Source organism: Tenrec ecaudatus, chromosome 12, assembly GCF_050624435.1.
Source record: "Tenrec ecaudatus isolate mTenEca1 chromosome 12, mTenEca1.hap1, whole genome shotgun sequence".
NCBI lineage: Eukaryota > Metazoa > Chordata > Mammalia > Afrosoricida > Tenrecidae > Tenrec > Tenrec ecaudatus.
The window spans coordinates 25,731,830-26,019,547 of NC_134541.1; the positions used below are offsets into that span (position 1 = coordinate 25,731,830).

General features: G+C 46.0%; 6 protein-coding genes and 1 pseudogene across 10 annotated transcripts in view; 4 read left to right on the plus strand and 3 right to left on the minus strand.

The window, feature by feature from the left end:
* The first annotated feature begins 2,299 nt into the window (after positions 1-2,299).
* On the plus strand, positions 2,300-95,901 carry MTCL2 (microtubule crosslinking factor 2). Its single transcript, XM_075528799.1, has 15 exons — positions 2,300-3,690; positions 29,589-29,813; positions 35,889-36,047; positions 62,789-62,851; positions 63,739-64,917; positions 67,061-67,198; positions 70,902-71,027; positions 72,474-72,704; positions 73,778-73,882; positions 74,768-74,935; positions 75,951-76,202; positions 77,867-77,938; positions 78,888-78,958; positions 80,654-82,004; positions 88,621-95,901. Exons 1-15 carry the CDS (start codon positions 2,305-2,307, stop codon positions 88,771-88,773), a joined length of 5,679 nt encoding a protein of 1,892 aa, XP_075384914.1. The 5' UTR covers positions 2,300-2,304; the 3' UTR covers positions 88,774-95,901.
* A 2,693-nt stretch (positions 95,902-98,594) lies between these two features.
* DSN1 (DSN1 component of MIS12 kinetochore complex) lies at positions 98,595-119,022 on the plus strand. 2 transcript variants are annotated; one of them, XM_075528800.1, is made up of 11 exons: positions 98,595-99,042; positions 99,456-99,504; positions 99,711-100,037; positions 102,118-102,191; positions 104,213-104,285; positions 105,757-105,844; positions 107,445-107,504; positions 107,898-107,972; positions 115,464-115,605; positions 116,881-116,968; positions 117,743-119,019. In XM_075528800.1, the coding sequence occupies exons 2-11, from the start codon at positions 99,471-99,473 to the stop codon at positions 117,826-117,828; spliced, it is 1,047 nt and encodes a 348-aa protein (XP_075384915.1). In that variant the 5' UTR covers positions 98,595-99,042; positions 99,456-99,470; the 3' UTR covers positions 117,829-119,019. The 2 variants fall into 2 exon arrangements, with proteins under 2 accessions (XP_075384915.1, XP_075384916.1); XM_075528801.1 differs by lacking the exon at positions 99,711-100,037 and having other exon boundaries at positions 117,743-119,022.
* A 9,465-nt stretch (positions 119,023-128,487) lies between these two features.
* NDRG3 (NDRG family member 3) lies at positions 128,488-226,995 on the plus strand. Of its 3 annotated transcripts, XM_075563668.1 has the most exons (16): positions 128,488-128,555; positions 156,698-156,796; positions 168,702-168,737; positions 187,504-187,609; positions 188,617-188,737; positions 191,901-191,963; positions 193,088-193,148; positions 196,029-196,115; positions 198,246-198,302; positions 212,221-212,324; positions 213,449-213,511; positions 213,636-213,687; positions 218,556-218,603; positions 222,670-222,705; positions 222,791-222,842; positions 225,194-226,995. In XM_075563668.1, exons 2-16 carry the CDS (start codon positions 156,740-156,742, stop codon positions 225,373-225,375), a joined length of 1,125 nt encoding a protein of 374 aa, XP_075419783.1. In that variant the 5' UTR covers positions 128,488-128,555; positions 156,698-156,739; the 3' UTR covers positions 225,376-226,995. The 3 variants fall into 3 exon arrangements, with proteins under 3 accessions (XP_075419783.1, XP_075419784.1, XP_075419785.1); XM_075563669.1 differs by lacking the exon at positions 168,702-168,737; XM_075563670.1 differs by lacking the exon at positions 156,698-156,796 and having other exon boundaries at positions 128,499-128,555; positions 225,194-226,994.
* LOC142422385 (trafficking protein particle complex subunit 1 pseudogene) lies at positions 199,408-200,231 on the minus strand (annotated as a pseudogene).
* A 16,342-nt stretch (positions 226,996-243,337) lies between the features above and the next one.
* Positions 243,338-255,818, plus strand: SLA2 (Src like adaptor 2). 2 transcript variants are annotated; one of them, XM_075563672.1, is made up of 7 exons: positions 243,338-243,428; positions 247,139-247,238; positions 247,533-247,619; positions 248,023-248,126; positions 254,328-254,477; positions 255,118-255,250; positions 255,653-255,818. In XM_075563672.1, exons 1-7 carry the CDS (start codon positions 243,338-243,340, stop codon positions 255,816-255,818), a joined length of 831 nt encoding a protein of 276 aa, XP_075419787.1. The 2 variants fall into 2 exon arrangements, with proteins under 2 accessions (XP_075419787.1, XP_075419788.1); XM_075563673.1 differs by lacking the exon at positions 255,653-255,818 and having other exon boundaries at positions 255,153-255,250.
* A 643-nt stretch (positions 255,819-256,461) lies between these two features.
* On the minus strand, positions 256,462-265,892 carry RAB5IF (RAB5 interacting factor). Its single transcript, XM_075563674.1, has 4 exons — positions 265,561-265,892; positions 263,980-264,083; positions 258,954-259,083; positions 256,462-256,999 (listed from the first exon to the last, which is right to left on the minus strand). The coding sequence occupies exons 1-4, from the start codon at positions 265,672-265,674 to the stop codon at positions 256,958-256,960; spliced, it is 390 nt and encodes a 129-aa protein (XP_075419789.1). The 5' UTR covers positions 265,675-265,892; the 3' UTR covers positions 256,462-256,957.
* A 6,621-nt stretch (positions 265,893-272,513) lies between these two features.
* Positions 272,514-287,718, minus strand: part of TGIF2 (TGFB induced factor homeobox 2) — a 23,706-nt gene continuing 8,501 nt past the window's right edge. Inside the window, exon 3 of the mRNA XM_075563671.1 lies at positions 272,514-275,187. Within this exon, the coding sequence (XP_075419786.1) occupies positions 274,666-275,187 (522 nt within the window). The 3' untranslated portion in view covers positions 272,514-274,665. The remainder of the gene's footprint in view (positions 275,188-287,718) is intronic.

The window sequence follows — 287,718 nt, forward strand, 5'->3', positions numbered from 1 at the left end:
TCTGCTCCACTTGAGGTCAACTGGACAGCTCTAAGCCTAGGAGGCTGAATCATCTGCAGACTCTTATGTGTCTGGTGGAGGTTGCTGGCTATTCACTGGGCCCAGACCTCAAGTGGTTGGCTGGAGCAAGTTCACATGGCCTCTTCAGGAAGCATGAGCTTCCTCTCAACACAGTGGCTTGGGCCCAACAGAAAGAATAGAACTAGGCAGACGCCATTTTGCCTTTTATGACCTAGCCTTGGAAGTCAGTAAGTGCCATTTTCTACTGGTTGAAATAGTCACCAAGATTGGCCCAGATTCAAGGAGAGGGGACAGAGACCCTCCTTCTCTACCGCTCAATGGGAGGAATGTGAATGCCACTTTGTGAGAAGAGCAATTGGGGTGCGAAATCTGTTAGTGTGGTTATCCTTGAAAAACAGAGTCAGTCATGGGTTCCTGAACCTGTCTGAGATCTTTTCCTGAAGGGTTCAGCACAGAGCTGGGCACACAGGAGGCACTCATGGGCCAGGCCGTCAAGGATGGTCTGAACATCCTCATAGTGCAGGGTTCCCTACTTCTGCCCCACCCAACCTCTGACTCCCTCCCTCCCTCCCTCCCTCCCTCCCAGGGTCATCCTCTCCTGCGGTTTCGGTACAGATTCATGGCTCTTCAAATCCAAAGAAACGAAGGAACCTCAGCCCTCTGCTCAGTCATGAGAACTGGGGACAGAGAGGACAAGGGGCAGAGCCAAGACTCGGGCCCAGACGACCTCATTTTCTCCCACAGCGTGGCAGGTGGTTTGGAACTACTGAGCTTCTGGGTTAGTAGCCGTGTTTAACCCACTGCTCCACCGGGACTTCTTGCAGCACAGAAAAGGAGAAACAATTGCCAATCTCTCTAGACCCGACCAGAACTAGTTTCGAGAGCCAGGGGCATCAGAGCCGGAAGACACCTGTCATCTGTTACATCAGACCAAGTGGGGACAGAGAACTAGGGTGGGAGGGAAAATGGTTTCTGCACTGGGACCCCCAGTGATCTGGCCCTGTGCCATGCATACCATGTCACCCTGCTAGTAGTGAATCTTTTGCAGGCTATCGCCCCTATACTAAGTACCCCATAAGGTTAGGAAGGGCCATGCCCACCTCTATGTCCCTCAACAGTCCTCCCTGTCAGTGGGACACGGTGGTGGGCAGTGGGTGGGGGGCTGGTGCCTACCATGAAGGAATGGGAAGGCCCCTGAAGTGTTTGTCAAGAACCTGCCGGGCTGCTCTGTTTCCTATGTGGCGTGGTGGCAGACACTCCTGGAAGATACTGGCTGTGGGCAGACTGGGGGTGGAAGCAGTACTCACATGCGAGACTGGGAGGCAAGTCATGACTGGGGAGAGGGAAGCGCAGGATTATATTCACTGACCATGGGGCAGGTGGAACAGAGACAATGAAGGGGACCTAGGGTTGGCTGGGTGCCAAGGACAAAAGACTTGGAGAAGTGCAAAAGGAGGAGGAGGAAGAAAAGAAGGTAAGGAGAAAGATGGAGACAAAGAAAAAGGGAGGAAAGGAGGGGGAGAGAGATGAGGGGGAGAAGCAGGGACAGAGGCGATTGCAGAGGTGTAAACACTGTGCCACCGCTTGCCAAGGAGATGCCATCCAGAGAGTGAGCGCCCACCCGCAGGTGGCTAGAGTGGTTTGGTCTCAGCTGGACCTAAGGAAGGGTCTGCCCTGCGGGGGCTGGGGGCTGATGGGGGAATGAGGTGGAAAGAAGAGAAGGTAGTGGAGAAATGGATAAACTCCACAAACGCGGCCCATCAGAGAGCCCTTAGGTGGCGCTCTGCTTGAGGGAGCATGTGGGGACCTGGGCAATCTTTCCCTGTCCGTGCCAGCCTCCCCACCACCAGCCTCCTCCCGCCTGCAGCTGGTTTGACACCCTGTACCGGCCATCTCCATTTCCGCCAAGCAGAGCTTGAAACACGGGGGGTGAGGGGGGTAGGGGGAGAGGGAAACGCGTGAGACTGTTACCGAGGCTGGCACTGGCCAAGATGTGCAGCCCTAGGACCCGGGGCTTCACGGTCCCCGCTGGCCCGGGGGAGGGAGGGAGGGAGGGAGGGAAGCGAGGCCTGAGCTGGAGCTCCCACCCTGAAGGTGTGAGGCTTGGGGGTCCTTGCCGGCTCCGCCCAGACCCCCGTCTATAGGCCTGCTGTCCTAGCTAGGCTCCGGCGTGCTCATCTGTGCAATGGGATGGTGGCGGCGCTGGCAAGCCTGGGCGCAGGGGGCGGAGCTGGTGTCCCCGCGCACGCTCGGCGAAGGGGCGAGGTGCCTGGTGGTGGGCGAATGGATGGAGGCGCTAGCGTTCTGAGGTCCGGCCGGCCTCTGTCCGGGAATCCCCCGTCCCGCCGCTCACGCGACCCCGGCCCGGACCCTGGCCTCAGGGGTGCCTCCTCCCGGAGCGTCCCCGGGGCCATCAGGGAAGGGGGCGGCGGCCGAGCGGAGGAGGACGGAGCCCCGGCCGGCCTGACCCTCGAGGGGGTCGCTGTTGCCTCGCGGATCCCTCCCTCGCTCGCAGCCCGCGTCCCTCCCCGCCGCTCCCGCCGCGTCCGCCTTTTGTTCGCGGAGCCGCGCGCCCCCGAGCCGAGGCAGCGGGGCGGGGAGCTGGCGGGGCTGCGCGGGGGGCGGGCCGCGCCGGGCGGAGCCGGGTCCCGGGCCTCGGCCGGACTCGGACTCGGAGCCCAGGGGAGCGATCGGCGCGCCAGCAGCAGGGCCCCCGGCGCGCTCCGGGGGCGCGGCGAGGTCGAGGGGGCGGGCGCCGGGCGGAGCCGGAGCCGGAGCCGCGGTGCCTGGAGGCGGTCGGGCCGCTCGCTGCGGGCGCAGAGCAGCCGGGAGACCGCGCGGCGTGGCTGCGGGCCGGAGCGCAGCCCCGGGGCCGAGGCGGGCCGAGTGCAGCCGCCGCCCGAGCAGCGCCGGGACCCTCCTTTGGCGCGCGGAGGCCGGGCGGGCCCCGGCCATGCGTGCCGCTCGCTGAGGCCGAGGGAAGCGCTGATGGAGACGCCAGGGGCCGAGCCCCCGTCTCGGGGCTGCGGCCCCCCGCCCGCCCCCGCCCCGGAGAGGAAGAAGAGCCACCGGGCGCCGTCGCCGGCCCGGCCCAAGGACGTGGCTGGCTGGTCGCTGGCCAAGGGCCGCCGAGGCCCAGGCCCGGGCGCCGCCGCCGCCTGCAGCGCCGCGTCCTCCTCGCGGCCCGACAAGAAGGGGCGCGCCGCGGCGCCCGGGACTCGGGGCGCGGGGCCTCGAGTGGCCGGGGTCCGGGCCGGGGTCCGCGCCAAGGGCCGCCCGCGGCCTGGAGCGGGGCCCCGGCCGCCGCCGCCGCCGCCCAGCCTCACCGACAGCAGCTCGGAGGTGTCCGACTGCGCGTCGGAGGAGGCGCGCCTGATGGGCCTGGAGCCGGCGCTGAGCAGCGACGCCGAGTCGGCGGCCGGGGGTCCGGCGGGGGCCCGCGCGGGGCAACCTTCGCAGCCCGCGCCGCCCGCGCAGCAGCAGCAGCCTCCGCGGCCGCCAGCCTCCCCAGATGAGCCGTCGGTGGCCGCGTCGTCGGCGGGCAGCAGCCGCCTGCCGCTCAGCGCCTCTCTCGCCTTTTCCGACCTCACGGAAGAGATGCTGGACTGCGGACCCGGTGGCTTCATTCGAGAGCTGGAGGAGCTGCGCTCGGAGAACGACTATCTCAAGGTGGGGGCCTGATGGGCGGGTTGGGGGCCACAGGAGGCACCTGCTGTCATACCCAGCCCCACACCCCTTCCTGGGCGTGAGACACCAGCTGCCCCAGTTGCCCACCCAACAGGCTGGAAAAAGGGACCCACCCCGACCCTCCGAGGACCAATCTGGCATCCAATCACCTCCACTTTATTTGGGGTGGCCTCTTTATTTGGACAGAGCTTGGCCCTGGGGCCCTGGATAGATAGTTCTGGAAGTTGGTTTGGGGGAGGAGGCTTGAGAAGCTTTGGGGGATTCGGAGTTCCTAGTTGGGCCCTCCTAAATGAGGGGCTGGACTTGAACTCAGAACCCTCAGGCCCAGAAACCAGACCTTTGGTAGCGCTCCTTGGGGGGTGGCATACTTGGTAAGCACTGCTGCTGGGGAGGGGGAGAGTGACTGTGTGGCCTGGGGCTGGGGCTCTGGTGGCCGCCCTGTCTGCAGCCAGTCCCTTGCTAAGGAGTGGCTAGAACAGCCATCCTGGGCCCTTAACCAGGGCTCTCCGCAGACACAGGCCTGTCCCCGCCTGCCTTTCAGGGCGGGTCCGGTTTGAAAGCATGACATCTGGGAACATCCCCTTGGCTGGAGTCCGACTTCCGCCCAATCTAACGGTTCCACAGCCCCGGAGGATGATGTCGTGGGAGAATGAGCTCAGACCCAGCTTCCTAAATCCCAGCATGACCCCCGAAGGGCAGGGGTGCAGGAAGGGGAGTCCCGTTTCTTGTCTTCCTTCTTGCCCTGCACACAGACTCCCATTGGCTCCTCCTGGCTAGTGTGTGCCTTCCCTATATCCTCAGGGAGAAGGGAAGCTGTTGGCTGAAAGGGGTATTCCCGGGACATGTGGGGCCTCAGGGATTTCCTAGGAGGGCAGCCTGTGCCTTCTCTCCTTCAGTGGCCAGAGCAGGCCAGGCTCCGTCTGCTCCCTGCCTGGCACCGTGGCGATTTTAGAAATAGCCCAGTCCTTGGGGTCTCCACCTTGGTGTGGGGGATGAGGAGCCTCCTGAGCTCTGCCACCACTTCTGGGCACGGTTCTGGAAGCGGCTAAGTTGTTGCCATTTCTGTCTCTTGACCGCCTGGCACTGTGTTCGGAGCACCCTTGGCCAAGAGCCGCCGAGTTAACAGTACTCTGTTGATTTATGTCTGCCCCGTGGCACTGACTTTAGCTGTGACTCTTCTGGCCAAAGAGCTTTCTCCCTAATTAGCGTGTTGCTCAACCGTGCCTCTCCCTCGCCTTTCTCTCTTAAGACATACACTCTCGCGTGCATTGAGCACAGGCTTGCAGAATAGAGGGGCACACTTTAGGTCAGGGCTTCTGCTCCTCTTTAGCCTCTAACCCAAGGGTCCGCCGAGGATATTTACCCAGGCAGCCAGGTGATTTTGCCCCATTTTGTTTTTTACTTCAAAAGAAGATACGTGCAGTGTGCGTAGGAATTTGTTCATAGTTTATTTTTAAACTATAGTCCGGCCCTCTAACGGGTCGGAGGGACAGTGAACTAGCCCCCTATTTAAAAAGTTTGAGGACCCCTGCTCTAACCTGTCTGCTGACCTCCCGTTTTCCTCTCTGCTAAATGGGTGACTCTTCTCAGAGGCGCCATTTACTCTCCCAGGGCGTGATCAGCCCCTCAAGCCAGTGGTAAGGAGGAGAGTTGGGCTAGTGGGGGCTGGTGGAAGGATAGAGACAAGCTGCACAGGGGGTCTATTGGCTGTGCCCTCCTGCCACTCTTCGCGCTTTCCAGCAGCCCCCATCTGTGCTGTTCTGAACTGCTGCCTCTCCTTCCAGCCCCCCCTGTTCATGCAGGCAACCGAGGGAGGCTGGGTCAGAGAGCCTTGCTTCAGAGACCCTGTGCACCTGTTCATCCCAGGATGTTACCAGGCACTGGAGCCCGTCCGAGCCCCCATCATTGTTAAGTGGGGAAACACTTAACTTGGGGGCTGTCTTGGGACTGGCTCCAAGTCCGAATGACCAGAACCCACCTGGGGACATCCCACTTATTGCTTCCCCCTTTCTTTCATTCATGGTTCAGGCTTCGTGCACAGCCCCCAGGCTGCCGTTAGATCTGGGACCTGCCAGTTCATGGCTGTGCAATTGATCTTGAGCAAGTTACTGAACATTTTTTGGACCTCGGTTGCCTCATTTGTTAAAAAAAAAATGTGGTAACAGCTTCCAACTTTAACAATGACATGGTGGGGTGTGGGATGGGGGTAGTGAGAGGAGAGGATTTGAGCAGAGCCCCAGTGGAGCCCCTGGCATGTTGGAAGCCTAAGATGATGGTAGCTGTTATTACCGGTCCCTTCACATGGGAGAACGCATTTCTGTGGGTACCCAGCATGCTCTCTTGTGGATAGTGGGAGGCAGAATAGATCTTCCTCCCCACCTGTGAAGCAGACTGGACTCTATCACTTATTCATGAAGTATTTATGTAGCAACTCCTGTGCACTACACTAGGCTGGGAGCCCTGATGGCACAGTGGTTACGTGTTGAGCTAATTGCAAGTTTGAAACCACCCACTGCTCCTCCCATAAGGAGTTCTCCTTTGCCTCCTGGGGTCTCTGGGAGTTGGCATTGATGACAGTAAGTTCAGGTTTCAGCTTGGTATACGAGGCCCTAGCACAGACCTGGGGTTACCACCGTGCCAGATGTTGGTTTTCTTTTCTTTTAAAAAAAATCATTTTATTGGGGGCTCTTACAGCTCTTATCACAATCCACACATCCATCCATTGTGTCAAGTTAGATGTCGGTTTTCATGGAGCTTTGGGTCTAGTGGCGGAGACTAAGATTGAACGGGAGTCGTGTAGTAACTCACAGTGCACATGACGAGGGTGCAGAAGGATGCAGTGTGCTGAGCATGTAGGGAAACCGAGAGCTGAAGGGTGAGATGGGACTTGGTGAGCAAGGAACTGGAGTAAGGCAGTCGCAGGCCAGGGGAGGTTGGGAAGAGCATGCTGAATTCTTACTGGGTCCGCTGGGCTCCCTTCGCTTCGCTTCTCTGAAGGTGTGTTTGCCTTGGCTGGCAGCCTCACAGATGCTGGATGAAAATCTGGAGGAACTTGATGCGGACAATAAATGGAGGGGTTGTTACAGGAGGGGTTTTGTTCTTTGCCCAGATGTATAAACTGTGGCCAGCCCACGGGAAGGAACGTGCCCCCTTGGCCCCCAAGATCAGGTCTCCAGGCAGTCAGGGTTTAGAGTAAGAGTCTATTAAACTTATGACGTGTTTCCTGTCCCTCTGGGCCCCATTGCTTCCAACTGCTGAAACAGAATCCCCTGGAGAAGGACTCCAGATCCCCAGGTGTCCCCTGAGAGCCTCAGACTGCTTGGGTTGAGGGGCAGTTCCATGGGTGGGCCTGCTCGGGCTTCCTCCCCCCAGCTGATGGGGGCACCTAGAACAGTCGGGCAGGGTAGGGGCTGCCCTTCCAGTGGGTCTCCTGTCGCATGAGACCTGCTCTGGAGGAAAGTGCAGAGGGAGGGTGCAGCTTTCCTGAGGAGAAGGGAGGAGGGGCCTCTACGGAGAAGGTAGTGAGTGCCTTGAAACTTGAGCATCGGAAGGCAGGCTGGGTCCGCCCCGTGTTTGGAGAAAGGCGCAGAGTTGGTGGCAGGTCGCTCGGACACTGTACACAGTATCGGTGGTTGTGACGACTTGGGGAGAAGGTAGGGGAGGTTCGTGTGTTGACTAGAGTTGGACTGCCTGACCCCAGAGTCCCGGCCGAGGCAATCTGAAGGTTATTAACTTCTGAGGCTCCTGGAGCTAAGTAAGGTGCAACTTTAGCTGCCGCAGAGACACATGGACTGTGTTTGGACCTCCAAGGCACCTGGCTGTCCAGCTCCCCCTCATCTGGAGTGGTCACCTGGGGTGTCGTGGTTGCAAGTTTCAAGGTCAGCAGTGTGAGACCGCCAGCGCTGCGCAGGAGAAAGACGGGGCTTTCTGCGCCCATAATGAGTTACCATCTCGGAATCCCACAGGGGCATTTCTCCCTGTCCTGTAGGGTTGCTTTGGGTCTGCATGGACTCAAGGGCTGTGAGTTTGGTAGGTTTCTGTTGTGTTGCTTGTTTGGGACCATGTGGTGAGCGTCTGCTGGGAGCTCACCAGGTCTGGATGGAAGACTCTGGAGCCGCTGCCTCGGTGGCTCTGGAGAGGCACCTGGCCTCTCTCAGCTTCGTTGTCTTCTCATCTGTTGAGTGAGGATGATGGAGCTTGCCCAGATCATCTCGTCATATTGTTGCCAGCAATCAGGAGGCACAAGGAGACAAGGAAACATTTTGCAACACGAAGGGTACAATCAGTGGCCCTGAATTCTGCACCACATTGAAGTCCAATTGGAGAGTGTTCTGTGTGTGCATATTTTTGCCACAATTGAAAACAATTACACGAACAACAGTGAGTACAAGGAAGAAGAGAACGTTTTAAAATGGCTGAGGCAATGATTGTACAACTCTTGATAGGACTGAATTAGTAAATTGTATCAGTGGATGAAGTGCCAATAAAACTTAAAAAAAGAAAAGAAAATGTTTTGCAGGCAGTAAAATCCTCCCTCTGTGGGCTGCAGGGGATTACCATTCCCAGCCACTGAGCAGTAAAGATGTCTACGTCTTCATTGTTGAAGCCAGGCAGGTGGACCCCTGAGCTTTAGGACATCGAGACACTTTAGCTTTAGGATGTTCTGAATCACACCTGGAGGCAGGTGTGATGGCACACTGTCTGCTCAGAGGGCTGTGAAGCCAGACCTCGCCACCTCCTTGGAAGTTCCCGACCAGGGCGGCCTCTCTAGACATCTGTTCCAGAAGGGTCCGAAGAACCACTGAATGAATCTCTGGGCTGGGTAAAGGGAGGCTCCAGGCCACACAGTAGGGATTGGTCCCACCCTGACAGGTGTGGCTCTGGGGCCTGGGTTCTTTCTGCAGTGTGATAGCAGCTGTGAACTTTTGGTTGCTAACAGGGTGATTAGTCTGGGACACGGGTTGGTGTGAGGAATCCTGTTAGGTACCAGGCTCTGGACTGGTCTCTTTGAGGGTGAAGAAGATGTTCTGGGGCCCTGGGCGTGGGGTCAGGGCATATGTGTGTGGGTATGTATTGCACCCAGTGTATTGGACAGCGTGTGATCGGGGGCCATGGGGAACTGAGGTCCAGGAGGAGGTGATGAGAATCTATGTCAAGCTTGGAAGGCTAGGTAGTTAGTCTGAAGCCGAGTGCTAGCATGTTAGAGCTGGTCTGGGACCTCCAGGGCCCTGGACGTCTATGGGCTTGTCATGTGAATGCTCTCAGCGTGGTTGCATTTCTGATGTGCTCGGCTCAGTACGCTCTCGCTCCTCACAGCAGTCCTGTGTGAGAGGTTCTCATGCCAGACTCGTTTGACAGATGAAGAAACTCAGGCTAATCATGTGCCCACTGTGGTACAGCTGGTAGACTGAGGAACCTCTGAGCCCCAAGGAGCTCCCCTTGCCTTACCCAGCCAGCCACTCATCCACCCTCTCCCAGGCAGAAGCCGGCCTCGACTCACCTGGCTGGGAGCCTCCTAGCGAGGTCCTCTGAGCCTGTTTCCCCCTGTGTAAAGTCAGCATGGTGCCCCAGCCTGGTGGGCCCCCCTTTCAGTGTAATGATGCAGATCACCACGGGCACAATCTGTGGTGGTGCCTGGCTCAGTCCCTGCCCTTCCTGGCTCCTTACAGGCATTCATTGACTCACTCATTCACATCTCTTCAGGGCCCACCCTGGGTCCTAGGCTGTGTACTAGCTGTCAGGGTGCTGCACGACCAGCAAGGTAGATGGAGCTCTTCTCAGCTCCCAGGAGCGGCAGGCAGAGGGGCTCCAGCCTGTGTGATGATGTTCAGTCACTGTGGTCAGTGATGCCTTGACTGGTCACTGTCTTCAGCCCTAGCTGGGAATCCCTCTCATACCCAAGTGGTGACCTACCCCAAACCCACTGCTGTAAGTTGATTCCAACTCACAGTGACCTCTGTAGGACAGATGAGAACTGCTCTGTCTCGTTTCCAAGACCGTCAGGGTTATGGGAACAGACAGCCTCTTCTTTTGCCCTTGGAGCAGCGGGAGGGCTTGAACTGCCAACCTTGTGGTTAGCATCCTAGTACCAATGCTGTTCCTCCCAGTGTGCCACCAAGATTTCTGAGAAGCGGTGTAGGGGCCACTTTAAGACTAGGCCTTTAAAAACCAGCAGCTTGCCTGTCCTACTGGGAGAGGCAGTTCTAGTGAGATGGAAAACAGGATGGAAAATGTGTGGAAAATGTGAGGTGGAGGCAGTAGGGCTCTAGGGGATCCAGCATTCCTGGCAGACAGCTGGGCCTGTGTCCCTGGGCACACTCCTGCTCATGTGCACACAGACCCACACCACTTAGACACATGCCTCACACATACATGTAATGCCATGCTTATGTTGTGTACTCACTGGGGCCACGCTGGACATAATGAAAGAGATGGGTGTCCCGAGAAGTACAAATCCGTGCGGGGACCCAGCCTCCTGCACCCTCCCCATCACGGCACCACACCCATGAACTGCCAGATAGACCCAACAGTGAGTCACACCACCTAGGCAACCCATGCTCAGAGACACCCTCACACACTCGTCTGGCATCCCCACACAGACTCAAACGGGCACGCAGCCCGAGGCCACCCTCAGAGTATCAGAAGTGTATTTCCGTGTGCAGGCCCGCACCGCATTGTCCTTCACTCGCGCTGCTTCCCACACCAGCCACAGATGCACCCTTCTTGGTGGGTGTGGACCACTCATCACTCCGGTACCCCACTGCCTCTTCCCCAAAGAGAGCAGAGACTCGTGGACACCTGCCCAAGAGACACGCCCGGGAGTACACGTGCAGACCACGTGTGCATGGGGCAGGTAGGAGTCGGAGACCCACAAATTAGTTTGCTTTGACATGCACACAGACACACATCCTGACTAACGTTTCACACGCACAGAAGCAGGAAATCCTGACTCAGGTCTCCGGAGTCAATGGGGTCAAGCTCCCCGTTTTTAGCCTCTGTCCATGCCTTGTCTCCATAGGCTGTTGTAAAGAGCGATCCGTGTGCCTGAGGCCTGGTTTTCCAGCCTCTTGAGTCTGGGGGTGCCAGGGGCAGAACTGGAGCTGGGTGGTAGGTAGAGAGGAGGCTGACAGGTCACCAAGTTAGGAGAAACTGCATAGCAGGCCCTCAGGGTCCTGGTGCCCAGAACTTGGGCCTGGGCCCAGTGGGACTGAGTGAAACGGAGTGATTGTCAGGGCTGCCCACAGGAGAAACACTGCCCTGGGCAACTCCCTTCTAATCACCTCGGAATTTCCTGCTTGCCCTCTTCTCCCCTTTCCTTCCCTCCCCCCCTCTGCTGGGGGTGGAGGAGGTCATACCACTCCTATCCCTGAAGGGTGCCAGGATAGGAGCTGGAGATGCTGTGGGCACCCAGAGGAGGGGACATTAGCCCGGATCCCCTGCTTGTGGGCCAGCTCCTGGGGCCAGTAACTGAATGAAAGGCAGATGTCAGGATCTGGAGGCCGACTGCAAGCTTGGACACAGAACTGGAGGGAGTGAAGGTGGCTGTGGAGACGGTGGGGCTTTCATGGGAAGGGGATTGAATGCCTAGCCAAGGCACCGTGGACATCCTACTGAAAGGGGGAGCTTACTGATTAAGAGCCAGGCTAGGATCTGCCCCCTTCCTATGAACCTGCAGCTCTGCCTGGCCTGGGCCCTGGGAGGGAGGGAAGAAGGCTGTGTGGGCTCATGGATGGTTTTCACCTTTGGGGTCAGGTCTGGGGTCAGTTGTCCCATTGTCCACCTCTGCCTGTACCTGACCTTGGACAGGTACCCTCATCAAGCCTCAGTTTTCTCTCCTGTAAATGGGAGTGCTAATTAATCCCTTGCCTGCAGAAGGACACCCTACCTCCCAGCCCCGGTGTTCATTCAGCGCCGGTGTTCATTCAGCCTCGGGAGGGAGCTGAGCTCAGCTGGAGGCAGGGATCTGACCAGCAGTCAGTTATTTTTAAGGTCATTCCCCCAAATGTCCCACATGAATTATCTCATTTGAGGGCATATTATCCCTGCCCTTTGCTGCTAGAAGGAGCTTAGAGTCGGGAGTGGGGTGGGATGGGAGAGTGAGAGCTTGGAGTGTCCTGGGCCAGGCGGATCCTGGCCTTCCCTGTTGGCCGTGGGTCAGCCCTGCGTCTGTATTCTTAAAGGCAGAGCACTGGTCTCCCTGAAGAATGGCAGGGAGTCAGAGAAGGTGGGAACACTCCGGAGCCAGGGAGATCGGGGCTTGAATGCTGACGGTGCCTTTTCCTTGATGAGCCTCAGTTTCCTCATCTGCAAAACGGGGAGCTGGCAGTGGTTGCCTCCTGGGGTTGTTGTGAGGATGAGATAAGGGAAGTGTCTGTGTGAGGGGAGTAGCCAGGGTCTGGCCCATGGGAAGGACTCAGCAGATGTCAGTCAACTTAGTCATTGTCACCAGGCTCAGATCTGCCTCCCCATGAACCCTGGTCCCTAGACAGCAGGGGCCGAGCCTGGTTCTGACAATGTGCATGTTTCCAAAGGTGCTAGCACTGGGAGGTATGGATGGAACAGAATTTCATGGTTGATACACTCCCTCCTCCCCCCCCCATATCCCCATCACTCTTCCCCGACTGGCCTCAGTAACCTGGTGGCATTCCTTTGCTGACAGAGGCCCAACTTTGGAGGCCCCTTTTCCTGAAACCCAGCTGCATAATCCTGCATTGCCAGGGCCACAGAGAGAAAGGCACCTTCCAGTGTGTGTGTGTGGTGGTGGGGAAGTGTGGGGTTCCCTCACCGGGCTAGAAGGAGCCCGGGTGACAAGAGCTCAGCTGTGAAACCCCAAGGTTGGCGATTCAGACCCACCCAGTAGCTCCCTGGGAGGAAAGAAGTAGTGAGCTGGGAGACCCTTCTCGTCTGTCCCACAGGATTACTGTAGATGGAATCTGCCTGGCAACCAAACTGCTGGGCTGACCCAGCCGAAAAATCTTCATTCTGGTTCTTCTGCCGGGCCCACCCCCCCACTTCCTTTGGGTCTTCTGGCCCATCATCTGTTGCACCAGCCAGCCCCTCCCATCCCACCCCTTTCTTGGCCCCACCCAAGGCTTGTGTGGTCCTGGCTTGTGGCCTCACCTCACCCGGGCCCCACCCGAGCTCCCAGCCTGCTTGGCACATCCCAGGCCTGAGCCGGTTGCTTTCTCTGCATACCTTGTGCTCTTCACCCCTCAGGGCCTTGGCATCACTGCCCCTGCCCTTGCCCAGCCTCCACCTCTGGCTCTCAGCTCCAGCGCCTCACTCCTCCAGGGCAGATGCACTCCTCTGCAGGACACTCTGGAGCTTCCTGTAGGTTCTGGGGAGCATTTGCCTCAACGGAACTTAGATGATCGAAATGGGTCGTGGTTTCCTGTCTGGTTCCCTGCATGTTCGCAGGAGAGCAGGGGCCTTGCTGTCGCTTTGGCGAGGCTGGGTGCCAAGAAGGCGCTCAGCATGGGGACTGCAGGAGGCTGCACAGCGCTGCGGAGGCCTCCCCTCCACCCATTGCTGCACCCATTGCTGCTCAGCCCAGCCCTCCGCAGGGCAGGATGTAGCCCCTCCTTTTACACAGAGGCGAACCGAGGCCCAGGGACTTTAAGGGGCTTGCCAAAGGTGACTCAGCCTGTGTGTGGCAAGAGACAGAAGGCCTGGCTCCTGTGGGTCTTTCTAGGGTGTCTGTCGGGCAGGGGGACGAGACGAGCAGAGTCAGCTGTGTGGAGCGCTAGGGCAGCGGTTCTCAACCTGTGGGTTGTGACCCCTTTGGGGGTCAAATGAACCTTTCACAGGGGTTGCCCGATTCATCACAGTAGCAAAACGACAGTGATGAAGTAGCAACGTAAACAATGTTATGGTTGGGGGGGTCCCCACAACAGGAGGAACTGCATAAAGGGTCGAGGCATGAGGAAGGTTGAGAACCACCGTGCTCGGGTGGCCCCCCCTGAGCCGTTCCTGGGCTTCTCCGGGCCTCGTGTGCCCCCTCTAAAGATCTCAGAGCCCTGCTCTCTCCCTGGTCAGCACTTGGGCCGCAGCCCAGTGGTCATTTGGGGATGTTTTTAAACATACCCAGATTCCCAAAGCTCCCTTCCTTCCTGTTCACCCAGGAAGAACCTGACAGACACTTCTGTCAGGCAGCTCCGCTTCGAGTGCTCCGTCCCTGCAGCCCCTCCTAGAGGCAGCAAGAGCGGTGGGCAGACGTACGTCTCAGCTTGGTCAAGGAGGCCTTGGGCTGGGGCCAGGAACTGTCCGTGACAAGCAGGCCTGGCCTTGGGCTGGGGGTTGTGGGGGACAGTGGTTTTAAGGCATCCCCGGGCAGTGTGTTAGTCTGGGTACTTTGGAGAAACAAGTCCACAGCAACTCATGTATAAGGGATAGTTTTCTATAAAGGTTAACTGTGTATCAAGAAAACATCCCAACCCAGTGCTGTCCAAGCCCACAAGTCCAACATTAACCCTTCTGTCCAACACCAATCCACAAAGTCCACCTCCATCTCACAAAGCAGACGCAATGATGCCGACTGCAGGGGGAAAGCCGAGTCAGTGAATGTGTAAACATCTCAGCACTGGAAGGGGTCTCCACACGGCTGCTCCAGCACCCAGGGCTGCTTCGGGGTAGGTCCATGTGGCTTCTCCTCAGGGATGTCTTGTAAGAAGTCAGCCTTGCCAGCTGAGGTAGAGAACTGGCTAAAGCAGCTACACCCTGGTCCAACCATCACAAAGCAAGAGACCTGAGAACTAGAAAGGCGAGGCTCACTGAGCCATTGTTCCCTCTGTCCTTCAGTTAACCCCACACGTGTTTATCGGCCAGGTTAGCACAATAACTAACTCAGACAGATATGTTCATGTGTGTGACATGGCCCCCCTCTTGGGCCCGGGTAGACTGAACCCCCGGTTGCTCACTTTTGACTACCCCTGGGGCCTGCATCTTCCTGAGCCAGGTGTCCTCATCTTTGAGCAATAAAGGGTCGACCCTGAGAGGAGATGCTGCTCAAAGTGGGTGCCCGTCAGTGTCTGTGCCGGCCTTTCTGTAATATGGGAGTTAGGACTGGACTGGCCCCCAAAGGATGGTCACATAGCGTGAGATAGTGGATGTTCAGTACGGAGCCTGGTGTCTGGAGCCGTCCAAGCATTTGGCTGCTGACCGCAGGGCTGGTGGCTTGAGCCACCGGCAGGGAGACGTGGCACTCTGTTTCTGGAAACCCTCTGGGGGCAGTTCTCGCTGTCCTCTAGGTCGCCATGAGTCACGGTTGACTGACAGCCCTGGGTTGGCTTTTTCAGCCTGGCTTCTGGTCCACAGCAAACCAGCACCATCAGGTCGATTCTGGCTCAGGGCAACTCCTAGGTCAGAGAACTGGCCCCCATGGGGTTTTCCAGTAGCTGATTGTTCAGAAGTAGATCACTAGACCTGTCGCCCAAGGCACCTCTCATACCTCCAACCTTTCAGTTCGCAGCAGAGCAGTGTTAAACCCTCCACCCCACCAGGGGCTCCCTGGTCGGCGGGAAGCCCCCATAAAATGTTAGTTCTTTCTGTGGTTGCTCTGCCCCGTTGAAGAAGACATTGAGTGTAGTTCACAGGAGCTCAAACTGGGCTGTCCAATGGAGCATGTGACCTTGGGCAGCATTCTTGACTTCTCTGACCTCAGGTTGCTCGGGGATACGGAGGATGACGTACACTGCCTGGCATGTGCCTGGCACCAGACGAGCTCTCGGGAGCAGCTTGGCTGTTGTGATTTTGTCGGTGTCGAAGAGGCATGTCTGGGGCCCTGACCTTTCCTCGTTGTTCCCAACCAGAGACTCGAGACCAGGTGGTCACCAGAAGCAGGCAGCCTCCGTAGAAGCTGGCATGGCTGTGGCATGGTGATGCCTTGTCTGCCCTCCGTGACCTGTGACCCTGCCTCCCCCAAAACTAAAGCCCGGCTTCCAGCCAGGGTGGCCGAATTGGACTGAGCGCTGGCCGGGAAGCCCTCCGGAGACCCTGGCCCTCTCTGAGTGTTTCTCTCATGAAAGGACAGAGGCGTTGGGTCTCCTCTCCCCTCCATCATACCCGGAATGTGTTCACTTGAGCTGAGAGGAGAAGGGGGCTGTGTAGAGCCTCCTGTTCTTTTGGGGGATCCAGGTGCAATGATCTCATCCAGAGCCTTGACAGACCCCCTGGGAGGTGGACAGAAGGGAAAACAGATGGCCTCCCTGGCCTCTCAGGTAGGGCTGACATGCCAACCCTCTGGTCACTACAGGCCAGCCCTTCTGGGGCTGCAGTGAGAGCCAGGAAGAGAGAGAAGTGCTTCTGAGCCAGGGTGGCAGATGGACAGGCGTGGACCTGCGCCCAAGGGAGGAACCATGGGGGCCGGGGCTGTGGGGAGGAGGTGGGTCAGGTGGAGGCTCCTGCTGTTCTGTGGAGTGGTTGCTGTCCTGCAGAGTGGAGGCTCTGGGTCCCCAGGCTCAGCTCTGCCCTTCCTGGGTCATCGTGACCATTGGCTGGTCGGACCTGTGTTTGGACTCTGGCTGGACCGTGACCTGGAGTGGGTGGACAGGGATTTAAAGACCACTTGCGGGGTTCCAAAGTCTTCATGGGCATTGGCTTTACAGAATCAGAGAATGGGCCTCAGAGCGAGATGTGTGTTTCCATCGCACAGATCTGAGTGGGGCTCCTGAGCCTTCCTCTCGTAGGACCCAGCTGTTCAGTCAGCAGCCGTTGCTGAGCCATTGCTGGGTGTGCCTGGCACCTGGTGTGGTGGCACCTGGTGTGGTGGCACCAGGCTGAGTGCTGCCCTCCTGAAGCTTACTCTCGAGAGCCAGAGTCCACTTCACCCAAGAATCAGACAAACGAATTACATGGTGAGGTATCTTATCACACATCAGCCTGGGTTATGGATTGAGCTGTGTTTCCCCGTTTCCCCTGCCCCCGCCAAAGATACTAAAGTCCTAACTCCCCAAGAGGAGCCCGGCTACCACAATGGTTCAGCACTTAGCTGCTAACTGAGAGGTTAGCGGTTCAAACCCACCAGCTCCTCAGAGGGAGAAAAGCGTGGCAATTGCCTTCCACCAACATTTGCAGCCTTGGCAATCCTGTGGAGCGGTTCCCTTCTGCCCATGAGGGGTCACGATGAGTCAGACTCACCTAACTAGCAGGGGGGTTGGTTTGGGGACTTAACCCCTGGTACCTGTGAGCATGACCTTGTTTGGAAATAGGGCTATAAGGCTTTGACGGTGTCATCAGTTAAATGAGCATGCTGACATCGCGAGGTCCTAAGGATGTAGACTGGGCCTTAATCTAGTGTGAGTCGTCTTTGGGTGCCCTTGAGGGAAAGACTTACAGACAACAGACTGGAGCCTTGCCAGGCCTACGCCATCTTCACAGTGTTGTGAACAACCCATTGTTGCAGCCACAGTTGCACCGTTGTCAGTCCACCTTTGTCTGTGTGCGCGTCTTCCTTTTACACTGCTACTCTGCGTGATTCCCTGTAAAGCATCCCATCAAAATGTCACGTGCTATGGAAAAAGGTGGCGGTGGAGCCTGGATGGCAAGGATTGCCAGTCATCACAGAAGCTAGGGAGAGAGACCTAGACCCGACGGTTCCTCTGAACCCTCGGGAGGAATCACCTTGCCAACACTTTGACTTTGGACTCCTTGCCTCCAGAAGTATGAGACAATGGATTTCTGTTCTCAGAAGCCACCAGTGTATGGTACGTTGTCCTGTCAGCCGTAGAAAACTGAGTCAACCTGGGGATGTGTGCTGAGAAAGCCAGACAAGGCAGAGAGGGACAGTAGCGGTGTCAGCAGGGGCCTGGAGGGCTTCTCTCAGGAGATGGCATTTTGGTGGAGACTTTGAGCAAGAGACTCAGAGCAACCCTGTAGGACAGAGTAGAACTGCCCTGCGGGTGGCGAGGCTGTGCTTCGGGTTGGGAATAGAAACCCTCACTCTTCTCCCTCGGCTTGGCTGGTGGGTTTGATCCAGACCTAATCAGTGTGGTGACAGTTGAGTTTGGGTTTGGGTTCGAGCAGGGGTAGAAGCCAGCAGTGTTGAAATACAGAACAGGGAAACCCAGGGGGAGGAGACAGCATTGCAAAGGCACAGTGTGGGGCAGGCCTGGTGTCTTGGGAGTTGAGAGAAGACTCGAGGGGACCAGTGGAGAGAGTGGAAGAGGAGAGGTGGGCAGGGGACAGGTATGGGGATTTATTTTGAGTGCGATAGAAAGGCGGAGATTGTGTCTTGTCATGCGCTGCGGTACGGTGAAGGGAATTTTGACACATGTGTATTATTAGGTAACCATCCCAGTCAGATCTAGAACAGTCCGGTCACCAAAACAGTTTCCCTATGCCCACCTATCTCTGTCCCTAGTGCGGATACACTGCACGTGGCTGGCTGGAACACACGGGAACCTGCTTTCTTACCCTTAGGTGTTTAGAAGTCCAACGTCGGGGCCCAGGTCCAAGGGAAGGCTCCCACGGGCATGCTGTCTGCCGTCTGGGAGGCCCCTCGTCTGCGTGATCTTCCAATCCTGGGTCCCCTGGTGTGGTATTTATCTTCCCCTCCGTTTGTGCTCACTGCTTACTCTTCACTTTCCTATCTCGAAAGAGTGATTTGAGACACACCCTGCACTGATACTGTGAGGCCAACAAAGAAAAGCCCTTTGTTGGGCTGGACCTGCAGGTGTCCGGGTTAGGGTTGATCACTCGCAGCCTTTTGGCTCCTAAGATCAAGTGCAGGGGTAGGGTTTGCACGACAGGTTTTGCAGGGAGACACGTTCCAATTCATAACACTCCTCTCCCCTTTGGGGAAAAAATGTTTATTGTCGTAAACGATGTCTGATATAAAATTTGCTCTTTTAACCCACCGTTTTTAAGTGTGGCATCCAGAGCCATTCCTTCATCCCCGTGCTGTGCAGCCGTCACCCCTCTCTGTTTCCAGACACGTTTTTTCCTGGGCTCCTTTGTAGTCCCATTCCTCCTCCTTCCTGCAGCCCCGGACAACCACTGATCTTGACTTTGGCCTTTTCCAGAATGCCCTAGAAGTGGACTCAGTGGTCGGTAGCCTGTTGAGTCTTGGCTTCCTTCATTCTGCACGATGCACCTGAGCTCCAGCCACGTGCCTGTCACGTTGCCCAGTAGTCTTCCACTAGACGGGTATGCCACACCTTCGCACCTGTGGAAGACCAACCGGATTGTTTCGAGGATCGGGTGATGATTGGAAGGTTTTAAGTGGGGGCGGATGTGGTTAAAAACCTTCCTGAGCGGGGGGAAAAAAGAGGACCTGATGCAAGGGGCTTAAGTGGAGAGCAAATGCCTTGAGAATGATTGGGGCAGGGAATTATGGATGTGCTTTATACAATTGATGTATGTATATGTATGGATTGTGGTAAGAGTTGTTTGAGTCCCTAATAAAATGTAAAAGAAGAAAAAAAAAAAACCTTCCTGAGCTGGGTGGGGAGCATGTTAGTACAGAGCACAGTGACAGTCACAAGGATTAAACGGAAAAGTCATCGCCACCGAGTTGATTCCGACTCATAGCGAGCCTAGAGGACAGAGTAACACTTCCCCTGTGGCTCTCCGAGACCGTAACTGTTTACAGGGGTAGACAGCCTCATCTTTCTCCCAAAGAGCAACTTGTGGTTTCAAGCTTCTGACCTTTCGGTTCGTAGTAACCCGCCTCATCACCTCCTATGCCACCAGGGATCCTCATGAGGATTGGATCTACTAACTTGGTGACAGAGCCTGACCCACCTTATTCACTGCTATTGAGTCAATCCTGACACCAGCGATCCTACGGTGTCAGGGGAAGCCAGCCCCTAACACATCATTACATAATTGTTACGGTAGTAACAATTGTACAGCGATAATAAGTAAAGATCATAGTAAAGTTACAGAGAGCATGAGAGATAGAAGAGAAGTATTGAAATAAATGGAGTCAGACACAATTCGTGGTTGCATGCTCAGCCCAGCCCTGCTTGGTGGTCCACGTGGAGAGAGAGATTTTAATGCTAGCCCAGGCTTTTATCTTCTCTGGGGACATGCAGCCCCCTAATTACAGGTGAGGACATACGTCACAGGAAGGGGTTGTGCTATAGGTAATACAGTAACGAGAGGGGGTGATCTAGGGAAATACATGCAATAGGAAGAGGAGGGATTGGGGGTATACATGTGACAAGATGGGTGGAGCCTAGATTTAGGATGGCAGCCTAACCTTGGTCATCCTTGGGCGGGTTTGATCTCTCTGGGGTCTCCTACAAGGAAACAGACAACTACCTCCTTATCAGAAGGGAGTGAGCCCTACTTGTTGTGGGATAAACAGTGGTGACTGCTGGCTCTAGATAGCTGATAACCCTTAGGGAGAATAACCCCTGATCTACTCCTGATGACCTCCAAGTGCACAGTCATTCGCAAGCAGCCAAGTTTGGCATATATTTGGGGGAGACAACTTGGGAGAAATCCTTCTGTTTCCCACACTACAGGACAGGGTAGAACTGCCCCTGTGGGTTTCCAAGACCTGACCTCTCTGCGGGAGTAGAAGGTGTCATCTTTCTCCCATGGAGCAGCTGGTGGTTTTGAACTTTGCACCTTGAGGATCACAGCCCAGTGCATAGCCACTAGGGCTCTCTGACCCACCTTAGATGTCCTTTAAGTGTTCAGACAAAAGGGGCATGTCCTGGGGCAACATGGAGGGAGGTGTGTTGGTGGAGAGGGGATGTACAAGTGTAGTGGCAAAGGGGTGGGAGACAGGACAGAGTAAAAGGTGGCTCAGTCTGTGCAGCCACTCCGGGAGCTGCGTGGGCTGACACTGACTCTCTGCTGCTGATCCAGCCTTGGCATATCCAACATTTCTAGAATGTGGTCTGCAGGCCCCGTGTCAGGGTTCTCCGTGGATGCTGGGTGAACAGGCATGCCCTAGCGCACCCCAGTGCTGTGTGGAGGATGACCTGAGCTAGGAGTGGCCGGTGGGCTCCTAGGTGGCTGCTAAGAGGTAAGCTCCCTCCGCTTTTGGACAGCCTGTGTCCCTTGGTTCCCTCCCTGCCCCTCTGGCCTCAGGGTCAGCTGGGGGCTGGATTGAAGCCATCCATTGCCGTAGTATTTTCAGCCCCAGCCCCACAGGTCAAAGACACCCTCTCGCCCTCTCCTCCCACACACCCTACTGTCTCACCCATGTGTCCAGGGTGCCATGCAAATGCCCAGTGGCTCCCAAATCTAAACTGGGCTCTTGGTCCCCATTGTGCAAAGATCTTATAGTTGTGTAGACTTCTCACTGAAAGCACTTTTTCTTAAAGCATTTGGAATGGCTTTGAAAGCCAAGCTGCACTCTTCCATCTTTCTGCCCTGGTGGTAGAGAATGAGACGCAGACTCCACCGGGGGGACCGTCAAGAATGGGTTCCAGCTCACCTTGTGCCACGGCCCCCTCTAGGCCGTCTCCTGAGAAGAGTCCTCAGAATGATGTTTTTAAGTTTTGAAGGTGGGGACCCCATGATGGTGCAGTGTTTAAGTGCTTGGCTGCTCACGGAGCATTGGGCAGTTCTCCCTTACCAGCTGCTCTGTGGGAGACAGACGAGGCAGTCTGGTTCTATAAAGATTTCCAGCCTTGGAAACGCCATGGGCCAGTTCTGCTCTGTCCTGTAGGGTCGCTAGAACTTGGGTGGTAACGGATTTGGTGTGGGGTTTTAAGATGAAATATGAAGGAGCACCAATATATTGAGATATAGTTATCAAAATATATACACATATTTTAAATGGTGACACATTGTATATGTTTATAAACTCATAGAAGCTCTGGTGGTGGCAAGTGCATTTACTATCATCTCAAACTGCTGCTGAGTGCGGGCAATATTTTGACACTTCTCTTAGGTGACAGGAAAATATCTGTGGTTTCTGATGATGACAGAATTACAGGGACTGCTGAGACAGCCCTGCTTGGTTGCAGTGGTCCAAAATGGGAGGAGATGCTACCTTTTAGTTAGACAGTAGTGAAAACAAAGGTCTCATTTCTCCCCAGCTTCATAGACTCCCTGACTCCTGGTACACAGGAAGGGGACCCTGAAGCCAGAGACCGAGTCTTGGGTACAACCTACCTTCCTGTGCTTCTCTCTGGTCCTTTTGTCTGTACAAGGATCGAGATTTTTAACCTACCAACCCGTGGCATTCCTGTGAGGATCCATGAGGCACTTGGATGGAATGTCTCTGTAAACCGTGAAGCCCTGTGCTGGCCTGCGAGCCGGCTCTCGCTATTATTAGCAGCAGTGTGAGCTCATGTTGGGCCCTCCGGCCCCAGACTCTTCCTGGCCAATTCCTCTGGGGTTCTTGGGAACCGATTCCTCCCAGAGAGCAAGTGTGTTTCTGAGAGGCTGCTTCCTGCAGGCTGACCTCGGGGCTTGCTGGGGACAGAGATGCCCTTTGTGGGCAGGGAGTGGGGTGGCTGGGCAGGAGGGTCCCTAAGTGGATAGGCCCTGCCCATTTCCTGCGGCAGCCTGAGACCAGGCCGGGAGCTTCGCAGACTCTCCGTGACTCCTTGCAGCCAACGTGGAGCTGAGGATGGGATGGTCAGACCGCCCTGGACAGTGGAAAGAGGTTGGGCAGGCCAGGAGCTGTACTCAGGCTTTTATGTGTTCACTCAACCTCGCCCCCAAGAGTGAGCCAGCTGTTTGCCAGCCTCCCGGGACAAGGCAGGGGACCAGGCACCAGTCCGACTCAGCCTGCCTGCTCTTGGGAAGATGCTAGACGTGAAAGCAGGCTATGTCCCAAATTTGTTGACACAGGCATTGCAGGGCTCACCCAGTGGGGTTTGAATCAGATGAGGAAAGGGGGAATGTTCCGATGGACGGGTTAACTCAGCAAAGGCCATCCCGGCAGAGGAATAGCGTGCTCAAAGGTGGAGATGGATTCCAGCCCCTCCTCTCTTGCTTGAGCCCCTCTGGGAGGTGTCTTAGCCGGAGGGTCCTCACCTGTTGAGCAGGAACCTTTTCATTGCTTGCTTCCAGGGGGTTGGTAAAAGGATTCAGCTCGCAACCAATAATGCATGTAGGCAGGGAGTTGTTGAGTTGCTTCGGACGCAGGGAATGATGCCCCTAGAGCCCATAAAAACCAAATCCATTGCCCTCGAGCCCCTTGCAACTTAATATCAGCCCTATAGGACAGGGTAGAACTGCCCCCAGAGGGTTTCTAAGGCTCCAGCTCTTTATGGAAGCAGACTGCCATGGCTTTCTCCCGTAGCGGTTGGTGGATTCGAACTGACAACCTTTTGGTTAGTAGCTAAGTGCTTCACCACTGTGCCCCCGGGGCTTCTAATGCCCATAAAGATCTTGGTCATCATCATCTTCCCATCGTGGAGGTGGTGAGCTGCTGCTGAGCTGTTGGCCCCAGCGCAAGGCTGCCCCGGACACAGCAGAGCAGGAACCGCTGCCTGGTCCCTCGCCACCCCCAGAATCCGTGTCACCGTTGTGATCCAGTTGGGCTCTCATGGGCAGAATTTTGGAAGTAGAGTGCCAGGCCTTTCCTCCTAGTCCATGTTGGTCTAGAAGCTCCATTGAACTTTGTTCGGCATCATAGTGATGCACTCTGCTCCGCTGACAGATGGACTGCTGCTGCCCACGAGGTGAGGGGGTGGCTAGGAAATGAACCTGGATCTCCCAAATGGGAGGTGAGAATACTACCACAGAACCACCACTGCCCACTGCAGTGAGTAGCGGCCAGGTTTCAGCCTTGGTATGTCTGGAGGCCGGAGGGCAGAGAATTCCAAGGGCAGGGGCAGGACAGTAAGAGGGACAGGGGCTGCTTCGGGTCCCAGGGGATGGGCTTGGGCCTGATGGAGAAGCCAGTGCCAACCAGTGGAAAAGAGAAAACCATCTACTTGTACATTTTTTCCTCCATCAAGCGGCTTAACTTTATAATCTGAGCAATGCAAACATTTTCTAGAAAGGAGAAGGGTGACCACCTTGTTCCTGTCCCCTGTTCCCCCTAGTCCCCTCTGCCACTCTCAGCCCTGCTTCAATAGTCAGATTACATTTTAAGATCAGCTTCAGACAAGAGACGTCACCTCAAAGAGATGTCCAGAGGGGCTGGGTGTGTGGACATGGCAGGCCTCACTCCATCTAGGGGGGCCTTTGCCCAGCTTCTTTGGACCTTTCCTTTCTGACATGACACCTAGTCCCTTAAGTGGGTACCTCAGAGCAGCTTAGAACTGCTGGACCAAAGTATTCAGGACCAGGTGGTCGGAAGATGGGTGCTCGGGGTTTACTGTATCTTCACCCTCCCTGCCTGGGGGTCAGGAGCGCTGCTGGCCGAGTGGGGACCGTGGTGGGCTGCTACGTGCAAGGTCAGCTCTTGAAGACCACCAGGTGAAGAGGCTTTCTGCTCCCTTAGGAAGCGAGTCTCAGAAACCCACAGAGGCAGTTCTTCCCTGTCTTAGAGGGTGGCTGAGGGTCGGAAGTGACTCGCTGGCAGTGAGTTTGGCTTGTGTTTTTGTCTGTGAATGGGAGGCCCTCTGATGGGGCTGGGGGTGAAGCATTGGGCTGCTAACCCCAAATCTACCAGCTTAGAGAGGAGAAAGAGCAGATGGTTTGTTTCCACAAATATTCCCAGTCTGGTAAACCCCTGTGGAGGATTCCTACTCTCCCTCTAGGGTCGCTGTGACATGGAATCGACTCAGAGACTGGGGGATGCCTGAGTCTGGATGGAGGTTGTGTTTTAGGGTTTCCCCAGATGTTGTAGGACCCCCGGCAGGCTTATTCTCAGGCTTATTCTCTGTCTAGTGGGAGTTTGGCACCCCCTCCCCTTTCTACACAGGTAGGGGTCATCATGGTGCCCTGTGGGAACTGAGCTCTCTTTGACTGTGGCACCACCCCCCCAGCCTCCCCTCCCCACTGTCCTTCCCCTGCCTCTGGAGAGCTTGTTAAAATACACACTTCCTGAGGACAGAGGCTAGGACTGCAGGACTAAGGAATCCCAGTGGATCTAAGTACCTCTGGGCTAAATAAAGTGGACCTAGCCCACTTTTGTGCCCTTTTCCCTGCTCCCACCCAAATCCCTAGTCCTGCATACCCGGTCTCCACTGCACGCAGCCCAGCAGCCCCAGCCCATGAGGGGCACAAACCGGCCTTTGTCCTCTCACCCGCTCACGTGGGTCCGTGCCAGGAGGGACTCACTCGAATTCTGCTTGCAGCTGGGACAACCCCGCCCCCCCCCCCCCCACCAAAAGACCAAGGCCCCATTGGTCACCATGGAGAGATGGAACTGGCATGAAAGCACCACCGTCTTGCATTTTCAGAAGTAGGCTGTGATGAAGGTCAAGGTCTGGGGAGACGGCTGTTCAAGGGAGAAGAATCATTCATTCATTCGTTTACTCAATAGATAGCAATGGAGTTTGCCTTGTGACGGCCCAAGCAGGGGCACTTGTGCTGAGAGGCAGGACACCTGCCCATTTTGGCGGCGGGGGGTGGGGTGGGGGGGGGAGACTAGGAGGAAACGCCCTCAAGCAGACTTCCCCAGGCTTGTCTCAGCATCAGAATTACTTGTGAAGCTCCACCCCCCAGAGCTTCTAATTCAGTTAGGGGTGGGGTGAGGCGACAGTGTGTTTCTAAGCTCCTAAGGGAGGCTGATACTACTGGTCCGAGGAGCACATTCTGAGGACTGCCGGACTAGATTATTAACAGTGGTTCAAGACGAGGTGGAGGCATTAGGCATGATTAATATGTTTCTGTATTTTCAAATTGCCTCTGTGGTGGTGGTTTACTTTCATAAATAGAAAAATTAGTCATTTAAAAGTTTAGAAGAAACACGTGCATTCTAAACAATTGGGAGTTTCCTCCGAAGGGTTAACAACCAAACAAAAACTGAAGCAGAATGAACATATCTAGAAATTCCACTCTAGGTATAAAACTCAGAATAATTGAAATTAAGATCACACACACACACACACACACACAAACATGTACACCAATGTTTATTGCAGCTATATTCATAGTAGGCAAAAGTAGAAACAAACTAAGTGCCCACCAACAGAAGAATCAGTAAAAGACATAGCCTACAGGCAGACAGCGGAATATTACTGTCTTGAAAATCAGTGGAGTCCCGATACATGCTAGATCATGGATGAACCTTGACAACATGCTGAGTGAAAGCAGCCAGTCACAGAAGGACAGATCTCTATAATCTCACATATATGCAGACAGAAGTATGACTATTAGTAGGTACCAAGGGAGAAGGGAGAAGAGCAGGACTTACTGTGGGGGGGGGGGCACTGAACTTTTTGCTCAGGAGCCTGGTGGTGTAGTGGGCTGTGCCTTGGACTGCCAGCTCACAAGGTCAGCTGTTCGAAGTCTCCAGCCACTCTGCAGGAGAAAGAGGAGGCGTTCTGTTCCCGGACAGTTTCAGAGCCATGAAGATCCATAGGGACAATTCTGCCCAGGCCTGTTGGGTCAATAGGAGTCTTGATCGGCTTGATGACTGTATGTTGAACTTCTGTTAGGGATGATGGGAAAATTTGGGAACATACAGTAATGGCGGTTACACAGCATGACACACATAATTAATGCTGCTGAATTGTACTTGTAAAAATATTAAATTGGCTGTAGATAGATAAGTACCCACCATCATAATAAAAAATATTAAAAACCTCTTTAAAATGACTACAGTCTTCTGGTGTGGTCTAATGTGGAGGGGCATCACCTCCTATTGATCTAAATGTCATCCATCTGTTAATGTATCCATGCATTGGGAGGATGGGCAGCCCCTGCACTGTCCCCTGAGCTTAGGGTTCACTTAGATCAGTGGTTCTCAACCTGGGGGTCGAACAACCCTTTCAAAGGGGTCACCTAAGACCATCGGAAAACACATATTTCCGATGGTCTTAGGAACCGAGACACCTCTCCTCGATCCGTCTCCAGGCAGGTTCGCCCACATGCAGATACTCCCACATACCAGTCCCCGGCGTGAAGTCTGTGGCCCAGGCTACACCCTGCTTCAAGACAAAATTTCATTTGTTTGTCATTAGAAATAAATATTTCACAAGATATAATTACATATTGTTCTGTGATGAATCACTATGCTTTCATTATGTTCAACTTGTAACAATGAAAACACATCCTGCCTATCAGATATTTACATGATGATTTATAACAGTAGCAAAATGACAGTGATGAAGTAGCAATGGAAATACTGTTATGGTTGGGGCGTCACCACAACATGAGGAACTGTCTGAAAGGGTCGCGGCATGAGGAAGGTTGAGAACCACAGGCTTAGACCCTCACCTCCTCCCCATCACCAGGTCCTGGCAGTATCATGGCAGAGAGTAAGTAAGGTGCTAGGTAAGTGGCCTGGCTAGGATTTGAACACAGGCCCCTCTGGAGGCTGGCGAAGCTCAGATCTGGCAGACGGGCCCACGCTTCCTGAGTGGGGTTTCCCCTCCTGCTTCTTCAATCTGCAGCTCAAACGAAACCCCTCACTTCCCCATTTCTGTACATGGTGTGAGCCTCCACTGCCCCACTTCCTCCTCTTCCCACCCCAGTTCTGTCCACTGGGCCTGGTGGTGGGGTGGTGAGTCTGTGTGGATTCGGGTGGGGGTTGGGCATTGGCGAGGTGACTGTCCCTGCAGCTGGCACAGGCAGGATTGCTGCTGGCCAGATCCTCCCCTAGAATGTGGCTGTGGCAGCTAGTGGGGATTAGGTCCTTCGGCTGATGCTGGGTGCCAGTCTGTCCGGGCTGAAAAAGCAAATAGTTGTCCCCTCTGTCCTCCGTCCTCAAGTTCAGACCTTTTGAAAAACATGAGTAATCCAAGGCGTCTGCCCATCCATTGGATATAAAAGTCTCAGTCAGCCTTCGTATTGCTGAAAACTGGGCAAGGAGCTACTGCTTCCTAATCCTAAGTTAAACCAGCCCACCCAGTAGTCTTGACCACTGGACAACCCTAGACCACTACCCACACCCCACCAAGCCGGCCATGTGGATCAGCATCACCTGCCTGTGTTTGTGGGCGCACAGAGGTGAACAGAGATCCCCTAACCAGTTGCGAACACACCCTTCCCTAGACCGAGGAGTTCAACAAGCCCCACCCTTTGCCCCGCAGGAAAGGTAGGCCAGGGGTGTCTGCAGAGAAACTGGAAGGTGGTGCTCCTCCTCCTGAGAGCTCCCCGTGGCGTGGGGAGGGCAGAGTGGACAGTCTTCCCCTTGATGGAAATGTGAAGATGAGTAAGCGTTCCCCCTTCCCTTGCCTCTAGCCCCATTGTTGGTGAGAAAGTGGAGGCTTGAGGGCGGGGCACCAGATTGAGGTCCCCTCCCCCTGGGAGGCACACAGAGAGCCCCTTTTGCTCCTTGGGCCCAGCCTCTCCTCCCACCAGCATTGTCCCTGGGTGTTTGCTTTCTCTTGCTCCCCAGGGTGCCTTGACTCGGTTTCCTTTTTAGTGCACAATCTTATCGAATCCGTTCGCTCCTTCTGAGAGAGGGTAATATTTTCCCCCGTGTGACTCAGTTTTCACATCTGTAGAACGACTCAGTTTTCACATCTGTAGAACAGACGTAGCGATGATGACATGCTTCTGTCTTTGGGGCTCTCCGCTTGCCCCCTCACAGTTTAGCATCTGACAGTTGGTTCACACAGTGCATCCTGTTCGTTGTCTCTCGCCTCACGAGACCTGTGTTCAGTTGTCCGGTTAATACTTGTGAGGAGTCTGCAGGGTGCCAGACCTCACCTGCGACCGACCGCAGGGAAAGTGGCAGCTGCTGGGAGGTGGCCCTTGGGCACTCGGTGAGCTCAGTCTCCCTGGGAAACAGATTCTAGAAAGATGTGCTCATTATTAAAAAAGAGGAAGTGAGGCACATCTGGGAGCTGGTGACCGAGTGGCTAGAAGCTGCCCAGAGGAAGTGAGGTTAGCCCAACACTTGCTTGAAACTCACAGCCAGACTCCTTACTCAGCTTTTTGGGCCCTGCCTGGCTAACCCCCGTCCATTTCCCCAGCTTCAGTGTGCTCCCTTAGCTCCCTGGACCGCCACCTCTGGATAAACTGAGTCTGTTCCTGCCCCATGGTCTTTGCTTGGCCTTTCCCCTCCATCCGGAGTGGTTCTCCCAGCCTCTCTGCCGGTTGTTCTTGTCTTGCTTGGTTCACACATCCTACTCTGACCCGCCCCTCTCTGACACCCACTTGATGATTCAGTTGTTCTTTCTAAAAGCAAGATCTAAGCAGAGCTACATTCCTTGGGGATACTTGAGGGGTGGGGTGGGGGAATCCATCCGCTCCTCTGTCTTTTCTGGGTTCTAACAGCTCCCCGCTCTGGCTAGTGGCCATCCCTCCAACCTCTTTCCTTATCACATCCCCTCTGACTTTCACCAGCTTCCCTTTTGCCCGTTAAGTACCACCCACTGGTCTGTGATGACATGAGGTATCCCGGGGTGGCCCAAGACGGTTAGACACTTAGTTGCAAACCATTTTTAGCCCTCCCACAAGCGCCCCGGAAGAAAGGTCTGGTTACTTACTTCCAAAAAAGATCACTGAAAACAAGCCCCTTCAGTGCCATCCAGCCAGTTCCGACTCACAGCAACCTTATAGGACAGGGTAGGACTGTCCCGGGGGTTTCCGAGACTATAACGGAGTGGGAAGGCTCATCTCTCCTACAGAGTGGCTGGTCGTTTCTAACCGTTGACCTTGTGGTTAGTGGCCCAGCACACTCTCCTAAAAAAGATGACAGCTATTGGAAGGCCTGTGGAGCTGTGGAGCGGTCCTCCGAAACACACGGGGCTGCCATGATTCAGATGGAGCCCCATCTCAGCGTCCATCTTTCCTCACCTCTGCAGAATCTTTTTGTCCCCATGAAGTACCATATCCACGATTCTGGGGGTTGGAGTGTTGCTGGGTTTTTCTTCAGTTACCTGACCACCCCCGCCCCTCCACAGGATGAGATCGAGGAGCTTCGGGCGGAGATGCTGGAGATGCGGGATGTCTACATGGAGGAGGACGTGTACCAGCTGCAGGAGCTGCGGCAGCAGCTGGACCAGGCCAGCAAGACCTGCCGCATCCTGCAGTACCGGCTGCGCAAGGCCGAGCGCCGCAGCCTCCGCGCTGCCCAGACCGGCCAGGTGGACGGCGAGCTCATTCGTGGCCTGGAGCAGGATGTCAAGGTGAGCCAGGGAGGGGGTGACCGACCCTTGGAGATGTCCTCTGGTGAGCCACCAAGCCTGAGTAGGACCCCACCACCCTGAGGCTCACGTCCCATATGCCCTTGGAAGGTTACAACATCTCTCTTGCTCTCAGTCTCCTCACTGGTAATGTGGGGGGGGTCCCAGGGCTGCCCCCAAGAAATACCATAGCAATGATTCCTGCTTAACAGCAGTGGCATAACCAGCGGGCCTCTGATGGTTACAGATACTCAAATTGCAGGCACTGGATTGAGAGGGAAATGTGGAGATTGATGGCTGGAAACTGCTGGGTTGAGCTGAGTGTGGGGCTGGTGGTGGGTTTCAGTGAGGGTCACGGAGAAGTCTGACTTAGATGAGGAAGGGGTGGAAGGCAGGCTGGAGCCGAGGAACAGGCTGGGAGCCAACTGGGTTGCCAGAGCATCGGTGGAGAGCAGCTGCAGGGGCGGGGTAGTTCTGCAGAGCCTGGGTGGAGGGGAGCGCCTCTTTTGTTGTGATTTGAACTGGCCAATCAGAAGCAGCCTTGCTCCCTTCCCTCCCCGCCTCCTCTCCCGCCCTTGCAGCAGCTGGAGCTCATCCACAGCTCTGTCCCAGCCTGGGCTGGACACTGCTGATGCCACCAAGGGTGCTGGGGCTGCTCCCGGGCCTCCAGATGCCTAAGTTCCTTGGCATTGCTTAGGACAACTTTCTGGCTCACGGGAGCACGGGGAGTCTGGGGCCTGCCTAAGTGGATGTCTTTGCTGGCCCTCACCTCTGAAGACTTCATGACCCCCTTTGTCACAAAGGGGGCCCCGAACCATGCTCATCATGCAGGGCTCTTGCAACTCCGATGATTTTATTGGGCGGCTGGGTTATTGGCGTGGGGCCGTAAAACCCAACCTGGGGCCTCAGGTCTCCTCCCAGTCTCTCTCACTCTGCAGGGCCCTCACAGCCGACAGGACCTCCGAACCTTAGCAGGGACATGAGCTGCCAGGAGGAGGGCAGGGCCAGAGCAGAAAATTGCTTTGCCTCTTGCTTGCTGGGTGGCCCTGGGTAAGCTCCTTCCGTCTCAGCCTGCACTTCCCCCTGTGGGAAAGAGCGATGTCACTTGTTCCTTACCTGTCCTGCCTGTGAGGGTAAGAGGAAAGAGGTCTGCGTCTGGCCTGCAGTGCCCACCGAGCAGATGGGCAAGCGCTGGCTTTGAGGCTGTGCTCACTGTTGAGGAGAATTTATAAGGTCATCGAAGGAGGGCAAGTGGCAGTGCGACGGGCAGGGCCCGCGCCATGGTACATCTCAAGGTGGATAAGAATCACCTTCGAGGGCTTGTTCACAATGCAGATCCTCAGGCCTTGGGCCACTCCTTGGCGATTGGTCTCCTGGCCAGGTTCTGGGGATCTGGGATGTAAGTTCATGGACACAAGGAAGACCCTTGGCGAGATGGACTGACCCAGGGGCTTGACGTCACATCAGTTATGGGGATGGCGAAGGACCGCGGCACAGCATGTCCATCTTCGGTACCCGAGGCCGCGAGGAGTCGGATCAGAGTGGGCTTTGGGTGCCTAGCATCATCAGCAGCAACACAGTGCACCCTGGGAGGCCCAACCATCTTTCTAGAAACAGATGTGGCCTTGGACTTAAATCCTGTCTCATCTGTAGCACTCTCCAGTAGTTCTGGGAGGATTCCACCACACAGGCCAGAATGTCATCCAGGGAGCACTCCTTCATACCCTCCCTGAGGACATGGTGTGACCCGATCGCCCTGACGCCGGGCTCCGGGTCCCAGGGCTCAGCCTGCTGAGTGAGGCAGCACAGACAGCTGTGCCTGCTGCCTGCGTTTGGCAGGAGTAGGACCTCTGCGCTGTAAACAGTTACCTCATGCCTGAGCACATTTGTTTGTGCTTTGGGGATTTGCCCTGCTCTCCGGAAGCTGCAGCTGCTTCATCTCCCTTTCTCCCTCAGTCTCTCAGCGACTCCACCCCCCCTGTACCCTCCCCCCTCAGCCTGGGATTGTGGAGATGGGCACAGGGGCACTGCAGGCTCCTGACTGAGTAAGCCTACAGGCGGGCTGATTCTTTCATCTGGGCTGCTCCTATCTGTGCCTGAAGAGCAGGACCTTAGAGTTGACCCGAGCCTCCTTTCCAGTCTTGCTGCTTTAACTTTCTAATGTGACCTTTCTTTTTGAGCCACACAATGGGGACAAGAGTCAAAGGGCTTTCAAAGGGATGAAAAAAAGTCAAGGGTCTGGTTGAGGGGTGGTGATGAGTGCTTGGGGATGGGGGTGGGGTGGGAATCACCTCGATTGAGAAGAGGGTGTACCCAGGACCACTGTGGTTCGGAGATGCAGGGACAGGCCCAGGCTGCAAGGCACCTGCCTCCCAGGCAAGGAGTTCTTTGCTCCTGTTAACCTCCAGCAGGACCCCAGCCCTGTGGGGATCAGAGACTAAGGGCTCTTTTGTTAAAATTGGAATTACGTAAGCCGCCCAGGGCTGGGCTTTCTTCCTATAGCGGCCCCTGTGGGTGGGGAGCAGATAGGAGAATGGGGAAGCAGGGAGCCCACAGAGGGCTTGGGAAGGCAGACAATCCGTGGAGCCATTTGTGAACCCAAGACGATCCCGGGGTCAACACAGATCCGAGCTCCTTGGATTGTGGTAGGGATGAGGTGGGGAGGTGGAGAGGAGCTGGCCCAGATGAGGACATAGGGGAGCAAGTCCCCAGTCAGGTACACGGCACTCGTTGAGAGTGGGTGTGTGGGCGGTTGTGGGTCACATTCCCAACCTGCCAGGGTGGGGTCAGCTCCCCAGATGATTCAGTCATTTTTAATGACTTTCTCCCTTTTCAATTACTGGGTTATTTTGTTTCTTCCAACAAGCATTTATTGGGCACTTATTGTGTGCCAGATGTTGTGTTTCTGCTGGGACACATGTGAGTGAGCCCAGGCGTGGCCTTCGGCCTTCATTTCTGTACCTCACTAGGCCTGCCTCCAGTGCCTAAGCCGGGTGGGTAGGTGGGTGGGTGGGTAGATGGATGGAGTATTCATCAAAACAGAGATCCAGTGGATGAGCACCAGAGGGGAGTGGGGGGCCCTCAACCTCAATTTTGGAGACTGCAAACCTCCAGCAGAGATTTTCACACCACACCCAAGAGTAGGGGGTGGAGAAGGACAGTTGGCTCAAGGGGGGCAAATCGATGCATGGAGAAGAGGATCTTTAATAAAAAAAGGTTTTTTTTCTTATCGAGAATAGTGAAGAAGTCACCTTGGTGATGTGTTAACAAGCGTTCGTATTTATTGCCCATTATGCTTTAACCACAGCCCCCAATACTTCATGTCCATCAAGTTGCTTTTGCCTCACAACGGTCCTTGGGAGAAAATGCTACCAACCCCATTTTACTGATGAGCACATCAAGGCTTCCAATGGTTAAACAGCTTGTTCTTGGCCACCGAGCCCGTGCGCGCTGGAACTGGGCTTGGCTCCAGTGTTCCCATCTGCAGAGCTCTTGTTCCGATTCTGAGGGAGGGGCAGCTGACCCCACTTTCTGGATAGGAAAGGTTGGTGCCTCCAGAGGGTGGAGAGGGTCCAATTTCTGGCTGTCTTTGGAGATGAGATCTCCAGGGGCAGGGCGAGAAAGTGGGTAGTGGAGAGGGAAGGAGGTGTAAGACAATGCCAGCTTCCTTGCGGGCCAGTGTTTTTCCTGGCCTACCCTGCCTTCTGCCAAGGGGTCCATGCCCAGCTGGACTCAGGCCCAGGCAGAGGGCAGAGCCGGGGAGGACTCCCTTCCCTTCCGGCGTGTAGGAGGCGTCATGGTTGTTTCCGAGACCGGCAGACTTGATGTCCCAGCCGTCCTGCCCGGTGTGCACCTCCTGCTCCCCAAGCCCCTGCATTCAGGCCTTTCAGCCAGCCCCTGGACGACCTAGCCAAGCTCTGCCTATCATTGCTTTGTGTGAGCCTGCACAAGTCGCTTCTATTCCCAGCCTTGCTTTCCTTGTCCACAAAATGGGACAGTGGACAGGGATGGGTGAAGATGGACGGGTCTGGCACAAAGTAGGTAGTCAACAATCAGCGATGCCCCAGCCGGTCCTTGTTCCTCTGTTTAGTCCCAGACGCCTATGCTCCGCTCTCCTGAGGGAATCAGTCTCGGTGTGATTTTCCCCAGGGTCTTCGTCACCCTCCATCCTGGAGCCCTGGTGGGGTAGAAGGTCACACATTGGGCTACTAACTGCAAGGTCAGCGGTTTGAAACCACCAGCCGCTCAAGGGAGAAGGGGGAGGCTTTCTACTCCCATAAAGAGTTACAGTCCAGTCAGCTAAGTCCACACGGAAGAAGTGCACCAGCTGGGTGATTCAAAGATGAACATAACAAAATCCAAATATGATGAAGGGAAGAGTAATCAGTGTTAAAATTATGAAGCCCAATTTGTGGAAGGGTGAGGGGGACAGAGGGAGCCCAAAACCCGTCTGTAGAGCATCTAGTCAGAGTAAGCCACTGGCAGATCCCCTGTAGCCACAGGCAAAGGCCTGGAACAGCCTTCCTGTCAGACATAGATCCCTGTAATCCTGACTGTGCTGGATCAAACTTGATGCTTGGTCAGTTGACCTCCCTCTAGACCCAACCTGAATTGCTTTAGACGCAGGTATCTCTTGCTTTGCTTGTTCCATGACCAGAATTTTTTCCCTGCCTTTTTAAATATTGACGGTGGCCTTTTCTTTGATATATACAATAAGTTTGTGTTTTTATGTTTACATTATTACTGTTTTATCCTTAACACTTTATTTCATTCTTGTTCATTCTTGTTTCTGTTTGTGAAGCATGGAAGGAGTAGATGCATAGAGACAATAACTGAGGCCAGGGTTTCTGGGGGGGTGGGGTTGCGGTGGGGAGGGGAGGGGATTTGGGGAGTAAACAGTGAAGGAGGGGGGAGGGAGCAATTAAAGGTGATCTAATATGGGGGGGAAATAAAAGAATATTCTAAAATTGATTGTACAGTCCTTCTTGATATGATTGGATGGTTGAGTGATAAGATATGTGGATTATGTGCCAATAAAACTGTAAAAAGTGGGGGAGTAAGAGTCACAGTCTCAGGAACCCACTGTGACAGTTCCACCCTGTCCTATCGGGAATGACCTCGATGGCAGTGAGTTTGGTTTTTAGGTTTCTTCCTACTCAGAGCCACTGGGCAATACAGCCAGTTGGCAGACTTGGCTGATGACCAGGGGGGGGGGGTGAGCCCACCCAAAGGCACCTGCCCCCTGCAAGAGGAGGGACAGAGGCGGTGCCTGCACAATGGGGCGCTTGGTGCCGCAGAGGCCCAGAACCGGGAACTGTGTTAGCTCCTTCCTTTAGGGACAGCTTGGCCACCTGCCCAGCCCTTGTCACTGGGGCATGTTCTACATCTCAGACAACTAGAAGCCGTCCCCGGGGTCGCATGATGACCGCCAGCGAGTCAGGCCCCACTGGGTTTCAGCTTCTTGTAACAACCTCCACCGCTCACCAGGCACTCAGAATGCCAGGCCCTGGGCCGAGCATTTGCCTGCAGGGGCTGATGGCATCCTCCTGTCTGACCCAGGAGGTTGGCCCTGCCATGATTGAGCCAATTCTGTCGTTGAGGAGACTGGAACACAGAATGGGGAAATGACTTGCCCAGGGTCACCACTGGTCACTGGCAGAGCATGGGATTCGGATGACTCCAGGGCTGTCCATCCAGCTGTGGGTTTCCGTTCCAGCTCACCCCGTTCTTCTTTTTCAAATGACCTGCCCGACACAGGCTCTTATTTGGACCAGGCAAGATGGTGGCTAGCAGAGGCTTTTGGAAATGTCAACCATCCCAGGCTAATGGGAAGGCATTCCGGAGAGCTAAGCGGAGCCTGTGCAGGGCCTCGGGCCAGCACTGTGGGGTAAACGTTAGGGCACAGGGTGCCTGGGACAGGTGTACTAGTTCTGCTCTGCTGGCTGTGTGACCCCGGGTGAGTGACTTGCCTTCTCTGTGCTTCCACTTCCTCCTCTCCTGAGCTGCTGAGATGGGGTCTGAAGGGCTCCCTGCTGTCTCAGCTGCCTCCTCACACCTTTCTCGCCACTGGTCACCCAGGTCTCGAAGGACATCTCCGTGAGGCTGCACAAGGAGCTGGAGGTGGTGGAGAAGAAGCGGGCCCGTCTGGAGGAGGAGAACGAGGAACTTCGGCAGCGGCTCATTGAGACCGAGCTGGCAAAGCAGGTGCTACAGACCGAGCTGGAGCGGCCTCGAGAGGTGAGGGCCCATCCTTCTGTCTCTGCTCGTGGGAAACGGGCACGGGAATGCTCCTTGGCAGGCTTGTTGTCTCCCGGGCTGGGTCCTCCAGCACACATTTCCGGAGCACTGATTGTGCCAGGCCACTAAGGATGCGGCGGAAAACAGTTCCTCTCCTCAAGGAGCTCCCAGGCCAGGGGAGGAGGCAGTCAGCCGTCAGAGAAGCCCAACGGCTGGGAAGATCAACAGACAAGATGCGGAAACGCCCAGCACGGGGGTTTGGCCTTCGGAGCCTCGGTTTCTGCACCTGTAAAGTGGGGCAATAGTGTCCTGCGTCCTGGTGCGAGGATTAACTGGGCTCAGGTCCTTGGAGAGCTTTTATAGGTTGCCGGGTATCGCAACTTGGTGTGAGGTTGGCACTGGAGCTGGGTCTCACACCAGTGTCAGGGAGCATGAGGCATTCCCTGAATTTGGCCCCAGGTACCAGCAGCCTCTCTGTCTTTGGTTATGTCAGTTCTTCCACTTGCCCTGTCTTCTTCCTGCTGTGTGTCGGGTACGATGTGTTAGGCCCTACGTTCTTAGCAGTTTTTTTCAAGTCTCAATGATTATACCCATTTAGTGACTAAGAAAACTGCCCCGAGAGAGGGAAGGACATCCTTTTCTCTCCCCTCCCCCCACGCCCCATCCCCCACACCTTTTATTGTGATGTGGTGAAAAGTTTACAGAGCACAATTCATCCGCATTTTGTTTTGTGATATTGATTGCGATTCTCACAGTCTCATTAACACCCTGCCCACTTCCCGTTCCTCCTTCCTTCCTCCCTGCCTTCTGAGCTTTGCTCCTGGGCTGGGCTTCTCCCGCTGCCCTCCTTTTGCCTTGGTCCTTTTGGGGGCTGACCCCTTCCTGTTGTATATTACTTTTCCTTTCATCCGAGTTCCTCCACGTCTGCTCCCCACTTAGTGACTTACTCTCCTTCCACCCCCCCGCCCCTGTGAACCTCCAAAGAATATCTTTCTGTGGGGAAACCTCTATAGTAGTGGTCTCGTGCAGTATTTGTGCAATGTCACCCAGCATCGTGCCCTCCTCGTTCATCCCGGTGAGACGGTGTTTCCCGGATTTGCGCTATCCTTTAATGTTCCGTGACATTCATGTGTGTGTGAATCATAGTTTGTTTACCCGTTCTTCCATCGATGGGCATGTGGGTGGTTTCCACCTGTTCGCTCTTGTGAGTAGCGCGGTGAGGAGCGGGGGTGTGTATGTATCCATTTATTCGTGTCCTGGCTCTTAGTTCTCTAGGATGCGTTCCAAGTAGAGGCACTGTTGGGTGCATCCTATTTCCAGTGTTTTAAGGCAGCACTATATTATTTTCTATAGCGAGTAGACCACTTTATGGTCCTACCAGCAGCGTAGGAGGAGGGTTCTGGTGTCTCCACACCCTCTCAGCACTTGTTGTTTTCTAAAAAGCATTTTGTTTGTACTGTTCATGGCTGTGTCAGATGATATCTCATTGTTGTTTTGACTTGCTCTTCTCTAATGATATTGAGTATTTGGGAAGGACATCTTAAGAGATCCGGACATGCTCAGCAGGCTCCAGTTGGAAACCATCAGCTTAGACGCCTGCTCAGGGCTGGGATCCATTCCATTCCAGGGGTCTGTGCCCCAGACAGCCCAGAGGGGACTTTCTTCCCAGGGTACAGCAAGCTTCAGCTAGCTAACCACTCACAGTGTAGCCTTGAGTGAAGCATTATTTTTTTGGGGGGGGAGGGCTACATTCCTTGCCCAAAGCTCTGCCTGTCCACTCCCCCAGAGGGCAGACACGCCAGTGTTCCAGAGCAGAGACAGAATGGAGATCATAGAGAGCCCTGAGGCTGGAACAGTCCTATGGCTGCCCTTCCCGGCTGAGTGCTACTGTGTGTGCCAGCGGCTTGACCATGTGGGGCAACCAGGCCTGGCCACTGCTGGCTGCTCCAGGGCTCTGTCAGCATCACTGGCTCACGGCAGAAGCCACCAGTTCAGACAGCTTGTTGCCCGCACCTTGGATCTGAGAAGGAAGGGTGGGTTCAGAGAGTGCCTCAGAGGTCGGGTGATCCCTGTTGTGTAGAGGAGGAAGATGAGAAGCCAGCTTGCCTGGCTTCATCTGAAGCCTATTCCCCTTTCGGAATCTGGGTTTTGGGGGAAAATAGAATTGAAAGGTAATGGGTTGGCAGGGGGTGAGATCATGGAATTCTCTTTTTTCACACACTTTTTGAATTGTGTTTGTGTGTGTGTGTGTGTGTGTGTGTATGTATAAAGTTAAGGCAGACGCCCAGAGGAATACCACTAAGCTGAAGTTCAAGTTAGAAATGGCAGGACTCGTTGATGCTGTAGGGAAGTGGCGGTGGTTTTAGATTAAGAAGGTATTTGGGGGTGGTTTGTGAAGCTTTAAACCAGCGGTTCTCAACCTGTGGGTCGCGACCCCTTGGGGGGGGTGGCGAACAACTCTTTCCCAGGGGTTGCCCGATTCATAACAGTAGCAAAATGACAGTGATGAAGTAAGCAACAAAAATAATGTTAATTATTGTTGGCTGGGGGGGTTGTTTTCCCCACCACATGAGGAACAGTGTAAAAGGGTCGTGGCGTTCAGAAGGTGGAGACCCGCTGTTGTAGACAATGAAGTTGGCATGCCCAGAGCCCTCATGGTGCCAGGCACACAGTAGTTGCTCAGGAAACTCTGGTTCACTTTGAGAGATGCCTGCTTAGCAAAGCAGGTCTGGCCCTCCCCAGGGAGCCCCTTCCTGGGTGTCTCCGGATCCTCCCTAAGAAGGCGTGGGCCCTGTGTTTGTTTGCAATTGTTTCCCCCCTCCTCCCTCTCTTCTAGACATGGTTTCTATGGAGACAGGGGTCCTTTAGCAGCCCGAGCTGCTCACCTCCCATCATGGAGATCTGTCTTTGCCTGGCTGACAGGTTGCTGTGGCGATGGATGCTGTCACCCCGGCTGGGAACAAGAGCCCTTGGTCTGAGCTGCTGTGGTCGCCATGGAGATGGCTCCTAGCTAGGAAGGAGGAAGGGTGGCCACCCCTAGCCTTGGTCCACTGTGGCCCAGCTGGGTTGCAATTCAAGAACAGAAAGCCAGCCTCCCTGGTCCAGTCCCCGCCTCCCCTCTTGTGTGTTGGGCAGAAAGCCTTGATCAGTGCTGACAGTGTCGCTGCTGTGTCCAAGTGTGATTCCGTGCCAGGCTCTGCACGTTTCATAGCCCTGTCCCCCGCAGTTTAACCCTTGAACCGGTTCCCCTGCATACTCAGTATTGTTCCCTCTGGGGGCATCTGAATTATACCTCAATTATAGAGTTCTCCATGTGAAACTATTTATTTCCATGGTTTTTAGCGGAGCTCCTCACCTCTTCGAGCCAGTTCAGCCATTGCTAAAAAAGCAAACCCAGAACAGACCCAACTTGTGAAAATGTGGGTGACGCAGACTTGAAATGAGAAGGGTCAAGACCAAAGAATGGGCGGCTCAGAAGAGGCGTGGGTGACCCTTTCGGGAGCCTGATGCGGGGGATTAGATTACGGCCAGGACTGTGGAGAGTTACACGCAGTCAAAGTGATGTCACCATCCTTGAACTGGGCATTGTTGTTTCTCCTTCCGCAGCTCAAGAGATTTGGTGGCTGTGTCACACACAAGCTGCCCTTATTTTTGCTTTCAATCGTTTTATTGGGGGCTCATACAATGCTTATCACAATCCATACATCCATCCATTGTGTTAAGCACATTTGGACATTTGTTGCCCTCATCATTCTCAAAACATTTGTTTTCCACTTGAGCCCTTGGTATCAGCTCCTCATTTTCCCCCTCCCTCCCTCGCCCCCTTCTGCCCTTATTTTCTAAGAGACATATTCTGTTTCTAGCAGATTTTTTCCCCTATTCTGGTTATTATTCACCCACATTTTACACATGTGAATCCATTTGACTTTATCGGCCATGACTGAACCAGGAAGAAAGGGTTTGAAGCTCCCAGTGTTAGGCATAGCCATTACCACTATCTAATTCCAAAATATTGTAATCTCCCCAAAGAAAAACCCTGTAGCAATCACTCTCCATTACCCCCTCCTGGTAACCTTGGTAACCACTAATCTACCTTCCATCTCTGTAGACTTGCTCGTTCTAGGCATTTAACACTATTAGAATTGTACAACATGTGGTCTTTTGCCTACTCAGCGTCAGGTTTTCAAGATTGGTTCATCATGTTGTCTCCTGTGTCGGCACTTTATTCCTCTGTATGGCTGGATAGGGTTCTAAGGTATGGATATTTTTTTAATCAATTTTTTAATCCATTTGTTAGCCAATGGACATTTGGGTTGTTTCTGCTGTTTGGCTATTGTGAACAATATGGCTATGGATAGTCATCGGACTCCTGGTGTGTCATACTGGGTTATGAATTGGTCTGCTAATCCCCAGTTCGGCAGTTCAAGCCCACTGGTGGTGCTGAAGGAGGAAGATGAGATCGTCCGTTCCTGTAAAGGTCAGTAACCTTGGAAACCCAAAGAGGCAGCACTACTCTGTCTTGTGGGTCACTGAGTCTGGATCGACTTCATGGCAGTAGGGACAGCCATATATTGATTTTTGTGTGAACTTATGCTTTCCCATTCTTATTAGGTATGTTCCTAGGAGTGGAATTGCTGGTACAGATGAGACTTCTAAGGGTCACGTGATTGGGAATTTAAATCCATCCATGCTCTCTGCCTCCCAAGCCCACACTGACCATTATAGGGAAGCCTCCCGCTAGGAGGCTTCTTAAAACCCTATTGCATTTCGGAACCTTCTGGAGAGGCTGGATGTGTGAAGGAGTACCTCTTCTGGTCCTGGTTTCCTGGCGAGCACCCCAGGGTGTAGGGTAGGAGGGTGCTGACCACCTAGGTGCAAACGATGGTTTGTGTAGCTCAGTGTAAGCGTGAACTTGGGGCCCCAGCTGCCTGGCTTTGAATCTTGGCTTTGTCATTTATTTGCAGTGTGGCCTTCGGCAAATCACCTAACAGCCTTTCCACTTCTTTAGCAATATGTTGTTTTTGTTGTTGTTGTCAGATGCTGTCAAGGTGGGTACAACACGCAGCGACCCTTATGCACAACAGAAGGATACACGGCCCAGCCCTGCGCCATCCTCACCATTGATTTCCGTTCGGGCCCATTGTTGCAGCCACTGTGTCCATCCTCTTGCTCAGGTCTTCCTCTTTTTCGCTGCCCATCTATGTTACCAAGCCTGGTGTCCTCCTCCAGGGACTGGTCTCTCCTGATCACACGTCCAAAGGATGTGAGCTGAAGTCTTGCCGTCCTTGTCTCTACAGAGCATTCTGTGGGTACTTCCTCCAAGACAGGTTTGTTTGTTCTTTTGGCAGTCCGTGGGTACTTTCAGTCTCCTTTACCGGTACCATGATTCAGATGTGCCGATTCTGCTTGGGTTTTCTTTCTTCAGTGCCCAACTGTGACCTGCATAGGAGGCATGTGGCGACTGCAAATCCCCTGGCTTGAGTTTGGCACACCTTAGTCCTCAAAGCAGCATCGTTGCTTTACGATGCTTTAAAGAGGTCCCGTGCATCTCTAGAGTAGGAGTGAGGCTTTCTGCTTGCCTGGAGTGTTTGGGAGGTTTAAGTGAGACAAAGAGATAAAGTGCTGGCGTATAAGCGTAGAATAAGCACTTGGCAAATAGCTATTATCATTACCATCGCAACTGGCAAGATAGCTGCAGGGCTGGAGAAGCATTTACCTTAATTAAATAAATGCCTTTCTGCCAGGAGCAGCCAGGCGCCCTGGGAAGGAGCCACCAGCTGCAGTTGGCAGAGGCTCTCCCTGTGACTTTTCATTGGGGTTCAACCTAACCCACTCTTTGTTTTCGCCTCCTTCTACGTGGTCTCCCCCCGACCAATGAGCCCTCGGTCCAGTAGTTTCAGTAGCCTCTCAAGGAAGACTGCCTGTCTTTGAGGTGCACCCCCCACCCCAGGCCCTCCATGCGATGGAGTACTCTCAGCACAGAGGGCATTGGCTATCAGGCCTTGCAAACATCTCTCCAGAGGGTATGTGTTCTTCCTGCGAAGGCAGGCTGTGTGTGCTGGCACACAGAGGCATAGTTTGTGGTCAGATGCAGAGTGCCCCTGCTCCTGCTGGAAGAGGCAGGGTCAGGAGAAGGACCGGCTGGCAGTGTGTCTTCCCACTAGAAGCCCTTAGGCCCACCCCGGGCCCCCACCCCACCCCCAGTCACCCTGTCTGTCCAAAGAGGTTAGCCAGTAGGTGGGGAAGCCCCTGCTGCAGGCTGGGCCCCAGTGTGCCCTTGGGGCAGGGAAACTCCCTAGGCTTGTGGCTGGCATTCCTGCTGCTGCCCCGCCCCGCCCCATTCCACCCTCCCCAGGCCCCATGCCAGAACATCTGCTGCTTGGGCAGGGACACTGGCTCTGCCCCTGGGGGCTCACAAAGGGACTCTGACAGCCTGCGGCTCCCTCGGAGGGCCACTGCAGCTCCCAGAGCCAGCTGCTGCCCTGCAGAGGGAAGGGCTGTGTGCTCTCAGCCTGCCTTGTTTTCCCTCAGACCCACCAAGCAGCACAGGAGCCAGGATGGCTGAGATGCCAGGATGGCTGTGGGGGAACAGACCAGTCAGAAAAGACTGGGACCCCGCTTGTCCTGAAGATTTTTACCTCCTAGACCCCTCTTCTCTGCCAAGTACCCTCTCTCTCTGATGAAGTTCAAGCACTTACATGGGCACAGATTACCCGGTAAGCACTGCAAACTAATCTGTGGTGAACAATTTCATATCAAAGGCGTGTTGAAAAACATCTTTAACAGATTAGTGAGTAAGCACAAGGAAGCCCGTGCTTGGCTTCCTCACTGGGTAACCCGACTCTCGCCCAGAGCTCACCCTCACCTGCCTGCCGTGCCCCTGTGTGCCAGTGTTTCAGTGGCTGTGCTGGAGGAAAGCAGGGTTTAAAATCATTTTTAAATGTCTCATTTTATGGTGCCGTCTCCCATCTCCTCCCGGTGGTATGACTTAGTTGAGAAAGATTCCAACTCTGAATTGATGGCAACCCCGTGTGACAAAAAAGAGAGAGAGAGAGATGAACAAATACACGAAGGACCTCTAAGAAAAACAAGATGCACCCAAACACCCAGAGGAAAGGACAGTTTGGCGGGGGTGGGGGAGGTGGGCATAGGTACATACAATTCCAGTTGTTTTTTTCCGGTTTATGCATGTACTAAAGGAAAACAAGCCGACCAACGTGTTGCCATTGAGCCCGCTCTGTGTGTAGGGACGCTGGGACAGCGTAGGACTGCCCCATAGGTGTGCAGGCTGGAACATCATCACTGAGGTAGGCTGCCTCATCTTCCTCCGGGAGAGAAGCTGGGAGGTTAAAACCTCGGATGCTCTGGCTAGCAACTGAGTGCTTAGCACTGTGCATCCAGGGCTCCTGTATTGTTTTATTTATTTATACACACACACACACACACACACACACACACGCATTTAAATACGTTTGGGTTTTGTTTCCTGTCAAAAGAGAAAATCTTATATTTAAGAGTACAAGAAGACCCCCTCTCTGCCAAGGAGACGATGAACAGAAATGTGGGTGAAGGGAGACAATGGACAGTAAGAGAGGAAATAATAACAGTAATATATAGTTGATCAAGGATTCACAAGGGTGGTGGAGGGAGGGATAAACAAGAGGAGCTGATACCACGGGCTCAAGTAGAAAGAAAATGTTTTGGAAATGATGATGGCAACAAATGCACAAATGTTCTTGATACAATGAATGGATGGAATGTTGTAAGAGCTGTAAGAACAATTGATGTATGGAATAAGAGCTGTAAAAGCCCCAATAAAATGATTTTTAAAAATTTTTTTTATTTTAACAAAATGATTTATTTTTTATATAAAAGTGTAAGAAGAGGACTTCTATTGAGGACAAGTGCAGACCCAGCTGGGAAGTGCAGAGTAAAATTTCAAAGCACTCTGCTGTGCTGAGCCAAGGTTTCTGTGCACAGAGAACCTCAGCAAGGTAGGGGGTGAATGATTGTGGCAGCTTCGGCTTTGGCGACTTCTGAAATGTAACGGTCGGCAATTGGACCAGGGAGGAATGAATGCTACCTTTTAGGAGCATGATGTCAGCCTGGCTCGGTGGTACACATTCTTCCCAGTAACAAGTTGTTTGCATCCTGACCTTTGCTTCCTGGGAGTACGTGTTGATCCCACTATGGCTGTTCTGAGTTAGGTGCCTTTGAGCTTGAAACTTCCGCACGTTTCCCCCTTTTGATCAAGCCTCCTCTACAGAGTCCTGATGACTCCCAAGGGAGGAGCCTCTCTTCGGCGAGGACTTGGTTTTCCCAAAGAGCTTTAGCTAAAATAGATCTCGTTCACCTTGCTGCACTGATAGGCCTCGTCTTTGAAGGAGTGCTGGTGGCACAGGGCTGCCAGCAGACAGGCTGGCAGTTCTGTGGAGAAAGACGAGCCAGTCTGGTTCTGTAACGATGTACTGTGTCAGAAACCCAATGGGGCAGTTCTATTCTATTCTATAAGGCTACACACAGTGAGTCAGAATCCACTCATAGTGGGTTTGGCTTTTGGTTTTCAGGGTGAGTAGGGTTTATGGGGAACATCTTATTAGGCATTTGAGGACCACTTCTCAGCCAGGACACAGCGAGTGTAGAGATCAAGAAGAAACCTATTCAGGGAGACAAAAGGGAAATGATTAAAGCAACATGATCATTGGTGAAAACCTGTGAGATTAGCCAAGTTTTTATGTAAAGGGTCAAGTGGTTTTGACAGAATCTCATGGATAAGTGGGAACAAAATAACACTTTACAATTCCAATCATATAAACAACGGAGACTAGAAAGATTCCAAAACAAAACAGCAGATTTGACCACGATGCACCTAGGAGGAAATCCAATGACTGGTACTATCAGTTCAGGAAGGAGCAAGATTATGGATTTTTTTTGTTTCTGTTTTGTTTTTAAATCATTTTATTGGGGGCTCATACAACTCTTTTCACCATCCATCCATCCATTGTATCAAGCACATTTGTACATTTGTTGCCATCATCATTCTCAAAACATTTGTTTTCTGCTTGAGCCGTTGGTATCAGCTCCTCATTCCCCCCCCCCTCCCAGCTGGCCCCCATGGCATACAATGAGCGTGGAGGGTGACATGAGCTCTGTGGTCGGGATGTAGCCGCAGCCATCAGGCTTCATTATGGCACAGGTGTCAAGGGCCTTTGTCTCCCTGGGCTTATTTCTGTCATCAAGTATGGTTTGTTGTCGAGTATTGATCTTTTGACACTCAGGGCACTGTGTTTGAGGGTTATCTCCAAACTCAATGCCCTCCACTCAACTCTGCCTCATAGTGATCCAATAGGACACTGCCCCTTTGAGGTTCTGAGGCTGTAGATTTTTAAAATATATATTTAAACAGAATCTTTTATTTTATAATAAGTTCATGAGAAAAGGGAGTCAAAGATTAAGCAACTAGAGGCATTCCATCTCTCAACTTTTTAAAAATAATTTTATTAGGGGCTCATATAACTTATCACAATCCATACATACATCAATTGTGTAAAGCACATTTGTACATTCATTTCCCTCATTATTCTCAAAATACTTGCTCTCCACATAGTGGGGGGAGGGGTGTTGGAAGCATTTAGGAATTAGAGGAAAGTTGTATGTTTCATCGTTGCTACACTACACCCTGACTGACTCGTTTCCTCCCTGAGACCCTTCCATAAGGGGTGTCCAATTCCCCACAAATGGGCTTTGGGTCTCCACTTCGCACTCCCCTCATCCACAATGATAAGATTTTTTGTTCTTTGATGACTGATACCTGATCCCTTCGACACCTCGTAATTGCACAGGCTGGTGTGCTTCTTCCATGTGGGCTTTGTTACTTGTGAGTTAGATGGCTGCTTGTTTACCTTCAAGCCTTTAAGACCCCAGGTGCTATATCTTTTGATAACTGAGCACCATCAGCTTTCTTCACCACATTTGCTTATGCACCCATTTGTCTTCAGTGATCATATCAGGGAGGTGGGCACACAATGATATGATTTTTTGTTCTTTGATGACTGATACCTGATCACTTCGGCACCTTGTGATCATGCAGGTTGGTGTGCTTCTACCATGTGGGCTTTTGCTTCTGAGCTTCAAGCCTTTAAGACCCCAGATTCTATATGTTTCAATAGCCAGGCACCATCAACTTTCTTCACCACATTTGCTTATGCACCTGCTTTGTTACCAGCGATTGTGTTGGGAAGGTGAGCATCTTGGAATGCCAGTTTAATAGAACAAAGTATTCTTGCATTGAGGGAGTACTTGAGTGGAGGCACAATGTCCATCTGCTACCTTAATGCTATACCTATAAATATATGCTCATAGATCTATTTCCCATCATATATATTTACATATGTACATGCCTTTCTTTATATCTCTATAAATGCCCTTTGCCTCCTAGCTCTTTCCTCTATTTCCTTTTACTTTCCTCTTGTCCCACAATCATGCTCAGCCTTCATTTGGATGTCAGTAATTCCTCTCGGTTACATTACTCTTGGTCATGCCCTACCCGGCCTCCCACACCGTCCTCACCATTGATGTGGATCACTTGTTCCCTTGTCCCTGGGTTTGTTAACACCACTTCCTCCCCCTCCCCATGTTCCCCCAGAACTGTCGGTCCCGTTGTTTTCTCCTCCAGATTGTTCATCCAGCCTATCTTATTTAGACAGACCTGCGGAGATAATAACATGTACAAAAACAAGACAGAGCAAAACCAAGCAACAAAATAAAACAAAACAACAACACCATCAAGCCAGTGACAAAAAACAAAACACAACAAGAAAGAAAAGCTTGTACTTAGTTAAAGGACTGTTTGTTGGCCTTTAGGAATGCTTTCCAGTCGAGTATGATGGGGCACCTAGCCCTGGCCCCAAAGTCTATTTTTGGCATCTCTTAACTTTTAAATGAGGACCAGCAGTGTGGGGATTTAAATGTTGTTTAGACTTTAGATTTACAGGATTAAAAAATGAGGGATTAAAAAACAAATGCCAAACTGGGAGAGGCCCTTTCTTTTCCTCCTCATGAGTAGAGATGTAGATTTGAGGTCACTGTTAATAGTATTTGAAATTTCGAGCATTCTGCAAAAATGCGGAAAACAAGTCTTAACTCTTCATGGACTAGAACCCAGGTTCAGGAGGAATGCCTGAAAGGGCTGTGGCTGTATGGTTTGTCTCCTCAGTCGTCATCCATGGGACTCAGGAGCTGTAGGAATATGCAGGCACAGACTCAAGGCCGACTTGATCTCCGACTGCCCATCATGGGGCAGAGCCCTGTGCTTCCTCCATGCCACCTGCAGAGTCCAGGGGGCATGACCTCCCGGGAGCATCCACATGGGGAGGCTGTAAATCTTCACAGGAGCAGGAAGCTTCATCTTTTTCCCAAGGAGAGGCTCGTGGGTTCAAACTGCTGACCACCATGCCACAAAGGCTCCCGCTAGGTGAGGGCAGTTCAATCTCATTGGTTAACATTTCTACATGTGCCATAGCATCCTCAAATCTTCTCTGAGTTGTGAATACGATTATTCAGTGATCTGGGGAATGAAGACCATTGAGCTCTCTCTCTCTTTTTTAAAAAATATATCATTTTATTGGGAGCTCTTACGGCAATCCATATATCAGTTGTATCAAGCACATTTGTCCATATGTTGCCATCCTCATTTCCATGAGCTCTTCATACAGGTGCACTGGCTGGTAAAGGGAGTTCAGTTAAAAGACATCCTTGCATTCATCGCAGGGCCAGAATGCACCTTCCAATCTAGCCTGGCTGGAGCTAGGGCCAAAGCGTGGTCCCACATAGCCAAAAGGTGCGCTTAGGAGTTGCCCAGTAGATACCTGAGCACTGGAGCCAGGTGCTAGAACCAGCCAGCTGCTTGTAAAATTGTAATTGATGCACATTCAGACAATGGCAGCCATCCATAGGTCTGGCAATGGCTGGGTTACTCATGGGTATGGTTACATTCTTCCCGGCAAAGGGGAACCATCTGACTTAACCTCCCCATTCAGGGAGTTAACCAGATGAATCCGTCCCCCAGTTGTTGGTGTAGACCTACAATATGAAGAGTTTTGTTTGTGGGTTTGGGAGACTCTTCAGTGTCCAAAGAGTATAAATTTAGTTAAAATTTAGTGCTTGGAGTCTTAATTTAATAAAGGTTATGTGATGACCAAAGGTTAAGTTATGGTCTGGGTTTGGTTCAGGTCCCTAAAGAGGCCATTTCCCGATGGAAAATCCTAGCAGCGGTGATTTTCTCTAATATTGAACAATTTCTCCATGGTTCTTGTATTCACAGAGCAAGAGCAACCCCATCAGACACCAGTAGTGGAGAGCCCTGCGAGGAAAGGCCATACTGACTGGAGGTGGGGAGGGGACCTCATCCAACCTTTTGAATTAAACCAAAAATAGCGAGCCTGTGTATCTGGCCAAAGAGGTACATTTTCAGACCTGGTTCAGGGTCTTAGGTCAGCTGCCTGTTTAAGATGTCGTGTGCTTCTGACCACGGGGCATATAAATGTAACCTTTAGTTCTTCAGTGGGTTGGCTAGTCAAAAGGAGACTTGGGCCTTTTTTAACCATGACAAATGGATTCAAGGTTTTATTGCCTTTAATTCAGCCACACATGGGTTGGTCAGGAAAACAGCATGGCAGTCCCTTCCAAGAAGTTTTCTAATGAATCTTTTCTTCAGGGTATCTTCCAATTTACGTCTTCTCCAGGGGTGATATTAGGCAGACTTATAATATGGGCTTGGTTTCTATCTATTAAAGCCTTCTCAAACTTATAAAAGATAGTCTTTAGAATATTGGAATAAGGACTGGCCACACTTCCGCAACTCAGCATGTCAAGGGTTAAGAACAGTGGCTAGGTCAGTGCAGGCACAAGGGAGGGGCATGGGTCTCCCAGTAACTATTTCATAGGCGGTTGGTTTGTAAGACTCACATGGTGTGGGTTTTAGATTGAAAACAATTGGGAAGGACCTCATTTCAGGATAAATGTGATGTTTCCCTGAGCTTGGTTGTTGGCTTATTTATTCTGCGAGTATTCTCTGCTAGACCAGAAGCCTTAGAATGATCGGAACGCAATGAAGCCTGTGATAAGTGAGGACCTGGTACATGGTTCCTGGATGATGGGACTGGTGAAATGAGCCCAGTTACTATGACGAGGAGGTGTTGGCATTCCCAGGTAGACATGTTGGCAAGCTAAAAGGCTGCAGTGGTATGAGATCAGGGGAAGGCTTTTACCCAAAGTCAAAAATCTGCAAATCAGTGCTAATACATATTTATAATCGTTTGAGCGTGGAAGCTGAATAAAATCTAGCTGCCATTGAAAGTAGTCCTTTAGATGTTCCGTGGGATTGTAGCTAGGGGAAAGTAGGGCTATGAGTGGTGACGTGTTATTTGGCCGCCTCTAAAAAATCTTCCCACCAATACTTTCTGAAAGTCTTGGTCATTTTTCATCTCAACCCACGCGCGGGAGCCTTTGTGTCAGGCTTGTGTCATGGCAGTATGCAGGAAGCTGAGTCATTAGGCCCAGCCTACAAGTTAGCCCACAGGACAGCCTGACTTTGCCCACTCCTGATTGTTACTTCTTTTAACATTTTTCTAAAGTTAATTCGTAAAGATTAGAGCTATCAGAGACACCTCTGTGGGGATTCCTTTCTATATTTATCATAAATGCAAACTAACTAATCGAAGCGGCTTCAGGAAGAGCCTGACTTTGAAGGACGTCAGTAGAAATTGTAACAGCATCTCCAGTGTAAGAGGGAAAACTCCAAAAACCGCCTGCTGTGGAGTAGATTCTGTTGCGCAGCAGCAGGGTAAGACTGGGTAGCGCTGCCCCTGTGGGTTTCTGAGACTGAGACTCTTTGTGGGAGGAGGAAGCCTCCTCTTGTCCCCCCAGAAGGGGCTGCCAGTTTTGAACTGTGGACCTTGGGGATCTGAGCCCAGCGTGTAATCACTGCACCACCAGAACTATAGTGAAGACTACAGTGATTTAAATTGGGGACGATCCACAAACAGAACTAAATTGGGATTAGGTAAAGGGGTTTTTTGAAAGACATGCTGAGAGGTTAAAAACAGGGCTCTGAAGCAGTTCTTCTGTTTCAGCCGTAGTCACACTTGAATTTGTAAAAGGTAGTCTACTGCAGTGGTGATAACCAGCATGGGAAAAGTTACAGCTGGACACCCAGCTAAACATGCAATCTCCGTTCTAGCAAGCCAAGTCTCTTCACCGGCGCAGGTGGGAAGAGCCCGACTCAAAAACTGTTAACATTTTTGAAGAATTTGCTGAAGCCTTTCTTTCCGGTGAAGCAGGGTTCAAAAAGTTAATGGGCCAAGATCCTCGTACGGAGTTTTCCCCAAAGCTTACTCCTGGGTGGTTGCTGAGGACCTCTGTTGATACTAGAGCAGTGGTTCTCAACCTGTGGGTCTCGACCCCTCCGGGCGTCAAATGACCTTTTCACAGGGGTTGCCTTAGACCATTGGAAAACACAAATATTTCACAATATATAATTGCATATTGTTTTTGATTAATCACTATGCTTTAATTATGTTCAGTTGGTAACAATGAAAATACATCCTGCCTGTACACTGGTACAGATATCGTACATACTCGTGTATAAGCCGAGTTTTTCAGCACAAAAAATGTGCTGAAAAAGAGGTTCGGCTTATACACAGGTCAGTGGCATGAATGGATGTCATCTGGTCAAGCCCGACTAACAAAAGGAGGAAATCTCATGAAGCCTGACAGAGTTAATAGCAAAGTGGGTTCAAGATGCATGGGAAGACATTCCAGAAGACATGGTGCGACGTGCCTTCCAGAAATGTAGTATTAGTAATGCTATGGATGGCAGTGAAGACTGCGCTTTGTATGAAAATGACAGCAGTGATGGTGATGACGGCGATCTCAGTGAGGACAGCGCCTATGATGACCTTACACCAGCTGAAGCTCTGCATTGGGATACGGATGATGATGAGGAATCCAGTTTTGAAGGATTTTAACTCTTTACATTTTAGCTTGGTTGCTGATTGAGCTCAGGGAATAGTATTCTTAAGGTATCATGGTTGATACCTTACTGTTTTTGTTGAACCTATTTTCCACTTACTGTTCTGTTTTACTAATGTTAAATGACTTGTCCCTTTATGTTTTTATTTAAAATAAATATTTAAATACATTACCCCACTGATGTCTCAATTTTTAGTAATTTTATTTTCATTTGTTTTGATTATTGAAACTCACCAATAGCTTCTGCATTTCCCACCCTAGGCTTATACTCGAGTCAATCCTTTTTTCTGGCTTCCCAGGTAATAATTAGGTACCTCGGCTTATACTCGTGTCAGCTTATTATATATGGTAGGATCTGGAAACAGGGAGTTCAGGACCAGTAGTGAGAGTGGTGATACTGGGAGAATGGAGGGAAGGTGGGGTGGAAAGGGGGAAACAAATTACAAGGAGCTACATATAACCCCCTCCCTGGGGGATGGACAACAGAAAAGTGGGTGAAGGGAGATATCAGACAGTATAAAATATGACAAAATAATAACAATTTATAAATTATCAAGGGTTCATAAGGGAGGGGGAAGCAGGGAGGGAGGGGTAAAAACGAGGAGATGATATCAACGGCTCAAGTAGAAAGCAAATGTTTTGAGAATGATGATGTCAACAAATGTACAAATGTGCTTGACACAATGGATGGATGTATGGATTGTGATAATAAGAGTTGTATGAGCCCCCAATAAAATGATTTTAAAAAGAAAGAAAGAAAATACATCCTGCCTATCAGATATTTACATTGTGATTCATCACAGTAGCAAAATGAGTTTATGAAGTAGCAACGAAAATAATGTTATGGTGGGGGGGTCCCCACCACATGAGGAACTATATGAAAGGGTCGCGGCATGAGGAAGGTTGAGAACCCCTGCTCTAGACCATTTATAACGAGAAAAAGGAAAACAACTCTGTACAAGTCTCTCGGATACGGACTTCTCGAAATGAACGCAAGCAGTGCGCTCCACCGCCCTCCCCACACCCATACCGACACTGTGGCACGGCACAATAAGCTTGAGCCTCCAGCAGCAGAGCCAGGCTTTCCTACACCAGACCCATCGCCTTCAGTAGTAGCCATCTTTCTGCTGCCTTGTCCTGAGTCATGTGGGATTCATGTTCTCACACTGCTTCTTCTACTGAAGGCCCTTCAGAGCATCGAGGGGCAAGAGTTGTGCTAACCTTTCATCAAGAACCTTTCTCTTTCCATACCCAACCAGGGTGTGTGATTCTCTCTCTCTCTCTCTCTCGTGTTCCTTTTACAGTGTTGCATATCTGCACATACTCAAGGGAAGAATAGAAAAGCTAGGGTTTCTCCCAGAACTTTGAAGCCTCCGTTTGCCCACACACAAATGCTCTCTCTCTTTGCTACAATGCCATAGGTAGTTACCTTTATTACTGCTATTATTATTATAAAATGTATTCTTTTTTTAAATTAATAAATCTTTTTATTGGGGCTCATACAACTCTTATCACAATCCACACATACATCAATTGAGCAAAGCACCCTGATACATTCGTTGCACTCGTCATTCTCAAAATTCACCTTCCACTTGGGTTCCTGGAATCAGCTTGGTTTCCCTTTCCCCCCCCCCTCCCTCCCTGCTCCCCCCTTCCCCATGGTCCCTTAATAATTTATAAATAATTATTATATCTTATCTTACACTGCCCAGCGTCTCCCCTCACCCACCCTCCCATTGCCCATCTCCCAGAGAGGAGGTCACACATAGATCTCCAAGATTGGTTCTCCCTTTCTACACCCCCTTCCCTCCCGGTGTTGCCACTCCTACTGCTGGTGTTGAGGGGTTTGTCCGTCCTAGATTCCCTGTTTCCAGATCCCTACTGCACCGCTGTCCATCCTCTGGTATAACCAGGTCTGCAAGGTAGAATTGGGGTCATGATAATTGGGAGGGGAGGAGGCGTTCAGGAACTAGAGGAAGGTTTTGAGTTTCATTGTTGCTACACTGAACCCTGAGTGACTCATCTCCTCCCCCCTACCCCTTTGGAAGGGATGTCCAGCTGTGTACAGATGGGCATTGGGTCCCCATCACGCACCCCCCCTCATTCACGGTGATGTGATTCCATAAAATGTATTCTTATGTTTAAGATGCTTCAGTGTATACTCCTTCCTCACTTATCAACGTGGTTAGGTTTCAAAGACCAGGTATTTATGCAAAAAATCCACTTTATGCAGAAATGGAGGATGACCACATCAGACACAAAATAGAAGATGACTACCTCATTACATAACTGCCAAACCATGCAGGATCATGGCCCGTCCTCAATCATCAACACCAGGGGTGCCCTCACCGTGCACCTCAGCCTTTAGTGCTGCCAGACATCCATTGTGAATGGTCAAAATAATCAGGTTTTTAAAAATAGTGGTAAACAAGCAGTTGGATAATGATTTAGTAAATGAGGAATAGGTGTGTAGTGTGTTGTTTGCATAGAAAGGCATATATTTAATACATGAAGGCAAATATTTGAGTAACCAGTGCTAAAGAAGAGCCATTGTACCTGTTCCAACTTATGTACATATTTGACTTACCCGGCAAACATAGGAGCAGATCTTGTTCATCACCTGGAGATTGCCTGTAAGGTGGACATAGCATGGGGCGTATAGATATCTAAAACATATCCCAACACCACACCTGCTGTAGTTTCCACTAATTTGGTAGCAGCAGCCTCTGCCTTAAGGCCGGGAAGGGTCAAGCCATAGACTATACTGACCTCTAGGTCTTGGTTGTACTTCGTGTTTTTATGTTAGTACAAAGGTGAATTTTAATCTAATCTAGAAATGGAGGAATGGTCTTTGGGATAGCCTCTAGCAATTTGTTATTCGTGGCTCAAGAGTCTGCTAGTCCTACCCATAATTAGGCTTCTTCTGGGCCAGTAACCTTGAAAACAAGGTGTAGAACCCAGACCGTTAGACTTCAACGAGGTTTTTAATCCTTCAGAATATTTGTGGCGGTTCTCATGGGTTTAGGAAAATTTTGCAAAATGCTGTGAGATTCGGAGTGTGTTGATGGAGTAAAAGTGATAGGAAGGAGTTGTATGAGCCCCTAATAAAACGATTAAAAATAAAAATGGAAAAAAAAAAAGCGATAGGAAGGGAATCTTCAACATTCTTCCTGAGGTGACGATGAGGTGCACTTCAGGCTAGGGTCCATTTGCTGGTTTGCTTTTTGTTGTTTATTGTTTTAGGGAAAAGGAGTTCTTATGCATGCAGTCATACGCACGTTCCGCTCCCTGTTTTTATAAAAATGGTAGCATGCTTTACTGAGATAAAATCCACATACCATAAAATTCTCTTTCAAAAAGTGTTCAGTTATTGAAAATGATGAGGACAATGAGTGTACAGATGTGCTTTACACAATGGATGTGTGTATGGATTGTGATAAGAGTTGCATGAGCCCCTGATAAAACGTTTTTTTAAAAAGTGTTCAGTTAAGTGCCTACTGCAACTACCTTCATTATCCAGCACCAGACATGTGCATCCCCCCCACATGAGATCCATCCCTGCACCCCGTCGTCCCCTCCTCTCAGCCCGTGGCCACCAATCACTCACCTGATTTTTGTCTCCATGGATTTGTTGACCGGACATGTTGCATACGTGGAATAATAAAACGCACGGCCTTTTGTGTCCGGCTTTTCTCCGTCAGCATGTTTCTGGGGCTCATCTGTCTCGTAGTATATTTGAGTCCTTCATGCTTTCCTGCGGCTGCATCATCATTCATTGTTGGTTAATATCACATTTTTTTCTTCATTCATCAGTGTGGATCTTTTGAGTCGTAGGTTTCGTTTCTGGGTTACTTCTTTGCCTTAAAGCAGGGCTGTCGAGCTCAGTTAAAACACTGGTGCAGCAGGCAAGATTCACGGGGACCGCATCACATTGACAAATTTTGTTAAATTTATATTTTGAAGTGAGGATTGAGGAATATAGATAGGATAATTAAGACACTATGTAATTGCTTTTATTTAAATATTTATTTTATTTAATGTATTTATAAAACTAAAATTATTAATTTTTTACCCGAAACTTGATAGCGCTTTCTTTCTACTAGTTTTCACTTACCTCTTATGTTGTGGCCGGAAAATATAACAAAGTAACTAATAAAAAATACAAAATGTTGGACGGCTGACAAATATGATGCACAATGGCTTCCCTCTAAAAATGTTAACTAGCACTGCCGCTAGGTATGAATCATAACAATACAACCCAGAGTGCTTTTTTTAACCTTTTCGCTATCGGGATCTGTTTACATTACGTGACACTGAGAGTGGCCGACATATTGCTTCCAAATGTTGCCGGAACTGAGTCAGCACGTTTATACACGTCCACAGGCCCCTGGGAAAGACCCTGGGCCACCTGTAGACTCGCTTTCAGTAGTTAAAGGGTTAACGAGGGAATTGTGTGTGCGGTATTGGCATGAGCTCCCCAAAGTGCTATTTTTTCTTCATAACAATTTTTTTCTAATTTCATTTTATTCCAGAGCATCACAGGCCACAAAAAATTACCCCAGGGACCGCATGTGTCCTGCGGGCCCCCAGTTTGACACCCCTGCCTTAAATTAACTATTTTAGATACCTAGCCCCAACAGTAAATCTCATCCTCCCACAGTCCTTTGGGATGGCGTCAGCCGCGTCACCCTGTCTCATCTGTCTACGTATGATGCCTGGGACCCTTTTCTCTTTTTTCCAGATGGTGAAACAATTTCATTTCAGTTGTCTTTAAAACCGCAGAGGCTCTGTGTTCTTTATATAACAACAGTAGTATAGACAACCTATACTTTCTAGAAAATAATTATATAGACCTTTTCAAGAAAAAAAACATATGGTTTCAATTAGGTTGGTTTGGCGGGGGGAAAAAAATCACATCTGGACTGAATCCTAAAACACAGCATTCTACCACTCTGCATCTTTTGGTTCTTAGCGTACAGGTTACTGTCGGTCAGCTCCTTGGTCCTGCATGCTTGTGTATTTGATGCCATGTGTATGGATTCATTGGTCACTGGTGCTTCCTTGGTTCATTAACCTTTTCTGCAGGGTCATCACAAGGTTAAGCCGGCTGCGCCTTTCTCTGTGGTCTTTCTTCGAGACCTTTCAGGACCTTCAACACCTCTGAGACTGCTAACCCCTTTTGCTGTTACCCCACTTCTTTCCTCAGGGGAGCCTTCGCTTCATGAGCTGCAGTGCTTGAAGGAAGGAGCTGGTCACCTAATCTATTGGCTTCTTTCATGGAGGATTTCATGAAAGGAAGAATAGCATGCTTTATTAGATTGACTTAGATGCTTAATACATTGAATGGTCAAAAAAAGTGCATCAGTTGCACTGGGCCATGCTTCTCAGTGGGTTGATGGTTATGTAGTGATGCAGTCACCCCTAGGGAACAGTAGGATGCATGATCTCTGATAGTGTGTTCACTTGTAGGGGGGGATGAGAGAAGGTACTCTCAGGTCACATTCCCTGATCTCGTGAAAGGGGAGTTTCTCTGGGGTGTGACCTGCATCAATTCTTATTTTATAGGAGTTAAAAGAGAAGCGAGCAGAGAAAGGGGGACCTGACTACCACCAAGAAAGTCCAGGGAGCAGAGCCCATCCTCTGAATCCAGGGGCCTTGTGCGGAGACCTTCCCCGCCTCAGGAGGAGTATCCCTGCCGAGACCCCTGTAGATCGCCAAAGGGTGCAGGCCCCACAGATGTTGAAAGGAGAAAGTACTTCCCTTAGAGCTGGCCTGCTTATGGATTTCGAGGGTATCTACCCCCTGAACTGTGGGAGAATATAAAGTTCTATTTATTAGAACCATCTAATTGCAATATTTCTGGTCTGGCAGCACTAGACAACTAAGACAAAGGGGTTCTCCCAGTGAGGTGGCCCATCCCCATCTCACCCTTCCATACAGCAGGTCGTAATTTGGGGATCGCCTTTTGAACCTTTCTACCAGGACCCGTGTGTGTAGATATTTACCTGGACTCTTTGGGGAAGATTTTTTGACACCCTCCCTCCACTCTTATTCCCTTTGGAAAGACTCAAGTCAACCCTTGTCAAGTACAGTCGCCCTTCTTCCTATTTCATTTGGATTTCAAAAGCTCTCTTTAGGATTTGGTAGACTTTGAGAGGCACATTAGAATCACCTGGTGTCCTAGGGGGGAATCTTAACGAGAGTATAATAGTAAGGAAAAACAGAATTTGATTCAGCATATGCAGCAAAGAGAAGAGAAATGGAAAATGGCTGCCACACCATCAAGGACAGGTCCGACCTAATCCGAGAAGCCGTATACCGTGTATTCTTTTAATGAAGCGTTGGTAGTGATTTGGTTCTTAGAACAGATGCGATAACGATACACTGTAACTGTTGACAAGACCTTTGTGGGAGGCTTGGATAGAGACTGGCAGGGCAGGAGGAGTCTTGTGCTGATCCTCTGGCCAGAACCGGGGAGGCCAGAGATGACTCTGTTTGCATCTCTGGGTCTGGGAGGGAAGGTCTTCATGTCTATGCTGATCCTTTGTGTGTGCTGCTCTTTACCGACCCCTTGTTTAGGTTCCTGTGTTTTCAGTGTGTGTATTCCTCTTTCATCCTAAGCTGCTCCTCCCTCCCTTTTGGCTGACCAAGGAGATGGCTCAGGACTGCTGTTTTTTCCTGTTTCCTTGGGACTGGACCTTCCTGCCGCTTGGCAGACTGGTGGTCAGAAAGCCATGGAGGGTACTCAAGATGCCATTTCGACTCTTCAGGCTTAGGATGCATCCTGGGTTGTCAGTATTGCCTTTGTTTTAGGCACTGACTCACTGAGGAGCTAGTTTAAAAGACATAATGCGGTGTTACCGGAGCCGCTTTGAAGGAGCAGACAATGCCTAGCTGTTGTAACAAAGGAACTTTATTGTTGTGCAGGCATGTGGCTCAGTGGATTCCTTTCCAAAGACTGAGCGCAGGGAGGACCCTACCTACATAGGGGTGGGACCCTTGGTGCGTTTCAGGAGGGGTGGAGGAGATGTGCAGGGTTAGGATTGGCTGGTTCCAGCATGTGGCAGGAAGGGGTGTCAACAAACAAGCAGTTCACAGCAACAGAACCCTGAAGTTACTCTTTGAAGTTAGCATTAGCCCTCTGACTTTGTTCTTGCCTAGACTTGAGGCAGCTGCAGGAAGTTGGCTGTAACAATAGCAGGAGATTGGGGTTCAGTTCCTGTCTCACCTGGAACCTGCCCCATAATAATTCTATCAGAATCTCGGATGAAGGAATCTCTGAGGGTGAGTCCTTGGGCATCAGGATTTTTTTTGTCCAGTTTCCCAGGTAACTTTGATGTCCACCCAGGTTGAGAATTATTGTGCTAGCTCCCCTCCATCCCGCATCAGAAGACACACAATTTGTCCCACCAAGTTTCCGTAACTGGGTAAGCACTGTGCCAAGGACGGACCCGGAGTGAGCCATGGGTTTGCCAGGGGGCCTTGAGCGAGACCCTGCCTATGTGCTCCAGTCAGAAGGGAGGGAAGTGGGTGCAGGTGGACCGTGAATTAGATGAAAGGTTCTAACCCTCAGGGATGAGGGTGAGAGAAGTGGAAAGGGTGGAAGGGTGTGTATTCAAATCACTTGGGAAGCATATTCAAAGCTGTGCTTGGAAAGTCAACAGCCACATATGTGTGGTTTCATGTACCACCACACCCCTCATGTGAGACACTGCAGTACGGTTCTTGGAAAATTTCATTGCCTGGTTAGTTCGTTAGTTTTTAAATTTTTTCATGAGTTTGTTATAGACTCCTTAGATTTGGGGAGGCAAATGAGAATTGTGAAGCAGTGGAATTTCACACATTCAGTTGGTTTCATAGATTGGGATAATGAGTGTCTGGGTGCCCTCAAAGCTTCTGGCATTTGGATAACACCCATGTGTTAGGGTGGGGAGCCCTGTCTCTGTGAAAGTGGCTGCGTGTAGACCTAGTTCTTGTAATTTCATTAAGAATATTTTATCATGCAAAAGATTTAATGCACAAAAGTATAGGGAATCACAGTAATATGCAGGTAAATTTTCAACAGCTAGTTCCTTGGGTGAAAATAGCCCTCTGTTTTGGGGTTGTTTTTTTTTTGTAGTGTCTGCCGATTTTCATAATGTCAATACTCCCCAGCTAATAATGTGAAATCCCACGACCAGACTCAGAATTGGAAAGGGCCGATGACATTAGTTCTCTTCATCCACTCGGTGGTCCAACACCCCTTGATAACATAGCAAACTTCCATGTGCCCACCATTTCCGTTTCAATAATTATGTACTCTGGGTCAATCTTGTTTCACCTTTTCCCCACAAATCCATCCTTGCCCCTCAATTATTTAAAAGTAAAGGCTGGGCATATCCTTAAAGCAGTAAGCACTTTTGCTTATATCTAGAAGATAAGGATTCTTTTAAAAATGTAATCAAAGCTGTATGTATGGATTGTGATAAGAGTTGTATGAGCCCCAAATAAAATTATTTTTTAATGTAATCAAGGCCGTGTTGTGTGTGTGTGGGGGTGGGAGAGTGTGAGTGCAGGACCTTGGGTAGTGTGTGTGTGTGAACTGTGGCTGCTGGGGGGGTCAGGGGGCGCGGTGGAGCCCCCTGGGAAGGTCAGGCAACGTCTAGAGTAGCGGTACGTGTGGACTCCAAAGCCAAGCTCACAACCTCGCTGGAGCAGTGGGAACAGGAACATGGCAGTGGGTGGGACATTCTTCTTTCCAGAAGACTCCCACTGTCAGCATGATCCACTTGACTTATCTCATTCCTCACACAACAGTCTCAGAGTAAAAACACCTGTAGTCTGTCTTCCATGCTTTTCCTGAGAATGGGTTACAGTAAGTTGCTAGTCTTTTTGTCTCCAGGGTCTACCCCATGGGGCACTTATAGTTAAATCAGTGGTTATAAAGTCCCATGAAATCATTCCTCTCAGTGTGGTTATGTCATGGGCCATTTGTCTCATTTGATTTTCAATTTGGAGGAATTAATTTTTACAACCTTTCTACGATCTTATGAAATAATCATATATGACTTTTTGAATCAAACAGATAGAAGAAGGTTTGGTCCAAGAGGTCTAATTCACGTACCTCTTCCCTCTGACCCATGTCCTCCGTTCTCCCACGTCTTTGTTTGGAGACGTCCTGTCCATTGGGAGTCACAGGATTCGTATCAGCCACGTGTGACAGAGTGGAACTGGCCCGCCGGGTGCCCTTGCTGGAATCCCTGAGGAAGAGGACCGCCAGGTGTTTCCCCATCAGAGTCTTTAGCTTAGTGCACCTCCAGGCGTAAATGTGTGTCACACACTCCCCACGGAGATAAATAGTAGATGCACGTGTCCCCTTACTTGCCTTCTTGATCTATTTCATCTCTCCTGGGGGCTCTCCATAGTAGTAATACCACAGAGCAGTCGTCCTCAACCTTCCTCATGTGGTGGGACCCCCCAAGCACAAATTATTTTTGTCTACTTCATCACTGTCATTTTGCTACTGTGATGAATCGGGGCGACCCCTGTGAAAGGTTCGTTTGGAGCCCCCTTCCCCCAAAGGGGTCGCGACCCACAGGTTGAGAACTGTCATTTCCCTTCTCTGTTACTCTCTTTGCTGCAGAGTACTCTGCGCCGTGTGAGTGCGTGGTTGTGGGTTTTTCCACCAGGGCCCTGCTGGTGGGCTCCTGGGTTGTTTCCAGCCCTCCGCTGACTGCCCGTGGCGCCGCAGTGACTCACCACACACACATGCACACACACACACGCATGCACGCACTCACGCAGTTGTCTGTGTTCTTGCCGTGGTTTCTTTGGGAGAGATTCCTAGGAGTGAGATTGCTGAGTCTAAGGGTACGTGCATGTATGATTTTTGCTATGCGTTGCCACACTCCACTTTCTACCAGCAAAATCGAAGTGTCCCTGTGTCCCATAGCCTCACCAAGACAGTACGCTGGCGGATGTTGGGAACTGTGGCAGTCTGAGAGGTGAGCAGTGTCTCTCCGTGTGCAGGTCGAGTCTGTGTGTGGTTGAACGTCTTCAGATGATGACGAGCCGTTTGCATTTCCTTGTTTTGTGAACGTTTTCTGACCTCTGCCCTACTTTTCTGTAAGTTTGCTGGCCTTTCTAGTCTATTTTCTGATGCCCTTTACACGGTCAGCAGGAGGAAAAACGGGCAAAAACTTACAGTATTGGAAACCCACAGGTCCCTGCGAGTCAGCATCAACTCGATGGCAGTGAGTTCAGTTTGGTTTTACATGTTTAGGGTATTAACCTATCTGCCACTATTAAAAATTTTCAAATACAAAAAAAAATTTCCCCTAGTTTACTTTTTATCTTTTTTACTTTTCTCTGTGTGTGTGTTTATATGGGAAATTACTTCTGTCATTGAATATATGGAATTCCTCCCCCCCCCCCCCCGTATTGCTTCTGGATATTTTAGTCATGATTATCATTATAGCCTTATTTTGCTTTAATCTGCATAGAAATGTTTATAGTTCATTGATTTATGATCAGTCCCTCACGATCCTTCCTAAGCCTCCTGTGTAATTTTTATTTGTGGCAACTCATTCATTTTGCTTATGGGTGTTCATTCTGAATTATGGTTCCCACCGAATGGCACTTTTACCAGGACAGGGTTTCCTGGGAGACAATCGGAGATGATTTGCATGCAGGGGCTTGTGGGAGAAGAGGCTTGTCTCCTGGGAAGTAGCCCCAGCAGGGAATGAGGCCAAGGGAGCAGCCGTGCAGTAGCTCCCACGGCCTTAGTCAGTCCCAGGAGCGATGGCCCTTTAATGCTGCCCTGAATTCAAGCAGGTGGTGTTGACCCTTAATTACATGTGAGCTACATCCAAGGAGGGCACATGACCTTAGACAAACGGGCTTTCCTCAGCCAAGGGCCATCGCCAGGAGGAGAGGCTTAGCTGGGAGGTCTTAGCCAGGGGAATGAGTGCCCAGGTAGGCACCCAGGTATCTGCTGTGGGGGGATGGCTTATTCCCACCTGTGCTCTTCTACCTATGCCTGGCACATGTTATGAGGCGCTCAGGAGACATTTGATGAATGGGTGACAGATGAATGAAAGATAGACAGCAAACAGAAACCCAGTTGTGTGTGTGCACACAAGTGGGCACTGGGCAAAATGTTTAGAATTGTCTCCATGAGTCGGTAGTTCTCAACCTTCCTAATGCCGCGACCCTTTCATAGTTCCTCCTGTTGTGGTGACCCCCGACCATGCAATAAACTTCATTGCTACTTCATCGCTGCCATTTTGCTACTGTTATGAATCGTCATGTAAATGTCTGATAGGCAGGATGTATTTTCATTGTTACCAATTGAACATAATTCAACATAATGAAAGCATAGTGATTAATCACAAAGCAATGTGTAATTATATATTGTGAAATATTTGTGTTTTCCGATGGTCTTAGGTGACCCCTGTGAAAGGGTGGTTCGACCCCCAAAGGGGTCATGACCCACAGGTTGAGACCCGCTGTCCTAAGTGCTCTGGCCTTTCCCTCAGTTGCGTCCCACTGGGTGGTCTTGAGGGCTGCCCCCCTCCCCCCAGCAGTTGGTGCTGGTCAAGGTCAGGGCACGGCTGACAGACCGGGGAGCGGGGCCACAGGGTCACCCTTGGAACTCTTAACTGGTCTTCAGATGGTGTGGCCCTTGTAAACTTTCAGTTCTTGATTGTTTTTTCTTTTAAATCTCCCACCAGCATTCCTTGAAGAAAAGAGGAACCCGCTCCCTGGGGAAGACAGACAAGAAGCCTTCGGTACAGGTACTTCCGAGCACCCCCTGCAGCTTCCATGGCTTCCTCCTTAGGCATGTTTTTGTCTGAAGGCTTACGGTCTACCTCTAAGTGGCCCAGTGAGTCTCCGGGGTACCCTTTGCTCCAGCTTCTACCTGTCTCTCCTTGTCACACTCGCCTCGTTGCTTCCCGGAACCAGCCCGAGCCCACACTGCTCCCCTAGAACAGCCCACTGGCTATGTCCAGAGGAGAGCTGCCTTTGAATACTGACTCTGCCATTTGGTTGTCATGTGATTGGGACAAGCCGCCCACCTTTCTGCCCAGAAATTTCCTCCCGTTTCAAAAGAGGCCCTGATTCTGATCTTGTGGGCATGTTGTCAGCACTAGATGTGTGTGTTGTGTGTAGCTGCACAACCCAGGCACGGAGCTCTGTTAGCTTCTTCTGGCGCTGATAGGACAGCAGACACCTCACCTTCAGTGTCAGGATGTCAGGAGCTCTCCGCACAGTACCTATAAAGGTAGACCTTGGGGCAGATCCCCGAGGCTCTGCTTTTTCATCTTCTGCACAACATTCTGAGGGCGTATTAATGCTCATTTTACAGATGAGGAAGCTGCAGTCGTAATGCCAGTAACGGCAGTTTCCCTTCAACCTGGCAGGATGTCACCTGCTCCAGGAAGCCCTTCTGGATTGCCCCGTCCCCTCTACTCTATGTGGGGCTCTGTCCTTGCTACAATTTCTATTTCCCACTCTCTGCTTCCCCTGTAGATCCTTAGCACCTTGGTGGTGGTGGTGGTGATGGTGGTGTTGGGAGGGTGTCTCATTCACCCCTGTGTCCCCAGCCTCTAGTCTGACTAGTCCTGAGCTTTCCAACACACCTCACCGGGTCCTGTCTGCCCCTGTCTCCACCGGGCCCCAGGAGGACAGCGCAGACCTGAAGTGCCAGCTGCATTTTGCGAAAGAGGAGTCGGCCCTCATGTGCAAGAAGCTCACCAAGCTCGCCAAGGAGAACGACGGCATGAAGGAGGAGCTGCTCAAGTACCGCTCGCTCTACGGGGACCTGGACAGTGCGCTGTCCGCCGAGGAGCTGGCTGATGCCCCCCACTCCCGTGAGACCGAGCTGAAGGTGCACCTGAAGCTGGTGGAGGAGGAGGCCAACCTGCTGAGCCGCCGCATCGTGGAGCTGGAGGTGGAGAACCGGGGGCTGCGGGCCGAGATGGACGACATGAAGGATCCGGGCAGCGGCTGCGGGGGCCCAGAGACACGCCTGGCCTTCTCCGCGCTGGGCACGGGCGAGTGCGGGGAGAGCCTGGCCGAGCTGCGGAGACACCTGCAGTTCGTGGAGGAGGAGGCGGAGCTGCTGCGGCGCTCCTCGGCCGAGCTGGAGGACCAGAACAAGCTGCTGCTGACCGAGCTGGCCAAGTACCGCGCCGAGCACGAGCTGGACGTGACGCTGTCGGAGGACAGCTGCTCGGTGCTCAGCGAGCCCTCGCAGGAGGAGCTGGCCGCCGCCAAGCTGCAGATCGGGGAGCTTAGTGGCAAGGTCAAGAAGCTGCAGTACGAGAACCGTGTGCTCCTGTCCAACCTCCAGCGCTGCGACCTCGCCTCCTGCCAGAGCACGCTGCCCATGCTGGAGACGGACGCCGAGGCGGGGGACTCTGCCCAGTGTGTGCCCGCCCCCCTGGGGGAGGCGCACGAGCCCCACGTGGCCCGGCTCTGCAGAGCCCGGGAGGCCGAAGTGCTGCCGGGACTCAGAGAGCAAGCTGCCCTGGTCAGCAAGGCCATTGACGTCCTGGTGGCGGATGCCAATGGCTTCTCGGCTGGCCTCCGGCTGTGCCTGGACAACGAGTGTGCTGACTTTCGGCTGCATGAAGCCCCCGACAACAGCGAGGGCCCCAGGGACGCCAAGCTCATCCACGCCATCTTGGTGCGGCTGAGCATGCTCCAGCAGGAGCTCAATGCCTTCACGCGCAAGGCGGACGCGGTGCTAGGCGGCTCCCTGAAAGAGCAGCCTGAGCCCTTCTCGATGGCGGCCTTGGGCTCCCAGGGTCCCTCCAAGGAGATACTTCTGGCCAAAGACCTCGGCTCCGACTTCCAGGTAAGTTGTCCTCCTGCTAGTGGCCCAGCTGCTCTCAGTTAAATAACCTGATCGTCGGTACCCGGAAGGGTCCCGTCACAGTGAGTCTTCCCAAGGTGAAGGCGCTCATGTAGGTATCATCCAGAACAAGAAGGAGAAGGGGACCCCAGGAGTCCCCTTGACAGCCCCTTCTAGTCAGGCACTTTGCTTGGTCATCACCCCCCTTTGTTCTCTTTTATTTATCTCTTCATGTCCAACTTGGTATAACATGGCTCATACAGCACAAACTTCTTTCTGTTCGGTTCGGTGGCTGGGACATGTCACAGTAGCTAGTTTATCCACATTACTGCTTATGACCTCGTGGAAGGACTGTTCCCCAACTCACTCCAGCACTCTCTAAAGAGAGGCCTTGGGGTTGATTCTGAGGCCCTGTCTTTTATTGCCTAGGTTGCTTTTTCTTCTTTTCTGACCTTTTAAGATGAATGTTGTGTTTTAAAACCAGGTGGTTCGTTTTTGTTCTGTTTTTTTAAGTTGTGGTTCAGCTTTATGAAAAGGCAAGAAACTTAGGTTTCTGGAGGCAGTGAACCACCAGCCTCGATGACTGCCAAATATGACTTAGAAAACTCAAAATGGCAAATCAGAGGGAGCTTCGAAAAATGGAGTTCAGAGATCCTGGGAACAGGAAGTGCTGAGAAGTGGGAGAATGGGGTTAGTGTGAGGCTGTAGTCACTGGCACGGAGCACAATGTGTGTGTGTGATGGCCTGCTCTATGAACCTTCACCCAAGTCACAGCATACAATTAAAGAAAAAAAAGATCATGGAATTTCCCACAAAGTTTTTGAAGCCCCCTCACATTATTACAAAATTAATGTATAAAAACATTCAAAGAATTTCAGTTGTGCCTGAGGCAAACAGAAGAAAGTCCGATTTCCTAGAGCTCCGGGCCCGTGGAGTTAATTCCGACTCTGAGGCACCTTCTAGGATGCTCTTCCAGAGCCCAACGGCCCACAGGGCCGCCAGAGCTGTAAATCATCGCAGAAGCAGACGGCCGCATCTTTTGCTCGCAGAGTGGCTGGTGGGTTCAAACTGCTGACCTTCTGTTTAGCAGCCGAGCACTTTAACTGCTGTGCCACCAGGGCTCCCTATTCCCTGGAAGTGCCACTATTAACAGCCTTGGGGCAGCACGTGTGGCTACTGACATTCATAGCAAGAAAGTGCAGCGGGAAAGCGGGTTCCCAGTCGCAGTCGCCTTGGTTCCAGCTCTCGGTAGCCACGCGATCCGGGAACTTCGCTTTGGGTGGCACAGATAAAGAGCAGGCTAGCCGTGAAATCAATCAGTAGTAATCAGACATAAATGCTCATGTATTTGTTGTCTCTCCCCCCCCCCCCGCAAATTGCTTTGCGTTATACCTACTGTTATCACACCTTTCCCGTATCAAAGTGTCTACTTGCTCCTTTGTTGATTATGCTGTGCTTACATGGCGCGGGCGGTACCATGGTAGGCAAAACCAGACAGGATTCCTGTCTTCCCAGCCCTTACTGTTGAGTGGGGAGATAGACATTATTCAGACTGCCATGCCACTGAATGCTGGAATTGCAAACTGGGGTAAGCGAGCTGAAAGATGGTTGTATGAACAAAGGCACATGCCCTGGACACCCCCCCCCCCCAGGGTCAGGGAGGGCCTCCTGATCTAGGCTGAGAGCAGAGGGATGGATCAGCAGGGGAGAAGGGTTGCCAGCAGTGGGAACAGCCCATGCAAAGACACCATGCTCACAGGAAGCAGGCATCCCAGCTCCTGCCCTGGTGATCGGCTTGATCTTTTCTAACCCAGCAGATTCTCCTATCCTGGGTCCTCCTTTTCCTTCTTCTTGAAGGAGGAGTGCGATGGGGCCACACACACAACAGGGCAGTGAAAACTGGCCGAGGAAGTTTGTGCCCAAGACAGAGATTTATGAAATCCGTGTCTGCACTCACCGTTTGCACAGGCGTCCGAGCATTCGCTGAGTGGCTGCCATGACCCCATCCGGGGTCCCAGCCCTCACGCGCATGGTCAGAGCCTCTTGTGGGACCCACAGAGGTCTGCTCTGGGGGCACGCTGCTGGCATCCTTTGGACCCCTCCCCCTGGTTACCTTGGTCTCTTCTGCTTGTGCCTTTGGGTTCAGCCATCTGACTTCAGGGACTTGCCGGAATGGGAGCCCAGAATCCGAGAGGCCTTCCGCACTGGCGACTTGGACTCCAAGCCTGACCCCAGGAGCTTCAGGCCTTACCGAGCTGAGGACAATGATTCCTACGCCTCCGAGGTAGGTCCAGACCGAAGCAAGCAGGGAGCTGCATAGGGGGCTGGCTGGTGCCTCCCCAAAGCGAGTGCAGTTCGCCAGTAGAGAATTTCGGCTGGTGATGATAGGGATTTTGAGAGTTCTGTTTGGTGCCAGAGAGCTCTGGTGGTGTGGTAGTTACACATTTGACTGTGATCCACAGGTCAGCAGTTCAAAACCACCAACCACTCTTCAGGAAAAAGCTGAGACTTTCTACTTCTGTAAACAGTTATAGTCTCAGAAACCCACGGGGGTTGGGGCAGGGGGAGTGTTTGCTGTGATTCGGCACTAACTAGATGGCAGTGAGGTTTATTTTTTTATTTGGTGCCAAGTTTCCTGGTAGCCAGGGCTAAAGGGAAACCAAGAAGTTTAGGCCTTTATCATGGCCCGACCAAACGAAATTTGCAGACTCACCTGAAGAAGTTGAGTATTTTTTCTATACTCAAATGCCACTGGGAATTTTATAATTTGTTATTTAATGGATTTACATAGCAAAAGATAGTACTCTAAACAGTCAGGCTTGCCTGGATTTAAATTTGTATAAATTTACCAGCTCTGAAACTTTAGATCAGTGGTTCTCAACCTTCCTAATGCCATGACCCTTTCATACAGTTCCTCAGGTGGTGATTACTCCCAACCATAAATTTATTTTCATTTCTTCTTCATCACTATCATTTTGCTACTGTTATGAATTGGGCGACCCCTGTGAAAGGGCCGTTCGACCCCCAAAGGGGTTGTGATCCACAGGTTGAGAACCACTGCCTTAGATGATTCACTTCACCTCCCTAAACCTCAGTTTTCTCACCTGTAAAATGAAATTCTCCCTAGAGTCATTGAAAGACTTCAATAGACAAGTTTTAGCTTGAAGGGCTGGCCCAGGCTCATTGAAGGTGAGGGTGATGCTGACAACGTGCCACCCGGCCTCAGGGAACCTGAGTGCAAGTTTGGGTCTTACCAGTGTGGCGAGAGACCTGGAGCTCGGTGCTGCTCTCCCCACACGGCTTCTCCATCCGTGATGCACAGGGTTAGGGTGGTTGATGGGGGTGGAATCGTTGTAACTCGCAGGCCTTCAGGGCCTCCTAGTGGTTCTGAGCTCCTCCCAGCTTACCAAGCCTTCCTCAGTTCTTCATACAAAAAGCCTGCTAAAGGCTCGCCTCCTGAGGCTGCTGAACCCTGGAGAACCCTGCACGGGCCCCAAATGAGCATCCTTGTCTTCTGAGCATCCCCCTTAAGGCCAGCCAGCAACTGTGCAGGGCTCACAGTTCCCTTAGAGAGGATGGAGCAAACCGTCTGCGTGAGGAGGTCGGAGGTTCCCAGCAGCTCAGAGAAAGAGGTGGAGGGGGCAGAAGGGTTTAAAAATTCCTAAGATACTTAGTTCTCACATTCTCAGAAAAAGAAATAGGCGAGCTCATCTGTAGAGAAAAGAATTTCATGCCTTCCTGCAGTGATTGTTTCATTCATCCATCCTTTATTGGATACTTTAATGGACACTCGACAAGTTGCTGGGCGTTGTGTTAGGCTTCATGAGCCTGGTTGGTGTTATGGATGAAGTGTTGGGCCAGTAACCACAGGGTCAGTGGTTCAAATCCACCAGCCACTCCAGATGAATTTGTCTGCTTCTCTAAAGATGAAGTTTACAAATTCAGGGTCCCCATGAGTCGGAACTGGCTTCGTGGCAGTGGGTTGGTTTGGTTTCTGTGTGTAGGAGGTAAGAGATAGGAGCTACTACTTAGGCCCTGCAAGGATCTTTAAGCTTTTTTTTCTTTTTGTAGTTAGTTTAAGGATCGTTTGTTGGCCCTTAGGAGTGTTTTCCAGTCCATTCTATTGGGGCACCACGCTCTTTAAGCTTTTTAAGATAAGATATATGTAGGAGGGTAGTCAAAACTTTGCATATTTTCATTCCATTTTGGGACACATTTCCTGAAGCCCCCCTCGTATCTCAAGTCAAATCGCCAGATAATCTATCACATCATAACAAGTATTCAGGACCACCAGTGGCATGATTGTTAAATGCTCAATGTGAACCCCCCCCCCCATCCCCTGGGGGGAGGGGGCTCTGCGGAAGACCTGGTGCCCTGCTCTCATGAAGACAGCAGCCTAAAGAACCCTGTGGGGCATCTCTGCTCAGTCTCGAGGGCACTGTGAGTTGGAATTGACTCAGGCCCCTCATGACAGCAAGCATTTATTTTCTTTCCTGAGGGGACATCTTGCCATGCCTTTGTAAAGGAGCTGGGTTGAATTTCCTTTATTTTTTCCTGCCTCCTCAGACAGCACCGCTCTTTTCCTCTGGTACTAGACAAACGGTGCATTTTAAAAAATGGAAGTCTAGCGTGCGCACAGTGCTCATATTTTGAGGACACATTTCAGTGGAGAAAATATGTTCGCAAACTGTACAGTCTAGGTAAACAGCACCCAGATCCATAGAGCAGAAAGCCCCCTCTCTACCCTCCTAGTTTCTACCTTGACTTGTAGCAGAAGAGATTGGTATTGCCTGGTTTAGCGACAGATGCTCTCAAAGATCATCCCCTCCCCCCCCCAAACCTGAAGAGAATTACTGTCTTTTTTCTTATGGTTCTATTTCAGAGCCATTATAAATAACAAATCAGTACAACAAAACCCCTGAGCATAAAGGTAAACAGAAGGACATCCAGATCCATGGGGTCCTCACCTAAGTCAACTACTGCTTATATTTCGTGTGTGTGTGCGTGTGTATGTGCGTGCGTGTGTGTTTGTGGTGTGTCCTTTACAGGGCTTTTCAACAGGGTCTTCCCTGTTCAGTCGTGGCTGACAAAGCAAAACCAGAACAGACCCAAATGTGTAAAACATTAGGTGAATGCGAATGACAACCAGGTTGGGAACAGTTACAGGTAGGGTGCCCTGCTAGAAATGCCATCTCCTTAGAAAACACAGACTGTCTGTGTTGCATAGCAACCGAATCTCTTATCCAGCAGAGGCTAACAGCTGTGCCTGCCTCAAAGCTGGTGGCCAGCTCTGCGGCTCAGGACGGGTGGCTCTCCACAGCGCTGGTGGTAATCTCTTCCCTCTTAGCAGCTCCTGAAAGGGCTCTCGGCGCCTGTGCATAGAGCCTTCCATTATCACTCCACCCCACCTAAAGTTCTAAAATTCAGGTGTGTTTCTGTTTCTCTTCATCATCCGTGACTGAAGCTCTGGTCCTTTGTACATTTTTCCACTAAGGCATACTTTTCACACAATTATTGTGATAGGGGATATAACTTTCAGAAGTATTCCATGTCTTCTACTTTTCATTGAAATTTAACCTTATGCATTCAGTAAAAGACACCATTTTCAAGTGTATAGTTGAATGTTTTTTAAGAAAACATCTGGCTAGACCTACTGCTCTTTATAATTTATTATCTAAGTTATTACTAATTTTTTGTGTATAAATAATGAGGTGGTGAACCCCGTTATCAGTCCAACTTACATTTCACGATAGTTTTTTTCCCCTCAAATGAATTTCAGTGTGGAGTTACCGGGTTAAGATGATTTCCGTTGCTGCGCTCACTCATCATGACGTGACGTCATGGTGACGGTGACTGTGCCTGAATCGTACCTGAAGGGCGTTGACTCGCTGGGACACTGAGGTTTTGCCCACTGACCTGTCTTCCCTACCGCTCTCACTCTCCGTCCACAACTCCTGCCTTCCTCCTCTGTCTCCCACCCCCTCTAGATCAAAGAGCTGCAGCTGGTGCTGGCTGAGGCCCACGACAGTCTCCGGGGCCTTCAAGAGCAGCTCTCTCAGGAGCGGCAGCTGCGGAAGGAGGAGGCCGACAACTTCAATCAGAAGATGGTCCAGGTGGGTGGGATCCAGCGCCCCTCCCTGTACCTGCTGTAACCTCTCCTCTTGAACCAAAAGCTGTATCCTTGAGGCTCCACAAGTCTCCAGAAGGCAAGCATGGCGAGGAAAACCAAGTCGTCCAGCCTCCTTAGCCCTTTCCGGGTGTCATTGCCCTTGTGATGGAGTCATAGGTCGGCCATTGACCCTAGGCCAGTGTCCTGTTCCCTTTCTGAGCCCTGGTTTCTCGGAAATGGAAGAGTCTCCACTGTTGCTGGTTTCCTCGTGTCAGCTGAGAGCACGGCAGAAAAGCCACAGGCCTGGCAGGCAACCAACACAATAGTCCTGTAAGACCCCCAACCGCGCCTGTGGCTGCTGAGCTGACTCTTAACTCAGAGTCACCCTCGCAGACGAGTAGAGTTGCCCCATAAGGTCTCCCAGACTGTACACCTGCCCCAATGCAGACTGTCCTATCATTTTGGTTTCCGTAGTGCCACTAGGCCGGTCGAACTGCTTCAAGGCTTTTATCTCTGTATGGGAGCAGACGGCCACGTCCTTCTCCCACGAGTGGCTGCTGTGTTCCCACGCTCAGCCTTCCACGTGGCCAACCCCGTAATGTGTGCCAGGCCTCCCCACGCTCTATCTTTCAGGCTCCATGCTCTACCCTGTGGGATGCCCCCCTGGTTCAGCAGGGAGACGGCTGCTCACAGAGCTGACTTGCTGTGCTCGGGTTTGAGTACACACTGGGAGGGGGGACTGGGCTTCTGATGCGGGTCTCTGGTGCCGCCTTTGCCTTGATGAGGTGCTGCTCCCTGGGTGTCCCCGATCTGTGCCCCTCTCAAAGAGCAGCCATCCTCACACCTCGCTGGGGTTGTTTGCGCTCCCCTCAGGTCACCCCGTCCCTTCCCCAGCATCACCGCCCCACCCTCACAGGGTGCTCACGAACCTGAGAGTTCTTGTGGAGAACTTGGCTCCCAGGAGACGCTCAGGACGTGATGCCATGGCTCTTTGTCTGACAGCGCTGGGTTCTGTGCCCAGCTCCTTCCTGCTTGCCAACTGGGTATTGCTGCTCTGCGCTCAACTACCCATCCCCAGGCCGGCGCTTCACCATCTTCCCATGATGCCCTGAAAGAAAGGCCTGGCGAGAAGTGTCACCAAAAATATGGCAGCCAAGCAAACCCAAGCGAGCCCTCATACGCTAGTGCCAGCGGGTGGTCAGGCGTGGGGTTCGGCTCTATGGCACATCTGATTTTCTTTGTCACGGAATGTGCTATTACGCGGTTGCTGCTGGAGTCTCAGCAGTGATTGCCCACGGGTGCTATCCAGATTTTTCCGCCCTGGCCTTCCTTGGGGTCTGGAATGGGATGAGGTAGCATGGCCAGAAGCCCTTTGACCTCACACAACTGGAAGCCTGGTCCCAGTGGGGAACCTGGGGTGGTTCATGCCATGCTCTTGCCTCGCTTGCAGCTGAAAGAGGACCAGCAGAGGGCGCTCTTGCGGAGGGAGTTTGAGCTGCAGAGTCTGAGCCTGCAGCGGAGGCTGGAGCAGAAATTCTGGAGTCAGGAGAAGAACTTGCTGGTGCAGGAGTCCCAGCAGTTCAAGCACAACTTCCTGCTGCTGTTCATGAAGCTCCGGTGGTTCCTCAAGCGCTGGCGGCAGGGCAAGGTCCTGCTCAACGAGGGCGATGACTTCCTAGAGGTAGGCTTGCGTGTGGGTGTGTGGGGGGGCTGAAATGCATGTAGTATGAGAGGGGTCCCCCTACGGGCGTTGCCACGGCCCCAGGGTCACACGGGCTGCCACATGTTCATTCGCTCGCTCAGCCTCTGTCTGCCGGGAACCGATCTTTCCTGGTCGCTGTGGCAGGTGTCGGGGATGCCATGGCAAAGAAGACCCGGAGCGTTGTTACCTACCGCCTCTCTCTTAAGGCACGCTTCCCTTTGTCACTGATGTCAGGGCCTTCGGCAGACGGCATGAGCTGGTGGATTTCATTATCGGGCTTGGTGGTCCAGCCTTTCTACTCGTAAAAAGTCACAATTTCGGAAAGCCACTGTAGCAGCTCTACCCTGTCCTAGTTGGCATCGACTCAGTGGCAGTGGGTCTGAGTTTTTGTTTGTTGTTCATGGTATTGTATACAGATACATGTTGATGGCTTTTTCCGCCCTTTGAAAGTATGGTTTGTGTAGACCACACACATGAAGTGTGCGATGAGTTTATATGGTACCCGCCTTATTACCCCCTTCCAGATCACACTAGAGCACGCAGCAGGGCTCCCAGACGGCTGTGTAGCATCTCTCTCTCGAGGCAAAACGCGCATCCCAGCATAGCCACTATTCCGACTCCCTCGCTTTGCTGATTCCAGCTCCTGCCCCGTACGAAGCACTACAGCATGAGTCTTTCGTGTCTGTAGTTGTTCACGTTCTGGCTTCTTCTGCTCAGCGTCATAGTGCTGAGGTTATCTGCGATTTGCATGTAGTGGAAGTTGGTTCTTTTTCATGGCTGTAGATGGCCCTATTATTATATTTTCAGCACAAGTTTACATGGTCAATTAAGTTCCCCTGTGACCATGATGAGGTCAAAGAGTTGGGAGACCGGTGCTGAGCTGGAGTGTCCTTGGTCCACCCTCGGCCATTAGCCTCCCAACTCCTGCTTCCTGCCTGGGCTGGCAGCCTCCTTTCTACCTAGGCCACTGACAGAAGTGGACTAAGGACTGGGGCCCCAGACTTGATGCCTTCCCGCCCCTATCATGTTTATTTGCTTTTTAAAAAAAATAGGTGAACAGCATGAAGGAGCTCTATCTCCTGATGGAGGAAGAGGAGTTAAATGCCCAGCATCCTGACAACAAGACCTGCACGGGGGATAGCTGGACCCAGAACACGGTGTGTTCTCAGCCCCTTGCCCTTGTTCCCTTGGCCACTTAGTGACCACTTCTGCTGCCTCGAGGGCCTAGCCCTGTTCTGTGAGCTGGAGCTGCAGAGGGTCAGCAGCTCTCAGATGCTCAGGGCTGTGGGCATGTCAGCCATCCCAGAACAGTGACAGGAGGTCAGATGAGGGACTGTGGGATCCCAGGTGAAACATCGGCTAATTCTGTTGGAGTGTAAGGGACGGTATAAGAGGACAGGCATCATAGGAGATGAATTTTGAAGGATAAGTAAGTGAATGGGGAAAGCTATTCTGGGTCAGGAGAACTGTGTATACAAAGAGGCGTTGCAAAGTGTTTTGGGGATTGCCTGGGATTTGTGATGTACAAGGCAGAGGATAAGGACTCGAGGGTGGAGTAAGAGGAAGATGGGCCTTGTGGTCTGGGGTTCAGGAACTCAAATCAAGAGGAAACAGTGGGGGAAAAAAGAGGTAACAGTGGATTTAGGCTCCCTGGGGTGCACAATGAGGAGAAGATTGAGGCTCAGTTAGACATAGCTGGTGAGCTTTCGTGGTTCAGGCTCCCCATGTGGCCTGTGGTGGGTCAGAGAGACCCCTCCTAGGCAGGGAGAGCTACGTAGTCAAGGCCTAGATGCCATGGAGACTAGAAAAGGCTAGGGCTCCCTTGGGGACAGCCTATGCCATGTTCACTGTAGATACTTTTGTTTATGTGAGACTAGGACACCCGAGGGCCTAGGGGTGGCCAGGGCTAGGCTTGCCATACACAGTTTATGCGTGAGGTGACGCAGCAAGGTCGTGGAACTTGTCTAAAGCCTATGAGCACCCCTTCTGCCTGCCCCTGCCCCTCCAAAAGCTCCTGACCTAGGCCTTGCCCCTGTCTGCAGCCTAACGAGTATGTCAAGACGCTGGCTGACATGAAGGTGACGCTGAAGGAGCTATGCTGGCTGCTCCGGGACGAGCGCCGTGGCCTCACAGAGCTTCAGCAGCAGTTTGCCAAAGCCAAAGCCACCTGGGAGACAGAGCGGGCGGAGCTCAAGGGCCATACTGCCCAGGTGAGCCTGCCGGCTCCCGTCTTAGCTATCCCCCCCAACCGACACACACACCTGCCAGGTCTGCGAGCAGCATGCCCAGGCTGTGCTCCTGAAGACTCAGGGAGCCCTTCACTTCATCTTGCAGATCAGAGAGGGCAAGGGACTTGCCCAGAGTCGCACAGCAAGGGTCCCAGAAACAGTGGGGACTAGGAGTCCCTGTTGGAGAAACAAGGTGGGGGCTAGCTAAGGGATATGGGATGCCTCTCTTTTCCCTGAGGCTCACAGTGGGGCCAGATGTTTACACGCCCTGCCCATATCTGGTGATGCCCTGCACATACACCCAGACCCCTGCTGGTCTCATCACACCTTCCTCTCCTTGTCAGGCTGTCCCTTCCCCGTCACTACCGACCTCGGCTTTCTTTTCTCCTCTCACACTGGGACTCCCTCCCTTCCACCCAGCAGGGCCAAACCAGCTTTTACTAGGAGTCTGGGAGTTTGGTCTCTGCTGTGGCCTTGGGCCACGTTGCTTCCCCTCTCTGGTCTGAAAAGAGAGAGTGGACATCCTCCAGTCTGGTCATATAGCTCTGCAAGGCCAGGCCCCAGCTCCTTCCAGCCTGCCCCTCCCTTCCCCAAGCATCAGCGGCCCTTGGGAGGTGGCCATCTGATGATTGCTGTTGGGTTGGGCACAAAATGGCCCAGAGGAGTTTAGTCTCTTTTCCTCTACCCTCGTGACTCCCCACACCCGTGGTCCTTAGTTTCTGCCAGTTCTCCCAGATTCTGGCTTCTAGGAGCCACTGCTTTCTCACCCTGAAGCCTTCCCTGCAGGTCTTAGGGCTCCTCTCCTGCTAGGTAACCCCCACTAACCCTTCAAACCCAGCTGATCCCGATGTGCCTGGCCCAGGGGTTAGATCCCAGACCCCGGGGCCTAGGATGTGGGGTGTGTTCATTCATAAGGGTAGGACCCCAGACAGAGGAAAGGCAGGAGGCATCAAGGAGGGGCCTCCTGGTGCCAGCCCACCCACCCGATCTTCTGCAGATGGAGCTGAAAGCCGGGAAAGGGGCCGGGGAGCGGCCAGGGCCTGACTGGAAGGCGGCCCTGCAGAGGGAACGTGAGGAGCAGCAGCACCTCCTGGCTGAGTCCTACAGCGCCGTCATGGAGTTGACGCGGCAGCTGCAGATCAGCGAGCGCAACTGGAGCCAGGAGAAGCTGCAGCTGGTGGAGCGGCTGCAGGGCGAGAAGCAACAGATGGAGCAACAGGTGAAGGAGCTGCAGAACCGCCTCAGCCAGGTGAGGCTGCCCTAGCCCGAGCTGACAGAGGCTCGCAGGGGGAAGTCACTGTAGAGAGAGTCCTGGGGCAGCACCTCCCCCAAAGGCTAGCTGGATTCTCTAAGTGTTGAGACAGTGAGGTCCAGGGACAGGACTCCATCAGCTGGAGGTGGGTCCAGGTGCTCAAGCAATGAGGTATAGGGGTAGCATCACCTTCGGTATAGCTGGATCCAGGTGCCCAGAGTCTGTCTGCAGCAGGGACGAAGTCACTGGGTCAGTCTTTTTGCTTGTGTTCCTCTGTTAGCATTCTTGTATGCATGCTAATCCCAAACCAGAACCAAATTCATGGCCATCGACATATTCTGACTCAAAGCGACCCTACAGGACAGGGTAGAACTGCCCTCGTACCTCTTCCGGGAGTAGAAGCCCTGTCTTTCCCCCAAGGAGCAGGTACTGGTTTTGACCCACCACTAGTTTCATCTGTGATGGCTGTCGTCCACATGGTGGAGTTTTGTGTGGTTGGCTATGTTATTCTTGGTCTACTGTTGGTTCCCAAGAAGCAAAGGCTGAGATGTGGGTTCTTCTACAAGCAGGGTGACCAACCTGTACCAGTTGGCCTGCGACTAGGGGTGTCCCACGTCTTTCAGCTTCAAAACCAGGACTGTCCTAGGTACACCAAGCTGATGGGGTCCACTGTAGACAAGTGGTCTGTTAAGGGAAAGGAGAGTAGGGCAGGAGGCGGGGAGAGGCCACCTGTGAATATACTTCCGGTGGAAACCTGCTCTCAGCCTCAGCCGGTGGGGAGTTCAGGAGAATACAGAGGAAGTTGTCCCTCCACAGTAAGGTAGCCGTCTTGAGCCGAGAGCCTGCCCTTCTATATGCCTGGCTTGAGTCTGTCTGCCCTGCACGTGAGCTGTTTGCCCAAGGCTATCTTCTTAAGGTTGCAACAACAGATGGGAAACGGCTCCCCAAACACAGGGTCTGCACCAGCATGATTGTTACCACTGCCCCTCACTCAGCCGCCCGCCTCGGGCAAGTCCCTTCCCCGCTCTCATCTGTGAAATGAAACCACTAACATAAGCGGCCTCGTCAGCTTGCTGGAAGGATTCTGTTCTGTGTGAATAGCCAGTGGGTGATGTCACACACCCTCCTGAAGGGTGTGGTGCACCACGAGGAGGATAAGAGGCCAGCTCAAGAACCCACTAGTGAAAAGAGCCATAGCAGGACACCCCAAGAAGCTGATAGAGCTTTTCCTTGAATGGCAATGGATGGACGCCCTTGTAACAGCTGTTTCCACTGGAGGCTTCAGGGCCTCCTTAACCACTGCCCGTAGGTACTTAAAGGAGCCCTGGAGGTTGTGTTTGGGTTGCTAACTGAAGGTGGGCGGTTTGAACCCACACGGGAAAGGCTGAGGCAGTCAGTTTGCTTTCCATAAAGATGAATAGTCACGGAAACCCCAGGTGGTCCTTCTACTCTCCTATAGGGCTGATTAGAGCTCGTTGGTGGCAGGGTTGGCAGTGGGTGGTTACTTGGCTTCGCTTTTATTCTGCAAATCTGGCCCCACCTTGTAGGTGGCTCAGTGGGCAGATGGCTCCTGGCCCATGATCTGAGTCCTCTCTTGGACTACAGAGAAGAACTGGGTAACAGCCTCCCCACACTGACCCATCCCTTTTGCCTTTGTCCAGCTGCAGAAGGCTGCTGACCCCTGGGTCCTTAAGCACACGGACCTCGAGAAGCCGGACAACAGCTGGAAAGAGGTGAGTCGGGTAGCGACCGCGGTGCTCTCTTGGCCTCTGGCTACACCAGACAGCCCCTGGGTGGGCCGTACCCTAAGGAAGATGCTGACTAGGCCTCACTGGTCACACCCTGGCACACTGGCCTCCTCCTCAGACCTGGGGCATAGTGCCTGCTCATGGTGGAGGGGCCCAGGAAGGAGGAAAGACTGGGTGTTTCTTTTGTACCCTGAAAAACCATGCATGGTCGCTGTGTGGTCTTGAGATAGCTGCGTCCCCTCTCTGGACCCCTGGCACCTCATTCTTGAAATGCGAATCAGTCTCCATGCTGCCTGGCCCAGGCCCAGTGCTGAGAACAATGGGTGTGGAGAACAATGAAGTCACTTAGGTGAGGCTTTCATGGAAGCCTCTGTGGTGCCACAATGCTGAGTAAGCAGCCCGAGGCTGCACATCCTGCCCTGGGCTGAGGATGTGACTTGGCAAGACTGTTTGCCCTTTTGGGGCTGCTGAGACAGGAGAGAGGAGTGTCCTGGGCCCCGAGGGGTCTGCTGATGCAGGTTCAGAAAGCTGGCCCAGATCTGGGCCAGGGCTGTGTCTCTGCAACCAAGGGGAAGCAGCCCCCCAAGCAGGAGCTGCAGGCCCTTCTCTCACCACCAACTGAACAGCAGGCCTCTGAGTGCCCTCAGAATACATCTGCATGGCCTCTCTTCCCCGCTGGCTGGGGGAAGCTCCCTTGGAGTTCTCCGTGGTATCTGGGCTTAGACCCACGTCCTCACTTCCAGGGGGAAGGACGAGAAAGTGGGAGGAGGGGCTCAGCCACAGCACAGCCAGAACTGACCATCACCAATGTCACTCCTGTGCCACAGATGAGGAGACTGAGGCATAGCGGGGAGTGACATGTCCGGGGTCAGCTCCCACCCTGGCTCTCAGGACTCTGGGGAGTAGGACTGACCCTTGTCTTTTCTCTCCACAGACCCGCAGTGAGAAGATCCATGACAAGGAGGCGGGCTCCGAAGCTGAGATCGGGGGAAGCGGCTTAAAGAGGTGCTGGCCTCCCCTCCCCCTGGTCTGTGCTGCAGGCCCTGCCCAGCCCTTTGCCTCTGCCCTCCCTGTCCCACATGCCCACTGCTGCCTCCCGGCTGAGTTAGAAAAATCTGATTTCTTTCGAGTCTAAACCGCCCAGGAGCCGGAAAGCTCAGCGCGGTTGGGTGGGAGTTGTTTGAAGCATGGAAAGCTGGGGCCTTAGCATATCCTAGGTGGGAGAGAGATTCTCTCCACACTTGGCCTCCTGAGGTTCTTTCTTCCTGTTCCTGGAGTTCGGAGAGTCCAGGTGGACACCTCTTGCTGGTACTAGGGAGCAGCTTCCTTTGGAACCAGCCCTGAGTTGAGCCAGGGTTGGGGGTTGGGGGACACTCAAAGCCTAAGGACCATGTCTCCACTGATGGAGAACCTGTGACAGGAGGGAAGCAGACCCCACCTAGGCTCGGACCCCAAACGGGTCCTGGATGAAGAGGGTGGGTTCTGAGGCCAAGGATTCCAGGTCTGAATTCCTGCTCTGCCATTTCTAGCTCTGGGCCTTGGGCCAGTCCTTCCTTCTCTGCTGCCCTGAGACTCAGGGCTAATAAGAGCTGCCTCCAGGACTCTGAGAGGTCCGAATGATAGGGCACATAGGATCCATTTGCAGGCACTGGCTCTTTCAGTCAGGTGTTGTCCTGGTCAGCAGTATGAACCCACAAGCCACTGTTGAGAAAGATGAGGCTTTCTGCTCCCATAAAGATGGATAGTCCCGGAAACCCACGAGGTCAGTTCTACTCTGTCCTGTGGGGTCACTGTGAGTCGGAATCGACTTGATGGCAGTGGGCTTGCTTGGTCTTTGGTTTGAGCATTTTCAGTCCGCAGGCTGCACAGGGGCCAGGCCTGTGTCAGGGGCCTAAGGGCATGTGAGTCTGGGTGTCCCAGCAGCAGACCCTGTGCAAATGGTTAATTTAGACGAGGGCTGGAAGGAGTGAGGGGAGTGAGACAGGGTCCTAGAAAGCTGCCTGTTCTCAAAGATTTACAGTCTCAGAAACCCTAAGGAGCGGCTCCACCCTGTCCTACAGGGTCACTCTGAGTCGCTTTCAACGGCAGTGAGGCTGGTTTTTGTTTTGGTATTCGTACAGTGGTTAAGCCACTTGACTTTAAAAGGTTGCCCTTTCAAACCTACCAGCCACCCCATGGGAGAAAAGACCTAGCAAGCTGCTCCCAGAAGACTTCAACCTGGGAAACCCACCAGCGCCATTTGACTCTGCCCTATGGGGTCCCTGTGAGTCCGATTCAACTCGCTGGCACTGGGTTTGGTTTTTTGGTTTCTCAAACAGTTCTCCTATGGGCCACCAGGAGTTCAGTCTCACTGAGGCACTCTGGGAGCCTCCAGAGTCATGATCCACCACATCCCCCTGTTTGATAAGGGCTGTGTCTGGCGATGTTTACATTTCTCTGCATGGAGGGAGGACAAGTGTGCTCCCTTAGCCAGACAAAAGCCGTGGGATGGAGAATGGCAGGGGTGTGCATTATGCAGTTTGGGGTGTGTGGGTCTAAGGGGTAGGGGCAGGCTGCTAATGGCTTCGTGCTTAGAGGAAGTGAGGAAGATGAATCTGGTGCTCCGCCTTCCTGTAGCTTGAGACCCAGAGAAGTGCACCAGAGAGGCACAAGGGCCAAGCGCCCTTCCACTGACACCGCTTCCTTTGCTGCCCTTCCTAGGACCAAATCGGTTTCTTCTATGTCCGAGTTTGAAAGTTTGCTTGACTGCTCCCCATACCTTGCCGGCGAACCCACCCTGGGCAAGAAGCTTTCCGGCAACCCCGCCTTTGCTTTTGTGAATCCCGAGCCAGGGGACCCCGAGAAGGAGGCCAAGGAAAAGCCCGGGCTCTCGCCACGGGACTGCGCCCACCTGGGCACGCTGGCTTGCCACAACCCCACCGGGAGACAGATGCAGCGCAGCCACACGGCTCCCGACAAGACCGGCATCCGAGTCTACTACAGCCCGCCTCTGGCCCGGCGCCTGGGCGTCCCTGTGGTCCATGATAAGGAGGGCAAGATCATCATCGAGCCCGGCTTCCTCTTCACGACGGCCAAGCCCAAAGAGTCAGCTGAGGCCGACGGGCTGGCCGAGAGCTCTTACAGCCGGTGGCTCTGCAACTTCTCCCGGCAGCGCCTGGACGGCAGCGCGGCGGGTGGCCCCTCGGCGGCCGGGCCTGGCTTCCCAGCCGCCCTGCATGACTTTGAGATGTCGGGCAACATGAGCGACGACATGAAGGAGATCACCAACTGCGTGCGCCAGGCCATGCGCTCGGGCTCGCTGGGGAGGAAAGTCAAGAGCACGTCCAGTCAGACCGTGGGCCTGGCCAGCGTGGGCACACAGACCATCCGCACGGTGAGCGTGGGCCTGCAGACTGACCCTCCACGCAGCAGCCTCCACAGCAAGAGCTGGTCCCCGCGCAGCTCCTCGCTCGTCTCGGTGCGCAGTAAGCAGATCTCCTCCTCCCTGGACAAGGTGCATTCGCGCATTGAGCGGCCGTGCTGCTCGCCCAAATATGGCTCGCCCAAGCTCCAGCGGCGGTCGGTGTCCAAGCTGGACAACACCAAGGACCGGAGCCTGTGGAACCTTCACCAGGGCAAGCAGAACGGCTCAGCCTGGGCCCGCTCCACCACCACCCGGGACAGCCCTGTCTTGAGGAACATCAATGATGGGCTGTCCAGCCTCTTCAGTGTGGTGGAGCACTCGGGGAGCACAGAGTCCGTCTGGAAGTTGGGCATGTCCGAGGCCCGGGCCAAGCCCGAGCCCCCCAAGTACGGCCTCGTGCAGGAATTCTTCCGCAATGTGTGTGGCCGAGCACCCAGCCCCACCTCTGCCGCGGGGGAAGAGAGCACCAAGAAGCTGGAGCCCCTCTCCCCGGCCAGCTACCATCAGCCAGAGAGTGTGGCCAGGATCCTGAACAAGAAGGCAGCCAAGTGCACCGCCGTTGAGGATGCCAGGCCTGCTGTCCTCCCCCAGGTGGGGAAGGATGGCGTCCTCCGGGATGGAGACGGAGCCACAGTCCTTTCCAGTGAGGTAGGTGGATGGGGTGGACAGGACCTTTTATCTTGGGGAGGTGGCTTATAAGATTGTGGGCTGTTAATACCCAAGCTCTTTCAGTTTTCAGACGTGCTGGGATGGGGTGGGTGGGTGGGTGTTGTCAGACTCAAGGGGTTCTTGTGCTAGAGAAATAAATCCCAGGCACTTTACTGAAGGTTTATGATCTCTCCTCCACTGCGCATTTCTGTAGAGGTTCAAGTTGATCATATCTGTGAGTCCGTGGAACTGGGACTTTGGTAGGGTTCCTGGACGCTTTTCCCTTTGAACTAAAATCCGCTTGAGATTTGGATGGTACGGGATTATTGGCAGATGTCTGAATTCCTCCTGCTTTGAACAGTTAAGGTTTAGATTTAGTACATTTTAGGGATGTGCTAGAGCTGGCTCAAACTGGCACATGAGGGCTGCCTGTACACATCTCTTCCCATCTCTTCTCTGGACACGGCACGTGGGTAACTTGGAATCCGCCATTGTAGCAGTATTTATACCATGGATATTGGCAGCTGCTCTAAATCAGGGGGTTATTTTACTTGGCTTTGTTTTGTTTCTAGAGAACTAGCTGGTAAACATTTCCCAAAATAAAACTGAATTCGAGCTTTAAGAATATATTAAAAGTCCCACCACTTGCCTATGAGTTTGTGCTGTGGGTGGCTCGTGAGTGGCTGTGATGCTAGAAGCTGTGTCGCTATTACTTCAAATGCCAGCAGGGTCCCCCAGAGTGAACCGGTTTCAGCAGAGCTTCTAGACTAAGAACAAACAATAGAGAAGGACTTGGCTGCCCTCTTCCCCCCTAAAGAGGAAGGGGCTGCTGGAAGCCTTATTCCTAGCTTTGAAGCATGGTCATGTACTCGAGGCCTAGGGAATGGAAACAGAACATTGTGAGAGACAGACGGGATCCTGGGGTCAGAGGGTCAGAAATGGGATTGAGGAGGAGCCGATTTCTCAGCGCAGAATTGACTCTGGTGACGGGCCCGTGGGAGTGGAGCCTTCAGGACCTTCATGTGCTGATGAGGCACGACTCAAGGTAAGGTGAAACAGATGCAAAGTTCTGCTAGCGATTGAGACTTGGAATGTTTGAAGTATGAGTCAAGGAAAATTGGACGTCATTCAAAATGAAATGACACACATAAAGATCGATAATCCTAGGCATTAGTGAGCTGAAATGGACTGGTATCAGAAGAGTCGCATGATTTTCCATGCCAGGAATAAGCCAATCAAGAGGAATAGCAGGACATTCATTGTCAAAAAGTACATGGCAAAATCAATCATGAAGTACAGTGCTGTCTGGTACGAGCATATTCATCTATCTGATATATATATATATCTCCTTCAAGGAAATCCAATCAGTACAACTATTATTCAAATTTACGTACCAACCACCAAAGCTAGTGATGAAGAAATTGAAGAATTCTATCAATAACTCAGTAGAAAATTGATCAAATATGCAATTGTTATCAAGGTGCATTGATAACTATGGGCTATTGGAATGCAAACGTTGGAAACAGGAAGGAACAGTAGTTAGAAAATATGGACCTAGGGATGGAAATGGAGCTGGAGATCACAGGATAGGATTTTTGTATGTCTGTTTATTAAATCACTTGATTGGGGGCTCTTACAGCTCTTATCACAATCCATACATATACCCATTTTGTCAAACACATCTGTACACATGTTGTCATCATCTTTTTCTTTTAAAAAAAAATCATTTTATTGTGGACTCGTACAACTCTTACCACAATCCATACATCCATCCATTGTATCATGCACCTTTGTACCTATGTTGCCATCATCATTTCCAAAAATTTTCTTTCTACTTGAGCCCTTGGTATCAGTTCATTTTCCCCTTCTATCCGCATCCTCCCTCTCTTATGAACCCCTGATAATTTATAAATTATTATTTTTTTCATGTCTTACACTGACTGATGTCTCCCTTCACCCGCTTTTCTGTTGTCCATCCTCCAGGGAAGGGGTTGTATGTAGATCATTGTGGTAAGTTCCTCTTTTCTCTCCCCACCTTTTCCTTACCCTCCTGGTATAGCTTCTCTCATTGTTGGTTTATCTGTCCTGGATTTCCTGTGTTTCCAGTTCTTATCTGCACCAGTGTACTTCCTCTTGTCTAGCCAGATTTGTAAGGTAGAATTGGGATCATGATAGTTGGGGGGAGGAAGCATTAAAGAACTAAAGGAAAGTTGTATGTTTCATCGGTGCTATACTGCACCCTGACTGGCGTGTCTCCTCCCTCAGACCCTTCTGTAAGCGGATATCCAGTTGCCTACAGATGGGCTTTGGGCCCCACTCCGTACTCCCCCTCATTCACAATGATATGGGTTTTTGATCTTTGATACCTGATCCTATCAACACCTTGTAATCACACATGCTGGTGTGCTTCTTCTATGTGGGCTTTGTTGCTTCTTATCTAGATGGCTGCTTGTTTATCTTCAAGCCTTTAAGACCCCAGATGCTGTATCTTTTGATAGCCGGGCACCATCAGCTTTTTCACCACATTTGCTTATGAACCATTTGTCTTCAGTGATCATGTTGGGAAGGTGAGCACAAGTGATAGAATTTTGCAAAACCAATGACTTGTTCATAGTAAATACCTTTTTTCAAGAACACAGAAGGTTACTGTACACATGGTCTTCTCCAGATGGGATACACAGAAATCATTTACTGCATCTGTGGAAGAGATGCTGGAGAAGCTCAATATCAACAGCTAAAACCAGGCAAGGGGCTGACTGGACGAGACCATTAACTCTTCATGTGTGCGTTTCGGATACAGCTTAAGAAAATCATTCCATGATCCATGTAGTTTTTCCATCACCGCTACCCTCCACCCCCACTTTCTGTATACTGACCTCAGTAACCACTAATAAACTTTGATATCTATAAAAAAAGAAAAAGAGTGAAAGCAAGTCCCTGAGAGCCAGAATATGGCGTTGCATTGAGTCGATCCCACCTGAATGCTGAGAACAGATTTGACATATTGAACACTAACGACAGAATTGATGAGCTCTGTAGGAGGACATCAAGATCATCATTCATGAGGAAAGCAAAAGGTCATTAAAAAGACAGGAAAGAAAGAAAAGATCAAAGTAGATGTCAGAAGAGACTTTGAAACTGGTTCTTTGTCATAGAGTAGCTAAAAGCAAATGGAAGAAATAATTAATTCAAGGAGCGGAATAGAAAATTTCAAAGGCAGCTCAAATCGACAAAGACATATTATAATGGAATGTGTAAAGACCTAGAATTAGAAAAGCAAAAAGGAAGAACTTGCTCAGCATATCTTAAACTGAGAGAACTCAAGAAAAAAATTGAAGCAAAACAAAAAATGGAAGCCTTGAGTTGCGATCTTGAAAGATTCTATAGACCAAGTATTGAACAATGTGGGAGGCATCACAAGAATACAGAGTCACCGTACCATAAAGAACTAGCTGACATTCCACCATCTCAGGAGGTAGCATATGAGTAGGAACCAATGGTGCTGAAGGAAGAACTTCAAGCTGCCCTGAATACGTTAGCCAAACACAAGGCCCCAAGAATTGATGGGATACCAATTGTAATGTTTCGACTGGATGATGAAGCACTGGAAGCACTTACTTGACTATGCCAGGAAATTTGGAAGACCAACACTTGGCCAACTAACTGGAAAAGATCCATTCCAAAGAAAAGTGACCCAAAAGAATGCTCAAACTATAGGAAAATATCATTGATATAGCAAGCAAGTAAAATTTTGCTGAAGATCATCCAACAACGGTTGCAACAGTACATTGACAGGAAGCTGCCAGAGGTTCAGGCCGGATTCAGAAGACGTGGAACAAGGGATATCATTGTTGATGTCAGATGGATCTTGGCTGAAAGCAAAGAATACCAGAAAGATGTTTACTTGTGTTTTATTGACTGTGCCAAGGCATTCAACCTTGTGGACCGTAATAAACTATGGATAACCTTGAGAAGAATGAGAATCCCAGAACACTTGATTGTGTTCATGTGGAACTTGTACGTGGATCAAGAGGATTCTGTTCTCATGTGAACAGAACAAGGGAATACTGCATGATTTAGAACCAGAAAAAGTGTGAGACAGGGTTGATTCCTTTCACCATGTGTGTTAGGCAGGGCTCTCTAGAGAAATGAAACCAGGAAAAAATATATTAAAAAATATTAAACCAGGAAATGCATGATTTTATATATATATATATATATATATATATATGAGTATAGGTTTATACAGCAAGAAGGAATATAACAGCTAATTAGTCCACACAGCGGTGCAGAGGACTCAGTTCAACTGACTTCCATGGAACAGCTAATGTCCTGGAAGTCCTTCAACTACGTGTGATGCCGGATCCAAGGTCAAGGAAGCTGACCGAGGAGTCCTCCCCTCCAGCAAGGCAGGCAGTCTGCCCACAGGCAGCAGCAGCAGGGTGGGTCAGCAACAGTCAGTAGCTCGGGGAGCTTAGCAAAGCAAGCCCAGATGGGATATTGAACTCAAACGGTGCGAGGCAACAGGATCCACCAGCCTCAAGCTCAAGCGATGTAGGCACCAGCAGGTGTACAGGGAGAAGCAGGTCTTGAAGAAGCCTCAAGCTCTAGCAACCAACACAATCCACAGTTTGGCCTGACCCATAGGTAGTGTAGCTCACAGGTTGGGGCAGAGAACAAGCTCCAGCGCACTGCAATCACCAGAGAGCAAGGGAAGAGGGGGGTGGGCCTTGCAGAGCCATTTATCTCTTTGCCCTCCAATCAAACTGCTACTGATGGATCCCACAGGTTCCTATTGGCCAGGTGGCACAGTAAACCTATCATCTGCACGCTGTGCAAATAATCCGAGAAACTGTTTTATATGAAAAGAATTTGGAATCGGTTGGAAGAAGGCTTATTAACAACATTCAGTATGCAAATGACACAACTTTGCTTGCTGAAAGTGAGGAAGACTTGAAGCACTTGCTGATGAAGATCAAAGTCAGCCTTCTGAATGGATTACATCTCAATGTAAAGAAGACCAAACCCCTCACAATTGGACAGCAGGTACCGTCATGAAAAATGAAGAAAAGGTTGAAGTTGCCAGCAGTACTGGCCAGCTAAATTGTTACAGGTTATTCTTCAGTATGGGTTTGGGGAATGCTACCTGCCCTCTCAGGAGTTCTTTCTAGGATTATAACCTATGGAAATATTCTCAGGGGTTGGAAAAGACACTTATTGAGTGCCTAACGAACCCTAGTAGCGTAGTGGTTACCCACTGGGCTGCGATCCTCATGGTTGGCAGTTCGAAACCAGCAGCAGCTCAACAGGAAGACTGGGTTTTCTACTCCCTTAAGCCGTTACAGCCTTGGAAACCCACGGTGAGCCCCTACCAGTCAGCATTGACTTGATGGTAGTGAGTGGATCGGCCCTATGCCAAATGTTTTACAAGCCTTATCAGTTTTGACTCTCACACCAACTTTGAAGGCTTCTTGCCCCTTCATTTGGAGAGGAGGAAATCAAAGGCTCAGAGAAGTTAAGTGCCTTGTCCAGGGTCACACAGCCAGGGAGTGGAAGGTTTGGGATTTGAACCAAACAGTTTTTTAACTCCTGTGCTTGAATCTCTCTGTGTTGTTAATAGTTTAAAAAATTAAAAAAAAAAGAAATCTACCTAAATGCATATCAAAAGTAAATTAGAGCAGTTGGTCAATGTATTTTCTTCCAGTGGAATAAATAAAAATAAAAAACAAAACTCACTGCCATTGAGTTTTTGTTGATTTATAGTAAGCCTATAGGACAGAGTAGAACTGCCCCGTGAAATTCTGATACTATTAACTCTTTTTTTTAAAAATTTATTTATTTTAACAATTTATTGGGGCTGACACAATTCTTCTCACAGTTCATACATATACATACATCAATTGTATAAAGCACATCTGTACAGTCTTTGCCCTAATCATTTTTTTCTCTTTTCTTCTTTTACATTTTATTAGGGACTCAAACAACTCTTACCACAATCCATACATATACATACATCAATTGTATAAAGCACATCCATACATTCCCTGCCCCAATCATTCTCAAGGCATTTGCTCTCCACTTAAGCCCCTTGCATCAGGGCCTCTTACTATTAACTCTTGTAGGGAGTAGAAAGCCTCGTCCTTCTCCCACAGAGCAGCTGGTGGTTTTGAACTGCTGACCTTGCGGTTAGTCGCCCAGCGTGTAACCACTATGCCACCAGTGGATGGTGGAATAATGCAGAGCCATTAAAACAGGGCCAGACATACATGGAGACAAGAGTTTCTGCTTTGCAAAGTTAAAATGTCGCTTCTGGAAGGTGCGTTCCTTTTGGTCAGTGTATGTGTTCGCTGTCATTGAGAATTTATCTTTCATCTGTAGGACCAGGACAAAGTGCACTTCCTTTTTTGTTTATTCCAGAATTTATTACAGGGAACATTGTGTCTATCTAAGGTGAGTAGAGGGGGAAAAAAAGAGTTCCTGGAGGGGCTGCAGCCCCTGAGAACGGATCTCGGGCATGGCTGTGTTCTAATTCCTTCCCTGGACAGCCTTCCCTGGCCTGACCCTGGGTGGTCAGTGCCTCTTGGCTCCTCCTGACCGCCTCCCCCCTTTTTCCTAGGATGCTGTTTGTGACTGCAGTGCCCAGTCTCTGACCTCCTGTTTCGCTCGGCCATCCCGCTCTGCCATCCGCCACTCTCCTTCCAAGTGCAGACTGCACCCTTTGGAGTCCGGCTGGGGTGGGGAGGAGAGGGCAGCACCCCCCAGCGAGTGACAGAACAGCTGAGCACCCCGCCTCAACCAGCCTGCCCTGGAGAGCAGAAGGGAACCAGTGGAGGCGAGGCGGGGGGGCCGTGCTCTCTGCATCCCCTCCCGGTGGAGGGGCCACAGCTGCACCACTGCCAGAACACAGCTGTCACATCAAGGTAAAGCAGGGTTTTGTGGTGACCACTGGATGGTGACGTCCGACTTCCCAGGGAAGACAGCGAGTGGGAGAAAGACCCAAACGGGTCTTTGGAAGCATCAACAGAGAAATCTGAGAGGACCCTCCCCCTGGGTCCTAAGATGGACCGGGCTAGCCTGGCCTGGTTCCACCTCATAACCTCTTCTTGGAAGATCTGCGGAAGGGCCACACATCGGCAGTGCCCTGTAGGAGAAAGGGCTCCCAGCTACTCCGTGACGACCACACACACCTTCCCTGGGAGAGCAAACTGCATCAAGACGAACAGCCCTTGTGCTTGGACTCAGCCCACAGCTCCCAGAGGAGCTGATCGCCACCCAGGGCCCACGCTTCCCTTCAGGGCCGCTGCCTTCCAGCCCGGCTGTCCGGGGCTACTGTGACTCTAGGAGGTATGATAGGGCTGGGCGTTGGGACCAAGTAGCTGCTTGGAATTCTGGAGCCCTGGATCTCCCTGCTCACAGCCTAGGTACAGCCTACAGCTGAGGTGGGAGTGTGCGTGGCTCAGGCCCTGCAGCCATTGGAACTGCCCCCCTTGCCAAGATGATGTGGGGGAGGCCCCAACACTCATCCACACTGACAGAAGCAGGTTAGAGTTAGTCTTAAGACCTGGTGCACACACAAAGGCCTCAGCGTCCACTGCCTTGACTTTGGGCCTTTCCCCGCAGCCTGAAGGGGGCGCCACATTGTCACCCTGTTTACATCCGGGGGCTGGTGGAGGACAAAGCTATTTCCAGTTAGAATCTTCTGATTGGCCAGGTCAGGGAGCACTCTAGGAAGGACCCCACAGTAGAGTGGGGCTCAGAAATGCGTTTTTGTTTATTTGAACCTTCAAATAAACGCCTAGATGGCTTATTTGAATTTTCCTTATTATAATATTTAAGGTCGTTTATTTTAATAATTTAATTTACCCCTGAGTTCCGAAGGTAATTTATTGGAGGTTGACATGTATTCTTGCCACTGGCACAGAGTAAGACTTCTAACACCATGGACAGGCTTGGGGTCCCCATGGGGACAAGGTAGCTCAGCCGCCAAGCTCAGGTCTCCTGGCTCAGGTTTGCAGGTCTCTGTTGGCCTGCTCCCCCAACACCACTGACCAGTTAGCTCAGAGGACACATGGTACTCGCCCTGCTCCCTGAGTTGACAGTCTGTAAGTGCTCGCTGACAGAGTGGAGGGCTGGACTGGCATCAACCCATTGGCATCGAGTCAGTTCTGACTCATGGCGACCCTACAGGGCAGAGTAGAACTGCCCCTGTGGGTTTCCCAGACGGTAACTCTTCACACAAGCCAACTGCCACAGCTTCCCCTGGGGCCTCAGCTCCGTGGGTTACCACTGCACGACCAGAGCTCCCTTGGACTTCCCAGACGCTCTCCATGTCGCTTCTCGCTGCCCTCCCTCCGACACCACCTTCAGCAAGTGAGCCAGCCATAAATGGCTGAGGCTGTGTACCAAGAGCGGGGAGGCCCTGCGGCTTCCGGAGTGCGAGCACACAGGCAAACGGGACTGACCTGCCAGAAGGCCTCTGATGGCAGCTTTGTGCGTGGATCCCAGAGTACCCACCTGCCACAGTTCTGGCCAGCCTTACCACTCGGCTTCCTGGCTCTTCTCCCAGGCCCTACACGCCACTGCCTGCCCTTCCCGCCACGTGCGTGGGAGGTGCCCGAGCGATCCAGCCTATTGAGATGTGGGTGATTAGATACGGCTCCCCGTTGGTGTCAGTCCACTCATTTTGGTGGCACACCTGCTCATGTAGACACAACACTCCTGTCACTCCTGGCATCCCGAGCGGGAGCACCAGGATGAAAACGACGCTGTCTGCGGAATTTCCTACCAGGAAGACCCAAAGCCAACAGCTTTTCTAGCTTTTCCCCAGGACTCGAGGCACCCTGACCCCCACCAGCCATCACCCTGACCTGCCCTCTCAGGGTCACGTGGACCAGCTACCCAGAGTCCTTCCTCTTCTCTCCCATCGGCAGGCTCTGGCCAGTCTTACCAGCCACACCCCCGTGCCATCGTGACCTGTGTGGGCCTGTGGAGCCAGGGGCCAGAGGATGCCCCTGCTCCCCAGCCAGTGACTTCAGTGAGGCCTCTCCCAGGTTAGCTCCAGGAGAGGGCACTCACAGCAGGCCACAAGTCACCAGAGGCCTTCTGCCACCTTTCCGAGCTACAGAGGGCCAGGGAGGCTGCTCTCCTAGCCTTGGGGGCAGAATTCTCATGGGACCAGAAGCCCTCCACCTACAGACCGCTCAGCCTTACCACCGTCTCGTCCAAGATTGTCCATGCTATTGTCTTGCCTGGCCCCAAGCCAGCGTCGCGTCGGAGGCTCTAGCTCTCGTTGTCCCACAAGCCCCGTTTCTAGTTCCTGCATGCCACTGTGCAAGACCATGTCTCGCCATTCTTACCGAAGCCTCCAGACCTGGGCTTTCAGCGGGTTCAAGATGTTCCATGTAAATATTGATTTGGTTTGATTTTTAGCATTTTAATTGGTAACCGGTCGTGTTTCTTTTTGTGGGGTGGGGGGATGGTTTGTAAACGCTCTCTACTCTTCTGGAATGTAATTTCTAAGTTTGATTTGTTTCTTCAAATGCCTTTGGAGTCTTGGTAACATTCCCAAAGCAGAAAACTGCCTGACCCACAGTAGGGATTTCTGTGGAGGTTTGGGGGTCCCGGGAATGCTGCCCTTCACCCACCTCTCTCTCCTACTACCCTTCTGCCTTTTTAATGCCCCACCCTTTCCCCCCCTTCACCCCCTCCCATTCCCATTCTCTACTACCAAAGTCTCGAGGAACCTTGGGGTCCAAGTCCCTTAGAGTCTCCTTGGCTCGGGTCCATGGGTTGGCACCAGCAGATTAAAGAGAAGTGGCAGGGTAGAGGGTGGGGGTGGTCAGGGTTGACCCTGAACTGGGCAACTTCACATTTCTTATAGCTGATTTTTCTCCAGAGCCAAATGAGACCCTCCTGGGAGAAATGGTGTCTATAGGAAATGAAATTTCTTGAAATGTCTTGAAATGAAAATCAAACCACTTTGGTTCATCAGTGGGTCTTGGGCTGTGCGTGTGTAAAGTATCCAAATCCAGTTCTCCATCTCCCTGCCAACTGTTTTTCCTAAAGACTGACCCGATTTCAAAACACCTTTACATGGTCTTGCTTCTTTGAACTTAAAGTGTCCCACCCCCACCCCCTTTGATCTCCCCAGAGACTCTCCTCTACCAGCTGCCCTCCCAGGTGCCTGCAATCTTACCGCCTGGCTTTTGTGGACAAGGCCAGTGAGTGTGGCTCCCCTGGCCCACACTCATGCACCTTTCGTGGTTTTTCATTCAACCTGAGCACACCCAGCTTCTAGGCCCTACTACCCTCCCACCCCCCATCCAAAATGCCCTTCCTCTTCCAGTCTCCTCAGCCCTCTGAACCCTTAGAAATCATCATCCCCAGCACACCCAGCCTAGAGCACTTTACTATTTAGACATGACGTCCCTGCCCCATCTCCTTCAGGTCTTTCTGGAGTATTAGGCTAGAACCTTGGGCTGCCAGATTCCCCACTTCAGCTCTGCCTTGCGTCCTGTGCAAACCTGCTGCCCACACTGCCTCACTGAGGACTTTGAGTACAAAACACCAAAGTATGTCACTGCAACCCCCGAATGGAACAGGGCTACTCTGAGTCCCTGGTCTCCCTGGGGGCCCTTGCATCAGAATCTGATAAGAGTTTATGAAAAATGCAGATTTCTGGTCCCCACCCCAGACTTCAAGGCCAGGAATCTGCATGGCTAACCAGCCCATAGGGAGAGCCTCTACCACCCCTGGCCACCCCATTTGTGTTCACCGCTTTTTAAGTCAGTAACCACGCGTGCTCTCTCCAGAAGAGCACCATGCTGGGAGTGTGGGGTCCTGGTCCTCAATCCAACCCAGAAAACATCAGAGGCCATTTACAGTCTGAAGTGCTAAGTGTCCGATAAGACAACAGAATGAGAAATCAGAAGGCAAAAATTATTGCCCAAAGTTCCCCGAGATTATTCCCACAATCACCCCATTAAGTTTTGTTCTTGAATTCCCGGCTAGCCGCAGTAAAAAGAGAGACACATCAGGTTACATAACTCTCCTTGTCCAGTCCGGGAACGCAAGCACATGTGCCCCCAGGATATAAATCCTACTACTTTATAGTCCATGTCTTTCAATGCACTGAGCCAGTTGGTATAAAAACAGGTGAGCCCTAAGATAATCTAAATGTTTTCCAGGTGGTTTTTTAGAAAATAACAAACTGCCAGCCACTTGAATGATCTTGGTCAGATCGCTCAAGGCTATTGTATGCCTCAGTTTCCCCAGCTATAAAGTGAGGGTCATGCCCTTCCTACCTCACGTGGTGGTGGTCAGGACCAAATACAATACCGTGCCTACGAGTCTACTTGGAAAAGCATAACGTTCTACACAAGGGAAAGGGATCTGAGCTGGACCCAGCCCATCCGTGCCCGGCCCTAGGAGTGTGACATGCACACCAGCCCTCTCACTGAGTCACAGTGAATGGAAAGGGGCCCCAGATCATCCAGACCAACTCAGATTCAAGCTGAGGATTCAGAGACGAGAGAAACTCACCCCAGGTCACACAGCAAACCAGAGACAGGGCCAGAACCAGAGCCCATTCAGGTGACTGGGTCTCAGCAGGTGCTGCATCACCGATGGTGAATGAGCCCTGCCCTGCCTTTCTGTGGCCCTGGGTGAGTCCCTTTCTCTCTGGGCTCAGTCTGTTTGCTCCCTTCCCACCCTCCCTGGTCTCATTCCCTACCACCACCACCCCTCCCCCAAGGTTCTCCTCCTCACCTCCCCCACTCCCTTGCTGTGTCCTACCAGCAGGTCCAGATCCACTGTTGGTTTTCCTCTGTGAAGTCCCAGGATACTTGTAGCATGTCACTCGTCCCTCCCAGAGTGGCTGGCCCAGCATTGCTCCCTCCTCCTGGGTTTTCCTGTCAACATCTGCATTTCTCCCACCTCACTTTCTTGTCCCACCCGAAAAGTACCTGTGTGGTCTCCCAACTCTAGTATTTTCCCTCAGATTGGGTGGTACATCCTAGCTTCTAATGTTTATTTTGTATTTCCTCACACCCAAGGGGGCCCCTCCTCCAATACTGCAGGCAGCCCCAGCCTGCCTGCCCTTCTCACTGGGCTCCACACAGCCTCAGCCACATCCTCCCCAGCCCCGGTTCCACCTCTAAGAACGTTGACTTCCTGTCTGCTCAGCCTCAGCACTTCCCATGGAAGAGGAGGAGGAGGAAGAGGATGTGTGTCTGTCTGACACCCTCCAGTGCGTCTCCTCTCCTCGGAGTCCCACCACCTACAGGGTAACACATCCTGGCAGAACTGATGGCTAACTGACCCACCCTTCATTCCTCTCAACAGTATATGGAGTCTGCAAAGTCCATGGGCCCAAAAAGCAAAGGGGATATTGGGTCTGAGTCCCCTGCCTACCCTCTTCTTCCCTTGTCTGTCCCACTGGTCCTGTTCCCCATTCTGCCTTCCCTTCCCCAGCCCTCTGGACAGAGGACACTTTTGGGTTTCCTTTAAACATCCTTGAGGGACCAAGGCGTCTTGAGGGGTAATAGGTGCCTGGATTCCTTGTCACATCCCATCTTGAAGCCACTCAAACTGCTCTCATGGAGAGGGGCCTGGCCTGCTTGAATCTAGGATTTTGTGACCAGCACCAGGATTGGGTGCCTCTCGTGGCTTGGAGACCTTGCAGCAGCATCCCCTCTCTGCTGGGCCCCAGAATCCCGTCTCCTCTCTCAGCTTTGCCACTGATCTCTGTGCCTTTAGTTTACCTTTCTGCACAGGGGGCTTACCACACGACCCTTGGGGGCCTCTAAGGCTGAACCTTACCAGCCATACCCCGGGTCCCTGGTACTATCCAAAGGTACAAGGTCGCTGAGGATGATGTGATCAGAGGTATCATTCTAGCCCAGAGATTCTCAAAGCATAGTACTGGACCACATCAGCACCCCCTGGGAACTATTAGAAATGCAAGTTAATGGCCCCACCCAGGCCCACTGAATCAGAACCTCTGGGCTAGGACCCAGCAATCTGGGTGTCAACAGCCTCCTAGTGATTGACTTGAGAGTTGGCACCTGGTGATGGAGACTACCAGTTGGTGCAGCCAAGGGAGGGACTGGGAGTGGCCCATGTAGAAATAGCAGCTTTCTCTGGTCTCCTGAGAGATTAGGAATCCATCCCTCCAACCAGGGGTCTCTTATTGGAAACTGGAGGACAGAGAGAAAAAAATCTATTTCTCCTCGACTAGCCCCTGGGTTGGCTCTGATCACTTCTCCCACCTGTCTGGATTTTATGGGGTTGCGAGAGCAGGGCAGGATTAGGAGCACTGGGGAGCAGGAGGTGACATATCCTGTCCATCCATCTCGTGGGAACCTCACGAGTCCAGTGGCCTCCTTCCAAATGGCAAGAAACCTAACTCCTCAAGGAAAGAATCTCCAGCCATGCCCACCCCCCACCCCCCAAGGAAGACCTTGTAGATAGTGCCAAAAAATCAGCTCCAAACCCCAGAGACTGGGCAAGAGAATCAGAAGCTATCTCTCCTCTACCTGATCCTTCTGCCTAGCACCCCGCCAATACTGTGAAGCCCCCTTTTGCTTGGCCTGGTTTCCTGGTGGTGGTCCTGCAGTCGTGGGCCCTGGGGGACCCCCAGGGAAAAGGCCTTGGAAGGGAAGGGAACAAGGGCATCCTTGGGCCAAACTGTTCTCCTCGCCTGTTGTTCCCCACACTGTCTTCAAAAAAAGGCTCCTTCCCCAGAATGGATTGACTGCTTAGGATGACCATGGCCCAACCCACCAGCTCTCCCCACCCCGATGTCTTATTTCAGACATGAAAATAACTGTACAGTGTAAACTTACAAAGGGTTTTTAATGGTTGTAGATTGGAAATAAAGTATGTCATATGAACCGTTTCCACGGGTTTGGCCTCCTCTCTGGTCTCCTTGGCAGGTTGGGTGGGGCCCCCAAGAGATTTGAAACCTGACTCTATCCCACCTCCAGCTGCTTGGGAATTGGGAAGGTCTGGGAATGCCAGAGCTAGCTGGCTGGTTGAAGTCACTTGGTAGGGGCCATCGTGTGTCCCCAGCTGCTGACTGCTGACACCGCTGAGTACTCAAAAGCATTCAAAAAGAAGATGGAATTGTGACTCCTTCTACCCATCTTTGAAAATGTATCATATGAAAAAGGATATTTTCCACATATTCCTTATCTATTGCAATTATTTATCAGAAAACACTATCACATATAAGTTTTGTGGGTCAGGAATTCAGGTCTTGGGTACTTAATGACTCAAGCTCTCATGAGTTTGTAGTTCAGGTGTTGATCGACATTCAGTCACCTGAAGATTGGACTCACTCACATTTACTGGTAAGTCGGTGCAGGCTGTGGGCAGGCGGCCTCAGTTCCTCACCATGTGGGTTCTCCATGGGACTGGTTGTAGGTTCTTACAACAGTTGATTTCTTTTTTAACTCTTATCACAATCTATCGTGTCAAGCACATTTGCTCATTGATTTCTTACAAGTAGTTGATTTCCCCAGAGCAGGATGAAAATCAGAGTGTTCTTTATGATTTAGCCTTGAGTCATACACTATCATTGCTACCCAAACCTTGCTGGTAATACAGGTACCCTTTCAGTGTGGAAGGGCAGGAGCATCAGGGGTAGGGGGTCATGGGGAGCCACCTTGGACTGTAGCAACCACCTAGTTAACAACTCCTCTTTGTTGAGGGCCTCACAGCAGCCAGGCCTCTGCTAGGCATTGGGAATACAACAGATGGTCCTGGAAGCCAAGGTCAGTGGCCGTGGGGAGTTGAGGGTGCCAGAGGAGCCGGGAAAGGCTTTGCGGAGGAAAAGACATCTGAGCTGAGGCTGCAGATGGGAATGCTGACCAGATGAAGAGAATGGGCTTGGGCAGAGCACTAGATGAGATGGCTCCCGGGAGAAGGAGTGAAAGCCTGCTAGGAGAGCAGAGCACAACTGGGGAACTGAGCAGAAAATGATGAGACAAGAGGCAGCAGCGTCTGATGACATGATGCCTTATAAGCAAAATTATTTTTATATCCCGAAGAATTCAAAGCAGGGAAAGGCCATGGATCGGGTCTATATTCTATGAAGTAATAGTCTCACTGTGCCCCAGGATGGCCAGCCTTGTTGGGGAACACTGCACTTCATTCTTGGGCCAATGACAAATGAATGGAAAGAGAAATTAGGCACAAAAGTTGGGGACTCAATTGAGTACCACGCAGCTCCCAGAAAGTGGTACGCAGGGAACCAAGAGTAAATCTCTGCTTTTAGACCTCTGTTAAAACTTTAGGGTGGCATTTCAGAAAGGCAGATTCCTATCTCTTGCTAGAAAACTTTAACAACCCTTCGTTTCACATGTTGTGACCTTTTCACTTCAAGGCGGTTTCAGATCTGAGAGGACACTGCTCGCTGGGGATCCCAGGCTAGTAAGGGGGAGTGGGGCAGGGGAGGCTCTGGCCTCGGGACAGGCTCACACATGACTTCTCAGCTGAGAATTACTTAACATTGGAGAAGATTGCCAGGAAAAGGCAGGACTTCCCAGGCAGAGGGAAAGCCTTCAGCAAAGGAACTGACACTTGAAGCAAGAGGACGACCTGCAAATAATTTGGAGATAAGGACTGGTCTGAGGCCCCGAGAGCTCTAGAACTCTGCCCCTGTAATAAATAAAAAACCCACCGCCTAGAGCTGATTCTAATAGTGGCCCTATGTCGCGTTTCCGGGGCTAAATCTTGACCAGCAGTCTCATCGTCCTGCAGCGCGCAGCTGATGGGGTTTGAACCACTCTATAGAGCAGGGGTCCTCAAACTTTTTTAACAGGGGCCAGCTCACTGTCCCTCAGACCCATTGGAGGGTCGGACTATAGTTTTAAAAAAATTATGAACAAATCCCTATGCACACTGCACAAATTTTATTTTGAAGTAAAAAAACAGGGGCAAAAACATCGTGCTGGCCAGATTAATGTCCTCGCGGGCCGCATGTGCCCCGTGGGCCTTGGTTTGAGGACGCCTGCTATAGAGGGTACCAGCCCATAGCCAAACTCAAGAGCCCCACTGGGGTTCTTTAATGTATTAAAGAGCTACATGCACACCAAAAGTGCCCGCAAACCGATGCTCTCAAGTCAGTTCAGCTACCGCTCTATGTGCAATTCGTTCCGGGAGCTGACTGCCGCAGCTTTCTCCGCAAGACGCAGCGTTCGAAAAGATCTCCCCGTGCGCAGCCGAGCACTCAATTACTGCGCCACCAGGGCTACCTAAGGGGCTCCAAGAGGAAAAAAATCCACGAGCAGGAGCGATAAGGTTGTGCAAACGGATTTCCAGTCCGCCCCGGAAGAATCACTGTTCACAATTCAGAGGATTAGGGGAGGAGCGACCCTCACGGTGGCGTGGCGGGACAAACCTTCAGACGTGGGCTAGTACCTCTCCGGTGCTTTGTTTCCCTAATTTACATGGGCGCTGTCCCGGGAAGGTCCTGCAAAACGTGTGGCGGAAGAAGCTGTGACGTGTCTGGGCGGGACCGAGAGCGCGGAATCCCGGTTTACGCATGCGCCGCTGGCGCGGCCCTGAACTGCGCATGCGCCGCGCATGCGCGCTGGCCTGGCGGGAATTTCGGGAGCCGCGGCGGAGTCGCTGCAGACCGGCCGTGGCATCTTCCCTTCACTGAGAGTCGTAGCGGCTCAGGGCTCCGCAGGGGACCTGGGGCTACGGGAGAGGGACCTTCAGCTTGTATTGCAGGAACGGAGTCTTAGTGTTGGATGGACGTCACTCCGAGGTCAAAGCCTTAAATATCTCCTCCGCCGCGACCCAGCTCACTCCGCCCCTGTGTTTTTGGCGTCGGACCAGCCCCTGCCGCCATTTTACCGCCCCCTGGGCGGTTCCGGGACTCCCTCCCGGCTGAAGAAATCCGACGGGTGCAGGGTGTAGAACCTACTACGGACTAGACTCCCGAACCGTGATTGAGGCCGGAGTTCGAATTCCACCGTGAACCAGGCTCCCCTCGAATCCCCTTCTGAGCCTCAGTTCCTCGCTCTGCCAGGTTAATAGCAAATTTCCTGGAGTTGTAGACAGGATTAACTGGGAGAGTGGGGGCAGATTAAGCACTTCCGTAGGACAAGCCCTGGCTCACTTTAAATGACAGTTGAATCTGTGATGAAGGATTTAGCCGAGCGCTTAACCACCGCGCCACCAGGACTCCTTCAATGCAGAGTAATTGGGAGAAAAGCCAAGGGAGCGAGGGGTATTCCTACGCCCTGTAGAAGTGCCTAGGAGGTGCTAACCTGGGTGGGCGGATTCGTCAGGCAGAGAGGATTTCTTGGGCACAATGGGTTGGTGTGAGGCGGGTAGTCCAGAGGGACTGGAGAGGCCGAACCCTGCCCCAAAGTACCAGAGCCCCCAGTTAAACCAGGGCTGAAATGTGCAGAACAGATCACCTTGTTTTCTTATTTTCAGGATTGTCTTCCCAGAATGGCTTCAGTGACTAGATCAGGTGTGGTTGCAGGTGAGTGTCCCAGAGAAAGGCAGTACCTTTTGCCTCTTGGGTTTCAGGCTTGCTGGCTCTCGGTGGCAACACATAATTAGTGTTTGCAGACCTGCTGCGCCAGTGTTTCCATGATCCTGGGCACCTTTTCCCCCCCTACCTTTTTGCACAGATGCTTTGTTGTGATGGGGTTAATTCTGTATTATAACCTTTTTTTTAATAACAAGTGCCAGAAGAGGAGCCGGTGATGTCTGTGACTCATGCTCATCCGTTGGAATCATGTTCCAACCCTGTGGACGTTTGTACTAAATCACCTGCTTCCCTGGAGATGGCTCAAAACTGTGCAAAGGAAAGAAGTCACCTTGGGTCTAGCCCCCCAAAAGGAGGATATTGTGATCTCAACCACCTGGAAGGACTTCAGTCCAAGTCCCTTCATTTGTCCCCCCAAGAACATTCTGCCCATCATCAAAGCAGAAGGCAATCCTGGCGGCGAGCAAGTTTGAAAGGAGTGAACCGGCGGAAGTCACTGCTTCCCTTTGACCAGGGCATCACAGGTGGGGTGCTATCTACATAAGACAGTGAAGTTCCAGCTCAGGTAGAGCCAATGAGGCATGACAAAGAGCATAGGAGAATAGACTTTGCTACTTAATAGCTCTGTGACTTTGAGCACTTTCCTTCATATGAACTCTGGACCTGTTTCCTCATCTAATGGAGACCATACTGCCCACCTTGTGGGGCATAATTTTAAATACGAATGTAAAACACCTAGTGAGTGTTTTTAGTGTTACTGCTGTTTAAGTCATATTAGTTGCCGCTGTAATCTATACCATGAATAGAAATTGTAACTTGCAATTCTTAAACATTCCCCTTCAGGAGGATAGGTGACGTTATAGATCCCTTGTGGCATTCAGCCTCACATCCTATTATACAGGGGAGCAGAAGGTGAACGGCTTGGTATGATTATAGGCTGAATAACTGGCAGTATCTCAAGGAAGATACACAAAAATATCTAAAGTGAAAACTTAAGTCTTTAGGGATGCTACATTTTAATGTAACATAGAAAGGTGTTTATACCATTTTTTAGAGATTCTGTGTGAATTACTATTGTAACTGAGCGAACTGCAGGATTTAATGTGCAAAGTCTGGCATATATCGGGAAGAACATACTAGCTGTATGACTGGCTGGTATTTAACTACTTTTGCTTTAAGGTCCTTGCTACATTGGAGATGGTAGTCGCACCTATCACACACAGGGTTGTGTGAGGATTGATTGAGTTGACTTATCTATAACATATTATCTGGCACAGTAAACTCAAGTGCTAGCTGTTAATATTTTTAAGGTATCACCTCACTTCAGGTGACCAGATGTCTAGAAATAAATTGGGTAATGTACCTGCTTAGCATATCAAAAAATGGCTGCTGCCAGGTCTGCCTATTTACTTTAGAGATGTGCCAACGGGGCATCAGAACTCTTCCTCAGATTACTCCAACCTTCATTTCCAGTCTAGAGCTTGTGTACTTCAAATTCTGAGTATCAGAAAATCACAGGTTCTCTCCTAGTTGTATCAGACTACCTACCAGACTTTCTCGATTACAGACAAAGGATCCAGTTTTACGTGGCAACAGGAATTAAAGAGAAGCTATAAAAAACAGCCAGCTTAGGCTGGGGGATTGCAGAAAAAAAAATGCATCCCTCATAATTCTCAAAATAGCTTTTCTCTGTTGTGGAGTAGCTGGTTTTATTTAAATTGAGATAACGGTAATTTAAAATCAACAATGCAAAAGTTAAAAAACAAACCCAATTTATACCTTTTAAAATTGCTTGAGGATTCAGTGGCCTAGTTATATAAAATGTTTCTGGAGATCATTCAATTCCAGCTGATAATTCATGTGACCTTAGAGAAGTTATCTGTTTATTACCTAACCGTTGTGCTAGTTTCAACATTTGTAACATGGAATTGATAAGAAAGTGCGTGCCTGAGTATTAACTGAGGTGTGAAGCGTGTCATGAAATGCCTTTTATATAGTTTTCAACAAATGGTTGGTGTTATTCGGTCATTATAGAGAGGCAGCATGATAGAAAGCACAGGTTTGTGAAAAGCACCGATTCTGGTGACAGGCTTGGGTTTGTGTTCTTTCTCCATGATTCCTGGCCTCAGATATATCATTTGCCCTTCCCACTTCCATTTCCTCTCCTATCAGACAGCTCGGCATAACCTACCGGGTTTATAGACAGACTTACGGTGATGTAGCTAAAGCACATGAGTGCCCATTATAATGTTCAAATGCACCTGTCCCCTTTGTTCCAGTGGTGAATGTGAATCATCAAGAAGAAAGCTTTTTATCATAAGTCTGATTGTTTTTGTTATCTTGTTTAACAAGACAAGATTTTAGTGTAATACATGGAAATATTTGTCATATTTGTCAAAGTTTGGCTGCATGGATTGGTAAATGTCATTCCTTGCTGTTCCTGGACAAACTAGGTGTGACTATATGTGTGAGAGTTCTCCCTTTAACCAGAGAGGGCTGCTTGGGCATTCTTGCCTCAAGTCGGACTGCATCAAGAGGGATGAAGTTTTTCAGCTTTTTTATTTTTCTAACTATCCATCTCTTTAACGTGATATTTTATGTTAGCGCTCAGCAGATCCATCAGTGTTGACTTAGCAGAAAGTAAACGGCTTGGCACACTCCTGCTTTCCAGTTTCCAGGTGAGGTGCTTGGGGCTGGGAAATGCTTTGTTGGTTTTTTTTTGTTTTTGCAACTCAATGTCACGGCCCCAGACAGAAATTGGTACCCTGAGATGTATTGGTTAAGATTAAATGACGTTTTTCCATAATTAGGATTAATTTAAAGGCCAGATTTAATCCCAGCCACTAATTTCTCTTTGGACTGGGCGTTCAAATCACATGGAATGCTGCTAACAGAGATTTCCCTGGTTTCATATCCTTTGTCCATGGGCACCAAATAATGGGAATTTATAGTGTGTAATTTCTGTCTGATTACTAAAACAGTATATGACCCATGTTATATAATTATATACTTGTGTGTTGTATAAGCTGTTTTTCAGCACATTTTTAATGCAATTTTTGTGGTAAAATTAGGTGCCTCCGCTGATAATCAGGTTGGCTTATACTTGAGCATATATAGTATGTAGGCAACTAATGTAGGTAAGCATTGCTAATGAATAGTTTTGAAAATAAGAGTGCAAAAAAAAGCAGGATATAGCTTGGGGGAATCTGAAGTTGGCAAGTCTTGGAAAGGTCCCCAAACAGGGTTTCACCAGCTCACACCCTCATCGTTGATTATGAGGATGGCTTCCACACTCCCACTCATTAATACAGACCCTCAGCTGTGGCTTTTGTAACCCAACTACTTTAACGCTTGGTTCACAGAGATTGGGGACAAAGGTTCTTTGGGCTAAACAGCATGTTATTTGTGTGAATTAAATGACCAATTTTTTCCCTGAAACAAAAGTGTAAATGCATAGTGAAATCAACAAAGTTTTTTCTTCTTCTAGAACTTATTTATAAGCAAACCCTGAGTGACATCCAACTCGTATCAACCTATATTTAAGAACCAACTTCCTGTAAAGCCTATTATATTTTATATTAAAATGGCCAAGGTACATACAATGGTTCATAATAAAACAATTGCTACTTTACAATACCCATCTAAACATCATTATTGCTATATTATTTATAAAGATATTTTAGTGCATCTATTTAAAAAAATCATTTTATTGAGGGCTCTTATAACTGCACCAGTTGTATCAAGCACATATATATGTTGCCATCATCATTTTCAGAACATTTTCTTTCTGCTTGAGCCCTAGCATCTGTTCCTCTTCCCCCCTCCCTCTCCCATCCAAGAATACTATATTCTAAGACTTTTAACTATTAGATATAAACAGTATCTAACTGTTGTGAATTGGGTTCAGATTTGACTTGGAGATAGGAAGAAATGGAGCTCGTTAATAATCTAGGGGTTGCTTATGTGTGAAAGTCTTAACCTAAAACATAGAATCAGCTCTTCCCATAGCAGCCTCTGAGGTGATCTGTCAAAATGGTTCCCTACTAATTTGACCCAGAAACTCCACAAAATCATGCAAATCAAGAGGGTTGAACCTTGGGGTCCATCTTAAGGACACCCACGAAACTGCCCAGGCATCAAGGGTAGGCATGTCCTGAAAGCCACTAGATATTTGAAAGCTGTCACTTTGCAGAAGCCATATTCCCTTCAGACATTGTTGCTAGTAGGTGTACCCAAGCCAAGCAGTGGGGTCGGACCCAGCTCCAGGGTCAGGGGCCTAAAAAGAGTGCTGGATTTTTGGTGCGTGTGCTTAAACATGCAGAGCGTGATGCTGGACTTAAAGGGTTACATGCGGTTCTCTGGTCATTGCACATATCCAGGTGACAGCTCCCAGGATGCATTGCTGGACTTAGAGCTATGGTCAGGTCAGTTCATACCATGAGCTCCTGCTACACTGAAATAGTTTTTCTTGAAAAGGAACAAATTGTCCCTAAACCAGAAAAGGAGGTTGCACATAAGAAAAAAATCTCCCAGAAGAAACTGAAGAAACATACTCTTGGCCCAGGAGTAAAAGCTTAAAAGAAAACAGTTTTTAAAAAGAATTGTATAATTTTATACTTTACTAAGCATTATAAAATTACATGAACTCAAGACTGGCCTGGTAAATCTCAGTGATACTGAAAATGCTTTCTTTCCGTAGTTCTCTGTTAAGAAATTGGAACCTTTCCTAAAGGACACCAAGGGCTTCAGTCTTGAAAGTTTTAGAGCCAAAGGTAAGTTGCTAGAAAAGATAGTATAACCCTAGATTGCACCCTCTTGTACACTGTTAATCCTCACATGCAGGATGCCTTGTGGTTTTGTAAGTAATTGAATACGTACTTATCAGTCTTTTAACAATTTATCTTGCAGTTCCATATTGCACATAGAGCTGCCTTGACACATCAATAGCCATATGCTATTGCTTTATATAAATGTACCATATCTGGTTTAACCAATTTTACTTTGGGGTTTTAAGACTGTTTCCAGTCTTTTACTAATATAATAGTGCCCTTAAAATCTTTTTACAGAAGTCTTTTGTTACATGTGCAAATAAAAATAAGACAGATTCCTAGAATTGAAGTTCCTGGTATGAAATGATAGGAGTGCTTTACATAGAGCGGATACCAATATATTCCCTCGCCAGCAATATGTCTAAAACTTTCTCACACCAACAGTTTTATCACATTTAGATTTTTATTTATTTTAATCTTATTGGGGGAGTTCTTAACAACTCTTAAAGTAATCCGTCATTCATTTGTATTAAGCATGCTTGTACATATGTTGCCATCAACATTTCCAAAACATTTTCTTTCTATTTGAATCCTTGGAATCAGCTCCTCTTTTTTCCCTCGCCCCCAAATTTAGATTTTTTTTTTTTTTACTATTCAGCATGATAAAGGTGTAGCTTTAACTTATATTTCTTTTAGAGGCTAAGCGTCTAAAATGTTTTAGAGCCATTTGTACTTTATTCTGTGTATTATCTCTTTAAACTTGAAAGTGGCATGATCTCTTTTCTGTTAGTTTGTAGGAAATTTTTACATGTTAAGGAAATGAACAATTTGTGAAATAAGTTAAAAATATTTTTCAATTCTGGGTAGTAATTACTAACAGTGCACTACACAATAACCCAGGGTCAGCAATACTGTTACTTAAAAGAAAAAAAAATGCAACTTCAGGCATACTTTGCTAACAAAACTTATTTCTCTCACAATTACATTATCATCTCCACTAGTGTAGATATGCCAGTGTTACACTGACAGCTAGTTTGCATAGCCTTGGCTCTCTGCATTCTTTACCTAAATGTAATGGTGGGACTCTTCAGATGTAAAGAGACTGGTTTTCATCTTATGCCCATGACTGCCTCCACGTGCCTCACTACACTCTTGCCCATCGACTGACTTCTATAAATACGTACATTCTCCCTTCCAGTGCTATAGGTTTCCTTCTCTTAATGTCAAATTTAGTTGTACCTTTATTAAGTACATCTTTACCAGTAAAACATAAAAATGCCATTTTAGCCAGCCTACCCAAAAGAGGGAAATAAAACCTTTCTGCATATTTATAATCCTCTTTTTTGCTGAGTGAGGACCAGGCTATAACGGGACCAAAGAGCTCAAGCCACTTAAATGTATTATATCTTTGTTAGCAGTTCACTAAAATTTTATGTCCTCTTCATTTTATAGTAAGTAATTTTATTTTCCATAGCATCTTCTGTTTCTGAAGAATTAAAACGTTTTGCAGACAAATTGGAAAGTAATGGAACTCTGCAAAAATGCTTTGAAAAGCCAAGAGGGTAAGAAAGATTCCTTTTCTGTCATTAATTATTTTCATTACCATTAGGCAGCTAGCATTTCTGCAGCATTTTCTGTACCAGGCTCTTCTAGATACTAGCAATACAGTGCTAAGGAAGTTGAACGGCCTCTAGTAAAGCCTACATTGTAATAGAGATAATAATGCCTAGACAATAGTTTTAGCTGGTGATATGCTAAGGAACTGATTAGTGTGATAAATGACATAAGGCCTGGGCAGCTTCAGCTAGAGTATTCATAGAAGACTGCTTATGACTTGATCCTTAGTCTGAGACTTGTCAGACCTGAATGGTGAGAAGGTGTTAGCCAGGGAAAGATGAGAAAAGAACTTTGCTAGCCGTGCAGCTAGTGATAAACCCATGTTTGTTTGCAAGTGAGAATACTAGCAGATACTTTAAAGTCTTAGCCCCTACCAGGGTCAAGGCTAACATCGGCAAACCCCTTTTCCCTTCACACAGCACCAAATCGTGTCACTTGGTCTTACATCATGAACTTTTAGTTTTGATTTCACAAATGAAGTTCTCCCCTTCCAGTCTCTGCAGTTGGCATTGCTACTCCAGGAACGGCAATAATTTAGGTCAACATATTATCTCTTGAGTGAGTGTGTTTAGGCCACTGTTTGCATCTCAGCCAGAGTGGCAGAGGCTGTGTCATAGTCTTTGGTAGAAAAGCATGAATGAAAGGTGACACAATCAATTGTCTTTGCTAGGTAAGGTTCTGAGTACATCTTCCACATTTTGGCATCATAGTGCCTGATCCTATTCCATTAGAATTAATTACCTAACTAAGTAGAATTATTGATGTAAGTAAAACATAAACACCTCTCCACCACTTTTTTCAGTTTTAGTGGGAAGATAAGGTCATATGAAAAAGCACTGTTGGACCTTAAGAGATCTGAAGTTTTGATTAACAGGAAGGGAAGAGATGAAAAGATCTAAATGAAAGCCCAGGTGTCTGGAGGCCAGTGTGAGAGGAATGGTGGCAGAAGAGAGCGTAGCCAGTCAAAGCTGGTGAGATGGGTGCAACCAGAACAGAGAACCTTACGTGCCAGATTAAGGTTCTATGTAGAAAAGGTTAAAGGATTTTTGAACCCAAAAAAATATATATAGGAAGGTTAACTTAGCCATGGTGTGAATTGGTATCCATGGGAGAACTTGAAGATAAAGTAACCGTTTTGAAAGCTATTACTTAGCAATAAAAATGGGATGGACTGTCAACTGTATACACAAAAAGGGCAGCATTTGCTAAGGGAGAGAGCTCAGAACGCAGGAAGGGATAGGAAAGAAGGCTGAATAGAAACTAAACAAAGCAAGGAAATGGGAAGAATTTTGTTACATTGTTGGGATTATAATCAATATCAAGAAACCAAAGTATAAGTTAATCAAAATGGGAAACCAATTTTCTCTGTGAACTTAAACTTAAATTACACACCAAAAGTTTTAAGTGAGTTGGAGATAAAGGATAATACTTGTTTGGGAGAAAAGATAAATCCTAATGTTTTTTACTGTGAGTAGGATATCATACTATTTAAAGTAAATCCTTTTGGGAAGCTTTATGTTGATCTCAATTCTTTTTGTGTCCCAGAAAAGAATTAGATTTCAGTCTGGAAGCATCAATGGCTGAGATGAAAGAATACATAGCAAAGTAAGTGAAAATGAGAAAATCTTCCTTAGAAAATTGAAATTCATTCTCCGCTTAAAGAAAATAATTAAACCTGATGCGTAAAATGAATAGTAAGCATTCTGTTCAGAATACTGTTTATGTTAGTACTAAAAGCCTCCACATTGAGTTTCTATGGGATGTGCTGATGGCCAGTTTCATATATCACAGTCTACAGAATAAAGATGTTAACTTGATTTTAAGATTTCATGTTTGACTAAATTACATTGCTGCTCTTGAAATCAGTAGAGTTTTCCCTTCATGACTTTTCTATTCACTTCTTGGAACCAGATGATACACCTACTATAGTTAATGACACCCTGAGTGATTCAGAATGAGGTGATCAAAATTAACTAATTTTTTTTTCTGATTCTGTAGATTTACTTCAGAACGTCATACTTGGGATCAACTCTTGGTGAAGTACCAGAAGGAGGCTGAAGAGATTGTATCTAGGTTAGATCTGTGAATTCAAAACAAATTTGTCTCTTTCCTTGGAGAGTTGATTAGAATGTATTTCAATTCACTTAGCATACATTTGGGCAAATATGTTACAGAAGACCTCTTCGGAGTGTTGATAAAAAAATATTGGATAGATTATGATTGCCAAAAGAAAGGATAAATCTATCGTGGAAATAGTATAGCCAGAGTGCTCCTTACAAGCAAAGGAGATGCCAGCCCCTCAAAGAAGACACGACCCGTGGTAAATAGACAGGGAGTGGAAGAGGAAAGCCCTCAGCATGGTGGCTTCACACAGTGGCTGCAGCGATGGGCTCACAACTGAGGGCTGAGCAAGAGGAGGGTCTTCTGGGTGAGAACTGACTCCACAGCACCTAAAGACAACAGTAGTTTTTGGTTTAGTTTTTAATCATTTTACTGGGCGTTCTTACAGCTTTTATAACGTTCCATCAGTTGTACCAAGCATATTTGTGCATACGTTACCATCATTTTCTAAACATTTACTTTCTATGTGAGCCCTTGGTATCAGCTTTTTTCCCTCCCTCACATAGTCGTTCTATATTCAGCCTTTCTAAGGAACCACCAGACTTCACAGTGACTGTACCATTGTACAATTCTACCAACAATAGATAAGGGTTTCTCCACAGTCCTGTCAGCACTTGGTTTTTTTTTTTTCCTTTTCCATTTTTCTGAGAGTAACCATCTGAGTGTGAAATGATATAGGTGTTTTTTATTTGCTTTTCATGTGCTTGCTGACTGTATATATTTATTATAATATGCTCGTCCTTTGCCCACTTTTTTAACAGATTGTCTTGATCTTTTATTGTTGAGTTGTAGCAGTTCTTTATGCACTTTGGATAATCAGGTACAGGAGTATGGTTCCCAAATAGTTTTCCATATTCTGTTGATTTTTTTTGTACTTTGTTGAGAATGTCCTGGGAAGCACAGCAGTTTTTTATTTTTATGAAGTTCAATTTACCTATTTCGTTACTATACTTTTGGTCTCATATCTTAAAAAATCCATGGTCAAATTTAGGTCCTGATGCATTACCCCTATGTTAGAGTATAGCTGGTTATGTATTTGGCTGCTGTCTGAAAGGTTAGAGTTTCGAGTCTACCAAAAAGCACCTCAGTCTGCCTGCCCCAAATCAGTTATTAAAAAATGATGAAAATGAGGAAGAAATGGGGAGCAGGAGCACAGGGCGCTAACCCACCCAAGGGGAGGGTATTATTTATAAGAGGGACCAGACTTCAACCTAGTGCCCCAAGGTGTGAATGCAACATGCCGGCGTGGAGTAGAGAACCAGTGTAAAGGGCTGGGGAGCTGACCCCAGTATCAAATACTAAGTGGACACCTGCCACTCCCCCCAGAAGAATTTGTTTCAAAGGACAGCATTGGGTCTGCAGCTCCAGGAGAGGGACATATCTGATCTGAGCACACGGGAACAGATGGAGGGGAGAGTAGGAGAGAGTGGAACGCATCCTGGCCCACCAAACCTTGAGGACAATGACCCCAGTTAGAGTAGCGAATCCACAGAGAGGACCACATGGCCAGCCCCACTATGAGACATGACGCCCCTCGCTGATCCATGGCCCTATAGGGGACCACCAGAGACACAGTGTGGGAATTGTGCCCAACCTGATCCCGCCACACCGAGGCAAAACACTGGGGTAGTGCAGCAGAACAGCTAGGGAATGGAGCGGCAAGGTCCCCAGGGAATGCTGAGGGTAGACTTGGGGGCCAGGGCGTGATGCCCCAACACACTGGACTTGAAAACACTCCTAAAGGCCAACGAATGATCCTTGAACTAACTACAAATTTTTCTTTCTTGTGCTTTGTTTTGTTCTTTGTCAGTGGTTTTTGTCGTTGTTTTGTTGTATATTGTTGCTTGGTTTTGCTCTGTCTTGTTTTTCTGCAGGTCTGTCTAAATAAGATAGGTTGGATGAACAATCTGGAGGAGAAAACAACGGAACCGACAGTTCCAGGGGGACATGGGATAGGGAGAGGTGGGGGGAAAGGTAGTGGTGTTAACAAACCCAGGGACAAGGGAACAACAAGTAATCCAAATTGGTGGTTAGGAGGGTGTAAGAGACCTGGTAGGGCGTGACCAAGGGTAATGTAACCGAGAGAAATTACTGAAACCCAAATGAAGGCTGAGCATGATAGTGGGACAGGAGGAAAGCCAAGGGAAATAGAGGAAAGAGCTAGGAGGCAAAGGGCATTTATAGAGGTCTAGATAAAGGCATGTACACATGCAAGAATACTTTCTTCTATTAAATTGGCATTCTGTGATGCTCACCTTCCTGACACAAACCCTGAAGACAAAGCGGGTGCATAAGCAAACGTCGTGAAGAAAGCTGATGGTGCCCAGCTATCAAAAGATAGCATCTGGGGTCTTAAAGGCTTGAAGATAAACAAGTGGCCGTCTAGCTCAGAAGCAACAAAGCCCACATGGAAGAACACACCAGCCTGTGTGATCACAAGGTTCTGAAGGGATCAGTTATCAGGCATCAAAGAACGAAAAATCATCATTGGTGCACACCTCCATAATACGATCGCTGAGAACAAACAGGTGCATAACAAATGTGGTGAGGAAGCTGATGGTGCCTGACTATCAAAAGGTATAGCGTCTGAGGTCTTAAAGGTTTGAAGGAAAACAAGCGGCCATCTAGCTCATAAGCAACAAAGCCCACATGGAAGAAGCACACCAGACTGTGCTGTCATGAGGTGTCGAAGGGATCAGGTATCAGGCATCATCAGAACAAAAATCTTACCATAGTGAATGAAGGGGGAAGTGCAGAGTGGAGACCCAAAGCCCATTTGTTGGCCACTGGAGATCCCCTTGCAGAGGGATCTAGGGCAGATGAGTCAGTCAGGGTGAGATATAGCACGGATGAAGAATACAACTTCCCTCTAGTTCCTAAATGCTTTCTCCCACCCCCACCCCACCCCCCATTACCATGAACCGAATTCTACATTGCAAGTCTGGCTAGACCAGAGGATGTACACTGGTACAGATAGGAACTGGAAACACAGGGAATCCAGGGCAGATAATACCTTCAGGACCAGCGGGATGAGTGGTAATACTGGAAGGGTAGAGGGAGAGTGGATCGGAAAGAGGGAACCGATTACAAGGATCTACATGTGACCTCCTCCCTGGGGGATGGACAACAGAAAAGTGGTTGAAGGGAGATGTCGGACAGGGCAAGATATGACAAAATAATTTATAAATTATCAAGGGTTCATGAGGGAGGGGGAAACAGGGAGGGAGTGGAAAAAATGAGGACCTGATGCCAAGGGCTTAAGCGGAGCAAATGTTTTGAGAATGTTGGAGGGAAATTAATGTACAGATGTGCTTTACACAATTGATATATGTATGGATTGTAATAAGATTTACAGTTTCAGGAATCCTCAATAAAAATAATAACTTGTAGAGGTACAATTTTACTCTGACACTTGAGTAGTTGCTGTGTGTTGTATTGAGTAGTAGAACTAATTTTACTTTTATGTTTTAAGAAGTGTAATCTTTTCAAAGCCCTAGTGGCATAGCGGATTACATGTTGGGCTGCTAACCTAGAGATGAGCAGTTTGAAGCTATTAGCTGTCCCACGGGAGAAAGATGAGTCTTTCTGTTCTCATAGAGAGTTACAGCCTCAGCAAGCCATGGAGGCAGTCCTGCTTTGTCTGTAGGGTCACTATGAATCAGAATGTATTTAATGGCAATGAATTTTTAGTTTATTCTTACCTTGATCCATTTTGAGTTAATTTCTTAATGTGGTATAAGGTATGAGTCTTGTTTCATTCCTTTGACTATGCAGTTTGTTTTGTTTTTTAATTTTAATAAATTATTTTGGGGGGGCTCTTACAACAATCCATACATCAATTGTATCAAGCACATTTGTACATATGTTGCCATCAACATTTCCAAAACATTTTTCTACTTGAGCCCGTGGTATCATCTCTTCTTTTTTCCCCTCCACTCCCACTCGTGAACCCTTAACAATTTATAAATTATTTTTATTTTCATATCTTACACCATCCAGTGTCTAATCTTTTCCCTCGCGTTTCTATTGTTCATCCCTGGAGGGGAGAGGAGGGTTAATCATTGTGATGGGTTCTCTCTTTTTCCCCCAAGTTTCAGGGTTCTTTAGCACTATTTATTGAAAGAATTTTTACCCAGGGACTAGTCTTACCACCTTTGTCTAAAATCAGTTGGCCATAGTTTGTTTCTTTGTTCTACTTATTTCATCAGTCTGTTATATGTCTGTCATTTATACCAGTTTTAGACTGTATTGATTTTACAGCATTGTAATACATTTTGAATTAGGAAGTAAGAGTCCTGCTTTGTTCTTTTCCAAAATGGTTTTATCGTTTTGGGGCCCCATGGAATTCTATATAAATTTGAAGATTGTCTTTTTTTTTTTTTTAACCAAGAAGGCTTTTGGAATTATGATAGGGTTTGGATTATATCAGATCTGTAGATTACTTTGGGTAATATTGAGGTTTTCCAGTTCACTAACACAATATTCCCTTCCATATACTAGGATTTAAAAAATTTTTACTATATTAAACAGTGTTTCATAGTTTTAGTGTACAAGTCTTTTGCCTCCCTAGTTAATATATTCCTAGATACATGTTTTTAATTCTTTTGTAGCTAGAACGGCTTCCTTAGGTTCCTGTTAGGATTGCGCTCATTGATGATAGGTGTTGATCTCCTGTCCTGCAGCTATGTTGTTAGCTCTGGAAGCTTTTTTGTGGATTCTTTTTTTTTTTTAATCGTTTTATTAGGGGCTCATACAACTCATACATACATCAATTGTGTAAAGCACATTTGTACATCCATTGCCCTCATCATTCTCAAAACATTTGCTCTCCACTAAGCCCCTGGCATCAGCTCCTCACTTTTCCCCTTCCTCCCCGCTCCCTCCCTCTGAACACCTTGGTAATTTGTAAATTATTCTTTTGTTATATCTTGCCCTGTCTGAAGTCTCCCCCTTCACCCACTTTTCTGTTGTCTATTCTCCAGGGAGGAGGTCACATGTAGATCCTTGGAATCGGTTCCCCCTTTCCAACCCACCCTCCTTCTATGTTCCCAGTATCACCACTCTCACCACTGGTCCTGAAGGCATCATCCGCCCTGAATTCACTGTGTTTCTGGTTCCTGTCTGTACCAGTGTACATCCTCTGGTTTAGCCAGACTCGCAAGGTAGAATTGGGATCATGATAGTGGGTGGGGTGGGGGGGTGGGGTGGGGAAGCATTTAGGAACTAGAGGAAAGTTGTGTTTTTCATCATTGCTACATGGCACCCTGTCTGGCGGCATCTCTTCCCTGAGACCCCTCTGCAAGGGGTCTCTGGATTATTTTGAGGGTTGGTTTTCTCTGTTTTTAACTAGCTTCTGTGTCAAAGAATTTGTTTCCATTTTGGTTTTCCTCCCTTTATAACTACTCGAGCAGTGTTTTGGTCTAATGGGTAAGTAAGCTGTAGGGTTTCTAGGGCTATGATCCTGCTGTCTCCCTCTTGTCGTATCTGTATTTGTGGAATTATAACACAAACACGTACTTGCACAGCCCACCGCATTAAAGCAATGACTGCGTTCAGGTGCAAACCCTCCATGTATGCTGTTCTTCCTTTTCCCCTGTTCCCACCCTGCTTCTTTCCTTCCCCCGGCCCCAACCTTTAACCCCGGCAAAGCCCTCCTGTGGTATGATAACACAAGTTTTTTCTCATTATAATGTGCCCTCAAGTACTTTTCTTTATGAGATTAACTGACTTTGCTGAGCATGATGTTCTCCAATTTTGTCCATGTCGTATAAGGTGTGATTGACTCGTCTTTTTTTTTCCAAATACTTTTATTGGAAGCTCTTACATCCCTTATCACAATCCGTACATTCATCCAGCGTGTCAAGCACATTTGCACATATGCTGCCGTCATCGTTTTCAAAGCATTCTCTTCCCACTTGAGGCCCTGATGTCAGCTCCCCATTCCCCCCCTCATCATTGTTTTTTAAGCATGCATAATATCCCATTACGTTGGCGTAAGGTGGTATTTAATTTGTATTTCTTTTATACCTAATGCATTCGAGCATATCTTCATATGATGTTGGCCACCTAGATATCATTAGTAAATTATCTATTCACAAATTGTGCCCACCTTTTGATTGAGTGAATTTATGTTTTTCTTAAGGTTTTCAGCTCTCTATAGATTCTTTTAATTAGCTCTTTAACTGATATACCATTGCAAAATACTTTTATTCCCAGTCTGTGGGTTCTCTTTTTACCTTTTTAAAATTATTTTTAATCATTTTATTAGGGGCTCATACAACTCTCTTATCACAATCCTTACATACTTCATTTGTGTAAAGCACATTTGTACATTCATTGCCTTCATCCTCAAAACATTTGTTCTTCGCTTAAGCCCCTGGCATCAGCTCCTCATTTTTTCCCCTGCCTCCCCGCTCCCCACTCCCTCATGAATCCTTGTTAACTTATAAATATTATTTTGTCATATCTTGCCATGTCCAATGTCTCCCTTCACCCACTTATCTGTTGATCCCCCAGGGAGGAGGTCACATGTAGATCCTTGTAATCGGTTCCCTCTTTCCAGCCCACCCTCCCTCTCTTTTTACCCTTTTGATGGACATAGATGTCATATTTTTTAAACGGACCAGTCCTTTATTTTGTCATCTGTAGTGTGGCTGTCTAGTGGTATAAAAGTTACTAATTGGGAAAATAAATTATACCAAGCAATCATTTCAGAATCTCTTGTTAATAAGAGAGCCTGCATCTATAGTAGAATTAAAGAATACTGATTCAAGTTAATAAAAACTATATCAGCTAATTTGAAACTAATTTGGAAACAATTAGTCTGATAGTCTAATGGACCACTAAAACATCAGTCTTTGAGATTGAAAGAAATAGATGGTTCCTAGCTACCACTATTAACTGCTTTGAAAAGAATCATTTTAGAAGGTTTTAGATAGAGTGGGAGCAAAAAAAAAAAAGACATTTTAAAATCATAAAAGAAGGTTTATTGGTTGGGTAAAGACGGGTCAGATGACTCTCACCCTTCAAGCATAGATCTGCACTCAATTCTGTTAGACTAATCAATCATTTAAGACCGAAAGGGCAGCATTTAATCAAGGATAAAGTTGAGAGGGGTAGGAAAGGAGGAGGAATAGAAACCGGAAACATAGGGTCTAAGAGTGGTAAGTCATGTTACATTGAAAGGATGGCAATGGATGACTTGAATCAGAGTGTGCATGAACTGTTGAATGTAAAACTAATGAAATGTTCTGTAAACATTCACTTTGTTCATTATAAACAGTTCTTTTTAAAAAACAATAGAATGCTTATAAAAATATTATCACCTCTGTTCTCCTTGAAAAACAATATATATAGGAGGTTTCCAAGCTGATCTTTGGTCTTATAGTCCCCAGAAAATGATTATCGATTTTTTAGTAAATTTTTGTCTCGTTTTATCTTTAGGAAATCAACTGAAGACAAAATTGTTGAAGTAGATCCTACAACATATCTTGGGTCTTCCCAGAATGAAGTTCTGAATACAAAGCCAGACTACCAGAAAATATTACACAACCAGGACAAGGTCTTTGATTCTATGGAATTGGTGGTAAGTTGGTCATGTGTACGTGGTGGACTTACTTGGCTTTGCTATCTTGTCACCCTTGGAAATGTAAACCTAGAGAATTTGTGATGAGGCAAGCATACTGAACTTCATCTGAAGGAAATAGGAAAAGGGGAAAAAATAACAAGTAAACAAACATGTGGTGGTAATACAAATAAAGCAAGTTAAGGAGCTAGAGGACATATAGAGCATCAAGTACTGTTTTATATCAGTTAGTTATTGAAAGCCTCCCTAATGTGACATTTTAGCAGAGACTTGAAAGGAATGAGGGAGTGAGCCATAAGGACATTCTGGGGAATATAAATAAACCTAAGGATCGCCAGGAAGTAGGTGGCACTTACAGGATAATCTAAGAGTTTATTTATGGTGAACTATGTATCGAGCTAAGGAGTCCTGGTGGCATAGCGGCTTTGGGTTGGCTGCTAACTGCAGGGTCAGCATTTGAAAACCAGCAGCTGCTCCTCAGGAGAAGGCCTGGGTTTTCTACTCCCATACAGAATTAGTCTTGGAAACTCACAGGGGCAGTTCTACTCTGCCCTTTAGGATCCCTATTACGCGTCGATCTGGACTCCATGGCAGTGAGTCATGTACACAGGTTTGTTTGCCATGTGTTAAATGTTTAAGCTCTCAGAGGTACTAACTGAAAGGTTGGTGGTTCAAATCCACTTGGAAAAGAAGACTTGCTGATCTGCTTCCAAATGTTAACAGCCAAGACAACTGTTTCATGGTCTGTTTTGCACACCTGGGTTTGTTGTGAGTCAGAATTGGCTCAAAAGCGACATTTTCCTTCTTTTTTAACTGAATATAAAGATGAGGGTTTTGTGAAACTAAGAATTTTTGGAATAATTTGAGATTTCGAGGTCACTGAGTGGTTGCTCCCTCTAGTCCTGAAGGAGCAGTACCTGCCAGAGCAGTTAGCAGGGCGCCAGGAGGGCAGAGGTCACATGTTCCGCTCCTTGGAAGCTGTGGTCTTCGTTCAGCATGGCATAGGCGGCTCAAGGTGACTCTTCCAGGCGCCATCTTGGGTAATCAATACTCTGACCGTTTGAGCTGCCCTCCCTTTGAGCCCCTTTTTGACCAGAGCCAACCAGAAACCAGGAGAGTTGGGGTCCTAGTGTTAAAGGTCATATGGACCTGAATATAGGTCTGGAGGTAGAAAAGTGGGGTGTGGATCTATAAGTTCCAAAAGTTTGAAAGAACACCAAACAGAGCTTTTGAGTCAAGTTTGCTTGATAGCTCAAGGCTATCTGTGGTCTGCAGATGGATGAGCTGCAGGGATCAGTGAAGCAGCTGCATGCCTTCATGGACGAAAGTACCCAGTGTCTCCAGAAGGTGTCAGTACAGCTTGGTAAGTATGCCTCTTTCTGGGATGATAGCAGGGATCTATTTTTTTCAATCTGGTGGCTAGTCCTTCAGACAGAAACTGCCCTTCAGGCATATGGTCCAGAGGACAAAGACGAATTCAGGTGATTCCCTGACCTCACCCACTCCTAATAATTAGGGTATTATAGATACTCATATTGGTGGGAAATTTCCAGATATAAATTACACTGAAGTACAATGAATTGAAATGAAATGCTTACAGATTGTTCATTTGGTAAATTCAAGTTTAATTATTTTCTATTGCTTTTTACCTCTTTGCTCTTCAAGAATCATTTCAAATGATACTGCAGCTATTTTTTTGTAGTTTTTCATGACCTCCTTTAGTCCTCAATTATTTGCTGAAAAGCACACCTAATTTTTTATTTAACTCTTATACTTGTATTTGATAACTTTGGCTGTGTTGTCAGGAGAGACCAATCCCTGGAGGACATCATTCTTGGTGTGTGTGGGGGGGTGGGGGTGCTTATTCACAACAAGATGGCTGCTGCAGTGGGCTCAGGCGTGGGAACAATTTGTTTGGTTCTTTTGTACATCAGGTCTCTATGAGCAGGAACTGACTCAACGGCACACAACAACAACAACAGCACTTTAATCGTAGTTCTGGGTGGCTTTCCTTCAGGCTACCATCTCTCTGATGATAGAGACTCGTAATGCATGTCAATGTCTGGCATATAGACGTTTTCAATAAATGTTATATATAAATTCATTTGAAATATTATTTTTTGACTTCACTCTTCAGGGAAAAGAAGCATGCAAAAAGTAGATTCCTCACCAGCTCGTAAGCTGCTCAAGCTTCAGCTACGAAATCGGCCTACCACACATTGACCTGGCTCTTGGTGACTGCAGCGTTTTTGTCTGCATGATGAAAGGAATGGAAAACTGTCCATTCATCAGTTGGCTGATATGTCTGACTGAGAGTCGAGACGCTTGCCTTTGAAGGTGACTGTAAAGCCTTGCATTCCATAAGCACTTTGTTACCCTCAAAGGGAGTTTCCATGGAAGCCTAGACACTTTCCATTAATATGTGAAGTGCTGAAAACTTCTTTTCTAGAATGATGTTCAGAACCAGTGACGTATTTTTAACATCCCTCCTGGTCAAAAATCTTCAACCTCTGAAGATGTTTTGCTGTTTTTGAAATAGTTTAGCCATTCAAGACTAAGTCCTATGAAACATTTAGGGGCCAAGTTGGGCTCTGCTTTTAAAGTCATGAGACTGGTTTTCTTTTCTTTGTTGAGACTGGTTTTTTAGTCTGTCTCTGAAGATGATTCCAGGGAGAAGAGATTGGAGCACTTACCCGGATGTCCGAAGTGAAGGAGTACCACTCATTCTGTACGTCATGCTATCTGCACTGTGCTTTCACCCTTAACACTTAGTTGACAGACTGAACCCTGAACTCATTACTTGAAGGGGATTTGTATTCTTTTTACTTGTTTTACATATTTGCATTCTAAAATTGTACATAATTAAGTTGCTTTATGTTTTCTTTGTGAATACACATATATATTTTTTCTTTGTGAATATTTTCAGTGTATATAAAAGTAAGGACGCCTTAGAAAATAGAATTCCGTGGCAAGATGCCGAAGTTCGTGTGAAAATAAGCGTCAGCATTAGTTATCAATAAAACTTCACTAATTATTGTTTGTTTCTTACTCTGATCACATTGATGGGAAAAACTCATCGCATTTAGCATGCAGTCCTAGTCTTTTAAGCAGCTTTACTGGTACATAATCCACATATCACACAATTCAGTAGTTCAACCACATTGAGACGAGTTGTACAATCTTTACCAAAACCAATTTTGGGACATTTTCTTCTTGCTCATTGTTAGCTCTCCATTTCCTCCCAACCTCTCCTGCCACACCTAAGAAACCATTAATCCAGTTGCTATATCTATAGATTTACCCATCCTGAATTTCTTATATCAGGAAACATAAAAACTAACAAAATGAATCAGAAAAATCTCAATCAAAAAGAATGCAGAAAATATTAAAAAGTAAAATGGGTCAAAGGAGATCAAATAATGTTAAATATCCATAGTCCACTAGGTTGTGAGATAGATGCTTTGACTTAAATTTTTTTCTTTTAAGTTTATTTTGGCTTTTGCTGGGAATATACCCAGCAGAACATAAATCAGCCGAACAGCTTCTATATAAGCAGTTTAGTAACACTGATTATATTTTTCACGCTGTGCGACCATTTTCACCATCCTTTGTGAATTATTCCACACCCATTAATATATAAACTGTTCCAAGCTTCCTGTCCACTGAGTTTCTGTGTTACTTTAATTTCTTATCCAAACCAAACTCATCAGCCATCTCACAATGCTGATCCCCTGTGCATTTCTGAGACAGCTATTTACAGGAACAGAAAGCCCAGTCTTTCTGGAGGAGTTGCTGGTGGCTTCGAACTTCTTACCATGTGGATCGAAACCCAACATGTAACCACTACACTACCAGGGCTCCTTTAATTTTGTCTAGATAGTTGTTAAAAGTACTCAAGGCAGACTTTTACTAGTGAAACTAAACTTTGGTTTTAAGAAAACTTCAGGAGATAAATAAACATTGGCTATGTTATGCCTGACTCGCCAAAGGCCAGTTAAGCTGAGGATAGCTACTTGCAATCCTCGAAGACCCACGTTGAATCTTATCAGTGACATGCAGCTTTTCTGTCACAGGCACTAAGTGTTTTATTCATGTGTTTAGTGCTCCTCCCCACCCCCCCACGGGTCAATTTTAGGAACTGGAGAGATGAAAACACGGGGCTGTCCTTCGGGAGTTCGCAGTCTGGTGGGAACACGAGGAACAAGAGAAAATTAGGTGGCATTTTAGCTGATTTGAGCCAGTTGAAAGTGCTAAGTAGGTATTTCAGGGAAAAGCTGCATCATTTTCTAAGACCTGAGAGGGAGGGAGAGTGAAACATTCTGGGATGCTGAAAAAACAAGTGTATAACACTTATGAAAGAGACATGACCTAAGACAAATAAGACTTCTTTAGAAGGTTTTCATATGAGGAGAGAGAATCAGAACTTTATTTAAAGAACAAAATGTAATTTCAAAATGAATAGATTGAAGGAAGCCAGGGTGTGGATTGTGGGATGAGAGTGGAGGCCTATTGCAGTGGACCAGGTGAGAAATGACAGCTTGTGCTTGGCGTGGCAGTGCATGAGTACTTCTCAGGTTAGGTGCCATTAGTTCTGACCCATACAGACTACACAACAGAATGAAGCTGCTAGGTCTCACTGCCGGTCTGCACCGTCCTCAACTGTTTCTATTCAGCCACGGTGTCAGTCTACTAGAGAGCTTTCTCTTTTGCTGCCTCTCGGCTTTATCAAGCATGATGTCTTTCTCCAGGAACTGGTCTCTACTGGCAACTTGTCAAAAATATGTGAGATGAAGTCTAGCCATCCTTGCCACTAGAGTAGTCTGGATGTACTTCTTGCAAGATAGATTGATTTTTCCATTTAGCAGTCCATGGTACTTTAAATATTCTTCACTAGCACCACAAATCAAACATATCGATTCTTTGGTTTTCCTTATTCAGTGTCCAACTTTCACATGCCTGTGAGGCAATTAAAAAACACCGTGACTTGGGACCAGGTACACCTTAGTCTTCAAAGGAAATTCCTTGCTTTTCAGCACTAAAGAAGTCTTGTGCAATAGATTGACCCAATATAAGCATCTTTTGATCTCTTGCCTGCTGCTTCTGTGAGCATTGATTGTGGATCCAAGCAAGACAAAATCCTTGACCAGTTCGACTTTTTCTTCATTTATCATTGATGTTACTGACTGTCCATTTGTGAGCATTTTAGTCTTTACATCGAGTTGTAATCCAACAAAAGGCTACAAGCCTTGGTCTTTATCAGTAAGTGCCTCAAGTCCTCACTTTGAGCAAGCAAGGTTGTATCATCTGCATATCACAGGTTGTTTATAAGCCTTCCTACAATCCTAATGTCGGATTCTTCATATACTCCAGCTTTTCCGACTTCAGCACAGATTCAATAGGTATGATGAGCAGACACAAACCCTCATGCACACTTCCTGATTTTAAACCAGGGAGTAGTCCCTTGTTCTGTTCCCACAACTGCTTCTTGATTCGTGTACAAGTTCCACATGAGCGCAATGACATATTCTGGAATTCTTTTGCTTCTGAAGTCTATCCAAAGTTTGTTATAATCCACACAGTTGCAGGTCTTAACAAAGTCAATAAAACACAAACATCTTTCTGGTAGTCTCTTCTCAGCCCCAATCCATCTGTCATCAGCAATGTTATCCCTTGTTTCATGTCCTCTTCTGAATCTGATCTAAACCTCTGGCAGCTCAATGTCAGTGTATTGTTGCAACTATTGTTGGATGATCTTCAGCAAAATTTTACTTGCATGTGATAACAATGATGCTGTTGGACAGTTGGAGTTTTCTGTGGGATCTCTTCCGGTCAGTTGGTCAAGTAGCTGTCTTCCAACTATCCTGGCGTAAACGAGTAAGTGCTTCCAGTGCTTCATGAGCCTGTTGAAACATTTCAGTTGGTATTCCACCAATTCCTGGACCCTTGTTTTCAGCTAATTCATTCAATGCAGCTTGAGCTTCTTCCTTCAGCACCATTGATTCCTGCTCATATGCTACCTCCTGAGATGGTTGAATGTCAACTGGTCCTTAATGGTACAGTGACTATTTTTTCTATCTTCTTTTGATACTTCTTGAACCATTCAATATTTTGCCTATAAAATCTTTAAGTAATGCAACTTGTGGCTTGGATTTTCTCAAGTTCTTTCCTTTTAAGATTCGCTAAGTTCGTTCTTCCCTTTAGTTTTTAAAATTCTAGGTCTTTGTCACCTCTTTATAATCTTTCATTATGTCTTCCCAAGCTGTTCTTCGAAATTTTCTATTCAGCTCTTTGGCTTCATTTCTTCCATTTGCTTTAGCTACTCTATGATGTGTGAGCAAGCTTCAGAGTCTCCTCTGCCATCCACTTTGATCTCTCCTTTTTTTTTTAAATAACATTTTGCTTTCTTCATGAATGGTATTCTTGATGTCCTTCCACAGCTCATCAGGTTTTCTGTCAGTGTTGAATGTGTCAAATCTGTTCTTGAAAGGTCCTATTTTGACTCTGGTGGCCTTTAATTTTCTTCAGCTTCAACCTCAACTTACATATGAGCAATTAATGGTCTGTTCTCCCGTCAGCTCCTGACCTGGTTTTAGCTGCTGATAATTGAATCCTCCATGGTCTCTTCTGCCAGATGTGGTCAATTTGATTTCTGTGTATTCTGTCTGGAAAAGTAAATGTATAGTTGCCTTTTGTGTGGTTGAAAATAATTATTTGCTACTAACAAGTTGTTGGTCTTACAAAATTCTATCATGTTATCTCCAGCTTTGTTTCCAAGATCATATTTTCCAACTACTGTACCTTCCTCTTTGTTTCCTACTTTGGGATTGCAATCACTGTGGTAGTTGGATAATTTCATGTTAACTTGATAAAAAGTGTAGGGGTGGAGTTTATCCTGTCAATCAGATCACAGCCTGATGATGCCTTCTTGTGGGAAAGGCCTTCTCATAAAGATTCTGGGAACTTCCTCTGTGCCTTGGTCTTCCTGTTGACAAGTCATTCAGAGACTTAATGAGACCTGTGAGGAGCCCCTTCTGTCTCTACTTCTCTTTTCTCTTGACAATCTATGTGGAGCCACGCTGAGACCTGCACCAGCCCTGTGATGCTTCCACTGCCATGGATCCACAAGACTTTTCACCCACCAACCTGTAATCTCGCATTCTGCATCATTGCATGTGGCTGCGTGAGTCTGAAGAGAAATTTATGAACTAGTATCGGACTTATGGGCTAAGATCAGACTTGTGGACTGGGCTGAGATGTTTTCTTAATATACAATTACTATTTGATCTATAATTCATATATAATACTGTATACACTCAAGTATAAGCTGAGTTTTTTCAGCACATTTTTTATGCTGAAAAAGCCCCCCCATTTTTTGGTGATGAAATTAGGTGCCCTGGCTTATACTTGAGTATATACAGTAAGTTTCTCTGAATTTGTTTCTCTTGTCAACCCGGCCTAACACAATCACCAATAATTATCAATGAATTTTGATTGCATATTTCCTACTGAAGTTGCTAGAATTCTTCAATGTCTTCTAAATTAGCTTGTGTGATAGGTGCATGAATTTGAATAATAGTTGTATTGCTTGACTTTCCTTGAAGGTGGATTGGTATGACCCTATCACAAACAGCAGTGTACTTCAAGACTGGTTTTGAAAAGTCCTTTCTGACAATAAATGCAGTGCTATTCCTCAATTGTGGCATTCCTAGCTGGATAAATCAGGATTTTCTGATCCAAAATGGCCAATACCATTTCACTTCACCTCACTATTACCTAGGATATCAAGCTTTATGCATTCCATCCCATTTTTGGCAACTTCCAATTTTCCTAGATTCATACTTTGCATATTCCAAGTCCCTATCATGAACAGATGTTTACAGCTGTTTCACCTTACCCTGATGTATGGCTCATTAGCAAATGAAGATCTAGAAGGCTCCACTCCCACGATGTTCTGCTTCCATTCATCAGGCTGTATTTGACAATGTTTCGAAGCTGTGCATAAGGTCTTCAGGGGCTACTTCTTCCAAGTGGGCAGGCAATTCGTTCTGTGTTGTCTGTTCTTAGTCTGGAAGTTCCCCCGAAACCTGTACTTTGAGTGACACTGCTGGCATTTGAAATACCAGTGACATAGCTTCCAGCACCACAGCAACACAAGTGACCACAGTATGACAAACTGACAGGTTAAGTGGTGGTATTGCTCATAGCGCCTAGAAAATAGTAGGCTTATAATCTATTTGTTGAAAACTTAGCTCTGCTGTTGACTAGTTCATCAAGAGAAGTTACTTCTTACCAACAAAATTGGGAGCATGATAGAATTTAATGTCACAGAGATATTACAAAGAACAGATTAAATAATTTAAGAGTGGTATGAAAAGAGGGTGTTCAAGATTGGAGTAGCTGAGTGAAGGAAGACCAGGATGAATGAGAAAGTTCAATTTAGAAGTCAGACTTATATAGAGGTGGAACACAGGGAAGAGAATTTAGGAAGAAAGATCAAAATTTAGGGGTTATGGATAATAAGTTATTAAAGCCTTGAACATGGAGAGGATTGTCCCGAGAATAGTATAAGAAAGGAAACCTTGGGCAACCCCTCCAAAAAGCCAACATTTAGGACTTACGGGAGTTGTGTGAAGTTAGACGAGTGAGAAGGGAAACAAATCTGGTGACACTCGTGTGTCAGAGAGAGCTTTATATCAGAGAGGAACTGTGTATTAAAAACATCCTAGCCAAAAAAAAAAAAAACAAAAAAAATCCTAGCCAAGTCCATAAGTCCAATATTAGCCCATATGTCCAATACTAGTCCATAAATTCCTCTTCAGACTCACGCAGCACATGCCATGATGCCAAATGCAGGAAGATCACAAGCTAGTAAGTGGAAAGTCTCGTGGATCCAGTGGCAGTGGAAGCATCTCAGTGCTGGTGTGAGTCTCCACGTGGCTTCTCCGCCTCTCTGAGAGTCTCAGCAGCAGGAAAGTGAAGCAGAGATAGCATGTAGCCCACCTTCAGGGAGAAAGAAAAAGTTCCCAGAATCCTCATGAGAAGGCCACACACAAGGTGGCATCATCAGGCTGTGACCCAGTTGACAGGCTAGACTCCACCCCTAAACCTATTTATTAAATTAACATGAAATTATGTTAACTACCACAAGTGTTAAATGTCGGTTATTTTTTAAATTTGTGGTTACTGGTAATAATGGAATATTCTCATCTGTAAAATGATTAATCACCTCTCCAAAGGGTGTACCTTTCTCCATTTATTAAGTGAGAAGAATTCACTCATTCAAGAAGCAAACAATGCAGCCATTTGACCCCTAGTATTTAACCACAGTAAAAAGCATTTTGGTGCATGAATGTTCATAGCTGTTTTAGTAGCAGCTTAGCTCAAAATTAGAAACAAACCAAGTGTCTATTGAGGGATAATTTAAATTGTGCAACCATTGTATTACACTAAGGACTTTTTTTTTAAGTACTCAACATTCTTGCTTGTTCTGTATGAAAGTGAACTGAGAAACGAGTACATGAGTACATACATACTCGTATGTATATGGACATACATACTGTCAGGCAGAAGCGGGAGTTGGGGGTTGGGGGAGTGGAGGAATGCCTGGAGCTGGGGAAAACACTTCAAGGACGCTGCGAAAGTGAACATTGTTGCTTAGTCCCCAATCTGCAGACAGCAAAGTCAGTCGCAATGGAACATTCCCCAGCTACTCCCTGCCCCAGACCCGGGCTATAAAGCTCTCCACCTCTCACCCAGACAGCACGACTTCACAGGCCGCCAGCCAGGGACCCATGAACCTTGCCTGGGAGCTCAGGATGCATGCTGAGCTCAGGTCCCTTTCTCTGTACTCAACCTCCCTCCTGGGTGGCATGATTTCTCTGGCCCCAATTAGGGACCCGTGAACCTCTCCCGGAGCTCTGAAATAAACCTTTGAAACGGTTTTCTACCTTTGCCTCTTTCCATCGCCAAATCTGCCTTAAACATTACAAATAAAAGGATGAGGAGTATGATTGGTTTTGTGTCTTCAGCTAAGCAGGGTAAAGCATAGAAAAATTACCAGACTTACTGTGTCCTACGTGTTTTACTTGCATCCTATCATTTGTTTCTTACAACTGCTTTAAGAGATATAACCTGTTTTTCTCCCACGAGGAACTGAGGTATAGGGAGGTTTAATATCCTGCTCCAGGGAAGAAAGGAGACCCTAAATATAGCTTATGGAGATATACTCATTAAGTTTTAAACAAGGCAAAGATTAATCGTCTAGATGAAGGAAACCAATGGGAAGTCATACGTGCCCAAGGAAACCACGTGTGTTGTTTTCATTGATATTTACAATTTGATCTCTAGGTTCTATCATCCATTGCAATGGCTACACAGAAGTCAGACAACATTCATGATTAAAGGATTTATTAAGGAAGATGGTAGGTTGTAATGCAAGGGACAAATGCCAGGATACAAACTTCTTTCAGGTATACTAATAAATGCCCCAAAGGAAATAGCACTCCACTTTAAGTCTCAATCCGAAGGCATTCAGCTCAAATTCCGTGTGTCAGCAAACGCAGCTCCCTGAATTAAGTACGCTGAGTCACCCCATTCCAGTAAGCCTCAGCTCAAAGGCATTCAGCCCATTTCCATAGGTCAGCAAGTCCAGCTTTCCCAATTAAGTGGCCAGAGGCACCTCACTCCACAAACCAGCTTCCTTTTCCAAAGCATTCACGTTTACTTTGTGTGCTGGGAAGTCCACTACGCTTTCATGTTCTGGCTCCTGGTTCTGCTGCTGCTTCTCTGATGTTGTCTTCTGGATCCAGAAAGTTCACTGCACAGGTATCTCAGGTCCACAGGACATGCTCTGTCCTGGCTCTTGCTAATGAGATTCCACCCTCTACTTCCCCAGAAGGCTAATTTTATACACAGCAAGATGGCATCCCAGAGACTTCTGGTCAGGTCACAGTTACTCCCAGATGAATCCTATCAGTAATCTTTCCCTACCCATGCAGGGAAAGACCCATGCAGGGAAAGAAAGGTCTTTTGGTGGGAGTTACTTTGACTAGAAGAGCCACATTAAACAATTCTCTGCACCTGTGCTTGACTGCTTAAAAGGATATGGAGAATTATGTAGACTCACACAATCAGGACTGGCAGCAGATCAATCCCTCACAGTTGTAGAAGATACTACAGAAATGGGAACTGGATCATGATTTGGGATACATACATTCTTAAAGAAGATAAAACTTAAAAGATTGGTTCAGGGACTTCTGACCAACACAGTCAGGGTATGACTCATGACTATGTGGACCCTGGCACCCCAAATTCCATCAAGGGCACACTCAGGCAATTCCTAAGACCTAGGCTGCCCCTCCCTGGATTGGTTAGGGAGCGGATACCTTCAAACATGCTGTAAGGGCAACACTTCCCACATCACAAGTATTTACACATCGCAGTGCTAATGGTTAGAAAAAATTAAATGGAGATCGAATCTATGTGGAGACAAAAATGAATTTAAGGTTCGCAGTGTAAATAATAGCCTTATACTTAAATAAAATTAACCAATGGCATACAGATAGTGTAGTGTAGATTGGAATCAATTTGGCACTCAAATGTTTGTTAGAGATTAAACCTGTAAGATTAGCTCGTAAAATAAAGATTACAGGGAAAAATGAGCTGATGCCAAGGGGTTAAGTGGAGAGCAAATGTTTTGAAAATGATGAGGGCAACGAATGTACAAATGTACTTTACACAATTGTATGGATTGTGGTGAGAGTTGTATGAGCCCCCAATAAAATGATTTTTTAAAATAAAGATTACCAGTGAATACCACACACATTTTAAAAAGTCGTTTTTTATGAGGCCAAATGGTCAACAAAAGCAAAGCATGAAGAGGTAAGTGAACAGGGAAATCAGATTAAGGAAAGAGAAACAACCCACGTGGAATTAATGAGGCTGCTTACCTACTACTGTGAACTATGTCACCAGTGTCTGAACAGTTTGCATATTAATTGTTAAATGGGTACCTAATTTGCTGAGTGGGATCCCTGATGGCATAGTGCAAAGGCAGCGGTTCAAATGCTCCAGCTGCTCCTAGGGAGAAAGATGAGGCTGCCTGCTCCTATAAAGATTTCCAGCAGTGGAAACTCGAACCACCCCGGGGACCAATAATGGGAGTAGCGATACCAGGAGCGAAAGGGGAAGGTCGGAACAGCTCACAATCATCTACATAGAACCCCTCTTCCAGGGGGACGGACAGCAGAAAAGTGGATGAAGGGCGACATCGGTCAGCGTAAGACGTGGAAAGAAAAATTAATAAATTATCAAGGTTCATGAGGGAAGGCGGGTGGGGGTGGGGGGAAATTATGAAGTCCTTTTCATATGCTAAGGAGCCCTTAAGGTCAGCGGTTCTAACCTACCAGTCGCTCAGGGAGAGAAAGATGGGGTTTTCTGCTTCCGTAAAGGTTCACAGCCCCGGAAACCCGAACGGGCAGTTCCACTTTATCCTACGGGCTCGCAATGAATCGGAATCGACTTGTTGGCCGTGAGTGTGAGCTGGTGCCACATGCCAGCGATGTGTGGTCGTGGGCGTATCGTTGGCCCTCTCAGGGCTGGCGCAAGTAGAGGACGCTACGGTCTGAAGGGTTCTTAAGGGCGTGATGCAAGAAAAGGGGTACAAGCCTTGGGCACTCAGTGCCCCTCTGGGCAGCTTCGGGCTGAGAGTCCTCGCGGAGTGGCTGTGCGGCAAGAAAAACTACAACCAAAAGGGCGCCTCGGGATCCACCCGGCTCAGCCACCATTTTCTTGGTAGTTCCAGGGCGAGCGGGCGCAATGCGCCTGCGCAGACCCGGCATCCTCAGCGCGCCTGCGCGGTCGCAGAAGCCTCTCCCCGCCCCCGCCCCCCGCCCCTCCTGCTGCCGCCGCCGCCGCCGCTGCTGCACTGACAGGGGTTGCCCGCACCTCAGGTGAGTGAGCGCCTCAGCCCGGCCCGCGGGGGGCGCGCGGCTCTGCCCGCGGGGGCTTCGTGCCCCTTTCCTTCTCCCTTCTCCTCTACCTCCGCTGCACCCCGAGGCCCGTGCTGCGGGCCCTCGAGCCCTCCTGCACTCGCCGGACCCTGCTCGGCTCCGCGGAGCCGCTTCCCTACGCGCGGGCTGCGGGGCCGCGCGCCGAACGCGTCTTCCTTGCTTGAGGGTGGCGGGAGTCGACCTTCCGGGCGCTCGGCACCCTTGGTGGCCGGGACCCACTGCAGGCACTTCCAGGGACCCGCTCCTGCCCTGCACGCGGGCAAGCTGGGTGGGCCTAGGGGCCGGGCATTCGTCCGGCCGGCCCGCCCCAGAGCCGCGGGGGGGCCTGGAAAATGGGCTGTGCGCTCGCCTCGGTCCCCTGTCCCCCTGGAGCAGCAAAGAGCACCTTCTGGCGGGTCCGCTGCGAGAGACGCCTCACTTTACAGATGAGGAAACTGAGGCACGGAGAGGTGTAGTGCCGGGCCAAGGTCACGCGGCTGAGAAGTAACAGAGAGGGCCCTTGAATGCAGGGTCTTCAGACCAGTGCCATTGGAATGTGACCTTGTACCTTTAAAAAAAAAATCTGACATAACACTTGACATCTCTGGAGTTGCTCCTCAGACGTCACCAAAGTGGGCTTGGAAACAGCATCTTCTAGTTGCTGGAGTCTAATTGAGGTGTTACTGCAATCGACAGAGTAGTAAGAATGATGATATTGGTATTGATGAGAGCTAAGGTTTGGGGCCAAGGATCTTGCAAAGGATTTTATTAAGGTGATTTTATTTTAATAGCTAGCCCGTCCTTGTTTTCATGCAGCCTTTTCCTGCAGATAGACTCACGGAGACAGGGTAGCTCTTCGTGGTGACTTACTGGCAGAACCAGGGCTAACTAAGCATCTGCCTCCTGCGTGCAGATTGCAAACACCTAACACCCACCCCCCTCCAATAGCCTGGCCCCCTCCCCAGAGGATATAATTAGCCTTCCTTCAGCTAGGAAAACAGGACTGGGCTAGCTGGGCTGGCTGGACTTGGAGGTGACAGAGCAGATTTGGCCAGCATTCACCTTATTCTGGAGCTTTCTGGCTTTGCTTCAACGCAGGGCTTGAACATTTCAGTATTGAAGTAAAATGAAAAGGAGAAAGAGAGCATTGACAAAGATGTGCTGAGTGGAAGAAGACTCCCTTGATTTAGATTCCCAAATGAGCAGCTGTAAAAATATAGGAACGTTTCTCCCCTAAAATAACTAGCTCTAACATTCTCTCTTTATTTCAACACGAAAATGCTCAAGCCTTCTCTCTCAGCAAATTCTCCAAATGTTCCACTAAATCACCACATTCTCTGTGTGGCCTTCCTTGTTCGATTCACAGTCAGAATTCATCATTCTTATTTATGCAGGACATTTTATTTCTCTGTTACAGCATTTATCAGATTTATCAGTATGGTAGCTCTGTGGGGTAAGCTTTGGACTGCTGACAAGGTCTGCAATTCAAACCTCCCAGTCTCTCCAAAAGGGAAAGATGAGTCTGTCTGCTCCCATCAAGATTTACAGCCTTGGAAACTTTACATAGGGTGGACAAAACTCAAAGCAATTCAATGGCAGTGGGTTTGTTTTTGTTTCTCTTTCAAATTACATATTTACAAACCCGCACACATTAAACTCACTGTCATTGAGTTAATTCCACCCATGCACATTGCCTGCATACAGAGATTACAATCTTCCCTTAGGTCTATTAGCCTTATGAGGTAATGGCCATCTTTTATAGCCCCATGAGCCTATTGTTGAGTGCTGTCAAGTCGGTCCTGGTTCTTAGCAACAGTAGAGCTGTCCCACAGGGTTTTCTTGGCTGTAATCTTTGTGAAAGTAGATCAGCAGGCCTTTCTCCCTCAGAGCTACTGGATAGTTTCAAACTGCCAGCCATTTGGTTACATTTGGTTACAGCTTAGCACTTAACTGTTTGGGCTCCTTTGGCTCATGAAGTAGGCATGGGATAAAGATCAATGAGTTTCCACCAATCCTTTCCATTACAGTCATTTGTGACTTAAGGTTTAACAGTATATTCTGGATGCTATGTGATTCTGTGAACATAGTCTGGCTCTGCGTGTTCATTAAGCATCTTAAACATGCTTTGTACCTTCGCAATGATTGTCAGCGTGCTGAAGGATCCACTTTGTGTTTGGTCCTCAGACCACAGGATTAGCAATTTCCATATCTGCTATAGGTCCCTCTTGGATTTTTGTTAGCTTTATAGCTTTCATCTCAGATTAATATCCTGGCTAATTTTTGCTTTGCTTTTGAGGATAGTTGTAATAGTGGAGTATGACTTGCCTAAATCATAAGCAGTAGCAGTCATTGATTTTCTGCTTTCATGTTATTTAATAACCTCTTCCAAATCAATGCTTCTCCTGTGCCTTTTGTTGCTGCTGTCTCTAGCACTGGTTTAGCTGTGTTTGGGAGCCATGGTGTACTTCACAGTAATTTTCTAAAGAATATTAGACAGATAATGTTACAACACACAAAAGACATGCTGTACATAAGATTGGTGCTGCCAACACTGTTAAACTATAGATTTTTTATAGATAAGAAGTATGGTACATGTGTAAACTAGTAATATAAATATTTATTATGACTATCGAAATATGATAGGGTTTCAAAACTTCATGGAGAAATCTATTGTCTTTCAATTCCATTTGCCCACAAACTTTTTGAAGTCCCCTTGTATATGTACTGGACTATATATGCCTGGAAGCTCAATGGCGTAGTGCAGAAGAGGTAGGAAACTCGTGTTTACTACATCATGTTGGCTTAGGATTTCTGAACTCTCAATTCACCTATTATTCATTTATCAACTATCACATTCTATACTTCACATTTGTGGTAATATTAAAAGAATTTGAGATAACACACATCAACCCCTGAGTGGGGGTTGAAAGGAATGCTCACTGTGATGGTTAAAGTTGTATGTCAACTTGGCTGGGCCATGGTTTTCAGTGGCAGTTATGTAGTGATGTAGAGATCCTTCATTTTGTGACTTGGAGTGGTCTTCCATTTTTGCATAAGGCAAATTTTTGCATAAAGGCCTGGTCTTTGGAACCTAACCATATGAAGTGAGGGAGGAGTCGCTGTATACCCTTGTGAGACCTGGGGCATGCATGCAACTCGACATTGCCCAAATGGACGTTCTATGGTATGTGACTGTGCTTAAAAACATATGAAATTGCTTTTACTTTGTGTATTCAAATGGGAGAATCTACCCATGTTTACTTCATACTCTAAGGGTGAGATTTTCTTACTTCTATTCTTCCTCTTTGCCCTTTCCCTTTCCTGCCCTTTTAGATTCAACTCTCGATCTTGTCTGCCACTCAGAGGCCTCCACTTTGTTTCTGAACATTTACAAACAGGGTCCTGCTTTAAGACGCTTGTTTATCCCCAACAGTGACATTGGGATATGTTGCTTCAGTGTCATGTTGCTTAGTTGCATTTTGCAGTAGGGTAACCTGAGGTATACTGCATTTTAATCTGATCTTGAGCAGGGGATTCACTCATATTTGTTTGCCTATGTGGCTGCTGTCCCTGTTGTTATCAGAGTAAACACAATTTTTACTGAATTTCACTACATAGTATTTAGTAAGATAAATATTTAAAAGGACCTTGTTGGAAGCAACATACTATGCATATGTCTGTTACATAGATGAAGCGTTCAAGTTTTTTTTTCCCAAAGGAATTTCTTGCAGATGCATTGAGCTTTTATGTGTCAGGAATGGTGCCAGGTATGGTGGGATATTTACAATAGAATAAAACCGTTCCTGTTGAAAGAGTTTACTAGTTTGCTGGGAAATACTGTATCACACACTGTAACTCAATTCACCCCTGAACATTCCATGTTCGTGTTAAAAACAAAGCCATGGGAGTTGGAGGTGGAGGACAGGAGTGCTCAGTATGAGCTATGATAGTAAGAGATCACTTTGAGGAAGAGGAAAGACTTCTGGGCTTTGACAAATTAATCAAAAGAGAAAGAAAACATTTTCTAAGCAGGGGTGATAAAAATGAGCCAAGGGTCAGTGCCTGATATGTTCAGAGGACAGTCAAAACAAACACAACTGGCTTGATCTGGGTGACTGGACTAGACGAGAGCAGCGGTTTGCAGACTGTTATGAGGGCGTCCGAATCACTGGAGGATGTGCTAAAATTCTGTTGTGTTTATAATAATTATTAATGTGAGAGTAGCTGAATTGTATAGGATGTTTTAAATGCTAAAGAAAAAGTGGCATATGTGTTGATTATTTAGTGCTGCAGTGACATAACAGTGAATTTACTTTCTCACACTTCTAGAGTCCAGAAGTCCAAACCAAGGGCCCAGCCATTTGTAAGCTTCTCAGTTTCTGATGTCTGCTAGCGCTCCTTGGCATCTGTCTTCAGCTATGTGTGCGTGTATGTCTGTGTCTATTCTAGTCTTTTATAATTCATAAGTGATTAAATTTAGGATCCAGCCTACACTGGTATGACCTCATTCATATAACAAAAGAAAAACCCTATTTTCAAACGCGACCAATTCCACAAATAGAAGGGCCAAGTATTCACTTTTGGGGATGATGTGTTAGTCTGGGTTGACTAGAGAAACAAATCAGGGAGACTCATATGTGTGCAAGAGAGAACTTTATATCAAAGAGAGTAATTGTACATTAAGAAAACAGTCCAACCCAGTCCAGATCAAGTCCATAAGTCTGATATTAGTGCGTATGTCCGATACCAATCTGTACATTCCTCTTCAGACTCACACAACACATGCAATGATGCCTAATGCAGGAAGATCCCAGGCCAGTGGGTGGAAAGCTTTGTGGATCCAGTGGCAGTGGAAGCATCTCAGCACTGCCAGAGGTCTCCACATGGCTCCTTCAGGTCCAGGGCTCTAGCTCAGCTCCATGTGTCTTGTCAGCAGGAATGCCTCGCAGGGAGTGTGTCTGTGTCCTGCCTACAGCAAGCTGTTCATCGCCTTAGCACCTCCAAATGAAGTCATCAAGCTGTGACCTGATTTACAGGCTAAACGCTACCCCTTCACTCTTAATAGTCTCAAGTTGACAAAAGATTATGTAACTGCCACAGGGGTTGACACTATTCAGTCCTTCACAGGGTTGTAATATGTAGTTGCTGGAAAAGGACATCATGTTTGATAGCGGGTCATTGGAAACCCTCAATGAGATAAGTTGTTACCGTGACCACAACAATGCACTCAACATACAATAGTCATGACGTGACGTGGGACTGGGTCACTTTTCAAGGACAACTCAAATTACGATTTTTGATCTATCTCTTCAGTGGGAGGGCTTATCTGGTTCTTTAAAAGTTCCGTGATGCCCCTATAATGCCTGCCAGAGTTTGACAGATTATCAGTTCTAAATCAATACTTACTATTTATAGCCTGTGGGGCATACTGTGGAGGAAATATGACTTCTTTACATTCCAAGTTGGTAAAGAGTGTATAGAATGGAGCAGGGAATTCTCCCAACTTTTTGTGTGGAGGTACTTTTATCTTTTATTTTTCTTTAACTTTTATCTTCATTAATGGTTTAATATTGGAAATAAAGATTAATTTCTTAAGAGGGTGGTGCCTCCCTTCTCACAGGCTGAACACCATTAAAAAGAAAAAGATAGTGCTGTTTCACATTTTGGGGACCTCCCAAGTGTCATAACCTTAAAAATACACGAGCCCAGGGAAGAGTAAGGAAAATTTTATGTAGCTCATAAAAAAACAATATGAAGTTATTTCTCATTTCTAATAATGGTTTAAGGTTAGGAGTTCTGCCAACCTTTCTTTTAATTAGTAATTGTCATGTGGTAATTAGTCCACCAATACCATTTGCCTTTAAAATAGATACAAATTATTAAAAATTACATTTTTATCTCTATAGTACTTCTGCATTTTCAGACTTGAACTTTTAATCCTTAGACAAAAGTTCAGTGCTTTTCAAAATCTTGAAATCCTAGCTTGGATGTCATTGTACCCGAAGCCACAGCTCTTAAGAGAGAAAGAAGGGGAAAACCCAGGCTATTGTCTCTTTATCCCTGGAGGCAGGGCCCCTCCTGTCATACTTTACTTCTGTACCTATTTCTTCTTTTCAACCATTGTTTTAGATAGTGTTTCAGCTTTATTATAGTAACTTTGAGTGATCAGATAATCCATAAAGTAGTTTGCTTGTCACATACCTCTCCATAAGGTCTCTCCTATGAATTAAAATAATAATAATATGTGAACTTGGATGTCCAGTAGCCAAACTGAGAAAATAATTGGATGATCAGATAGCATCAAGGGGGAAAGGTTGCTTATGCAAAACCTGCCAGAGCCTAGGATGCAGATGTATTGTCAGGGCCATCAAGATCCCATGTTCTACAGAACGAAACACTGGCTGGTCCGGCACCATCCTCACAAATCATTGCTGTGTTTGAGCCCATTGTTGTAGCCACTGTGTCGCTCCACCTTGTTGAGGGTCCTCGAATACTTAGGCTAAAATCCTTGTTAGTTTTGTGATCTTCAGCAGATTACAAAACCTCTAAGCCTCTGTTTCTTCACCTTAAAAATGAGAAGATCCAACCAAAGCAAAATCACTCCATTGAGTCAGTGCTGACTCATAGCAACCCACTGTGGGCTTCCGAGACTCTAATTGTTTGTGGGAATAGATAACCCAGTCTTTCTCCCCTGGTGCTGCTGGTGGTTTCGAACTGCAGACCTTGAAGATTGTCGCCCAACTCGTAACCACTACACCATATGTGTATTACAAGTGTGTTGTAAAAATAGATGAAATAATGAACGGTTAAAGTGCTTATCATGGTCCTGGAGGATCCCTGGTAGTGTAGTGGCTATGCTTTGGGCTGCAACGTCGGCAGTTAGAAACCACCAACTGTCCTGAGGGAGAAAGACAAAGCTTTCTATTCCACAAAGTGATACAGTCTTGGAAACTCAGGCAGTTCTACCCTGTCCTAGCAGGTCTCTATGAATTGCCATTGACTCGATGACAAAGAGTTTGGTTTGATCATGGTCTTGATATAGAGTGCCTGATAAATTTGGCCAGATGGAATGTTGATGGCACAGTGATTACACATTGGGCTGCTAACTGTAAGGTCAGCAGTTCAAAACCACCACCAATCACTCCAATGGAGAAAGATGAGGCATTCTACTGTAAATAGTTACAGTCCTGGAAACCTACAAGTGAAGTTCTACCCTGTCCTATAGGGCGGCTAAGAGTCAAAATCGACTTGAGGTGTTTTTTGTTTTGGGGTTTATGTGGGGTTTATTTTTTTGTTTTTGAGTATGAGTATTAGGCACTGTGTGTTAGGGCTCTCATTTCTCCTTTACTTCCATTAAACTTATCTTAAAGAACAGACTGTTTTTAGTGATTCATGGCTTCTGAGTGCCTGATAGCATCCTGTCCTGGAAATCCTTACCAAGGGCCTTGCCAGCATAGCTTTCCTAGTTCCCTAAGCCATATCCCTGAGGGTAGGAGGGAGAGGGTTATGTTTCTGCTTCTAGAGTTACTTTGGTTAGAGCTTTACTGGTTGTTGGTTCTCTGGGATTACAAGGCCTCAAGATGGGAGTTTCTTTGTTCTAATGACTGTTAGTAGCCTGGAAATGAATAGAATGAATATATAGGGCAGGCTCAGATTCCAGGTTGGCAGCCTCTGCAAATCTCATGTACCATCTGCTGCCAGAATCCAGGAGTGACACAACAGGGAGGTGGGCCTAATGCATGGGTGTCTCTACCCAGTTTTCCTTTCAGGGAAACACAAGGTGTGTAGATGGCGCTAAGCCAGGACTGAAGACAGGGTATTTTTTGTTAAAAGAGGATCTTTGAGCTTGCCTTAGCAACTGCCTTTGATTGTGTGTGTGTGCGCGCGCACACACACACACACACACACCCTGCCTTATATAGATAATGGAGATAACATCTCTGTAAGTATTTTGCCTGGTGGAGGGAAACCAAGACTTTATTTTATGCAGTGAAAAATCTCACTGAGCTGTATTTTTAAAAGTCATTATCTCTTCTGTGGAGTTGGGCGGTTTGGCTTGTTTATCTGGCTTTCTGGGTTGTCTCTTGAGACCCTTTGCTTTCCTGAGGGCCCCCAAGAGACAAGAATGAAACCAACATCCATTACCCTAGACACTTGAGAGGATGCTTAAGTCAATAGCTTTATGATTAGATTAATTCTGGCTTTAGCCCTGGCAAAATTTAAAAGTCATCAGATAATTGACGGAAGTATGGAATTTAGCCCAGTACTCTGTGGTAGCTTTCAGAGCCTGGACTTCCAAGAGTCCAGATGCTAATCTCAGCCTTATACCCAGCTAGTTGTATGAATTTAGGCAAAAGTGTCAAAGCACTTTTCTGAGTGTGTGCTTTTATTACTATATTAGTAGATTACTATCTGTTAGTTTTTCCTGACCCTAGCTGCATATAGGAATCACCCAGCCTTGCCCTAGCCTGGTTCAGTTGCATCTTTAGGATTGAGGTTGGGGGTTGATATTCTTCAGAGCTCTCTAGGTCTTTCTGATATATAGCCAAACTTCTGAACAAGAAGATCAAAGTTTATAAACTCGCCATCTAAAACAGCTATTCAAGGCTCCACTTCATTTTCACATCTTTTGGAAAATATCCTGACCATTTTAGTTCTTAATTGTTAAATAACAACCCCTTCTGTCCTGGTTCTGAGATTGCTCTCTCTGTTCCAAAACCTAGCTATCATGTAAGTCACGATAGTCGAGGACATTCTGTCCTCTTGAAAAGAAGGAGTACATGGAAATACCACTGGTTCAACTGATATACTGTTAAGCATCCATGTGATAGATTTTGTATTGTTGGCAATCTCTTTTATATGTAAGTAGCTAATTGTTAGTGCTGTTGTCTTAGCTCCAATTCACAACTACTCTATATACAACACAGTGAAACACTGTAAATATTAGTCATATAAATGTAGCCATCGTGCTCTGGCTCCAACATGATCTTTCACTTCCAACAAAAGGAACCTAGAGTAACCTTCTGCTCTAGACACCTGCAACATTTTCTAGCAGAGCTTGCACTTTCTCATCTCCTTAACTTTGTTTGAAAGACCATTATGGCGCAGTGGTTGAAATACTTGGCTCCAACCTGAAAGGTCAGTGGTTCAAACCCATGAGCCACTCTGTGGAAAAAAGAAATTGGCAGTCTGCTTCCATAAAGATTTACAGTTTGGAGGACCTGATGCAAAGGGCTTAAGTGGAGAGCAAATGCTTTTAAAATGATTAGGGCAAAGAATGTACAGATGTGCTTTATACAATTGATGTATGTATGTATATGTATGGATTGTGATAAGAGTTGTATGAGCCCCTAATAAATTGTTAAAAAAAAAAAAGATTTACAGTTTGGGAAATGCAAAGTTCTTCCTTCCTGCATAGGGTTTCTGTGCTTTGAAATCATCTCAGCAATAATGGATTTGTATTTACTTTTCATCTTTTCAGTTAGTCTCCTTTCCCGAAACTCTTCCTCTTATTTTTCTCCCATCCCCACCTACACACATTTTCTCTATTCGTACAGGCATAGTTGAAGTTACACCTCTTCTGTGGTACTTTTTCTCAGCACTCACAACCTGCATTGGCTGGATGACGCTTACCGTAAATTTCTGTACTCGCTCTCAATTTGGGCCACTTTTGCTCCCCAGGGAACATTTGAAAACATCCAGAGACATTTTGGTTGTCATGTTGTGGGGAGAAGGTACTGCTATCTAGTAGGTAGAGGCCAAGGAGGCCACTAAGTACACTATAGTGTACAAGGCAACCTTTTACAACAAAGAATTATCTGATCCAAAATGCTTGTACTGACAAGGTTAAGAAATTCTGCCTTAGAGTTTGTTCAGCTCAAAAATTCATATATATACTGCCTTAAGCTATAATGATTTATATTTAGACCTTGTATCCCTACTCAATTGAATTAGTGAAGATGAACCACAATCTCAAATCTGTGCTGTCTTGTTAACAACTTAATACCAAACTGAACCCATTGCATTCAAGTTGATTTCAATTCACTGTGACTCTGTAGGACAAAGTAGAACTTCCCATAGGGTTTCCAAGACTAAATCTTTATGGAAGCACACTGTGACATCCTTTTCCTGAAGAACAGCTAACTAGGGGGTTTGAGCTGCTGACCCTTGTGGTTTGCAGTAGGGTGCTTTAAAGGCGACATCACAGTAATGTTGCCGTTCATTCTACACGTCTACAAATTCATCCAGTCGTCATAGATAAAAAGGGATATTAGTCTCCCTGCTCCAGAAGCACCACCACCTACCTTCTCAGCTTGTCCCTGGCCACTTCCTGAACCTTTTCAGCCACAATGCTTTAGCACCAGCTCCAACTGACCCCTTCTTTTTGTTTTTCATAATGTGCCACCTTAGCCTGAGGCCTTCAGTCTGTCTTGGTTGTCAAGAAGCCTGTTGCAATTTTGTCAAAACCAGAAGTGATCGATTCTTTCTGTAGAATACAAGCAGTAGCCTGGTGCTAGTACATGCTGGCAATGTCTGACAAAGGCACATATACACACAAATTACTTTTATTGTTGTATAAATTAAAAACAAAATAGCTTATAAATTAGAAAGCCTTTATGTATAATATTTTGTACTGTGTAAAGAACAACCAATATTTTTAATCACTGGAAATTTCAGTGCACTTTCTCTGACTGAGTGGACACATTGCAGGGTGAGATAAAAGCAAGACTCCAATGCCAAGTACACTCGGTCAGTCCAAGTACACTCTTCTGGCAATAAGCTGTGTGAATTTCAGCAAGTTGTTGAGCCTCACAGATTGATGATTGGGTAACCTCTTAGGGTTGTAGTAGGAAGAGCCATATGAAGAGATTGGGGAGTGCTAACCTTGAGAAGGAATGTAAAGCACTGAGTACAAAGGGAACTTACGGGTCACAGAATCTCAGCCTTCACAGGGACTCAAAAGATCAACTCCTACCTTGACAGATGGGACAACAGGTCTAGAAAGGGAAAAGTGCTTTGTACGGTGTCATTAAACTATCTTGGGGCCCTGCTTGGTCTAGAGTTCACATCTGATGTGTTGATGAGCTCTATTTACGACTGGAAGAATCTGTGCCTCTCTGAGAATCCAGTTTTTTTTTCCAAGTGAACACAAACAAAAAATTTTGCCTTTAAGTCAGTCCAACTCATGGCAGCCTCATGTGTCAGAGTAGAACAATGTTTTATAGAGCTTTCAGTGGATTCTTTTTTGTAATGGATTGCCAAGCCGTTCCTCTAAAGTTCCTCTGAGTAGACTTGAACTCCACATCTTTCTCTTAGCAGCCAAGCAGGTTAAGTATTAACCATTTGTACCATCCGGCAACTCCAGAGTAAACAAAGAGTTGTAGTTTATGATTGAACTTTAAACTGTATTCTACAGAGGCCTGGGGCCTCCCCACCATATCCACGAAAACCCCTATACTGTTAGATGTTTCAGAGTTTTGGTGTACAAATTAAAAACCACTGGTCTTTATGAGACTTAAAGGCCATCTAGTATTAACTCTTGGTATATCAAGACATGATGATGTCCCTCTAGTGATCCTAGCAGTTTAGCTTATACTTTAATTCACTAATTTCTCTGTTTCTGAAAGGTAATAGTCACTGGTTTTTCAGCACAAAGAACGGAACCTCATTTTTTCTAGATTTTAAAACCATTTGCTTTCACTGTCAAAAGATAATGGACCTTCTTAGTCCTTCCTCCTTCTTCCCTCTTTAGCATTTGACAGCTTTCCTCCCATTCTGAATAAATCTGTCTTTTGACTTCTTTGACATTGTACTTTCGCTTTTCCTTTTTATCTCTGAACATCTATTTCTCTGTTTTACTGAGTTGTCCTTCAGAGAGCCCATGGCCTCCTCCTGTCTTTACTTTGGGAATAGCCTATAAATTTACCTCATTAACCTTCACTCATACCTGTGCTCAAGTCTTCCTGACTAACAAAATTTCCACTTACTCAGAAGTGGTGCTTTCTTTCCCCCAATCACTTTATTAGGAGCTCATACAACTCTTAACACAGTCCTTACATACATCAATTGTGTAAAGCACATTTGTACATCCATTGCCCTCATCATTCTCAAAACATTTGTTCTCCACTTAAGCCCCTGGCATCAGCTCCTCATTTTTCCCCTCCTTCCCCCTTACCCCTTCCCTCATGAACCCTTGATAATTTATAAATTATTATTTTGTCATAGCTTACCCTGTCTTGACGTCTCCCTTCACCCACTTTTGTGTTGTCATTCCCCCAGAGAGGAGGTTATATGTAGATCCTTATAATATGTTTCCCCTTTCTACTCTACCCTTCCTTCACCCTCCCTATATCGCCACTCTCACCACTGGTCCTGAAGGGATCATCCTCCCTGGATTCACTGTGTTTCCAGTGCAAATCTGTACCAGTGTACATCCTCTGGTCTAGCCAGATTTGCAAGGTAGAATTGGGATCATTATAGTGGGTGGGTGGGGGGAGGGAAGCATTTAGGAACTAGAGGAAAGTTGTATGTTTCAGCATTGCTACACTGCTCCCTGACTGGCATGTCTCCTCCTTGCGACCTTTCCGTAAGGGGATGTCAGTTGCCTACAGATGACTACAGATGGGCTTTGGGTGTCCACTTCGCACTCCCCCTCATTCACAATGATATGATTTTTTTGTTCTTTGATGCCTGATAACTGATCCTTTCTGCACGTTGTTATCACGCAGGCTGGTGTGCTTCTTCCATGTGGGCTTTGTTGCTTCTGTGCTAGATGGCCACTTGTTTACCTCCAAGCTTTTAAGACCCCAGACACGATATCTTTTGATAACCTGGCACATCAGCTTTCTTCACCACATTTGCTTATGCACCCTTAGAAGTGGTTTGTATTATTCCTCAGCACTCCTATTTTTGTTAATTGTGCCAATACTATTTTATGTTTATGTCTCTAACCAGAAGTGTTAGCAAATTCTGAAGATTTTACTCACCTTATACCATATTATTTATACATATGTAATCCCTATAACCTGACTGTATTGTTATCATCTTTCAGTTAGGTTTCTATAGTGACCTACTAAGTTGTTCTCATTCTCTAATATATTATCCTCCTAGCTTACCTGTTCTGTTGAATCTTTTAAAATTCTACCTAGCTTACTGAAATCCTTTGTAGAATATTCAGGATAAAATTAAGGTTGTCTGTTGGCATTGAGTCAATGGCAGTGAATTTTGAGAATGAATCCTCAAGGACCCTTGGAGGTGCAAATGGTTAGTCACTCAGCAGCTAATCATAAGGATGGTGGTTTGCATCCACCCAGCAGCTCTGCAGGAGAAAGACCTGGTTACCTGATTGAGCTGCTTACATAAAAATTCCAGCCATGGGGTTCTATGGGCAAGGAACAACTAGGACAATTAGCATAATATAGTCCACAAAGACAATGTTCTACATTCTACCTGAGTAGTAACTGGAGTTTTTAAAGCCCTGACATCTAAGATGCAACTGTTGGATTTTCCTTGTCTGGAGAAAACAAGAGTGAAGAAAAACAAAGACTCAAGGAAACAATTAGTCCCCCAAACTAATAGACCACTCAAACCTCAGCCTTTACTACCTGAAGACCAGAAGAAATAGATGATACTCAGCTACCACTACCAAACACTGATCAGGAGCACAAAAGAAAGTCCTGGGCACAGAGGATTAAAAATAAAAAACATAACGATGTCCAGTAAGGTGGTAAATTAGACAGACATCCTACACAGACCCTCTACAATAAAAATGCCGAGACCTAAAATAATAAAATAAAAAGGGCCAGAGATCTACTGAAACAGATAACATGATAATCCTGAAATCCTGGGCTTCAGAGAAAGAATAGAGTTATGAATTACATTCTGACTAGGGGAAAGAGCACTGGGTAGTGTAGTGGGTTACAACTCATAGCGATCCTATAGGACAAAGTAGACCTGCCTTTGTAAGTATATGAGACTGTAACTCTTTATGGAAATAGAAAGCCCAATCTCTCTCCCATGGAGCAGCTGGTGGTTTCGAATTATTGCCTTTGCAGTTTAGCAGTCTAATATGTAACCAGTATGCCACCAGGACTCCTGTAAATTATTGATTGATAGCTGAAAATGCCAGCTAAAACTGACCAACTGTGCTATACAAACAGCAAATAAGAGTACTCACTCACTCTTATTTTTCATTATAACCACAAGAGGCCAGGTGTTAAGAGGCTAAGCTCTTAGCAACATGCATACATAAATTAAATACAGATACAGTGACACCACAGTGTAACAGAGACAACAATTTCAGTTCATATGAAGAAACAAAACAGTAGCTCAAACAAATGACCAATACACAGAACACAAAGCTCTTTCTCAGGGAGAAAAGAATTGGTAGTACCTGATAAAGAATTCAAAATAATGATATTTAGACTCCTTCAGTGTGCCAAGAGAAAGGTCAATAAAACTTTAGATGAAATTAAGGAAAACAGGGAAAAAAATTAGAAGAATCCATAAAAACATTACAAGATGAAAATGATGATGGCAGCATATGTACAAATGTGCTTGACACACTGGATGAATGTATGGATTGTGATAAGAGATGTAAGAGCCTCCAATAAAAGTATTAAATATATATATATTACAAGAACAAACTGAAAAAAATGAATTAATAGAAATCATACAAAAACAGGCACAGAGCAGGCATGATGTCAGATAATAAGGACAATTTTGATGGAGTCAACTTTGATGATGTGGAGGAGGATGAAGGGCTAGAATGTCAAGGAGAATGTTGAGATCCACTGCTCAGAGCTCAAGGCCTGAAAGATCCTCCTGTTTTACCACAGCCTGCCCAGTGGAAACTATGAAGAATTGGGGCTTGAACAGACTCATCATCACCAATTGAGCCAGCTACCTTTCTGCCACTCCACTCTCTTTAACCTTTTTCTTTGTCAGTAATAAAGAACTCAGTCTTCCAGCCACCCAATTTTTAAAAAATTCTTTTAATTGTTTTATTAGGGGTACATACGACTCTTATCACAATCCATACATACATCAATCGTGTAAAGCACATTTGTACGTTCATTGGCCTCATCATTCTCAAAACATTTGCTCTCTACTTAAGCCCCTGGTATCAGCTCCTCATTTTCCCCCTCCTTCCCCTTTCCCCCATCCCTTACTAACCCTTGTTAATTTATAAATTTTTATTTTGTCATATCTTGCCCTGTCCGATGTCTCCCTTCACCCACTTTTTTGTTGTCCGTCCCCCAGGGAGGTAGTCACATGTAGATCCTTGTAATAGGTTCCCCCTTTCCAACCCACCCTCCCTCCATCCTCCCAGTATTGCCACTCACACCACTGGTCCTGAAGGGATCATCTGCCCTGGATTCCCTGTTTCCAGTTCCTAGCTGTATGAGTGTATATCCTCTGGTCTAGTCAGATTTGTAAGGTAGAATTGGGATCGTGATAGTGGGGTAGGAGGAAGCATTTAGGAACTAGAGGAAAGTTGTATATTTTCATCGTTGCTACATCACACCTTGACTGGCTCGTCTCCTCCCCGAGAGCCTTCTGTAAGGGGATGTCCAGTGGCCTACAAATGGGCTTTGGGTCGCCACTCCGCATTCCCTGCTTCATTCACTATGATTTTTTGTTCTGATGATACCTGATACCTGATCCCTTCGACACTTCGTGATTGCATAGGCTGGTTTGCTTTTTCCTTGTGGGCTTTTTTGCTTCTAAGCTAGAGAGCCACGTGTTTACCTTCAGCCATCCTATTTCCAAAAAGAAAATAAACCATACAAAAACAGCAAATAGAAATACAGAAGATGTATACTAAGGTTTCAGAAATAGATAATGCATTGAAAGAGCAAAGCAGCAGAATTGACTCACTGGAAGGCCAAATTAGTGAGCTTGGAGGCAAATCACTCAATACTAATCTGCTAGAGGAACAATGAACAATTTTTAAAAGTTCAAATAAAACCTAAGGATTATGTGAGGTGACATCAAGAGAAAGAATAAGAAACAACAAAAAGCAAATTATTGAAGTGTTGTTGGAAGAAAACTTCCCTAGCACTATGATAGAGGAAATAAAATATACATTCAAGAAACTGAATCAAATAGACCCCCATCCCCAATTTTTTTTCCCTAAAACCACAAATAAGGGAAGACTCCTGAGAGCAGCTTTGGAAAATTAAAAAGTTACAAAAGAGAACCAGAATGCAGGCAGGCAAGAAGGCAATGGGATGATGATCTATATAAAACTCTGTGGTGTGGGGAGAGAAGTCAACCAAATATCATATACCCTGCAAAATTGTCCCTTAAATGTGGATGAAACTAAAATGAAATGAATTTGTAGAAACCAGACTAGTCTTATAAGAAATACTAAGGGGAGTTCTTTCTTTCTTTTGATTTTTCCAGTTTTATTAAGCTCATACACATCAGGCGGGTGGCGGGTGTGGGCGGTGCTAGGCATCCAGCTGCTGGTTGAAGTGGTTGGGGATGGCCTCCATGCCCTCCTGCGGGCACATCAGCACCACCTATGTGCACCGGCACACCCCCTGGCCCAGCTGCCGCGGTTAAGGGGAATTCTTTAGACAGAGAATGAGCAACAGTGGCTAACAGCCTGAGCTTTAACATACATGACACCTCCCAGAAGTCAACCCAGATATAGATGTATCCAAAATTGAACAAACCTACAAGACTTGAAAATAAGGAGTCGAGATAACAATTTGTAACAAAGAACATTACAATGTAAATACAGATAATACAGAACTTTCAGATGGAGAGGAAGTCAAGTGGATTTCAAGATAGAACAGAGAGAAAGGGGAACCAATTTCAATGATCTACACTTAACCCTCAGCCCGCCCCTGAGGGGGACGAACATCAGAAACATGGGTGAAGGGAGACAGTAGTCGGTATAAGATATGGAAATAATTATAATTTACTATTTATAAAGGGGTCAGAGGGTGGGAAGTATGAGGAGGAAGGGGAAAAAGTTGATACCATGGACTCAAAATAGAAAGCAAATGTTTAGAAAATGATGGCACATATGTACAAATATGCTTGATACAATTGATGTATGGATTATTGTAAGAGCTGTAAGAGACCCCAATAAAATGATCTTAAAAAAAAGAGCAGAGTGTTTTGAAACTGAAGAAAAAATTAATAAATTATAGGATGGCCTCAAAGAAAATCAATAAGCCTTATTCAAATAAAAGAGGAAAATCATAAAGATCTTGTCAAGAAGAGGTTTTCACACTGACAGAACATTTTTTGGTGGATAACAGGGATGGAAATGGGTGGGGAAATAATGAACTAGAGAGAACATAAGTTTTAACTAGTGAGGGGAAAGCAATAAATGAAGACCCTAGGAGGTCTGCAAGAGTTAAGGGTAAAAAAAAAAAACCTTACCACAGTGAATGAATGGGGAAGTGCAGAGTGGAGACCCACAGCCCATTTGTCGGCCACTGGAGATCCCCTCCCAGAGGGGTCTAGAGGAGGAGATGAGTCAGTCAGAGTGCGACGTAGCACTGATGAAGAACACAGTTCCTGAATGCTTCCTCCCCCCCACTACCATGATCCGAATTCTACCTTGCAAGTCTGGATAGAGCAGAGGTTGTACACTGGTGCAGATAGGAGGAGCTGGAGGCACAGGGAATCCAGGGTGGATGATCCCTTCAGGACCAGGGGTGTGAGGGGTGATACTGGGAGGGTAGAAGGTGAGTGGGTTTGAAAGGGGGAACCGATTACAGGGATCTACATGTGACCTCCTCCCTGTGGGACGGACAACAGAGGAGGGGGTGAGGGGAGATGCCGGATAGAGCAAGATATGACAAAATAATAATTTATAACTTATCAAGGGCTCATGAGGGAAGGGGAGCGGGGAGGGAGGGGAAAAAGGAGGACTTGACGCAAAGGCCTTAAGTGGAGAGCAAATGCTTTGAAAATGATGAGGGCAAAGAATGTACAGATGTGCTTTATACAATTGATGTATGTATATATATGGATTATGATAAGAGTTGTATGAGTCTCTAATAAAATGTTAAAAAAATAAAGTAAGAGTTTCATAACCAAAAAAAAAAAAGAGTTAAAGGTAACAGGTAAATACTGTAATCGACACTACCCTACAAAATGGAGACCTTTGAATAGATGCTAGGGTAGACATGCAGGCTAAACAGTGGGAGAGGTAGAGTGGAAGTATACTTAAAAATAGGAGTGACAGAGGATATTTACATATGCACTCTTACCTTTTTGAGGAGCCTCGGTCGTAGTGGTTACGTGATAGGCTGCCATCTGCAATGTCAGCAGCTCAAACCACCAGCCAGCTCCATGGTAAGAAGGCTTTTTCTACTCTTGTAAAGAGTTAGTTTCAGAAACTCCCAGGGGGTAGTTCTATCCTGTTCTACAAGGTCACTATGAGCTGGCATTGTCTCGATGGCAGTGAGTTTTTTCATTTATTTCCTCTTGCTGCAAAGACAATCACAAATGTGTTGGAGCATACAAAGAACAAAGTTATAAACATTTCATAGACATAAGCAAACATCTTGAGGAAACGAGTTGCTGGGCCTGGGGAATCAGGACCACATGTTGGGGGACACCAAGGTCAATTGGCATAGTGTAGTTTAAAAAGACAAAGTTGTTTTAAAAGACAAAGTTTTTCATCCTAATTTAGTGAGCAGCAACTGGGTTTTTAAAATTTCACGAGCAGCCATGTATTCTCTGGACCCAATCTAGAAGAGAGAAGAGTGACAGAAATCCCAAAACACATGGACATAATTAGTGGAGTGGACTAATAGATCAGCAAATATTAATCTTCAGGACCCTAAGACCAAAGAACTAAGTGGTACACAGCTAGTAGAGTATCACATTAGGAAGTCCTGGGTATATCAAAATGTAACACCTTGTCATCCTTATTTCTTTCTACTTGAGCCCCTGGCATCAGCTCCTCATTTCCCCCCCCCCCTTACCCACTCTCATTCCCTCATGAACCCTTGATAATTTATAAATTATTACTACTTTCTCATGTCTTACACTGACCTATGTCTCCCTTTACCCACGGTGGTTGCACAGTGTGACTGAACTGTATGAAATACATGAATTGTATGTTGCTGAAACTGTTAAAAATAAGCAAACTAATTTTAAAAAGAAAGAAAAGAGAGTCCTGGATAGAATGGGAGAAAACTATGAAATAGAACTCAAAATTATAAAAAAGAGACCAGACTTACTGACTTGATAGCAACTAGTGGAACCCCCAAAACTATACCTCTTACTCTTCAGGTCTTGAAGTGGACTCACCACTGTGTTAGAATAATTAACCATTAAGATCAAAGGGACAGCATTTACCTCGGCAGTGGTTCTCAACCTTCCTAATGCCGCAACCCTTTAATACAGTTCCTCATGTTGTGGTGACCCCCCAACTATAAAATTATTTTCTACTTCGTAACTGTAATTTTGCTACTGTTGTGAATTGGGCAACCACCATGAAAGGGTTGTTTGACCCCCAAAGGGGTTGCGAACCACAGGTTGAGAACTGCTGACCTAAGGACAGGGTTCAAAGGATTAAGAAAGGAGGAGGAATGGGTAAGAGGGATAATAGTAGACTGAGGTGGTTGCAATGGGTGGGTTAAATCAGAATGTCTGATTTGTTGAATATAAAACGCATCAGCTCTGTAAGCCTTTACCTAAGTCTGTATATATATATATATATATATATATATATATATATATATATATATATATATATATAAAATTCTGAAACTTAAAGATCAGAATGACTGGTCTGATAGAACCTAGTAGAGACACCCTAGACACCCTTCAAACCTGGATCTGAACCAGCATCCAGAGGTCAACTTTCAACTAAACAGTGTTGTTGTTATATGTGGTTGAGTTGGTTCCAACACTTAAAAACCTGTGTACAACAACAGAACACTCCCTGGTCCTGTGCATCTTCACAATTGTTAATTTGTTTGAGCCGATTGTTTCAGCCATTGGGTCAACCCTTCTTGTCAAGGGTTGTCCTCCTTTTCTCTGCGCCTCTATTTTACCAAACATGATACTCTTTTCCAGGGACTGGTCTCTCTTGATAGCATGTTCAAAGCCTCACCACCCTTGTTTCTAAGGAGCCATTCTAGCTGTACTTCTTCCAAGACAGATTTGTTTGTTTTTCATTGGCAGTCTATGGTGCATATAAGTATTCTTCACCAGCAGCATAATTCAAATGCATTTTTTCTTTTGTCTTTATTATTCATGTACAGCTTTCACATGTATATGAAGCAATGATTGGAAATACTTAGTTCTCAAAGTGACACCCTGGCTTTTCAACTTTCTAAAAAGGTCTTGTGCAACAGATTTGCCCAATGCAATGCATACTCAATGTAATCAATCATGTGAGATCAAAAGGTCAATGTTTGCCTAAAAAGTAGAAGGAGCAGTAAGGAAGGTCAAATGTAAAGGGCAAGTGATGGAGGAAAAGGGAAGAGTTCTATTAAATTGAGGGGGTTGCAGCCAGTATAATGATACCAGACCAAGCTCAGTGCCATCCAGTTGATGCTGACTCATAGTGACCATATAGGACAGGTTAGAACTGCCTCTGAGTTTCCAGGACTGTAACTCTTTCCAGGAGCAGAAACCCACATCGTTCTCCCTTGGAATAGCTGGTGATTTCAAACCACTGACCTTGCAGTTATCAGCGTAACTCGTAATCAGCACATCACCAGGCTTCCTTGACCCTTAGCTAACTAATGAGATTGTGAGAAATCTTACCCTGGTGTAATGACTCAAATCATCATTCTAAGATGTATGAGTCACGGATGGTATAGCATTGGTCTAGCCTTCTCTCTACCTCAAGGAGATGGGTACCACAGTGTGATACAAAGGAACTTGCCTAGAGCCCTCAACCAGTAGATGGGGCTTGGTGCAGACATAATGATGTAGTGGGAAAAGTAAAGGTTTTTACTACACTTGATCTTAGCCAAAAGGCTAAAAAGCCATAAAGCAGATGTTTAAATTATTGACTTATTTTTCAAATTTTTAATTGGGATTTAATACATATTATCGTTACATAGTTCAATCACATCAACTAGAATTGTACAATTGCTATCACGATTTCCAGACATTCTTTTCCTTTTTTCCCCAACAGTTTTATTGGCACATAATTTACATATAGTACAATCCAATAGTTCAATTGTTCAATCATATCAAGGAAAATTGTATAATCATTACCACATCAATTTTAGAAAATTCCCTTCCCCATGGTTAAATCGCCTTTAAAATAAGTTGTGCAATCACAATCAGTTCTAGGGTTCCCTCCCACCTCCCACCTTTATTAATAACTCCCCAAATCCCCTTTCCCTCCCTATTACCCATTCTTCACCCCCACATCTCCCATAAACCCTTGTATTATTATCACTATGCATCCACTCCTCCTGGGTTTCTGGGAAACCCAACAGAAACAATACAAAACTCCAAAAAAAAAGAAACAATACAAAACAAAATCAAAATAAGGTGGTAAGAATAAAATAATAATATAAAGACAAAAATACAAATGAGTAAGAAAGAGAAGACTCCCCATCAATATTTAAAAAGCCAAGCAAGAATTTTCTGTCATGAAACAAGTAAGAGATACTTGCACCAGAACAAATTCAGGTTGGGTCTTTAGGGAAGTCAACTGGCCAAGTATTGAGTTTGATCCAGCACAATCAAGATTACAGTGGTCTCTGCCTGATAGTAAGACTTTTTGAAACTCTTGCCTTTGGCTAGAGGGGATCTGCCAGCAGCTCAGTCTGACAAGATACTCTGCAGATGAGTTTGGGGCTCCCACTGCCCTCCATAGCTTGAAAAGCTGCTGCTTCCATTCTGGAGGGGGAGAGGAGAAGGAGGACCATTGATTTTCCTCAGCCTTTGTTTTGTTGTATAGACTCAAGTGGATGGACATCTCCCAAGTCCCCACTCTTGAAGGAGTAACCCCAGGCAATGTGGGGTATCTTCCTTCACATTGGCTCTTCTCAAGTGTACAAAAGGAGATGATGTATGGTTCATGGCCAGTACAGACATTGTTTTTCTATGTGAAATCCTTAACATTGTCTCCCTTTTATCCTCCCACCCCCACCGTGCTGCCCTCCCCCCAGAACCCTTATTCTACTTGCTGTCCCTATAGGTTCGTCAATCCTGGGCTTCATATACAAAAAAAAAATACCATAAAAACTATTTTTTGATGTGTAATTTTGGGTAAGAATCTTAAATTCACTGAGCATGTTTTTTCATGTCTAAAATTATTTTTTAAAAATGAAGCTACCTACTTAAAAGAATAATCACAAGGATTAAACAAAGTGATTAGATTATAATTCTGGTCCCTTTCTAGCTATTTGGTATATGGCTCACTTCCTCAGTTTGAGGATGTCTAGCTTTTACTTGTCAGTTCCTCCTCCTTTTCTAAGATTATGAAGAGGCTAAACATTGTATTGCCTACTCGGGGTTATAAAATAGATGCCATTCTCTTGAAAATATTAATGACTCTTTAGTACCAGAACAGGATTTGGTAGCCATATGATTTATGCAGATGAGGGAGCTGCAGGCCTTAGCTTCCCACGGGGCAGCCATTCTGTGCAGCTGAGAGATCTGCAGATGGAATTTCCCACCATGTGACCATACTGTTCTTATAGGTGTTATACAACTGCTCTTTGGCAAAGGCTAGGGACAGTGAGAACTGAGCAAAAACCGAGTTTCCAGAAGGAAGAGTTGGGTCCCCTAATATGTGGAAGGTGAATACCAACTGTCTTGTTGCCAATTCTTAAGTCACACTGGAATAGCTCACTGCTGCCTTACACAGCGTTCTTGCTTCGAGTCTGCATTGGTCTCAGCTGATAAGGACGGCCTTCTGATTTAATTTGTATCCTTGTTTGTCCTGGCACAAGCATTGCCATTTTCTTCATAATTTTAAACATGCAGGGAACACTAGGTGAATGCCAGTCACTTTGGACCTAACGTCACCTAAGGCTTTCCTCTGGTCCCTGAGGCTCTTTGACAGGCCACATGTAGTATTATTTGAATAATTAGCTTCTTGAAGTGCCCTTCTGTCTAGTGAGTGAATTGAAATAGGGAATAGAGAAGGTGGATTGGAAGGATAATTTGAGGAAATAATTTTCTTCTTTTTTTTTTTTTTTTACTATTTTTAAAAACATTTTATTAGGGACTCATACAACTCTTATCACAATCCATACATACATCAATTGTGCAACGCACTGAGGAAATAATTTTCTTTGGAAAAAAAAAAACAAACGGAAATAGATTAAAATGTTAACAGTGGTTAACTTTGGATGGGGCTATAAAGAAAAAAATCATTATTCTGAGATTTCCAATTTTTCTAGTGTGAACACATCACCAATTGCTGTTGAATCAGTTCTTACTCATGGCGATCACATACATGTTAAAATAGAACTGTGCTCCATAGTTTTCAATGGTTGATTTAAAAAAAAATTTTTTTTAGTATATGTGCTGCCAAAGAGACCACTGATTTTTTTTTTCCCCTTTCTGGAAGTAGAACAACAGGCCTTCCTTCTGAGTACCTCCAGGAAGACTTGAATAATGAGCAGACAAACACATTAATCATCTGTACTACTTAGGGATTCCAAGGAAGCACATTCTGTTTTTATAATAAATAGGGGAAAACAGTCTTTAAAATTACCATTTTAATCAAACATATGAGCAAATGCTCAGGTCATTCGCCATCAAAGAGATGAAAATCAATAGATAGACACAACCCAAATGTTCATCAATAGAAGAACAAATAAACAATAAAATACATACATACAACAGAATACTATTCAGCCAATAGAAGAAATAAAGTCTTCATACATGATACAGGATGGATGAAGTCTAAAGACATTTTGCTAAGTGAAATAAGCTAATCACAAAGGACAGGCATTGTATGGCCTTATTTATATAAAAAAATAAATGGTTGGTAGGTTTAAACAGCTTATTTGGGGGTTAGCATGGAGGAACCCTGGTATCATAGTAGTCTAACTTTGGACTGCTAACTGCAAGGTCAGCAGTTCAAAATCACCAGTTGCTCCTCTGAGAAAGACATGGCTTTCCATGTCCATTCCCGTAAAGAGTTACAGTCTTGGAAACTCACAGCAGCAGTTCTACCCTGTCCTGCAGGGTCACTATGAGTTGGTATCGACCTGATGACAGTGAGTTTGGTTTTGGAACCCAGTGCCTAACCTAAAGTGCCACCAAGGCTCCTTAACTGATAAATAAACACTTCCATTGAGTCAGTGCTGACTCATGGCAGCTCCCTGTGGGTTTCTCAGACAGTAACTATTTGCAGGAGTAGAAAGCCCATTCTTTTTCCCTCGGAGCTGCTGGTGGTTTTGAACTGCTGACCATTGGATTGCCGCTCAATGCATAACCACTTTGCCACCAGGGCTCCATAGCACATCATAAATAGCAAAGCCCAAATGAATTGAAAGTAGCCAAAGTTTATAATATGATTAATAAATGCTGTGAATAGGTCTCAAGCCCAAACCTCAATGCTGTCATGTTGACTCTTAACTCCTAGTCTCCCTATAGGACCGAGTAGAACTGCCCCATTGTGTTTCTAAGGCTGTACGTTTTTACAGACTGCCACCCCCTGCAGAGTGGCTGGTGGGTTCAAATCACCCATCTTTGGCCAGCAACCAAGTGCTTTAAATCTGTGCCACCAGGCTCATATTTTGAAAGTTACCTAGGATGAAGTAGAGAGTGTGAGACAAAGAATTGCAAATGATGGTTGAAAATCATGATACAAAATTCAGGCTTATCATCATTTGAAATGTGAGTAGTATAAACAACTTAAAATGAAAATATAGCTTCTGGATATTCAGTAGGTCAATAAAATGTCTAGGGTGTTTGGGATCTGAGGGGGGAAAAGCACTGTCCTATAGGAAGGTTAATATCATCAATGGTCTTGTGTCTTAAGTGGATGCTCAGCATTGGCACGTGGGGGCCCATAGTCTGAGGAACATTCCCTCCCATATTACCCTTTGGGCCCTTAGAGGAATGATAAAAGGGTTCTTGTTAGTCTTTTCTAATATGATCACAGCTGGCAGCCAGATTTGTTTTGGTGTGTTAGCTAAAAGGTAGCTTGGAGCATGTGTTCTTCTTGTGGCTAATTAAATCAAACCATCTTATTTCCAGAGAGTAAACAGAAAAGTAGACTAATATTATAGGCCAATATGAGAAACATTAGCTATAGTTTTCCGCATTCTCTGCTTGCCACTGTAAGGGGTTGGCAATTCAAGTCTGGCTCAAACATCACCTCCTCTAGGAAGGGAAAAGTAATCACTTCTCTTTTAAACTCCCATGACCCTTCTTTCATTTTTGTAGTTCGTATGTAGCTGTCATCTCGACTCTAGTTAGGTCCTGGGAGGCAAAGGTCTTCTTTGTAGCAGTAAGTGCTTAATAAATCATTATTGAATGACTTAGGGTTTTTTTTGACTTGATTGGTTCAGGTCTAAGGCATAGGAGATGACACTTGGAGATTGAAGTCTGAGTGGGAATCACTTTCCCATCAATATCCAGGGATTCAGCCTCTTGCCAAGGCTTCCTGTGCATTGTGATGGAGAAAGGATTCGTTACCCTGCCAGCCCCTCTTCCAGTTTCACTCTTCTCTAGAACTCCTAGTTCCTGACCACGTCTCTCTGTGTATTAATTACCTATTAATATAATAACAAGTCACTCCAAAACAAGCTCATTTATTAGCTCTCATGGTTCCTGTGGGACAGGGATTTGGGAGCAAATTTGGTAGGGCATTTCTGGCCCAGGATCTGTCATGATGTTACAGTCAGATATATCTGAGGCTACAGTAATCTGAACTCTTAACTCAAGACTGGAAGGTCCAGATGGTACTTACAAGTTGATTGCTCCTACGTGGCCTCTCCAGAAGCAGCTTGAGTGTCTTTCCAAGGTGATAATTGGCTTTTCCCAGAGCTAATGACTAAAGATGCCAAAGCAGAAATTACAATGCCTTTTTTGACCCAGCATCAGAAATCACATATTGTTTCTTATGCCATATTCTATTGGCTATGCAGACCATCCCTGAGTCTTCTGGGTGAGGGGTTACAGAAGAATATGATTATCAGGAGTCAAGGATGAGTGTGCTCATTGGAGACCATCTTGGAGATTGGCTGTTTTTCATCTGCTCCTGAGATCAGGCTCGCTGCTTAACCTTGGTCCATCTCCTTCATTCCCATTGCCGTTCCTAATTCCAGGTCTCATCCTAGACTACAGCATCATTCTTTAATTCTTTTCTGTGTGTGTGGCTTTTAAACATTATTTTTCATCTTATTGGAGGCTCTAACTTTTAATTATTTTTTTGGTTGTTTTATTTTATTTTATTAATCATTTTATTGGGGACTCTTAGAAATCTTATAACAATCCATCATTCAATTGTATTAAGCACACTTGTACATATGTTGCCAACAACATTTTCAAAACATGTTCTTTCTACTTGAGCCCTTGGTATCAGCTCCTCTTTTTATCCCCTACCTCACCTACCCTCCCACCCTCTTGAATCCTTGATCAATTTATATTATTATTGTTATTTCGTATCTTACACTGTTCATTTTCTCCCTTTGCCCACATTTCTGTTATTCATCCCCCTTGGGGTGAGGGGGCTATATATCCAACCTTGTAATGAGTTCCCCCTTTCTTACCCCCTACTATCCCCCTACCATCATGCTACCACTATTCCCATTACTATTCCTGAGGGGTTTATCTGCCCTGGATTCCATGTGTTGAGAGCTCTAATCTGTACTAATGTGTGTACTCTAGTCTAGCTGGAGTTTTAAGTTAGAACTGGGTCATGGTAGTGGGGAGTAGGAGGCATTCAGGAACTAGAGGAATGATGTGTGTTTTATCGGTGCTATACTGCTCCCTGGTTGAATCATCCCTATCTAGTAACTCTTCTCTGGGGGATATCCAATTGTCTACAGATGGGCTTTGAGTCTCCACTCCAACCCCCCTCATTCACATTGAAATAGTTATTAGTTTAGGATCTTTTGATACCTGATTCCGTGGATACCTCATGATCAGACAGGCTGGTGTGCTTCTTTCATGTGGGCATATATGCTTCCCTGCTGGATGGCTACTTGTTTAACTTCAAGCAGCTAAGACCCAGATGCTAGATCTTTTGATAGCCAAACACCATCTGTTCCTTTCATCACATTTGCTTATGTACCCATTTTGTCTTCAACAATCATGTTAGGAAGGTGAGTATCAAAGAGTGCCAGGTTATTAGAACAAACTGTTTTGTGTTAAGGGAGGCCTTGAATAGTCCAAAGTCCATCTGCTATCTTAACATATAAATATATGTACATTGATGCTATGAACATTATTGCTAATGAAACTTTAGTATCTAACATGTACACTCCTGGGGGCAAAGATTATCGTATCAACTATCTATTACTGCAAAAGTGTTACCACAAACATAGCAATTTGAAACAACACACAGTTATTATCTCACATTTTCTGTGTTGTCTGTCTGGCTTGATGTGGCTGGGTCCTTTGTAAGGCTATAATGAAGGTCCTAATCAAAGCTTCTCATCTGAGGCTCAACAGGGGAAGGGCATTCTTCTACACTCATGTGGCTGTTGGTAGTATTCAATTCCTTGTAGCCTATCAGACTGAAGGTTCCAGTTTCTTGCTGACTGTCAACTGGAGGCTGCCCTCACTTCCTTGCCATGTGGCCCTCGCACAACATACCAACTTCTTCAAATCCAGCAGGGGAGAGTCTTCCTGCAAGACAAATATTAAAATCTTATATAACATAGTCATGTCCAGGTACTAACATGCATTCTGTCATCTTTGCCTTACTCTGTTGGTTAAAAGCAAGTCCCAGGTCCTGCTCACACTCAAGCAAGTAGTGGGTAGGAATGGGAGAAGCGCACAGGGGTGTGAATACCAGGAGGCAAGGATCATGAAGGCCATTGTAGAGTCTGTCTCTGTTTTCATATTCTGAGCGGTGTTTGGCACATAATAGGTACTAATATTTGAATGAATGAATGGGAGTAATGTGACTATTATGTTTCCAAATCCTAGCTTAAGTCTTTTTCTTTACTTCCCTTTCTCTGTTTCAGAATTACTAATATACTCTTGAGACTCTTCTCTCATCTGTCCATATGGATGAGCTTCAGGATGTTCAACTCACAGAGATCAAGCCACTTCTAAATGATAAGGTAACGACTACTCTATTGTCATTAAAATGCATACAATCTTTTCTTATAGTATTATATTGTCTATTTTCTGTGTTATTTGAATAATAATTTAGTTTGATGTTCTATGAGGCCCTACTTTCTCAAAAAAAATTTCTCTTCTTTTTGGACATTTTTCCTGCCTTTTCTTTCTCCTACTTATGTTTCAATGGGAAAAATTCAATCACTACTCAATATTTTTCTGCTTTACAGGGGGAAATTATATGGCAGTGTTCGACAGCAAATAAGAGAGTGGGGTTTGACACAGAATCTAGATGTCTTGACTTTCAATTCTTACAAAGGAAGTAGCATCTCTGGCTGGTGTTATATACTAGCTCCAACATTCTCCCTAAAGTCTGTTGAGTCTGTGATTGCTTGGATGTCATTCATGCACCTTGTTTTTATATTAGTGTTAGTAAACTACACCATGGGCAGTTTAGTGTGCAGCTACTTTAGGACCTAGCAAATAAAGAGTGATGTGATAAGTTAGCAAATGTTCTCTCTCTATTCAGCAAATGTAACTAGGTTCCTTCTTCTGAACCATATTCTTTTGGTTATGATTTGTCATTGTCCCATATTTTAAAAACTAGTAGCTTGGTATGATTGAGCTCATGGCATCTTTAAGGGAAATATTGATGGAGAGTAAGAGTAAAGATGGCTGAGATTGCGGGGGGCTACAGAACCACAAAATGCTGCTGTCTGTTATCTTTTTCTACCCAAAGAAAGGCCCTTCATCTTTTACCTCTGAGGCCATGGATGTATGGTCTTTACTAATGGGTTTTGGAGTTTTCGTCCCTGTGATCTCTTTTGTCCCCAATCTCATCCCATCCATTATCTGTCACCAGGTTTTGTACTTTCTTCCTTGACATGCTGAACATTTTTAACCCCCATTTATTTTCTCCTGCTATTTCCCTTCTCTTACTTTAAGTATTACCTTTTTGTGTATATGAAGTACTGTTCCTAAAATGATGATCCACAAAGAGAAGGGAGAAATAAAATCTTCATCTGTAAAGCTTACCTATAGCAACAAAACTGAATCGTTACAAGACAGAAGGAAGTTTAACTGCAGAAAGGTAGTGTTTATCCTCAACCAGGCTGATGATCAGAATCAGCTGGGGAATTGTTTAAACTACAGATTCTTGGGTCCCACTCTAGACTAACTAAATCAAAATCTCTAGAGTTGGAGTCCAGGAAAATTAAACACTTACATACACACATCTGCCTAAGAGCAGTGGTCCTCAACTTTGGCTGGGGAGATTTAGTAATTACCAATGCTTGGGTCCTGCCTCCAGAGGTTCTGACTGAATTGTCTTGAGTTTAGTTGAACAATTTTTAAGGTTCTCAAGGTTGAGAACAGTATCTAAAGTGATTCCTATTTATGTTGGAAACCCTTGACCAAATGGGTTTCAGATATTTGAAAATTAAGGCACCAAAAGAAAGAGGATAATCCTTTCTTAACCATGGAAGTCTACAGGGTTTCTGAGGAGATACTTATATGAAAGAGTGGCAGCCGGCCCCATGATGAGACAAGACAGCCCTCATTGACCCACAGCCCTACAGGGGACAACACTGGATACACGGTATGGGAATTCCGCCCACTCTGATCCCACCACACCAAGGCAAAACACTAAGGGCGTGCAACAGAACAGCAAGGGGATCAGAGCAACGAAATCCCCAGGGAATACCAAAAATAGACTTTGGGCCAGGGCTTGGTGCCCCATCAGACTCCACCGGAAAACACTCCTAAAGACCAACAAACAGTCCTTGAACTAACTACAAGCTTTTCTTTTTTGTTGTTGTGTTTTGTTTTGTTTCTTGTCATTGGCTTGTTGTTATTTTGTTTTATTTTGTTACTTGGTTTTGCTCTGTCTTGTTTTTGTGCATGTTATTATCTCCACAGGTCTGTCTAAATAAGACAGGCTGGATGAACAATCTGGAGGAGAAAACAACAGGACCGACAGTTCCAGGGGGACATGGGAGAGGGGGAGGTAGGGGGAAAGGAAGTGATGTTAACAAACCCAGGGACAAGGGAACAACAAGTGATCCAAATTGGTGGTGAGGAGGGTATAGGAGGCCTGGTAGGGCGTAACCAAGGGTAATGTAACCGAGAGGAATTACTGAGATCCAAATGAAGGCTGAGCATGAGAGTGGGACAAGAGGAAAGTAAAAGGAAAAAGAGGAAAGAGCTAGGAGGCAAGGAGCATTTATAGAGGTCTAAATACAGGCATGTAATATATAAATATATTTATATATGATGATGGGGAAATAGATCTATGTGCATTTATGTATAGGTTTAGTATTAAGGTAGCAGATGGACATTGGGCCTCCACTCAAGTACTCCGTCAATGCAAGAATACTTTGTTCTATTAAACTGGCATTTCATGATGCTCACCTTCCCAACACAATCGCAGAAGACAAAGTGGGTGCATAAGCAGATGTGGTGAAGAAAGCAGAGGGTGCCCGGCTATCAAAAGATATAGCATCTGGGATCTTAAAGGTTTGAAGGTAAACAAGTGGCCATCTAGCTCAGAAGCAACAAAACCCACATGGAAGAAGCACACCAGCCTGTGTGATCATGAGGTATCGAAGGGATCAGCTATCAGGCATCATCAGAACAAAAACCCTTATCATTGTGAATGAGGGGGAGTGCGGAGTGGGAACCCAAAGCCCGTCTGTAGGGAATTGGAGATCCCCTTACAGAAGGGTCCGTGGAAGGAAAAGAACCAGTCATGGTGCAGTGTAACAAAGATGAAACATACAACTTTCCTCTAGTTCCTAAATGCCCCCCCCCACACACACACTATCATGATCCCAATTCTACCTTACAAATCCAGAGGATGTACACTGGTACAGATAGGAATTGGAAACACAGGGAATCCAGAGCAGATGATCCCTTCAGGACCAGTGGTGAGAATGGCGATACCGGGAGGGTAGAAAGGGGGAACTGAATGCAACGATCTATGTATAACCTCCTCCCTGGGGGACAGACAACAGAATAATGGGTGAAGGGAGATGTCGACAGTGTAAGATATGACAAAATAATAATTTCTATATTATCAAAGGTTCATGAGGGAGGGGGTAAAATGAGCCGATGCCAGGGACCTATGTGGAGAGCAAATGTTTTGAGAATGATGAGGGCAATGAATGTACAGATGTGCTTTACACAATTGATGTATGTATGAGTTGTGATAAGAGTTGTATGAGCCCCTAATAAAATGATTTAAAACAACAAGAAAAAAGAAAGAGCAGTTGACTGGTGGTCTCATAGAGAAGGCAAGATTGATTCAGTAGGTCCAACCTTAGAAAGGCAGAGAATTTGCATTTGGAACCATGTGGTCTAGCTCTGTTCTCTGAGGTCACAGTTACGCCTTGGCTGGGTCTAGTGCACACCTAGTCTCTGTCAGCAACTCTTTGAGGTGCTTGTGCTTTTCCCACCCAGCTCCCACCTTGCTCTTTCCCTAAGAAATTCTATTACTCCACCCCTTTTCATGCTCACTTCTCTGATCTAGGCAAGCTTTCAGAGGTGGTTGGTAAGACCACTTTCGATGGTCACATTCCCTCACAAAGAATTTTATCTGTGTTAGCCTCTCTCCCTTCCCAGTATGTGAATGCTGTTTTTGCCAGGAAGTGGTATTTTTGCATACTTATGAAAGCTCTGATAATAATGCTTCTCTTTCACTTGATCCTTCCAATAGCCTGGTGAGGTAGGGAGCACTAATAATTAATTTCCATATGCTGATGAGGACATTAAGACTAAAAAAGGTATTAAAGAATGCTTGCTATTGGGCATGGTTTCTCAACCCTCGCACTCTTGTTATTTGAGGTTGGATCCATCTTCCGTGTGTGAGACTATCTAGCATTCTTGGCCTCTACCCACCAGATGCTAGTAACACTTACTAGTTGTGGCAACCAAGGAAGTCTTCAGACATTGCCATATGTCCTCTAGAAGGCAAAGTGACCTGGCTGAGAGCCACTACCGTGTTGTGATAGATCTCATTGATTGAATGGGAGTGCATGTCTTGAGGTTTGTTTTGTGTGCATGTGTGTGTGCATGCATCCGTGTGTGTGTTGCCTGTCCTGCTGTTACTTATTTGTTGTTGTTAGCAGATGCGTTTGAGTGGCCCACAACTTACGGTGACCCATGCACAGTGTACTCCATGTGGTTTTCACTGACTGGTTTGTGAAGTGGATTGCTGGGTTTTTATTCCTAGTTTGTGTTAACTAAGAGCTCAATGTAAAACTGTCAGGCACCATAGCAACGCAAACCTCCGCTGACACATTAGTGGTTACCTGTGCTTAGGTGTATTGGCCCGAAATCAGACTGAGATTCCCTCATGGGAGGTGAAAATTCTACTGCTGGTACACCAATGTTTTCTACTAGTGTATATTGAGCGCCATTTATGTACCAGGTGCTGTACATAATTATCTGTTTTAATTTTCAGTGCATCCTGTGAAATAGCATTTTTTCTCATTTAACCAAAAAAAATTTTTTTAAGTTTGTTATTGAGTCAATTCCAACTCATAGGAGCCAGTAGAGGGCAAAGGTGAACTGTCCCACAGGGTTCCTAGGCTGTAACTCTGCAGAAGCAGTCTGTCACATCTTTCTCGTACAGAGCAGCCGGGAGGTTTGAACTGTTGACCCCTTGGTTAGCAGTTGAGAGCTTTCAACCATTACACCAATTAGAATTCAGCAGTTGAAAAACTGAAGACTGACAGGCTGGCTTGCCCAGTCAGTGAGTGACAGAATTAGAGCCGAAAACCAGGTCTTTCTGATTCTAAAACCTGAGTCCTTCCCATTGTGTTGAGCCTGTCGGCTTTGTGGCATCACCTCTGTGGCTTGAGAAGTCTAGAGAGCTGTATCACTTCACGTCACCTTTGGTCCATTATTCCATAAATGTACTCTTAGTCAAAGAAATTGCTGTGGACAAAAAGACAAGAAGTTGCTGTATCCTTCTGGACGCCAGGGAGCTGGAAGAGGTATAGACCAACAGACCATGAAGAAATTTGTCCTAAGATGACTGTAAGACGGCATCCTCAATTTAGCTCTGAAAGAGACTGATGTTAGCTTGTCTCTTGTCATTTGTTGGTACTTTTCCCATTTAATTTTAGTAGCCTGTAATTTTGTCTACTGCTCAGAATTGTGAAGAAGTGGGAAATTTTGACATTCTTGTTTTGGCTCCAGTGATGAAAAGAAGCAACTGCCAGCACTTATCTTTGTTTTGGGGGCAGATAACAGGCAGATGAAGTTATTTTTTGAGGCTCCCAACTCTTGTGAAGTAGGCTGTTGAAGGTATTTTTAACCCCATTTTACAGATGAAGCTCTGAGAGGTTACATGACTTGGCTGAAATTTGTGTGTCTAGTCAAATGGGTAAGCCTCATCTAGAATCTTGTCTTTTGACTTAGACCTGGGTCATGAGGTCTCTCTCCTGTGTCAACCTTCTCACCCAACAAGCTTAGTAACGAGCTGGAGAGCTGGCTGGCTTGTGCTTATTTTTACTGGTTTCCTTTCCCTGCTTCAGATACCACTGTGCTTGCTTGAAAGACAGAAACCAGTCTTGAGAAAACAAGGGGTTGGATAATTGAGAAATTATTAGGGAGGAAGAATAAATATTTAATGGAGAGGAAGGAAACAAATGATTTTCTTTACATTGGTCATTATATTTGAAAGTGAGGTGAACCCAATTGCAATTTAAGTTTCCCTATGTATTGAAACCCCAAACCAAACCCACTAGCACAGAGTCAATTCTGATTGATAGTGACCGTTGGGAGGTTTCTGAGATTGTAAATCTTTACTGTAGCAGACAACTTCATTATTCTCCCTTGGAATGCCTGATGGTTTTGAACAGCTGACATTGTGCCCCCAAAACCCCTCCCTTTCTACCAGAGACAGGAAATAAAAGCAGAGCAGGGATACAGCTATTTGGACCAGAGGCTGGAAAGCCCAAGGATGAGTATTTTTGTAACCTCCAAGACAGCAGAGACAGGGAAACAATTTGTGCCAAGGTCGTAGCATTAAAAAAAAAAGTCAAAGGAAGCAGTTAGAGTTGAAAACAGATATTTTGTCATTTTCATTAAAGAATACTTGTGAAGTGCTGCATCTAGAGTGGAGTAGGGAGAAGCCTTTGATAGGCTGATTAGGTGATTGTTACATACATTGTGAAAAATGTCCTAGATGGGACAGGAGCAAGACAGAAGTTCTCAAGCAAGGATGCTGCAGTGCCGCACTGTGGCCCACCAGTCACAAGAGGCAGCCAGAGATGGTAGGAGTCTCTGTAGTTCTAGCCACACTTTAGCAGCGTGCCCAAAGAGTCTTTAATGTCGGGGTCAGTGACGCTTAACTCTACCCTGGTAATATGTTAGAGATTATTTTAGAATTTAAGTTTTTTTTTCTGTCCATAGATGACATCTGGAGATTGTTTTATCTAAGTATCTGACCTTTTTATCAATTTTTTATGAGGCCTCAGTTTCTTATTAGTAGTATAACCCAAAAACCAAACCAGTACCACTGAGTCAGCTGTAACTCATAGAGACCCAATAGAGGGGTTCTGAGGCTGTAAATCTTTACGGGAGGCCTCATTTTTCTTCTATGGAGTGGCTAGTAGGTTTGAACTGCTAACCTTGATGTTACCAGTGCACTTACCAAACAGTGCCACCAGGACCCTTGTCTTTTTAATGTAGAGACAAAGGTGGATTTTCTATGTGTGTGCATTTTAGATATTTATATTATTAGTACTTAGCATATAATTACTATTTAATAATTACTACTGGTAATAATCTAAAAAATTCAAAACTCACTGCCATGGAGTCAATTCTGACTCATATTGACCTTATAGGGCAGTTTCTGAGACTGGAACTTTAAAAGAATTTTTAATAAATCATGCTATTGGGGGCTCTTACATTTCTTATAACAAGCCATACATCAGTTGTATCAAGCACATTTGTACATATGTTGCCATCATCATTTCTAAAACATTTTCCTTCTTCTTGAGCCCTTGGTTTCATCTCCCTTTCTATCCTCTCTTCCCCACCCTCTCACCGTCATAAACCCTTGATAAATTATTTTTATTTTTCATATTTTATACCATCCACTGTCTCCTTTCACCCACGTTTCTGTTCGACACCTGGTTGGGGGTGTTTGTTATGCTGAACATTGCTATGGGTTTCCCCTTTCTCCCCCTACCTTTGCCCTACCCTCATGGTATCACTACTCTCATCTATACTGCACCCTGGCTGGCTCGTCTCTTCCTTGTGACCCTTCTGTGAGAGGATGGCCAGTTGTCTACAGTTGGGCTTTGGGTCTCCATTCCGAGCTCCCTTGTTCACATCAAAATGGCTGTTTGTTTTGGGTCTTCTGATTCCTGATACCTGATCCCATCAACACCTCGTAATCACATGGGTTGCTGTGCTTCTTCCATGTGGGCTTTGTTACTTCCCGGCTAGATGGCCGTTTGTTTAACTTAAAGCCTTTAAGACCATAGATATTATATCTTGTAACAGTCAGGCACCATAAGCTTTTTCCACCATATTTGTTTGTGCACCCATTTTTTCTTCAGAGATTGTGTTGGGAAGATGAGCATCACAGAATGCTGGGTTATTACAACAAAGTGTAGCAATCTGTTTTTTTGTTTGTTTGTTTTTTAAAACATTTTATTAAGGGCTCATACAACTCTTATCACAATCCATACATATGCATACATCAATTGTGTAAAGCACATTTGTACATTCTTTGCCCTAATCATTTTCTTTTTTTTCCTCCTCTTTTCTTTTTTTACATTTTATTAGGGGCTCATACAACTCTTATCACAATCCATACATATACATACATCAAGCAATCTGTTTTTTAGCACCTTTCCCTCACAGCACGTTTTTGTGGGGGTGGTCATATTTCTCGTTATTCATTGACCTCTTCTCCATTGCTCTAGGCTCATATTTGAGAAAACTGTTTTCTTTTAATTTATTTTCTTGAGCAAACTCATTTACCCTCTACATTTGAGAAATAGTTTTCTTAACTAGCTTTAACTTTCAGTAATTATTGATTTTTTTTCTTTGATTTATTTTTTTTCTCTCTCCCAAATTAACTTATTGTCTTGTTTTCTTCAATGAATCCCTTTCTGCTACATAAGTTTATTTAGACCAAATGCACTGCCTTCAAGTTAATTCCAACGTATAGCAACCCTATAAAACAGAATAGAAATGCCCCAGTGGGTTTCCAAGGCTGGACTTTTGGACATTTTTATGGATGCAGACTCACATCTTTCTCTTTTGCAGCCTCTGGTGGGTTCCAACTGCTGACCTTTTATTTAGCAGCTGAGCTCTCCATCCCTGAGACACAGAGCTTCTTATGAAGACCCCAGTGAATAGCACTGAATTTTAATGAGTTCAGAGAATATGATGTCAATTTAACCACAGTTGAGTAGGGGATCAGCTAATGCCCTCCATCCAGAAACTCTGATGCCAAACACCATCAAACTAATCCAATCATGTCTTTTTCCCAGGATGATTGCCATTAAAGCCCAAAGTCAGGTTCTCCAGGGGTCTTAACATCTCTTTAATAAAAATGGAAGGAAGGAAGGAAGAAAACAAGTGTTAGATATACATACCTTCTTTATTAGTAGTTCCTGTTTTCAGAAATACACCTACTTCACACTTATTGACTATCTATTTATCCTACAATTTGCATTTACAATGTTAACAAATTTATGTAATTATTTTGTACATTAATGACATATCTGGCAAATGTCAGCGTGTTGGGTAAATAGCACTGGCTGTGATGTTTAAAGTTATATGTCAGTTTGGTAGGGCAATGATTTTTAGTGGTCTGGCAGTTACGTAATGATGTAGTTATAATCCATTTTATGATCTGATGTGATCATCCTTTTTCACTTAACACTGATTTTCATATAACAACCTGGTCTCTGTACCGATCCATGTTGATAAGTGAGGACTGGGTGTAATATCAGGTTAAGAAGACTTGGCTGTTTTTTTGTAAGGTCCTCAACAAACAAAAGATAGCTTGGGTTTCTGGACAGAATTGCCTAAGTCAATGTTTAACATTTTCTTTACTCGTCTGAGAGGCTCACAACCTGACAAAATGCCTCATAGCTGTGATCATGTGAGTGTGAAGAACAGAACTTGCGCAGTGACTGCTGCTTCCCACAGATCTCCCCAGAACATTTAGCTCTTTATTCCATGACTGTGATTGTAGTTCAGGTCAGAGGGATTTTCTTTTAACACTTTAAAATAATTTCTAAGATACACCTAGGGATCCTATAAGATCAGTGCCCTTATATGGTCTCCTGTGATATCATAAATAATTTCTCCCCAAAAGTGAATATTTTTTTTTACATTTTATTAGGGACTCACACAACTCTTATCACCATCCATACATATACATACATCAATTGTATAAAGCACATCCATACATTCCCTGCCCCAATCATTCTCAAAGCATTTGCTCTCCACTTAAGCCCTTTGCATCAGGTCCTCTTTTTTTTTTCCCCTCCCTCCCGCTCTCCCCTCCCAATGTGCCCTTGGTAATTTATACATCATTATTTTGTCATATCTTGCCCTAAAAGTGAATATTTACATCTTGTATTACAAATTAGAAACAATGATCTCTACCACAATAAGTCCTTTCCCTGAGTTTTCTAATTACTGAAAGGGAAGTGCATGATCAATGTAGAAAAATATAAAGAAAATTATCACCTTACTGTTTCTACCCAGAAACAGCTACTCTTGTTAAACATTATTTCTAGCCTCTTATTTCAATATATGTGTAAATGTAGTTGAGATCAATCTGCTAAAGGCCATTTTGTATGCTATTTTTCATTCACTTATTAACCATACTGTATCAAAGTTAGAATGTGGTGGAGTTTTTGTTGTTTTTTGACCCTCACCATTTTATTTTGTTATATTGGCTTATTCATTTTAAAATACTTAACAGGCAGGACTGACCAGAATTTCATTCTATTGTACATCGGGTCCCTATAAGTCAGAACCAACTTCATGGTACCTAACAATGCCTGATTTATACACTTTGGGGAAGGAACACATTACTCAGAAACTGGGAGCTCACCAGCTCACTGACTGCTCATTTCCTATCCTATTGAAACCATCTTAATCATAAGTATACTTTTCCCCTGTTTCTCACAGCTTGACTCAAAATTAAACAAGAAGTTCTCAGGCATCTTACGGGGCTAGCTGAAGCTATAGTATACTGTGGTCCTTTTTAACAACTACAGTGTTCCTTAGACAGGTGCTCACCCAGGCTCATCTGCAAACTAAGCAGGCCTTATTTTGTGAGCTCAGTTTTATGCCTGGTTCAGAAGAGGAAATGGAACTAGGCATATCATTGCTAAGAGACCATACCAGAGAGATGTTTACCTGTGTTTTATTGTCTATGCAAATAAACCCAATTTGTGGATCAAAGCAAATTATGAGTAGCATGGCAAATAATGGGAATTCTAGGACAAACAATTGTGCTCATGTTCAAAGGCACAAACTGTGCTCATCTGGAGAAAATGTGGGCTTAGTTTACAGTCTTGGAAAACAATAGGGGCAGTTCTACCCTGTCCAGTAAGGCTGCTACTAGTCAGAACCTACACCACGTAGTGAGTTTAGTTTTGGGGCTTTTTAAAAAATCATTTTATTGGGGGCTCAAACAACTCATCACAATCCATACATACATCAATTGTGTCAGCACATGTGTTCATTCATTGCCCTCATCATTCTCAAAAGAGTTTAGTTTTTAAGAGCATTTAAAAGAGTTGATTGAAGGGGGGATACGATTGTGCATAGTTTTCAGTTGGCACTGAATTTCTAGATGGCATTAGAGTTCTAGTTCTTCTCAGAGGGTGGGGGCAGCTTTGGGAAAGGTGTATTTTAGCAGCTCCAGGCCTTCAGGAAGCCACCGTAGAGCCAGATTAGACACAAGGGGTCTTCAAAGCAGTCCTGCGTGACACATGGAAATGAAAGATAATGGAATTTTTCCGTGGACTTTTTGTGTATGTTTAAAAAACATTTCAGAATAGGAGATTTTTTTCAGGGGAGATTTGCTATGGAAAGATCAAGTTGGCAGGTTTTGTTTTTGTCTTAATCTCCCCTTCCCAATACATCATTCATTACCCTTTTCATACTCTTATGTCATACCCTTGCAACCCTGGCATCTGAAATACTGCAAAAAAAAAACTTCTGAGTCATTGCCATTGATTTTTGTTTTTCCAGTCAAACATTACTATAGTGTAATCCGTTTTAAAGAACTTGGCAAATTTGCCTCAGATTTGTTTAGATAGATAGATAGACTCGTTCTATAAATGAGTCAGTGATCCTTTTTCCCATCAGTAATTTTATGGGATATAGCTGATATCCATGTATTAGGAATACTGTTTTGTCTTTCCCTCCTTCATACGTGCCCTTTTCTTTGTTACAGTTCAAGTGTTCCATTTATGTTCATCTCTCTGTCCTCGTACATTTTCTCTACTTCCTGATTCTGGGTGTCTTGGCTTTTGCTTTCCTTTGTTCCCTGCAGGGTTCTGCACTAATTCCTTTCCTCCCAAGGATGTATTTCCTCCCTGCATGTTTTCTGGATGTACTCTGGTCCCTGACTTGCCCTCTTCCCACCAATTCCTTCCAACTGCTCTGCTTTAGACAGGAATGCAAAAAGTTATAAGCTAGCAAAACAACCGCCTCTCCTTTATCTGCCAAGTAAACCCACCAAAGTGTAATCTCTCCTCTAAAGACTTTCCCTTTACTCTAATGCATGCTAGGAACCCACCTGCCTCTACAACCAAGGGGCTGCACATCTACTGCTTTCTTTGTGAACTGAATTTGCTGCACCTTTGGTGAAGCCGCGTGGGGAAACTGACTGTGTTTTCTGCCTTCTGTTGACAGAATGGTACACGAAACTTCCAGGACTTTGACTGTCAGGTAAGGACTGTACAAGCACCAAGGAGGGCTGTGTACAGGAGCTCTGCACTACTTCACTTTCTCTGGTGGTGGTCTTGTGGAGGTAGATTTATTTTCCTAGCTATCACTCTTTAGGAGCCCTGCTGGCACAACGGTTAAGCCCTTGACTACTACCCAAAAGGTTGGTGGTTCAAACCCAGTGGCTTGGTGGGAGAAAGACCTGGTGATTGGTACTCATGAAGATTGCAGCTAAGAAAAACTGATGGAGTAGTTCTGCTCTGTCACATGGGTCTGTTATGAGTCAGAATAAACAGCACCCAACAAAAATAATAACAATGGTCCTTAATCTTGGGATCAAATTTATTTAAAATGGTTTAGTATTGTATTTAAGATTTGCCTGCCAGTACATATTTTACTATTGTAGCTTTCTGGGTTGCGCTGGCTCTTTGCGATTAAGACCTCTTTTTCTCAAATGCTATTGAAAACCTAAGACAGGTGTCAAATAGAGGGTTATCATCTTTCTGTAGAGATGGTTGGGACACATTGAGGTCTGTGGGGAGGCTGCTTCTTTTTTCCCCTTTTTTCCTTTGTTGTTGAGAATATGTGCACACACAAAAAAAGAGAATATGTGCACAGAATATACACCAATCAACAGTTTCTACATTACCATTTGATAGCATTAATTATATTATTTTATTATTATTAATCATTTTATTGGGAGCTCTTACAGATCTTATAACAATCCATTATTCAGTTGTAGCAAGCACACTTGTACATATGTTGCTAATATTTTCTTTCTACTTGAGCCCTTGATATCAGCTCCTTTTTCTCCCTCCCTCCCCCACCCTCATGAATCCTTGATCAATTATTTATTATTATTATTTTGTATCTTATACCATCTGCTGTTTTTTTCACAGACATTTCTATTCATCCCCTTGGGAGTAAGGGGTGGGGCAGGGAGTTACATGTCCAACCTTGTGATTGGTTCCCCCTTTTACCTCCACCTCCCCATGATATCGTTATGCCCACTATTATCCCTGAGGGGTTTTATCTGTCCTGGATTCCAACAGTGATTATATTCTTGGAGTTGTACAACCATTCTCACGCTGCAGAATTGTTCCTCCCACATTAACATAGATTCACTGTACCCTGAGATTCCCACCTAACTTTCTATTGGTGTCAGTTTGATTCCATATAGTTCTTCAAAAAGAAAAATGTTCAAGAAAACATTTTTTACTAATTATGCTAAACTATTATTTGGTTTTAAGAAGACTTCAGGGGATTCTTTGATTTAAGGTGTTTATTTATTTTTAATTTATTTAAATTTTAATTTAAAAATCATTTTATTGGGGGCTTTTACAGATATTATAACAATCCCTAAATCAATTATATCATGAAAACTTGTACATGTTGCCATCATCATTTTCAAAACATTATCTTTCTATGTGAGCCCTTGGTATTAGCTCCTTTTCCCCCCTCCTTCCCCCATCCTCCTACCCTCATGAACCCTTGATGAATTATATATATTTTTTCATATGTACACCATCCACTGTGATTTAAGGTTTAAAGATTATCTTAGGGCAGTGTTTTCAGGGTTTGTCCAACCTTCATGATTCCAGGAAGGCTGGAGTCTGTTGTAAGAATTTAAAATTCTATTTTTTATTTCCCCCCTTTGATCATAGTTCCTATATGGACACTTTCATTAAAATGCTCAAAATGGTGGCTGTGCACCATCCAGTTCTGATCTCATGGTAAAGGGGGCAGTTGTTTATAGATTCAATTAGCCACACATTCCATCTCTGCCTTCTATTCCTAACTCCCCTTCTTCCTCTATTGTCCCGACAAAAAGAGATCAGCTGTGTTTTTAGGGGCTATTTTCAAGCTTTTAAGACCTAGGTACTGTACAAAGAACTGTGAGGTTGAACAGAAGCACTGTCCAATTAGGCCATTTAAATAGGAAGTCTTGTGAAACAATGATCCTAAACCTTCAAACCCAGAAACCAAATCCCAGGAGGTTGTTGGCTGTGCATAAACAGCCTCAGCAGCAGCTACTACTTAGTAGAGTGTGTGTGTGTGTGTGTGTGTGTGTGTGTGTGTGTGTTTTAACAGGATATAGTAGATTGGCTGTTGGATTGCTAACTAAAAGGTTAGCAAATTGAAGCCAGCATCCGATCCTTGGGAAGAAGATGAGGCTGTCTTCACCCATAAAGACTTTTTAAAGTCTTGGAAGCCCAAAGAGGCAGTTCTACTCTATTCTGTAGAGTTGTATCAAGTCAGAATCTACTTGAAGGTTGTAAATTGATTGTTTGCTATGACTTACAGCAATTCCAATAATCAGCTATACAACCTTACCCTTAATCAATGAGATATTTCCATTACCATTAACTCCCATTACCCCGCCATCCTACCCCTGTTAATACAAAGTATAAGTTTCTCTTGAATTTGTGTTGGGAATGTTGAAAATTCAGCCTGATTCAATAGTATTTTCCTAAATGATACTGCTTTTCCTAGTCTTTTTTTTGGCGGTTACTCCATTGCCTACCTTAATTTTTGACTGGCCTGGAACAAAATGGAATGAAGAAATGAGTGTATGGAAATGGAAACCTTGTACAAGCAGCTGTTGGGATATATGTCCTAGCTGTGACTGACTAACAAAAGCAATAAAAGAGTTAGGCTCTCAGGGTATGAGGTAGGAAAGAAGCATATCACAAAACCAACAATCACAGGCAAATAATTATTTTCAAATATTTGTTTTATGTTGTCTGGCAGAATGCCTTTTAGCATTGGCATCGAAAGAGAGCACTACCTATCTCATAGGCAAACTAATTAAAATTATTTTTTTCCAACTTTAGGTACTTAACATACATACGTTCTCTACAGTCCTTGCAGCAATATCATAGTTATCCGTATTTTATAGATGAGGGAACTCGATGGGTTTCATGACTTGCTGTCAGATGGAATTTGGATTGGAAAACTCCATTTGTCTTGAATCAGTTACCTTTGGTTTTTTTCCTATCTGGACATGCCTAAGCTGAAATATTTTTAGAAGTTGACTTGTATTTAAAGCTAAAATTGCCTGCAAATGGGCACCTTCATAATGTTTTTACATGATTTCAAATTCCAACTTTATATATGCACAAAGGGGACCCACCCCCCACCAAAAAAAATGGTTCATGGAGAAATAAATGAAAAGATAATGGATCTTTTCTCCCATGAATGTTTTATAGACCTCTTATATACAATATAATCACTCCAGTGCTGACAGGGAACCATTCACTATGGATGATGGCTCTTTAATGAAAAAATGAAAAGTCTTATTATTTGGGGGTAAATAGTGGCAATCATCATTGCATTTGTTGTTGCTGGTTCCTGTTACTTACAGTAGAATGAAACATTGCCCAGTCTTGTGCAATCCTTACTGTCATTGTTTTGTGTTAGCCTCTTGTTGCAACTTGTAGCCCCTGGATCAGTCCATCTCATTGAGGGTCTTTCCCTCTTTCGTTGACCCTGTAATTCACCAAGCATAATGTTGCTTTCCAGAGACTAGTCCCGCCTGATAACATGTCCAAAATATGTGAGATGAAGTTGCACCATCTTCGCTGTTAAAGAACATTCTGGCAGTATTTCTAAGACAGATTGTTAATTCTTTTGTCAGTTCATGATATAATCGATATTCCTCACCAAAGCCATCGATTCAAAGGAATCAATTTTTCAGTCTTTATTCATTGTCTAGCTTTTGGATACATATCAGATGATTAAAAATACCATAGTTTAGGTCAGGGGCATTTTAGTCCTTAAAGTGATGGGTTTTTTTTTGTTTTTTAACACTCTAAATTAAAGGTCTTTTCAAACAAGATTGCCCGATACAATACCTCATTTGATTTCCTGACTGCTGCTTCATGAGTGCTGATTGTGGATTCAAGTAAATTGAAATTCTTGACAACTTCGATTTTTTCCCTGCATTTATCATGATGTTATATAATGGTCAAGTTGTGAGGATTTTTGTTTTCTTTCTGTTGAGGTATATTCCATACTGAAGGCTGTCATCTTTGATCTTCATCAGAAAATGTTTCAAATACTTTTCACTTGCAGCAAGCAGTGTCGTGTCATCTGCACATTGCAAGTTGTTAATGAATCTTCCTCCAATCCTAATGCCACATCCTTCTCTATATAGTTCAGCTTCTCAGATTATATGGTCAGCATGCAGAGTGAATAAATATGATAGGCATTTAAATTTCAAATCATTTTTAAATCATTTTACTGGGGGCTTGTACAACTCTTAACACAATCCGTGTATACATCCATTGTGTCAAGCACATTTGTACATTTGTTGCCATCATCAGTCTCAAAATATTTTCGTTTTACTTGAGACATTGGTATCAGCTCCTCATTTCCCCCCTCTCTCCTTACCCCCTCCCTCATGAACCCTTGATAATTTATAAATTATTGTTATTTTGTCATGTCTTACACTGTCTGACGTCTCCCTTCACCCATTTTTCTGTTACCTATCCCCCAGGGAGGGGGCTATATGTAGATTCTTTTAATTGGTTCTTCCTTTCTAACCCACCATTATCACCACTGGTCCTGAGGGGTTCGTCTGTCCTGGATTCCCTGTTTCCAGTTCCTATCTGTACCAGTGTACATCCTCTGGTCTAGCTGGATTTGTAGGATAGAATTGGGCTTATGATAGTGGTGGTGGTGGTGGGAGGAAGCATTAAAGAACGAGAGGAAAGTTGTATGTTTCATCATTGCTACACTGCACCCTGACTGGCTTGTCTCCTCCCCACGACTTTTCTATAAGGGGATGACCAGTTGCTTATAGATGGGCTTTGAGTCCCCACTTCTCATACCCCACCACCACCCCATTCACACTGGTATGATTTTGTTCAGGGTCTTAGATGCCTGATACCTTATCCCATTGATGCCTCGTGATCACATAGGCTAGTGTGCTTCGTCCATGTGGACTTTGTTGCTTCTCAGCAAATGGCCACTTGTTTATCTTCAAGCTTTTAAGACCCCAGATGCTGTATCTTTTGATAGCCGAGCACCATCAGCTTTCTTCACCACATTTGCTTATGCAGCTGCTTTGTTTTCAGTGATTGTGTTGGGAAAGTGAGCATCATGGAATGCCAGTTTAATAGAATAAAGTGTTCTTACATTGAGAGAGTACTTGAGTGGAGACCAATGTCCACATGCTACCTTAATACTAATATGCACATAGATCTATTTCCCCCTCATCATATATAAATATATTTACATATGTACATGCCTGTATTTAGACCTCTATAAATGCCCTTTGCCTCCTAGCTCTTTCCTCTATTTCCTTTTACTCTCCTCTTGTTCCACTATCATCCTCAGCCTTCATTTGGGTTTCAGTAATTCCTTTCAGTTACATTGCTCTTGATCAGGCCCTACCAGACCTCTTACACCCTCCTTACCACTGATTTTGGGTCACTTGTTATTCCCGTGTCCCTGGGTTTGTTAACACTTCCTTTCCCCCACCTCCTCCTCTCCCATGTCTCCCTGGAGCCCTCGGTCCCGTTGTTGTTGTTTGCTCCTCCAGAGTGTTTATCCCACTCAAATCATTTTTTATGATTTCAAAATGAATACAACCTTGATGAAATGGATACAGCTTTGATACCCACCTTTATTGATTTTAAACCTTGAAGCGTTCACTTGTTCTGTTTGAACGATTACCTCTTGGTTTATGTACAGATTCCACATGAGTGCGTTAAGGATTCTAGAATTACCATTCTATCTCACGTTATCCATAACTTGTTCTGATCCACATGGTTGAGTGCCTATGCATAGTCAATAAAACACAGGTAAACATCTCTCTGGTGTTCTCTCTTTCAGTCAAGATCTACCTGACATCAGTAGTGACACCATAGTCTACCTCCTCCGTGGAATCAGGCTTGGGCTTCTGGCAGTTCTCTGTTGCGGTACTGCTTCAGCAACTTAAAAATTATCTTCAGCAATTTTTATTTGTGTTTTATGTTGATAATGTTTGTTGATAATATTGGCATTATGTTGGATAGTTTTTCTTTGTAATGAGCACAAATATAGATAATTTCTATTTAGTTGACCAGGTAGCTGTCTTCCAAATTTCTTGGCATAGATCAGTGAGGATTACCAATATTACATCCATTTTTTGAAACATCTCAATGAATATTCACTCAATTCCAGGAACCTTAGTTTATGCTGCTAATGGCATGATTGGTGATTCAAATCCAACAGCTCTGTGGGTTTGTTTTTGCCAATGCCTTCATTGCACCTTGCACTTCTTCCTGTAGTGCCATGGGTTCTTGGTAATTTGTTCCGTCCTAAAAGGGTTGCACATCAACCAGTCACTTTTAATGCAGCGACTCTGTTTTTTCCACCTTGTTGTGATGCTTCCTGAGTTCAATATTTTGCTCATAGATCCTTCAATATTGTAACTCAAAGCTTGCACTTTTTTTCAATTCTTTCAGCTTGAGAAATGCCACTGTGTTCTTATCTTTTGGTTTCCTAATCTCAGGTTTGTACATTTAATTATTATACTTTACTTTGTCTTCTCAAGTCACGCTGTAATACTTAGTTTATCACTTCCTCAAGCAGCTCTGGTAGCCTAGTGGTTACACATTGGGTTGCTAACCCTAAGGTCAGCAGTTTGAAACCACCAGATGCCATGTGGAAGAAAGAGGGGCACGTAAAGAGTTATAGTCTTGGAAACTTACTGGAGCTGTTGTACCCTGTCCTATTGGATCACTATGAGTAAGAACTTACTCGATGGCAGTGAGTAGTAGTACTAGTTATTACTTCCTCTATTCACTTTACTCTGTTCACAGCAGTTTTCATAATCTTTTCTGACATTTTTTTTGCTCATTTCTTTACTGTTTTTTAAAATGACATTTTCGCTTATTTCATGTATGATTTCTTTGATGTCATCCTACAACTTGTCTGGGATTTAGCGATTAGGCGGGTTTTAAGCCTTAATATTAAACATGATTTAAAATTACAATTCTTAAAGTTTCTTTTTTACCTGTAAATGTAGTTAATATGTTTTAAAAAAAACTTCAATGGATAACCCAAAATATTAACACTGGTGAAATAGCAGGTGATTTTTATCTCTTTATTTACATTCGATATTTTCTTATTTTGAGGGATGATAACTGCAATGTAATTTTTATATTCCATTTTTGTGTGTGACCTCCAATTTAATGACAATACATATTTTTACACTTCTAGGCAGAAGCATACATGTACTTTTTCAGAGCACTTCATTTGAATTTTAAAAAGCCTGGCTAAAATCCATGATATTTTGGGCAAAGTTTAAATATAGTTACTTATTCTGGCTTCATGAAATAAAACTTTCAGTTCTGTTCTGATTCAGACACAATGGTAGCACATGTTTGTCACTGGTTGGAGTATACTGTTTTCTTCCTGTTAGGTACATTGAGACTCTTCAGACATGGGCTGTCATGTCCTGCAAATGCTTGATCATAGAGGAAAGCCCTCTGGGAATAGCTTTCGGCATCTTTCATCTGCCAGACCATAGAGGGAAGATTTCCTTTCGGTTGGATAGTTAGGTCAGCACAAAGGTTAAGGAAGCCACTGATAGAAAAGGCTACTTCAACATGGAGTCTAGATTCATGTCGAGACTTTTAAGATGGAGTCAAAGCTCGGCTTTCAGGGCTTTATTTTCATGCACCAGATGCCTCAGAGTGTAGACTCTTATACATTAAGTATTTAGTAACCAAGCTCATGATGTGAATCTGAACTCCTCCTCCTTCCCCTATTTTCTTTGCTAATCAACTACATTTTAAAAAACATTTGAAAATGTAATACAAATTTTAGCCTTTTTCTTGGTTTTGAATCTGCACAAGACCTCTTTAAAGTGTTAGAGAGCAAAGATGTCACTGCGAAGACTAAGGTGAGCCTGACATAAGCTATGGTATTTCAGTCACTTCATACATATGTGAAAGCTGGACAGTGGAAGACCATGAAAGAACTGATACATTTGAATGACAGTGTTAGTGAAGACTATCGAATATCTCTTGGTTGCCAGGAAGAAAGTACAGCCAGAATGACCCTTAAAATCGAGGTTATGAAACTTCATCTTATACACCTTGGATATAGTATCACGAGAGACCAGTCCTAATAGAAAGACATCATGCTTGGGAAAGGAGAGAGTCAGTCAAGAAGAAGAAGATCCTCAAGAGAAGGATTGACAGCATGACTACAACAACGGGCTCAAGCAGAACAATGGCTGGGAGGATGGCACAGGACCAAGCAGTGTTTGCTCAGTTGAAGTTGACTTGACTGCGCCTAATTACAACAGCAACAACGTTCCTTCGTTGCTATCGGATTCTCTGAGGGCCAAGAGCAGTTATAATTTGGATAGAAGAGTAATAAAGGAAGGGGAGTGGTTAGAGATGACATACTCAGAATTGATGAGAAAGGGAAAAGCGTACAGTGCCTGATAATCAATGAAATAGACTTATTACTGCCTGTTTAGCTACTTAAGTGCTCCTTAATCCTCTAAATTCCATAGTTTCTCTATGTGTATAATATAGTGCTTTTATAGCAATAGCTCTTCTTTTGTTTATAATCAGAAACAAAAACTTCACAAAAGTATTAAAATAGCCTATAATCCTGATACTTAGGGTTAAGCATACTTTATTATATTTCTTTCTAATTTCCACTTTGATATTCTGGTTATCAAAGTAATGCATATTATTTGGAAAGCATGGAGAAAATACAAAGTAGCTAGGGGGAAAATTCATAAACTTTAATCCAGGAGCAGCCCTGTGTTTTAGGGTCATTTTATATATATATATTTTTTTTTTTAATTTTTTTTTCCTTTTTACATTTTATTAGGGGCTCATACAACTCTTATCACAATCCATACATATACATACATCAATTGTATAAAGCACATCCGTACATTCTTTGCCCTAATCATTTTCAAAGCATTTGCTCTCCACTAAAGCCCTTTGCATCAGGTCCTCTTTTTTTTTTTTTTTTAACAGTTTATTGGGGCTGATACAATTCTTTTCACAGTTCATACATATACATACATCAATTGTATAAAGCACATCTGTACAGTCTTTGCCCTAATCATTTTTTTCTCCTCTTTTCTTCTTTTACATTTTATTAGGGACTCCAACAACTCTTACCACAATCCATACATATACATACATCAATTGTATAAAGCACACCCATACATTCCCTGTCCCAATCATTCTCAAGGCATTTGCTCTTCACTTAAGCCCCTTGCATCAGGTCCTATATTTATATTTTTTATACAAATCATGCATTTTAAATTTATATGATTATAATCATTCCAGATGTACAATATCATATTCTCTTTCTTGACCTAATCTGAGAACACAATCACATTTCCACATCATTTTAAAACTCAGAAAAATTTTTATTGGTTACCTATTATTACACTATATGTGTATATAATAATTTACCTCTTCCATTATTATGTAAATTGGATTGTTTTCCCTTCTCCTATAATATGTTCAATTCATTAAACATTTTTGTGCATAAATTTTCACCACACTTGAGATTATTTCCCTAGATGGATTCTTGGACTCAATATTTAAGGCACTTGACCATTTTCCTTTCTACTTCTACTGGGTGGATACTTGGTAAATATTAATGGACAGTGATGAAGAAGCTGCTTGGCTGTTGCGAAATATCATTCCATAGATGAAGCTGATGGTAGAGTGAATGCACAGGAATGGAGTTCTTGGTATAGGATAATCCAGGCAGTCAAGGATTCAGTAATTTCATGCTGGCTTTTCATTGCAATTATTAATAGAACCCAACTGTGAGAACTGTTTTCCAGTACCACAATTCAAATGTGTGTGAACTACTTTAAACACTTGTAGATCAATTAGTCAGTAGGCATTGTTACTAAGTAAGAATTAATTGAAACAAATATTCTGAAAGTTCCTTCAATTGTGAAGAGGTTTAGGGATTTAACCACCTGCTACAATCTGTGTTATAGGGTTTGAATTAGCTCCATGCTCCACTAACCTTGAAGGCTATCCAGAATGTGGTCCCACTCCACCTTTCAGCCACATGCCATGTTCAACTGCTTCCCTTTATACACACCCCACTGTAGAAAAGCTGGAATGATTGCAGATTTACCTTTCCTTCTGCTGTGTGTTTTTCACTATGGTGGCCTTTGTTTACAGTCTCTCCACTTTAATATCACCCTCCCTCCTCCACCCCCCATTGTTTTATTAGTTTCAAAACTTTGGTGACTTTATTCTCCTTCAGGGGGGTGAGAGGAAAAAGAACCTTCTGAAGCAAGCTAAAGTTCTATTTTTTCCTCACTTCCTAACCCCAGTTCCCCTTTCCTTGTCACTAAAGTATTTCTTAGACAAGCTCTGTTGTGCATGATGGATACCAACTTTAGGAGAAAGTCCAAGGAAGGACTCTCATTGGTTTAGTGTATATTACATGCATGAAGGGGCTTCAAAAAGTTCATAGAAAAGTGGAATTGAAAGGTAACAGACTTTTCCCATGAACTTTTTAAACACAAATCCTATGTATTTGAGTCACGTTCACATCCCTCAAGTACTTACTGCATATAGATGAGTCGGGTGCTTTAATTGACCAAAGCTAGGTCCCTTCCTACCTAGGCTTTCTTAGAAAGTCCATGTTCTGAAGGTGTATAGGCTTTTGCATGTAAGTTGTCCTTTCCTTTTTTCCCTCCTCATTGCTGATTAAGACTGTGTGAATAATAAGTGGAGTTTGTTTTGAAGGAGTGAAAAATATTTTAGATTGTTAGATTGCAAAAGAAACTTCCAAAGACACAACTTTTGAGAATGCTGGCAGTTGAGAGTGGTCGACAAGTAAGAGGTATTTGAAAGTGATGATTGAGCTAAACTTAAGTAAGGTGCAAGAAGGGAGAGAGTTTAGGCTAGGTAAGAGAACCTGTATTACAGAACTTTAAAATGGAAAATATATCCTATTAATAGGCAAAAAGTTGCAAAATTAAACAAAAGGAAGACTCATGAAACGGAGAAGTTATTATCAAATGGTTGTGTCTTTATAGAAGCAAGTTCCACCTTTGCTCAAGAGGGAGAGGAAAGTGTACTGGGGACCTGTATGATTTCATGTTGTTTTATGTGACTGGAGAGCAAAGGAAGCATGTTCAATGAGTATGTAACCTTGGAGATGGTGAATAATCAATATGGGAGAATCTCTGACCAGATCCACCTTGGGCTATGCCTTTGAGCATAGGCTGTCATTGTGGAGTCACATTCCTGTTCTAGAATGCTGGCATGGGGATAACCAGAGAAGAGCTTGTAAAACAGGTGGTAGTTGATTAAAATGGAAAGGTGGCAACAGCATAAGCCTTGCAGTGTCCTGACCATTGAATCAGTTGTGTGGTCAGAGAGTCTTGATAGCATACTCAAGTCTAGATGAATTCTCAGACTAGCAGGGTAATTATAGAGCCATCAAGGTTTTCTTACACCTTCCCATGAAGGCGAGTCCCTCCTATCTTTCTGCATTCTCTATTCTACTGAGAACATTTCTATTCACATACTTGGGAATGAAGAGAAATTTATATATATATATATATATTTTTAAGTCATTTTATTAGGGGTTCTTACAGCTCTTATCACAATCCATACATCCATCTATTGTGTCAAGCACGTTTGTACATATGTTGCCATCATTTTCAAAGCATTTTCTTTCTACTTGAGAAAGAAATCAAGTCGATTTGATTTCAGCTTGATATCAGCTCTTCATTTATTACCCTCCCCCACTCTCCCTCCCTCATGAAACCTTGATAATTTATAAATTTTTAAAAATTTGATATTAATAACAACAATGCTCCCCAAAAGGCTTGACAAATGAGACTCAGGACTCTTAGCCCTTTGAACTTTGGTTGTTATAGAGGGTAGCTATGTGGATAAGATTCTCTTAAGAAATTGAAGTTATATAGAAATAATTTTAGCTGAATTTTATCCAGGTGACCAAATGATGACTATGTAGTTTCTTCTTCTATTGCTTCATCTACCTTCAGAGTTTTCTCTTTTATTTCATCTATTATAACTCCCTTTTAATCACCATCCTTTTGAATTACTGTATGTACTCGAATACTCAATTATAAGCCGACCAAAATGTCACCTGAGGCACCTAATTTTACCTCAAAAACTGCATTAAAAATGTGCCGAAAAACCCAGCTTATACATGAGTATATATAGTAGTCTGCTCGCTTAATACTCCCTGATAAACTCTCCCCTGCCCCCTAGACACACACACACACACACACACACACACACACACACACACTATCACCATCAAGTTTCCTGACTTTGGGAAGATCCAAAGTGTAGACTGGATTTTCTCTCAGCCCTCCTCATTATTATAATTACTTCCAAGTCAATTCCAAAGGGTAGAACTACTCTATAACGTTTTCTTGGTTATAATCTACAAAGCACATTGCCACGTTTTGGGTACCATGGGTTGGTTTGAACTGTCAACCTCTAGGTTAGCAGTTGAGTGTAAACTGTTGGTGCCACCCAGGTCCCTCAGCTCTCTCCATTACTCGTCCATTGGAGTCAAGTCAATTTTGAGTCATGATAACCCTGTAGGACAGGGTAGAATACCTATATGGTTCCCAAGGCTGTTACCTTTACAGAAGAGGATGCCATATCTTTCTCCCATGGAGCAGCTGGTGGGTTTGAACCACCAACCTTCTGGTTAGCCACGAAGCCTTTACCACTATACCACCAGGACTCCTCCGACTCCCCCAGCTGAAATGGTGGAGAAGCAGGCATTGTGAAACTGGCGCCTGAGGAAGTCCATTCTGCCTTTTCTGAGACCGTACCTTCTCTTTTTACAGGAACACGGTAGAAGAAGGGCTCAGCAACTCATGTCACGTTGACAGGTTGCACTCTGTCTTTAGTTTGGGCTCCCTTGTAGTGTCACCCCACCTGACAGGGCTGTCCTCACCCTCTCCCTCTTCATTCTTGCTCAGAAATAAAAAATGGCAGACATTGATGCCTTCTTGAGTTTCTTTCCAAATCTGTCTGCTTCATTCCCAGAAACAAAAGTCCTAAAGTTAGTGTGCAGCCCTCTTTCAAGTCTATCCTTTAAACATGCACAAACATATATTGTGTTGGGTTTTTAAAAAAAGCAAAATCTAAGTTGTATATTGCAGGAACATCTTTCTAAATAGTTTGTGCTTAGCACTGTGTTTTAAAGGCTTTCAGTGTTCATTAATTTAAGCTTGTAGTTCTAGTCCATTCACTTTTATCTATATTTTTATACAAATATATCATAATTTGTTAATTCCTGACTCATGAATAGTTAGGCTGTTTCCATTTTGTACTTTTCATAAACAAGGTTGCAGTGCACATGTCTATGTGTGGTTTGTGTGTTTTTGTGACCATATTTGACAATTGTATTTATATTTCACCTAAAAATAGAATTGCTGTAGGGTACACACCTCTTAACTTTACTAGAAGTTATTAAATTGTTCCCCAGAGCAGTTATGCCACTTTACATGCTTACCAGCAGTATACAAGAGTTATTATTTCTCCATATCCTAGCCAACACTTGGCATTATCTGACTTACAAATTTTTGCCATACTGCCTTGAGTGAAATAGCATCTCACTGAATCTAAGTTTTACTTTCCTGAGTGCTGGCCAAGTTAATGCCCTCCCTTCATTTTCCTTCACAACACTGTTTCCTTCATAGTGCTTAATACTATTTCCATGGGCTTATTATCTGCCTCCCTGTCTAGAACATAAGCATAAGTTCTGTGAAGGCAAGGTCACATAGCTCTTTTCACTACTTTATCCCCAGAATCCAGTCATTGGTCTGTGTTCAACACATCATTTCTTACTGGAAAGACTCGGGAGGGTAGGCATTGAAAACAGGCATAGACTCTACAAACCAGGGGCCCACAGAAAAAGCTGATCTTCCTCTCCAGTCTGAGACTCTTCCTCCAATAATTAACTCCAGGGATATTCATCCTCCCTTGGGAATATCTGTACATTACTCACAGAGACATGGCCTCTCTGCACATCTCAGTAGCACAATTACATAAAAATCCATGCTCAGGAAGTCTGTAAGACAAGCGATTACACAATAGCAGGGATTTCTTTCCTTTTTTGGGGGGGGGCGATTTATTTAGTTATCCCCTCCTGTCCAAGCCCTACATTGAACCAATTCATTATACCAGAATCTCTTTTTTTCAAGTCAGTTTTGAATAGGAAGTACAGTCATAGAGAATAGCAGAAATATTGACTCATTCATGGTTTGATTTGCTAAAAATCTCTATCTGAAGTAGATAGGGAAAAGTTGATATTAGCCTAAGATTAACTTCTGTGTTCTACAGTAGGAAGAAACTGAATCTCTAATGAGGTTCATTGTCAGATAGGAAATTAAGAAGGAAGCCTTTGTTGGAATTCTGATTATTAGAGTTAATCTTGTTTTATTTAATATAAATTTTTTCTGAGGTAAATATAGACTTCACCAGCAGAAATACACTAAGAAAGTCATGATCATTTTTGGTTTTGAGAAAAAAACTTGAAGAAAGTTAGCATAAATTCTGTTAACTCTTGTGTACACACACCCTTTCCTTTCAACCCTACCACTCTTTACATTCCATATTTCAGTTGTATCAAGCATACCATATATACGTGAGTATAAGCCAAGTTTTTTCAGCCATTTTAATTAATATATTTAAATAATTTTATTGGGAGCTCATACAACTCTTATGTCAATCTATATATCCATCCATTGTGTCAAACACATTTGTACATTTGTTGCCATCATCATTCTCAAAACATTTACTTTCTACTTGAGCCCTTGGTATCAGCTTCTATTCCCCACCCCACCCCCCCATGAACCCTTTTAATTTATAAATTATTATTTTGTCATGTCTTAACACTGTCTGACATCTCCCTTCACCCACTTTTCTGTTGATCTTACCCCAGGGAGGGGGTTATATGTAGGTCCTTGTAATTGGTTCTCCCTTTCTCTCCCACCTTCCCTCCACCCTCCTGGTATCACCACTCTAACCACTGGTCCTGAGGGGTTCATCTGTCCTGGATTCCCTGTGTTTCTAGCACTTATCTATAACAGTGTACATCTTCTGGCCTAACCGGATTTGTAAGGTAGAATTGGGATCATGATAGGGGGGGGGGCATTAAAGAACTAGAGGAAAGTTGTATGTTTCATCGTTGCTACACTGCACCCTGACTGGTTCTTCTCCTCTCTGTGACTCTTCTATAAGGGGATGTTCAGTTGCCTATAGATGGGCTTTGGGTCCCCACTCCGCAGTCCCCCTCATTCACAGTGATATGGGTTTTTGTTCTTTGATGCCTGATACCTGATCCCTTCGACATCTCGTGATCACACAGACTGGTGTGCTTCCTCCATATGGGCTTTGTTGCTTCTGAGCTAGATGGTCACTTGTTTATCTTCAAGCCTTTAAGACTCCAGACACTATATCTTTCTATAGCTGGGCACCATCAGCTTTCTTCACTACATTTGCCTATGTACCTGCTTTGTCTTCAGCAATCGTGTTGGGAAAGTGAGCATCATGGAATGCCAGTTTAATAGAACAGTGTTCTTGCATTGAGGGAGTACTTGAGTGGAGGCCCAATGTCCATCTGCTACCTAATACTAAACCTAAACATATATGTACATAGATCTATTTCCCCATCCTCATATATAAATATATTTACATTTATACATGCCTTTATTTAAACCTCTATAAATGCCCTTTGCCTCCTAGCTCTTTCCTCTATTTCCTTTTACTTTCCTTTTGTCCCACCATCATGCTCAGCCTTCAGTTGGATTTCAGTAATTCTTCTCAGTTACATTGTCCTTGATCAAGCCCTACCAGGCCTCTTACAATCTCCTCGCCATTGATTTTGGGTCACTTGTTATTCCCTTGTCCCTGGGTTTGTTAACAACACTTCCTTTCCCCCACCTTCCCATGTCCTCCTCCATGTCCCCCCAAACCCTCGGTCCCGTTGTTTTCTCCTCCAGATTGTTTATCCAACCTATCTTATCTAGCAGAGATAATATGCACTAAAGCACTACAGAGCAAAAGAAAACAACAAAAAAACCAATGACATAAAAAAGAAAAGCCTATAAATAACTCAAGGTCTGTTGACCTTTAGGAGTGTGTTCTGGTAGAGTATCATGGGGTGCCACGCCCTGGCCCCAAAGTCTATTTTTGGTCTTCCTTCTAGACTTCTTTGCTCTTCTCCCTTTGCTGTTCTGTTGCACGCCCTTAGTGTTTTGCCTTGGTGTGGTAGGGTCAGATCAGGTGCAATTCCCACACTGTGTCTCCAGTGTTGTCCCCTGTAGGGCTATTGGTTAGTGAGAGACTTCGTGTCTTGTAGTGGGCTCGGCCCTATGGTCCTCTCTATGTATTGGCTGCTCTGAGCAGGGATATCATCCTCAAGGCTTGGTGGGCCAGGAAGTGCTCCACTCTCTTTTCCTCCCTCTTCATTTGCTCCCATGTGCTCTGATCAAATAGGTTCCTCTTCCAGAGCTGTAGCTTCAGTGGTGTCCTCAGAAGTAAATTCTTCTGGGGGGAGGGGCAGCTGTCCATGTAGTTGGGATTGGGACCGGCCCCTCAGACCTCTCTACAGGTTCCCTCAGCACATTTTTTATGCAGTTTGTGGTAAAATTAGGTGCCTCAGTGGATATTCAGGTCAACCTATACTCGAGTATATATGGTATTTGTACATATGTTGCCATCATCATTTCCTAAACATTTACTTTCTGTTTGAGCCCTTGGTATTAGCTCCTCTTTTATCCTTTTCTCTTCCCCCTCCCACCCTGGTGTCCCCTTGATACATTATAAATTATTATTGTTTTCATATGTTACATCAACTGCTGTCTCCCTTCAGCCATGTTTCTGTTGTTCATCCCTCTAGTGGGGGAAGGGGGTGGAGGGGTTATACATCCATCATTGCAATTGGTTCCCCTTCCCCTGCCCTCCTGTTATCGCCACTCTCATTCTGTGTGTTGTGAGCTCTTGTCTGTACCAGTGTACATGCTCTGGTCTAGCCCGAAGTGAAAGGCAGGACTGGGGTCATGATAGTGGGGAGTGAGGAAGCCTTAAAGAACCAGAAGAATAGTGTGTGTTTTATTGGTGCTGTGCTGTGTCCTGATTTACTCATCCCTTCCTTGTAACCCTTCTGTGAGGGGATGTCCTGTTGTTTACAGTTGGTTTGGGGGTCTCTGCTCCAACCACGCTTGTTCCCCACAATGTTTTTTGGTTTGTTTGGGGTCTTCTGGTGTCTGTTACCTGATTCTGTTGACACCCCATGATCACACAGACTGGTGTGCTTCTTCCATGTGGGCTTGTTGCTTCTCTGCTAGATGGCCACTTGTTTACCTTCAAGTCTTTTTTTTTAACTTCAAGTCTTTAAGACCCAGATGCTATATCTTTTGATAGCCAGGTACCATCAGCTTTCTCTACTACCTTTGCTTATGCGCCCGTTTTGTCTTCAGTGATTCTGTTGGGAGGTTGAGCGTCACAGAATGCCAAGTTGTTAGAACAAAGTGTTCTTGTGTTGAGGGAGAGCCCTACCACTCTTAAGTGTAGATCCGAGGCACTGTAGTCGCCCCTGTTGCAGCTTTATTCACTACCTGAGCCCTGCTTTGACTACACCTAAAACTTGACTCACTGCTTTGGTTAGGATTCTTTGGGGCACATGGAACAAATCCACCTAAGCGAGCCCAAAACAGTAAGCAATCCAGGGATGTTTCATAATTTTGGTTCATGCACAGCTAGAACCAGGAATTAGAGTAGTGGAAATGCCCACTGAATGCTCCTAAAATTGCTTTAGTTTCAAGAGAAAGTGAGGATAGAATCTCTTAATCCCAGTTACAGATAGATTCCTAGGATACTGAGCCAGCATGTGCCATCCACTCACCTCACTCCACTAAAATGTACCCACAAGGTATGTTGTATGAACATAGCAGCCAATCACTGCGCCTGTAACATGGACATGGCACATAAGCACAGCTCCCAAGACCAGCTAGCCATTCTAAACAGACACCAATAGATGTCTGCCAAATTTAAAAGTTTCTGAGCATGTGTTCAGAGGCTCTGAAGCTTCTGACTTCTTATTCAAAACTTTTTTGATGTTCTTGGTTCCTTAATTCTGTTGTTGTTAAGTGCTATCACGGCAGTTCCACCTCATGGCAACCCTCTGCACAGTAGAATGAGACTGCTCATTCCTGCACCGTCACCACCGTTGTTCTTGTGCTTGCGCCCATTTTTGCAGCCACTGTGCCAGCCCGTCTCCTTGAGGGTTTTCTTCTTTTTTGCTACCCCTCTACTTTACAAGTATGATGTCCCTCTCCAGGGACTGACCTTTCCTGATAACATGTCCAAAGTATGTGAGACAAACTCTTGCCATCTTACTTGTAAGTAGTAGTATTGCTTCACTTTTTCCAACACAGATTTGTCCTTCACTTTACTTCCCCAGATTTTATCTGGCTCCTTACATAACTTGTTAGTTGTTTTCATGACCTATTCATAGTGAATTTTCAAGAGATCCATGACTTTCTGTTTTGTGGACAAGAAGATGCTTTTTATCTCATTTATTTATTTAATTTAAAATAATTAGAAGCTGGGAATAGTGTATATAACATAAGAACTCTTCAGTCTGATTATAGTTCAGTGATATTGCCTGCCCAAACTAGTGGGAAATGGCAGAGAAGCAGCTAATGTGAAACTTTGGCAACCTAGAATGTCCATTCTGCCTTTACTGAGACCTTACATTCTCGTTACAGGAACATGACATAGAAACAGCTCATGGTGTGGTACATGTCACTGTAAGAGGCATACTGAAAGGAAACAGACCGGTCATTTTGACATATCATGACATTGGCCTCAACCGTATGTATTTTATTTTGTTTTCCCTTTTTAAAATCATAACATTTAATCTTTGTCTATTAATAACACCCCACCCCAATATTCTAATAAAGCAGATATTTCCCCATTTTTTGTGCCTTTCCTTTTTATTGCTACTTATGTTAATGGCAGGGTCAGTTCTTGAAATTCTGGAGGAACTTTAATGCTTGAATGTTGAAGTTCTGTTTCACCTCTGTCATATTTACGAAAGGAACAACGATTATATGATGAATTAGTTATGAAATTAGATTTGAGATCAGTTTTTTTCTCTAAGGTGTATTACTTTTTTTTTCATGTTTCAAATTAGAAAATCCAGAGTTTGAGCTCTTCAATGCATTAGTGAAAGTGTTCATGCTAAAGCTTATCACCAGCTACTTGAAACTGATTTCTTCTAGGTGGCAGGATAAGATTCTGACTCTAGCCATGGGCACAAAGAAACTGTGTACATACATTTCTTCCATACTTCTCTGGTTGTCAGAGAGACCTGCCTTTGAGGCTGCAGTCCAGTGCTGGAGCTTTTGTAGTCTCCGCCAGCATCTGAAGTGATTTAAGCAGAGATACTAAAAGGGTATAAATTGATGCAACAGCCCCTCCTTGTACTCCAACAATTTTGCCAAGAGAAAGATTCCCAAATGGGGAATGCAATTGACGAAGATATTCATTCCAACCATATAGCCAGTGTCCACATGTTGGATGGGTAAGCAAGGTAAATGAGAAGTAACTGTTAAAATTATTTTGTGTAGCACCTAGATTGGTTTCCACTTTGTAGATACTGTGTAGAATTGATCATTTACTGTTCTGAAGTTATTGAGATATCTGATACTCAGCCTTTAGGGCAGGTTGGCGCAGGTGGATTGTGAGATATCTCACTTTAATGGGACAAGTATTAACAATAAAGAAAGAGGACATGAGCATGATATGGCAGTGATTGAATAGGGACGGTTGGGGAGAACTGGAGAGCCTGTGACTCATGGATATTTTTGCTCTTGCAGACAAATCATGTTTCAATGCCTTCTTTAACTTTGAGGATATGCAGGAGATCACCCAATACTTTGCTGTCTGTCATGTGGATGCCCCAGGCCAGCAGGAAGGTGCAGCCCCTTTCCCAACAGGGTAAGGCCACAAGCAAGATCTTCTGGGTGACATGTACTCAGAAGAGCAAATGACTGAAGTCTGGTGGAAGAAGTAGCACTTCCTCCCTTTCCCACTTGATTTTATCACAACCTATATAAGTTATATGGATTAGCCAGTCGTCCCCATGTTTTTTATCCTTAGTCTGAGAGGACTGACTGTACAATCCCATCTGACATGGAAAACTGCAGATTTTCTCATATCCCGAAATGGCTTTCCATCGAAAGAACTGGTGTCCCTGAAATCACAAGGCACAAGTGTCTAGAGCACCCACTTCTTGTTATCTTTTATCTGTCCCCTTCCTCACTTAAAGTCTGTCATGTTTATGTCCCTCCATGAAACGCTCAGCTATCCAGAGCTAAGCTCAAATCCCTCCCACTCTTCCCTCCCCTTTAGTGATTGGAATTTGAATATTTGTATGATCGTTTATTCAGAAAAACTGCCCTGTTCAAGTAAAAGTACAGTCTGAATGGACTGGGAAGTCTCAGCCTTATCCTAAATCTGCTCCGTGTGATGAAACCCGTTTCTCCAGTTCTTCCAGGCAGTGCATAGTACTGCAGAAGCAAAGGCCTTGGGAAGAGGGTCAGAGCACAAGCTGTGCGTTGCTTTATTATTCCCTTCTTCCTGTACTCATCTCCAGACCTGCTTTTGGCTGGTGACGTCTATGAAATAAACCACTGCAAAGAACAGCTGACACTTACATGAGACTTAATGTTCCAAATCCTGCTTTAGGTACTTTATGGGTATTACCTCATTTAGTTCTCACAATTCTATGGGATAGGATTACTATTGTGTCTTTTTTACAAATGAGGAAAAGACCCCGAGAATTTAAGCAACTTGGCCAAGGTTACATAACCAATAAGTAACAGTGCTGGGATTTGAACCCAAGCAATCGAGCACCAAGATTTGTTACTGGCTGCGTCTGAGCTATTTTTCTCTCAAGACATATTAATTAGCCGGTGATTGCTTACATCCATCAAGATTTGGGTCCAGTTTTTCTTTTCTGTTTGTTCACAACTAGTTCAGAAGCACTTCATCTCTCAAAATGTTCAAGCAGTGGTTAGGCTGATTTCCCTGTCGGGTGTAGGGTAGATCCTGCTTCATATAGGAAATGAGTTCTGAAACTTACTTGACCTGCTTCCACCTTTTCTGGACAGACAAACAAACATTACTCAGTGTCCTCTTGGCAATTCAAAATCTTTACACTAGCACCCATAATCCAGGATAAAGTGTGGGTGTCTGCCTTTGCAGTGCCCCTGGATTGTTCCAGCGCCCCCCAGGGGGCAGTGTCACCCACTTTGGGAAATCTGATCTTCGAGGTCCACAGTCCAACTTCTCCACCTCTGTTTCTGCAGTCTATGGATACTCGCCTCTTTTCTTGCAGTCCTAGTCTGTGTCTGTTTCTGCATTCACTTGACCGTTTTGGGATGAGATGGTCCATATCATTAACTACATTCAAAGGCAGATAACAAAATGATCATGTTATTGTTGTGTCAAGGGAAACAAAATCATTCCAGGATTCGAGACTACTAGGGGGTACCCCCCCCAAAATTGGAACACCCCCCCGAAGCTATGTATTTAAACGTTTTGAAAATTATTTTATTAAATAATTTTTGGGGGGCTCTTAAAGCTCTTATAACAATCCATACATCAATTGTTTTTTATATTTAAACTTTTTTTATAACACAACCTTATCACTTTCAAAGTACTTTCCATTACACTTAATACATTTGTCAAATCTGTGATTCCATTCTTGGAAACATTTTTCAAACTCCATCTGTTTGGATGGCTGACAGTGCCTCCTGCATTTTTTTCTTCACCAATCCTACGTCATCAAATCACTGTTCTTTCATGTACCTCTACACCAGTGGTTCTCAGCCTTCCTAATGCCGCGACCCTTTAATAAAGTTCTGCATGTTGTGGTGAGCCTCAATCATAAAATTATTTTTGTTGCTACTTCATAACTCTAATTTTGCTACTGTTATGAATCGGGTGACCCCTTTAAAAGGGCTGTTCGACCTCCAAAGGGATTGCAACCCACTGGTTGTGAACTGCTGCTCCACATGCATACATGGAGACCAAAAGAAGTTGCTCAGAGCCAGGTCAGATGACTAAGGTGTGTGGGACAAGAGAAGCATGCTGTTTTTTGCAGAGAACTGGTGCACTGAGATGGCTGTGTGAGCAGGTGCATTGTGATGGAAAACCAGTCCCCCCTCTGCCACAAATCAGGCCTTATTTGTTGCACACTGTTACTCTATCTTTTCAGAACCTCTAAGTAGAAAGCTTGATTAACAGTCTGACCTGGTGGAATGAACTCCAAATGCACTAGGAGTTGACATTTTCATCCGTTCAGGAAGTTGACAGACGTCCATGCAAGGTTTGTCATCAATCAACATTTCACTTTTTTTGAAACGAGAAAACCACTCAGACACGAGTTTTTCCTATAGTGCTGGCTTCCTAAGCTGTGTTCAACATCACAACAGTTTCTACGACATTTTTCCTGCACAGGAAACAAAATTTTACATGTGCACACTGTTCTCTTAAATCAGCCATCACAAAAAAACGAGGTTGGAGCGGAATTGCTTTTATGAAAAATTCACTGTGACCAGAGAGAATCTTCCCAGGCCATGCCAGCTGTGCGCTGACTCAGAGCAGGTTGCTCAGTGGTCATCTAGTGGGGAATGCATATTACGAAAGCCCCACTCCACCCAGTGTACTTCCGGTTTGGGGAGGGTCCCCCTCACATGACTTTGCTTACTTTTGCATTTTACTGCATAAGGATAAAGCAGCAGACCAAGAACCACGTCTTGAACTGAATCTTATTACTGGAAGTTCTCTGAATGTAATTGAAATGATTGTGAGAGACTTGACAATAAGAGAGAACCATATGACCTCTTCCTTTCAAGTGGTTCATCTGGTCCCAGAGGTTGCTCTTTGAGGTGTAGAAATGGGTAGCTTCTTTTATTTCTACTCATCATGGCAGTAATAGAGTCACAAGCATGCCATGAGTGTTTCTAGGCACTTCATCACCTCTGAGCCTTTAGTAGAAGAGAATGCTGTAAACCTCAGAACTCTGTGTTTCCAGCTGTTCTAGCGATTGTGAAATGTCCATACTTTTGAATTCAGATGACTTTCTGACTTTCAGGTACCAGTACCCTACGATGGATGAACTGGCCGAAATGCTGCCCTCTGTCCTAAGTCACCTAAGGTGGGTTCATTTACTCAAAGTTCAGTCTTTGTTGCTTACGGTAGAGTCACATGGTTTTTATTGCATTTTTACTGTGTGTCTGCTTTGAGGGTGTGTGATGGGAACAAAGCAGAATTGTAACTACCTCAGGGAGGTTTTATCTTAGAAATTATTTAACAAGTAAGTAAGAAAAAAACCTCTAAAGTGCTATTTAAAAACTATAACCTTGGACATTGTGATAGAGAATAAGGACCAGATCCACATAGATAAAGCTAGTTAGGGAGTAACCTTCTAAGAAAATGTTATCTCTGCTGAGACCTGAGAGGTAAATGGGAGCTCGTTAGAGAAGCAGTGCAACGGAATTCCAGACAGAAGGAACGATCCATCTAGAAGTCCAGCACCAGATGAGCAAGCGGGGAACAGACATGGACTGAATTTTGAGAAATATGAGAGAGCTTCCAAAATGTCACAGAAAAATGAAATTAAAATTTAATGGAATTTTTCCTTGAACTTTTTTAAAGCCCTTTTGTAGGTTACATAGGTGTAGCAGATCAGGTCGGAATTTGGGATTATATTCTAACTACAAAGAATAGGCACCAAAAAGTTTTAAGTTGGTGAGTGATATCTATTTAGTCTTTTAAAATGTTCACTCGTGGTCTATAACTTGCATATCAATAAAGCAGTTTAAATCTCTGAAAAAGGATTAGTTGTGGAAAGAGTGGTGTAAGGAGGAGTGAGAAAACAGATTAAACTATTAACAATACGATAAGCAAGAGATAATGAAAGCTGGCTTCTATATGTTTTTGAGGAGATGGAGAAAAGTAGATAGTTTTAAAAATATTCTGGAAGTTAATGAACTGTTGACAGATTGGATATGGAGCTGAGCAGGGGATTGTAATATTGAGTATATCTCCCAGTTTCTGGCATATTCATTTCAACCCTTATAAATCAGCTTAAAAGAAAACCGTGTCCTTACTTTGTAGATGAGAAATAGAGGCTCAGAAAGTTACAGAAACGGAACCAAATTCTCAAATCTAGTGTCTAGCACAATTAGGATTTGAACCCGGGTGTTGTGCTCTTTCCAATCTGTCATACTGCTCACTAATGAAGTCAGCCTTCTTAATGTTGCTGTGTCCCCTCCACAGTCTGAAAGGCGTCATTGGGATTGGAGTTGGAGCTGGAGCTTACATCCTCAGTAGATTTGCAGTAAGTACTTGAAGCTTTAGTCTCGACAGTCTTGGGGCCCTGCCTGGGCCACAGCGCCTACATGGCCACATCCTGTTTGGGATCTTGTGTCAGGTTATCTCTAAATTCTGTGAGTTCCATAGATAGGTTTAAAGTATTCTGTGTACCATATTTACAGCACCTGAAAAAACACAAATGAAGGTAATACATCATCAATAAAAAGATTTTTAAACAGTTATTGGCATATAATGCATATATCATACAATTCAATCATATCAAGAAGAATTGTATAGTCATTACCACGATTAATTTTAGAACATTTTCTTTTTATTCACTCCATGAATAAATCACCTTTAAGATGAGTTGTGTAATCCTATTCAGTTCTAGCGCTCCCTCCTCCTCCCCTCATTGTTTACTCCCCAAATCCTCACGCCCTCCCCATCTCCTCACCCCACCTCCACATCCCCTACAACCCCTTGCATCAGTTCTTATCTCTGTGCATCCACTCCTTCACAAACTCGAAAACCCAACAGAAACAAGAAGGAACAAAAACGAAATAAAGCGATAAGAATAAAACAATAGTAATATAAAGATAAAAATACGTACAATTAGTAAGAAAGAAAAAACCACCATCAATGTTTAAAAAGCCAGGGAAGGCATTCTGTCATGGAACAAGCAGGAGCTCCTTGCATCTACAACAAATTCGGGGTGGTCTAGCGGGAAGTCAACTGACCAAGTAATTTGATCCAGCATAATCAGGATTACAATGATCTATGTTTGATAGTGAGGCCATTCCAGATCTTTGCTGGCAGCCAGAGGTGATCTGCCAGCAGCTTAATCTGACTAGATACTCTGCAAATGGATTTTGAGCTCCCACTGTCCTCCACAAATTGGGCGTTCTCAATTTTAGTTCTGATACTTTTCCTTGAGTCATATTTGAATTTTGTGATTGTCATCTTTGAATTACACAAGCTGGCGTGCTTCTTCCATGTGGACTTAGTTGACTCCTTGCTTAGATGGCTGCTTATTTGAATTCAAGCCTTTAAGACCCCAGACACTATTCTGATTAATAGCCAGGCACCATCTGCTCTCTTACCACATTTTGCTGTAGTACCCTTATCATCAGTGATTATTTCATGAAGACAAGTATTGAGCAGGGCCATGTTATCAGAACTAATTATTCGTGGAATGGGGCTAGAGTTAAGTAGGAGTCCAGAATCCATCCACTTGTCCATGGACTATGCATGACCGAGGTTTACTTTGGCGGTTGTCTGTGACAAAATCAAACCCCATTGAACTACACTAGCACCAGAACGAACTACACTAGCACCAGGGACATATCAACCAGGAAACTGAGTGCTTCCATGCCCTAAAATGGAACATACTATCCTCTAATGCACAGCAAAACCTTTCACCCACTAAGAAACCAAAAGAGCTTCTGCCTTTCTTTATTGGGGCTTCAGTATGTAGGAGGAGATCATGGGTGGATTGCACTGTTAAAGCATTTGACTACTAACTGGAAAGCTGATGTCTTTGAAGAAGAAAGACGTGGAAGCCTAGTGGTCCCCTTCTGAAAGATTAAAGCCATTGAAAGCCTTCTACTCTGTCACAACACATAGCGTTCCCAGGAACCAGAATAGACTAATAACAACTGGTTTTTGTTTTTTTAAATGTAGACATAATTAGCTGGATCATGGCCCCTACCTCAGGTCAACCAAAAACATGGTAGTCTTTATGATTTGGTCAACTTCCACCCAGTCAATATGTATGTGTGTGTATATATATATATATATATGTATATATATATATAGAGAGAGATATCTTATTAGCACCAACCCTTGTTATGGTCTAGAAGCCTCATCAAAAAAACACCATAATCATGAGAGAAATTCCAACATCTTAGGATTTCTCTCTCAGAAACCAAGAACAAATACCAAATTCTTGGACTAAAGGACCTTATAGAAAAGTGCGTCTTGGGTGATAGAACTGCCTTCCAAGGTGACATCACCTCCTCATGTGGTCTCAGAGAAGAAGTTGTTAGGAAAAAAGATATATGAGTATGAAATAACTGATCTAAGTCTAAGCCGGGGTGAACTGATTCTGTTTGGCCAGTGAAGTAAAATTGGAATAGACTTGAATTTTAAAGTTTGAATAAAGCAGAACAATAGTTGGAATGGCATAAAGTAAGCATAAAGTCACGGAATGGGATAGGGATCTGGTGTGGATTAGATTATTGCCAAGGCTCGCATTTAAAGCAGCACACCATCTTGAAGTGGTATGTTGCTGCTGTTTCCAACTCTGCTGTTCAAGAGGTTTGGTTGCTAAACACATTGCCCTTGTTTTCTACGAGGGAGACTAGGTTTCTAGCAGAGTGTTGACTCATACTTTTTTGAGTTCTGATTGCCATTTCAATTTTACCCACATTTTACCAATTGAGTCCATTCTACTTTCCTCAGTCATGATTGAACTTGGAAGAACCAGTTCAAAGCACTGGTCTAAGCAGCCTCTTCTGCTAAGTATTTCCAGGGTCACTTCCAAGCAGGGAGAACTTACCATGAACCAAACAACTGCAGAGATGTCAGATACCTTCATCCTCTGCTATAAAAATTAAAAACCTGCCTCCCCCACAGATCTTTACAAGGCAAGATCAATTGATAGTTAAAGAGTTATGTTTCCAAAATTCTTCCCCTACACTTCTCTTCTTACTTACCCATCAGTAGTAAGCATAGAAAAAAAGTCTTTGTTTTTGAAGATCCATGAAATCAATGTCACAAAACAAAATGTGTATGAATTGTTAAATGGAAAACCAATTTGCTCTGTAAACTTTCACTCAGATTACAATTATACAACAGCACCTTGGAAGGGGAATTGTCATACTGTTGTTTTTATTTTGTTTTTCAGCTCAGTCATCCAGAGCTTGTGGAAGGCCTTGTGCTTATTAACGTTGACCCCTGTGCGAAAGGCTGGATTGACTGGGCAGCTTCCAAAGTAAGTATTGAATTAAGGTTCCCTTCCCTACATCCTTTGGCCTTTTTCAAAATGGATTATCTTTCTTATGTACTAAGACATATATGAGAAGCTTTTAAAAGCTTGTGGGGAAAATGGAATTAAATAATAATAGAATTTTCCCACAAACTTATAAAAGCTTTCTCATACAGTTAAGGGCAAACAGTTTTAAACATACAAAATGTCTAATATAATAGTCTATATATTTAAATTTCATTCATAGAACAACACAATGAAGTGGTGTCCAAATGATCTCACAAGGACATTAAACCCTTTACTTAAGGTTATACAGCTAGTAAGTCACAAAGCCAGAGTATTCATTAAAGCCTTGTTCAGAGGCAGAAAGGTAGAACCAGCCAAGTGCCAATAATACAGGTTGGGTACAAAATATGGTACACATGATAATGCCATGTAGTCCTTAAAAGTATATTATTTAGTAAGGGAATGAGAATTATTAAAATGTTGCATAAAAGCAGGCATAATATTATATAATGTTATCTCAATTTTTTAAAATACTTTATCCATCCATGAAAGAAGAAGGGAAGATAATATGTTGTTAGTAATTATCTTTGGCTGGATACAAGTGATTCTTCTCATATTCCATATTTTCTTTATTCTTTTAAATAATATAACTATTCCTCACTTATGTCCAGTTATCCAACATTTCACATTGAGAATAATGGTAAAAAAAAATCTGTTATCTGACTATTCTATATTTCAATGATGGATATCTAGCAGTAATGAACTCTGAGGTACAAGTGAGAATATAAGCTGGCTGTGATGGTGAAGGCTGTGGGTCACCTTGGCTGGGCTGTGACTCTCAGCGGTCTTGCAGTAATAAAATGCCATGGTGGGGCCGTTCCACAGTGAGAGTCAGTCCTTCATTTAGTGATCTGATGTGGTCACTGCCCAAATTCAAATAATGCCAATTTTGCATAGCAACCTTGTCTTTGGGACCTAATCATGATGAAATGTGAGGAGTGGGTAAAATAATAAATTAATTTTATAATTCTAAAATATTCTACCTACCAGCAGACCAGATTCTTAAGATTTTACTTACTCTTTTCCATATTTAAGTTTTCGAAAAATAGTGCTAACCCTAGCTTTGTATGAAATATATATAACAATGAAATTTCCAGATGTTGCGGAAAATTTCTACCACAGCCTCGCTTATTTAAAATTTGTTCTAATTACTGTCTACTATATGGACATTAAAAAATTTACCTAGACACTCAGTAACAGGTAATAACCTAGTAAAATTCTTCCCAAACACTGAAATGGTGTTTTGAGTAGTAAAACAACGAAGAGAGTGTGCTTACAAATTCTAATTATCTTTAATTTATAACATATATTGTTAATAACTCATTAGATATCTCGACTTTCACACAATCCTTCTGGACCTTCGTTATGTCCTCTGCTCAGTCCTACTCCTAAATCAGCACTTCATCTCTGATCCAACTCAACAAACGGAATTGAGCATAAAACCAAGGGAGAAGACAAGGGGAATCAGCAGCATAATTTGAGTTGGAAATTTTCCTGAAAATAAACTAACAGTTTGTACATGTACAGATTGATGAATTTATTAGGCTGTGAAAAGTATCAGTTTTCCAGTGGGGAAAATTAGCAGAAAAATGTTCACAATGCAAGAACATTCTGTAAACATAGCTGTTTCCTCCCACTCCCTGAAATTAAGATAGCAAAAAAGGAAGGAGTAATGAAAAAACACCAACGCATGTTTGTTTCTTAGATGATTTGGGAGTGATTTTAAGTCTATCCCTGCCATCTACAAATCCAGTATAGACAGGAATGAAATAGCAAGTAGCTATGAGTTCTAGGTCTCAAGGTGTCAAAGGAAGAATAGCTAACATTTCTTCCAGCTCTGTGTTTCAAAGCAGTCTGTATTATTCTGGAAAGGAAACTTAGGTTTTGGCTCCAACTTGTTTCTTGTTCTCGTGTCTCTGAAACTACTTTTTCATGAAAATGTATGATGCTGACATTTGTTTGTCTTGTGAATGATAGCATATTTACCTACAATAAAGTAATTGTAAGGGGCCAGCTTGTTGATATTTTACATGTGCTTATTTCCTTGACCTAGCGTTTTTATCTTTTTAGATCACATGCTTGACAACTAATGTTGTGGACATTATTTTGGCTCATCACTTTGGGCAGGTAAGTGCTCATTTAATCCAGGAGAGCCTTACTTTAACTCAGGAAAGAAGGAGCTACCTTAGAGTTTACCTAATCATAGTAGGTGATATGTCCAGAGTAGATTCAGATCTTGTGACTTAGCAAAGGCTAATCCTGCCAGTGACATATGGTTCTTGGGATTTGGACAGATGAGAGAAGACAGCATCTCCCCTCACTTACTCCCTGGAAGCAGCCTGCCATCTGCTAATGTTTGACAACATCACGTGCTTTAACAAGCATTTTCAGAGCCATAATGAGATCTGGGAAAGGCTTCACAGAAATTAAAAACTTGAGAGAAAAAAGAAACCATAAATTGTTAGTATTGGAGAATTATTAGGTTAATGAATGTATAAATGTGCTTTATACAACTGATGTATGTGTGGATTATGATAAAACTTGTATGAGCCCCTAATAAAATGATTTTAAAGAAAGTTAGCACTGAAAGAACCTTAGAAATCATTCTGTCCAGCCTCTTCAGTGAGGAAATTGAAGACTGAAGGCCGCAAAGAGGAAGTGACAATTAACAGGTGAATAATTTCGAGTTGGGGAGAGGACTCAAGCAGCCAGGGGGAAAAGGGAGTCCTCTTTTCACAAAGGGAAAAAGTGAGTTGGAGGACCTGTGGAACAGTGATGGATTAAATAGTAAAGAGCTATGAGATCAGGGAGATATAAGCCACATGGAGTGGGGGCAGGAGAACGCTCTAAGTGCACGCATGCAACCTGTGGTGTTTATTTTTGATACTATTTGAAGGAAAACGGTGGATGGGAAGCAAACTAGCATTTACCAAATATCGATCAGATGCAAGGCACTGTGATAAGTACATTAGATGCACAATCTCAGTTATTTTCAGATGGGGAAACTGAGGTGCCAAAGAGGCAATGAAACTTAACACAGTGGAATCCAAAATAGTAAGTGGTGGAGCTGACAGTTGACTTGAGGTCAGGCTAACAGCAAAACCTTTCTTTGATTTAGATTGAATTTTTATCAAAGTTATATATAATTTGAGTTGGAAGTATATTTTAAATATTTATATTATATGATTTTTTTTTTTAAAGTAACAACAACTTTATTGTGTGCCTCCCAGAGGGTCAGGACAGGAGGGGATAAAAACTTTCCAGGAAACAACTGGCCTCTCTTTGCCTGAAAAACTGTGGGCATCACTTGGCAGTGGGGGAAAAAAAATTAAAACAAAACAAAAATTCTCCAGGAAAGAGGCTCTGGTTTGGCAATGTGGGGTCCCTTATGGGCATGCTTCCAGTGTTGCAGAGAGCACCAGAGAGTGGGTTACACTGTTGCCCTTGAAGGATTTTGGGCAGGGTGGCCTTTAATGGGACCCTTAGGTAGCACAATTTAGGAAGGTCCTTAGGCAGACACAGAGTCTCTGCAGCGTGAGGGTGCATCCATCAGCCAGCCCTGGCAGAGAAGAAGGGCAGAGAGCGGATGTAGGAGTCCAGTCGGGATCGGAAGAGCTCACTTTGCACAGTTTGGCCCAAAGGGCACAGAGGATTCTTCACCACCAGTTCCACGTACAGCGCACTGTAAATGTGGTGTAACACATCCCGGATGAGTCCTACGCCCAAATCAGTATTCATGACCACCTTGATCCCAGTGGGCGTCTCATAGTAATGGAGTTTGTAGCGGCTAGTTTGGAAAGACAGGAAGCCGTCCTTCATGTCCAGCGGGGACATCTTGCTGACAAACGACCGAATAGAGAACAGCATCCTGTACATCAGCTTGTATTCCTCCTCTTTGGGGATCCCCGCTTGCTTCTTGCGGTGCCACTCGCTGTAGTGCAGACATACTCCATTACGGTCAAACAAGTACAGATTGTGGACTGTCATCGATAGGGCCCGGAGTAGGAGCCTCGCTCGGGAAACGTCCCCACTCGGTGGGCTCCGTCTCTCGGCTCTCGGCTCTGGACTCTGGTTCAGGTCTATTATATGATTTATATAAAACATAGCACATATATTTTAAAGGATGCAAAAGTTCTACAGGGTGTGTTACAAAGAATCTGCCACCTTTCCCATTTTCTGCTCATCAAGGCAACCACTTATGACTTGACTGAATCTTTTGGGGTTTGTCTTCATATTATTATTTCTAATTTAGATATAACTTTAAAAGTACACAGATCTTAAGTGTATTTCAGTGACCTTTTACTTATGTATGCACTCATAACTACCACCAAAAATAAAGATATATAGATTTTTGTCACTTTAAAAGGGTTCCTGGTACCCTTTCTTACTCAGTCCCTCCAACAAAGTATTCATTATTCTATTATCTGAATCGGGTTTCTTAACTTTATACAAGTAGAATCACACAGTAGACATTATTCTAAGCCTGGCTTCTGTTACATAACATAGTGTCTTTGAGATTCATCCCCGTCATTGCATATGTCAGTAGTTTATTGTAATCCATTGAAACAGTAGGCACAACATACTCTGTTGTCTTGGTTATCTAGTGCTGCTATCGCAGAGATGCCACCAATGAATGGCATTAACAACATTCATTCTCTCACCATTTATAGGAGGCTGGAAGTCCACATTTAGAGCACCAGTTCTAAGAGGCTTTCTCTCGTCAGTTTTAGAGGAAGATCTTTGTCTCTCGTCAGTGTCCCTGAGCCTAGCTTTCCTTTGGAAGATCGCTGTATGTTTTGACATCTGTCTAGGACAGCGGTTCTCAACCTGTGGGTCGTGACCCCTTTTGGGGGGGTGTTGAACAACCCTTTCACAGGGGTCGCCTAAGACCATTGGAAAACACCTATTTCCGATGGTCTTAGGAACCGAGACACCACTCCTCTATCCATCTCCAGGCAGTCCGCCCACATGCAGATAGGCGCACATACAAGTACCCAGCATGAAGACTGTTACCCATGCTACACTATGCTTCAAGACAAAATGTTATTTGTTTGTAGTTAGAAATAAATATGTCACAATATATAATTACATATTTTTTTGTGATTAATCAATCACCTTGCTTTAATTATGTTCAATTTGTAACCATGAAATACATCCTGCCTATCAGATATTTACATAACAACTCATAACAGTAGCAAAATGACAGTGATGAAGTAGCAATGAAAATAATTTTATGGTTGGGGGTCACTACAACCTGAGGAACTTTATTAAAGGGTCGCAGCAGTAGGAGAGTTGAGAACCGTTGGTCTTGGAGGTTGTCAGCGTAGGGATGCTGGACCAAAGCATGTATTGAGGTCCCCGCTTCTCTGTGGCATTTGCCTCCCTGGGATCCATCAGACTGGGTGTTTTATCTAACTCTAATCTCCTTGCAACAGATTGGCAGGTCACGTCTTGGGAATCATTGCATGATTACCTAACAGCCAGACCACAGGGAATCATGACCCAGCAAGTTGACCCATATTTTTGGGAGGCAGGGGCAATCATGACATCTATGGGTGAACATTTGAGTTGTTCACCCATAAGGAAAGGGGCTACAGACATTTTTAATACATTTCGTTTTGGACATATGTACTCAAATTGCCTTTGTTGCCATTTCTCCAAATATGCTTATATTACTACTTGTTGATTTTTTAATTGTAGGTATTATCTGTTGATGCTCATCTCTCTCTCATACATGCCCAGTCCCGATTTACATTTCCCACCACCTGTTATAACACAATTTAGGTTAGATCAACTTCCAGTATTTATACTATTATGACTATGTAAATGTTTACTCATAGCTGATGACTAATAATCATCTTGTTTTTCTTTTTGTTTTGTGTGTATTTGTTAGTTGCTTGCTGTTTTCTGTATCATCAATAATTCGTCCACTAAGCTTTGCTCTGGTGTGTAAATCTCCTGGTCAGTATGTTCAGACACATTAGGTATTCTGTTGTTTCCGTCTTATGGAAGAAATCTTTCCCACAATTCAAGCTGCTTCAGCATGTGTTCATTGTCTTCTTGCCTGTTGTGCAGCTGTCGCTCTTGTTCATCTTCTTGGGAGTATTCTTTGTTCTCTTTTTTGGTTCCCAGTTTCCTAGGTCATACATCTTCTTTCTTGGCTCATTCCCTTGTTTTAGTAGGACATATCTTCCGATAATAATACGGATCTAAAAATATATTCTACTTTAAAACTTATGTGATAGGCTAGATATAGAAGCCAGATTGGAATTAGTTTTTGCCTCATAATTACGTAAGGATTGTTCTGTTTACTTGCAAATTCCAGTATTACTATGCTGATTCTTACTTGGTTGGTTATATGAAACTAGTTTTCTCTCTAGAGGTATCTAAGGATGTATTCTTTACCCTGAGTATTACTAAGTTCTTTGATGATGTGCCTAGGTAAATCTGTTTTCTTCCTTGAGGTGCCATTCAAATGAGCTCGTGAGACTTGGAAACTGGTGTCTTTATTGTGCTATTTCTTCTATCGTTGTCTTCCTATTACTTGGACTTCGAATCTTCCAAATTGACCCTCTAATTGTCTTTTTTCTCGTAATTTCCATTTATATGTTTTTGCTCCATTTTTAGATATATTTTTCTCAGCTTTGTCTTCTTTCTATTAATTTTCTGCAATCACCTCTTTCAAAATTCCAATAATACTCTTTTGCTCTCAGACTTTTTATAGTATCCTATTCATTTTTGTGGATATAATATCTTCATCTGTGACAATCTAGATACTTTTCTCTGCTACCTCCAAGTTGCTTTATTTCTTATGATGAACTGTGTCTTTCACATTATAGTTTGTGCCAGTTAATAATTTACTGTCTCAAAGTCCCCAATCCACCCTTCTTTATCCTGCTCTGCAGCACTAGAACTGGATCTTCAAAAGTGTTCTCCTTTGCCAGCTGGCTCATTGTTTGAATTTGCAACACTGCAAGATGACAATGGCAGGAAGGCACTTCACTTTCAGATTTGAGTCCTTTAAAAAAAGAAAACAATGCGGGAGTTAGTGATGCAGTCTACAGAAAACTTGGCAGTGCTCCTCACAGAATTATGATTCAAAGAAAAGTTAGAATTTTCTAATAAGCTACATCTAACCAAGTGGCACTCTGAATTAACTCATTTTCCTGCTTCCTTAGCCAGAGGAAATAATCCTATGTTTATAAACAGTTTATGTTTATTTTAGTCCTTTTGCACTTATGTGTATTCTTAAAAATTATGTACATGTCTTATATACATATTAAGTGTGTATGTTATACTGATGATCATCTCTCATCTATCATTTTGTCATGTGTGATGGCTAATGTTTGCTATGATGCTGGGAGCTGAGTCATCACTGCTTCAAATACCATCAGGGTTACCTGTCGTGACAAGGTTCAGCAGAGCTTCCAGTCTAGACCAGCAAGCTTCATCTAAACATCAGCAAATGAACCCTTGAGGTGGTCTTTAAACCTCCAACCAAAAATACCTTCTAAAATCATCTTAAAACTGTACATGAAAAAATATATATAAATTATCAAGGGTTCATTGTGGGGGTGGGGGCGTTAATGAGCTCTTCTACCAAGGGCTCAAATAGAAAGAAAATATTTTGAAAATGATGATGGCAACATATGTGCACATGTGCTTGACACGATGGATGGATGGACGGATGGATTGTGACAACTGTATGAGCTCCCAATAAAATGATTAAAAAACAAAACAAAAAAACTTTACAATAGTTTGGCTTAACGAGTGTTTTGTTTTGAAAAGTCTGCTTTGTGCTCTTTTAAGAATACCAATGTCCAGATGATTTGTTTTTGTTTTGCTTTCTTAATCTGGATACCTTTTATTGATTTTCATTACTAATTATCTTTACTAGAACCTCTGATACAAATGAATAGAAATGGTGAGAATCTCACATAATGAACAGAAGTGTTAAACACAATATTAGGACAACTAATTGAAATGCCCATGAAACCATGACCTCAAACCTCCAAATTCTGTGAAGTGTTTGGTTGTACATAAAGCAGCCTCAGCAGCTATTTTTTGGGGGGGAGGGTCAATGTTATAAATACATCCATCAAACAACTATTTCAATTCAGTGTACAACTTATTGACAGCATTACATTAATCAATTAGCCCAAATCTGTGACTTTTGTCTTAACTTTTTATTATGATTAAGTTGACGGTTTCAGAGCAGATCATCAGTTTTACATCCAATAATTTATACACATTTTGTTTCAGCTCATCCATTCAATCCCCTCAGTGTACCATTGCTTGTCCTCCCAGTGTTGCTTTTCCTATTCCTCCTCCTCCCCTCACCCCCTGTCCTTAGGGAAATGCTTCCCGTCATATCTTAAGTGATTGGTTATTGGAATACTGGAGTGAGTTCAGTTGCAGGAGCTACCAACGTAAGGGTGACTCTAAGTCTATTAGTCTCTATCTTATCAGCAAGCCTCTATTATTTTGAGTTCTGTTCCACATTTTTTCCCACTCTATATAGGATTGTCCATGGTGATCTTTTTCAGTGCATTTGGTAGTAGTGGCTTAACACCGTTTTGCTCTTCTGGTCTCAGGGTTGTAGAGACTGATGTTTGTGTGATCCATTAGTCCACGGAACTGTTTCCATATTTTTTTCATAATTTTTGTTGTCTCCAGACACAGAGAAACCAATGGTTTCATTTAAATGGTTGTTCACCAACTTTAGAGACCCCAGCAATGTGATTTTTCCATCATTTTATTTCAAACTTGTCATTACACCATAAGCAATAAGTGCTTTCCATTTCCAGCATTCTTACCTTGGTAACTGTAAAAAAATAAATTAGCTTCTATACATTTTCCTGTTTTTATCTTTTTGTGTAAGTGACACCATACAATATTTTCCCTTTTGTAATTATTTCACTCAGCATAATGTTTTTCTGCTTCATCCAATGTTAGCATGAAACAAGACTTCATTTCTCTTAATGGCTGTCAGTTTGTCATACTGTGGTGGCTTGTGTGTTGCTGTGATGCTGGATGGTATACACTGATATTTCAAATACCATCAGGGACACGCAAAGTGTATAGATTTAAGTGGAGCTTCCAGACTAAGAGTAGGCTTGAAGAAGGAATCAGCTGGCCTGTCCACTTTGGAGGAAATAGCCCCTGAGAACGTCATGAATGGCATGAAAAGCGTTACCAGATAGGGAAGACCTAAAGAATAAAAGTGGAACTTTGTGAAAGAGGGTGTCAAAGAAGAGTTGACCAGCATGTTGTGAATGAAGTAAAGCTGTGGCCCTCCAGGCCTTCATTCACACAACTCAGCGCTAGAAGAAACAGCTGCAGACGTCAATAACCGAACCTTGGAATGTACGAAGCATGAATCTAGGGCAAATAGAAGTCATTAAAAATGAAAAGGAACACATTTCATGTCCAGATTGATATGCTAGGCATTAGTGAGCTGAAAAAGACTGGTATTGGCTATTTTCAATCGGAAAGCCATATGGTTTACTATACCAGAATGACACAATTACAAGGAATGGATTGCATTCATCATCAAAAAGGACGTTACAAGATCCACCTTGACATACAATGCTGTCTGTGATAGGATTATATCATCAGCATTCAAGAAGATCCAGTTCAACAAGTATTCAAACTTATGCACCAACACTAAAAGTAGTGATGAAGAAATTGAAGAATCTACCAATGTCTTCAGTCTGATATTGGTCAAGCACGCAATCCAGATGCATGGATAATTATGGACTATTGAAATGCAAAGGTTAGAAACAAGAAGGAGCAGTAGTTTAAAAATACTGTCTTGGTGATAGAAATGAAACTGGAGTTCGCATAATAGAATTTTGTGAGACCAATGACTTGTTCAGAAGATATATCTTTTTTCAATAACACAAATGGCAGCTGTACACATGAATTTTTCGAGGTAGGGAAAAGGCAGATCCAGTGGCAGTGGAAGCTTCTCAGCACTGGCGTGGGTCTTCACATGGCTCCTCCAGCCCCAGGGCTCTGCCTTCATCAGTGTGTCTCCATGTGGTTTGTCAATAGGAATATCTCACAGAGAGCGTGTGTCCCACCTCCAGGGAGGAAAACAGGAGTTCCCAGAAGCCTCGGGAGAAGGCCATGCCCACACAGAGGCATTATTGGCTATGGCCTGATTGACAGGCTGGTCTCCAGCCCTTCGCAAGTTGACAGGAGAGTCTGTAACTGCCACCGCTCCATAGGAAGTTTAAAATGTTCTCTTCTAGTTTTTTGTAGAAATTTGTGAAGGATTGGTATTTGTTCTTTTTTTAAAATGCACAGTAAAATTCACTATATTATATATTTGAAGTCATTTTAATATAGGCATTTATAGCTATGGAATTTCCTCTTAAAACAGCTGTAACTGGATTCTGTATCTTTTGGTAAGTTTCATTTATCTCACAGTATTCTCTGATTTCTCTTGTGATTTCTTTTTTTGTATACTTACTGTATTTAGGAGGGTATGTAGTTCTCCAAATTTCCTCTTATTGTTGATTTCTAGTTTTGTCCCATTGTGATCAGAGAACATATCCAGTATGATTTTTAGTCCTTTTAAATTCATTGAGGGTTTTTTTTCCTGTCCTGTCTTGGGTTTGCTCTTTAGAACATTCCATGTACACAGAAAAAAATCTATATTCTGCTGTTATTGAATGAAGTGAACTATAGATGGCTATTAGGTCTAGACAATTACAAGTTACCAAAAAGATGCATTCTTTTATTTTACTGACTATTTTAAGTCTTTCAATTATGTGGATCATAACAAACTGGGAAAGAATGGAAGTCCAGAGGAGGGGGAATACTGCATGGTTTAAAATAAGGAAAGCTATGTATTGGGTTGTATCCTTTTATCATACTTATTCAATTTATATGCTGAGCAAATAATCTGAGAGGCTGGACGATGAAGGGGTGCCAAAAAGAAACATATTTTTTCAAAGCTATGTATTAAAATTTTTTTTACAAAACAGCCTTTTACCTTCAAAGTACTCTTCATTACACTTACTACATTTGTCAAATCTGTGATTCCATTCTTGGAAACATTTTTCAAACTCATCTGTTTGGATGGCTGACAGAACCTCCCTTCTTTTTTTTTTCTTCACCTCTTCTATCATCAAATCACTGTCCTTTCATGTCCCTCTTCATGCATGGAAACAAAAAGAAGTCGAATGGAGCGAGGTCAGGTGAGTAAGGTGTGTGGCGCAAAAAGGGCATGCTGTTTTTTTGCCAAAAACTACTACACTGATGGCTGTGTGAGCAGATGCATTGTCGTGGTGGCAAACCAATCCCCCCTCTGCCACAAATCAGGTTTTTTTGTCACACACTGTTGTACAACCTTTTCAGAACCTCTAAATAGAAAGCTTGAGTAACAGTCTGACCTGATGGAACGAACTTCAAATGCATTATCCCCCTTGCATAGACAAATGATCATCATCTTGATCTTTGATTTCACCTGACAAGTTTTTGGGGGGCGAGGTGATGATGGCATTTTCCACTGGCTTGATTGATGTTTGCTTTCAGAATAGCGCGTGTCTTGTCACCAGTAATGACTTTGGGGAAAAAAGTCTGAGTTGTTTCGGAGCTCTTCTTTCAGAGCATGTTTTCACTTGACACTTTTTCCTGGTCAGTCAGAAGCCAAGGAACAAACTTTACAGCAACCCTTCTCATTCCCAAATCTTCCATTAAAACGCGCTGAACCGAGCTTCAGGGTTGTCTAGATAACTTCCTATCTCTTCAGTGGTTCATCGTTGGTCTTTGAGCACAAGTGCATGAATTTTGTCACTTTTTCATCCTTTCGGGAAGTTGACAGACGTCCAGAATGAGGTTTGTCATCAATCAACATTTCACCTTTTTAAAAATGAGAAACCACTCATACACTTGAGTTTTTCAAAGAGTGCTGCCCTTGTAAGCTGCGTTCAACATCACAATAGTTTCTGCAGCGTTTTTCCTGAGCGGGAAACAAAATTTCATAGCTGCATGCTATTCTCTTAAATTGACCATTACAAAAAATAAGGTTCAAGCAAAACTGCTTTCATGAAAAAATTTACTGTGGTCAGAGAAACCTTCCCAGGCGACACCACTGGGTGCACTAACTCAGAGTGAGTTGCCCAATGCTTGCCTAACAGGAAAAATGCATACTAGGAAAGCTCCACTCTACTCAGTGCAATTCAGTTTTGGGGGTGCCCCCCGCATATATGAACAAGAGCATGGCATCAGTATTATAGGAAGACTTATTAACTGTGTAGGATATGCAGTATTAACAGTGTAGGATATGAAGATGACCCTGTCTTGCTTGCTGAAAGTAAAGACTTCAACTACTTACTGATGAAGATCAGAGACTGCAGCTTTCAGTATGACTGCAATTCAATGTGAGGAAGAAAGAAAGAAAAATCTCACAGTTGGATCAATCAATGACATGAAAAATGGAGTAAAGATTAAAGTTGTCAAGGATTTCATTTTACTTTGAACCACAATCAATACTCATGGAAGCAACAGTCAATAAATCAAGCAACATATTGCATTGGTCAGAGGTCAGATATGCTACACAAGAAGACTTCTTCAAAGTGTTAAAGAGCAAAAATGCCACTTTGAGGACTATGGCACCTTTACCCAAGTCATGGTATTTTAAGTTACATCACAGGCATGTGAAATCTGGATGAGGAAGATTGTAAAAGAATTGATGGAAAAAAAAAGAATTGATGCATATTGGCAAAGAGTATTGAGAGTACCCTAAACTGCCCCCACCCCCAAAACCAAACAAGTCTGTCTTAGAATAAATATAGCCAGGATGCTCCTAAGAAGTGAAGATGACAAGACATTGTGTCACCTGCTTTGTCGTATTATCAAGAGAGACCAAGCCCTGGGAAAGGACATCGTGCTTGGTGCAGTAGAAGGTCGGTGGGAAAGAGAAAGGCCCTGAGCAAGATGGTTTGACACAGTGAGTCAACATTGGACTCCGACCACAATGATGAGGACGGTGTAGGGCGAGAAAGTATTTCATTCTGTTTTACGTCAGGTCAAAATGAATCAGAAGCCACTCAACTGCGCTCGACAAACGCAGTTATAAGTGGTCCTGTCTTATGTGTTCTTGTTGGTCATGTGTTCTGTTATAGAAAGTAGACTATAGAACTCTCTGCTCATTATTGACTCCACATGCAGAGAAATCTGGCACTTAAAGTTCTTGAGTCTTCAGACTCCACAGCGCATGTTGACCGAGTGTTCTTTGGCTCTCCCCGTTCCCTGCCTAACACCCTTAGGTCGGCTAAGTAGGTGTAGAGTCTTCCTTCTGCTTTCCCATATTGAAAATGCTACTTCCATTGTCACTTTTTATTGTCTTTGGCTTTGTGGATTGATGACTTATAAAACATGGTTTGTTGTTGCTTGTTTTCTTTAATGTTACTTTTATTTGGTTTCTGGAAAGAGTAAAACTCAGTGCTTGTGTTTTAAGACTTAATCTTTAATGGGAAGTTTTAAAGACCAGGATCTTTTTACTGCATAGTGCTGGTAGTGTGGGTACTTTCCTGAAGACATAACATGCTTGGTTCTGACTGCAGCTATTAAAAACAAACTTACAAGTTCCCTGCTCAGTGCTCTCAGGGATACAAAGGTATTAAGAAATGGTCTTTTTCTCCAGCAGCTAACTCTGAAGGGAGATGGAATATGCAGACTTAGTATTATAGCACAGAAAAGCAATGAGCAATAAAAACAGCTTTTTCTTGAAAACCTACTAAATGTCAGGTGGACACTTTATGTACATTAATTGATTCAGTCTAATAATCTGATAATGGGAGTTTTATTCTTCCCAATTTATAGGTGAGGCATTGGCTTATAAGGGCCAGCAACTAACATATGAAGAAAAGAGGTTTGAAGCCCTATTGCCTGGGACTGAAGCTCTTCTCGTTCTACTGTGCTGGGTTACCTGAGGAAAAGCACAGTGAAGGGCCTAGACTCTAGAGCAGTGGTTCTCAACCTTCCTAATGCCACGACCCGTTAATACAGTTCCTCATGTTGTAGTGACCCCTAGCCATGAAATTATTTCCATTGCTATTTCTTAACTAATTTTGCTACTGTTATGAATCATAATGTAAATATCTGATATGCAAGATGTACTAGGCAACACCTGTGAAAGGGTCATTGGACACCCAAAGGGGTGGTGACCCACAGGTTGAGAACCCCTGCTCTAGAGGAATGTTTTAGGAGAGGTTTGCTTCTGACCTCGGTTCAGGGGAGGCTTCAATGTAGGAGGTACCCCAGCTTGTCCTTGTAGGATAGATAAAAATTTGAGTTTAGATTTGGGGAGGAAGTGATGAGGAAGTACTAAAAAAGTGACTAAAGTACTAAAAGTGATGAGGAAGTACTGCAAGGGATGTTTAGGTAGTGGTAAATAACCTGGGGAGGCTTAGTTACTTTTACTGCTGAGGTTTGGGGTGTTTGCATTTGAATATGTTAGGAATATTACTTCAAATAGGCCTATGAGGGGAATGGTAAGACTGTTGTTTTAGTGATTTCTAACAAACAAGGCTATCTGCATTGTGTGTATGATGTGTGCTTAATTTAAAATGCATGAAGTTACAGGTGATGGGTTAATTACCACAAAGCTAGAGAGTTCATTTTCAATTTAAGCAAGCAAATGGTTGTATTCCTTTGAAATGAAAGCACTACGATATTAAAACGTGAACAATACTCATATTCACTACAAAGAGAAAGCTACTACAATCATACCCTCCTTCTTCTATGAGATTAGCAAACATAAAAGAGATAACCATTCACACTGGCAAAGAGATGGGAAGCAGGGACTCTTGTATATTGTTGATGGAAGTATAAATACGGCAGCTCATTTGTCCTGATAAAGAATCATCTACATATTTTACATTAAGGGAGAAAAAGGTATAAAACAGTATGTCTAGCAGATATTTATGCTTTACAAAAAGATGGGAGTGGGGAGGAACTTATACACAGCTTTGTCTAAGACATTTTGTTAGCACTTAATCTTATTTCTACCCTTTACCCCTTTTATACCACTATAATTGCTTCCCTTTTTCATCTTGAACATTTATTTCTCTCCAGACCTTTAAGGTAGAGCTGGCCAGATCAGTTCATCTCTAATTCCTGTTTACTTCCTTTGGAACGTGCTTTTCTTCCCAGGAGTTATTCCAGTGCCCTTCATCTTCAAGTAGACTCTGAACCTTTTGGTGAATTTCCAGCTTGGCTTACTTCACCTATGTGGTAGTGAGAATTCAGACATTCCCTGGCTTTTTTCTTTTCTCTGTTTCTCTTCAAGACTTGATCATGGATGGCCTTTACACACTGTCCTGGATTGATTGATTTTCTAGTCTGTCCCTGCTATGAAATGTTTTTCTTCGCTTAAAACTGCCCATTGAGTATGTGCATGTGTGCATACATGTATGTACTTATAGTTTACACAGGAATCTGGACGCATACTGATTATTAATATGATTAAAATAAATAGTAAAATGGCTAAATAAAATCTCATAAATGGAATGTAATATAATTCTGTAATGTATATTGTATATATGAGTAAATGATGACTATCAATGAAGTAGATTAATTATACATGTTTACAGGTGTTAAGAGAAATATATCTTTCATTTATTTTGCACTTGACACTTTATATAACTTTTCTTGCTTCATCTTTATAACAACCCTGTTAGGTTACTGCTTATCATCTGCACACTGTAGACAGTAACAAAAAACACAAATAAGGAACTAAGATTCAGAATGTTTAAGGGACCTCCCTAAGTTCCACAGTTAGTACTAGAACTCGTCTAGTGCAGTTTCCACTGTGCCTCGGGTCAGGATGTTCCAAGTGACCTTCAACTTTTTGCACTTCAACTAAACTTAATTACCAACTTTCCCCTTAACTTTTTGGGTATATCTATGGCACTGCTCAGTCACCCTATCAGCACATCAGTGGACCTCAGGCTTTACAAATAACAAACCAAATGAAATGGACTTGTTCTAGCCTCAGGAGCTTACTTGTCTCTTCTTTTGATTATTCCAGGAAGAGTTGCAAGCCAACATGGACCTTATTCAAACCTACAGATTGCACATTGCCCAAGATATCAACCAGGAAAACCTACAGCTCTTCCTCAGTTCCTATAATGGGTATGATTCTACCCTATTTCTTCACTTCAGTATAGACCAGGGCTAAAAAGATTATCAACAATTAAAGAATAAGGCAAGAGAAATAAACAAATTCTTCCAGTGTCACGAGAAGGGATTGTTGTAGTGCTATTTCCTCAGAGTGACAGATATGAAATCGCTTTCAAGAATAATGAATGAGCTAAATACAGTTTCTGGCATGGTCAAATACCAATTGATGTTTTGAGATGTTTTGAAATAGAAGGTACCTAAGTCATCTACACATAAGTAAAATGGTGAGGAAAATACATACAGGGAAAGCAAAGGAAAGCAGATTTGGACCTGCTTTTCCGTTTCTCCATGCTGATCTGTCATCAGGTAGAAAGAGTACATGAACACTAAAAATTCTTTTTGTTTGTGTACCTGTCATTGAGAAAGCACAAGATTCTGATCTTGGGACTTGACTCTGAAGTAAAAATGTTAGCTCCTTCTAGCTTGTACTCTTGGGAACATGAAAAAAATCAGAGGAAATAGACCAGCAATAATTTACCCAAAATGTCACAGCCAGCCTCTGATCCTGGTCTCTCTAACTTTCCTCTAACCAAAACCAAACCAAACACACTGCCATCTATCTAGTTGATTTCAACTCATAGCAACCCTATAGGGCAGAGTATAACTATCCTTTGGGTTTCTGAGACTATAAATCTTTATGGGAACAAATAGCCTCATCTTCTGCAGAGCAGCTGGGGGGTGTGAACCACAGAGATTGTAATTAGCAGGCCAGTGCTTAAGTCACTGTGCCACCAGGACTTCTTCCTATGACTGGTTCCTTGTTTTTAGTTGATTTATTAAATGATAAACCAGAAAGATTTCTTAAATATAGGCCAACAAATGTGCTTGACACAATGGATGGATGTATGCATTGTGATAAGAGTTGTACAAACCACCAATAAAATGATTTTTTAAAATAATAAGAGGCTAAACTTTGTCAGTTACAAGAAAATTGTTCTCTTCAAAAAATATGCCCCCTAAAATAGTAGGAAAATTAAGTACTTAAGACTTAAGAACTTCAAGAGCATTACTTTAAAAAAAAATACATTGCCATGATTTTATCTAAAAACAATATGGCTTCTGCTTTATTTTTCTAGACGCAGAGATCTCGAGATTGAAAGACCCTTGCTGGGCCAAAATGATAACACAAAAACATTAAAGTAAGTCCCTTCACTTCTCCATTGACTAACTGAATGTTGTTGCTTCTGTGAGAGGCAATTCACTGTACAATAAAGTGTGTGTGCTTGTTTGCTGATGACATCCTCTATTTTTGCTTATACTTAGGTGTTGTACGTTATTGGTGGTAGGGGACAGTTCACCTGCAGTTGAGGCTGTTGTAAGTATATCCTGTTGTTATGAAGATGAATGAGATGAAAATTTAAGGAATGTTTGTAGCACACTGCTGGCATACTGGAAACAATAAATACGGTTGTTGTTAGCAGTAGGGGCCGTTGAGTTGGTTCCAGTTCATAGCAACCCTATGTACAACACAACGAAACACTGTAATGCATTATTTATTCATCTTTGGTCTTCCTTATTGAACGTCCAACTTTCTTTTTTTTTTAAATCATTTTATTGGGAGCTGGTACAACTCTTATCACAATACATACATACTTACATTGTGTTAAGCACTTTTGTACATGTGTTGCCATCATCATTTTCAAAACATCTTCTCTCTACTCAATCTCTTGGTAGAAGGGCTCATTTTCCCCTTCCGCACCCTCCCTTCCTCATGTGAACGTCCAACTTTCACAATTCATAAGAGGCCATTGAGAAAACCATGGCTTGGATTAAGCACACCTTAGTCATAAATACTAATTTTTGTTTTTTTCTGATTGCACAGATTGGGTTTGCTCTTTGTTAAACATTTTCAAAAATTAATTTTTCATCAGTAACTTAGGTTTCATCAGATAAATATGTGCTGCCTTCTAACCGTGCACATTGGAAGGCAGTCGACAACCTGTTTGTTCTTCTGTGCCTCCTTCCCAAGCACACAAGTTGATAAAAGTTATGATGTACTCATTGTCAAAAATGAAAGATAGGGGTAGAGAAAGATGCATGATCCCATAGTTCAAAGCAAACTATTGACTTGATTTTTACCGGGATCTCATTAAATATATACATTTGGGGGATCTAAGAACTATTGACAGCATTTTTCCAAAAGGTAAAGCCAGCATAAACATACTTTTTTATGTTTGTATGATATTCTAACTTATAAATGTGCCACTGTTTATTTAATTTCATTCTCCTGTTAACCATTCTTAACCTTGAAATATTAATAATAGTATTGTTGAACATTCTAATAATTTTTGACCGTCTTTGATTATTTCCCTTGGGTGGTTTTCTAGAAATGGAATTAATATGTTGGGCGGAGGGGAGAACATTTGTAAGGTTGTTAACATAGTTTCCTAGATTCCTTTGCAGCTACCTGGTAATTGAAGGACCCTTGTTTGGTGAAAAGGTCTGTATTGCTGGTGTATGTGGCCACCAACAATACATGAAAGTAACTTTTTTCCAGCACCAGGACTGGATTTATTTTATTTATAGCTCATTGAACGGTAAAATTGATATACCACTGTTTACAAAATGAGGTGGAAACTTCATACTTTATTAGCATTTGCATGTCCTCTTTCACACAGCATACCTAATTAAGTAACTGTATGAAATTAACAATTTTTCCTTGGCACCCTTCACTTTCGTCCTAATTAGAAGAAAACATGAGGCAGTAGGGCTTTTTGAGAAAGGAGCCTGTAATAACTAGATGTACAGCCATAGGGGAGAAAGTCTGTGTGGCAGAGGGATGGGTGTGGGTAAGATAGATGTGACAACAGAATATATTCACACCTCCTGAATTGCTTTCTAAAGCATTCTTTGTCTGGTATAAAATGCATGGCATTGCTGAGCACAAAGACAAATAACCCTCGATAAATATTGTTGCAAACGTACCTATCAAAAGTATTTTTTATTAATGTGTAATTAGAAGACTATGAATCTGTTTTTAGAAAATACCCATAATTAGCATTCCCTCATAATGCTAAGATAAGTATTTCCATCAATCTTTGCCTTTTTAAAGAGCCTTTATAGTAAATTGCATGTACATAAAGCAACATTTCCAATTTTCACGACTATATAATTTGGAGATCAAAAGATGTATTGCATTAAGTAAATCTGCTGCACAAGACCTTTTAGAGTATTAAAAAGCAAGGATGTTGCTTTGAAGACTAAGGTGCACCTGACATGAGCCATGGTATTTTCCATTGCCTTGTGTGCATGTGAAAGTTGGACACTGAATAATGGAAGACCCAATAAGAATCCATGCATTTGAATTGTGGTGCTGGCAAAGAATATTGAAAGTACCATGGACTGCTAAAAGGAAAACAAATCTGTCTTGAAAGAAGTAAGGCCAGAGTGCTCCTTAGAGGCAAGGATGACAAGAATTCATCTTGCATACTTTGGACATGTTGTCAGGAGAGACCGGTCCCTGGAAAAGGAAGGACATCATGTTTGGTGAAGTGGAGGGGCAGCAACAAAGAGGAAGGCCCTCAAGGAATGGACTGACACCGTGACTGCAGCAGTGGGCTCATGTGGTATGGGAACAGTCGTGGGGATGGTGCCGGACCAGGCAGAATTTTGTTCTGTTGTACATGGGGGTCACTATGGGTCAGAACAGGCTCAATGGCATCTAACAACATAACAATTTGGTTATATAAACAAGATATTGTTTTGATTTCTACACACCCATTGCTTACAGAGAAGAAATTCAGAATCTCCACCTGTACTACAAAGTAGATGTTCTTCTGGGTACAGTCAAACCAGCTCCCTGCCAGTCGTTTTACTCCACAAACTGGTAGGGATTAGACGATCCGTGATTGGAGAGCAAGGAGAAGGCTTCACAGGTTGTGGTCACTATTGCTAGCTCCCTTAGCATCGTGTTTTGAGCATCTTCTCCTTGCTCACTGCTACAGGGAGCACCAAAGAGGAGTGAGGGAAAGTCTGCGTTTGGTGATCGGGGGGAGAACGCCCATGTGTCCAAAAGCAACTGTTGGGATGATCTCCCTTAAAAAAAAAATCTATGCAAGAAGACCAAATGGGCATTGACTCTTCTATGTCATCAAACAAAGCAGCATCATTGAGGTTGGCTTACTAGGTAGCAGTATTTCTTATACATCCTAAGGTAGTGAACCAAGGAAAGGTTAAAATAAACCAAAGCTTATAATAAATTATACTTGCTCGGTCACTCATCTCGAAAATACTGCAGGTCTGTTATGTTCTAAGCACTGTGCTCAGCAGTTAGGCATTCCATTTTTAAATCTTGTTCTTTAGTGTTAATGTGTTTTCAGTACTAGTGCATTTGTTTATCACTGCCTAACTTGTCACTTGTACAGAGCAAATCACAACCCTGATCTAGCTTTTAGATCATCTCCTGATTTTAGAAGAGTTTTGTTATTAATGTTATTTTTGTAATTATGGCAAAAATTTATACAACAAAACATTCTCTAATTCATCAACTTCTACGTCTATAATCCAGTGCCATTGCTTATACTCTTCATGTCGTACAACCATTACTGAGATTCTTTTCCAAACTATCCCAGCACCGTTAACTCAGTGCCCCCTAAGCTAGAACTCTTCCTCCTTCACCCATGATAACCATTGGTCAAATTGGTTTCTTTCATTCTTTTTTTTAAAATCATTTTATTGGGGGAAATTGGTTTCTTTTCTTTGCTTTTCTTTTTTTCAGTAGTTTTCTTGATATAATATTCACATATCATACACTGCCATGGTTAAATTGCTTTTTAAAAAGTTGTTTGTATTATATATATATATAATCACAATCAATTCTAACGCTCCCTCCCACATCCCGCATTCATTGTGTGATCCCCAAATCCCTTCACTGCCACCCACCCAACCCCACACCCCCGAAAAACCATTGCATCAGTTATTGTCTCTATACATCCACTCCTAGAAGAATTTTGTGTACCAGCCTTCCCGAAATGCCCAAAGCAAAATCTCAATTCAATTACTAGTTCTTGTCTCAATAATGTTAATAGCTTCCTGGCCGACTTGCTGCCTCTGAAGTCTGTCATACTGCTGGCTACTTTCCTAAACTAGCTCAAACCTGCTACCTCAAAAACCTGCTGTGGCTTTTTGCCTTCCCTACTCAGCTTCAGCCTGTCACTCTCAGCCTTCCCTTTCACTGCATCTTCACGCCACGCTTCCCTCTCTAACCCCATACACGCCCTGCTTTTTCACTTCACGTCCCTGATTGTGGAAGCCTTCAGAACCCCCTCGCCCCGCCTTCTCCATTCCCTAGCTCTCGAACGCCCAACTCAGCTCAGTCTTGAAACTCTTGTGTGCTTTCATTCTGCCTTGTCTTCTATGTTTCCACCCCATGAGCTCTTAGCACGGTGTTTTGTATGTGTATGTTTGACAAATGCGCAGAACGATAGACACAGCTCATCAAAGTAACCATAAAACATTGCTGAACCTAGAGATCATCTTTCCAAAACATTTGCTTTGAGGTCCCTGTATTCATCAATACACGGGATCACTCTCCTGAAAAAAGCAAAACAGAAAGCTCTCAGCCTGACTGGGAGAGTTTATGAGCAGTGTGTGCAATGGCTGGAAGGACGAGGATAGGCTCTGAGATGTATCACGAGGGCAGTACTCTGAGGTGACGCAAGGTTGTAATCATTAAGAGGAGTGTGTTAGATCCGAACAGGGTGCAATGAGAGAAAATTCACAGAGATTCAACTTTAGATTTCTAAATTCCTCAAGACAGAAAAGAAACCGTGGAGACACATGAAAGGAGTGAAAGATGAACAAGAGAAGGGTCACTGTGATAAGAAGTTACCTCAGAGATACTTGTAGGAGAGGGCACAGCCCGGCTCACATTTTAAATGGGAGGTAACTTGCCCCATTCATTCTCTGTCCCCAGTGGGAGGAGTTCTATGTCAGATTCAACAGCTTTTTCTTCAGAGACTATCTGTAACCAATCCAGAAAGTGAAGTTAGCTAGGATTTGATGTCTCATAGATGGCAGATGTGGATGCGCATGCACATGTCTCCCCATGTCTTCTGGTCATCACTTTAGCTGGTTCAGTATCTCCAGACTGTGCTGTTAATCTTGCAAGATCACTCTCATGCCAAGCCATCTCTTTCTACTTCTAGTCATTGATAACATTCTTTTACTTTTTTTTTTCCTAAGGTTGAATGCAATTCTCGCCTGGACCCTATAAATACAACTTTGCTAAAGGTAATGTGTCATCTTCTTCCACTGCCAATCATTTGTGAATGAATTATATACATGGTTCACATTTTTCTGTTTTATAGGATAGTTACTAAAAAGAATCCAAGCTTTCATCTTTTTTTAAAAATTATTTTATTAGGGGCTCATACAACTCTTAACACAATCCATCCATCCATCCATTGTGTAAAGCACATTTGTACATTCATTGCCCTCATCATTCGCAAAACATTTGCTCTCCACTTAAGCCCCTGGCATCAGTTCCTCATTTTCCCCCTCCTTCCCCGATCCTGCCTCCCTCATGAACCCTGGATAATTTATAAATTGTTATTTTGTCATATCTTGCACTGTCCAATAAAAGAAAATGAAAAATCTTTCCCGAATATTTTCTCATTGTAGAAAGTAGAGAAAAGCAAAAAGAAGAAAATAAAGTTTAAATTACTGATAATTTTACCATCCAAAGGTAGCCTCTGGGGAAATGCTGATGTGTTTTCCTATACATTTTTACATCATTAGTATAGTAGTAGTATGTTTTTAGATTTGTATCTGTTTTCCAACTTTATGATGTAAGCATTTTTCCATGTCATTAAAAACCTCATACACTTTTTAAAATGTTGTTTTGAGACGTAAATAGAATAACAGATGGTAATTTTATGCATGTCAATTCTGCAGTATGGGTAAGGAATTTTCCCTACAATATTATAGTGATGAGCGCCATTTTCTTTCCCTTTGGGAAAATAGAGCAACTCTTCTGCTAACTTTTTAGTATTAAGTTTCTTCTTCCCCTTTTGCCTTTGCCTAAAACCAGCTTCAGCCTAGCCTTGCCTCAGTCTAACTTTGTCTGAAGCCTTTCCTAAAATATTTAGGGAACTGGTCTAGTTTGAATCTGGTCTACTGTAGCAATAAGTACTGATTTTTTTTAAACAATTTATTAGGGGCTCATACAACTCTTATCACAGTCCATACATATACATACATCAGTTGTAGAAAGCACATCCGCCCATTCCCTGCCCCAATCATTCTCAAAGCATTTGCTCTCCACTTAAGCCCTTTGCTTCAGGTCCTCTTTTTTTTTTTCCCCTCCCTCCCCTCTCCCCCCTCCCTCATGTGCCCTTGGTAATTTATACATCATTATTTTGTCATATCTTGCCCTATCCGGAGTCTCCCCTCCCCCCCTTCTCTGCCGTCCCTCTCCCAGGGAAGAGGTCACATGTGGATCCTTGTAATCAGTTCCCCCTTTCCAACCCACTCACCCTCCACTCTCCCAGCATCGCCCCTCAGTAAGTGCTGATCTTAAGTAGCTTTCTACCACGTTCAAAGTCTGAAAGACCTCTGGCTCCTCCTTTTCTCTTTGAAGTCTGTTTGGAAAAAAGTGCTGTCATCACAGTTCATAGAAATGTAACCAAAAGCGAATCCTCTAAAGCAGCAGTTTTCAACCTGTGCGTCTTGACCCCCTTTTTTTTGGGGGGGGTGTCAAACAATCCTTCACAGGGGTTGCCCAATTCATAACAGTAGCAAAATTACAGTTATAAAGTAGCAATGAAAGTAATGTTATGGTTGGGGGCACCACAGCATGAGGAACTGTATGAAATGGTCGCAGCATTAGGAAGGTTGAGAACCACTACTGTAAAGTGACTCAACTCAGTATTCTGGGCCCCAAATGATTGATGGGCTAGGCCAAAATGTTAATTGAAACCAAAATAAGTACGTGGTTTCAAATTGATTTTTCACTCCAGAGTTGAATTGATACTCACAAGCATAAAACTGAATTCCACAGTAGCCATAAGTGGTTATTTCTGGACAAAAATACCCACCCATAACTCCATGTTGCCAATTGAACTAAATGTCAAACTATCTGATAGTTTCTCCCAGCATTCTCTCTCTTCTGTGTGGGAACTGTTTTCCAACGCTAGTGTCACCAGTGGAATCCTCATGACATGTCATGAAAACCATGGTTTTCATCATGCAGATTTGTAGGAAGCTCTGTATTGCCTCACATATTCCATGTATGTATACATCAGGGTTTGGTTGTTAATCCAGTGTCCCTGAGTTGGCACTTGTGTGGTTGTAGATGTACTGAATGTCTTCTGAAGGATGAAAATTGCTGAGAGGTACATCAAAGTCGCCTCTCACACCAGATTAGAGAACACTGAAAGCCTCTTCAAAATAGTCAACTCGAACAAGCGGCCATCCAGCTCAGAAGCAACCAAGCCCACAGGGAAGAAGCACACCAGCCTGTACGATCACGAGGTGTCAAAGGGATCAGGGATAAGGCATCATTCAAAAAAAAAATCTTACCATAGTGAATGAAGGGGGAAGTGCAGAGTGGAGACCCAAAGCCCATTTGTCGGCCGCTGGAGATCCCCTCACAGAAGGGTCTAGGGGAGGAGATGAGTCAGTCAGGGTGCAATGTAGCACCGATGAAAAATACAGCTTTCCTCTAGTTCCTGAATGCTTCCTCCTCCCTCTTTCCCCACTACCATGATCCGAATTCTACCTTGCAAGTCTGGATAGAGCAGAGGATGTACACTGGTGCAGATAGGAGCTGGAGGCACAGGGAATCCAGGGTGGATGATACCTTCAGGACCAGGGGTGTGAGGAGCGATACTGGGAGAGTGGAGGGTGAGTGGGTTGGAAAGGGGGAACTGATTACAAGGATCTACATGTGACCTCCTCCCTGGGGGACGGACAACAGAAAAGGGGGTGAAGGGAGACAATGGATAGGGCAAGATATGACAAAATAATAATTTATAACATCAAGGGTTCATGAGGGAGGGGGGAGCAGGGAGGGAGGGGAAAAAAGAGTACCTGATGCAAAGGGCTTAAGTGGAGAGCAAAGGCTTTGAAAATGATGAGGGCAAAGAATGTACAGATGTGCTTTATACAATTGATGTATGTATATGTGAGGATTGTGATAAGAGTTGTATGTGTCCCTAATAAAATGTTTTTTTAAAAAATAGTAAACTTGAATACACGTGGAATATTGATAAGCAAAATGACATTCATACCTATTGATAGTATGAATGTCTGGCTTATTCTTGTGTTTGTTTATTAATTGTAGGTGTTATTCATGTTACTGCTGTTTTTAAAATCTTTCTCACTCTGTAACTGCCATTGGGTTGGTGTTGACTCATAGTGACCCCGTGTGGGTTTCTGAAACTGTAACTATTTACGGGAGTAGAAAGCCCAGTCTTTCTCCCACCAACCAGCTCATAGTTTTGAACTGCTGCTCATGCAGATTGCAGGCCAATGCATAACCATGCATAACCACTATGTCACCAGGGCTCCTTCTAAACTTTAGAAAACTGAAATTCAATTTTTATTCCAAGTTTTCTTCTTTTTTTAATCATTTTATTGAGTGCTCTTATAATACTTATTACATTCCATATATCAATAGTATCAGGCATATTTGTATATAGTATATATGTTGACATCATTCTTTTCCAAACAGTAATTTTCTATTGAGCCTTTGGTATCAGCCCCTCTTTTTTCCTCTCCCAACCCCGCCCCCCCAAGCTTTCCTTTCTGCTGCATTATAAGGTTTAAATAAACATTTATGAATAGCACACTAATGTTTGAGGAATCCTATGCTGAAACCCTTGCCCGGCTGAGAATACTCAGTAATCATTTGGGAGAGGCAGCCTCACAAATCTAGCCAGGAGGGGGTGGCTGAGCAAGCCAGGTGACCTGTGTCAACATCAGTTCTTCATGAGAAAACCGCTTTTACTCAAAGGCTGAGGGCAGGTTTGGAAAGCTGGGGTCACAGTATTGAAGGACTTTGAAGGTAACTTTCTCCAGATGGGTACGGGCCATAGTTGAAAGTAGTAGCTAACGCCACTACTAGCCCTAACATAAAATGTCCACCATGGTCCAGGAAAACCATGCCCTGCTTTTTATAGGCTTGGGAAGCACTTAGTTATTGTTCACTGTATATAAGGGCACATCCGGAGATGTACATTTGGATGCAGTTAAACCTAAAAATCTAACTTTTTCCAGTTTGAAAAGACTCAAGAATGTTCCCGGCAATTCCCTGAAGTGTAGCTCTCAGCTGACTTTCACATATTTCCTTTTCTAGATGGCAGACTGTGGGGGACTGCCTCAAGTGGTTCAGGTAAGGAGATTATTTTTTAAGTGCCCATTTGAATCTACCATTCTGCCTATGGAAAAATTAATGCATTTTTATTTTGTTCCCCTAGCCTGGAAAGCTCACCGAGGCGTTCAAGTACTTTTTGCAGGGAATGGGCTACAGTGAGTAGTACACAACTTTATGTCCTGAGAGATTTATTGACAGTGGGATCATTTTGACATCTAGGGAGTCCACAATTCCCAGGGCAAAACCTATGTGCTGGCCAGCCTTAAGTCAGGTTGAAACCAAACATTTTATAGAGCATTTGTCTTGTACATACATGTAAGATGAGCCAGCGCCTTAACCTGGGTCAGGCACTACCTAGGTATTCATTGTATTCTCATTGAATCCTAACAACAGTAAGAGGTAAGTTCTATTATTAGGTCATTTGATAGAAGGAGAAGCTGAAACTCAAAGAGGTAAGCACATTTCTCAGGAGGACATTTAAGCTGCAGAGCCATGTCTCAAACTGTAGCAATCTGATTCCAAAGTCCATATTTTCAACCACTAAACTGTCCTGGCTTTGAACATGAAATTAGAGCTTACATGTGAGCCTAGCTGGCTAACAGCTCCTAGCCTAAGAAACAAAATAGAGACTGCAAAACAAAAAGTAGTACCCTCAATTAAGTCTGTTCCACCAACAAAGAATGAGCCTACAAAATAGTTTAAATGCATGTGTCCACATTACATGCCACTGTCCTGATTGATTGTCTTTTGCGACCTCTGAGCTTTCTCACTTGACACAGAATATCCACACTTTTTTGTTTGTTTGTTTGTTTGTTTTAAGAAGGAAAACCTTCCCATCCAGGTACAAAGCTCTTTACCCAGATGATGATTCCTCCCGAGCCTCGCCGCTCTGCTCCTGTATTATGTCTCACTGTGATTAGCTGCCTGGTCAGCTGCTCCGGGCAGTAGCTAGGCCCCTGGATGCAGCTCTGTACCTAGCAAGCAGACTGTGTATGTCTTGTCTGGAATGGCTGTGTGGTCCATGTCTCTGAGCCCCTGCCAAGTGAGTCCACATCTACTTCCTTCTGGCTCACTGAGAAGAACAAACAACCCTAGCCCAGACTCCATTTCTTTTCCTAGGAAACAACTTGTCTAGACAAGACACTGTTTATAGTAGACAGGAAAACAAGTAATTACCTTTGACAGGTTGAGAGAAGTACATCTGAGGTGCTTTTGAAGCGGCATTCAACTTTAGCACTTCTCAGTGACCATAAAGTAAAATGTCACCCCTGGCTTAGAGTCTTCTGTCAGTGTCTACAAAGCAGTTAAGGTTGCTACCTGGCATTCTCGGGTTACTAACCTGCCTTTTCCTGTATCCATCCTGCTTCCAGTCCCGTATGTGCAGCTCAGTCACTTGAGCACCGAGTCAGGTACCTTCCTCTGTGCTGGCCCTGCCCCTGCCTCCCAGCTGCACCCTCCTGGCTGCATTGGCTGCTTGCAGCATGTCCGCGGTTTCCTATACAGTGAGAGCCTGATAGAACGTGGCTCGTTATGTCCAAGGAGGGTTAGCCTGCAGGTCTGTCTGGGCCCCAGCAGGAAGAAAGGAGAGAACTGTAATGCATCTCCTCACACTAAATCCTGGATCCTGGCAGAAGGAGAAGTTCTCTACCTTTTACATGACCACCCTCACCTTCTGATGCCTGAGTAGTCCTCAGGCCCCAGAGATTGTATGGCAGCTTTGACTTTATGAAAAAGAAAAAAAATAGGAGTTATGAAGCCTGCTCAGAAAACTCTGCAGGACACGTCCTCTTTTGATCCCTGCACTGCAATGAGAGCTGAGGGAGTAGCTGGTCTCCCAGGAAGATAGGCAGGGAAGTTTTGCCTCATCTTGCTCAAGTTGGAAGAACCTTAAGGTCAAAGCAATGGCAGAACAGGAGTCTTAGTTAAACACCAGATCCCCTCCTCTCAGGCCACTTATACCTCACTGCCTGTGTAGACATCACCCCCAAGCCCATCTGCCCTTCCCTACCCACTCAACTGCCTCCATTTCTCCTCCTCAGACAGCAAGGATAGTCTGTGGACACGGATGGTCGTCTCGTTGTATCAGGCTTGCACTGTTTGTGAAACATCTTCATAGTTGTGTAATTTGTCTTTCTTTTCTTTGGTTTGGTTTTGCATGCTCTGCAGGTTTAGGGTACCTGTTAGGGTTCCCAAAACCTCCTTCATAGTAACTGTGTGGATGGCATGGGTAAAACTAAAAGGCTATACTCTGGGCTTAGAATTTCCTCCTTATTCTGCTGTGGATTAGGATCAGTAGAGATTCCAACCAGATTCAAAGGATTAAAGCAGCCTTGCACATAGCCACTCACCTTAAGCAAATAATGTAGAATGGGGATAGCTCTATCTTATCCTTGGGTATCGTCCTAAGAGGGTTGGGAAAGCTGAACACAAAGCCTTTGGTGAAGCTTTTCATTTAGTTGAGTTTAACTGGGCTCTGTCTTCTAGTCCTCTCGGTTCTTTCTTACAGTACCATCTGCCAGCATGACCCGACTCACCCGATCGCGAACCCACTCAACCTCAAGTAGCCTGAGCTCTGGAGAAAGTCCCTACAGCCGGTCTCTCGTCAGCAATCAGTCAGATGGAACTCAAGGAGTCCCTGAGTCCTCTGAGGACCCAGACAAACAGGAGACCATGGAGGTGTCCTGCTAAGCGGATATCCCGCCTTGGGACCATGCAAGTCCATCTGATCACTCCATTAGATAATGTGACATTTCATCCAGCCAACTGGCATCTACTATCCTTAACTCATGCATGGCCACTGAATCTCTGTGGTAGCCTGAATTTATCATTTTCTCTGCCCACCCTCCCTTTTTTTCTATGTACCAAGAACCACTTCCATGTCATTACTATAACATTCCAACATCTTTCGCTGATCAAATCTCCATATCTTCTCTTGCCAGCTTTTTCCTGTGCTCTCTCAACTATGTATCTGATAAGATTCTTTAACCCCAGCTCCCATGTGTGTGCGCGCACGCGTGTCTGTGTTTGTGTGTGCTTAGTTCTGTGATTTTAGACATGCTTTCTTGTAGAGCTTCTGCAAAACAACAAAGGGACTTTTTTTTTCTTCCTTTTTCAATGGTCTTTTTAAGGGAAATGTGCAGAACAGATTTCTGTGTTGGATAGGCCACGGCATTCTCTTTGGTTCCAAGTTGGTCAGTACAATCTACAAAATGACTTCAGCAGAGAGAAACTGAAGAGTGTGAAGTACCATAATTACTGTTTGAAACTCTGATTATTTGCAGCCAATAAGAGGATGCCGATTTCATAGAGAGGTGGGCCAAGTGACAAGTCACCACCTTCTTTCCAAATAAATTCACAACTACTATTTATTCTATAAATAAGAGGAGAGATGCCCATGAGTACGATTCTAATGCAATGTGGAGTTTTTCTTAAGGAGTGGGTGTGGCTTAACTACTGGACTCTTAGCCAGGCCTCAGCTTGCAAGGGCAAAATGGCTGTCACTGCATGTCAGTTGTCACTATCTAACCAACAAAGTGTCCACAAGAAGTGCCTCCCACATCTGAGGCAGAGAAATGCTTTCTCCGCCCCTTCCAAAAAACCAACTCATTGCTCCTAAGTTAACTCTGACACTTAGGGACACTGTTGGACAGGATACAACTGCCCCTTGTGGGTTTCCAGGGCTGTCTCCCATGGAGTGGCTGCTGGTTTCAAACTGCAGACCTCGTGGTTAGCAGCCCAACATGTAACCCACTAAACCCCCAGGTCTCCTCTCTCCACCCCTTAGTTCCTCCTAAAAGGAGAAATATGGCCTAAATGTTATGTCAGTGGTGAAAAGGCAGGGAGACAGAAGATATTAGCATAATATCATGTTTAATAAACATAGCCTGGATTTCAGCAGACATAAAACAAATTTCTATTTTGCTCATTTATGAGAAAGATAGCATAATCTCTTGAACTCCCTTTTGTAGTAGGAGAGAAGGAACCAGTCTCTAAGGGCACCCCTGTCCAAATCATGCTTTTTATCAGCCTCATGTGTACTACTATGTGAGGGGTCACAGCCAGCCAGAGACGATTGCTGAGAAGAGGTGGGTAAAACCATGAAGAGACCACTTGCCACACAGCAGGGCCAACTCCTGAGAGCATCATAAGTAAGCTCAGGGTTACACAAGTCTGAATCTTGGGGAAGGGATTTTCAGATGTGTTATTTGCTTTCTGCTGAGATAGGGAATGTGTCACTCTGCTAGAGTGTAAATTTTTAACAGATTATTAAATAAAGCTGTATATGTCTCCTTGTTAGCCGATTGCTGGTGTTCTTTCTCTCAGGCCACACACTGGAGCTCAGGAAGAGTGGCTCCATGCCGGACATTTTGATAACATGATAACATATTCCACCAGCAGCACTGCCCATTTATAGGGAGGAAATTGAAGATAGGATACATTTCATGCCCAAAGCCAAACAGCCAGTAGGCCACTCCAAGATTCAACATGCCTAGATTCCAGAGTACATGAGAGATCCAACTGTGCAGTTGGTGAAGAAAAGCTTGGGGGAGCTAGGGGAAGAGGCATTCTCATCTCCGTTCTACATGTGTGAAAATCTGCAACCACTTGTCTGGATTCCTCTGAGACACCAGGCTGTACAGACATAGAGAGACTGCAGATTTTGTTCTAGACCGCTACAATAAAGTGAGCATCTCAATAAAGTGGGCCACACACTTTTTTTGTTGTTTCCCAGTGCTTATAAAAGTTGTTCACACTCTGCTGAAATCTATTATGTGTAGTAGCAGTTTCAAACATTGTGAGGATGTCCAAAATGTGACACAGAGAAACAAAGTGAGCCCCTGCTGTTGGAAAAAAGGCACTGATAGACTTACTCAACTCAAAGGTGCCGCACTCTTCAATTTATAAACTGTAATAAAGTACAGTGCAATAGAGAAAGGTTTCCTTCTGTTTCTTCTGAAATGGCTGTCTTTGTACAATCAAGATTGTCATGAGCTCATCACTTCAGACCATTTTTCAACTATCCAGGCTCCTTAACTCCAGGTAGCTGCTTCTATTAATATCCAGAAGATGACATGGATTCTGTTCGTTCTGGTAGAAAAGATACATGCATATGAATAGACATACATTACCAGACCAGTGCTCTACAGGCCTCTGAAGCTGGAGTTGATTTGATGGCCACAACGGCTCTTAAAACTCATGTTACAAAAAGAAAAAAAACTCACGTTACTCCAACTTTGAGTCACATTTGCAATGGATGACTGCCTGTTTCCTCTTTAGACTTATTCTGGGAGTAAAGTCCTTACCCTATTAACTTCTCCTCACATCCTCATTTCCTTCCTATTCAATTAAAAAAAATTGAGTGCCTGCTTTGTGGGAAGCGAGGTAGTTGAGTAGATTCTACTTGGTAGGTACACAAGATTATTGTACTAAACTCTCCCATGTTCCTTGAATCTAGTTCTCAAGACAAATCTGCAAAGTGGGCAGTGTCTATTTTCCAAACATGGGATGGCTGAAGAAAGTTAAATATTTTGGTCAAGGCTATCTAGCTTAGAAAATTCATTTCCAGTTCTTTTTTTTAATCACAGTTTTATGTTTTATTCAGCCTTTTATTGAGCACTTAACTATATGTGTACAAGTTCCTTTTATTGACCCCATGATATACCTGGTAGTCCTGTTTTTGTAGACAGAAAGACAGGTGGCTTACACAATTTGTAAGAGGCAGCTCTAGGGTTATAAACTACGTTATAAGTTCCTCCCTAAATGGAAGAGCTGCTATATGGTGGGATTCTTTTAAATAGTGGCTACAGATAACCATTCCCTACTTCCTCATTCATGGACCTTACCTGAAGCCCTATCTTGAACACTGGAGCAGATTGGGGGCAAGAGCAGGTGGCTGACCGATGTTTAATTTCAACCCTGCCAGGAACCACATCCTTGAGGAACTCATCCATTCTAACAGCTGGAGACAACAACCATGCCCACACAGTCCCGCAACAGTTTGACTTCCTGCAGCCACAGTTACTGGAGAGAGCCACTACCCACTCCTGTACCATCTAGTCAAGATCCCTAAACACCAGGGAAACCTGCCATCTGTGATTCTCTAACAGTCAACAGGAGAGAAGTAGTGAGTGCTAAGGTCTCACCAACCTACAGTTATCAATTCAATACAAATACAACATCACAGTGGCTCAGAAACTACATACAATTTCAGTTCACAATGAAAAGAGGGTGTTCTAAAAGAGGGGGTCTTGAAAGTCAGCCCTCAACACAAGGGTTTGTTAAAAAAAAAAGAGGGGATCAAATGACCAATGCACAGAACTCGAAGACCTTTCTCAGAACAGACATTGGAACTGCTTGAAAACAGATTCAAAAGAATGATATTTAAATTCCTTCAACACATTAAGAGAAAGATCTTCAAGGCAAAGAAAACAACACTTGGAACAATTCAGGGAAATGGTACAATAGCAAACAGACAAGGTAGATGAAAAATTAGAAACCATACAAAAACAGCAAATGGAAATCCAGAAGATTAATACTAAGATTTTAGAGATAGATAATACATTGAAGAGCAAAGGAATAGAATTGAGTAAATGGAAAACTGAATTAGTAAGCCTAAAGACAAATCTCTGAAGACTAATCCGCTAAAGGAGCAATCCGAAAAAATGAACAGCCTTTCCCCACTATCTCAGAGCTCATGGAGGCCTGCTCGGAAGAGGACTAATGACCCAACAAAATTATCTCGAAAACTATTCCAAGGCCAATTTTGCAGGGCATAACTAGGGTCTCCAGAAGTAGAGGGAGCACACAGTTCTTAAATTGAAGGTATCTGTGCCCAAGATGAGAAGGAATTCTATTTAGGCAGGAGATATGCTTGTGTGTATAAGTCAAAGGATAACAGTGACTCCTGGCAGCAAACCAGAGAAATCTGGGGTTAGGTAACTTGTAGCCATTGGAAATAGTGGCATAGTTCACGCCAAATTCTGAAACAACCTGCCTGTTAAGGCCATTGGACACAGAATCTACGTGAGGCTTTATCCCTGAAGGATTTTAACTTAATGAAAATTATATAAATGTGGATTTGTTATTTTAAAAAGAGAGAGAGCAGAGAAAGACTTAAGAATTGTGTGTGATACCAGTAAGAGGAATAACACCGTATATACTCGTGTATAAGCTGAGTTTTTCAACACATTTTTTAATGCAGTTTTTGTAAAATTGGGTGCCTCGACTGATTTGGGTCGGCTTTTGCTCGAGTATATACGTTACATGCAAACAATTCCAGTACAGGCAGAAACAAAAAGCACAGAGAAAATAGTTGGAGTTGTTGGAAGAAAAGTTCCTTAACATCACAAAAGTCTAGAAGATAAGCATTCAAGAAACTGAGTGAGCCCCAGACTGGGTAAGTTCCAAAAGAAAATCAACAAGTCTTATAATAAGACTTTCCAGAAACAAAGACTGAAAAAATTCTGAGACCAGCTTGGGAAAACCAAAAAGTTACCTACAAAGTGGGAAACCATTAAGAATCAGCTCTGATTTCTCATACAGGTAAGAAAGCAAGGAGATGGCACTCATAACACTGTATCACATACCCACCCAAATTGTACCTTGTTGTTAGGTGCCATAGTGTAGGTTCCGACTCGGTGACAGCGAAACACCACCCTGTCCTGTACCATCCTCACAATTATTCTTACGTTTGAACCTGTTGTTGCAGCCACTGTCAATTATCTCCTCGAGGGCCTTCCTCTTTGTTGCTGTCCCTCCACTTTACCAAGCATGATGTCCTTCTCTGGAGACTCTTGACAACATGTCAAAAGTACGCGAGATAAAGTCTCACCATTCTTGCTACTAAAGAGCATTCTGATTGTACTTCTTCCAAGACAGATATTTTTGTTCTTTTGGCAGCCCATGGCACTTTCCATATTCTTTGCCAGCACCACAACCAAATAAATAATTTCTTATTTGGGCTTCCATATTGAATGTCCAACTTTCACATGCAGATAAAGCGATTGAAAAAGAAAACAAAAACATGGCTTGGGTCAGGCACACCTTAGTTCTCAAAGTAACCTCCTTACTTTTAAACACTAACAGAGGTCTTGTGCAGCATCAATACCTATTGCAGTGTGTCGTTTGATCTTTTGATGATTGCTTCTATGAGCACTGATTGTTAATCCAAGCAAGTCAAAATTCTGGATAACTTCAATCTTTACTGTTTACCATGATGTTATCTATGGTTCAGTTGTGAGGACTTAGGTTTTCTTCACACTAAGTTGTAACCCATACTAAAGGCTGTAGTCCTTAATCTTCATCAGCAACGTTTCAGGTGTTCTTCACTTTCAGCAAGGTGTACCTCAAGTATGATGATGGAATTAGGATGCTTCCAGATAAAAAATTAGAGGGAATTGCATAGTTATTGAACTTTCAGATGAAAAGTGAGTCAAGTACATTTCAAATAGTATAGACTGTTTTCAACTTGGGAAGAAAATCAAATACAAGGTGACCACAGAGAAAATAATAAACCTCATCAAAAAAGAAACCAACAACACCAGACACACACAGTAAAATGATAACAGATGTATATCCACCAATAGTTACCCTGAATACAAATGGATCAAGTGCACCAGTATAGAGATAGAAAGTAGTTCAATGGATAAGAAAGTAGGACCCATCAATATCTGTCTACAAAAGACACACCTTAGGCACAAAGACAAAAATAGACTGAGAAATTAAAGGAGGCGGGGGAATATCAAACTAATGGCAATCGAAAGAGCAGATGTGGCAATATTAATTTCTGATGAAATAGACTTGAATGCAAATTTGGAGTGAGACAAGGAAGGGCATAATAAATATGGGAAAAAGCTTAACAAAAACACAGAAGAAATAAAACAACACAACCAACCAGCATGGCTTCATAGACAGATATGTTGAATTCCCCCAACAACAGCACAGTATCTATTTTGGGGGCAGCATTCATGCAACATTCTCCAAAATAGACTGTGTTAGACCACAAATCAAGCTTTAATAAAATTTAAAACATTAAGATAATATGAGGGGGTATCACAAAAAACAAACATCCCCCCCAAAAAATGCATTTATTTTTTTTAACAAAACCTTAACACCTTCAAAGTACTCTCAATTACACTTAATACATTTGTCAAATCTGTGATTCCATTCTTGGAAACATTTTTTTAAACATCGGTTTGGATGGCTGACAGCTCCTCCCTCATTTTCTTCATCTCTTCCACGTCATCAAATCGCTGTCTTTTCGTGCCTCTCTGCATTCATGGAAACAGAGAAGTTGCATGGAGTCAGATCGGGTGAGTCAGATGTGTGGGGCAAGAGAGGTATGCCATTTTTTTTGCCAAAAACTAGCAGCACCGAGATAACTGCATGAACAGATACATCGATTTTCGTCCATTAGGAAATTTGATGAACATCTAGAATGAGGTCTGTGGTCAATCAACATTTCACCTTTTTTAAACTGAGAAAACCACTCATACACTTGAGTTTTCCCTATAGCACTCTCCTTGTAAGCTGTGTTCAACATCACAACAGTTTCTGTGGCACTGTTCTCTTAAATTGGCCATCACAAAAATCAAGGCTTGAGTGAAACTGCTTTTATGAAAAAAATTCACTCTGACCAGAGAGAACTAGGTGATGCCACTGGGTGCACTAACTCAGGAGTTGCTCTATGCTCACCTAGTGGGGAAAATGCATACTACAAGAGCTCCGCTCTGCTCTTTGCAATTATGTTTTTTGGGGGGTACCCCCCATACCAAGCATCTCCTCAGATCACAATGCAACAAAAACATTTTTTAAAAACAAGATAAAGGGGAAAAGATAAATACACAGATTAAATAACACCCTGCTTTGAAATGACTGGGTAATAGAAGAAATAAAATATGAAGTTAAAAATTCTTTACATCAAATGAGAATGAGCACAATATACCGAAAGCCTTGGGACACAGAAGGCACAATGTTCAGAGGACAGTTTATAGCAATCTATACACAGCACTCAGTGTACAAAAAGGAAGAAAGATTCAAAACCAACACCCAACATTTCCAACAATTAAGAGAAAGAGCAACAATATAAGACAACAGCCAGCTGAAGGAAATCATAAAGATTGGGGCAGAAATGAATGTAACAGAAAAACAAAGAATCGTGAAAACAAGATGTTGATTCTTTGAAAGAATTGACAAACCTCTTGCAAATCTGTGGTCTTGATCGATGTCCAATTTTCACATCCATTTGAAGCAAATGAAAGCACCATGGCTTGAATCAGATGCACGTTAGTCCTCAAAGTAATATCTTCCTTCCTTAACACTTTACAGAGGTCTTGTGAAGCAGATTTGCCCAGTGAAATATGGATTGGACATATCGACTGGGGTTTCAATGAACAACGATTGTGTGTCCAAGTAAAATAAAATCCTTGACAACTTTAGGCTTTTCCTCATTTATCATGATGTTGTCTATTGGTCCATTTGTGTGGGAGCAAATTGTTTTGAGATGAACTCTGGAAAAGGAATACATGGTGAAGTCTCTAAAGGCAAAGATATTGGTGCTAATTCTCTGAACGCAGAGAACCTGGAGCAGAATGCTGTCCTGGGCTTCCGAGTAACAGAGTGCATACTGGGACAATTTGAACCTCATTTCCTTCCCCCAGTAAGACAAGACTTGCCATATTCCACAGTTTAGCAAGACCCATGGGAAAAAACTGACAGCTCAATCCAGGGAACTGAGATGCTGAAATGACCTTCAACTAAGATAAATGCTTTCTCTCCTGTTCCCTGGGAAACTGCTGAAACATGGCATTCTGCAGGTGTTCAGTTTTACACTCCAGTTTTTGCTTTATCTTCTCTTCCAGACTATAGTCTGGACTGAAATAGTGTTGCTATTGTAATAGTAATAGTATTGACTGAAATAGTATTGCTTGTTTGCCTTCAAAGAAATTGTCAACAAAACCTTTGTGTGACCCTTCCACCAGAAGAATTTACTTTAGAGGACAGCACTGAAGCTGCAGCTTGGGGAGAGGGACATGTCTGATCAGAGCACGTGGGAGTAAATGAAGGGGGATGAAAAGAGTGGAGCGCATCCTGGCCCACCAAGCCTGGAGGACGATATCCCCGCTCAGAACAGCCAATACACAGAGTGGACCATATGGCTGGTCCCACTGTGAGACACACTTTCCTTTGCTGACCCATGCCTTACAGGGGACAACACTGGAAACTCAGTGTTGGGATTGGCCCGGTCTGACCCCACCACACCGAGGCAAAACACTAAAGGCGTGAGGGGGAGCAGAGCAGGGAGGTCCAGAGGTAGTGCAAAGGATAGACTTTGGGACCAGAGTATGGCACCCCATCAGACTTGACTGGAGGACACTCCTAGAGGTCAGCAAACAGACCTTGAACTATTTACAGGTGGTTTTATTTATTTATTTATTGGTCGTTTTTTGTTGTCATCGTGTTTCCTTTTGTTGCTTTGTTTTGCTCTTTTTTTGTGTACATACTATTATCTCTGCAGGTCTGTCTAGATAAGATAGGCTGGATGAACAATCTGGAGGAGAAAACATCGGGACCGACGGTTTGGGTGGGACATGGGAGAGGGAAAAGTGGGGGAAATTAAGTGGTGTAGACTAACCCAGGGACTAGGGAACAACAAGTGATCCAAAATTAGTGGTGAGGAGAGTGTGAGGGGCCTGATATGGCTTGATCAAGGGCATTGTAACCAAGAGAAATTACTGAAACCCAAATGAAGGCTGAGCATGATAGTGGGCAAGAGGAAGGTAAAAGGAAATAGAGGAAAGAACTAGGAGACAGATTTATAGAGGTCTAAATACATATGTAAATATATTTATATATGATGATAGGGAAATAGGTCTACATGCATATATTTATAGGTCTAGTATTAAGGCAGCAGATGGACATTGGGCCTCCACTCAAGTACTTCCTCGATGTAAGAACATTTTGTTCTATTAATTAGCATTCAATTATGCACACCTTCCCGACACAATCACTGAAGACAAAGCGAGTGCATAAGCAAACGTGGTGAAGAAAGCTGATGGTGCCCAGCTATCAAAAGATACAGCATCTGGGGTCTTAAAGGTTTGATGGTAAACAAGCGGCCATCTAGCTGAGAAGCAACAAGGCCCACATGGAAGAAGCACACCAGCCTGTGTGACCACAGGTATCAAAGGGATTGTAAATGAGGGGGAGTGCAGATTGGGGACTCAAAGCCCATCTGTAGGTAACAGAACATTCCCTTACAGAAGGGTCACAGGGAGGAGATGAGCCAGCCAAGGTGCTGTGTAGCAACAATGAAACATATAACTTCCTTCCCCCCCTCCCCCACTATCATGAGCCCAATTCTACCTTACAAATCTGGTTAGACCAGAGGATGTACACTGGTACAGATAGGAACTGGAAGCACAGGGAATCTAAGACAGATGATCCCTTCAGGACCTGTGGTGATACCGGAGGGTGGCGGGAAGGTGGGGTAGAAAGGGGAAACCAATTATAAGGATCTACATATAACCTCCACCCTGGGGGATGGACAACAGAAAAGTGGGTGAAGGGAGGGAGACATCGGACAGTGTTAAGACATGACAAAATAATAATAATTTATAAATTATCAAGGGTTCATGAGGGAGGGGAGCAGGGAGGAAGGGGAAAATTGAGCTGATACCAAAGGCTTAAGTGGAGAGTAAATATTTTGAGAATGTTGAGGGCAACGAATGTACAAATGTGCTTGACACGATGGATGTATGGACTGTGATAAAAGTTGTATGAGCCCCCAATAAAATGATTTTTAAAAAAACCCTTTGAGGACTTGTCACAGAATGCAGGATACATGACAAGAACTGTATATAAGCCTGCTTTGAATAAAGTTCTGGGCCATGAAGTAAGTAGCTCTACTCCTGTGCCCCCCTATACCTCAACTTTGTTATCTTTTATATTTTTCTCAATTGTGACTTCTTGAATCCCTGTATAGTTTGTGAGAGAGCTGGTTCTCGTTAATCTCACACATTTGTGACAGTTTTTGTTTCCTCTACATTGATCTTCATCAGCAAGTGTTTCAAGTTCTTGCTTTCTGCAAACAAGGTTGTGCCATCTGCATATCACAGGATATTAATAATAAGTGTTTCTCCAATTCTGTTGTATGATCTTTAGCTCCAGAACAATAATCAGTTGTCAAGTTAACTCACGGTGACTCCATCTGTGACTAGAACTGTGCTCCTAGGGTTTTCAGTAACTGGATTTATCAGAAGCACATCATCAGGTATTTATTCAGGGGTGCCTATTGGAGGATGTGGACTTCCAACCTTTCCATTGGTACAAAGTTTCAGCTAACAGCTGAGCTAATTAACCATTTGTATCACTAACTGGCTAAAGTGTTTCCCTTGAGCATAACTGTAGCTCAGTAAAATAGTACTATCATCAGCTACTAGTCCTGACCATCATCTCATTAAGCCCTCCTTTATTGGGAAATGACAAGCTTAATCCTTTCTTGCCTTGGCCATTTCCTGGCCTCCTGCTGTAGCCTGCAACCTTCATTTCTCTCAGATCTAGTGTTGCCTGCACACTATGACAGATATGATTGTCTCTCTGGTTTAAGGAGTATTTGTAAGACACATCTGCACTCTCTAATTTTCTAATGGTGACATTTTTTAATAAGTAAGATAAACAGATTGTTAAATTATGTATTTTATTTCACCCACTGGTAGAAATTCCATGTTCTATGTCAGAGTCCACAATTGGCTACCCTGCCAAGGTACCTCATGTGCAGCCACCACCAGTCTGGAGCCTTGCTGGCTGCTATGCTGAACAAGTTTTAGTGGCGCTTCCAGATTGAGAGAAAAGAAAGTATCTTCCCAAAATTAGCCAGAGTAACCCTATGGACCACAAGGATCTGATCCCAGTGTATAAGCTGTCACTCTGAACTTGGGGCCTACTGGCTGCAGGCAACAGCAGCAACATCCTAAATATTATTCTTTCAACATACATGAATATAAAATTAGTTATGAGCTGCTCCCTTTTTGTTAGTAAGTCTTCGAATCCCAGTGTGTAGTGTTTAAGTACAGCAGGACTCTATTTGCAGGAGCCACATTGGTTCATGGCCACCAAGAAGGACCACCCAGAATCTGAGGGACCACAATCACGGCACAGTCTGAAGACTGAAGCAGACCTTGTTTCTTTTCTTTTTTTAAAAACATTTTATTAGGGACTCATACAACTCTTATCACAATCCATACATACATCAATTGTATAAAGCACATCTGTACATTCTTTGCCCTCATCATTTTCAAAGCATTTGCTCTCCAGTCAGGGTGCGATGTAGCACAGATGAAGAATGCAGCTTTCCTCTAGTTCCTAAATGTTTCCTCCCCACCCTCACCCCCTACCATGATCTGAATCCTACCTTGCAAGACTGGATAGAGCAGAGGTTGTACACTGGTGCATATGGGAGCTGGAGGCACAGGGAATCCAGGGTGGATGAAACCTTCAGGACCAGGGGTGTGAGGGGCGATGCTGGGAGAGTGGAGGGAGAGTGGGTTGGAAAGGGGGAACCGATTACAGGGATCTACATGTGACCTCCTCCCTGGGGGACAGACAACAGAGAAGGGGGTGAAGGGAGATGCCGGATAGGACAGGATATGACAAAATAATAATCAATAAATTATAAAGGGCTCATGAGAGAGGGGGGAGCGGGGAGGGAGGGGAAAACAAAGGACTTGATGCAAAGGGCTTAAGTGGAGAGCAAATGCTTTGAAAATGATTAGGGCAGGGAATGTACAGATGTGCCTACATAATTGATGTATGTATATGTATGGATTGTGATAAGAGTTGTATGAGTCCCTAATAAAATGTTTAAAAAAAAAAAAAGACCTTTACATCAGGTCCTCTTTTTTTCCCCTCCCTCCCACCTTCCCCCTCCCTCATGAGAGTCACCCTGCAGCTCTGGAACTGAATTTACCACTGTGCTAGAATAATCCTCCATTTAGATCAAAGGGCAGCATTTACTCAAGGACACGTGAGAAACGGACACAGGAAACATGGGGTGGCCATAGGACCAAGTGAGGGCGCATCGGTGGGACTGTAATGAATGCGTTGAGGCAAGCTACAGGAATCATTGAAGGTAAAACATGATCTGGTCTGTCACCTTCACTGAACTCAGAACAAGAACTTTAAAGAAATAATAATAATGAAAGTTGAAAGAATCAAACGTCAAAATAAGATAGGGACAAAATTGACCATTTAACAAACAACAGCAGCAAAAAAAAAAAAAAAAAAATGTTGAGAACCTGAGCTAGAGGGAGCTCTCACTGGGAAGTCAGAGTTCAGCCTAGACCAGTGGTTCTCCACCTTCCCAATGCTGATCCTTTAATACAGTTCCTCATGTGGTGGTGACCCCCCAATCATATTATTTTCGTTGCTACTTCATAACTGTAAGTTTGCTACTATTATATAAATATCTGATAGGCAGGATGTATTTTCATTGTTACAAATTGAATATATTGAAAGCATCGTGATTAATCACAAAAACAATGTGTAATTATATATTGTGAAATATTTACTTCTAATGACAAATCAATGAAATTTTGTCTTGAAAGCAGGGTGTAGCATGGGTCACAGTCTTCACGCCGGGGACTCGTCTGTGGGCGTATCTGCATGTGGGCAGACCTGCCTGGAGACAGATAAAGAAGCAGTGTCTCGGTTCCTAAGACCATCAGAAATATGTGTTTTCTGGTGGTCTTAGGCGACCCCTGTGAAAGGTCACGACCCACAGGTTGAGGACTGCTGGCCTAGAGTCAGGAGCCCTTTCAAAGCAGGGGTGTAGAGCATCTGTCTGCAGGAGGCCTAAGCACCTCAAGGGAAGGCTGCAAACGGGTGTGATGCTATACATTGAAATGTCCCGGAAAGGGAAGCAATCAGAGACAGATTCTGTATCCTAGAATATTCATTACCGGTAAGTAGAGTCTTAACACGTCCACCGTAAAGGACCGAGTAGAACGAACTGTTCCACTGGTTTTCCAAGGCTGTTATCTTTACTGAAGCAGACTGGTGGGTTTAAGCCACTGGACTGACCTTTCAGGTAGCATCAGCTTACGCGCTGTGCCACCTGGGCTCTGCACCCCAGAGTAGTGACCCACATCCGTGTGCATGCAGCACAGTTGCCTGGAGGACCTGTGAAAGTGTTGCTGGGCCTACCCCAGATTCAGTAGATTTGGAGACTTATCTGACACATTCTCAGGGGATGCTGAGGTTGCTGAGCTAGGGACCACTGTTATCCAACTCTTGCTACGTACAAGTTTGGTCCTCAGACCAGAAGGCTTGGTATGCCACTCGATTAAACCTCACCTCAAGGGTATTGAATAGACATCTACATTTTAACCAGAGTCTAGAGTGAGTCTTAGAAATGTTAAAAGCTGACAAGCATCCCTCTCAGGCAGTGCTTCCCAAACTGGCCAATCAGGAATCTCTTGGCGTGCTGAAAATTTAGATTCCTAGGCTCCTTTGGAGACTTGAGTTCAGAAGGTGTGAGAAGTGGGGAAGTCAAGGTAATATCGAGGAGGTCAAGAAGAAAGAGAATGTTTTGAGACTGCCTGTGGTAGTAACTGTGCAGTGTTGCTTGATGGGATTGAACTAGGGATTGATAGGATATCTGTAATAATTCCCAATAAAAAGGTTTGGGGGAAAATAATAAACAATTTTTGAAAAATAAATAATTAAAAGGATAAATGAACATGAAAAAGAAGAAGTGAGAGGATTACAGGACTCCTCCCTCAGGTGATTGTTAGGAAATATGGGAAACCTTGCTCACACTCTGTGTTCCATTCTACCCTGGCTCGATGTTGCTTGGATGAGAGCAAACCTCAAAGCCAGAGAAACACTGCTGGCTCCAGGATCATGACAAGGCAGCAGCTTCTCCCCGAGAGACAGGAACTTGGGGAAGGTGGCTCCTCGAGGCCTGTGACGCCATCAGAGGAAATGGGTGGTTGTGAGAACCACAGAGCCTGCAGCTGTGAGCTGGGAGCTCCAAGAACCCTGCACTGGGAGCTCCTGTAACAACTCTGAGAGTCCTGGGCCTTCTTCCCTGGCCCCGTTCTGCTTGGGAAGACCGTCCGGTCTGGTGATTCCTCAGAAGCACCTGTCTTATGCCAAGGGTGCACAAACTACTGACTTCAGGTGGATGCTGAGCAACCCAAACCAAGACCTGGGGCCTCTCCCTGAAGCCTCTCTCTGGGCTCTTCGGACTAAGGACATTGGCAGACTTCAAGACGGGTGCCCACCAAGTCCTGGGCTGTCCAGCCAAGGTCTGCGTCTCATCGGAGCCCCCTGCCCAAACCTCTGATGACGAGAAGTCAGTAAGTATATCTGACCTTGTTTTCTGATGGTCTCCATAGGTGAGGAAGGAGACCCCTTTAGAGGCTGGGGGGTAGACTGAAGGACAGGGTGGGCTTTATAGTGAGGAACGAGCTCAAGAAGAAGAGGAGGTGACTGGGCTGGGCTTCCTGGGGTCCCCAAAGGTGCCAAGCCTCTTCCCTCTACCCTTGACGGCCTCCTAGAGAATTCAGCCTTCCCTCCTCCTTGTCTCCATGTCTGCTTTGGTCCCATCTTGGTTACCAGCTTCTTGTGTAACCATGGCCACAGTCCTCTAAACAGCAGCCAGGTGTCATCTCTGCGGACATCTTTCATGGTGGCTCTGCACTCTGCAATTCTGCTCACAAGGGGTTGCAATTGGTCAAAAGGTCCACTTTCTGTCAGTCCCCATTCATTGCTCTGTTCCTGGTCACCGAAAACTATCTTCTGAGCTTCCTCAAGAAAGGGATTGCCGTCCCCACTCTCACTGACCAGCTGCGGGGCAAATGAGCCTGCCATTCCTGTCCTCTCCGGGCCTTGAAACGGGACGCACACCCTGCCGGGTCTCTTGTAAAACTCTTTACAAAGATCAAGTGAGACAACCTGAAACGCCACGCGGGCCAGCATGCTGCTCTCAGCTACCTGTCACGCACTCACTGTTGGGGACCCTCAGGACAATTCTGACTCAGAGCCGCCAGAAGAACAGGCTCAGAGCCTTGCTCGGTGGCTGTCTTTACAGGAGCGGACAACCGTCTATTTTCCCCGCTTGTGGACCCGCTCACGACGTAGAACCACGTAGAACCTCCAACCTTTTGGGTGGCAGCTGAGAGCCACCACGGGGCTGGGCCCCCTACCAGGGGTCCTCAGACTACAGCCCCGGCCCACCGAGGACATTTATCTGACCCACCCAGTGTTTTTGCCCCGTTTGGGTTTTTTACTTCAAAATAAGATATGTGCAGTGTGCATAGGAATTTGTTCATAGTTTAAAAAAAAAAAACTATAGTCCAGCCCTCCAACAGGCCTGAGGGAAAGTGAAGTAGCCCCCTGTTTTAAAAGTCTGAGGACCCCTGCCCTAGACACTACCTAGCAGGCTCATGGGAAGGTACTCAAATGTTTGTGATTTTTCACCTCCCAGGTCTTCCCACCATTGTATGCCCAGGGATTTTCCTGGCCCTGGCCAGACCAGGTAAATGGACTGGTTGGTTGAGGGGAGGCAAGGAGACACGGGGGTGGGGGGGGGGGCGGAAATACACAGGTGGTGCACTCTCCCCACTTCCTCAGTCCGGGGGGCCCATCCCCCAACTCCACCTGCAGTGGGTTTATTGCAGTTGATGACTGTGGTGACTGTGTTGGTGACGTGAGGGAGGGGAAAGGAAACTAACCTTTACTGAGCACCGTCCGCGGGCGGCTTTGACACTCCACACAGCCCTGTGGGCTTGGTATCAGCAAGGGAGGGAGACTCGGTAGGTTCCCTGCTTTCCCGGAGGTCAGACAGCTCAAGCTTGGTTGAGGCCCAGGCCAGATCTTCCCCCACTCGCTTGTCTGCACTCCTATCTGCAAAGTGAAGCTTGCTGCCTACAGCTCCAACCCAAAGGGAGGGGACAAGCTGGGAGGGCAGCAGGAATCTTGACAACCTGGCCTGGCACTGGGGAGCCCCAGCAGGGGAGGAATAGACCCTCGGGAGACAGCAGCACCCTCTTATCCACTGTGGGCTCGGGTGGCTGGAGCCTGAGCGGCGAAGGGACTGTCAGAGCCTTGAGTGAAGAGGCCAGTGTGTGCTACGGAGCACCTAGACCCAGGAGTCCTGATCCCTCCGGGAGCAGGCTCGGGTCACTGCCATGCTGAGGACATGGCACTAGGGGACAGACGGACAGTGTTCCAGCCTCTAAGGCAGCACTGCCTCCCAGGCCCAGACACGACGCCGTCCCCACACAGTGAAGGATTCAAAGAGGAGAAAACCACCCCGTGCCTTTCCATAGGCTCCTCCAGGGCAGCACCCAGCCTCCCGGGCCCCTTGCCCTTGGCATTGGTCCTGGCACCGCTCAGGGGCTGGGTGACTACGAGCTGAAAGGAACCTCAGTGCTGCTGGAAAGAATAAAACCTCCTGAAGACAAATTCAGCTCTCACACCACACCCCCCAAAAACCCTCCCCATTTCCGGTCGGTCGGTGAAGGAGAGCTTTTATTACATCTCCAAAGGGACAAAAGCAACGCAACTCCCCTTCGCACGGGGTCCAAATGACGGCCCAAATCCCACCCATTGAATGTAGTGCTTGAGTTTTTAAAATCCGCAGCGGCCTAGAAACCAGGGAGTTCAGATTATTCCAAAGTTATCTGTCCAAAGAGCTCTGAATCCCTCATTCCTCAGTTAATGTGCAATGAATACCTTCTATCGACGGAAAAATGAGTCTGCGCCTCAAGAAATGCTGAGGGAACCAGCAAACGAGAGGCCCCGCCCTCACTGAGCTACAGAATGGTGACTCTAATCAATGAGCAATAATCAACTCTAATCAATGAGCGATGAAAACTCGGAAGGAATACAACAGGGCACCAGGAGAGGGGAGGGCCCGGGGACGCTCCCAGACCAGCTTCTGGTGAAGTGACATTCAGGACAAGATAAAGGAAAAGTGGTCCCTAACCAGGCTTTCACAGGCCTTATCTGCCTGGCCCACATGTTGGGGGGATGAGGCACTGGAGGCAGAGAGCCAACGTGGTCTCAAAGTTCAACAAGTCATCACTGTGTCGTACAGCTTCTCGGTAATTGTCCTCTGCCCCAGAAACATGAACACCAGTGGGTTCAGTGCCGGCTGGCTTGTCACACCGGCTCCCAAGCTCCTGTACATGCCCCCTCACCTACCTCTGATCAGGTATACGGGCAGCTCAGTGGCAAAATGTGGCTCCTGGTCAGGGAGCGGGTGGGTTCCTAGTGGGCAATGGAAAAGCCAGGGTGTGGTTCGTGAACGCTCCTGAGATGGGATCCAGCCTGGGCCACAGGGAGGAAAGGATATTCCGGTCAGTGAGAAGAGGAGGTGGCACATGAGCAAGGAATTGAGGATGGCCGCAACACAGGAAAGAGGAGATGGGCGGGAGAGGGGCGGGGCTGTGAATAACTAGGGTCCAGTTTGCAGGAAGTGTCCAAAATCTGGTTGAAGAGCCCAGGGGCCTGGTCCTGATGGGCAGCCAATCAGCAGGGCTGGCTGGGGAGGGCGGGGTCCAGAGCCCAGGCCCTGGCCCCACTGCGACATCTTTCAGGGCTTCTCTTCTCGGAGATGTGCTGCTAAGGGCTCTGCTGACAAGCGATGGGAAGTCTTCCCAGCAGAGGAAAACAGCTGATACATCCAAGCTCAAGCCCCTCAGCCCAAGGCCAAGGACATCAACCCATGCAAGCAGGTAGGCCATGGGGGCACAGGGCTACCAGTCCTTTCCCAGGCACCTCCAGGATGGGGGTCCTTGGTGGGTGCCTCTACCACTGCATCTAGTCCTGAGAGATCCTGCTGGGTCCCGGTCCTGGGTCCAGACTGCTCTTGTGTCATTTAGAGTTCAGCAGGGAGAACACCGAACAACTGGATAAAATAGACACCGTGAGAGTGTGAGGAGTGTGAGGGGTACCCAGTGAGGCGGGGGGAGGGAGGCCTTCCCTCCCCTTAAACTCGTTTGTCCAGAGACTGATCTGGCAACTCTGGACCCCTGTGACTTTCCAAACCCGCACTGCCCCTTACGGTGGCCAGTACATTTCAATCAGTTAAGATGAAGTTGAATGCAGGTCTTCGGTGCCCGGCTGGTACCTGTGGCATGGGACAGCACAGAAATCTAGAACACTTCCATGCTCGCAGAAAGTGTTGTTTGGTCATTGATGCTCCAAAGAGTCTCCCCTCCCCCGAAGAAGTGCAGCGAAATCCTTGGAGCAGAATCCAGAGGAGGGAGGGAAGATAGGGAAGTGGGAGCTAGCGCCCAGGGAGGGGGAGGAGTGGGTGAAGGGTTGACTACTGGAAGGGTGGATAAGTAGTTTGAATTGCTAAATACAAACTCGATGACCTGAAACATAAGCACGGAGCTAATTTACAGTTGCAGATCGTGATGATGTATTTTTTTTAAAGAAATAGAACTTCCTTAACTGGAGCACAAGGGACATCTACCATGCACATGCTGAACCTCTAAGGACAATTTCCTAAGAAAGTCCCAGCTTTTAGTACAACAGCACACTCCAAATATCCTGGCATATCAAATACCTGATATCAAATTTGTGTTCCCCCAATGGCACCCGATCCTCTCTCAAACCTCCCTAGTTTGGGGCCTGAAGCCACTCAGCTCTAGGAGGAGGAGGCGGGTAATTCCTGAGCAGGAGACTGAAGAACCCAGTCTATCTGGGTTTGGGCAGCAGCTGGCTCCAGTCTGAAGACTCCCCTTCAGTGGCAGGGACCCTCATCTGCCCGATCATCAATAGCCATCCCCCAGAACCAGCCTTGCTCGCTAGGGGCCTCGCTGGCATCAGCGTCCTGCGCCCACAGGAGTCCTGCTGAGGCGACAGCGGTCTCCTTTGAGCCGCCTATCTGCATAGAGAGCCAGGCTGAGGAGGCCCCACAGGAAGAGACCTGGAAACCACACAGACCTTCACCTCCATTTCCTCTGACCTGAGCCCGGAGCAGTGGCCCCAGGCTGCTCTGAGGCATGGCCACTCCAGCCTGCTGAGGAGCATGTCAGTCATTTGTCCCCCAGCCATGCCTTTGAAATCTCCTGAGGCTGCTGGCTTACCATGTGCCAGCTCTGTGGCAGGACCTGGGGACACAACAGTGGACAAGACAGGCACTATCCTTGCCCTCAGAAACCACCAGGAGACGGGCGCTACACCAATTAGCCCTTACAACTGTGTTCCGTTTGGGTGGTGGTGTATTTTTAGAAAAGCGGACGGTGTGTGGTGAGAGGCCTGGTCGGGTAAGGCTTCCCAGAAGAAGGGGTTTCCTGCTGAGAAGGGGTGCCCGCAGGGCAGGGAGGGAGACCAATTCGAGAACCCACCAGCCACCCTCCTGTGTGAAGAAGAGGCTTTCTACTCCTGTCAGAATTGACAGCTTCAGAGACCCCCAGGGACAGGTCCCTCGGGTCTCTGTGGGTTGGAATTTAGTTGTCGACAGTGACTTTGATTTGATGTTGGTTTATCTGCAGCTCGGGGTCTGGCCCCCAGCGGGTGCAAGCTGCGGGCTTTCCACGAGCGGACAGACCCTCCCAGCCGCCTGGTCGGAGCATGAGCTTCCCCGATTTATGTGCATTGCTGTGGTTCTTGGCATTACAGACTCAAACATCAGACAGGTCCTTGGGTCAGCCAGGCCCTGTGCTGCAGAGAGCCCTGGGCTCTGAGTAGCTCCAGATTGAGGTCGCTGCAGGGTCCCCATGCAGGACCTGGATGGAGGGTGTGGAGGAGGCTGGCATCACCAGACTCAGTCTCCCTCTTCTCATTGCAGCCCTGAGCCGGAAGGACCAAGCCAGCCTTCCTCCCCCCCCACATCCCACCCCACCTGCGCCAACCTCCGAGTCTTCCCCTACAAAGCAGGTCTTGTCTCCATGCCTGCTCCCCCACACCAGCTCGTGGGGCCCCAGCTCCATCAAGAGGGCATCGCAGAGGCCTGGCAGAGAGGCGTGTTTGCGGGCATATAAACCTGTCTCGTGACCCTTCACTGGTTTCCCAACCTTAATGTTTTCCTGTATAAACAAGTCTCTCTCCCTTTGTTACAAAGGCTTTTCAGAAATAGGATAAGGAGTGTCCCCATCTCAGAGGACTGGAGCAGGGGGTCCTCAAACTATGGCCCGCGGGCCACATGTGGCGGCCCACTGAGGACATTTATCCGGCCTGCTGGGTGTTTTTGCCCCATTTTTCTACTTCAAAATAAGATATGTGCAGTGTGCATAGGAATTTGTTCATAGTTGTGCTTTTATTTTTAAACTGTAGTCCGGCCCTCCAACGGGTCTGAGGGACAGTGAACTGGCCCCCTGTTTAAAATGTTTGAGGACCCCTGGACTAGGGTTTGGTGAGGTGTCTTCCAGCAGTCTAGGGTTGGCAGGCTTTCAGGCCAAGAAGACCTGACTCTCAGAGGGCCTGGGAGTGACAGCCCTTCTCAGGTAGAGTCTCTAGGCCAGTGGTTCTCAACCTTCCTCATGCCACAATCCTTTCATACAGTTCCTCATGTGGTGGTGACCCCCAACCATAACATTATCTTTCTTGCTACTTCCTCACTGTCCTTTTGCTACTGTGATGAATCGGGTGACCCCTGTGAAAGGGTTGTTCGACCCTCAAAGGGGTCTCAACCCACAGGTTGAGAACCGCTGCTCTAGGCAAAGGTCATGGGAGAGCTTCAGTGTGGGAGAGCCGGTCTGCCTGTGGGCACGGCACTCCAGGGGACAGGGCCTGTGTTTGTGGGGAGAGATGGGGCCTGTAGTCTCCACCAGGAAACCAAGAACCCGCCAGGAAAGGCAGAATCCCCCTGCAGGGGTTCTGGTACTAAGGGAAGATCATTTTCAGCAGCAACCGCACCCCCCCCCCCAGCTCCTTTCTTGCCTTTCCCCACACTCCTAGGTTCAGTGTTCAAAGCTCCTCCCGTCTGCCTCAAGGTACCCATGTGACTTGAACTGCAGGTCCCAGCCACAAACCTTCCCCTTCCCACTCTTCGCAGCTAGACTTCCCAGTGCCCACTCCCTCAGGCCTCCAGAAGTCAGAGCTGAGAAAGGGTGTCACTCCAGCCCACTGGGCCAGGCTCAGCCCAGAGCAGACAGACAGTGTGTGTGGCTCAGGCAAGGGTGCTGCCGCGCTTACTGCTTAGAGCTGTCAGCTGCACAACCCTTGTCAACGACTTCTGTAGAGAGAGGTCTACAAAAGGGGATCTTGGCCAGGAGCTCCCTCCTCTGGCCACACCTCTTCTTGAGGTGAGCCCAAGAGCCATCTGGGCACCCTCAGACTCTGCAGAGCCCAGCAGGGTAGGCTCCAGGGTCTTGAGTTGCTCTCGGGGTGCAGGCAGCACCTTCTCCTTCGGTGCCTGTGGCCTAACAGATCCACTAAGCCTCGAGTCTGGCAAGAGGCTGGCCCTCAGGTTGACTGTTTGTCCTCCCTCCAGAAAGGAGCAAGGTCACAGCCGTGGCCCTGGGTGCTTTCCCAGTGGGATTGCCGGCAGAGCTGTCGCTGAGGCTGGGGGAGCCATTGACCATTGTCTCTGAGTAAGTCCTTTTGGGGGCACTGGGTGGGGTGCCCTCCTCCCTCCCTCTGGATCCCTGGAGATGAGCTTGTGGGAGACAGGGTGGAGGCTGAGAGAAGGGCTGCTCCCTCAGAGGGACAAAGGGCCTGGCTTTTTTTGCCAAACTCACAAGTGCTCCGAGTGGTGGGATTTCAGCAGTGTGAGCCCCTGCCGGGAGAAGCGGTGGTGGAGAAGGCCTTGTGTGAGCCAGGCCAGGAGGGAGCTCTGAGGGTCCTTCTGAGAGGGTCCCCCCACCCCACCTTCTTTCATTCTCCAGGAATGGAGACTGGTGGACAGTGCTGTCAGAAGTCTCAGGCAAAGAGTACATCATCCCCAGCACCCACGCAGCCAAAGTCTCCCACGGGTGAGTTCCTGCGCTAGGCCCTGCCTGTCCCTTTCACAGCGCCCTCCTTTTTGCCCAGCTGCGAGGGGAATCAGAGGTGGCGGCTTTTGGCAGTGTCCTGTGGTGTGGACTCTGTAGGGTGGAGAACAGGAAAGGGCCAGAAGCAGGAGGGGCAATTCTCCAGGCTGTAGACAGAATGGGGCAGCTGGGGAGTGTGGCCCAGGAAGGACGGGAGCCTGGGATCACCCAGCTTCCCTGGACATTTGGGAATGAAAATCCAGGCAGAGAGAGCTAGGCCTGACTCCAGGTCCCAGGACAGCATTGCTGCAGGGGCCCCCAGAGTCCCCAAGGCAGTCGTTATCGCTGTGACTAGAAGTGAGAGGTCATCCAGGCTGACCCCACCCCACTATCCTGCTTCTCCCAGATGGCTGTACGAGGGCTTGAGCCGGGAGAAAGCCGAAGAGCTGCTGCTGCTGCCCGGGAACCCCGGGGGAGCCTTCCTCGTCAGGGAAAGCCAGAGCCGACGAGGTGGGTGAATGTCGCCCATGCCCCTCCCTTTGCAGCTACCTCCCTGGGTAGCCTCTCCATTGCTGTAGGAGGGCAGGCAGGCCCGCACTCCTAGGCTGTGGGGAGGCAGGAACAGGTCCTGGCAGACGGCATGGCAGTGCCAAGGGCAAACAGGGAAGGCTGCATGGAGGAGGGGACCGCAAGTGCCCCTGGAGCCCAGGAGAGCTTGGAGAGGGAGGCAGGGCCTTGAAGGGCAGCTTCGGGTGCATGTTCCCCGCCAGGGCAGTGGCAGGTACCTCAGTCAGGGCTGGCTGAGCCTGGGTGTGTGCTGTGGGGAATGAGAGGCCAACAGAAGTGACTCTCAAGGTGGCTTCTATGGACCACGTGCTCTGAGACAAAGGGGATGGTGGGAACCATAATGAGCTCCGAGTGGGGAGGTTTGAGCCATGAACAGTGGATGTGAAGGCATTCCTGCTCAGGACGTCCCACTTTGTCACGGTGAGCCTTGCCCGCACCCTTTGGTGCCCAGGAGCTTTCCCTCGGGCCGTGTGGCGTTGGGTGCTGCTGAGCCCTCCTTGCAGCCCTGCTTGGCATAGGAGGGCCCCTCCATGGTCCTTAGTGTACATTCAATGGTTCTTCCTCCAGCAAACACTTGTCAAGCCCTCCCTGTGGGGGAAAGTCTCCGAGAGCAGAGACACACCCACTGACAGGAGGGGCCAGGATTTGGGCTCGTGGTGTGAGGCCGGCATGGTCCTCAGCCACCAGAGCCTGGTGACCCCTGCGCATCCATTGGGAAGCACAGCGTGAAATTTTCACTGATGGCAGGGCTTGTACCTCAGCTGCCAAGAACCAGCTCTGATAAGACTTGGGGGGGGGTGTCAGAGGAGGAGGCCAAATGTGAAGGATTGGGGCACCTGGCTCTCGCTTGTTACCTTGCTGTCCTGCAGAGCCCACCAGCAATGCAGTAACCTGCAAATCTACACCTGACTGTATGACAGAGTCGGGATCCAGGCTCAGTCAACACTTTAGCAGTTGGAACTTGTACCAGAATATGGTCACATCCTCACTGAGTTTCTTTCTGACCAGCAGTGATTCCTTCATTCCCAAAACACAACATCAGGGTCAATTTGGGGGGCTGCAGGGGGTGTTGGGGGTGTTGACAGAGGCGCTGTGCTTTGGGTCACAGACAGAGCCAGAAAGCCGCCTCTTGGATATTCCTCTCTTCTGTACAGGTGGAGAACTGGGCTCCAAGAGTGAGGCCGATGCATGTCACCTGGCACTTCTCCAGGTGCAGGGCCTTTGCAAACAAAATAGGAGGCTGATCCTGACTTGGATGGCCATCTCTCCACCCCCGGGCTGCTAGCCCATTAAAAGCAGGCTCAGCAAGGATGTGGAAGGAGCCGCACTGCCTATGCCTGTATTAGGTCCTTTAAAAGCAACCCCCCGAACCCCACCTCATTGCCATCAAGTTGACGCTGACTCACAGCGACCCTGTAGGATAGAGTAGAAAAGCCTCATCGTCCCCCTGCAAAGTGGCTGGTGGTTTCAAACTGCTGACCTTGTGGTTATCAACCCAACTGGTAACTGACTTCGCCAACAGGGAGCTAGTCAGTTCCTTTAGGTCAAAACACCCCTGTGGGGACTGCACTTCCATTTTGTCAATGAGGAGACTGAGGCCTGGGAGAAACTGCTGTCTGAGGACACACAGTTAGTAAGTGACCAGCTCAGGTCACTCAAGACATCTGAAAACTGCCCTGGTGGGGCAACAATGGTAAACTTGCAAACACAGGGAGAAGGTATTGGGAGACTGGGTCCCCTGGTGCCTGCCCTAGGGTCCTGTGCTGGCTTGCTCTCTCTCTCTCTCTCTCTCTCTCTCTCTCTCTCTCTCTCTCTCTCTCTCTCTCTCTCTCTCTCTCTCTCTGTCTCACACACACACACGTTGGGTCGGGTCGGGGCTGGCCCCAGCATAGTAGCTGCAAACAGGAAACCACAGTAGGGTGCTGGCTGAGGCAGGGGAGCTGCAGGCCAGCTGGGCCCTGAGGCCCCAGGAGCTTACAAAGCCACAGGAAGTGTTTGGTGGTCAGTTGCTCTCCCTGCGCAGGTCCAAGGGAGCCAGGAGCCGATGACCCTCGGCCCCCATCTCTGGAGGCGCACAGTCCGAGAGCGAACCGAAGCTGAAAGGCTCCTTGACGGCCCAGTTCCTGGGGTGGAGGTTCGACTAGACAACAGGTGTCCCTCTAGCAAACACTGAGGACTAGATGAGAATGTCGCCCGCCTTGTCTCAAAAGGAACGAGACAATTTCCCCCATTCTCCGGGAAAATGAATTTTTTCCTGCACCCCACTTCCAGTCTCTGTCTGGGGCTTCCTTGGGGCCAGAATTTGCCAAAGGGCAGGTCATGACCCAGGTATGGGTCTAGACATCCATGCATGCAGCCCAGTGGGTCTCCTCCCTGAGTATGCATCAGAATCATTTGCCCCCAGATCAAAACCCAGCCTGTCCAGTTGGTTCTAACTCCTATAGGGACCCTACACCCAAGAGTCCCTTGCACTGCTGGCTCTTACAGATGTCTGGGCCCCACCCACAGTGCTTCTGTTTGGGGGTGTGGGGAGAAGGGCTAAGACTTTGCATTTTTTTAATAAATCATTTTACTGGGGCTCATACAACTCTTATCACATTCCATAATTCATCAATTGAGTAAAGCACCCTTATACATTTGTTGCCCTCATCATTCTCAAAATTCACCTTCCACTTGGGTTTCTGGAATCAGCTTATTTTCCTTTTATGACTTTGCATTTTTAATAAGTCTAAGGTGATGCTGAAACCCCGCACTTCAAGAACAGCCCGTCGCGTCCGTAACTGGGTGAGCTTCAAGAACAGCTGCAGCCTGGAGCCCATGCCGTTTCTGGTTTAACGGTGGGAGGTGCTCCCTGGCGGGCAGCCCGCAGGAGAGGTTGGTGTAGGAATGGAGATCTCAGAGCGCGCCCGTCAGGCTGGGTAAATCTAGCTTTGTGAAACTCGCTTAGTTCTAAGTATGTGAGTCCTGCATCATGAAATCCCATACTGTGGTTTGTGAGTTTTGGTTTGTTTTTAAGTGAACAGTTTTGTTCTAGGCTCTAGTGTCTAGAGCAGCGGTTCTCAACCCGGGGGTTGAACGACCCTTTCACAGGGGTCACCTGATTCATCACAGGAGCAAAATGATAATGATGAAGTAGCAACGAAAATAGTGTTATGGTTGGGGGCTCACCACATGAGGAACTGTATGAAAGGGTCGCGGCATGAGGAAGGTTGAGAACCACTGGTCGGTCTAGAGCAGGCTCCTCAAACTATGGCCCGTGAGCCACATGTGGCCCGCCGAGGACAGTTACTGGGTCCGCCGGGTGTTTTTGCCCCATTTGTTTTTTTACTTCAAAATAAGATATGTGCAGTGTGCATAGGAATTTGTTCATAGTTTTTTTAAATTTTTATTTTTATGTTTTTTTATTTTTTTATGTTCATAGTTTTTTTAAACTATAGTCTGGCCCTCCAATGGGTCTGAGGGACAGTGAACTGGCCCCCTGTTTAAAAAGTTTGAGGACCCCTGGTCTAGAGGCTGCGTGACATCGGAGAACGGTAGCTCTCAGACTCCAGTGTGCGAGGATCCCCAGGGAATATGTTCAAAGTGCAGCCTCCTGGGCCCAAACCGCACCCTCAGGATCAGACCCTTCAGAAACCAGTGCAATCCTTTCCGTTCGGAGTGGGTCTTCAGTGTTCCGTGTGTCCTCGCAAGGGCATTCTCTTTGCTGGGTTCTGGGTTCGGTCAATCAGATCAAATGGCGGAGGGTATGGTTCACCTCTGACGTTCCTGATGGTGTTCTGTCCCGTCAATTGCTGAGAGTGTTGAAATCTCTCATTCTAAAGATGGGTTTATCCGTTTCTCCCGTCAATTCTGCTTCATTGGGTGCATACAAAATAAGGGTTATTTTGTTGTCCTGACGTGTGGACCCTTTGGTCGTCGTGAACTATCCCTCTCTGAGACAGCTGTCCGGTAGGCGCTGGGCTGCTAACGGGGGGTGAGCGGTTCAAACCCCCAGCAGGTCTGTGGGAGAACGGCGAGGCCGTCTACCCACGCACTCGGGCGTGCGAATGGCGGGCAGGGTGACTGACGCGCTGTGTGCAGAGGGTGGCCGCGAGTTGCGCCCGGACCACAACCAACTAGTCACGTAGATGACCTCTTTATTGGGTCGCTGAGTTGGAACAAATTCAATGGTGGCGGCTTGGGGTTTATTGTTGATGATACTCTTGGCCTTGAATTATGCTCCGTTATTAGCTTTCCTGTGGTGCGGTGGCTTGGTGCTGACTGGGCTGCTCATGGAAAGACCAGTGGTTCAAACCCACCCGGCGCTCAGGGGAAGCACACCGTGGCTCTGCTCCCTTAGGCTGCAGCTGAGAACCCGGTCTGCTCCGCACCACGGGGTCCCTGTGCGTCCCAGTGGACCCGGGCAGCGACAGCTTGGGTTTTGATGAAGGCTTTTGCTGGACCAATCTCTCTCCTCCCTGTTCATTTTTAACCTGCTTTGAACAGTGTGTTTATTATAGGCACCAGAGAGCTGCTTTGTATTAAGCTTGATCAGCATTCTCTGTGGTGCGGGAAAGTCATGCCTGCCATCTGGTGGGGTTCTTGGGGTGGGCCTTGTCTCTTCTTCCTTGTTCCTCACCTGTATCATGAAGGGGGCAGGTGACTGTGAGAATTAAATGAGACTGCCCATTTAAGGTATTTATAGTAAGCACTGAATGAAGGAAAAGTGACAATGGCCGTAACATTATAACATAATGTTGCTGGTAATATGATTAAGTATTAGGCATATTTGTCATAAAATCCATTTTCCCAGGAACTTTTTGAAGCCCAATCAAAATGTGAATATTACTAGTGTTATTATTACTTCACTCACCATCTGCTTCCCATTTGACTTTGAGCAAGTGCTAACTTGTTTTGTATTTCTTTGTGTGAATTTTTTTTAAACATTTTATTAGGGGCTCATACAACTCTTATCTCAATCTATACATATACATACATCAATTGTATAAAGCACATCTGTACATTCTTTGCCCTAATCTTTTTTTTTCTTTTCTTTTTTTACATTTTATTAGGGGCTCATACAACTCTTAACACAACCCATACATATACAAACATCAATTGTATAAAGTACATCCACACATTCCCTGCCCCAATCATTCTCAAAGCAATTGCTCTCCATGTGTGAAATTTTTAAAACTCTTTTGCATTTTTAATTTTTCAGCTATGTTCTTTGTTCTTCTACCCAGGTCTTCTCCTGACTTTAAAATTTTTGAAAGTTAAAAATCTTGTTGAAACCTATCAAACTGTGTACTTAAAATGTGAGTTGAATATATGTAAATTGTATCTCAAGGAAGTTGATTTTTAAAACCCAAAAGCCATCATCAGGATTTTTGCATGTACAATAGATGCACAGTTTAATAATAAAACCAGTATCCACACTCCTGCTCAGCAGCTTACATGAGACAGTGCCGGGACATTCCCCTTAGAACCAACCCTGCCCGCTTCAGTGTTGCGCTTTCGGTTGCTCTTCGTGGCTCTGCCTTATGCAATCCATAGTGCCGTCCTGGCCCTCTGCGAACTTTATTTAAATAGAATCCTGTTGAATGTGACTTGCCGTTTCTCCTCATTATTTTTAAGATTTGTGTGTGCTTGTGTATAATGGTTAGTTTTCCTGTGGTAGAGAATTACATCCTATTTAGGGCATGCGGGCTGCTTGCAGACTTGGGCTTTTAAAACAATGCTTCTGAGTACTCTTGCTCTGGTTCTCTGTTAAGGAGCTACTTACAGTATGTTCATGTTCAGTTGACTCATTCGTGAATGCCACACTGGTCAAATCTTTTCCAAAGCGAGTTGTACTAGTTTATCCTTTGCCGGCAGGGTAAGAGTTCCTGCTTCTCAAGGTCCTGGCCAAAGGCTTTCGACACACATTCACGTCCACTTCTGCCACCCAAGTCCTATTATCAGCCAACCCAGATTTGCTGCACTGTGCCAGGCCTTGGACTTCCCCTTGATGTGAATGCCTTATTTACACCCAAGAGCACACGTCTTCGTCCTTCATCTGACCACTTTCTGGGGCCATATATCATCTTTTTCTTTTCCCAACTTGGGTGGAGCTGTGTCCCCCAGTGTGGCCTCACTGTTACCCCTGAACTATTTCCTTCTCAGGCTGTTACTCTTTGTCAATCCGACTTAGCCGCCCCACGTCCTGGGACCGGATCAAACACTACAGGATCCAGCGCCTTGACAACGGCTGGCTGTACATCTCCCCAAGCCTCACCTTCCCCTCACTCCAGGCGCTGGTGGATCATTACTCTGGTATGGCTCTTCCCATGGGTGGAACAGCGGATACTTTACCTGCTAGAAAATAAAAATGCAGGCTGAGCCCAGTGTTCAACCCATGCACTGGCAGAACCGCCCAGAGCTCCTATATGAGCCCCCCTCTCCCCCTACCCCACCACCCGTTTTCCCAAATCTCTGCTTCTGACTCAGAAGCCCCCAGCAGGTACCCTTCTCGCCAGAGCTGCTGCTGGAGGATTCTTTTCTGAGATGGCAGCATTTTCAAGTGCCAGTCAAGGAGCATGCAGTCTCCAGGGCACGGGGTCAGGGGTGGAAAGACCCACTCGAGTTCGTGCAGGAGTAGATACCACTATTAGGAGAGATTGAACACCCAGTAGCTTCCTTCTTCCCAAAGCACTTTTCTACCCAGAAACCAGAGTTCGGGAAGCCTTACTCGCCCAAAGCCACACAGTGAACAAGGCCTCCCAGAGCCTAACACAGTTATGCCCTTTAACCACATCTCAGCTCCATGAGACCAACAGCTTGGGGCTCACCAGTCTTGTTACCAATTTTTGTGACCATGTCCCCAAATGTGGAAAGCTATCAAGTTGAGGGTGGGTGTTGGGAAGGAATGCAGGGCTGGCACCTGCAGTGTCAAAGCCCCACGTGTCTTCCTCAGAGCTGGCGGATGACATCTGTTGCCTCCTGAATGAGCCCTGTGCCCTGTGGAAGGCTGGCTCAATTCCTGGCAAGGCCATACCCCCACCTGTGACTGTGCAGACGCCGCCACTCAACTGGAAAGAGCTGGATAGGTAATGGGGGTGGGGAGGGGACAGGGCCTTGGAACAAGAAGTGGGAACAAAGGAGAGTTAAAAAGAGCTTCCTTTGAAAACCCAGAATGGGCCGGTCCCCTTCAGGGACACCTAGGAGCCAGTGAGCATTGGCGAAACTCCTGACACCCAGACCAGGCTTAGCAGGTTTGGAGGACATGACCTCAGAGGAGGAAAAAGCTGGTGTGGACACCAGGCAGGTCTAGGCACTAAGCGAACCAGATAGGAGGTGGGGCAGACCAGGGTACCACAGTCGGAGGCCAAGTCATGCTGGGGGGTTGATGTTTCAGCAGCAGCTGTAGGTTTTGAAGCCCGTGCGTTTTATGTGGTGAGTAGTACAGGGAGGCGGCAGCTTGATACAATGCTCTCCCCTTCCCTCCACAGCTCCTTCCTGTTCTCCGAGGCCTCTGCTCCAGGGGAGGCGTCCCTCCTCAGCGAGGGGCTCCGGGAGGCCCTCAGCTCCTACATCAGCATGACTGAGGGCCTTTCCTTGGATGATGACAAAGCTGAGAGCAGAAGTCACAAGGGAAAGCAAGGCTACAGAACCTAGCACCCCACTCGGCTCAACCTGATGGGCACTCGGAGGCAAGGCTGCGGACCACCGGGAGGGCTGGGAAGGGAGCTGGAGCTCTATTTTGGGGGCCCTGGGTCCTCTACTTCTTCCTTTGACATGTTACCTCCTCCCAGTGGCCTGACCCCACCTGCAACCTCTAATCCAGTTGAGACAGGTGAGTGCAGGGCCAGGACTGAGCACAACACCCGTGGGACCTGGCCCAGTCACTTCCTGTCATGCTGCATTTGGACACAGGGTAGCGATGACTAGGACAGCTTGGCCAGGTTCAACTGAGAAGCCACAAAGTAATAAATCGCCAGTGGGGAACTGTCCGGAAAAGGACTTGATGGGGCTTGTGAGAACCTCCATGCCCACCAAACCCCACCCCTAAAGACACCTTCAAACCAAGCTCACTGTGAGGCCAACCCCCTTCTAAGTGCTGAGAGGATCCTGTGTGCAGAGATCTTGCAAAGGTTATGGGATATCTGAGAGTGGTACGTTCCCCTGCCCCCACCAAGGCCAAGACTGCAGCTAAACAAAGTGGAGTCCTTGCCCTGGTCCCCATAAAGGAAAGAGACGCGGCCGAAGCTGCTACAGGAGCAGGAGGAGAGAGGAAGGGAGGGGAGGTGGGGGGGAGGCATTTAACAGGTTTTCAAAGATTTGATTTATTCAAGTGTGTGAAAACATTCTACAATGAAAACGGTTAAGATGCTGTTTGTACTTGCTTGGACCAGACACTGACTGCCATGCTGCTTGCAGAAGACTTGAAATGCCACTGATCAGTTACGAACTGTACACCCGATGGAGCACTGAGGAAGACAATGTAATGTTTCATCCAGATCCAGAGACGCATTAAAATAAACCACCAGCTCCAATCTGAAAGCGGGTGTTTAGTGATGGGTATCCACGAAGCAAGGGCTGGCAATTCAGGGATGCTTCCCTAAAAGGCAGCTGGTTCTTTTAAAAGTTTCTGGTCAGGACCTTTGCAGAAGGCGGCAATGCCCAACACTGATTCTCGGTCCAGAGAACATGGGTCTTCTAGGCTTCGCAGGCTGCGGTGCCCCTATAATCACGTGGCTGTGCTGTGCCTAAGGGTCCTCTGGACTGGACAGGGGACAGGCGGAGGCCGTAGACCATCAGTCATAGTGGATGGCAGTATAAAAGATGATCCAAATGACCTAGAAGGGGAGAAGAGCAAAGTTTACAGGCCACATGCACCTCTGGTGGCTGCCTCAGGCCTGATTGCACAAAAACGGTGAAAAATGTATACCCAGTGAGCTACCCAGTGTACAATCTGCTTAGAGGTGTAAGTTATTTCACTGAAAACTGAGCTCGCTTCTCCCACCCCCAGCAGCCTGAGGTGGAGATGAGCTACCGAGCGGTCAGGTAATGCAGACTGTGCTGCTAACAGCGGTAGTGGAAGCAGAAACACCAGACTCATTTCCAAATCCAGTAAAGCAGCCACTCTCAACCCTGCTTGTCCACTGGAATCTCCTGAGGAGTCAATGGGGGAGGGGGGAGCAAGGGGTGACCTTGGGAGAGTACATAAGGAAGTCCGTGAACGCTTTTTCAAAAACGCGAGTCTCCTGAAGAATCAACGTGTTTAGATGACCAAGCCAAACATTCCAGAGACTGACACCCCCCACTCTCCCCAGGGTAGGGCGGCGAGGTGGCCTAGGGACAGTCTATATAGGGATGCCTATATACTTTAAATAAAGATAACTATTGGACAAATCACACCACTGTTTACTCCTTTAAGTTCATATTCTGTGGTTTTAGAGTAATGTACAGGCATCGCTAGTTCCGTCATATTTCATGACCTTGGACCGTCCGGTCCCTCTCCGCTCTTCCTAGGTACTCGCAGCCACGTGTCGGGTTTCTCTCTGGACACGTTGTGATGAACTCAGAGCACAGGGTCTGGTTTCTTCTAGTAAGTTTTAGACAGAGCATAGGCTCCCAAGCTTATCTGCCCTACTGCCCTTTTCAAAGAGAAAATTACTCAGCATCCCCCAGCAATGAAAACCTTTGGTACTACAGCCAGGGTACAGTGGAGCTATCTGTTTCTGCAGCGCCCCCCGGGGCAGTATCATCGACTTGGGGAAATTAAGTTTTTGAGGTTCATGTTGCAACATGAGCCAGCATAACATTCCGTATGGCTATGCCACACGTTATCCATTCACCCATCACCTGACAGACCTTCGGGTCGCTTCTGCTTTGTGGTCATTGTGACTAACGCTGCTATGGATATACTTGAATACGTCAAAGTCTTGCTACAGAACTATAAAAATCTTTATTAAACTCAACACGAATATCAAGATGTGAAGCTACTGTTTCTCCACATATGCCTATAAGTTTGTGAAGGCAGTGTTTCCATCTCTCTATGCCTTCTCCAAGGAGTTTGCTACTGACTTACACACATCTGAGACATCTGTGTTCTTTAAAAATGTTTTACTTTTAAGAACTAAAGAGTCTGAAGGGACAAGATCAGGGCTGTGGTGGGAGTGGGGGATAGTTTCCCAGCGAAGTTCTTATAGGACAGCCTTCTTTAACTTTCCTCACCAATTCAGCTCTCCATTTCTCTAGACTCCCAACAAGCCCCTGTAATCGTCCTGTGTTCTTCCAGAAAGTCTATCTAATCACCCTTTGGAATCTCAAAACTCAACAGTTGCCATCAAGAGCTGCACCGACGTCTCTGCCTTGAAACCAAGTGGCCGGGCAGATGCCCTCGGGCTACTGTCTGAGTTGCTCTTTCCGAAGGCTCTCTCCCGAGACCCTTTTCCTGGGAGAGCCTGCCTGCGGCCATCCACTGACCGCAGAGGAAGGCTTAACCGTGTCTATTTGCCCTAAGTCTGGGCATGTTTTGAATTGCCACCATCCTGGCAACACTTTCTGACTGCGCCTCATAGTTGTCGGTGCTTCACAGCGCTGCTCGCACACAGGCAGCGTGGGGAGTCGAGCGTGGAAGCTAACAATGGGCCAAGGACATCAGGTGGAAGCTGGAACTCAGGTCACATTTGCTTTTTTAAGTAACAGGAGACCATGCCTCCGAAGCCTTGAAAAACAGTACTCCAATCACCGGACTAACTCAGTCACAAGGACAGTGCCTGCTGCAAAGCAATCAGCTGCACATACCATGAACAGGGCAAAAGATGTCATAAAACCTTCTTTCGTGAGCTCCCACGTGCCACCGTACTCTTCCTCATCGATCTGCAGGTAGTTGCTGAAGTAGAGGTACAGGACTCCTGCATTGATCAGGCAGAATCTGGAGGGAGGGAGGGAGGGCAGGCACCAAAAACACACTGTAAACTCAGAAAAGACTCTGGACTCCCACCCCTGTCCCGATGTCACAGTTCTGTAGGCGTCTCCCTTTGCTGGCAGGACACGGCCTGGAAAGAAAGCAGCTTGGGGCTCAGAAAGACGTGTACTCAAACCTGAACTTTCCTTGTGGTCATGAGGCCATGGGCAAGTCTCTTACAATGGGTCTCGGTGTCCTCATCTCTGAAATGAGGTGCTTGGATATGACTGTGGGGCAAGTGAAAGCATGCGTGGAAATGCCCAGGCTCTCAATGGAGCCGACCGTCTGGCTGACGTAGTCACTTAAAGGAGTAGCCATGCTTTTCAGCTGCTCAACAAGGTATTACAAATAGCCCAGTACACAGGACTCCTCTAGGCCCCTATGAAGTAACACAGAGACTGCTGAGTAATCTATTCCACACTGGACCAGTATGGGACCACAGCGGCTCCAGCTGGGGCGGTGGGGGTGGCCAAGGGGCAAACACACTAAGCCTCAGGTTCCCTAGCCTGGCTGAATAAACAAGAGTGCACGAAATGCTCCCCTGCAGAACCCCCACCCCTACTGGGAGGGAAGCCGCTGAGTGTCTGCCGTCCTGTGCTTGATGCGGAAGGCAACTCATCCACCGCACTGGCCTCGGCTGACCCATCTGTGAGCAGGCCCGGGAAGGTGTTTAATGCACAGACTGCCTCAGCAGATGCTGGAGTCGGAATGGACTCTGCTGTGCTCAACTTTTGGCATGGTCCACGTGTAAAACCCCCTAAAACAATCAAGACCCTCCTTGTGACCATTGCAATTATTGCGTCTAATCTAGTGGGGGACGGGATCTCCGGCCATGTCCTTGTAGAGCAGGGCAGTACCCTGAGGCTAAGGGGAGTAAACCAGGTCTCAGGGGGAGTGGGGAACACCTGAGGCAGTGGGAAGTCCAGCCTGGGAGTCCTGAGAGTACACTACAGGCTTTCTCATGGGTAGTAGGAACAGAGGCCAGAAAACAGATTTAAACTTGTACTTGGTTTCAGGACATGAGAGCAATAAAGGTTGCGGGCAGTGGCTGGGCAAGTGACTAAACAGGGGAGGTAATGGTCAAGTCTCAGAGCCTGGGAGTATACCTGGTCCAGGAACAGAAGCCAAGAGGTAGGAAGAACAGGGTTGTTTTTTTGGGGGGGTGGGGAAGGATATTCCACAAAACAAGAGTCCTTGGCTTGGTCATGCCCTGGTTACACCCTTGTCTTCTACCAGAAGCTTGGGACCAGCTAAATCTGGCAATTTCCTTTTGGCTACTGGTTCTAAATAGACATTACTAGTGAAATTGAGAAATGTCATTCTGGGGCCCACAGGTAGTTAGGGCCATGGGGATGCGGGAGTCTCTACTTGTAAAAGCGCTTGCTTAGTGAAGGAAAACAGGGAGCAGAGATGATCAGAGAGAAAGCTGAACACAGGACAAACAGCTAAGTCTGGAACAAGCCCTCACAAGCCAAAGAGAACCAGTTTGGGGCCATGACTCTAAAACTAAAGGTTTGGATGGATTACTAAAAGCCAGCCTGCAAGGCTCTACTAAGCACAAGGCCTGGGAACACTGGAGCTGTCCGTCACTAGCTTTGGTGTCCAGTCAGCATCACGGGGCCCCACCTGTTTGTGGTTCCACCAGCTAACCACAAGGTATGGTGCCCTTTTTCCCTCAGGATCACCGGGTCATCATTCTCTTAAAAAAGAGAAACAGGGGGAGCAATAATCCAACCCAAGAACAACCCAGCCACCTACTTCCCATCCTGTGTAGTGCTCAGGACTGGGGAGAAAAGGGTCGACAGCAGGTCCCTGCCTTTCAGGGGTTACACAACCAAGGAGAAAAGGAACTGACATCAAAAAAGGCATCTGAATCCAATGCTGGGTGGTCAGAGGCTAGGTGGACCAAAAGGGCTCAAACTGGGTTTTAAGGATCGATGTGATATTGGTCTGTTACCTTGTATAGGCTATGGTACCCAGTTGTTTGTGCTGGCGCTGCTGTGTAGTACAATCTACTGATTATAAATAAAGGAGGCCCCTAACACTCTGACGTAGCTGTGGCTCAGAGAATTCTGCTCAAAACAACAATGGTTCGCCTGCCAGAGGACATTCAAGCCCCACATCTGGCCTACCAATTTTGGACTTAAGACTGCCCCTGAAATTACGTGAGTCAATTCCTTAAAATAAATCTCTCTTAACAAAATAATTTATAAATTATCAGGAGTTCATGAGGGAGGAAGGCAGGAGGGAGGGGGGAAATGATGAGCTGATACCAAGGGCTCAAGTAGAAAGCAAATATTTTGAGAATGATGATGGCAACAAATGTACAAATGTGCTTGACACAATGGATGTACGTATGGATTGTGATAAGAGTTGTACAAGCCCCTGATAAAATGATTTTAAATAAATCTCTTTTGCTAGAGATATTATTGGTAGTTGTTGTCAGATCACTTTGGACTTGGGTGTGCACAGAACTGCTCCTTGGGGTTAAGGCTGTGACCTTCCAGAAGCACACTGCCAAGCCTATCTCCTGAAGTGGCGCTGGGCGGGCACAAACCACCAACCTTGTGCTAGCAGTCCAGAGAGCTTAACCATTTGTGCCACCCCAGCACTCCTCTGGCTCACACGAGCCTTCTTTATGTGTTTCCTCCTATTGGTTCTGTGTCTCTAGAGAAACCCTAAGACTAGGATGGACATAGTTTCCAGATGGTAAAAGAGGGAGGGAATTACACAGCAAAGGTGTACAGGCAGAAATGAATGTGCTGGATTGGAGCAGGGGAAAGAACAATGATTCTCAAATGGAGTTTTGAAAATTTGATCCTAAAAACTTCCATCAGAATCTTAATAAACAATGAATCCCCAAGAAATGCTCTGTTTCAAGGCAGGAAAGCTACATGCCAACAGTGACATATGACTCTGCTTTCAAGGGCCAAAGGGAATTCATTTCGGTTTAAAAGGGACGTGTGTGGAAACACCAATGGTACTGGGCCCTCTAAGAGCAATGGGAGAGGTGCCAGCCAAAGGAAGCAGGGAACTTGCTCAGAAAAAGCCTCTCTGGACAGAACTGTAGCAAATAGACAGCCAAAAAAAAAGAAAGAAAATAGGCAGCCAAGAGAAAGAGGCACTATGCTGGCCTACCCCACCCTGCATCACTCCTAATACAGCTAACTGTCTACTACTGACAGCAGTGAACCATTTTGCATGAAATGCTACATTTGGTTATTTCTTTGTACGTGTAGTATTTCCTTAATCCACACATCAACCTTGTGGGGAAGACCTGCTTGCTGCCCTCCACCCATTAGCCTCTGTCGGAAACTCAGACAGGGAAAGGTGAGCTCACAATAAGGACTTCAAAGCGGCAGAACTGGAACCTAAATCTGGTGTGCATGATGAAGTACTTTGTTTCAAGTGTTTGGGAAAATTACCTCACCAGCCACAGTGGAAAGGATACTAGCCGAGATTCAGACCTTGGTATTTCATTCCCAGGATTATTCAGCTGACCCCCTGAGAACTGAAGAACCCCACATCAGGTAGGTGGGTAGGGGGCTCTGAATCAATGTTCCCCTTCTCCTAGACAAGAGGTCTTGGGGTGGGGGTGGGAAACAACCCCTTGCCCTTTGGGTGTCCTCACCCTTCCTCAGGCACTTTCCTGGTTCAACAATGCCCATCAACAGCTTGCCTTTTCTCCCTATCACATATCAGAAGACTTTCTAGTTATGGGGTTGTACATTTCTTTTGGGTTACAGTGATAGTTAGGGTTTTTGTGCCAACATGGAACAAGATATGGGTGGAGTTTATTCTGTTAATCAGGTTCCAGCTTGACGACCTCCTTCGGAGGTCCAACTGAGATAAATGGCTCTCTGGAGGCTGCCGCGGCTGCCCTTCTGCCTTAACCTTCCTACTGGTGAGCCTCTCCACCACCCGCCAGAACGCTGTGACTAACTACATCCATGGATCCACACGACTTTGCACCTACCAGCCTGTGATCCTCCTGAATCCTGCATCATTGCATGTGGCTTTGTGAGCCTGAGGAGGGACTTATGGACTTGCGTTGGACTGGGCTGGGATGTTTTTCTGATATATAAAGCATCTTGATATAAAGCTCTTTCTCACATCTATGAGTGCCACTGAATCCGTCTCTGGTCAACCTGGCCTAACAGTTACCTTTTGAAAGAACAGGCAACCCAAGAGGGTTTGAAAAATATTTTATCCTTATCTCCCTAGAGTGATGAGACATGTAATCAGGCCTAACACAGTCAATCAGCCTGCCTGTCCATGTCCACTTGAATTTAAGATAATCCACCTGGTGGCACAGATGCTCTATCAGTGAGCCATGACCAACGTTGATGTCCACTGTGCCCACGGACCTAAAGGCAAAGGAAAACGTGGAAGGCTCGATCTTCTGCCATTCGACAGCCTCTAAAAAAAAAGGAGGGGCCTATCCTGACTTGTGACAGACAAGATTCCACACATCAGTAGAGTGCTAAGTACAAGGTGGTCATCAAGTATAGAAGGTCTTCTGCTTCCCAACTTGCACAGGTAGAAACGATGGTCACACCAGAACCAGGGACCCGCCACCAACCAACCAGAAGGTGAAGGTGGTGGCCTCTTGCATGAGGCCATTTTAAATTTGTGACAGAATGGCCTGCCTTCAGGAAGGCAAGCTGTGTGTCATGCTCCTGGGTCAGAGCACCGGACCCAGGAGTGCCCTCAGGGGAGTGGGGGTGGAGGGGTGCCCTCTGTTTCAGTCATTCCATCAAAGTCCCCCAGAGTAGCAACAGGCCTTTTCCATGAGAGGAAAACAATGTCTCTCTTTGAAAGAAATGATACCATAGGCATGCAAGAGACTCAAGACCAACTTACCCTGCAATTCCCAAGAAACCTCGCAACGGCACCACGCCCCAGATGACACCCAGGACCACAGCAATGATCTGCCGGAACCAGTAGATGACATCTAAAAATTCATCCTGTAAAAAAGGACGAGTAAAGCCATTAATGTACCAGGCTTCACCCTCTGGAATGGGAGCTACAGGAGAGCCTCACTTAATAGCTAAGGAATAAACAAGCCTCTCTGACAACACATCGTCCAGGGAACTTGCCCCAAAGCAAGGGTATAGGTGGCTCTCAAATGAAGCACTCACCAACACAAGGGCTCCATTTTTCAAATGGGATCATAGTCTTGGCTTAGAAGGGGGAGGAGGGGAATGGATTCGTTTGTCCCTGTATATTGTCCTTAAGCTCCTGCAATGCATCACCTCTTATTTATACGAGGCTATGGTAGAAAACAATGTATTTAGTCAACTCAAGCAATGGCTTCCAGGGACTGTGCTCTGAATCCAAATTTTTAAAAAATCTTTTTATTTAAGATGGTGAATAAGTGAAATTGCTTAGGTGCTTATGGTAGCAATTATACTATGATCAGTGATAACTCTCGCCTGACTAGGAGAGACCTAGATACTGTCCCCAAGCCACTCAGCACCACATTCCTGTTACTGAATTTTGAGTCAATCACCAAGGAGAGGAAGGATGAGAAGCAAAATTGCTGGAGGCCAGGTACAACCTCTCTAAATTTCATATGGCACAGAAGATTCTGGTTTGAACTTGCCCTGGATTTCAGAAGCCAGTCCTTATACAACGAAATGACACAGCAGATCAGAAAGAGCAGATTTAGCAAGAGCTGGTGAGGGTGGGGTGGGACTGGGCGGGGTTGGGGGCAGGGCAAGGGCACCTTCAGGCACAGGTTCCCATGCCCCTTCCTGGCACTCCAGGAAGGCATATGGACTTCAGCAGGGTAGAAAAGCAAACGTTGCGACCAGCCCGTTTCTGATGGTCCCTTTCTGATCAGAATTGGCGAGCACCCAAACCCGAAACTCCAACCTCTCACATACACACACTTGAGTTCCCCAACGTGGTCTCAATGCCCCTTCTCGAAATCGGGGAATTGGATCTTTTTCATGCAAGAACAGGGCTACAGAACCTCACCACTAGTGACCCTCATTAGGTGCTGCGCGTTTTAACCACCACTCTACCTGACGGAAGAGCCGCGAGAGTCCGCGCATGAGATCACCTGCCACGGAGAAAGCACTCGGGTTGGTCATCTACCGTCGCTGCTAACGACCGAGGGAAGTCGGCAGACCGGTGCTGTCTTGGAGAGGCTAAGGACGTTGCTCCGAATCGGACTGGGATTAAAGGCGGCGGCAGGGCAATTCCGCTCCCTCACTCTGCGTTCAGACAGGCGCCCTGCCACGGGTGACAACTCCTCTGCCCCCTTCTTGCCGCCCCCGCCAGACTCGGGCGACTTCACCCTTAAAACGTCGCTCCGCAAGCAGTTCCCAGCCCTGTCAGCGATCTGCTCGGTCCCCCCAACACTCGGCCGCCCCCGAGCAGGCCTGGGCCCGTCCATGCGTCCCCCGGCCCGCGCCGGCTCCTCGCCAGTCCCCGCACCTTGTCCTCCCAGGCCGCGTCGCTCCGCAGCACTTTGCTCCACACTGACACTTTGAGGGCCCCGTTGGCCAACTGCGGCTGAGGCGGCTCCTCCTTCCGCCGCCCGCCGCTCATCCTCCCACCGCGCCGCCCGTGTCGGGCCTGGGGCGCGCGGGCCGAGCCACAGAGAGTCGGGGTCCGGAATCGCAGGTGGCGGCGCGAGGGGCAGCGGCGGAGGCGACGGGCTCAGCGGCCGGGCGGGAAGGCGTCGCTCTGCAGCGACTCCGACTTCTCCAAGTCTCCCGGCTCGGCTCACTCGGCCGAGACCAGGGCGGCGAGGGGAGGGGCCCCGCATTACACGTCATCCCGCCGCGGTGCCCACGCAGCCAATCGACGTCCGCGCCGCCGTCCGACTCAGAGCAACGCGGTCGCCTAGGCGCAAGCGCCCTACGCACGTCGGAGGTGACGTCAAGCTTCCGCCAGTCGCGCGGTACGGCGAGCGGAAAGAGCCATTCTTCATGAGGACCTCGATACCACCGCGAGGGGGCGCTGTGGAGACGGAGGAACGGCACCTGAGGTGAAGTCTGTTTGTCGCGGGCGCTGCAGCGTCCTTCTTTCTGTCCGCCTCAGTGTTTTCCCTTCAATTGCGGGGCTGACGCCTTGGTGGAGGCGACTCGGCTCCTTGCTAATGTGTTGCGTGCAGAGTTTGCTTCCGGGGAGCCCCACGCTGCCTCTCGGGATTTAGCGCTTGCTCGCTTTCTCCCCTAACCTGCGCGTTCCAGGACCTGGGTCAGGCCGTGACTCTTCTCTGTAATCGTTAACTTGGCGTCTCATCTTGCCCAGCACCCTCTTTGGAATTGGGAACCCTACGACCCAGAGAGGGGAAGTCGTTTTCTAAGGCCATAGAGCACGCTGGGCGCGCCGAGAACGCCTAGAGAAGGGGAAGGAGCTAGCGCGCCCGTTCCTTGGCTCGCGCGTGCGGCGGCTCCGAAGGCAGGAATGTCAGACCTCCTGAGTAAGGAGCTAATGGGGCCCGTCCATCTTCTGTGTTTGAACAAGCCCCCCTCTCCCGGCTGGTGCCGTAACCCGTGTCACGTAATACACCCCGTGACCTTGGGTGTTGTTTTTTGGGGGGATTTTTTTTACGTTTTGTGGTGAATTGGGTGAAGGTTTATGGAGCAAATCCGTTTTGCATACTGCAAATCAGCTCATGCATATTTCGTTTCGAGTCACTGATGGCAGCCCCCACGGTGTATCGTCGCATATCGCACCTCCTCCCGGTGTTTCCGGTTTCCATTCCGCCCCCTTCCCTAACTTAGCTGAACTTTGTTCTTGGGTGAAGACTGCCCTTTTGATCTCAAAGGGTTAATTAAGCCGAGTGTAATTGTTCACCGGGTGGACCTGTGTTCTCTTGAATCTACACAACTCCTGTGCAGTGGACTTGTAGAGGCAAAGTAGCCCGACCCCGACGCTCACCCCCAAACCTATGTATGCGCTTATTAAAGTCTTGAGCTTTAAGGAATATCAATACGTCAAAGCATGCTGTGACATATTTGTGGGAGCCCTGGTGTAGTGATTACGTGGTGGGCTGTTGTCCACTTGGTCAGCAGTTCAAAGCCACCAGCAGTTGGGAGGGAGACTGATTGGGCGTTCTAACTACCCTAACCAGTCAGTCTTGGAAACCCTCAGGGGGTCGCTGTGAGTCAGCATTGACTAGGTGGCAGTGAGGACATACCTGTAAAGTTCTCCACCTTTTAGGAGCACCCGGATCTCCCAGGGAGGAAACACGTAACTATCCTCTAGTTCTTTAAGATTTCCAACCCCTACTATTTTGATCTTTGTGTTAACCTCATTAATCTTGTTAGACCTGCGTATGTTCATTTGTATAATTAAGTTCATTTGATGTATGAAAGCCGATAGATAACTCTTCAGAAACTGTAATGTGATTGATTTCCTGAGGTACAGGAAGAGAGAGGGGAAGCTGAAGCTGATAGCAATGATGACTGAATAACCCCACTGGAGGGAAATGAACAGTAGAATTGTAGGTGAATGGATACATTGAATGGTGTAAGATACAGCAAAAGAAAGATAGTAAGATTGTATAATATAAGGCTTCCTGGCGGGTAGGGTGGGGGAGGGAGGGGATGGGGGGCGGGAGGTGATATCAGAGTTCAAGGAAAAAAATGTTTGAAACTGGTGGCAAGCAATTGTACAACTGTGTTTGATCGAATTGATTTGTGGATTGTTATAGTATATTAAGAGCTCCCAATAAAAAATTTTTTAATGTCCCAGGGAGCTTTTTCAGAATTCCATAGTTGGTGTCTTCCATTCTAACTGCACCCCAAGATCCTGCTTCTTGAGCGGGGCTGGCCAGATGCTATTTGGTGGAAGAGCCACTTATGTGAGATGGATGCACACCTTTAGCCCTAACTTTCGCATGGCTGTCCCTTTCAGCCCTGCCTCTTTTCTGAGCCAGTTTTCCCAAATGGCGATGTCTAAACAATTCACTCGTTTGAAGTGCTCTATCCAGAGGTCAAAGATCTCTTTCACAGACCCGGTGGAGTAGTCTGGAGTTTAACTGATCACTATCGGTGGTATAGTGGTCATGTGTTCGGCTTCGACTCGCAAGTCTCCGGAGAAGGAAGGGGCCTTCTATTCCTGTTAAGAGTCACAGTCTCACAAACCCACAGGAGTTCTCCCTGCCCTATCACCATGAGACAGAATTAGCTCAATGGCAGTGAGGTTCAGGGTGTGACCCTAGGGTTTCCAAGACTGTAAATCTTTACAGGAACAGAATGCCTCATGATTCTCCTCCAGTGCAGCTGGAAGGTGAGGACTTCCTATTAGCAGCAGCCGAATATGTAACCCACTACAACATTATCAAAAAACGAAAAAGTAAGTTTACATCAGGGCTTTGAGCTGGTTCTTCCTGGTTCAGTCATGATCCACGAAGCAAAACTGGGATTGTACAGATCTAGATTTGTAGAATGTGGGTTCCTGGAACAATAACTGAATGGGAATGATTATAGTAAATGTCCTACTAGAAATCTCCCTCGTAGAAATCAAGCCCAGCATGTTTGTGGCTTGGCAACCAAATCTCTTGCCTGGCCCTGGTTTGCACTCTGCGGTGCTTGGAGACGAAGAAGAAGTGAGACCGTAAAAAGAAGTGGGAGGGGAAGGGCAGAGAAAAGTCCCAGAGAAGAAACTTTGTAGGTTAATAGTAAAGAAATAAGCTCTCTTTTAAGTAGGGGAAAGGGCATACTGAAAATTTTCTTTTTTATCCCCAGGTCTCAGGAAGCCACTAAATTTTTTTCGATCAGGGGAAATAAATTAGGTTTGCATCTTAGTCATTTACATCTTACTACTATTTGGGGGACAGGGATCTGAGTGGGGAACTCCTTAAAAGTGATTAGAGTCATCCAGGGGAGAACTGATGGGGGCATAGAAGATGGAGAAAACTGGGTTAAAGGGGAGTTAACTCCCTATATATCATATAAGTATTCTATTATGCGGCTCTTCTCTTAACTTCAAGATTCACTGAGTTTGTGTTAGTATGCGGGGTGAGGGCAAGACCACAAGAAGTTAGCTGAAAGACCCTAAAAGCCAGCAATCAAACCCCCAACCTAGCATCAAGCAAGTTAGAGGTTCCACGGCCGTCTGACATCTGATTGGTGCCCTTCCTCTTAGCATTTCAAGAGCCCACAAAACCAAGTTGGAAGTCAGAGTGGAGAACCCTTTGTTGTTCTTTGGACTTGTGCCTCCCCGTAATCTTTGCTGTTTGAGCCCGCTAATGTAGCCACTATGTCAATCCATCTTGTTGTGTCAGCTTTTTTGCTGACCCTCTATCAAGCAAGATGTCCTTCTCTTACCGTTCTTACTTCTCAGGAACATTCTGACTCTACTACTTCTTCCTAGATGGATTTGCCCGTTCTTTTAGCAGTGCATGGTATAGTTAATACTCTTCGAAAACATAATTCAGAGGCTTCTGCCCTTCAGTCTCCTTTATTTGTTGCCCATCTTCCACATAGATGAGGCCGTTGAAAATACCATGCTTTGGGTTGGGTACACCTTAGTCCTCAAAGGACCCTTTACTGAAGGTGTTCCCTTTCTGCTTCTACCCAAGGTTGTGCTTGTTTGGAGAAGTAGAGAACCTGTCTGAATCCCAGTGTACTCATCTGGTTAGAATAAACATTCTGGGTGCTCTGAGATGGACAAGAACTTGATAACGAGTGAGATTTGGAAGCAGGAGAGGCAGATTTGCCTTTGTGAGTTTGGGGGTGTCCAGAACCACAAGTTTCAGCCTTGGGGCTTTTTCCTCCCAGCTGAATGCTTCAGAACCACTGCACAGCTGTGGAGGGGGTCAGTAGGCAGGTGTGGCCAGAGAGGTAGTAAGGTAGTAAGATTGTGGCCAGCGCAGATGTGGATGGATTATAAAGTCAGGAAGTCTTGGAAGGCACCCCAGCAGTGTTAGGAGCGGAGCACCTGTTGCAATGTTTGAAGTTTTGCTTAGTCCATAGACATGTTTTATTATCAAACTTAGTGTTTACTTTGAAAGCTGGCTGGGCTCTTAACCATTATCCCTAAGCCCTCTCCTTTTTAGTTTTTCTACATATGCAAGTAGAAGCCGAGTTTTTCAGCATATTTTTAAAGTTTGACTAGTGGTTACCAGAATTGGGAGGGTCAGGGCAAGTCACTAAGGAATGTATTTTTATTTATGGCAACGGGAAACTCGATGGCGATTGGGGTGGTTCTACAACGTAGCTAATGTAATTACCACTAAATAGCACAAATAAAAAACACTGAATTGGCACATTGTTCACACCAACTAAAAGAAGGCCAGAGTTGGGCTTCAGGATGCTAAGCATTTCTGGAGGTGAGAAACACCTGGCTCAGGAAAGTTCCCTTAGCATCACCCTTCTTCCTGACTCAGGAAGGTGAGCTTTAGCGCACCACTGTCCTGGTGATAATCAGCGTCCTGATCCAGTAACATCAGAACCTCCTGTGGCAACAGTGAATGCGTGAATGCTAGATTTATAGAGTCAGACTCTAGGCATGGGGCCTGGAAACTGAATTTTGGTTAACTGCTTGGTTATGTTAATACACAGATTTGAGAGCCACTACTCTGGGTACTTAGTGCCAACGCCGTTTTAAAATCTGCATGATATGGGGAAAATCATAATAGGTGGTATTGTTTTCTCAGAAAAACACTGGAAGGTCTAAGTAGGTCAGATGATAACCGTGCATTATTCTACTTTATCCAAGAGGTATTACAACTCCCATTTTATCGATGAAGCAGCAAGCGGGTTTCCTGTGGCAGGCTGACTTCCGTTTGGTTACAATAGGTAGTTGACACAGAATTTGAATTCAGGACTTTGTCACTGGGGCTTTGACGATCACTAACATTGAGTACAGGGTCATTATTTCCCATCTCCCCAGGATCCTAGTGTTCTCTACAGCTTTAGTACCAACAACCGGAAGCTCCGTTCAGACAAAGGCAGGCCGGCCTGGCCCCTGCCCTCTGGGAGCTCTCATTTGAGTGTGACAACCGGGAGTGGAACTTTTGTTTTAGGTTGAGGTGGGACCAAGTTTCCTGGTGGTTTTGTGGTAGAGAAATCTACTCTCAAAAAGCAGTGGGTTAGATAAGCCTTCCCTTATCACCCCACTTCCATCACTAACCCCACAGTTTCCTGATCTTAGAACTGGCTATGGGGGCCAGGGTAACATTGATAACCTGGCTCCCACTAGCTACCAGACTAGGGGCAAGGAAAGGTGGGGCAGTCCTGGCACTGTGGTTAAAACACTCAGCTGCTAATCCAAGACAGCCGTTTGAACCCACAGCTATGCTGCGGGACAAAGGCAGGCTGCTTCTGCAAGGATTAGGATGTTGGAAAACCTGTGATATTGGCCTGTTAGATATTGTATCACTATGGTTCTTAAAGGCAGGAAAGCGAAAATGTTTTAACAAGCGTAAATGTATCTAAAAGCGATTTCCGAAATGTCCAGCTTCCGCTGGGTCATGGCCACATGACTCCACAGCCAGCTTCCATCACCTAGTGTTTACTCACTGCAGGGCACACCAACTAGGTGCTTGATGCATTAACTTCTTGTTTCAATTCTTTGAAACGTATATTAAAATATCCTTTCTCTTAGGCAGTTGAACCGCCCAAGTCACTTCCCCTTTTAGAAACTCCTTATGTAGAAATACTGAACAGTAGATGGTGAGCTATTCCCAATTCAAATAGTCTGGCCAGGCAGGCCTTGAAGACAGACACTGGGGCAAGTAAGCCTTTTAATTACCTCCATTTTCTTGTCTATAGAATGAGAACTCCAAGGGCTCAAGCAGAAAGAAAATGTTTTGAAAATGGCAACATTTGAGTTTGATACAATTGATGTATGGATTGTTATGAGCTATTTAAGAGCCCCCCCCCAAAAAAACGATTTTTCTTAAGTTTCACACACAAACACTTAGAAAACTCCAAGAGTTGATGAACATTCATTACTGTTGCGGACCTTGATTGGCACCATTTGGGCTGATGGAAATACAATTCATAACTAGCTTAAGCAAAAAAGGGGAATTTGTGATCTTAAGTAATAGGGAAGTCCCGAGGAGGTACTGTTTTTAGACATGACTGAAGCACCCATCTCATCAATGCTGACTCCACACTATGGTCATGCTCTTGCCTTGTTGCAGGGTGGAGAGTAAATGACCAGTTTCCTAAAATTACCTCCTTTCCCCTTTTGCTAATCTCACTTTGGCTGTTGCTTCCAAGGAATACTGACCAATCCATTGGGACACAGAACACTGCACACATTGGGAAGAGGGGCACAACACTACCAGTTTACGCCACTAGAGGGAGGGTGGGAAGAGCCAGAAGCCCTGCACAAACTCCACAAGTGTGCTGCTCTCTCCAGGCCTGGGCCAGCCGGAGTTGTAGCCAAGAATCACCTTACTCTGAAAACAAAACAAACCAACAAACAAAAACAAACTTTATTTGACAAAAGACAACAACAGAAGTTATTTACAGTAGTTTTTTGCTCAGATAATTCAATGGGATAACTGTGCTTTTCTCCGAGTCTGTCTCACAACCAAACCCAACAGGGGCTGTCCCACCCCTAGCCACCCCATTTCACACCTGGGGGAATGCCAACTGGAATTCAGCAGCATGGTCTCCCCCACTCTTCACCATCTCTGTTGCGCAGTTAACTGTGGGATGGGGAAAATCTCACCTCAAACCAATACTTCCCTAGTCCCCTGCTACAATACAAGCTCCTGGTTAACAGATGCAGGTGGGGTGGAAGAGACCAGGCCAGCAACAGCTTCCTAAGCCCTGTTCCCTCTTCCCCAGCTGGGTCTCAGGAGGGTGAGGGGCTCCCTTATCCCCATGGACACCAAGGAGTGGGCAGAAGGAAGAGGCTGGTGGGGGAGAGCACCAGGGAAAGTATCCATCGGAAAACTCTCCTGGAATAAGTAGCCCCCACTCCCACAGCAAGAGGTGGTGTGGGGGGGGGGATTCCTGCAGGTTTCAGGGGTCTTCTCAGAAAGGACATGCTGCTTGCCTTTCTCCTAGCCAGACCCACACGTCTGTCAAAGCCCAGGGACCCTCCCTTCTCCTCCTTGGGCTCAACACCTGGCAACCTCAGAAACCAGTCTGGGGTTTTCTGGCTTCTTGCTCCACCCAACAATGCTACTCTGAATAAGGCTGTTTAGGCTGAATAACCGCCTAGGATTAGTGTTTCTTAGGGTACATAAGGATGGGGTATATTGCCATTGAACACTGTCTGCTCTGAAACAGTAAGATAAAAAACGAGGTTTGTGGGGGGAGAATGACTATCTCTTTTACTGTGAAGTGGGGGGAGGGGGGCGGACCCTGCTCTCTGGCATTCCAACGTACAGTAAAGGTGCAACAGAGAGGGCGCAGGCAGAATAGCCTACCCGGGGCTTCTGCTCAGACAGCTGGGGGGGGTGTCGCCAGCTTCCTCCAGGAATCATTGTGGGAAAGGCGGCCTGCTTGAGGAGAACAGATCCCCGGCCACTAGATGGCTCACTTCTCTCCAAGTAGGAGCAGTGGGAATCTTTTGACATTTGGGCCCCAGCTAATGCAAGTTCCTATAAAAGAACTTACAACTCAGGTTGCAGGGCAAAGCCAGACAGGAATAAAGAAACAGGAAAATATTAGAAAAACAACAAAGAAACCCCTGCTGCTTCAATCTAGCTTACTCCCCACCCCCACCCCACCCCACCCCAAATAAAATAAAACAAAAACTTAAAACAACCAGCTGTCTGGTTTGATATCCTTCTCTGCTCTGTGCCTAGAAGGTTTGGTCAGATTCTCTGGAGGACCCTCTACCTTGGCTGAGAGAAGAGCCACAGGCCATAAAAGTTGTCTTCCTTTTTTGGTAAACCAAACCAGCAACACAGGAACCACCATTTGGAATTTCCCCACTACTTCGGGGCTTTAGCTGGTCCCAAAATAAAAGCCTGCTCTGCCTTGGGAAACAAATCCAAGTTCCAGTAGTGGGTCATTCCCAGTTCATCAGACTCCATCAGCAACAAACCCTCTTGCCCCACACCTGAGCTAACTACTTCCATTAAGGCAGACCACAGCAAAAAGGGGGAATGAGAGAGGTTAGCGAGAAAACCCACACATTCAACTGGAGTCGGTTCTGTTACACCTGCGGAGTTCTTTTCTTTTGTTCACACTTAGGAACTTGGAATGTCCACACTTGGCTTAAAAAGGTCCCCCCACTCAGGGACCACCGGAACCGGCAGAGGTGTGAACTTGGTGGGTTTCCTGAGTCCAGCCCTGGGAACCAGGCTGGCACAAAGGGAACCGGGGAGTCTCTGGAGAAGCAGCAGCAGCAGCAGCACCTTGCCCATCTCCAATCCCGTGAGGAGACCCTCCCCAGTGAGGAGGGGCCTGGAGACGGGGCAGAAGTCCATTGAGGAGAGGGCCCCATCACAGTGCAGTGACGCCACACGGCATATTCCTGCTGAAGACCTCCGGACAGAGGAGACGGTCCTGATGCTTGGCAGTGATGCATAGAAAACCCTCTGCGTGAAAGGGAACCCAAACGGAAAACCCAGGACAACTCGCTCGAGCCTCCAGCAGCCCTGGTGGCAGATGCCTACTTGGGGTTTTCAGACACCAAAGGGATGGGGGGGTGCAGCAAGGGCAGTGCTGGGTCCTGCTGCTTCTGAAGCTCCATCTCAGCAGCCCTCTGCAGCGCCACCTCCACCAGTAGCTGGAAGCTGCTGAAGTCCTCCTTGTCCTGCTCCGGGGGCGTGGGTGGCGGTGTGTTGAAGAGTCCACCTGTGGGGCTCCCAGCCTCTGCCCTGGTGAGCAGGGTGAGCGTGCTTCCAGGGGTGACCAAGGACTTGGGAGGCTCCAGCTCCCCCTGTGAAAAGGTAGCTGCTGGATTCTCCCCCTGGCCCGAGTGGAGGGGCATGGGGCACACAGAGAGAGAGAGCACACTGGTGGGGGTTGGGACAGACACAGCCATCACCGAAGGGCTGCTGCCCCGCGGGAGGGCCACATCTGAGGCCTTGCCCCCACGGCGGGAAATGGTGAACTGGTTAGGGTCTTTGCCATCCTTCCGAAGCATGTCTGGGAGAAGCCGCCGTCGGGCATTGATGAACCAGTTACATATCTGGAACGGACATAAGAGACTGCCATCAGTTCATATATTTGAAAATAGACATGCGACACCCTACTATTTTTTAGGCCCCACGAACAGAATGGCAGATGCAGTCATGACCCCAGCCCTCAAGAAAGGTTCATGGTGGGAAGAGACAGCTAAGCATGAAACAAGTGAATGTCACACAACAACTGTGATTTGCCAGTGCAGGGAAAGTACACGGTGCGGTTACAGTTAACAGGGACCCAATCTGGTTTTTGTGGAAAGTATCCTCTGAAGAAAAACATCTAAAATTGAGCACTGAAGATTATCAAGAAGGAAGAGCATTTGCTTTAGAGCAGCAGTTCTCAACCTGTGGGTCATGACCCCTTGTGTGTGTGTGTGTGGAGGGGGGGGAGTCAAATGACCCTTTCACAAGGGTCGCCTAAGACCTTCGGAGAACAGAGATTTCCACTCCTCTATCCATCTCCAAACGGGTCTGCCCACATAAGAACACCCAGCGTGAAGACTGTTACCCATGCTACACCATGCTTCAAGGCAAAATTTCATGTATTTGTCATTAAAAGAAATATTTCAGGGAGAGGGCACCGGGGAGGGGGTAAAAAAAAAGAGGACCTGATGCAAAGGGCTTAAGTGGAGAGCAAATGCTTTGAAAATGATTAGGGCAAAGAATGTACGGATGTGCTTTATACAATTGATGTATGTATATGTATGGATTGTTGTAAGAGTTGTATGAGCCTCTAATAAAATGTTAAAAAAAAGAATTATATGAGCCCCAATAAAATGATTTTTTAAAAATATTTTGAAATGATGACAACAAATATACAAATGTTCACGACACAATGGATGTATGTATGGATTGTTATATGAGCTGTATAAACCCCCAATAAAATGATTTTTTAAGAAGAAAAAAATTTCACAATATATAATTACATATTGTTTTTGTGATTCATCACTATGTTTAAATTATGGTTCAATCTGTAACAATGAAAAAATATCCTATCAAATATTTACAATTCATAACAGCAAAAGTAGTTATGAAGTAGTAACAAAAATAATTTTATGGTATGGATTGTGATAAAGAGTTGTATGAGCCAATAAAATAAATTTTAAATAATATGGTTGGGGGTCACCACCACATGAAGAACTGTATTAAAGGGTCATGGCTTTAGGAAGGTTGAGAGATCAACCTGTGCAGAGACCCCCTGGAAGGTGATAGGTAGGTAGCAGAGAAGGGAGGATAGTGTGGCTGGAGCTTGAGTGGAAACTTCTAGAAAAAGGATTTGGTTCTTTATTCTAAGGGCAATGGGAAGCCACAGAAGAACAGAGTGGAAGCAGGGAGCTGGGTTACTAGTTTAGATTCTGTTAGGGAAGAGGACAGATGTTTGATTGATCACTCTGGGAATGGCGAATCATGCAGTGGGTGGATGAAGTAAGAGAGCGGATGAGACACTCCTAAGGTTGGAGCAGAGTCTGACTGCAGGCCAGAGACTCAAAAGGCACAAGGGGACTGTCGTTTAGAAGACAAATCACTCTAGTTTTTAAGAGTGGGACCAGGTGGATGCGTACTCAACCAACACCCTTCAAGTCTTCCCCGTGATGCGGAGCAGCACTGAACCCAGCCCTGCTCTGCTGTGGCTGATGGTTTCATCTTCCGGGATCTACTCAAAAAGAATGGAATTTCTCCCTGCTGCGAAGCCATACATCTCTGCGTTGGCAAAATGAGTTGAAGTCAGGCATTCTTCTGGAACTTGCTGTCTGGATACGGGGGGGGGGCGGCTGGGGGGGGAGTGGGGGGCAGGGAGACATAGCTAACACCGTACTCCCCACCTGTTGGGACTTTAAACACTCCACCCTCATCACTGACTGCCAGTTCTCTACCATGTAAATGACTGCCACCCCTGTTCTAGAAAACGGCCGTTTGTCCCCTACCACCTGTAGGATCCAGTCCAGAGTCTGCAATCTGCCATCATGGCCTCCATTTCCAGCCACGCAGGCACTGACCTCCCACCTTCCATCCATCAGCAGGGTCGAACTGTACCTGCTCATTCCAGCCCTTGCTTTGTTTTTCACAAAATGGTCCAGGCCTGTGGACAGTGCATTCCTTCTTTCTGGAATGCCCTCCCCATATGGGAAATGCCTACCACTCCAAGCAGAGGCTGGCGCAAGGTATTAGACACAGGGCCTGGCATGGCCTCTTTCCTACCTGGGTAGATAGACACAGGGTAGCCGCAGTTCAGGAAGAATGTGAATACAGTCTCTGCACGTCAGAGAGCAACAGGCACCTGATCTTGGCATCATTCTTAACCTTCTAAAAGCATCCACCATTCCCACCTCCCCCCCCCCCAACATGACAAGATCAACTTTATAGAAACTCATTTCTGCATTATTGAGAAATAGGGATTAAATTAGAAACATTTCTTAGCTGCATGGCTAATGGAAGTGCACAAATCTAAAACCTGTTTCAAAACATCAATTCTTAGATGAACCTAGAGAGACAAGTAAAATAAGGATTCCTGGGGATACAGTGGGGGAGGCGGGAAGGGGAGCTGATAAAAGGGGCTCAAGAACAAGGAAAAGTGTCTTGAAACTGTGGTAGCAACTGTCCAATACCGCTTGATGTGACTGAAATGTGGGATAATGTATTAGCTCTCAATAAAATGTGGAGTATTTTAGGGGGTGGTGGTGGATCAATTCTTTTTGCTAAATAACCAAAACCAAACTCACTGTCACCAAGTAGATTCTGACTCAGTGACCCTATAGGACAGAGAAGAACTGCTCCTGTGAGTAAAATGCTGGCAGGAACTGCTGACCTTACGGTTGGCAGCCTAATGAGTAACCACGACGCCACCTGGGCTTATCTTGCTAATAGGCAAACACAGCCTTCTATGATCTTTTCTGGGCCGTCTCCTTCCAATCACTCTTGCCAACTCAGATGCCACTGGGAGAGGAAACATCAGAAACTGAGTGTACATGTGGGAGCAAAGGATGACATGGTACCCATACCCCTTTCCCAGCTTCCTGGGCACATTCCCTGCAGAAGAATTCACCAGAAGCTGCCATCCATTTACTAGTGAAGGAGCCCTGGCTACGTCTGGGGTAGCTCCAACCCACCAGCTGCTCGGAGGGGAAAGAAGAGGCTGGTTGCTCCTCCAAAGATGTGACCGTTTCAGGAACGCCTAGATAGGGCCTCCCTGAGCACAGCCTTAGAAAGGAGACAGGACAGTTCTACTCTGCCCAAAAAGGTGGCTATGAGCTAGAGTGAGTCTGGTTTGGGACATCGATGAGGAGCCCAAGGGGTGCTGGGGTTAAGCACTTTGGCTGCTAACCAAAGGTCAGTGATTTGAGCCCACCAGCCTCGTAGCAGGAGAAAGCTAGGGCAATCTATTTCTGTAAAGATTACAGCCACAGACACCCTGTAGGACAACTACTTTGTTCTATAGGGTGGCTTTGAACTGGAATTCACTCCATGGCAAGTGGTTAGGGATGTGTACAGAATGTTCCTCTACTAATCACACCAGCCTTAGGGATTTGACCATCTCAAATATTGCTGGTGAACTCAGCAGGAGTCCACCTGTAGCCATCTATCTCCAAACCTGGGTCTGTAGTCATGCCTCTCTGCACCATTTTCTGTGGGTGTAACTGGACCTACTACCTCTAACTTTCTCAGTAGGGCAGTCCAACGAGCACTTCTTAGCCTTCCCTCCGGCTCCCCTTTGTACGGCTTCCTGTTCATTCAGGCTGTATTTATTGCACGTGCGCGACGGTCAGGCCCCGTTCTATCTTGATACTGGGGTGATGCTTTTAAGAATTAAACATACCAGCACCCTGCCTGTGGAGTCTCCAGTCTATCTTGTCAGAGAGATGGATAAAAAACAAGCAGAAGAAGCACTGCTCAGTGCCAAGGAAGACAGGAACGAAGGAGAGGCATATAAGGACGAGAGAGAATGCCACCCCTAAACCCAAAGGACAAAAAAGAATTGGTGGCACAGGAAGTTTTTGGAAGAGGAATTTCTAGGTAGAGGAACCGGAAATGCCAAGTTCCTGAGGCAGAAGTGAGTTGTCTTGAAGAAGTGACAGAGGGAGAATGGCAGGTGTGAGTGGACAGAGCTGGTCCTGCTAGGCTAGAACACTGTGGCAAAGGGTTCAGGAGTCTATAAGAGGGTTAAACAGTGCCCACAAAACTCATGTCCACCCAGAACCTCAAGAATATGTCACTGGAGAATTTTGAGAATGACAAGGGCAACGAATGTATAAGGGTGCTTTAGTCAATTGATGTATGTATGGATTGTGATAAGAGTTGTATGAGCCCCTACTAAAAAGATTTATTAAATAAAAAAAAAAAAAGAATGTCACTGGAAAGAGTGTCTTTGCAGATGTGATTGGTTAAGATGAAGTCTTACTAGATTGGGGTAGCTCTTAGCTTCAGTGACTGATATCGTCGTAAGAGGCCGCACTGAGATACACACACGGGAGAGACAGTTACGTTAAGACAGGGAAGACTAGACTAGTGCAGCTCTAGGAGGCAGGCTCTTTCCCTCCTTCAGAGAAGCAGGGCCCTGATGAGACTTCTAGGATCCAGTTGTGAAAAAATTAATTTGTTGCTCTCAGATTTGTGGCTTTGCTACGGCACACCTAGGAAAATAAAATAGGATGTTTAAACCACAGATTACCATATTTATGGGGCCTACCACCTCCCTTTCAGCGAAAAAGAAAAGTATGCAGCACCACCCTGGAAGTGAAAACCTTTTGTACCCATAATCCATAATCCAAGTGGAGGTACCTGCTGCTGCAGGTCCCTGGATCATTCTAGCATCCCTGAGGGGCAGGGTAGCCACCTTGGGAAACATTGGTCTAAATAAAGGTGTCTTACACTGTTCCCAGTTGTGACCCATGACCCCTTTACGCCCAAAGTATTTGCAACATGGGCAAGGGCTGCCAGAAACACATAGGATTCTTTGTTTGACTTTAAGTTAACTGTTGGTCATTGTTTGCTCACAAACCCTTTCTTTAGTGCTAAGTTCTCACAACCCTCACGTCCACCTACGTGATGCCCTATGGGTCTTAAACACAGGCTTTTTAAAAACACCTTTATTGGCACATAGTTCATATGCCATACAATTCAATGCTTTAAATAAATCTATTTCAGAACATTTTCTTCTTTCCTGTACTCATTATCACTCCATTCCCTAACTTCTGCCATAGCCCTAACAACCATTAATCCAGTTATACAGATTATCTCTAAGGTTTACCTTGACTGGATTTCATAAAAAGAAAAATAGGCAAAACAACTCCATACATACAAATAATGAGTGAAAACAGAGAGAACCTCACTCATTCAGAGAGAACACAGAAACAATAGACCAGAAGGAATTTCGAATGGGTCAGAAGGGAGAACGAATGGGAGGTGGAAGCTGTCAGCCTCAGCCCCCCTGTCCCAGCGCACCCACGGCAGGGCTATTCATAGCCCGGGTCAGTGGCCAGAAGGGACTCGAAAGAGGCTTCATCCCTGGGGGCCTCTGCAAATGGATTTTGGATTTCCACTGTCACCCGTAGCCTTCTGCAAACTGGGTGCTCAGAATTTAAGCTCTGATACAGTTCTCCCTTGGATCCTGGATCCTATTATTTACAATCTTTGGGTCAAACAGGGTGGTGTGTTCCTTGCATGTAGATGTAGCTGAGACCTCACTTGGATGCCTGCTTGTTTTAAGCCAACCCTTTTAGACCCTAGATACTTTTTTCTGATAGCCAGGCACCATCTGCTTTCTTCATTAACACTTTGCTATAGCGCCCACATCTTCAGTGATCGCTTCATGAAGGCAAGTATTGAAGCAGCACCACATCAGAAGAATTAAGTGTTCTTAGATGCATGTTCAAAATCCATTCGTGTAGCTAATGTTAAATGCACATGCAACTCTTCTTGATATGAATGAATTATTGACTTGTATAACACGTGGATAAAGTGCTAATAAAACTTAAATAGAAGTAAAATCTAGTTTAAGCAGCTTTGGTCTGAACTGTACTCTGACCTGAATTTCACACTCTAGATCCTCCTCCTGGCTCCGTGTCTCCTCCATTCATAGACAGATCATTTCAGGACAGAACCAGCTGCTGTAGGGGAACAAGGCAAGCAGCTGTGCCCACTCCATGTGGGGACTTCGGATCAGTGGATCACTGTCATGATTAAAGGCCCAGCTTCCTCACAACTCCTATCATTTCCACCTCTATTAGCCACCAAGCTTCTTTCTTGGACTCCACCTTAGCCAAGAAAATCCTTGATTATGACATCTTCCCATGAGCTCTGTCCATCTGTCTCTATCCAACCAAAGGGACAGCCACCTACAGCAAGATCTAGTGCACCTGAAGTTGGAGTGGCTCTTTTCCCAGGTGACCCAGGGATAGCACCAGGACTCTAGGCAGAGCCAGAGTCTTCTTTGGGCCCTTTACTCCTTCTCCTTGCCCCATGCATCTTCATACACCCCCAACTTTGACCTTCCCAGTGTAACTGAGCTCTTGTACACAAGCAGGCTTCTGAAGACAAGCATGGCGAGGAATCCTGATTGGTGATACAAGGGGAAGAACCTCAAGTGGAAGCAGAACTGAGAACTGATTGAAGGAGGGGAACTAACTTCCATTAGGCATTGGTGGTACCAAGTACCATGCCACTTGCATTATACTTAATCTGCCCCCACAAAGCCTGAAAGGCATTGAGTGCTCGAGAGGAAGCCACTGCTTCAAGAGATTAAATAAACTTGCCCAAAGTTACACAGCCACCAAGTGGAAGAGCTGGAATTCAAACCCAGGCCTCTCGTGTCAAAGCTTCCACTGCGCTCCTGATTTCTGTTCTGTCCAAAGAGAGGACCGCAACAACATAACCATTATCATAATCCTCATGACAAACACTTGTTGCATGCAAAACAAATCGGGCTGCTTTAAACATCCCAAATCTAAGTACTCATTAGTCTTCAGCAACCTGTAAGACAGATATGTAAGATCTCCAGCTTATTAAGAATCAGGGCGGCCCTGCATCCTGTGGCCCCTTGGCTTGGTAACTTGCTCCAGGTCACACCCACAGCGGGCAGAAAGTCTGGGCTGTGATTCAGACAGCCTGGTGTCTGCGGCCTGTCAGGTGAGAAAAGGCCTAAAGAGAATGGGCCTGGGATTTTCCTCTTGGGTATATGGTATAGCTGCCACTTCCTGACCTGTGCTCACTGAGGGACGGGCATGAATCGAACCTGGAATGCAGGTGACATGGCTGCACCACAATGGCCTAGCCCATCAAGTGAAGTAGGGATGCATGGTGGTGCTGAGTGCTGCTAGCAGGTATGTCCCTCCAGGGCAGAACTGGCTCGCCGGCAGTGAGGTTTGGTTTGGTGTGGGCACCCAGGTTCAAGTTGTACCTCCCACTTGGGCTTGTGCGTCTTACAACAGCAGAAAATGCCCTGTCCCACAGCCAGCCTGGCAGCCTCCTGGCCATCTCGTCTCATCCAGATGGAAATGCACAGCTGACAGGGGCTGGGCTAGGGTGGGAGGCCTGCGTATGCCCGCCATCGCCAGCTGTGATAACAGGCTGTGGGGATTTCCTGTAGCCCCACTGCTCCAATCCCATGCTGTCAGTACAGGGCCATGTGACTCATGCCTACTCTAGGTCCTTGGGGAAGCAGTCGGGAGAATGCCAAGGTGAATTCTGTGATTGATGTGGTGTACAGGCTGGAGCGGGCTCCTGATGCCTGGAAGCCTGTCTCTCAACCATGCAGGGCCCTGTCTGCCGGGCAGCGCCCGTCAGGGTTTTCTTAACCAGGCCAAGGTGAAGGACATGGCAGAATCACCATAGCAAATGGGGACGGGAGAGGAGATTTGCCCAGGAAGCTGCTGAAGGCCAAGAGGGGGAGCAGGGCATGGGATAAGAAAACAGACTGCAATTCTGACTGTCTTTTCAGCTGCTACAGCAGGGAGAGGCGAGAAGGAGGGGGACGGGCTTGGGGGGGGGAGGCCTTCCCCAAACACAGGCCCTCAATCCAGCTCTAGGCGGAGACTAAAACATTCCACTGGCTTTTCATTCCATGTTTCACACATTTGAAGCCCCCTCAGATACGAAAGCAAGTTGAGTTCAGACACCAAGGTTTAGGGACCACTGGGGCTCCCCCACTGGTTTCTCTTAGGGGGCTCAGCCCAAAAAGCTTACACAAAAAGATTGAGATGAAAGGCCCTGAGGTGGGGCCCCTGAGGTGGGAGGTAAGAGGTCTTTGGAAAGGGAGTGAAAGGAGCCAAACTGGATGAGATGATGAAGAGGCCCAGGGCTAGGCCAGCCCACACCCACAGCCTTTCTCCCTCAGTGCCCTTCCACGGCAGCCCCTGCCCTGGGCAGCGGGGCCCTGACTCCATTCCGATGTGGCTTTTTCCTGGGAGTAGCCTTTCTTAACCCCACACCAGGGTGGCCCCCCGCTGCTTCCTTACCACCTTATCGCTTAAGAAACATTCACGTTAGTAATTAAATAACCACACTGAATTTCTGCATCTCGAAAGATGAGGCTTTCTACTCCTGTAAACCCATCGGGGCAGTTCAATTCTGTCCTTTGGGTCGGAACCGACTGGATGTCAGTGAGCGGAGCAGAACTAAGTCTGTCTCCCTACTCAGAAGGCTGGCTGCCAACTGGACTGGAGTGGTCCTGTTCTCTCTTCCCACAGTCCCCCCCCCCCCAGCACACCCCCAGTGCCTTTCATTCCAGAAGGGAGGGATGGAGGTGTGAACAGTACCTGCCCAGCTGGCTTCCCCTCCTCAGAAAGCAATCTCCTGAGTAATTTGAAAACTACAATCACTTCTCCCAGCTCTCCAAAACACTCGGTCAGTTCCAAAGCTGAGATGAGCTTACGACCCAGTAAGAAAAAAAAAAGGAAAAAGAAAACCACAAATCTTCCCCAACCAATTAGGTTTGTTTTAGAGGCTGTCAAAGGAACCTGAGAAAATCCTTTACAAAAGACTGTGTGTGTGTGTGTGTGTGTACACACCCAACAGGCTAGCCCCAGGCATGGACCAGCAAACCAGTTATTTAAATGATTCATTGACTTGCTAATGAGTGCTCTGGGGCGGGTTAAGGGAGACAAACAAAAGAGGAGCCTCCAGGGAGAGATAAAACAAGCTTGTGGAAACCAGGTGGTTGGTACTGGGGCTCATTATAATATTCTTTTGTTGGTATTTGAAGATGTCTTTAATAAAAGATTGTTTAAACTTTTAAAATTAAAGACAGGAGCAAGAGATGCCTCCAGGGACTTTAGTCCGTTTTTCCTGATTGATGAGCCACTTCATTTCCCCACTTCGGAGGTTCTCTGGTGATATTGCCAACACTTGATTTTCATTTTTGATCATTTCAGCCATCGTACATCCACCAAACAAAGCCAAGAATAGAGCAGGGTCCCTACTGTCCTATACGACTTTGCCCTGTGAATCAGGTGTGTGTGTGTGTGGGGGGGGTTATACAGCAGAATAGCAGATCATCTTTATCTGTGTAATCAATAACTTAACAAACCTCTCAAAGACCTGCCCTGCCCCTCCAAAACTCACAGGGGCAGTTCTACCCTGTCCTGTAGGGTCGCTATGAGTGGCATCAACTGACTGGCAATGAGTTTGGTTTGGGCTTCTCCCAAGTTAACACTGTCTACCCTCTAGCCTTGCTCCTTGGAGGCCATGACTGGGAGATTGTCCCATGTTCTTTGAAGGTATTCTCAGGAGAGACCTGCCCCGGGAAAGGACATCATGTTAGGGAAAGCAGAGAGGCAGCCGCACAAAGGAAGACCAGTGACAAGATGAATGGACGCAGTGGCTACAACAGTGGGCGCAGAGAACGAGTGTCCGGAACTGCAGTGCTTCTTTCTGCTGCACACAGGGCTGCTGCGGGGACCTGCCACCACCAGCTCCTCAGTGATCGCTTCTTTTTCTCCTTTGCCTCCCCCATCCAGGGACCCATCACAGTGTTTCTTCTGGTCTGAACACCTTTATCTTCACTCTTGTTCCTAACCGTGGTCTCATACAAGTATCTGTCCTTTGTGATTGACTAGTGTCACTCAACATAATGTGCTCAGAATCCATCCAGGTCTTGAGATGTTTGTTTCATCATCACTCTGGTGATGGATGCATCGTATTCCAATGCGTGTACGAACCAACGTTTCTTCATCCATTCTTCCACTGGTGGGCTGTTAGCTCGTTTCCATCTTCTTGCTATTGTGAATAGATGCACATGGATGTGCATAACTGCTTATGCTTTGTTCCTTACTTTTTAGGTATATACTGAATAGATGGACTGCTAGGTCCTGTTTGAGGAAGTGCCAATTCCGTTTCCACAGTGGTCCTACATTTCACAGTCCCACCAGCACGCATGAGGCTCTCAATCTTTCTGCACGCTCGCCAACATTTGTCGTTTCTTGTTCTTGTGAAGCTCGTCACCAAAGCGGGGGAAGGTAGGACCGGGACTGGGGGTCTGATCTGGGTCTCTCCAGTGGCTGTGCGCATGAGTATTTCACGTTTGTCTTCTCAGGTACACTGTCTTCTGTCCATTTTTAAAATGGATTATTCTTCTTTTTCTTGTTGCAATGTTGAAATTTTCTGTAGATTGTAGGTATCAGCCATTGCCAAAATTTTCCGAGTTTGTGGGCTCTTTATTCTTTTGATGAAGTCTTCTGATGCGCACCAGTGTCTGTCATTTTTAGGCGGTCACAGCCACCTATTGCATCTTGCTTTCCATTTTGCTTGATAGTGTGTTCCTGCCATGTAGTAGGGCCCTGCATTTGTCCATATTTCTTCACGGGTGTTCTTCATAGTTCTTGCGTTTACATTTAGGGCGCTAATCCAGTGTGTTTGTTTTTGTAGAGGTAGTATGGGTCCTGTTTTTTTTGAAATGGAAATCCAGTTTTACCAGCACTATTTGTTGAAAAGACTGTCTTATCTTATCCCCATTTAATGTATTTTGGCCCTTTGTCAAAAACCAGTTGTCTGTGAATGGATGGATTTATTTCTGAGTTCTCTACTCTATACCATTGGTCTATGCAACTCTCATTTTGTACCAGTTTCTAGGCTGCTTTGACTGTGCCTATGTCGTAAGGCTTTGCCAACTGGGCAGTAAAGGCCTCTCTAAGAGCATTTTTTTTAGTTAGCTGCTGGCTCCCATTCTGAGACTATATGTGTAACAGAACTAAGTGTTGCCTGGTTCGGCCAGCCCTCACCAATTGTTTGAACCCATTGTTGGACACAGCTGTGTTAATCCATCTCATTAAAGGTCTTCCCTGTTTTGTGGACTCTATATACCAGGGGTTCTCAGCCTGTGGGTCGAGACCCCTGGATGCGGGCGTGTCAAACAATCTTTTTACAGTGGTCACCTAAGACCATCAGATGGTTCTAAGAACGGAGACACCGCTCCTCTCTCCTCTCCAGGCAGGCCGGCCCACATGAAGATACGCCTACATACAAGAACCCGGCATGAAGACTGTTACCCATGCTACAAGACATTTGTCATTAAAAATAAATATTTCACAACATATAATTACATATTTTTTTTCTTTGCTTCCTCATGTTTTTTTAAAATCGTTTTATTAGGGGCTCATACAACTCTTATAACAATCCACACATACATCAATTGTGTACAGCACATTTGTACATTCACTGCCCTCATCATTCTCAAAACATTTGCTCTCCACTTAAGCCCCTGGCATCAGCTCATTTTCCCTGATGAACCTTTGATAATTTATAAATTATTATTTTGTCATATCTTGCCCTGTCCGATATCTCCCTTTACCTGCTCTTTTCTGTTGTCCGTCCCACAGGGAGGAGGTCACATGTAGATCCTTGTAATCGGTTCCCCCTTTCCAACCCAACCTCCTTCTACCCTCCCAGTATCGCCACTCACACCACTGGTCCTGAAGGGATCATCCGCCCTGAATCCCCTGTGTTTCTGGTTTCTTTCTGTACCAGTGTCCATCCTCTGGTCTAGCCAAACTTGCAAGGTAGAACTGGGATCATAATAGTGGGGCGGGAGGAAGCATTTAGGAACTAGAGGAAAGTTGTATTTTTCATCATTGCTACATCGCACCCTGTCTGGCTCGTCTCCTCCCTGCGACCCCTCTGCAAGGGGATCTCCAGTGGCCTACAAATGGGCTTGGGGTCTCCACTCCGCACTGCCCCCCTCATTCACTATGGTAAGATTTTTTTGTTCTGATGATCCCTGATACCTGATCCCTTCGATACCTTGTGATTGCACAGGCTGCTGTGTTGTTCTTCCATGTGGGCTTTGTTGTTTCTGAGCTACATGGCCGCCTGTTTATCCTCAATCCTTTAAGACCCCAGATGCTAAATTTTTTGATAGCCGGGCACCATCAGCTTTCTTCACCAATTACCTATTGATTTTGTGATTAACCACTATGTTTTAATTTGTACCAATGAAAATATATCCTGCATACCAGATATTTACATTATGATTCATAGCAGTAGCAAAATTACAGTGGTGAAGTAGCAACAAAAATAATTTTATGGTTGGGGGTCACCACATGAGGAAC

Coding starts and splice junctions, on each gene's coding strand:
- MTCL2 (XM_075528799.1), top strand. CDS start 2,305: ATGGATGGAGGCGCTAGCGTTCTGAGGTCCGGCCGGCCTCTGTCCGGG. Junction 62,852..63,738: donor ACAAGAAGCCTTCGGTACAG/GTACTTCCGAGC, acceptor ACCGGGCCCCAG/GAGGACAGCGCAGACCTGAA. Junction 73,883..74,767: donor ATAGCTGGACCCAGAACACG/GTGTGTTCTCAG, acceptor CCCTGTCTGCAG/CCTAACGAGTATGTCAAGAC.
- DSN1 (XM_075528800.1), top strand. CDS start 99,471: ATGGCTTCAGTGACTAGATCAGGTGTGGTTGCAG. Junction 107,505..107,897: donor ATGAAAGAATACATAGCAAA/GTAAGTGAAAAT, acceptor CTGATTCTGTAG/ATTTACTTCAGAACGTCATA. Junction 107,973..115,463: donor GCTGAAGAGATTGTATCTAG/GTTAGATCTGTG, acceptor TTTTATCTTTAG/GAAATCAACTGAAGACAAAA.
- NDRG3 (XM_075563668.1), top strand. CDS start 156,740: ATGGATGAGCTTCAGGATGTTCAACTCACAGAGATCAAGCCACTTCTA. Junction 168,738..187,503: donor TCCAGGACTTTGACTGTCAG/GTAAGGACTGTA, acceptor TTCTCGTTACAG/GAACATGACATAGAAACAGC. Junction 213,512..213,635: donor GATAACACAAAAACATTAAA/GTAAGTCCCTTC, acceptor GCTTATACTTAG/GTGTTGTACGTTATTGGTGG.
- SLA2 (XM_075563672.1), top strand. CDS start 243,338: ATGGGAAGTCTTCCCAGCAGAGGAAAACAGCTGATACATCCAAGCTCA. Junction 247,239..247,532: donor CCATTGACCATTGTCTCTGA/GTAAGTCCTTTT, acceptor TTCATTCTCCAG/GAATGGAGACTGGTGGACAG. Junction 247,620..248,022: donor GCAGCCAAAGTCTCCCACGG/GTGAGTTCCTGC, acceptor TGCTTCTCCCAG/ATGGCTGTACGAGGGCTTGA.
- RAB5IF (XM_075563674.1), bottom strand. CDS start 265,674: ATGAGCGGCGGGCGGCGGAAGGAGGAGCCGCCTCAGCCGCAGTTGGCC. Junction 264,084..265,560: donor ACGCGGCCTGGGAGGACAAG/GTGCGGGGACTG, acceptor CCTTTTTTACAG/GATGAATTTTTAGATGTCAT. Junction 259,084..263,979: donor GGTTTCTTGGGAATTGCAGG/GTAAGTTGGTCT, acceptor CCCTCCCTCCAG/ATTCTGCCTGATCAATGCAG.